The 243,559-nt window shown below is 40.8% G+C and overlaps 49 protein-coding genes and 2 long non-coding RNA genes across 66 annotated transcripts; 25 read left to right on the top strand and 26 right to left on the bottom strand.

Annotated features, from left to right (window-relative positions):
- Window positions 1-5,524: 5,524 nt before the first annotated feature.
- HmgZ (HMG protein Z) lies at window positions 5,525-13,475 on the top strand. 2 transcript variants are annotated; one of them, XM_017141073.3, is made up of 3 exons: window positions 5,525-5,745; window positions 12,334-12,548; window positions 12,621-13,475. In XM_017141073.3, the coding sequence occupies exons 2-3, from the start codon at window positions 12,396-12,398 to the stop codon at window positions 12,801-12,803; spliced, it is 336 nt and encodes a 111-aa protein (XP_016996562.1). In that variant the 5' UTR covers window positions 5,525-5,745; window positions 12,334-12,395; the 3' UTR covers window positions 12,804-13,475. The 2 variants fall into 2 exon arrangements, with proteins under 2 accessions (XP_016996562.1, XP_016996563.1); XM_017141074.3 differs by lacking the exon at window positions 5,525-5,745 and adding an exon at window positions 7,132-7,342.
- Window positions 13,476-14,331: 856 nt separating this feature from the next.
- Window positions 14,332-19,030, top strand: CngB (Cyclic nucleotide-gated ion channel subunit B). Its single transcript, XM_044393223.2, has 5 exons — window positions 14,332-14,439; window positions 15,590-17,206; window positions 17,368-17,517; window positions 17,577-18,006; window positions 18,058-19,030. Exons 1-5 carry the CDS (start codon window positions 14,413-14,415, stop codon window positions 18,948-18,950), a joined length of 3,117 nt encoding a protein of 1,038 aa, XP_044249158.2. The 5' UTR covers window positions 14,332-14,412; the 3' UTR covers window positions 18,951-19,030.
- On the bottom strand, window positions 18,948-20,166 carry Ppcdc (phosphopantothenoylcysteine decarboxylase). The gene is made up of 3 exons (XM_017141077.3): window positions 19,992-20,166; window positions 19,370-19,509; window positions 18,948-19,299 (listed from the first exon to the last, which is right to left on the bottom strand). Exons 1-3 carry the CDS (start codon window positions 20,164-20,166, stop codon window positions 19,039-19,041), a joined length of 576 nt encoding a protein of 191 aa, XP_016996566.2. The 3' UTR covers window positions 18,948-19,038.
- Window positions 20,167-20,181: 15 nt separating this feature from the next.
- Window positions 20,182-20,582, bottom strand: LOC108057011 (uncharacterized). Its single transcript, XM_017141078.3, has one exon. The coding sequence runs from the start codon at window positions 20,446-20,448 to the stop codon at window positions 20,182-20,184; it is 267 nt and encodes an 88-aa protein (XP_016996567.3). The 5' UTR covers window positions 20,449-20,582.
- Window positions 20,583-21,053: 471 nt separating this feature from the next.
- On the top strand, window positions 21,054-21,594 carry LOC108057015 (uncharacterized). The gene is made up of 2 exons (XM_044393012.2): window positions 21,054-21,195; window positions 21,270-21,594. Exons 1-2 carry the CDS (start codon window positions 21,158-21,160, stop codon window positions 21,427-21,429), a joined length of 198 nt encoding a protein of 65 aa, XP_044248947.1. The 5' UTR covers window positions 21,054-21,157; the 3' UTR covers window positions 21,430-21,594.
- Tim10 (translocase of inner membrane 10) lies at window positions 21,489-22,616 on the top strand. The gene is made up of 2 exons (XM_017141081.3): window positions 21,489-21,639; window positions 22,344-22,616. The coding sequence occupies exons 1-2, from the start codon at window positions 21,489-21,491 to the stop codon at window positions 22,469-22,471; spliced, it is 279 nt and encodes a 92-aa protein (XP_016996570.1). The 3' UTR covers window positions 22,472-22,616.
- A 20-nt stretch (window positions 22,617-22,636) lies between these two features.
- Window positions 22,637-23,869, bottom strand: LOC108057012 (protein Scribble homolog let-413). Its single transcript, XM_017141079.3, has 3 exons — window positions 23,597-23,869; window positions 22,955-23,539; window positions 22,637-22,897 (listed from the first exon to the last, which is right to left on the bottom strand). The coding sequence occupies exons 1-3, from the start codon at window positions 23,774-23,776 to the stop codon at window positions 22,637-22,639; spliced, it is 1,026 nt and encodes a 341-aa protein (XP_016996568.3). The 5' UTR covers window positions 23,777-23,869.
- A 132-nt stretch (window positions 23,870-24,001) lies between these two features.
- On the top strand, window positions 24,002-24,768 carry BaraC (Baramicin C). Its single transcript, XM_070213197.1, is given in 2 exon segments — window positions 24,002-24,361; window positions 24,421-24,768. Coding segments are annotated over 2 exon segments (339 nt in total). The 5' UTR covers window positions 24,002-24,318; the 3' UTR covers window positions 24,717-24,768.
- A 450-nt stretch (window positions 24,769-25,218) lies between these two features.
- Tbp (TATA binding protein) lies at window positions 25,219-26,602 on the top strand. Its single transcript, XM_017141085.3, has 2 exons — window positions 25,219-26,142; window positions 26,203-26,602. The coding sequence occupies exons 1-2, from the start codon at window positions 25,366-25,368 to the stop codon at window positions 26,479-26,481; spliced, it is 1,056 nt and encodes a 351-aa protein (XP_016996574.3). The 5' UTR covers window positions 25,219-25,365; the 3' UTR covers window positions 26,482-26,602.
- eIF3k (eukaryotic translation initiation factor 3 subunit k) lies at window positions 26,594-27,518 on the bottom strand. Its single transcript, XM_017141086.3, has 2 exons — window positions 27,352-27,518; window positions 26,594-27,279 (listed from the first exon to the last, which is right to left on the bottom strand). The coding sequence occupies exons 1-2, from the start codon at window positions 27,420-27,422 to the stop codon at window positions 26,682-26,684; spliced, it is 669 nt and encodes a 222-aa protein (XP_016996575.1). The 5' UTR covers window positions 27,423-27,518; the 3' UTR covers window positions 26,594-26,681.
- A 390-nt stretch (window positions 27,519-27,908) lies between these two features.
- On the bottom strand, window positions 27,909-40,642 carry stum (mechanosensory transduction mediator stumble). The gene is made up of 11 exons (XM_070212133.1): window positions 40,147-40,642; window positions 37,806-38,820; window positions 36,852-37,325; window positions 34,196-36,786; window positions 33,582-34,140; window positions 30,671-30,710; window positions 29,156-29,679; window positions 28,715-28,820; window positions 28,530-28,656; window positions 28,275-28,469; window positions 27,909-28,205 (listed from the first exon to the last, which is right to left on the bottom strand). The coding sequence occupies exons 2-11, from the start codon at window positions 38,621-38,623 to the stop codon at window positions 28,093-28,095; spliced, it is 5,547 nt and encodes a 1,848-aa protein (XP_070068234.1). The 5' UTR covers window positions 38,624-38,820; window positions 40,147-40,642; the 3' UTR covers window positions 27,909-28,092.
- A 3,025-nt stretch (window positions 40,643-43,667) lies between these two features.
- Window positions 43,668-44,437, bottom strand: LOC108056981 (prefoldin subunit 3). The gene has a single exon (XM_017141042.3). It carries the CDS (start codon window positions 44,390-44,392, stop codon window positions 43,796-43,798), a length of 597 nt encoding a protein of 198 aa, XP_016996531.3. The 5' UTR covers window positions 44,393-44,437; the 3' UTR covers window positions 43,668-43,795.
- Window positions 44,438-44,507: 70 nt separating this feature from the next.
- NC2alpha (negative cofactor 2 alpha) lies at window positions 44,508-45,995 on the bottom strand. The gene is made up of 2 exons (XM_017141054.3): window positions 45,834-45,995; window positions 44,508-45,621 (listed from the first exon to the last, which is right to left on the bottom strand). The coding sequence occupies exons 1-2, from the start codon at window positions 45,873-45,875 to the stop codon at window positions 44,629-44,631; spliced, it is 1,035 nt and encodes a 344-aa protein (XP_016996543.3). The 5' UTR covers window positions 45,876-45,995; the 3' UTR covers window positions 44,508-44,628.
- A 52-nt stretch (window positions 45,996-46,047) lies between these two features.
- Window positions 46,048-46,777, top strand: LOC108056999 (cx9C motif-containing protein 4). The gene is made up of 3 exons (XM_017141060.3): window positions 46,048-46,358; window positions 46,421-46,580; window positions 46,636-46,777. Exons 1-3 carry the CDS (start codon window positions 46,295-46,297, stop codon window positions 46,643-46,645), a joined length of 234 nt encoding a protein of 77 aa, XP_016996549.2. The 5' UTR covers window positions 46,048-46,294; the 3' UTR covers window positions 46,646-46,777.
- LOC108056997 (uncharacterized) lies at window positions 46,645-46,899 on the top strand. The gene has a single exon (XM_017141059.3). It carries the CDS (start codon window positions 46,645-46,647, stop codon window positions 46,897-46,899), a length of 255 nt encoding a protein of 84 aa, XP_016996548.1.
- A 19-nt stretch (window positions 46,900-46,918) lies between these two features.
- On the top strand, window positions 46,919-47,116 carry LOC108057000 (uncharacterized). The gene has a single exon (XM_017141061.3). The coding sequence runs from the start codon at window positions 46,919-46,921 to the stop codon at window positions 47,114-47,116; it is 198 nt and encodes a 65-aa protein (XP_016996550.2).
- A 26-nt stretch (window positions 47,117-47,142) lies between these two features.
- PIG-M (Phosphatidylinositol glycan anchor biosynthesis class M) lies at window positions 47,143-48,641 on the top strand. Its single transcript, XM_017141053.3, has one exon. It carries the CDS (start codon window positions 47,143-47,145, stop codon window positions 48,541-48,543), a length of 1,401 nt encoding a protein of 466 aa, XP_016996542.2. The 3' UTR covers window positions 48,544-48,641.
- On the bottom strand, window positions 48,583-49,449 carry LOC108056993 (uncharacterized). Its single transcript, XM_017141056.3, has one exon. The coding sequence runs from the start codon at window positions 49,301-49,303 to the stop codon at window positions 48,662-48,664; it is 642 nt and encodes a 213-aa protein (XP_016996545.3). The 5' UTR covers window positions 49,304-49,449; the 3' UTR covers window positions 48,583-48,661.
- Window positions 49,450-50,373: 924 nt separating this feature from the next.
- Window positions 50,374-51,254, bottom strand: LOC108056992 (uncharacterized). The gene has a single exon (XM_017141055.3). The coding sequence runs from the start codon at window positions 51,025-51,027 to the stop codon at window positions 50,374-50,376; it is 654 nt and encodes a 217-aa protein (XP_016996544.3). The 5' UTR covers window positions 51,028-51,254.
- An 869-nt stretch (window positions 51,255-52,123) lies between these two features.
- Window positions 52,124-52,946, bottom strand: LOC108056995 (uncharacterized). Its single transcript, XM_070213870.1, has 2 exons — window positions 52,676-52,946; window positions 52,124-52,623 (listed from the first exon to the last, which is right to left on the bottom strand). The coding sequence occupies exon 2, from the start codon at window positions 52,613-52,615 to the stop codon at window positions 52,157-52,159; it is 459 nt and encodes a 152-aa protein (XP_070069971.1). The 5' UTR covers window positions 52,616-52,623; window positions 52,676-52,946; the 3' UTR covers window positions 52,124-52,156.
- Window positions 52,947-54,138: 1,192 nt separating this feature from the next.
- LOC138912592 (uncharacterized) lies at window positions 54,139-54,769 on the bottom strand. The gene has a single exon (XM_070213680.1). The coding sequence runs from the start codon at window positions 54,749-54,751 to the stop codon at window positions 54,293-54,295; it is 459 nt and encodes a 152-aa protein (XP_070069781.1). The 5' UTR covers window positions 54,752-54,769; the 3' UTR covers window positions 54,139-54,292.
- A 191-nt stretch (window positions 54,770-54,960) lies between these two features.
- On the bottom strand, window positions 54,961-55,580 carry LOC108056996 (uncharacterized). Its single transcript, XM_017141058.3, has one exon. The coding sequence runs from the start codon at window positions 55,446-55,448 to the stop codon at window positions 54,978-54,980; it is 471 nt and encodes a 156-aa protein (XP_016996547.3). The 5' UTR covers window positions 55,449-55,580; the 3' UTR covers window positions 54,961-54,977.
- A 767-nt stretch (window positions 55,581-56,347) lies between these two features.
- Window positions 56,348-58,395, bottom strand: LOC138912715 (uncharacterized). The gene is made up of 2 exons (XR_011418264.1): window positions 57,622-58,395; window positions 56,348-57,567 (listed from the first exon to the last, which is right to left on the bottom strand). It is a non-coding gene; the product is annotated as an uncharacterized lncRNA (long non-coding RNA).
- A 2,081-nt stretch (window positions 58,396-60,476) lies between these two features.
- pirk (poor Imd response upon knock-in) lies at window positions 60,477-61,767 on the top strand. Its single transcript, XM_017141013.3, has one exon. It carries the CDS (start codon window positions 60,832-60,834, stop codon window positions 61,414-61,416), a length of 585 nt encoding a protein of 194 aa, XP_016996502.2. The 5' UTR covers window positions 60,477-60,831; the 3' UTR covers window positions 61,417-61,767.
- Window positions 61,768-62,802: 1,035 nt separating this feature from the next.
- Rae1 (ribonucleic acid export 1) lies at window positions 62,803-64,068 on the top strand. The gene is made up of 2 exons (XM_017141090.3): window positions 62,803-63,306; window positions 63,360-64,068. Exons 1-2 carry the CDS (start codon window positions 62,899-62,901, stop codon window positions 63,990-63,992), a joined length of 1,041 nt encoding a protein of 346 aa, XP_016996579.1. The 5' UTR covers window positions 62,803-62,898; the 3' UTR covers window positions 63,993-64,068.
- On the bottom strand, window positions 64,001-182,163 carry ND-B12 (NADH dehydrogenase [ubiquinone] 1 beta subcomplex subunit 3). Of its 2 annotated transcripts, none has more exons than XM_070214049.1 (3): window positions 182,160-182,163; window positions 64,350-64,484; window positions 64,001-64,298 (listed from the first exon to the last, which is right to left on the bottom strand). In XM_070214049.1, the coding sequence occupies exons 2-3, from the start codon at window positions 64,475-64,477 to the stop codon at window positions 64,094-64,096; spliced, it is 333 nt and encodes a 110-aa protein (XP_070070150.1). In that variant the 5' UTR covers window positions 64,478-64,484; window positions 182,160-182,163; the 3' UTR covers window positions 64,001-64,093. The 2 variants fall into 2 exon arrangements, with proteins under 2 accessions (XP_070070150.1, XP_070070149.1); XM_070214048.1 differs by lacking the exon at window positions 182,160-182,163 and adding an exon at window positions 64,661-64,721.
- On the bottom strand, window positions 64,863-78,942 carry Ip6k (Inositol hexakisphosphate kinase). Of its 2 annotated transcripts, XM_017141049.3 has the most exons (8): window positions 78,626-78,942; window positions 73,779-74,466; window positions 71,334-71,460; window positions 69,031-69,163; window positions 68,895-68,971; window positions 67,891-68,272; window positions 66,486-67,210; window positions 64,863-66,424 (listed from the first exon to the last, which is right to left on the bottom strand). In XM_017141049.3, the coding sequence occupies exons 2-8, from the start codon at window positions 74,346-74,348 to the stop codon at window positions 65,688-65,690; spliced, it is 2,751 nt and encodes a 916-aa protein (XP_016996538.2). In that variant the 5' UTR covers window positions 74,349-74,466; window positions 78,626-78,942; the 3' UTR covers window positions 64,863-65,687. The 2 variants fall into 2 exon arrangements, with proteins under 2 accessions (XP_016996538.2, XP_016996539.2); XM_017141050.3 differs by lacking the exons at window positions 71,334-71,460; window positions 73,779-74,466; window positions 78,626-78,942 and adding an exon at window positions 69,884-70,088.
- Window positions 71,883-73,095, top strand: LOC108056989 (protein Aster-B). Its single transcript, XM_017141051.3, has 2 exons — window positions 71,883-72,405; window positions 72,499-73,095. The coding sequence occupies exons 1-2, from the start codon at window positions 71,997-71,999 to the stop codon at window positions 73,059-73,061; spliced, it is 972 nt and encodes a 323-aa protein (XP_016996540.2). The 5' UTR covers window positions 71,883-71,996; the 3' UTR covers window positions 73,062-73,095.
- Window positions 88,274-92,064, bottom strand: LOC108056985 (uncharacterized). The gene is made up of 2 exons (XM_017141047.3): window positions 91,663-92,064; window positions 88,274-91,282 (listed from the first exon to the last, which is right to left on the bottom strand). Exon 2 carries the CDS (start codon window positions 91,255-91,257, stop codon window positions 88,759-88,761), a length of 2,499 nt encoding a protein of 832 aa, XP_016996536.3. The 5' UTR covers window positions 91,258-91,282; window positions 91,663-92,064; the 3' UTR covers window positions 88,274-88,758.
- LOC108056986 (uncharacterized) lies at window positions 92,307-94,726 on the bottom strand. Its single transcript, XM_017141048.3, has 3 exons — window positions 94,535-94,726; window positions 93,288-93,632; window positions 92,307-93,228 (listed from the first exon to the last, which is right to left on the bottom strand). The coding sequence occupies exons 1-3, from the start codon at window positions 94,724-94,726 to the stop codon at window positions 92,437-92,439; spliced, it is 1,329 nt and encodes a 442-aa protein (XP_016996537.2). The 3' UTR covers window positions 92,307-92,436.
- LOC138912278 (uncharacterized) lies at window positions 92,605-94,717 on the top strand. 2 transcript variants are annotated; one of them, XR_011417796.1, is made up of 4 exons: window positions 92,605-92,746; window positions 92,810-93,153; window positions 93,253-93,937; window positions 94,580-94,717. It is a non-coding gene; the product is annotated as an uncharacterized lncRNA (long non-coding RNA). The 2 variants fall into 2 exon arrangements; XR_011417797.1 differs by having other exon boundaries at window positions 93,253-93,919; window positions 94,580-94,706.
- Window positions 95,543-103,036, bottom strand: mahj (LisH and WD40 domain-containing protein mahjong). 5 transcript variants are annotated; one of them, XM_044392979.2, is made up of 11 exons: window positions 102,618-103,036; window positions 102,407-102,557; window positions 101,084-101,896; window positions 100,750-101,022; window positions 98,220-100,349; window positions 98,037-98,157; window positions 97,877-97,974; window positions 96,965-97,327; window positions 96,477-96,537; window positions 96,200-96,421; window positions 95,543-96,142 (listed from the first exon to the last, which is right to left on the bottom strand). In XM_044392979.2, exons 1-11 carry the CDS (start codon window positions 103,034-103,036, stop codon window positions 96,138-96,140), a joined length of 4,656 nt encoding a protein of 1,551 aa, XP_044248914.2. In that variant the 3' UTR covers window positions 95,543-96,137. The 5 variants fall into 5 exon arrangements, 2 of the variants coding, with proteins under 2 accessions (XP_044248914.2, XP_070068380.1); XM_070212279.1 differs by having other exon boundaries at window positions 96,200-96,409; XR_011417763.1 differs by lacking the exon at window positions 95,543-96,142 and having other exon boundaries at window positions 96,322-96,409; window positions 96,477-97,327.
- LOC108057003 (protein TEX261) lies at window positions 103,485-104,956 on the top strand. Its single transcript, XM_017141068.3, has 3 exons — window positions 103,485-103,670; window positions 103,730-104,031; window positions 104,640-104,956. The coding sequence occupies exons 1-3, from the start codon at window positions 103,601-103,603 to the stop codon at window positions 104,862-104,864; spliced, it is 597 nt and encodes a 198-aa protein (XP_016996557.1). The 5' UTR covers window positions 103,485-103,600; the 3' UTR covers window positions 104,865-104,956.
- Window positions 105,351-106,533, bottom strand: Rpi (Ribose-5-phosphate isomerase). The gene has a single exon (XM_017141067.3). It carries the CDS (start codon window positions 106,325-106,327, stop codon window positions 105,503-105,505), a length of 825 nt encoding a protein of 274 aa, XP_016996556.3. The 5' UTR covers window positions 106,328-106,533; the 3' UTR covers window positions 105,351-105,502.
- LOC108057001 (uncharacterized) lies at window positions 107,029-109,425 on the bottom strand. Of its 2 annotated transcripts, none has more exons than XM_044393128.2 (2): window positions 109,281-109,425; window positions 107,029-109,221 (listed from the first exon to the last, which is right to left on the bottom strand). In XM_044393128.2, the coding sequence occupies exon 2, from the start codon at window positions 109,210-109,212 to the stop codon at window positions 107,251-107,253; it is 1,962 nt and encodes a 653-aa protein (XP_044249063.2). In that variant the 5' UTR covers window positions 109,213-109,221; window positions 109,281-109,425; the 3' UTR covers window positions 107,029-107,250. The 2 variants fall into 2 exon arrangements, with proteins under 2 accessions (XP_044249063.2, XP_070069493.1); XM_070213392.1 differs by having other exon boundaries at window positions 109,285-109,388.
- Window positions 112,376-112,930, bottom strand: LOC108056982 (uncharacterized). Its single transcript, XM_017141043.3, has 2 exons — window positions 112,783-112,930; window positions 112,376-112,724 (listed from the first exon to the last, which is right to left on the bottom strand). The coding sequence occupies exons 1-2, from the start codon at window positions 112,800-112,802 to the stop codon at window positions 112,460-112,462; spliced, it is 285 nt and encodes a 94-aa protein (XP_016996532.1). The 5' UTR covers window positions 112,803-112,930; the 3' UTR covers window positions 112,376-112,459.
- On the bottom strand, window positions 120,700-121,612 carry LOC108057022 (uncharacterized). The gene has a single exon (XM_017141089.3). The coding sequence runs from the start codon at window positions 121,540-121,542 to the stop codon at window positions 120,700-120,702; it is 843 nt and encodes a 280-aa protein (XP_016996578.3). The 5' UTR covers window positions 121,543-121,612.
- LOC108057021 (aminopeptidase N) lies at window positions 120,746-125,040 on the top strand. The gene is made up of 6 exons (XM_070213233.1): window positions 120,746-120,886; window positions 121,860-122,312; window positions 122,363-122,518; window positions 122,614-124,009; window positions 124,064-124,566; window positions 124,622-125,040. The coding sequence occupies exons 2-6, from the start codon at window positions 121,861-121,863 to the stop codon at window positions 124,836-124,838; spliced, it is 2,724 nt and encodes a 907-aa protein (XP_070069334.1). The 5' UTR covers window positions 120,746-120,886; window position 121,860; the 3' UTR covers window positions 124,839-125,040.
- Window positions 142,433-142,986, top strand: LOC108056972 (uncharacterized). The gene has a single exon (XM_017141030.3). The coding sequence runs from the start codon at window positions 142,489-142,491 to the stop codon at window positions 142,852-142,854; it is 366 nt and encodes a 121-aa protein (XP_016996519.2). The 5' UTR covers window positions 142,433-142,488; the 3' UTR covers window positions 142,855-142,986.
- Window positions 147,346-149,430, bottom strand: LOC108055786 (uncharacterized). 3 transcript variants are annotated; one of them, XM_070213848.1, is made up of 7 exons: window positions 149,350-149,430; window positions 149,148-149,272; window positions 148,601-148,849; window positions 148,394-148,544; window positions 148,160-148,335; window positions 147,947-148,103; window positions 147,346-147,885 (listed from the first exon to the last, which is right to left on the bottom strand). In XM_070213848.1, exons 1-7 carry the CDS (start codon window positions 149,402-149,404, stop codon window positions 147,404-147,406), a joined length of 1,395 nt encoding a protein of 464 aa, XP_070069949.1. In that variant the 5' UTR covers window positions 149,405-149,430; the 3' UTR covers window positions 147,346-147,403. The 3 variants fall into 3 exon arrangements, with proteins under 3 accessions (XP_070069949.1, XP_070069950.1, XP_070069951.1); XM_070213849.1 differs by having other exon boundaries at window positions 148,601-148,843; XM_070213850.1 differs by lacking the exon at window positions 149,148-149,272 and having other exon boundaries at window positions 148,601-148,843; window positions 149,350-149,423.
- tbrd-3 (testis-specifically expressed bromodomain containing protein-3) lies at window positions 151,206-152,158 on the top strand. The gene is made up of 2 exons (XM_017141012.3): window positions 151,206-151,346; window positions 151,401-152,158. The coding sequence occupies exons 1-2, from the start codon at window positions 151,276-151,278 to the stop codon at window positions 152,152-152,154; spliced, it is 825 nt and encodes a 274-aa protein (XP_016996501.2). The 5' UTR covers window positions 151,206-151,275; the 3' UTR covers window positions 152,155-152,158.
- Window positions 152,148-157,184, bottom strand: LOC108056956 (uncharacterized). The gene is made up of 3 exons (XM_017141010.3): window positions 155,933-157,184; window positions 152,770-153,900; window positions 152,148-152,430 (listed from the first exon to the last, which is right to left on the bottom strand). The coding sequence occupies exons 1-3, from the start codon at window positions 157,070-157,072 to the stop codon at window positions 152,176-152,178; spliced, it is 2,526 nt and encodes an 841-aa protein (XP_016996499.2). The 5' UTR covers window positions 157,073-157,184; the 3' UTR covers window positions 152,148-152,175.
- On the top strand, window positions 157,431-159,688 carry LOC108056973 (muscle M-line assembly protein unc-89). Of its 2 annotated transcripts, none has more exons than XM_070212463.1 (2): window positions 157,431-158,844; window positions 159,054-159,688. In XM_070212463.1, exons 1-2 carry the CDS (start codon window positions 157,535-157,537, stop codon window positions 159,610-159,612), a joined length of 1,869 nt encoding a protein of 622 aa, XP_070068564.1. In that variant the 5' UTR covers window positions 157,431-157,534; the 3' UTR covers window positions 159,613-159,688. The 2 variants fall into 2 exon arrangements, with proteins under 2 accessions (XP_070068564.1, XP_016996521.3); XM_017141032.3 differs by having other exon boundaries at window positions 157,432-158,844; window positions 159,033-159,686.
- LOC108056971 (uncharacterized) lies at window positions 162,374-163,675 on the top strand. Its single transcript, XM_017141029.3, has one exon. It carries the CDS (start codon window positions 162,472-162,474, stop codon window positions 163,363-163,365), a length of 894 nt encoding a protein of 297 aa, XP_016996518.2. The 5' UTR covers window positions 162,374-162,471; the 3' UTR covers window positions 163,366-163,675.
- On the top strand, window positions 168,967-169,973 carry HP1Lcsd (Heterochromatin Protein 1L chromoshadow domain). The gene is made up of 2 exons (XM_070213708.1): window positions 168,967-169,092; window positions 169,690-169,973. Exon 2 carries the CDS (start codon window positions 169,693-169,695, stop codon window positions 169,933-169,935), a length of 243 nt encoding a protein of 80 aa, XP_070069809.1. The 5' UTR covers window positions 168,967-169,092; window positions 169,690-169,692; the 3' UTR covers window positions 169,936-169,973.
- Prosbeta5R1 (Proteasome beta5 subunit-related 1) lies at window positions 173,836-175,062 on the top strand. The gene is made up of 2 exons (XM_017141026.3): window positions 173,836-174,066; window positions 174,127-175,062. Exons 1-2 carry the CDS (start codon window positions 173,917-173,919, stop codon window positions 174,916-174,918), a joined length of 942 nt encoding a protein of 313 aa, XP_016996515.2. The 5' UTR covers window positions 173,836-173,916; the 3' UTR covers window positions 174,919-175,062.
- On the bottom strand, window positions 181,851-182,726 carry LOC123002702 (accessory gland protein Acp29AB-like). The gene has a single exon (XM_044393126.1). The coding sequence runs from the start codon at window positions 182,724-182,726 to the stop codon at window positions 181,851-181,853; it is 876 nt and encodes a 291-aa protein (XP_044249061.1).
- Window positions 182,727-207,024: 24,298 nt separating this feature from the next.
- atlas lies at window positions 207,025-207,739 on the bottom strand. Its single transcript, XM_070213207.1, has one exon. The coding sequence runs from the start codon at window positions 207,657-207,659 to the stop codon at window positions 207,060-207,062; it is 600 nt and encodes a 199-aa protein (XP_070069308.1). The 5' UTR covers window positions 207,660-207,739; the 3' UTR covers window positions 207,025-207,059.
- Window positions 207,740-207,859: 120 nt separating this feature from the next.
- LOC108056965 (uncharacterized) lies at window positions 207,860-209,374 on the top strand. 2 transcript variants are annotated; one of them, XR_001769876.3, is made up of 4 exons: window positions 207,860-208,053; window positions 208,116-208,798; window positions 208,846-208,931; window positions 209,131-209,374. XR_001769876.3 is itself a non-coding variant. In XM_017141024.3 (4 exons), exons 1-4 carry the CDS (start codon window positions 207,997-207,999, stop codon window positions 209,163-209,165), a joined length of 834 nt encoding a protein of 277 aa, XP_016996513.2. In that variant the 5' UTR covers window positions 207,861-207,996; the 3' UTR covers window positions 209,166-209,374. The 2 variants fall into 2 exon arrangements, 1 of the variants encoding a protein (XP_016996513.2); XM_017141024.3 differs by having other exon boundaries at window positions 207,861-208,053; window positions 208,873-208,931.
- A 10,284-nt stretch (window positions 209,375-219,658) lies between these two features.
- Window positions 219,659-224,928, top strand: ord (orientation disruptor). Of its 3 annotated transcripts, XM_070213643.1 has the most exons (7): window positions 219,662-220,069; window positions 220,126-220,766; window positions 220,988-221,237; window positions 221,291-221,470; window positions 221,529-221,588; window positions 221,649-221,917; window positions 221,976-222,755. In XM_070213643.1, the coding sequence occupies exons 1-6, from the start codon at window positions 220,019-220,021 to the stop codon at window positions 221,895-221,897; spliced, it is 1,431 nt and encodes a 476-aa protein (XP_070069744.1). In that variant the 5' UTR covers window positions 219,662-220,018; the 3' UTR covers window positions 221,898-221,917; window positions 221,976-222,755. The 3 variants fall into 3 exon arrangements, with proteins under 3 accessions (XP_070069743.1, XP_070069742.1, XP_070069744.1); XM_070213642.1 differs by lacking the exon at window positions 221,976-222,755 and adding an exon at window positions 224,673-224,928 and having other exon boundaries at window positions 219,659-220,069; window positions 221,529-221,917; XM_070213641.1 differs by having other exon boundaries at window positions 219,660-220,069; window positions 221,529-221,917; window positions 221,976-222,760.
- Window positions 224,929-229,232: 4,304 nt separating this feature from the next.
- LOC108056975 (protein Rae1) lies at window positions 229,233-230,777 on the top strand. Its single transcript, XM_017141034.3, has 2 exons — window positions 229,233-229,742; window positions 230,041-230,777. Exons 1-2 carry the CDS (start codon window positions 229,347-229,349, stop codon window positions 230,644-230,646), a joined length of 1,002 nt encoding a protein of 333 aa, XP_016996523.2. The 5' UTR covers window positions 229,233-229,346; the 3' UTR covers window positions 230,647-230,777.
- The last annotated feature ends 12,782 nt before the right edge of the window (window positions 230,778-243,559 follow it).

Raw genomic sequence — 243,559 nt, 5'->3', positions numbered from 1 at the left:
CCCACACATGGCCGCTTTAAATTGGGTCACAAAGGAGTCGGTCCTGTTGCTCGTGTTGGTTTTGCCTCTGCTTCTGGTCGGTGGTGCAACAATAGGCCCCATGGAATGTGCCGAAGATACAGATACTGAACTTGGCCGTGGAGGCCCTATACCACCTATACCCATACCATTTCCATCCAGTTGTCGTTGTTGCTAGCGGCCGGCGATTTCTACCCAAAACACACTGGCAAAACAACAACGCGTCGCCGGGCCATCGCCATCCGTATTATTTAGCGAACAGCCCCCATTGTTTTGCCCCGATTTCCCCCTTTTGGCGCACATGCATCATCATCGCAACGCCACCATCAGCTGTTCGGCACAAACGAACATCGTGGAAGGTGGAAACCGAGACAGAAATCGAAAGAGAATCGTATTCAGAACCAGAACGGAAGGCGTTCTAAGGAAAATGGTTTAGCTTTCGATTCTGAATTTGAAAATGGTATGCAGGTTCCTTCGACTTTTATCAAGAGGAGAAAGAGTAAGATGTTAATGATTTAAGTATTTTTAAACAAAAGGATCAAATAATAAGGATTATTTTCTTTCGCTTTATATGCTGTGACTAAGCCTTGATCCTTGAGAATCATATAACAAATGCCTAAATGATGAGAAAAGCTAATAATAATAAACAACTTATTGCAAAAAATCGTTTGTCAATGATATGGGGGGTATTCTGTCATCTTTAAACCAGAAAAAATGTTAAGGATATAATACTTTTCTATGAAATATCAAATTAAAGATACACATATCCGAAAAGATTCGTACCTTTTTTCTTACAAATCATAGATTCCTTGAATTTTAATAAATTATTGAAAACGGACTAACGAAGAGTTCTTCATCCAACGAAAATTAGTATTATATCCCTTACAAGTAAAAGAACTCCCTCTTCTTTCCAATAAGCTGTCATCCAATTAAAATTATCGAAATTTACTTGCGACTTTATTACATAATAATTGCCAAGAGGAAATCATAACTTTATTAGCCCCATCTTAATCACTAACTAAACGATTCCCTACAAGAAGTGGCGCCAAAAAGTTATTTTCGCTCGGAGCGCGTAAGACCCTCTATAAAACGTAACGGTAAAGAAAAGAACCAAGTACATTTAGTCCATATGCCAAGCATATTGGTTCGAGTGGGATGGGTGAAAAAAGATGCAACGTTGAGGAGCGGCAACAACAAGTGCCCCGTATTCCTTATCCCTGCGATGCGGAACCCCTGTTTCGGGATGTTTGCCTGCGTCCTGCTGTGAGTACTTCAGTCTCCTGATTGTCTGCACAAGGATATACGATGCGAGACTATGACTGTGTGCTGGCAACATTCACTTACTCAAGGCAACTCTCATGCAGTTCAGTTTCCATGAAAGGCACAAAATGCTCGACCCTCCAATCCGCACATACTCGTATACCGAACAAATGTGAGATGTTTTGCAGGCGAAAACCAAGCCATGTCGCATTCGCATGTCCAAGTAGTCCAGGCAACAGCAGCAGGAATCAACCTAAGCTGGCTAAGCAGGGTCAGGGGAAGGCAGAAAGAGAAAGAGGCAGGAGGCATCAAGGATCTCATAGAGGAATGCTTGGTACACACAAAAAGGACCGAGGTCCTCTATACTCTAAAGCCATTACCGAGATGAAGAGTTGCAGCAGAATGTGGCAGAGAAGAAGAATGTGTTTTTCAGGGTATCTTCTGTCGAAGGATCCCATATGCTTCTTTCGGTTTTGACAAACTCGATCCCGTTTTTAATTAAAAGGAAATCAATTATTTTGTAATAAAAATAACTATAATTTATTTATTTATTATTAAGTTAGTTTCTCTACTTTGAGTTTATGGAAAACTCACAATTCTTTCCTGAGAACGGATATTTTTATGGAGTTATCTATCCAATAGATCATTAATGGTAATTAATAGATTTAAATTTCCAAAAGTGATACATCAAAAAGCATTCCCTTTGCATCTTTTAAATAATTTTTCTTCGCATTTATTAATTATCATTTTTTTTTAAATCAATTTTATCTACCGGATTATATACAAAATCGTTGCCAGGAAAAGTAAATTAATATTGATTAAGTTCAGGAAATATTAAAATCTTATAAAAAACAGTAGCATCGAAACTTGTGAAAAAGTAGGTTTTAATCATCATAATATTATTGACAATTCCAACTTAGGGCATCTAATTTTCGATCGTATATCACTCGAGAGCATACATACGCATGCAGGCTCGTTATATCCACATCCTGTCAAATGTGCGCCTCATGCGTCCCCATTTCGATGAAGCGGCGTCGCCAGTTCGCTCGGCTCGTTAGCTGGTTCGTTTTTGCATACTCCTACCGAAAGAGTAGCGACCCCCCTTCGTACCCCCCTCGCCCACAATCCTGATGAGCGGCAGGAGACCCCTTTGGCCGACAATTGCCACCACCGAAAGTCGCCGCCAGTAGCGTCGGTCCGCCGACTGCAGCCCGCTTGGGTCTCTCACCTCACCTCTCCCCCCCCGGGTATCGAAACCGAAACCAGCGACGAGCCCACCCAACACCCATCGCCCACCCCACCATCCCCCGGCGATATCATCCGACGGGCCGTTGGCTTCATGGTATAAACTACACAGACACACGGCTGAAATGAGACGACAAACAACCATAATAATCGACCGACCCATTGGCACGGTGGGACCAATAATGAGCAGGGCAAAAAAAAAGTGCATTTCTGGATCTTGAAATGTTATAACATTTTCCGGATTTAGGTATACCAGAGCAACCCCTTCTTGGTTAGGCACCCCTATACTGTTTTTGGTTGAGGTCAACGATCTGTAAAATTCGTTACCTTGTTTGTCCCGCCAAAGGATACAGTTGCCTAAAACATCCAAAGTATATTTGCATTTTACCATAGATCCAGATTAATGATATTATCTTGTTTACTAAAAAATTCTTTGTATTTAAGGGTGTGAAAGAAATCTCTACTATCCTCAATCTTAAACCAAATACAAACCAAAAGAAGATAAAAATCCCAGGGTAGTTTATTGTAGTATTTTATAAACATAAATAGGTGACAAAATATTAGTTTAATTTTTTAAGAGGTATTTTATCATGAGATATTTTACCTATTTCCTACCAGTTCATAGGTTTTTATTGGGTTTTAATACGACCATCATAAGATACTATTTATAATACCATTCTCCAAATAGTCTTGTAAACACTTTGAATATCTACTGTATTAGCCATATTCCAATGAACTTTTAAATTTAAATATCGTTTAAGTTTTATAGTTCCATGAATTTGTGAGATCGGTAGTTCTCAAGTCTTTTACTGTGTGTGTATCTTTCAGCTGCCTGTGCTAACCGCATTTCTTATCTTCAAGATAGTAAAATGAATTTCGTATAAAGATGGGACATATCATATTTTCCCAATGCAAAATTGTCATTGGGACTTGCATCAGGAATCAGAGATCACAAATCTGGTTAATCCGTTAAGCGGTTCATCATTAGACCGGGTCCAGATTGTCCCACTGCCTTGCGCATACCCTACACGCAAGCGAATCGGGCTCTTCGGTTTCGTGTGTTGTTTGTGTTTGCTTTGCAGTCGCGTATGTGGAACGACCGCCTCTGCCTCTCTCCCTCGCACCCGCCGCCCCGTCTCGCTCGCACCGACTCCCCTTCAGACACTCGTTCGCTTCGTATTTTCGTACTTTGCTGCTGTAGCTACAACCGTGCTGTACTGCGGTCTATAGCTCGACGGCTCTATAGAGCGAGATACTGGTGAACGAAAAACAGGCGGCACTGGTCGACTTGATGAGTGCGCTATTTCGTGGGCCAAATTTCAATGGCCGGCTGTCACTCTGCTCGATTAGATAAGGCCCTTTTCAACACCACGTCTCTGATGTCATTTCGTTGATGAATTATATGATTATTGTAATTTTACAACCCAGTTTAAATCTTTTTTGAGCTTAAATTTTTTTTTAATTTTTTAGGTATTTCTTATTCTATTATTATTTTATTATCAAAGACAGGTTTGTAACACTAGACCTAATTTTAAAACAATAAGACACAATTTTCAAAACAAACCAAAAACGAATTTAAAATATTTCTGAACATTCCATATTACTTTTTTTCTTTCTTTTAACTAATTTGAAGTAAATATTATTATTGTTATAATAATTATATATTTTCTTATAAGAAAAATTTTAAAACGAAAGATTTCATGGTAAAAATCAATCCCACAGATATTTATTCAGGACGAGTGCGAACCAAAAAAGTATGCAACAGTTCTGTTTATTCGTGGGCATAGTGAAAATTACCTACGAATTTAACTTTTGCGAAGGCTAAGACCTAAGGTAGAGTTTTAATCGTAATACTTTTGTGGGCTTTGGTAATAAAAATATATTTTCAAGATATTCACAAAGTAGTAAATTAAAGAAATTGAATATAGGGAACCAATATTCCAATTTGTTGCTAACATTTTTTTCAGTTTTTATAAGATGGCATATAAAGTAGGATTACAATTCTCCCGAAATGTTCCGATAAACATTATACTCATGTTAGTACTAAAGACGTGCAAAATGAATTAACTAGCTCAATTATTTATAAGTAATACCCTAAAATCAGATTTGTGGTATGTAAAGTTATAAATTTGGTAATGCCATTACTGAGACTAAGTTTTTTGTTACATGATCCCATACCTAGAACATCCCAAGATAGTCATAAAATAATAAAAATTAGTACCAGGAACAGCAGATTCCTCAATTTTTGTAGTATACATTTTCAAAAAAGTTCATAAAAATCAGGTTTTTGGATAAATTGTAAATGGTTTTTAAATGTCATTTGTAGGAATTATATATTTCCAATATATCTGCATACTCAGTAAACCCCATGTTAGTAATAATTTTTAATTTACCTATGTAATTATTTATGGGCAATACCTAAAAAAAACATTTGTGGTCTCAAAATTAAAACTTCTACATAAAATTTAAGCGATTTTTCGATGTCATTTGAAGGACCTATGTTTTTTTAATATATCTGCATACTCAGTACACCCCATGTTAGTGTTAAAACTAACCAAAATCTAACAAAAAAGTGAAAGATATATGGGTACCGAAAGCGAACCAGAGACCAGGCAGGCCAGACCAAGACCAGGCGGCCATGTTCAATGCTCTGACTCTGCGCTCTTGCCGTTGATACTGCCTCTGCCTCCACCTCCTCCGCTCCTCCGCCCCTCCACTCCTCATCCGTTCCATCCATCCATCTGCTCTGCCGCCTGTGCTTGTTCATATAACGAACGAACGAACCCAGCAGAAGCAAAAACCCATACAGTCGAGTATTCGCCAGCCAGGCCAGATACACACGGACAGGGAAATGCTCTGTATCTGTGAGTACCAAATCGCTGAGCGGCACACAGACACACAGATACTCGGCACGCATACAGCGAAAGGCCCCCAGTTTGCCTGCGTTTGCGTCGTATGGCATGGCCGTATGGCTCTTGGCTCTGGGCATTCACTCTACGCTGTGTATTTCATATTCCAAAGGCAAAGGCAAAAGCTGTACTACGTACGTTGTTCGCTCAGCTCGGGCAGCTTGCTTCGGTTTGTCAGTGGAAAGAAAAATTTTATACAGTGAACTGAACAGTAGAGGCAGTATAGTGCTAGCCAGCAATCTGAACCAAAAACCGAGCAGATTTCCTCGATTTGCCGCAATTAAAACGCAAATTACGCGACTTTTTCATACGGGTGAGTGTCAAGTGCTTCACTACGATTGATTCGTTATTGTCTCGCCTCAATTATCTGTTAAAGAAATATCGCCACGGTGGCCATTTATTATATAAATTTTGCTAAATAAACCAAACGACCCAATTTTTAGTGGTGGCGACGGCGTGGGTTATACACTCTACCACTCGAGCCCCAACCACATAGAGCCATTGGCTGCTTTCGCCTTTTGGTTAGGTGGCTCTATGGCTTTCGTCCACATCGTGCTCGTATTGAATTGAAATTTTGAATGGAGGGCGCGCGCGAAATATTGACGGTTATTTTTTGAAATGCAGACACCTTTCGAGTGTGCGAGCCGATTCGTTGGGCTGATTATTCAATCGATTGATGTGTAAATGTCAAATCAATATTCTAGGTTAAATATGGTTTTTTTTTGGAAAAAAACAAAGAAAATTAAAACAAGAAGTTTTAATGAAGGGCATGGAAAAGATACAAATTATCGAAATAGGAGTGTTTTCAATTTTTTCGGAACGGGGTGGGCGGTACACAGGTGGGCGGGCGGCAGTGACGACGTTTTTGACGAGCTCTGGGGTATTAAGTAGATGGTTGGTCGGAGGGGCAGGGAGAGGGGGGAGGGGGAGGGGAAAGCGGCGCCGCCAAATACTACTGGCAATTCGTTCTCACAGCTCCATGCTTTTTATATGAACAAACAGGGTACAGTCGCGGCAAAAATAGTCGGAACATGCGCGTCTTGTTAGAATTTAGGGTGTTTGCCTTGGCCTAATCTTAAGTAGGGTTTGTTTTTAATAGGGATTTATAAAATAAATATTTTTTTTAATAATATAAAAATGTTAAAAATATATTTATTTTTTATTGATCTTAAAATGCCTTTTTCTAAGCCCTGAATTAATATCTTTAGTCATAATTAATTATATTTAAGAGCAGTTTCAATATTTTGTGCCTCTACTGTGCATGCGCTGTACCTCTAATTTGCCGGCCCGCCAGTGTGCGAGCACGCAAATGAGTCGCCTCGCCAGAGCCGTGCACACCCGAAGGCCCGCCACTGTGCGCATACAGTCGCATACAGATACAGTCGCCTACCCCCGATTCGCCCTGTGTGTTCGTTGTTCGACTCTCAGATACAGATACTTTTGCTTTGGCTCTGGCTATGGGCTGCCTGTACGTACGTACTCCGTGCTATTTGATGGTCTCGCTGTTCGTCGCTGCTTTTGCTTTTGCCTTTGCCGTGCTGTGTGCTGTGTATGCCCTCTCCGCACCACCTCACCTCTCTTTCTCGCCACTCCACTCTATGTGTGTTTCTGTTTCGGTTTCGGTTCGGTTTGGTTGGGTTTCTGTATAGCTGGCTATGGCCATTGCCTGGTACAGCTGCTTCAGTTGAATTTCAGTTCAGTTCGCTTGCCTATAGAGACTCACAGCTCGCAGTAGCAGCAGCACAGCACCACAGTACATTTTGTTCAGGTCTCGGCCTCAGTTCGTGCGAGGCGATTTTCACAGGCAGTAGTAGCAGTAGTACCAGCAGTATCCAGTACAAGTATCCAGTATCCAAGAAGAGTGAAGTAAACAGCAGAGGCAGCACAAGCAGACCGAAATACAAGTCAAAGTACGTACGGTGCCGAGATATGGGCAATATACGAGCATTTTTCATACGACTTTTTGCACTTTTGCACGCTGGCCAAGCGCATTTACACTCGTCGTCAAATTAGTCGGTCAGGCCTTATTAATCTTTGATTCAAGTGAAATCATGTGCGCGGTTATGTATTTAACTAATTAATCGCCGTTCGTAGGTGCTTCGTGGGCTTACAGGGCTTAAGTGAGAATTTACAGAATTCAAATCATGTGCTTTCAAGTTAGTTTGTAGTGCGTTTATGTATTTAAATAATTAACTTTTGTTAATGGGTGTTTCGTGATGAAATTGAAAGATAGGAGTATCGTTTTTAATCTCTTTTAGAAATTAAATCAACTTCGTTCAGTTTTGTTAAATATTTCAAAGTGATTTGGCGATTAAAATATATAATTTTCCGAACAATTTTTGTTTTTATTTTAGTTATCCCAATTTTTAATCTTAAAATTTTAATTGATAAAGACGTTGTTCTAGTTTAACTGAATATTGATTTGGTAGATTGTTTGATTAAATCATTAACAACAAATATATTGAGTTAGTCAGTGTTTTGAAGGGTAAATGTGCAAATTTAATCTAAAAATGTTGAATGGATGTTGTTATCAGTTTAGAAACGATTTATAAATAACATTCTGGCGAAATTGTTTTAATAATTATACACTGGGGAAAAAAATTCCTATTTATATTTAAAGTAAATTCCAAGAAAAAAATGTAATTTAAATTAATTTGTTTTAATTTAAAAAAATTATACATTTTAAGAATTTAGAGGACCTATTTTCTGTTGAAAATATTTAATTCTCCCCCACTTAAAAAAATTCTACAACTTTATTTTTGCGATCAAATTTCTGTTTGGCCAGTGTAGTTTGTTGTCTCATCCGTGGACTGCGGAACATTCCCCAGTGCAAGTCACTTTCAGTCGCACCTGCTTGTTGGGGCTCTTGATTTCTGATCGGCTTTGGGTCTCACCTTCGGAAAATGGCCACCCGCTGTCCACCCACCTGTCGCCGTCTGCGGCTTCTCTGGGCTTCAGCCTTTTTCCTTGGCATTTTCCACTTGGTTCTGGTTGGTCAAGGGGGGCTATTCCTGTTTTCTGGAGTGGTCAAGAGGGACTTTTGCTTTTCACGACGGTTGTCACATGATTAATTGCCTAGTTTCACGGTCATTTTGAAGGCACAAATTGTTTGTACTTCAAAGATATGATATTTTATTAGGGATCCTTGATGATCGTGACCCTTGTTTATTTGATTTTTAACCTTTTTTACTTCCTAAGCGGCATTTGATTGTTACTTTTGTTATTTTCTGTTTTCCTTGCCGCGTGCGTGTTTTGTTTTGTATTTTTTAGCGCTTTGCGTGCTGCACTCTCGAGTGCAAACTAAAAATGGCGCCAAAAGTTTTGTCATTCAGTCCCCCCACTGACTCACACAGCCAGAAAAAGAAAAACGCGCACACACCGATAAGTTGGGGAGAGCGCGATAGAGCGGCAAAGCTTCTGTGTTCTGGGGGCATTTACAGTTACCCAGCTCTTTTCCCGCCACTTTTGTGCTGGTTTTCCTAATCGAACACGACAACGAGCATTCGTATACGGCTAATCTATAGGGTTCCTCAAAGTCACTGGCGATCATATCTTTTCCCGCTCTTTTCTCTGACTCGCGATATCTGGCGAAGCTCTCTTCTGTTATAATCTTGGTAGGGGTAATACTACAATCTGGTAAAAAATAAAAAGTAAAAGTAGATATTATTCAAATATTATTCACTTTCGATGATATTAGATAGATTCGATTTACGAACCTTTACTCGGAAGGATACTTATCGCAGTCCTGAATACTTTTTTTAAATTTGTTCTTTTAAAGAAAGTTATACACAATTTAAAATTTGTTTTATTTTTATGTATATCGCAAAGATGGCATAAGCTACAGTTATAAATCTTTAATAGAATATATTAAGTTAGCTGGCGTGAAGATCCTTACACCATGAACCTTAAGTAAATGGGTTTGAGATTTAAAATTTAAAGTACTTGTCAATTAAAAGTTAAAGTGCAAGTCACAACCTATTGACAATGCAAATGTGTTAGAATTAAAAAATCATAAGTTTATTTTCCCTACAAAGATATTTGTAATATTTTAACAGATTTCCTTCGCCTAAATTAATCTTGCTCATGCATTTAATGAAGTGAATAATTTATGAAATCGACCATGGCGCCATCTATCGTCTCATTTGCTTGCGATTCGCTATAGCGTTGACCTACCTACCCTTTTATTTTTGCCCCGACTGTACTGTACAGCGTACACTGTGCGAAATCGGTGATAGAGAAAAAAGGGCCATTAAACGAGGGCACTTTGAGCATTATGTATCCCCTGTTCGAAAGTCACCACTGTGCGTTCCGCGCTCTCCAGGCGAAAAAACACATAGAGGCCATCCAGTGCGCAAATCCCTGGGAAAGTATCTACCCTAAAATGCTGGTTCTGCGCACAAGCTTCCTGCTGCAGGCAAGCCAATATTTCGTTGGGTATTTCTGGGTGTTTTTTGGGTGGTTCGCAGGGACTTCCTGCGGCTCGGTGGCTCTGTAGCTCGGTGGTTGCTATTTGTACTGGTGGTGCTGCATGGAAGGTCTCTCCTCTAGGACGGGCCATTAAAAACACACGCCATAAACACATACAGTCGGCCAGATAAGCGTTGTCAGTTGTCTCTCAGTTGACGTCAACGCCGCTGTCTCAGTCGCTGCCTCTGCCGCTGCCTCAGTCGCTGCCTCTGCCTCAGTCGACGTCTGCTTTTCAATTTTGGATCGACAAAATGGCAGTTGTGTTTTCCACTGAAAAGGCTTTGCGTTTTTTCTCTTCTCTTTTCTGCAGCTCCTTATTTTGTATTCCGTTTAATGTCCTTTGTGTGCCTTTTGTGTGGGTTCTGTTTGTCGTTAGTCTGGGATTTCATTATGCCATATGCACAAGGGGCGGTCGCAACACGTTGCGTATGCGTAATGTGCCGTGCCAGTGTTGCCAACGCTGCGTATGCGTAATGCTGTGGAATAAATTAGCAATATGGATGAGTAGGAATTATGATTTGAAATGAGGAAATAAATTAATTTGGAGACAGAAAATATATAATTTTTTCTTTGAATTGTCTTCAAAATTAAAAAAAAATTTCAAACACTAAAATTGTTTTATTATTAAAAAAAAAGCTTTTGTATATTTTTCTTATCTTTAATATTTTGTTAATGATGGAAATATATTTTCCGTATTGTTTTTTTTCTTTTATTTATTTTATATCTTCAATTTTTTTTATAATTTTTTAAATGTTTCCTTCACTTGTATTCAGTTATTCAGAGTTCTAAAGCCCTCTGGATTTTCCTTTTTTTTTCGTTATGCCAAGTTGCAAATGTTTTCACCTTGCTGGTCGCATTTGTACAGAAAAAACCAAGCTCACAGCGCAGAACAAGAGATACAGATATATTTACCCAACCGAATATGCACACACAGAGACGGGAAATGGTTTTCGCTTTCGATTTTCTAGGAGGACCCCCTCTTTGCGCAAAGATATATATATATTTGTATAGGAAGGGGATAAGGGAGGTGGCGGAATCCTGGCTGGATCACGTGTTGCCGCAATATGCGAAGCCAGCCAACCAACCAACCAACGAACCGTCTATCTTGTGGATGCGTGTGGCTGTTGCTGTGCCCGCGTTGAACTAGCAACAATTTTGCCGCCGTTTTCCTGTTGCTCCTGGACACAGGATACGCAGATACGACTATATATATATGTATGTATCTGGGTGGGGGGTGCAATGTGCAATGTGCGATGGCGGCTGCCTGATTGATGCGCCACTCCTTCTGCCTCCTCCCCCTACATTTCGCTCCTCAGGCGCCGCAGATTCCTTTGCTTTCGAGTCGTTTGTTAACCCAATTCACGTCGTTATGCTCCTCCATCCGTCTGCAACCAGCCGAACCCCCTTTTCAGTGCCTGTCGATGTCTCGTTCTCGTGTATTTGCCGCTGAATTCCTGGATTTGGGTCAAGTGCAATGGCTCCATGGCTCCGTGACTCCCCGGCTGTTGTTTTGGGGGGCAGACTGTCCTCGTTGTCGTTGTCGTCATCGTTGTCGCTTCATTTGCATGCCATCTCCCAGCTGATTTGCGTTTGCTAAGGCGAATAGCCGCTTTAAAGTCGGTAACGAAAACCTCTTGGGTCATTGACCCCTCTGCAGCAATTATATGTGCTGATTCGCAGTACATAAGGTGCACATACATATATGTACAAGCAATCGACACCCACAATTAATTGGAAATATTGCTGCCATAAATAGCCATTATGTAGGGGGTTATATAAAGCCGCAAGGATTATGTATTAAAAGTATTCCATTCCAGTGGTTTACGTGGGCGGTGACAGGGGGGGTTTGGGGTGGTTAGTGGGGTTAAGGCCGGGGGTCGAATCTGTGCGTGGGCGTACAGGCAGGCATATTTAATTAATGCCTGTTTGCGCACAGCCCAAAATGCAATTATTGAATATTCAATCGGCTGAGTCAGGAGAGCAAAAGGAAAAACATATGGAAATAGTCGGTGATTTAAATTGAATCAATTGTTTTGCTTTGGAATATAAAAGTGATGGTTTCAAATAGGCTTATTTTCATAAATGATGTCTATCATAATAATATCTAAAAATATTACTTTAAATAATTTTTTTTTATTAAAAAAAAATAGTTACAAAAATGTTAAATACTTATTAGATATAAATAGATCATATTTTCGATTTTGAAAACAAATGTTCATTAAAAGTTCACACCTAAAAAACTAGTAAACTATTTTTTTAGTGTTGAAGCTAATATTGAAATTTGTTTACCAGATATTTTGTATACAGAAGTGGTGAAAACTACAAATTTTCTCAATTTTATATGATTTTTTGACATTGTTTTGTATCTATTTAAAATGTTATTTCTTTTCTTTAATTTTCGTTACTAATTTATGTTAATTTTTTCTCCTTTCAGCTGCTGAATAGCTCAGCCCTTACATTTCCCTCGAAAGAAGTCAAACCAAACCAGTAACAAACATGAGTGGAGATCGCCCGAAGCGTCCCCTTTCGGCCTACATGCTGTGGCTGAACGAGACCCGCGAACAGATCAAGAAGGATAATCCCGGCAGCAAGGTGACAGATATCGCCAAACGGGGTGGCGAACTTTGGCGTGGGCTGAAGGATAAGACCGTAAGTTACAAAATACTAATATCCTTTTAATTCTGATTACCTACTTATTCTCGAATATTTATCTTATCACAGGAATGGGAACAGAAGGCCATCAAGATGAAGGAGGAGTACAACAAGGCGGTGAAGGAGTACGAAGCCAATGGCGGCACCGATTCGGGGGCGCCCAAGAAGCGAAAGAAGGCGGCCGCCAAGCCCGCCAAGAAGGCCAAGAAGAAAGAGTCCTCCGAGGAGGAGGAGGAGGACGAGAGCGAGTAGACGGTTGCAGCCTCCGCAATGGGCAACGTTTTTCTGCATAAGTTTTAAAATACATTTTATTAATGTAATTTTTTAAGTGACAAAAAGAGAACCCACAAAAAATGAAAACCAACAAAAAAACTTAATTAAAAAAATCTCAAAAAAATATGAAAAACCATATAAAAAAAATGAATTAAGACCTTAAATCTTTAAATATGCACTAAATCCATAAACATGAAAACACACACACATGCCAAGCCACACACAGCATAAACCATAAAAAAACTAAGTTAAAGAAGTGACTAAAATCACACACACATTATTTCCAGTCAACTGTTCTTTATATTCTAGGTTTGTACGTATAAATGTATCTATATGTATGAGACACTCTTCTTCTTAAACACATGCAGCCCACTGCCCCCAACGAGGGGATTCCCCGCGTTCCCCCTTTAGCCACTTTCGATCGCATCAAGTTATTTGAATTCTGAGTCCCTCGATTCGAAAGCAAAAAGTTATATATATACATACATTTTAAACTATATATACATAAATATATATTTAAATATATATTATGTAATTTAAAAAACAAATGAAAAACAAAAAACCAATATTACAAATATGTAATTGTGAATGTAGAGCTGAATGGAATATTTAAACAAAAAAAAATATATACAAAAAATTGTGAAAACTCAAGTCTTTGGTGTGGATTTTTTGAATACGTTTGGGTATTGGCTATGCCATTAATTTGGGGCTATAAAAGATGACAAGCTTTTTACATGAATGGAACTTGAATAAAACTTTGAATGCCTGAAGTTCATTGGAAGCTTTTGATATGATGGGAGAAATGTTATTATCAAGGATTTTAACATTAATCTTTAAGTTAATAAAATATTCGAATAATTATAGTCTTAATATTATTATTTTCTCGAATTTTTTTGTTTTTAATCCTTTTTATAACAAAAACTCTTTCAATTATGGTTTAATTTCCATTGCTTTTGCACCACTGTATTTAAATGCGCCTGCGTTAACTTTGTTTAGACTAACTATATTGATGTCCCGCCTTTCGCTGACCAGTTTATCTTCATCTGCATCGACGGTTGGTGACTTTCTGTCTAGGATCGAAGTCCTTTATTAAACACCAAATATTCCCCAGGAGTAAGAAAAGTATGTTTCTACTTACTGTTACCAACGAATTGCAATATAAGGATTAAAAACTAAGAAAACAAATCAGTGCTAACCGAATACCTGAACAAAAGTCCAGGTAAACTTTTCATAAATTTTCAACCACCTGTTGAGTTTTGTTATCAGCAGTAAAATAAAAACCCAGGAGAGGAAAAACAAAGAGGAGCGCACTCCAAGTTGCAACAGCTGGAAAAATCAATAGTGCGTAGAGCATATGGATATTGAAAGTAATAAGCTGAGTAGATAACACTCGATAAGGTCAAGTGCATTGCGTTTTGCGTGTCCACTCAGCACATTAATCATACGCCGTGTGCAACACGCACCAAACTAAACTCGTTCCTTTTCCCCTGCTTAATTACAGAGTAAGGGGCTATTAAAGGCTAACGACCCTGAACCCTGAAACCACCGGTGACACTGAACTTGTCCCGGTGGCAAGTCGGTCAACAGAATGTCCAGCATGGCACGTTTTCGCAAGGTAAGATATAAGTATATATTTTATTTTACTTAGGGGAAAGGCCCATATTGATATTATTGAGGATTAGAAATAGGATGCTAGATTGTCATATACTCGTAATAATTTCTTACTAAGAAATTATATAAGAAGCAAAGTTAAAAATGTATGGGCAGATTTGAATAAATGAAAGATTACACTATGCAGCATCAAAAATTTACCTCGATGGATGCTATTTTTTTGGATTCGTTACGAATTCCAAAGTTAAACTGCGTTTTCCAAAAAGTTCCTCGACGCAAGGATTCTTAGCAAAAGGACCTCAAAGTTCGAAAAATGCTGAAATTGGCCAACTTTCCGGAGCTCTCAGAGGCAAACGGATACATTGTTTAATTTGGTGTTAAAGTTTTTTAAAAGATATACTCTTTATCTTTCAAAACCCATACTTTGAATAATTATAGGGTTTTTATTAAGGGAGAAACAAGTTTTAGAAAACATAGTCAAAAAACATAAAAGCATACAGCTTCGGTCAAAATAGTAGTAGTGTTGCCGTCCTGTGTTTTTAAAAGTTTGTTGTTGTGACTTTTTTTATCCAATGAGTCTAATAGTACAATTATAATCAATACAATATTACCAGAAGAAGATGAATTACAAACTGCTTGGGTAACTTTGAATTCTATTCTTACACTTGGGCCACTTATGATAATACCATTTCATCTATGATGAGAGTTCGATTTTGTACTATGCCAAAATCCATAATACCTGTAAGTCAGGTTTCAATCGCATATATTCTCTTTTATTTATTATCAAGAATATACCCAAATCTATATTTATTTTAACCTTAACCTTAGTTAAAGTTCACAGTTCGTGTCCAAAACTCCAGTTTAATGAGTTTAGCTTGCAAAGTCAGTTAGTTGAACCCGCGACCCTTTGGGTTAATACTCCATGAGTACAAATATCAGATGGTTAGTTCGATAGATGAGCTTTTGGCGTTCGAATAGCGATTGTGCGGGTGTTTGGGGGCAATTAACCATGCGAATCACACTTACTGCCGCCCGTTTTTGTTGTTTTTATTGCATTTGCGTGCTGGTTCGCCTTGTTTTTATTTATTTCTAAAAAAAAACTACAAAACCGACCCTCAATCGCCGGAACGTGCGGCTCATCCATTCATTTGCAGCTGAGTCGCCAAAGTGAGGAGCTCGAAATTGAACCGGAGGCGAGTGCATCTTTGTTAAAATCCTCCCCGAATATATTGGAGAACTTTGCCTACGACGAGTTCCAGTCGCCGCATCATCCGCTCCTCAAGCGCATGGCCACCTCACCCAGCGCCGCCCACTCCGGCAGCTCATCCTCGTCCTCCGCATCCACCAAGTCGCGAAGGGAGCCCAAGTTCTGTGACACTTTGGAGCGGCATGCCTTCATGCGGAATGTGATCAACCGGCAGCCGGAAAGCGTTCGCCGCTACTCGAGTCCCGGCGAAAAGGAGGCCCAGGTGCGCCGAAGTCTGGAGGAGATCACCAAGGATCTGAAGGAGATCGAACAGTTTGTCAGCGCCACCGAGGAGCTGCTGCAGAAGGAGAAGGAGCAGGAGCAGGTGCTGTCCGCCAACAAAGAGAACAAGTGCCCGAGTCCGGTGAAGAGGGTCACCTACAAGATAAATGCCTACAAGGCTCCACCGCGACGCCATCGACCTGGTAGCCCGCGGTTCTATCACTCCAGGTTGTACTTTAGGAATGGTAAAATCGGTTGCGTGGACTCCACGGAGCATCAGAACAATGTGGGCGCCACCCATGCTCTGGTCAAGCACATACTGCATCACGAGAAGCCTCTGGTGAGTCCAGATAGTGTAAGGAGGGTGCTCGAACAGGAGAGCTTCGAAATGGTTCCACTACCAGGTGCCATTCCCGAAATTGTGCCCGATCCCATTGCCATTCAGCGGGCCGAGGAACTGGCAGCAGCCACGGGTCAGGTGGTTCTGCCAGCGGAGGAGGAGGAGGAGCCAACCGAATCTATTCCCATTATCGATGAGGACGAACAGGATGTGCAGATCTGTTACAACGAGTCGCCGGAACTGCAAAACGACGATCGCAATGAGCGAGCAAGGGGAACTCCTTCGATTAATGAGAGCGAAATAGTGGCAGTGGATGGCGGAGAACCGGAAACGGAAATGAATATGGAGTTGGACGTGGAGCATCGTAAGCCGAGCAGCACCGGCAGTCTGGATTCCCAGGGTCAGCAGTTCCTCCGCGATCAAGTGCGTCATTTGGTGCGCCGCTTCACTGCGAGAGCTAATAAGGTCAAGTCCCGGATTGAACTACCACCCACTCCCTCCTCCAGCAGCACGGCGAGCTCACCATCTCCTCCGCCAACCAAGAGTCTGCATCCTTCTCCTCAGCACAAAGTGCGTCTGGTGCCGGCGGGTCAATCCCCACATCGAGGAAGACTCTTCGAGGCCGACACCCCACGCTCGAATGTTTGGCTTTGTTCCAGCCTGTGCGGCGCCAACAACGATGAACGCACCCTAGATCCCCAGGGCAAGATCTACATCTCCTGGCTGTGCGTCGTATCGCTATCCTTCCTCTACAACGCCTGGGTCATCCCGCTGCGCTCCTCGTTTCCCTTCCAGACCAAGGAGAACACCAACATCTGGCTCGCCTGCGACTATTGTGCCGACATAATATATCTCCTGGATGTGGTATTCTTCAAACACCGGGTTATGTACCTCTTCGAGGGTTTTTGGGTGAAGAACAAGAACCTCACCAGGAAGAACTACATGAGAAAGTTGCAATTCAAGGTGGGTACGATGTTTCAGATCAATTGGATCAAAAAAAAATTGAAAATTCAAGAAGAAACGCTCTTAAAATCAAGGGAAAAATTCCCTCAAGGCAAACGTTGCCCTTAAATCTATGTTAAGATTTGAGATTATTTCTAGGAGAACAAAATATATTTTTTCAGTTGGATCTTCTGGCCCTTCTCCCTCTGGATTTATTATACCTTCAACTGGGCACAGGTGCCGTTTGGTTGCGTTTCCCTCGGTTCTTCAAGATTCAAAGCTTCTGGGAAGTGTTTCGCCTTTTGGATCGGGTGATATCTTCACCACACTTTGTAAGTTTTTATTCCTGATTAAAATATCTTGTATCAACTATTGACATCCAATTTAAAAGGTTCGTGTGGCCAAAACCTTGACCTACATGCTGTACATGATCCACATCACGGCTGCTCTCTACTATGCCTACAGTGACTACCAGGGATTGGGACAGAATCGCTGGGTCTTCAGCGGCAAGGGTCATCCGTATGTCAGGTGTTTTGCATTTGCCACCAAGACGGCCACTTCGATTGGGAAGAATCCGAAGCCGGAACGCCAGGGGGAGTACGTCTTCATGACGGTGGCCTGGCTAATGGGCGTGTTTGTCTTCGCTCTGCTCATCGGCCAGATCAGGGACATTATTTCGACGGCCACGCGGAATAAGCACGAGTATCGCCAATTGGAGGATGAGACGCTGGAGTACATGCGACGTCTTAATCTTTCCCAGGAGGTGCAGTCAAGGGTCAAGATGTGGTTCCAGTTTACCTGGGAACAGCAGCGTACTTTGGGTATGTATATCTATATTTTCTGAATGTTCCAACTAATCATAAAATTTCTAGATGAATCCAACATCCTAGATGCTTTGCCCATCAACCTGAAAACCGACATCGCCATCTCCGTGCACATTCAAACCCTCTCCAAGGTGCAACTCTTTGCCGATTGCGAAGAGGCTTTACTCAGAGATCTGGTCTTGAAACTAAGGGCAGTAACCTTTTTACCCGGAGATTTTGTTTGTCGCAAGGGCGAGGTTGGCAGGGAGATGTATATCGTGAAACTGGGCCAAGTCCAGGTGATGGGTGGTCCCGGTAGCGATGTGGTGCTCGCCACTCTGACCGAGGGCTCCGTTTTCGGTGAGATTAGTTTGCTGGGCATCAATGGAGCTGATCGCAGGACAGCGGATGTGCGATCCAAGGGCTATTCCAACCTGTTTGTGCTCTCCAAATCGGATTTAAACGAGGTCATTGCATACTATCCCACGGCACAGGCGATCCTCAAGAAGCGCGCCCGTCAACTGATGAGGAAAAATGCTGCCAGGGAGCGAGAAGAGGAGCGCGAGCGAGCACGCAGTGCCCTCCAAGCGGATGTGGTGATTGGTAACCCGAAGACACCCGAGTCGGCACCGAAACTCCTGCAGACCGTCATCCAGGCGCTGCCATTTGAGTCCCCAGCCGTGGTGCTCATCACCAGAGGTTCCAAGCGAATGCGTCGCAAACGGCAGTCGCTGCAGATGGAAACCATTGTGGAGCCCAAAATGGAGATCACAGGCGCCGCCGAGACGTCGCAGGATCAAAAGGGCTTGAAGCCTGGACGTTGCTCGCCAGATCTGCTTTCCTCCATTCAGCAAGAGCTGAAGTCCAAGCACAAGTTCATCAACCTAACGGATTCCGAGAAGGCGCTGATCAGCCAGTCGGCCAACAATTCGCTGGAGGACATGAAGGTGGTGGATCTCTAAGATTTCATAGCCAATTCCCTAGTATTTGTCTAATTATTGTAACAAAATATTCTGCGATATAAACTCTGTGTGCATAACAATGTCTTAGTTAATTTTGCGGCTGAAAGGCAGACAGCACAGCCTCCACAATTGTGGGTACCTCCGCCATGGCTCCGTTTCCGGTATCGCCGCACATTAGGGTCTTGGAGATGCAGGGTATCTCCTTGTAGCCCCAACTGGTTAGCTTGTCGATCTGCTCCCGGGTTATTGGATGGTCGTACATGCGAGTGTTCATCGCCGGGGCGAAGAGTAGAGGTTTCTGAAGATCCCAGGCCCGCACCACGCACATCACAATATTATCGCAAATCCCCTGTCGTAAAAGAAGAGATACAGAGTTATTTGTGTGTACGAAGAATTTCACAATATGGTTTTTCTCTTACGGTGGCCATTTTGGAGAGGGAATTGGCGCTGAGGGGCGCAATCACCAGGAGATCCGCCCACTTGCCTAGGTCAATATGCAGGACGGGATCTCCTCGCTTGTTCCAGGTGATCCACTCATCGCGGTTGTGGTAAATGGGTACTGGAAAATAAGACTTATTAATGGTATGGCTATGAAATTTTGCTTATGTAAGGTTGGAGTTTTTGGAATTTAAATAAGAGAAAAGTATTGGAGTTTTAGTAATTTTCTTTAAAAAGAAAAAGTATTTGTTTGAGTACTGAACATTTTTTTACTTTTATTAAAGTTCTAAAGTCTAAATCAATCGCTAAAAACTTCATCAGTTAATATTCTAATTAGTCTAATTCTTTAATGAAAGCTCACAAATATATGCCTATCAAATTACGTTGCCAAAATAAGAAACATTTTTAATAGTACCTTACAATTTTAAGCCAAACTTCAATGGAAATTATCAAAATACACCGAAAATACACCAAACTACTATACTAACTAATTATATTAACTTTTAATGATGATATATGAGTTAGTAAGGATTGGGATCTTTTATGCCGAGTATTTTTATGTAAATATCCTATAAATGGATATTATAAGAAGTAATAACCCACCATTCTCGGGTATTTGCTCCAGTTCAAAAAAGTGCTTGGCTGACTCGGTGATCAGGACTTTCAGGTGGAATTTAAAGGGCAGGCGCTCGTCGGAGAGCTCCCGGATTAACTGGGCCATCTTAATGGTGGCCACACTTCCGGTGGCCGCTATCATCACATTGCGTTCTGGTTTCATGGCTTATAGCCACGGCTATTGTTTCTGCTCCTCCGACTGTTTCTGATCGTGGAAGCCCAACTTGGACCACTCGGTTTTCTCCATAAGATTGTTGTCCATGCGACAGGCCAGATAGTTCTGGGCGTCCTGGCGGCACAGGCTCGTATCCTGGGCGTTCTTCCTTAGACAGCTGGCGTAGAGCAGGAACTGCTTCTTGCAGAGGCCTTCGTGGTCCAGGGGAAAGGAACCCTTCTCGGGCGGCGTGGGCACGAACTTCTTCTGGCTGTAGATCTGCGAAGTCATTTGGTTTTGGGGGCAGCTCTGCTCGCGCCTTATCTCAGTTCATTGATAAAATATGACTTAAAATTACGAAACACTAGTTGAGCAAATAAAAATTCATAAAACGCAGTGTGACCGCAGGTAATTGGATGCCGGGAACGTTCTAGGTGATACAAGTGTTGGGAAAAGTCACTTTGAAATAACAATAAATTTTGAGATAATTTGGAAAATATAAAAAAAAGGTACACAAAATAAGTTCCATTTATATTAAGGAAAATAAATTACTACAATATAAAATCTATATACTATACAATTTTAAAAACTAAAATTAATTAACAATAGTCATTCCCGTTAGACCATATTGTAATTTTGGCCCTACATTTCTGTATACTAGTTATGACATTTTTATAAAAATTTGTCAATAAACGGTATCCAAATAAATTAACAAATTTATAGCTTTATAAAAATCAACTGACTGAAATGTATTACTGAAACTGCATTAATCAAATATGCATCAATAAAAAAATATTACTATAATTTAAAGATTATTATAATTTAATTTGAATAATTTGAAAAAGCTCAATATTCCACCAAAAATAAAATCACAGTTTCCGAATTCAGTGACTCAAAGTAGAAAGAATACCCCCATTGCTTCAACTGTCACACGTGCCAGTGATAAAAAATCCCGCACACTACCAAAAGGCGTTAGTATCTATTTTTTTCGTAGCAGGCTATGTCGTTGGGCAACGCAGGGCGAATTGCTGTCTGTTGGTTCGTAGAAAAAACATAGTAAAAAGGTCACAGGTTCACTTTAGCTTGTCGAAATTCTCAATTCCCGAAACCAGGACTGTTCTGACCGTGGGTGGCGTGTACGCTTTTGTGCTGTCAAAACAATCCGTTGAGAACCGGCGTTACGAGAGCATGCGAGTGCGTGAGCGCATGAGGAAGGCAAACCAGGGCGATTACGACTCAACCGCAGCATCGGACAGGCGATTCGACTATTAACCCAGTGGTATCCACACTACACAGAACCCAGGAGAACCAGTCATCATCCGCACACTAAGATGGCTCTGCCCCAGATCAGTTCCGCCGACCAGGCCAAGTTGCAGCTGATGCAGGAGATGGAGATCGAAATGATGTCCGATTTATATAACCGCATGACGAACGCTTGCCACAAGAAGTGTATTCCGCCCCGCTACTCCGAATCGGAGTTGGGTGAGTACTATATGGGGGGATTATAGATGTAGGAATCCATAGGATGTATCGGGATCTATGGGAAGGTGTGACAATAGAAACATAGAGAGACCCTAAGTACAGAAATAATACCTCTAATACAAAAAATTCATAGAACAAGTCATTTATGTACCTATATTTAAATAAACCAATCCCTCTAACATTATGCACTAGCCTTTGTTGCATTTATTTTCTGCAAATATTAGTATATGTATTTCATTTAGAGATCAAGGTCCATATAAAAATGCTTAGTTTCGCTATAATTCACTCAGAATTGAATAAACGTTTTAAAAGCTTTTTGTTTACTTCAAATACCAATTGTCTTTAAAAGATTATTATTATTATCATCTAATGCTCACTTATAAAAGGTATATGAAATGTAATCTAGTTATTCTATAATTTTTTAAAAGTATTTCTTCATTATTTCATGTAGTTAATAAGCACTTACGTCAGTTACTTTTTAAATATGTCTTAAAAATCATAAATATATATTGCTTTATTTATTATTTGTACCACAAGCAAGTGACTAGCGCACTAATTTCTAAGAATTTTTTGTACTTGTAGCATTAAGAAGAAATAAAACCAAAATTAAAAATTAAAATTAAAACTAAATAATTGGTTTTAGATGTAGATACCTATACCCTTACTTGTTCCACCTGTTTAATATTAATTCCTTTATTTTCCAGGCAAGGGCGAGATGGTCTGCATCGATCGCTGCGTGGCCAAGTACCTGGACATTCACGAGAAGATCGGCAAGAAGCTCACGGCCATGTCCATGCAGGACGAAGAGCTGATGAAGAAGATGTCTAGTTAACCTGGCACTCCCCCTTAACCACCAACCTAATTTCCACTTAACTAATGTGCATTTTTAAGGCGCTACGATTGTTAGAGGTACATGTACAAAACACCCAGTTGTAGAGAATAAACCACAGATTTATGCGTGCTACATAACACCCGAACTCGATCACATTAATGTTTTTTAAAAGGTGGTGACAAAGCGCGACATTTCCGGCAGCATGACACTCAGATCCTCGATGTTGTTCTCCAGCGTACTTTCGTCCGTGGTGTCCAGTTCGCTGGTGCGAACGCTATTTGCCCAGTCGGAGGAGTCTACATCCTGGCCAGCGCCTCTCGCCTGATCCTCCTGCTGTTCCTGGGTGTTGATGCTCGCTCGACTGGTAAGGCCTTCACAGGCTGCCGCGGGATCCGCCGGCAATTCCACATAAAGGTTCGTCTGGCGCTGGAAATATAAATCAAACTCAACTAGAGAAGGCTTATCACAAAGCTAGAATCTCACCAAAGCCATTAGCTGCAGTTCGCGGTGAAGACTGATGGGATTCTTGGACAAGTTGAGCATGTGCAGCGTGCGCAGCTCCTCCAGCTGAGTTCTCGTGGGCAGCTCATCGATGCGGTTCTCGTTGAGGAAAACGAACCGCAGCTTCTGCATGGCCATCAGCATTCTGGGCAGTCGCCTCAGTCGATTCCCCTTGAGATTCAGATGCGCCAAATTACCCAGCAGTGCCAGGGTTAAAGGAACCTCCGTGAGTTCGCAGCCCTCGGCAGTCAACCAACGAAGTGCGGACAGAGCACCGATGGCATCTGGCAGCTTCTTCAAGGGATTACCTCGCACTCCAAGCGTTTCGAGGTGCTCGCAGTTGCGAATTTCGGTGGGTAGCTCCAAAAGTCCAGTGTTATTGCACCAGAAAGTCTCCAGGAGGGTCAAATAGCCGAATTCCGGGGGCAAAGAACTTATGCTATTGCAGCTGATGTTGAGAAACTTCAGGCGCACCAAACGGCAGATGCAGAGCGGGAATTCATCCAGTTTATTATAGTCCAAAGTGAGGACTTGCAGTCGCAGCAAGTTGCCAATGGAGGAGGGTATCTGTTAGTTATAGTTTATTATTTATTAAGTATTTATATAGAGGGTTTCTCCTCCCACCTTTGTCAACTTGTTCTGGTTGAGGAATAGCTTCATCAGCGTCTCGCACTTCTCTATAATGTCCGGAACCTCGGACATTTGGTAGTGCGACAGATTAAGGGAGAAAGCCTTCTTGTAGATCGCATCCTCGCAATTGGCCAGCACATAGTTGTTGCGGAAAAACTGGCAGATCTTCTCCATTTCTTTTATATTTTTTTTGTTTTTTCTCTGTAATACTTGAATTTAGCAGCGTTCGTTTCCAAATTGTTCAACACTCATCTGAAAACCTACTATGTTTTTGTGTTCAGTTGCCTAATTTTCAGGACTCGATACTTGTAGTTTCGAAATGTTGCTCTCTCTGGCGCATTTCTTCGTTTGTTTTGAGTGCACATTATATAACAATTCTCAAAGTCTATATATGCTTAAATGTCTCTCTATATATTTATGCACTCTTTGTTTGCCTTCTCTTCCCAAGCTAGTGAACTAATTTTAAAAATGTCATTAGCTGGGTAGAAAGCATGTGCCAAATAATATATATTTTGACCATAGGGTGATTCTATTTTGAATACATGGTAGAGATCAGACATGGAAGATCGAACATTTTCGCATTCTAAGCTGTGATGTCACCCATTTCTCGACTGCTAATTGGCAAAAGCTCGGCTTTCTGGGGGCTCGCATAAATAGATTTCGAATTACCGGACTGCTCTCAGTTGAATTCGAGCTCAGTGACTGGAAACTGCATCATGAGAACAGCATTTGTTTTGCTTACTTTTCTGTTGTTTGCCGGTAAGTTGAGTGTGGGAACCTGAGAAGCGTAAAACCCATTGAACTCTCTTCTCGTTTAGCAACAAATGCGCAGCAGAATTATGATGGTAGAAATGGCCCCCATCAATTCGGAACACCTGGAAATGAGATCTATATACGGGGCCAGAACTAAGGACACTACACAGTTCCTGGCGTGGAAGGTACCTTCCAAAATTCACCCTCCGGTGGCCACCAATATAATGTCACCGATGAGCAAGGCAATACCTACACTTTTACTCATCCTAAATCGACAAATGCCACGAACTTGGCTTCTTCACCTTTGGCTTTCAGCGCGGGCGGTGTCTTAATTTTGTTATTGAGTTTAATTACCATTTAATTGTGTGTTTACAATTCAAATGTCTCAATTTGTGATTGTGTCCGTCCACAGAAAATCCATTTTCACATCTGTTTACATAAAAATTAACTAACGATTTTCAATGTAGTCAGCATTTAATTAGTAATTACTAATTACACTTATCAAATAATTTTCTCACTATTTATTATAAACAATAAAGGCATTAAATTGCAAATACCATAAGATATTTATTTTTTCTTTAACACATTCAAAAAGTGCGCCATTTCAAATATCGATAGGTAAACAACGTAAGGAGGCAAATTGCAACACAAATAAAATAAAACTAATAAATATGTTTTAAATAATATTGAGGGATATTACAATTTATTATTTAAAAGGTTTTTTTTTTAATTACTTTTTTTTTAAATAGACAAATTAAAATTATTTACGCAACTTCCTAAAAAAATGCACTTTAAAATGGTAGAAAACGTAAGCAAACGTAATGCACAACGTAAGCGATGGGGCCGCCAAAATGCAGCCCTGCGTTTGCCATTCACACGGAAGGAGCCACAGGTACAACGACGAAGGCATATTATTATTATTTTATTTTCCCGCTCCGCAAATTAAAATAGAATCGCCTTGAGTTAACCCTAATCCCGCCGAGACGAGACGAGACTAAGCCATCTGCAAGATGGACCAAATGCTCAGCCCGAACTTCTCGATTCCGAGCATCGGAACGCCGCTCCACCAGATGGAAGCGGACCAGCAGATAGTGGCCAATCCAGTCTACCATCCGCCGGCGGTTCCACAACCTGATCCCGTGATGCCGGCCCCCGGTTCCGGCTCCGTGCAGCAGCAGCAGCAGCAACAACAGCAGCAGCAGCAGTCGGATGCCGGCGGATCCGGTCTCTTTGGCCACGAACCCTCCATTCCGCTGGCCCACAAGCAGATGCAGAGCTACCAGCCATCGGCATCCTATCAGCAGCAGCAGCCCGGCGGCGGAGGAACCACACCGCAGTCCATGATGCAGCCGCAGACGCCGCAGAGCATGATGGCCCACATGATGCCCATGAGCGAGCGCAGTGTGGGCGGATCGGGTGGCGGCGGCGGAGGCGGCAGCGGCGGCGATGCTCTCAGCAACATTCACCAGACAATGGGCCCCTCCACACCGATGACTCCGGCCACGCCGGGATCAGCAGACCCGGGAATAGTGCCGCAACTGCAGAACATTGTGTCCACGGTGAATCTGTGCTGCAAACTGGACCTCAAGAAGATTGCGCTGCACGCGAGGAATGCCGAGTACAACCCGAAACGCTTTGCGGCCGTCATTATGCGAATTCGAGAGCCGCGGACCACTGCCCTGATCTTCAGCTCCGGCAAGATGGTGTGCACGGGGGCCAAGAGCGAGGACGACTCCAGACTGGCGGCCAGGAAGTATGCGCGCATCATACAGAAGCTCGGGTTTCCAGTAAGTCTAAGTGATACGATTAAAAACTCTTCAGTAAAGCTAACCCTTTTACCTTTACAGGCCAAGTTCCTTGACTTCAAGATCCAAAACATGGTCGGTTCCTGCGATGTCAAGTTCCCCATCCGCTTGGAAGGCCTGGTGCTCACCCATTGCAACTTCAGCAGCTACGAACCGGAGCTGTTTCCCGGCCTCATCTACCGCATGGTGCGACCCCGCATCGTGCTGCTCATCTTCGTGTCCGGAAAGGTGGTGCTCACCGGCGCCAAGGTGCGGCAGGAGATCTACGATGCCTTCGACAAGATATTTCCCATATTGAAAAAGTTCAAGAAGCAGTCATAAATAGGATAGCGCTTTATTAGTTCTGTACGTGTACGTTTTAAGGTCGGCGGTAGTTCCGGAAGTCTGAAAGGGGAGCAGCAGCTCCGATCGAGAGAATAAACAACAAAATAAGTTAGCTGTACGGGCACAGGCTTTTATTATTTTGTTTCCGTTAATTACTATTCGTAGAAATTTGAATTTGGACATGGACTAAGAATCATCTACAGGCACTGGGCCATCAGGGCGCCAACGTTGTCGAATTCGATCTTCTCCGTAATGTTCTTCGTCTTGATCTTGTCGTCCTGCGTGGCCACGACGACGAGTCCCTGGCCCTGGTGCTTCCAGCCGTTGCGCTTGATCCAGCTCTCCAGCGTTGAGTCCTCGATGCCGCCGAGCAGCTCCTTGAGCAGATCCTTGCGGATCGTCTGGAAGGTGGTGCTCACCACATGCGAGACGAACTTGCGAATGGAATCGTGGAAGCCGGAGATGTGACGGAACATGCTGCGATTGACCTCGGCCCGCTGCCAGAAGAGGGTGAAGTCGGCGCGCTCCAGGGTGTCGGCCAGATTGATTATGGTCTGCACATTCTCATCCTTCATCTGCTGGGGCAGCAGGAGGCACTTGGCCATCACGAAATCCGTGTGCGGCAGGCTGGTCAGCGACTTCAGCAGGATGGTGTAGGTGATGTCGAAGTTCAGCATGTGCGGGTTGAACTGGTACAGCTTAAGCACGGCCAGATTGGCCTCCAGATCGTAGGTGTTGTTCTTCGCCTGATCCTGCACATAGGCCTCCAGAGTCTTCAGATGATCGGGATTGTATCTATGAGCACAGGAAAAAGCGAGGTTATGTTTGTATACCCTCCTTTATATTGGAAATCGTGCCCAGACTCACCGCTCGATGCAGCCCAGCATCTCCTGGATGGTCTGGCTCTGTCCGTTTTCCATTTTCACGAGGTGCGACATTTTCTACGGCCAAATTGTGGGAAAATCGCAAGTTGACGTCGCGTTTTTTTAATGAACACCGCCGTGTTTTTTTTATAAAGAACGAATTAAAGTGACCGCACGGCGAAAAGTACACATGCCGATGAAAACAAATGGGTTACGGTCACACCAAATGGGAATTAATGGGGGGATTCCTTAAAACTTTTTTAGAACTGATGTAAATTAAAAAAAAATCGTTAAACCAGAATATTATTAGAATTGTTAGTTTAGATTGTTGCCTGCTCTAAAACTCAATATTTTAGCAGTTGGTCTTAATTGGTTAAAATTACTCTTTAAAACCCGCAAGATCTGGGTGATTTGGTCAAAAATCTATTTCCCGCCCCAAAAAGTATTTGAACTAGTAATTAATTCGCAATCAATTAGCATTCAAATCTGAAACTTAGTTATTTTGGCCATTTTACGAGTATTTAGTGGGCAATATAAAAACACCTAAATATTTTAGTGGAAGTTTAATGATTTTAATACATTTACATTAATGTACTTCATGGTTAAAGGAAGTTCTGTTCCATTTTGCTTAATCTGGAAGTTCGTTCATGTGGAAGTGCATGTTTTTGTGGAATCTACATGTTTTGTACAAAAGTATGTACACAATGGTATAAAAAGCAACTTAGTTATATCCGGGAACGGAGGACTATGTCTTGGCCGCCTCGGTTTCTCCGTTCTTGACCGCCTCCGCCAGGTGCTCCTGGCGCTGCTCCTCCTCCATCTCCAAACGCTCCACCTTTTTGATCTTGCTCAGTTTCTCTGAAAGGGGTATTTCATGATTATGATTATGAGTGTCACTGTTTTTAATATGATGCTGTTTTCACTTACTTGCACATTTTAACATTATGGTTCCCCACCAGATGGACCAGCCCCATCCCACAAAGCAGAAGAGCACGGTGAGGAACTGCGAAACCGCCACAATGATGTTTATGATGAAGGATCCAATCCTGGCACGCGCACTGTCGAATTGTGAGAAGCGCGGAATGCCCACGCACAGGCAAAACAGTCCAGAGAGTAGGGTTCCTTAATAAAGGGAAATCTTTAACTTAGTATCGCTTAGAAAATTCCATTCTGACAACCCACCTAAACCTGGAAAAATCACATTGCAGAAGGCGCAGAACCAGGCCAAATAAAGGGGCAACACTGGAATAGCCCCCTTTATTTTCGATGCATACTCCACCAGGTCCACGTGCAGTTTTTTACGGGTGTCCTGATGGTAGAGAAATTGTTTTTAGATACTGTATAATCTTTTTTAGGGGAATACTTGCCTCACTGGGTGGCGGCGCCTTGATACTCATTCTTCGAGCATTGGACTCACGACGCTTCTTTTTGCGACAGCACAGCAACATCAGCCAGAAACGCTTGCAGCATCCCCTGAAATCATAGGGAATATTTTAAAAATTTTTAATAAAGTTAACAAGTAATAATTTATTTGATAATAATTTTTAAAATAGGGTGAAAATAAGCATTATTAATTTAGTTGGATATTCTGTTTAACAAACATGAAAAAATCGATATGAAACGTAGATCGATTTTAAATTATTTATGGCCAGGTAAATTTGACCTGGTCGAAAAGAGTATTTCATGTAAAAATGATATGGATTTTGCATGACCTAAAATCTACCTGACCATATCGATTTTACGGGAACATGCTTTTATTTGTGTAGGTTTGATTTTACTTATAAAATATTCTTTCCCAAAATACTCACTCTTTAACTTGGTTATTAGCAGCATCCGTGGTCGCTGACATTGCCGCCTCCGAGGCGCCTTCCACCACCGAGGACTCGGTGGGCTTTATTCCCAGCTCGGGGTCCTGATCCCGCCAGGACACGGTGCTGCCCTTCTTGTTGGGTCGATTGCCCCGACGACAGGGTATGCAGAAGCAGCACTTCTTCAGCTCCGTCTCATCGCCCGTGGTGGGATCCACCTTGTTGACCGACCGACAGCAGAACACCTTGCTCAGGCAGAGGCCACATTTACCGCGTGCCTTTGGTCCCGTGCTCATGTTGGCCTCCTGCTTGGTCCTCTTGGCCACTTCCTCCTGGACAGGGTCGTCCTCGCCCTCGGAGGAGGCGGGTTTCTTGCGACAGCTCCGGCAGCAGCTGGACTTCAGCCAATCGGTGGCCTTTTTGCGCTTCGGCTTGGTCTCATCGATCACTTGGACATTGGTGGCCGTGGTGGCACTACTGTTGCCGCTCCACAGGACGGGCTGATCCTCGGCGGACTGGTTCCTCTCACGCAGTGAAGGAGACGTTTCCGACCACATAAAGTATATATATTCTTGATCAGCACCAATATCCGAGTCTATCTAGCCATGTCCGTCTGTCCGTCTGTCCGTCTGTCCGTCTGTCCGTTTCTATGCGAACTAGTCTCTCAGTTTTAAAGCTATCGCGATGAAACTTACCCGAAAGCTTCTTTCTATTGCAGGTAGTACATATGTCGGAGCCAGCCGGATCGGACCACTATATCTTAAGGCTCCCAAACAAATATAAGAAAATTCATTGTAACTTTGTAGGAAGTAGGCGTTTGATTCTGACTACTTAAATCAAAATTGAAATAAATCCAAACGCTGAATCTGGAATCCCTGGAACTGCACCGAGTGAGTATTCTTTTATCTACAAGGGTATATAAGCTTCGGCTGGCCGAAGGTAGCTTCCTTTCTTGTTTTAATATAAAAATAATATAATAAAAAAATATACATTTATTTTCTTAGAACAACCCTCAATTAACAACGAAAGCTCGAAGTTTTAATCATGATAGATTGGCAGATTTTAAACTGTAAGGGATTACAGTTTTTTAAGAGGGGTTAAGAATATCACAAAAACCACCAAGGTTCTATAACACTTGCAAAAATAATAATATTTCACAATTTATTGAACTTTTTGATGTAAAATAAAGTGTTGCCTACTTTTAGACACCTTCATAAATAATTTTAATCTTTCAAACTGAATATTATTTAAGACTTTTTAACTTTTTTTATATGGGAAAAAGTAGCCACCAAACCGATTATGACATGGTGTAAAGTAACGTCTAGCCGTGGTCGGCTCACCCCAGTGTCCTTGACTATCAGCCGACCGGATATAGGCTTTTATGGCTTCAGGGATTGGCCAAGTGCCAGGCGGCGGAAGTGCTGTATGATTGGAAAGTTCAAGTTTGTGGGATAGTCCTGAATCACTTCCGCACTTTGCTGGCGTGAAATATAATCACATTCGGAAGTGAATTACCATTAGCGTGGGCCTATGGATCCAGTTCTTTATCGAGTATCTTAAAGTTATGAATAATGCAGTTGCAGTTAGTTGGTGGCGTGTAATGCTAAGTCTTTGGCTTTTGAACTTTAATCTTGGCATAATGAAGTTTCGTTTTTGGGTCGATTTTGAATGGGTCACTCACAATACCAGTAAAATATGTCACGAGAGTTTTGCTATTCGGACGCTTACACAATTTCTTTATGGGTCCATGCCCGTGGCTTTGCTAAGTGAAAGTGTATATACTATATATATATTTATTCCTGAACCACAGCACGCCTGTAATTTCGTTGTGCACCAGCCAACGACCAAACGCAATTTGGAGGTCGGAATTTATTTGACCCGCTCCTGTTCGAAATTCAAACAATACTGCGAGACAGTCGAAATGAATGGAGTAAGTTTTCCGCACTTTCTTGGGGCCTTAAATGCCTGCCGAAGGTCATCAGATGACTTCCAGCGATAGCCTATAATTGGATCTCGTGCCTAATTACCTAAAGAAGTACTTGTCGCCATCGATGAACGAATCCTGGGCCAGATCCACCGTGTAAATGACCGCGTTATTGGGCGTTCCGTTCAGCATTTCGAATTTTGCCGAATTATCTTGGATGGTTATTTCGTATTAATTGCTGGGAAATCATCGACTGGTGAGTTTTCCGAGTTCCGAGCTCCGAAAGAATTTCCCAGCGAGTTAGTGCTGCGGTTGGCGCGATTGTCCGGCCCGAACTGATTTGTTATTGCGGCAAGAAACTTAAGCCGTGTTGCGAAAATACTTTCCCCGTGTTTTCCGCGCACGCTATACTGTACAGTGGGCTCTGGCCGAAAGTGGACTTAAGTTCCAAGGGGAAATTAATTTTCCAAATGGGGGAATACCCACTGTAACGCTGGTCGGTCACACGGTTTCTTGCGGGTTTCTCGCATGGTTGGCTGGAAAACAATGCACTGAAGGACATCGTTACCTTCGCCGACTGCGACGGCGATTGGGACTTCGCGACCTGCCGACGAACGGATTTCCTCAAAGGCGGTTCTTTTGGGTGAGTGCTAGAGGGTCTAGGGTCTTGGCCAACCCATTCCCACCTTTTCCTCTTCGAAATTTATTGACGCACTTATGAGTGGCTTGACGGACCTGTGCCAGCAGCGTCTAGGGCACGGAACTCCTGCCCACACGGCACTGTAAAGTTTTATGTATCATAGTTGTTGGCCAACTAACTACCAACCCCATCCCCTCTGGGGGTTTCCTGTATGTAAATTGGCTGGCCAGGCGCTGTAAGCCTTGGCTGGTGCTTTATGTGGGGATCCTAGGGTCGAGGCAAAATGTTAGTAGTAGCAGTAGTCATTCTGGTCAGCCTTCCCGCCGAAACATTCAAATCATGGCTGAGTAGAAACGGACAGATTGTGTGGCGACTTGACTGATGAATATTCATAATGGTCATAGCGAACATTGGGAATTTAGTAATGCTTTGTCGGTGGGTTCTTTGGCGACAACAACAGGACAATAACCATTCTCAAGGTGTTTAGTAAAAGTATATTAAGTATGTGTAGTAACAAATAAAAGGGGTTTTGAAAGGTCATTAAAGGGGGATTGGGACGTAACCTTATAAGTTACCTTAGGAAAATCTGCAGTCCTTAAATATTATATTCTAAGAGATGTTTAAAATTAAATAAAAGATGTAGTATTGCTAGGAACAATTTTAATTACACTTTCTAGAAGTCTTATTATTATGTAACGATCGTAAAAGATGTAGACCCATAAATTGGTTTTGAGAATTTTCTCCGATCTTTTTTTTTATTAAACACTTTTTGAATACCCCATTTTTTAACCAAAAAAGATTGAAAGATTACTTCAATCAAAAACTTTGTTGCATACTTTTTAAATGTAACTTTTCCATTCATGTCATGTCTCACGTGTCCTGAAACAGTAATGCGTTTTGTATTGTTGTTTGTTTCTATTTATACTATACGTTTTATAGCCATTAATTTGGCTTATCAATGTAAAATTATATGAGTTACAAAAAAAAAAAAAAACTTTTCCATTCACTTTTCAGTGAAATAAATATATAACCTCATAAGAGCCCGGCCGAAGGACTTCAGTTTCCAGTGCCATTTTTCTACTAAATTTAGTATTGTATACTATTTTTAATTTGACAAAACAAAATAAAAAACAAGAGAGAACGCTATAGTCGGGTGCCCCGACTATCAGATACCCGTTACTCAGCTAAAGGGAATGCGAAGGAGATGGAGATAAAAGCTTTGATCCGCCGTAACTTTTTAACGAATGGTCCGATTTAAAAAATTTCTTCTACATTTCGATAGGTATTTTTAAACACAACAAAAATGCATTTTTACTTTTCCAAAATATTGAAATTTTTAAAATCGGATATAAGCGATTGTGGGCGTTAGAGGGGGCGTGGCACCCTTTTGAAACAAACTTGCGCTGCGTAGGTACTCCTAGAATCTGCATGCAAAATGTCAATCTTCTAGCTTTTGTAGTTTCCGAGATCTCAGCGTTCATACAGACAGACAGACAGACAGACAGACAGACAGACAGACAGACAGACGGACAGACAGACGGACAGACGGACATGGCTAGATCGACTCGGCTAGTGATCCTGATCAAGAATATATATAGTTTATAGGGTCGGAAACGCTTCCTTCTACCTGTTACATACTTTTGCACGAATCTAATATACCCTTTTACTCTACGAGTAACGGGTATAAAAACCTCATAAGAGGACTTAGAGGGCTTTAGGGTTTAGTTGGTTAGAATACTGTGACCCACTTGACAATTCGTAACTATCAGGGTGCCTAAGAAACCCCTTAACTCTTAGTAAATCTTCCCTTCTCTCTCTTCTTAAATCTATGCCTATCGTGTTCCCACCCTTTGTTTACTCACTTTGCAAGACCACCGCTTCCTGCCGTGGATCCTCCCTGTCCGTCTGGTGATCTCCGCTTTGCGTCCACCTTAAAATCCGCTCCACTCTCAGGAGTGGGCATTACATTGGCACCCAGATCAGATTCGGATGCATCTAGCACCGTTGGAAGATCGGAACTCTCGCACTCCACCTCCGGCACACTGGCTATTCGATCGGCGGAGCTTTCATTGGGATGCAAAACGGAGACGGAGGCTTCGATGGGTTGCGTGGGTGGAAACGGGGATTTGGGCAGCTCCCCTGAACTCTGAGGAGCAATGCTTCCATCGGCGGTGCCAGTTCGCGAGGCGGATTCACCGGGTCTGGCCAAAATGGTTCCAGAACCGGGAGTGGGCGAAGGATCGGCGGCAAGGTCATTCTCCAGACTCTTCAGATCGGTGAGATTTTCGGTAATGGTCTTGTGGATCTCGTCGGTGGCCTCGGTGACGGTTTTCTGAATATTCTCCAGGGTTTTCTGCGACTTTTCCAGAATGGCAGCGGCATCATTGGACATGGGTTGCTGTGAACTGGTAGCAACTTTTTCTAAAAGAAGTAATAGGTATTTAGATGTTTCTTGTAGGGAGTATGAAAGACCCACCTTCAGTTTCATTGGCCAGTTCCTGCACGGTGGCCACCTTTCGGTTTTGTGGTGAATCCGAACGGTTTTTGCTACTCTTGTTGCTCAGCAGGCTCATCCTGGAGCTCATGCGCACCAACTTGGACATGTTGGCTCCTCCAGATCCTTTGCCACCTGGGGTTGAAGGCACATTTACCTCGCTGGTGACCGCGGGAACTGCTTCAACCGCCTGGAGCACTGCGTTTCCCACCTGGGCAGCCAGTATCCCACCAGCGGATTCGGAACCATTAGCTCCTTTTTCCAGCGCTATTCCAAGGGCTTTTGTGGTGGCTTGTGGTTTCTTGTTCTCCTTTGTAGTTTCTCCAGTGGGTTTGCTCTTAGTAACCTGGTTTTTGGTTCGCACTGGAGGCACTGGCTCCTTGGTCCCATTGCTCTTTACCGCCTCCTTGACCTTCTCCTTTCCCTTCTCCTTCTTTGAATCCTTCGGTGGAATCGCCTTGCCAGTTGGCTTCTTTCCTTCAGTGGTTGGTTTAGGTCCTGTAGGAGTTTTCTTAGCACTCTTAGCTGGTGGTTTCATGGAGGACTCCGTCTTGGTCTTTGGTTTGGCACTTGCAGGGATCTTGGGTTTCGCTTTGGGGCTTCCCTTGGTGGTTGTCACCTTAGCAGCTTTACTTTTACTAGACGTCACTCCCATGGTTTTCACTTTCTCCGGCGATTTCGATCTCTTCTTGGAGGAAGACGGCGGGGATTTGGAGGCGACTTTGCTGGTCGATCTGGTGGGAATACGGGAACGGGAGTTTCTACGAGATAGAATCTCTGGAACTTCCTGCTTTCCCCGACTGGAAACTCTTCTGTTTTGAGTGAAAGCCTCGGGACTAATGGATTTCCGACGACCCATCATCATTGCATTCGCTGGACTCAAGGAGATGGATTTCCGGCGACTGGGCGTGGTGGCTCGCATGCTCCTGTTCCTTGCCATGGTGGCGGGTGAAATGCTAGAGGATCTCAGTGAGGAGTTGATGCTCAGTCGGGAGTTAGCTCGTGAGTTTCCACGGGAATTACCCCTGGAATTGCTCATATCCAAACGGGAATTGGACCTTTCCTGGCGGGAACTGGATCTTTCCAAGCGGGAACTGGATCTTTCCAAGCGGGAACTTGACCTTTCCAAGCGGGAACTGACCTGTTCCAATCGCGAGCCTGGCCTGGAAGGTGGTCCCCTGGAAGCTGATCGCGAATCTCCACCGGGTCTTCCACTCTCCCTCGAGGGCGCTCTGCTGGGATGCAGGGATCTCGAAGGCGACCGATTCATACCTCTCGAAGGAGACCTACTAATGCTATTCCTTGAACTTCTTCCAGAGGCAGTGATTCCGAAATCTTTCAGTGGCGAACTGGAGCGAGATTCGGGGCTTTTTCTTATCGGGATGCGGGATATTGAATCCCTCCTTGTAGAAACCTCCGATGGAGTCTCTGCGGGATCTCCCATCAGTGAGCTTCTATGGGTGGGACTGTGCGCAGAGCTACTATCCTTGTTGGGAGTTCCAATTATGGGTGACAATGTACTGGGCTTGGCAATCCTATCCCGATCCCTCTGATAGATGGACTGCCTTCGCTGACCGAAGCTGGGAATCCGGTTGGGTAACCTATTGGGACTCGGTGCCTGAACCGATTTGCGACGCATCCTGGAGAGCGTTTGAGACGCTGGCAGTGTGGAGAGCGTGGGACGGCGGAAACTGAAATCCGAGGTGGTGGCAGTGACGCTACTCATATTCGAGCTCCTCCGATCCGAGGCCGTTTGCGTGGAGCTCCGACGTTCCGGCGAAGTGGAGCTGGAGCGACGTCTAATGGCCTGGGGTGTTTGGGCTTTGGGAGTGCCCGCATCGAAGGAGGGTCTGCTGAGGTCATCCAAACTGCACCAGTTGGAACGCGGCGGGTTGAGGGACTCCTCTTTGTTGATGATCTTCAGCAGGCCGCGCTGCCTTCGCGTGGGATTCAGATTTGGCTTAAGGGGACGCGGCAGTGCTCCGGGTGGGAAGACAGCCGGCTCCGGGGTGCCCAGATCCATGGTGGAGCCGTAGTGCAGGCGGGGAATGGAGCTGCGATGCGGATCCGTGATCAACGGCAGCGTCTCCATGCTCCTGATCTTCTGGCCATAGGGGAGGAGCAGACTGTGGGTGGGACTCCTGCCCATGGATCCTCTCCTGACCTGAGCTCTCGGCGTAAAGGTGTCGATGGAGGAGGTCAGCGAGTCCCGTTGCTGGAGGATGCCCTTCTGCGGAATGGCCAGCTTGCTCCGGCTGTGCCGTCCACTCATATTGAACTGCACCGAGGGACGTGGCGAGTCATCCGTGGTCATCTGCTGGAGGAGGTGGTGATTACTGGTAATGGAGGAGTTCAACTCGGGCAGTCGGGGATCGGAGCCATAGATGGATCTCCGGCGTGGACTGATCTGCGGTCTGCCGGCCGGCGATGAGGTAGTCGTCGATGTCGACTGAATGGAGGCGTGTCTTCGGCTGGTTATGGAATTCTTGGGAATCCTTGGCGCAGTCGGAACCGCCTGGGCCGTGGAAAGAATGGTGAAAGCAGTCTTCTTGTGCGGACGCGGCTGGTCCACTCTAAAGGATGAGATATGAGATATAAGGATATTACTGTAGCCTAGATTGAATTATAAATGTCGAACCTGTAATCTCCTCCCATGGGAATGGAATCCCTGATGATGATGGGTGACATTTCCCGCTTTAAGCTTGGAGCAGGCTCCACGCTCTGGTTGTCTTCCTGATCCATTAGTTGTGTCCTTGATCTGTGGAAAGGGGGCGGGGCAGCCGGGGGCGATGGCATTCCATAGTCCTCAAGAGAATGCCTCTGGCTACCCATTTCCAGACCCATCTGCTCCTCCAAAAATTGCTGCGGTGAGAGTACAACGTCCCTGGTGACTGACAGCTTTTCACTGGGCGCCACCCGCTCCTCGCCTCCGCTGCTCGAGCTGTTCATCTCCTGGATCATGGTGGCCAGCGGGGAGAGCGGTCCCTCGTCCTGTTTCATGGACATGATATTCTTGGAACTGGGACGTAGTCGTGGGATGCGCGTGAACTCGGGAAAGTGCTGCGGAGCCGGTCGAAACCAGTCCCTGCCAGAATAGGAGTCACTCAGCAAACTGAAAGGATTTTTTGAGATTATAAATACAATAATTAGTATATAATATCAAGATACAATGTGATATCACGATTTAAAACAATAAATTACAATTATTATAAGGGTAACGCATATTAATTTGACCATCGAACAAAGTATTTATTAAAAGTATTAAAAAGTAATATGTTAAGGTGAAAAAGATTAGTTGTATAGTTCTGAAAATGTAAATAGGAAAAAGTATGGTGATATTAAAGGATTAGGTGAAACTTAAGAAATGAAAATATATTCTTAAATTAACAATACAATTATTTTAATTTGTGTAACTTTTAAATACTCTTTCGTTTAAAAATATCGAAAGAAAAATATTTTTTTAAAAGATCCTAAATTATAAGAATTAAAAGATATAAAATGTTAAATGGGAAGTTTAATGAGAAAAGAGTTTTAAATATATTAAATTTATTTGAAATATCTTTAGATATTCTTGGTTTAAAACCATACCCACCCTCTGTGATCCTCCGTCGTAATGCTGGACACACTCAACTTCGGAGGCGCTTGGCTGGGAGTCCTCGCCGGCTCCTCCCCCTCCTCCTGCCCGTCGAAGGACATCCTCTGACCCACCACGGTGTACTCTTCGACTTCGTTCTCCAGATCGTACATGTCCGGTTTGTTGAGGATGTCGTCGGGTGCGAGGAGTCGATAGTTGGGCGATCCCAGTTGCTCCGAACTGGAACCACCGCTCGAGTTGGGCAGGATTTGGATGTCGGGTGGCTGCAGGTACGGCAGGAGGGATCCCCTTGGAGTCCTCGCATAGGGAACACTCGGAAAGATGCGTTCCCTGGCGCCGGGTAGCAGTGTATTCAGCGCCACGGCGGCCACCAGTGCATCCTCCTCGGAGCTCGGCAGTTCCACAGATGCCGTTCGCAACGTTTCAAAGGCCGCCGATCCAAAGTAATCATCGGATTGAAGGGGCGGGGGAACTGGGTCCCCAAATAGGCTGCTATACGGCTGGACATCCGATTCCGAGGGCTGGCGGACGAAGCTCTGGTTGGAGGCGAACGTGGACGGAGCCATCGATTGGGCGGAGAGAATGGAGCGGGTGGTGTGGGTGCGATAGCTATAGTCCACCGGGATGACGGACGGCTGGAATCTGGAATCGCCGCCTGTGGACCTGGGACGCGGGCTGGGATTCGAACTGGGATTTAGGCTGGGATTCGGGATCGGTGGCGGTGGCGGTGACGCTTCTGCTGATGCGGATGGCTTGGGCATCGGGGAGGGGGATGGTGATAGCGATGATGATGAGTACGAGAGGGTCTGCTGCATGGCTTGACATGGGTGCTAACCGATCTCCGGCCCTCATGCGTTCACTATGAAGACTTTCTATCCATTGTTGGTTTTTAGCGCGAAATTCAGTGGATGGTGGAAGGGTATATGGATTCCCACGCAGGATAGTTATACCCCCTTCGCTTTCGTCCTTCGGCTGCTCAGTTTAAGTGCCACAAAACCAATGACGCCAGGAGCTGTTTATTCGAAGCAACAGAATGTATTTAAAAATCACTCACAACACCCAACCGTTTGCACACATCTTTTGATTTTACAGACAGACCAGCGAGACCTTCCGGCTTTTTGCAATGTCAGAGAGACGTACACGCGACGCCTTCGCCAAAGGATTACGGAGTACGACTACGACCCAAAAGAGACCCAAAACCGGAGACCCAAGACCAAAAACCGGAGAGCGAGAGTGAAGGACTGCCGGTTCTATTGGCGATTCGCAGTGATGGGAAAGGTACTACATAGATTTGTTTACCTAGTTACATTGATATAAGATGTTCTTGAGTATAATATTACATTTGACCATATTATTTATAGGTATTTAATTTAATTATTAAAATATTTCTCAAATCTCTTTGATACATTGTAGGTATTTTGAACTTATTAAGTTTTCTGGTTATCTGAAAGCTGTATCTTTTTTAACTGGCAAGTAAAATATCTAAAAAAAGTATAGTTCAATAAAAATGTTTAGCGAACTACAGATATATATTTATGTTATGTTAAGCTAGACTCAAACTATTAAATTATCAATTAACTTTCTTAGTTTAAAACCCATTTTTAGCATAAAGATAAGAAAATGGCAATAAAAGTTGTTTACCCAATATAATAATTTCCTAATTAAACCCACATTTTTTACAGTTTTTTTTAATAGATAAATATTAAAAACAAGTAATTAGGTACAACTGCCTAGATAGCTCCCCCTCCATCATCACTGGTTATTGCGAAAAACAGTAGAGTAATTATTATTGCACGGCTTTATTTTCTAATGCCATTTCACTCCTATAAATAGCTGCGTGTGAGGCGCTGATAAACCCGCCCCGCACCATTGGATTTGGAATCGGTATGGTATGGTATGGCAAGGAATGGAATGCACCTGCTATATGGCTCCCAATCTGTAGCTCCCAAACGCCTTTAGCTTGTCTTGGCTGGGCGCTAACGAGAGCATAACTTGATGAGGAGGTCTCAACAGCCCCCGGGGGAAAGGGAATTGCATTGCGATTGCTTCGGCTTCGGCTTTGGCTTGGCTGCACCGGGATTGCATGTTGCAAATTGCCGCATTAGTGACTGCACTTGAAGTCGAACGACCCGGGAGATGTGGAAGCCAAAGCCAGCGGGCTGAGACTATCACCTAAAAATAAGCGATGTTTTAATTGGAGCTGTGTGGCTCCCATCTGAGTACGCAGATATTTTTGCAGAATGACGTAGCCCGGGAAATAAGGTGTTGGGCCGAAAGGTAGGTGTGAATGAATGGCCTTTGTTCGCATTGATTTTCCTCTGCCTAATATTTAACCTACATTTTATGGCCCGACGCTCGAATTTCGGTGACACACTTTGGGCCACAGGAAGTGACTTGGCCGGCTTTTTTTGTTTTTTTTTTATATTTCTTGTTGTGGCCATGACGCGTGTGCGGAGTTGGCCGGCTCCTTGATTTTAGCTGCCCATTCGCGAATTGGGTTTTGTATTTTTAAACCGTTTGTCGCATTACACGCAGTTTTCCTGCATCTCATTAGGACTCGGTCACACTTGAATAACGTCTCTTAATTACTGCCACGTCCACACTGGCTTTCTTTTCTTTTGTTCTAAGCTCTCAGAGCTCTCAGAGCCCATTATATAATTTACATTTGGTTTTAAAGTTTACACAATATTTCCGAAATAGAATGTATTTGCTGAAAAGCCGCAACAAATAATGGAAACGCGACGAAACGTGGCCGCTGCCTAACTTAAACTGATGGCCGCCCAGCGGTAAGTGAGCAAAAAGGCAGGCCTTCAGGAGAAATATTGCCTACTATACACTTCAAATCCAAAACAGCACACAATGAATGGCCCCACACACAATTCCATTCCCCAGCAGTTTGCACACGCAGACCCGCTGAGATATTGAGACGGGGTTTAGGCGAACTGAAAAGCCGAAAAGAAAAGCAACCGGGGGAAGCCAATTCGCCGCGAGTTTTTTCACGCGAATTTTCCGCTTTTCGCCGCTCTGCGAGGCGGCTGCATTAGTTGTTTGCATGTTTTGTTCATCTGCTCGGCGTGTGCTTCTTTTTCAGCGTTTTCTGCCTCTTAGACAACTTTTGATTATTTCCCCTGGCAGGCTGTGACACCTGTTGGTATGTCTGTGGCACGCGATGTTCAAGCACTCGTATTCCTATACTATACTGCCCCATGGAGGAGCTCAGCTCAGCTCACTCATTTTTCATATTGCCCGGGATGCCCCGCAGTTCGATTTCGATGGCAGTGATCTACTAAATGCACGCTTGTGAAACAATCACGCACTTTCGCTCGTTTCACTTGAATGCACACTTAACAAAGTATTTTCAGATACTAATTTGATTTACTATTATAAAAATATGGTTGCTTTTTTTAATTATATTTATTAAGAGGAAATATAATTAAAATAGGCAACCATATTACTATACTAACTAATGAAAGGTAGTTATTATCTAGTAGATATATTGCAAAAAAGAGGCATTTTGAAAGACTGGATTTCTCAAGCGATTTAAACTGTATCAAAAAAGTCCGTCTGACAGTTTTCAAAAATGTATTAACTGAATGTTGGATTACTAGTATGATTTTGGCAGTTTACTCTTAGATTTTAAATTTCATTCAAAATTAAAGATAAACCTTTCAAAGGTTAATACTAAAAATTCTGATAAATTACATGGATTTTACTGTGATCGCTTTGCATTTTTACATTCGATATGAAATGTAATGAAAAATGTATTGATTTTGACAGATCCTAAAATTGGAGTCATATATTTTATACCGCAGTTACATATTTTATTCAACTAAATAGGTATTAATATCATTTACCAAAAAAAGTAACACTTCGCTATAGGATCTCTCCTTATAAATACTATGATATGCTCCACCTAAGAACATTTTTCCCGTACTCGGCCGAGTACGAAGCCCCTAGCCGAGTACACTGCACTTTTCCTTGGCTTTGGAATAGGGTCAAAACCGCAACAAATTGCGCGTTGCCTTGTGCAGCGGCTAGGAGTCAACAACACTTGGCCCGAAGCTACAACTCCTTGGCCTGGCCGGGCCACCCGGGCACTGTTGCAACATCAAGACAACAACGGCAATGGCAGCAATAACGCTTAAAGACAGGTATGTGTGCAAACACAGGCCACCGAAGCCAAACCCTCGAGAGCCCCCCTGAAATAGGGGGCACTTTGAAGTGGCAGTGCCGGGAAAATCCTTGGCTAATGTCGTGTTAGCCACCCAGAAACCGCCCCTTTTTGGCCAACTCCCACCAACTCGAACCCCAAGTCCAGCAAAAAGTGGAGTCACGGAGTCACAACTCGGGGAATTCCTAGAGACATCTATGAGTTAATTGTTTTAGGCTTTTTCTTTTCACGAAGGAGTTTTAAACTTTTAGAGATTTCGATTTAGCCGACGTATTATCAGGTTTTAAGCACTCTTTTAATTAGTTGTGTATAGTTTTTAGATCGCCCGTTATTTGTAGTTATTGTGAAAAATATTAAACAAAAAAATAACACTTTTTAAATAAAAAACTGAATACCCAAAAAATTCAACGCGCATTTGCATTGATCCGATGCACTGCACTCGCCGTTCGTAGAAAAACTAATCCGCCGTGGGCAAATACCTTCTTATACATCGTCCTGCGCTCTGGAACTCCGCGTACTGACCACTCGGGTCCCGTGAAGAAACCCCCGAATAAAGCCGAAGTCCGTTTGGGCAGCCCGCACGGGTATACGTGGGTCAGTAAACCTACTTCCGGTTGACATAAATACGCCTTGGACATGAAAACTTGGCACTGGCGGCGCGCCGCAAGTTGTTTTTATTGTTTCAAACTTTTTTCGCCATGACTCAAGACAGGTGGACATAGTGGAGTCCACGAATGCAGGTGTGCAGATCCAGGTTTTCCATTCAATTGCCATTCCACTAGAAGAAGTTCCCCAGAAGAAGCCATTTAAACTGCTGGCTACTGGGGAATTAGCCATCTAATCTGGGCTTGGCTAATCATATTGCTGACCCTAATCAATTATGCCGAACCCATGTGGCTGAAAATTCATATAATTCGAAACTGCACCTTTGGGAGCGGCGGGCAATTTCGGTTGCAATAAGATTTTCCCACGCGATATTTAACTTTGCTCCTCAGGCTCCTCAATTTTGTCAGTTTCTTGTCCTCTGCCATATTATTTGGTGTGCTTATGAGGTGGGAAGTTCCTTAGTTTGACCCACTTTGGCCACAAATTAATATCAATTGTGGCTGGCAGATTGCGTGTGCGAATATACGAAATGCTAGAGGAAATCCTACAGCTGGACGAAGGGGATTGAAAGGCATTCAATTGTAATTGGCTGTGACCGAGGATTACACAATGACTAAGCGGTACTCCCTGGCGAAATTAAGTAATAATTATTATGATGTGTATACGCTTATAAATACCTAAACGCGGTAAAATAAAGGTCACTATTTAGTAGGCCACGAAGTAGGATCCCGCGGTCCCGACTTTCTGACCTCTTTAAGACTAATGGTGTAATTGTAATGTATATATTAAAGGGAAACTCCAAGCAATTACGGCCTATAAGGAGGGATAATATATAAATAAAGCCATTTTGTGAGTTTGAATTGGATAACTCTTTAAATTAATCGTTTTTAAATATATTTTTTAGCAAAAGCTATTTATTTTTAAACTTTACTATATAAATTTTACTTATAAATCTTGTAAATATTTAACATAAACAAAAAAGAGAAATATTAAAAATATTGTTTTTTTAAAGCAACTATGTTTTTTTTTTTTTACATTAAATTAAAATTTAAATTTTTATGCTTAAAAAGTTGTCATTTAAACGCCTTTTCTTTAATTTTAAAAAAATATGCATGCAATAACAATAAATTTGACATATTCTGCAATAAAAGGCTTACAAAAGATGATCCTTGAAATATTTAAACACATCGAATTTTTAAACCTTTCCTTGCTAAGAACCGGAAGAAAGGTCAGTAAAACCTCCTTCCATAACTCGCTTTTCCTTATCGAGACCATGCTTGTATAAAACAGCTAGGTTCATCTCGATTGTGTTCACCTGATCCTGCAAAAAGTCAATATCGTGCTCATGTTGCAGTCGCTGCTTGACCAGGCTTGTGATGTCCTTTTTGATAAATTCCTCCGCCTCCAGCAGATCAAAATCCATTTGCAGAGCCGTGCCCACTTGAAGGGTAACCTTTTTCACTGGCAAAACGGTAACCCATCTGAATACTCCACGGGTTACTTGCACCAGGCTCTGGAACTCCTCACCCGGATTGTCCATGAACTTCTTCACCAGTTCCAAGTTATTCTTGGCAGCATCCAAACGCGTTAAAATCGCTGTAAGATCAACCTCCAACTTGGCGGCCAGTTCGCTGTACTGCAAATAGAAGATGCGTTGCAACTTTATTGTCACTTGAACATCCGAAAAAAACTCCGGCTGGGCAATGTATCGCTCGACTTCGCCTATTAACTTGGCTTCTGGAATGGGCATATACGACTTTCGGTCGCCAAGAGGCGGCTTCTCCACATTTTTCATAAATTGAAACATTTTACTTAATTTATAGTACAGTTTAGGTGGAAAATAGACATTAGGTATTTAAAAAATCTGATTCTTTGACGATTCCTACCTACTATGATGATACGCTTATTTAATAAATTGTCCATTTTGTCAGCTTAAAATCCAGCATGGTCTTTATTTTGCAAAAAAAGGTTAGTGTGTTTACTTAGACCTAGAGTACATATTAATGTATCAATAATTTAAAAGCGCATTCACATAGATCCTAATCAAATATTGTCATAGTCTTCGTCTAATTCGAAAACGGTTTCAGTGGGGGTCGCTGATGCCGCGGTGGCCTTTGGAATGATGGGAGCGCTGCTCTTTCCAGCCATTTGGTTCACGTTGTTGTTATCCGTGGCGGTGGTGGTGGGGTGCATTCGGCTGCCCGCCGCTCCTACTCCTCCTCCAGGGGCCACGATATTCGTCAGATCGATATTGATCACCGGCGCGGCGATGTCAAAGTTGAAGGCCCCGGAACCGGCGCCAGATCCCGATCCGGAATCAGAGGCATCCGGTGTGCAGAGGTTCGTCGTGGGCATCTGCATCTGCATGTGGCTGTAGTCGATCTTCACGATGGGCTTGTTGAGTTCGTAGCTGCAGATCGGGGCAGGTATGGCAGTGTCGAGCTGCATCGACTGCTTCTTGAGGTGATTGGGCGGCCGGCCGCGGGGCGTGTAGGCCGGCGTGGACTCGGAACGGGCCAGTTTGGCGGGCAGGGTGGTGGTGGTGGTGATGGGATTTGGATGGTTGATGTGCGCAGGCTGTGGCTGATACTGCCGCTTGGTGGCGGAGGTGCCTCCGCCCATCCCGGCTCCATTGTTCAGACTCATGGAGCGCATATAGGCGGCGGTGCCGTTCGCCTGCGAGCGCATGGACGTCGATGGCAGGCTAAGATCATATGGCGTGTCCGAATCGGGGTACTGATCCTCCGGGGAGCTGCGCAGCACATCGTCCTCGTTGTAGGCGGCCTCCTCGGCGACGCTGATGTCGGGTATGTTGCGCACCAGCTCCTTGAGGAAGTCGAAACGCTTCTCGGACACGATGCACTGCCTCATGTGCGATGGCGATAGCGTCTTGGCGTTGCGCGCATTCGTGATGCGCAGCGTCTTGGTCAGCAGCGACTCCACGAAGAGCTCCAGCGTGCGCGAGATGATAACGGGCACCGCCTGGGCCACCTTCCCGATTTCCTCGTCGCTCTGCATTATCTTCTTGATGCGGCCCTATAATGGATTGTATATAGGGAAACACATTATAATCTTGAGCACCCGGTTTCTGTTCTGTTTTTTTCGAGCCTCTGATTATGCGAGGCGTGTTTGTATGTATGCACAGATGTACATATGTACACATGCACGAAAACTGATAACCCATCTTCGGCGTTCATGGCCGCCAAATAGCGGCGGTTTTCCTGCCGCCCACCGGGATTTCCACTTACCGCCGGAAAGCGTGCGTTGTATTTTTTCTTTTTCGACGGCATTTTCCGATTTGTGAAGTAATCGTCGAGGGTCCTAGCGAAATAAAACAAATGTGTGTGTGTTTTTCACACAAGAACAGTTCCTTGGTGCCCGAATGTGGGCGTGGGTGGGTGAGTGGCAGCAGGCGGGGTATTCACTGGGAACTAGCTGGAAATAAAAATAATATTTTAAAAAAACAAAAAATTACTCTGAAATTAAAGCAATAATTCTTTTTGCTGTTATTTATTCAATGGTTTTTTATTTTGCTTTTATTTATTAAGTTTACAGCGAGCCCTCGTCCGATCTGGCAGCCTTGTCTCGTGGCACTGCGAATGGCTAGAACCGCCAAGAAAAGGAAGAAGAAGCAGCACATCTAACAGACTGTATTTTTCACACATTTGCAATTGGGATTTAAAATCTCAGGAACTAGGGGCAGGATTACATGTCTAACACGCGCAAGGATCCTTGCAAAGCCAACGCCTGCCGCATTCAAGCCTGCCTGAACGGTAAGCAGCCGGCAATGACTCCATTTTTGCATGATTATGTAAGCTGACGCAACTCATTGCAGAGAATCACTACCAGGAGGACAAGTGCTTGGATGTCCTGGAGGCGATGCGCCAGTGCTGTCTAAAGTGGCATAAGGAATCGCTTTGCTGCAGTGGAATCGATCTGGAAAAGTCCTACAAGCCAGAAGCATCCAAGGGGCAGCAGAACCCAACCGGCAAGTCGTAAGTTCTGGACAAGATCTTTATAATCATCGGTACTCCAATATATCCTTTACAGACACAAATAATGACCACACCGCAGTATAAACCTCCAAAGGAAATCCAAGACTTGCTAGACAAAAAGGAGCAGCAACAGGCCAATCAGCGCAGGCGTACCGCTGTGCTGCCCAAACGCTCGTGGATCCAGCGGAATCCACGCCTCTTCCAGATCTCCTTCCTCACCGGCTCGCTGCTGATCTTCTTCTCGAAGCCCCTGTACGACTGCTTCATCGCCGATCCCCTGCCGCCGCTGGAGATCAAGGTGCCGCCGCACAAGCGCTGAGTTCCCGACTTCCTGAGACATGGAATCGGTGCGCAAGGCCAACCAACGACTGCGCAACTATCCGCTCCTGCTGACCAAGTGTGCCGACAAGGCCACTGCCTATGCGGTGTGCGTGACGCGGGATCTGAACGTTCAGCACAAGATCTGTGACGCCGAGTTCAAGGAGTTCATCAGTTGCATTCGCAAGAGCGCCCAGGAAATGAAGACCAAGCTGTAGACAATCACGAAGCAATAATAAACACAATGCCTCAAACAAAGATAGCGACATCGGGATGGCAGCGACTGGGTCGTCGCATCCTTGAGACCAGCTTTCGCACCCATATCCTAATCTCCGCCCTGCTGCGGATCTCTTTAATTTGCTACGGACAAATACACGACAGTCAGTCTGCCGTGCCCTACACGGATATAGATTATAAAGTGGTGACGGATGGAGCTCGTCGAGTGCTGGATGGAGACACACCCTTCGCCAGGCACACTTACCGCTACAGCCCGATTATGGCCTACCTGCAGACGCTCAACGTACTGCTCCATCCGGCGTGGGGTAAGCTATTGTATGCCACCTTCGATCTACTCATCGCCACGCTGATCTACCGCCTGGTGCACATGGAGATCAAGAGTCAGTACCAGAAGACCGTGCAGCACTTGCTGAGCAAGTTCAACAGGCCACGGGAGTCGGATCAATCGTTGGACGCTCTGGACGCACGAAGCCATCCGGAGAACTTGGCCCGCGCCTCTGCTTGCTTCTGGCTATACAATCCACTGACGGCTGTTATCTCAACCCGTGGAAGCGGCGACTGCTTCTCAAGCTTCTTCGTGATACTCACCATCTATCTGTTGCTAAAATCAGAGCACAATGTCGCCAGGAGTCACTGGCTTATATTCTGCGCGGGCTTGGCTCACGGCCTGGTGATCCATCTGCGTCTGTATCCGTTGCTGTTTAGTTTGGCGTACTATCTGTCACTGTCCACACGCCTCACACAAACACCCCTCGATTTCGTGTGCCAAATCCTGCGTCCCAACAAGCAACAGTTGTGCCTGGTGATCGGAACACTCGTCAGTCTGGTGGGCTTCACCTACACATTCTACTCGATGTACGGCTGGGATTACATCTACGAGGCCTATCTGTATCACTTTGTACGCAAGGACTCGCGACACAACTTTTCGCTGCAATTCCTTCTGCAGTATCTGGGCAGTGCATCTAGTATGGCCGAACCCTCTGCCATCCTGAAACTCCTAGTGGTTGCCCCACAGTTCCTGCTCATCCTCTACTTGAGCCTGAGTTTTGGCCAGTTCCGTCAGACCCTGCCGTTCTGCATCTTTGCCCTGGCCTTCGTCATCGTCACGTACAACTCGGTGGTCACCTCGCAGTACTTCATCTGGTACCTGGCCATCCTACCGCTCTGCTTGAACAACTTTAAGCTGCTGTCGTGGAGAAGGTGCTTTACTCTCCTCTGCCTTTGGCTGCTCGCCCAGGCACTGTGGCTGCTGCCGGCCTATTTGCTGGAGTTCCGGACGTGGAACACTTTTTACTGGATCGGAGCGCAGGGCGCCGTGTTTTTCGCCACCAACGGGTACATTTTGGAGCAACTGTTGAGTCACTACGGGTTCACCCAATTTAAGATAAGCTACAGAAAGTTACTGTAATCAAACAATCCAAAATCTAGCATACTTGATGTATGTGCAAAGAAGCGATTTAATACAAACAATTAATACAAGATATCACAATTTAAAGTAGTGGAAAATTAAAATCGAAAATTAGTATTTAGCACTTCGTAGAGTGTATAAATTTTATGTAATTAAAGAGTCTTTCATGCTCCTCGGTCCGCATGGCATAAACTCGGTCAGAAATGCCCCAGATATCCATAATTCCGACCTTATCAATCTCAAACACATTGCCCAGCTTATTCCACTGCACATCGGTGAACTTATTCTGAACTCGGCGGTACAGAGCCCGTGCACAGACTGTTTGCACGGAAATGTTGTTGACATATTTGAACTCCTTCCGATTTTCGTAGAGCTGCCTCGTCTTTTCGTAGTCCTTTCCCAACTCCTTTTCCGTCGTTATGAACATGTGATAGACTCGCTTTCGAGTGGCTGGTTTCTCGAGGCACAGGAAACAAAGGTACTGTGTGTCGTCCTCTAGATTTATTTTCGGGGCAGTTACAGGTGGCACATCGGTCTTTAGTAGGATCCTGCTTAGAATCACTGGAAATGTGGATGGATTCACTTTGGGTTCTTCTGGAATCGGAGCTGGCTTCTTTTTTCCCCTTATGCGGGGGGTATTCCTATCAGGCTTTACCCTTCCGGATATATTTAACACTGGTATTTCTGATGACTCCGTTTTGGAGCCACTTGCAGATAAAGATAAAGGTGTGTTACTATTTTCTATCGCTTGAGCTTCCATTATTAGAATTTCTTGTATTCTTTGAATGCTTTCTTGTATAATGCCCACGGTTGTACTGAATTATTATATCCGAAAACCACCGATTAAGTACTAGGTTTGTTTTGTACCAAATTGAAATACATAAGTAGGGGAGAGTGGGGGAATTTCGTCACAGGGGCAATTTCGTCACCTGCAATATCTCGGAATCCATAAGTCGTAAAAATATATAATTTTTTTGTTTTAGTCCTTCAAGACGGCCAGACACAACCAATGCATTTGTTTTGCACAGAAGGCCAAGATAATTAAGCTATAATATTAAATGTGTTTTAACAGTTCAAAAGCTACATTTAGTTCTCGACGAAATTTTTTCTGTATGCCACAATTCAAAAGGAATAAGATACACGATTTTTTATATAATACACAGTGCTATAATGTGCATTTCTGCGTCAGTGATTTTTAACTTCGCGCCTAATTTCGCAAGAAAAATAATTATTTCTAAAAAAGTACGGTCTGGGGAAATTTCGCCACCCTACGCTAAGGGTAAATTCGCACCTATTTTAAATACATATTTTTATATTTGACGAGCTGGCTAACGAACAGACTACCAGCAGCAGCAACAAATATAGGACGTCAACAAAAATGGTACGCGTGATCAGTGTAGCATATTTTCAGGCGTTAAACTCCCTACATTTTTCAGGTGACGAAATTTCCCCAGTTGTGTGGTGATTTTACCCCCCTGTGTGGTGAGATTGCCCCAGTATATTGGTTTTACATTTTATTTTTTTATAAATCACCAAGCTAATTAAAAAAATAGGGGAATGTCACATTTTAAAGCTTGGTGCTAACCGCATTCAACAATAAAAATAGAAATATGATAACGTGTCTCAAGATGGACAAAAAATAGCTTTGAAAAAATGCTGACGAAATTCCCCCACTCTCCCCTATTTCACAACACGAAAGTTCACTGGCAAAGCACAGAATTAGTGGTGGTTTTGTTTGTAAATATCTCCAAGGGAATGGCAATCATATGTTTTTCGATTAGAGTGGACTTTATTTGTGTCTAATGTTTAATTTGTAATTAAAAAAAGAATTTATTTATTTATTTGTTTATTTACAAAAAATATAAAATAATAAAATAAAAAGTATAATTCAATAATATATAATTCGTTTTCTAGCTGATACAATTTTTGCGAAATGTTCCAAATATCGCGATCTCCAATTTTTGCAATTTCGAAAATATTGCGCTGCTTGTTCCACTCCACTCCGGTTAATTTCTTTTGAACTCGGTGATAGAACGATCTGGCACAGAGGGTGTTCAATGTGAGATGCTCCAAAATCTTGATGTCTTTCTTATTTTCGTAAGTTTTTCGAATTTTTAGGTAATCTTCTTCCAATTCCTTTTCGTTTGAGACGAACATATGATAAACTAGCTTTCTTGAAGACGGTTTCTCCATGACCAATAGGCAAAGATACTGCTTAAAGTCTGATAGATTTACTTTAGCAACAGGCGCAGGTAAATCATTAGATTTCAATAGTATTCTTCCAATTATATATGGAAACGAAGTCGGGTTGATTTTTGGCGGCTCAGGAACGATTGGAATTGTAGGAGGTTCGGGATCAGCTTTCTTTTTACCCCTAATGCGTTGAGTATTTTGAGTTGGTTCCACCTTTCCTGATATATTAAGCACAGTTACTTCGGATGGTTTTGGATTACTGCTGGAGTTATTATTTGCTTGAGGTTCCATGCTTATTAAATCTTATATATCGTGTGTATCTCTAGGTGTTTGTGGAGGTACTGAAATTTAAGTTGAAATATACTTTGCTTGTTGAATCCAAATATAAAAAATTTCACATAGAACCAAAATCAAAAGCTTTACCTACATTAGTCACTTTTATTTGTTGACATCTACCTCTGAATGGTAAAAAATAACATCTGTTTCAAGATTAGGGTGAACCTTGGCAGTTAAATGTAATACTTTATTTTAAAATATTTGTGTTGAAGTTTTTGAATATCGCACAATTGCAACTATTTAACTCTTATTAACGCTCAAAAACTTGATGTAATTAAAAAGTTTTTCGTCATCCTCGGTGCGGGTTGCATTCAACCGTCTTGAAATCGCCCAGATATCTGTCTCTGCAATCATCTCCGTCTCGAAAATATTGCCTTTCTTGTTCCACACAGCATCTGAGAAGATTTTCTGAACCCTTCGGTAAAGGGTCCTTGCACATAGTGTGTTTTCGGTTAACTGATTCACGATCTTCAAATCTTTTCGATTTTCGTATATTTTTTTCACTTTTTCGTAGTCGTCTTCCACATCCTTGTCCGTTGACAGAAACATATGATAAACCCTTTTTCGAGTTGCCGGTTTTTCAAGATACAGAAAGCAAACAAGTTGTGTGTAAACCCAAATATCATCTTTCGGTGGAGGAGGAAGAATATTGCTTTTCAGCATTGTTCTACACAAAATAGCGGGAAAATTGGTCTCGTTTATTGCATTCTTGATTCGGGGAGTTCCTCTACTTGGCTTGGGCCTCTCCATATTTATTGAAGGCAATTCGGATGAACCATTTGTAATGGCTTTGGAATCTTTTCTTTGGTCTGCCATTACTTCCTTCAGTTCTTATTAATATCTGATAAGTCACTAAACTATAGTGCCTTCTGCTTTCCCACGTAAATATATGTTAAAACTCACTCATCGATTTCACAACAAAAACTTTTTTTAAAAAAGCTCATGGTTAGTGATGGACGTAGCAAGATAATTAATAAATAAAAAAATACCCAACTTTTTTAATTTTTCGACTGGCAGCCATTAATTACAGTAAAATAGTTTATTTCAGATTTTAGGGAATTTTATTTTAAAATTAATTTCACTTTTAACTTTTCGTTTTGTTAAGATAACTTAAAAATTGGTAGATTTCAATTTCTTCCTCTCTCATAACATCGGAAACAATTTGCTGTATGTGCACCATGGAATTTTTTCGGTATTGAATTACGTTTTCGTTCACCCAGTGCTCTTTATGAATTCGATTCTTGACGCGTAAAAGCATATCTTTAGAACTAAATGCACATCCACTTATTATTGTTCCGTTCTTAAAATTATCAGGTCCAAACTCGTAATATTGTTTTCCGTTTCTCATTATCTCAGTAGCTGCAAATCTCCCAACGGATGTTTCATCGACATTTTGGGGTTTTTCGCCGTCGAGGAGTATTTTCTGCATATGTTTATCAAAGTCAATCTCAAAGTAAGCTTTAGGGTTATTTGTTTTCTGCAATTTATCTGATGATTCACGGTTGTCGTTTCCAATAGTTAATACGTTTGATTTTGACGACATATTTAGTTCTGAAAAAATATCTGAGTAAATTTTTTTGGAATTTCACTTTTTCAGCCTTACCTGTTCTAGTCTTGATAACGTCTGATTTTGTTAGGAGCAGTTCTTTTATTTATTTACTAATGAAATTATTTCAGCGGAAAGTTTACATTGAAAGCTCAAAATTAGTGATGGTATTTGTTTTGTTTATAAACCGTGGGTAATGGCAAATAACATATGTTTTAAAATATTATTTTTTTATTTTTATTTTACAATAAAAAATTACTTTTTTCTTTTGGTTCTGTTGAGATAACTCAGAAATTGGTAGACTTCAATTTCTTCCTCTCTCATAACATCGGAACAGTGCTGCCATCACTCAGCTTGAAAAACAGGACAGATAAGCCAAAAAAAACAGGAAAAAAAAGGACAAAAAATTTTAAAAAAGGACAAAAAAGGGACAAAAGTAAATGCGCCTCCATTTTTCTGTTTTACCAATGGGTTATATAATTACTTAATTTAAATGGATTTTATATTAAATTCAATTATGTAATGACCTACTGCGCCCGACTCACATCCTTCTTTGTTTGAACATTTTACCATGGTAAATTTTTGTGCGTATACGTAATAATCTAAAATTATTAAAATAATAAGAGCATTTCAAGTAACTATATTGGTAATACAAAAAAATTCAATATCTGCGTCAAACCCGAATAAGAGACGTTAAAATCTGAAATTTTTTTCTGACAAAAAAACAGAGAGTAAAAGTTGAGAAATTTTTAAAGTGTTTTCCTCTTTTTTTTGCTACAGAAAAAATCGTACTATAAAGAAAATCCATCGACTGCTTTACGTCTCTTTGAAAATTTTTAAAAATAATTATTTTTTAAGTGCCGAACTGTAAGATTGATGGTTAAAAAGGCGTTTTAGCATATAAAAACAGGTTTACACACTTTCGACTGGCAAAAATAACACTCAAAACCTTATTTTTGAAAAAAGGACAGATTTCCGGATAGGGGATGTTTGAAATTTTTTCCGGATAAACCCGTTAAAAAAAGGACAGATCTGTCCGGAAAAAGGACAAAATGGCAGCACTGCATCGGAAACAATTTGGCGTATGTTCAAGGAATCTTTTCGAATTTTAATTACATTTTCGTTGACCCAGTGTTCTTTATCAATATGATTCTTAACACGTGAAAGCATGTCCTTAGGAATAAATGAAGGACCACATATAATTGTTCTGTATTTTAAATTGTCACTGCCAAACTCGTTATATTGCTTTCCGTTTTTTATTATCTCAGTAGCTGCAAATTTTCCAACGGTTGTTTCATCGACATTTTGGGGTTTTAAGCCATCGAGGATTAATTTCTGCATACGTTTTTCAAAGTCAAACTTATTTGTTTTCTGCAATTCTTCTGATGACTCGTAGTTGTCACATCCAATAGTTAAAACTTTTGATGTTGACGTCATATTTAGTTCTGAAAAAATAACTGAGTAAGTGGACAGTTTTAGAATATCACTCCTTTAGCTTACCTGTAATTGTCTTAATAATGTTTGATTTTGTTAGAAGCAGGTCTTTTATTTATTTATTAATGAAATTATTTCAGCAAAAAGTTTACAATGAAAGCTCAAAATTAGTGATGGTACTTGTTTTGTTTATAAACCGTATAAACCGGTAATAGCAAATATCATATGTTTTAACGTTTACTACCTGTTTCTGTGTTCGTTTAAATAACACAAATAAAAGTATATATCCGAGCTTTCCTCATTCACAGCGCTGAAAACAGTATCGAATATAAAATTTCTCGAATCCTTTGGAAACTTAACAACGTTATCAGATATCCAGTGGTCTTTGCTGATTTTGTTCTTTATGCGCTTTAGAGCACCTTTTGCTTCAAACGTCGGACAACTGTGCATATATCCATTTATCTTATTAGTTGGACCAAGCTCATAAATGTATTGTCCATTTTTCCTATATTCCTTAGCTGAAATCGTTTCGACTGATCCATCGACATAAACGTTTGGCCTACCATTTAGTAAGATTTTCTGCAAATGTTGCTCTAAAACTGAATCTGTCATTTCTTTTCGGCTTTGTTGAATTGCAGGTTTATCTAAAACTTCATAGGCCTCCGTTCCAATAGTCAACACATTTGATTTCGCCGTCATATTTAATTTCAAAAAAATATTTTGTTTTGAAAACAGGTTTCCGATTTGACAAGCCTAGCTTCTCACATTAAGTTTTAATATTGTCTGATTTCTTTATAAGAAAAACTTTATTATTTACCAATGAAATTATATCAACAGAAAGTTTACATTGAAAGCTCAAAATTAGTGATGGTAGTTAATTTGTTTATAAACCGTGTGTAATGACAAAAAACATATGTTTTAACGTTTACTTTCTATTGTTATGATCGTTTAGATAGCGCAAATAATAATATATATCCAAGCTCTCCTCATTCACAGCGCGGCAAACAGTATCAATTATAAAATTTCTGGAATCCTTTGGATACTTAACAACGTTATCAGATATCCAGTGGTCTTTACTGATTTTGTTCTTCACACGATTTAAAACGCCCTTTGGTTCAAACGTAGGACAATTAATCATCCAACCATTTATCTTATCACCTGGACCTAGCTCGTAAATATACTGTCCATTTTTCCTATTTTCATTCGCTGAAAACGTTTCGACTGATCCATCTACATATACGGTTGTCAATGGCTTTCTATCGTTTAGTAAAATTTTCTGCAAATGTTGCTCTAAATCAAATTCGGTCAACACTTTTCCTATTTTTGATATCGCAGGTTTGTCGAAGTCTTCACTGGTTTCAGTTCCAATAGCCAGCACATTTGATTTCGTCGTCATATTTTGTATCAAAACCCGATCTCTTGTATTACGAGTTAAGCTTCGCACATTCAATTGTAATATTCTTTAATTTATTTACTAATGAAATAATTTCCCCGGAAAGCTTACATTAAAAGCACTAAGTTAGTGATGGTATGATTTTGTTTACAACCACCTGTGAATGGTAAAAAACAGATGTTTTAAAGTTAGGATGGCTCTTAAAATGTTATTTTAATTTTTTTTTAAGTATGTGTTTTATTTTGTACCAACATTTTCTCTTAAATAACATAGGTATTGATAAATTTCAATTCGTTCCTCGTACATGGCATTGTGAACGGTTTTTTGTATAAATTCTCTAGAATCCTTTTTATATTTAGCCACGTTATCAGCAATCCAATGGTCCTTGCTTATTCGATCCTTAACTCTTCTCAGAACTCCTTTGGGTTCAAATGTGGGCCCGTCTATAATCCAGCCACCCATTTTAATGCCCGTTGCAAACTCGTAATAGTGGTGTTCATTCTTTTTAAGTTGATTTGCTGCAAACCTTTCGATGGCTTTATCATTGGGTTCACTTTTCAGTGGATTAGCTCCATTTAATAGAATTTTTTGCAAGTGTTCCTTAAAATCGTCTTGGATAAAGGCTTTACTCTTCTTTGGAATCGTTTGTCTATCTTTGGTTTCATTGGTCTCTGTTCCTATATTTAAAACACTCGATTTCGACGACATGTCTGTTCTGAAAAATATTGTAGCTGGTTCAAAGTAATAATAATAATGATTCCTGATCAAGTGTTGACATCCACTGACCAGTTACTTTATTTATTTACTAATGAAATAATTTACCCGGAAAGCTTACATGAAAATCACAAAGTTAGTGATGGTAAGATTTTGTTTACAACCACCTGTGAATGGTAAAAAACATGTTTTTAAGTTTTATTTTTTTTTTTTTTTGTAAATATGTGTTTTATTTTGTACCAAAATGTTCTCTTAAATAACATAGGTATTGATAAATTTCAATTTGTTCCTCGTCTAAAGCATCGCTAACGGTTTTTTGTATAAATTCTCTAGAATCCTTTTTATATTTAGCCACGTTATCAGCAATCCAATGGTCCTTGCTTATTCGATCCTTAACTCTTCTCAGAACTCCTTTGGGTTCAAATGTGGGCCCGTCTATAATCCAGCCACCCATTTTCATCGCCGGTGCAAACTCGTAATAGTGGTGTCCATTCTTTTTAAGTTGATTTGCTGCAAACCTTTCAATGGATTTATCATTGGGTTCACTTTCCAGTGGAGGAGCTCCATTTAAAATAATTTTTTGCAAGTGTTCCTTAAAATCGTCTTGGAAGAAGGCTCTTCTCTTCTTTGGAATCGTTTGTCTATCTGTAGTTTCGTTGGTCTCTGTTGCTATATTTAAAACACTCGATTTCGACAACATGTTGGGTTCTGAAAAATATTGCAGCTGGTTCAAAGTTAAAAAAAATAATGATTCCAGCTTTCCTGATCGAATGTTGACATCAACTGATAAGTTACTTTATTTATTTACTAATGAAATAATTTCAACAAAAGCTCACATCAAAGCACAACATTAGTGATGGAAGTTTTTTGTTTATAATCTTTTGTGAATGGTAAATAACATATGTTTTCAAGTTAGGCTGGACCTTATTTTGATTATTACAAACTTCACTTTTTAGTAGAATTCTCATTCAGATAACACAGATATTGATAAATTTCAATTTGTTCCTCGTGTAAAACGTTCCTAACTGTATCTTGTATAAAGTCTCTGGAATCCCTTTTATACTTGGCCACGTTATCAGTAATCCAGTGGTCCTTACTTATTCGATTCTTGACTCGGTTTAGAACACCCTTGGGTTCAAATGGTCGCCCGCTGGATAACCAGCGATTTTCTTCCGGTTCCGGTCCAAACTCGTAGTAATAGTGGCCATTTCTCTTCATTTCATTCACTGAAAACCTTTCGATAGCAGTTTCATTAGGAAGTGAATTTAAAAGATTAAAAGAATTCTTTGCATGTGTTCTTTAAAATCGCCTTGAAAAGAGTCTATATTCTTCTTTGGGATTGTGTCTCTCTCTATTATGGCCCCTGTTCCTATAGTCAAAACATTCGATTTTGACGTCATGTTGGGCTCTGAAAGGTAATTTATTTGTTAGACAGTTAAAAAATATTAAGAATTCAGCTTACCTTATCGTGTTTTTAATCGAGTGGAGGTTCTTTTATATATTTAATAATGAAATAATATCAACTAAAGCTTGCATTAAAGCTTTAAGTTAGTGATGGTTTGTTCTTGTTTATAGATTTTTGTGAATGCTAAATAATGGGGTGGACTTAGTATTTCACCTTTTATTATTATTATATTTGCTTAAAATGTTAACTGAAAATTTTTACCGATTTTCTTGTAAATACCGCAAGTAATTATATATTCTTCTGTCCTCTTCCATTATGGCGTCCCAAACAAGCTCTTGTATTTCACCCCCAGAATTGTTATGGTATTTAATAACACTTTCATTTATCCAGTGCTCTTTGCTGATTCGTTCCTTGACTATTAAAATTAGGCCTTTGGGATCGAATGCCGGTCCAGATAAGACAATTCCCTTTGTAAAATCGTCTGGCCTGAACTCGTAATATTGAGTCCCATTTCTTCGTGTGCTTGTGGCGCAAAATCTTTCCACAGAATCCTCATCGGGGGTATCCTTCAGCGGACTAGATCCATCCAGTAGCAATTTATCTATACGTTTTGTAAACCTCTTGTAGAAATTTCGTTTATGAATTTTCAGTCTTGACGCCTTGTCCAAAGGTTCTTCGCCCTCCACTCCAATTGATATGATATTTGATTTTGACTCCATGATGTCTAGATTGCTTATGAATCAATTCGAAGTATTTCATTCTAGTTTTACTATTTTCACAATAAAAGCTTACAATAAACTTTTGTATTAGGGACGGAAATTTAAACACTTCCAGGTGATTGTCATTTAGGGCGGGCTTTTAAAAAGAAGAATATATATGAAGAGCTTCTATGAGTATTTCTTAAAACATAAATAATTTAAAAAGAAAACAGATTTTTTTCAGAGTTTAAATTTTTAATAGGTTTTAAAAGGTTTAAAAGACCAATGTTATCTGCGATCTGGAGGTCATTCATTAGTTTATCTTTACCAAAAGCCCCCAAAACTGTTCACACCATATCAAGTGTCTGTCAGAACAAGTAACATAAAGTTCATTTATTTTCGGTTCAGAACTTGAAAAACAACAAACAAACGGCTCCCTCTCTCTGATCTAAATAGCAGATAAAACGACTTGGCATCGGTGATTTTTTCGTCGGTGGGGGTATTAGTACCGGTATTAGACGCGTGCTAGATAGTAGCTGCAGGTGCCAACAGTTTTGATGGGTATACAAAGGGGGTTTTTTCTTCGCTCGCACAATTTCTCCATTTGCCTGTGCTGTAACTGCGTCGAGGCATATCTGGTACCATACACGATTTAGCTGATATAACAAACTGAACTAGCGATTTGTACTTAATATGGCTTCATTTTGTTATTATTTTTTTGGTTGCTGTCGAGTACGCTTCAGATAACTGCAGAAAAGTCCCCGTTTACTGCCCTAAAATTGCGATTTAGCAAATAAATCATTTTATAATGTTCCGAAAGAGATAATTGATTTGTCAACAGAAATGCACCTTGAAAATAAAATACAACAAAGAATCAGTTTACGCAACTGGCAGTAGTGCACCCCTTCTATTTATTGATAGGTATATAGTATATCTGGAAAGCCCCGGTGCTTTCCCCGCACGAACAAACATTGGCCCAACTGTTTACATTAAAGCGTGTTTATCCAAATGGCGATCTAGATACATATGTTTCGGATTTCCAGGTTCCGCTCGCCTCCAAGCTCCACAGCCGACTGAAATCGAAATTTAAACGGGGAGCTGAACTTGAAACGAACGCAGATAATGCCAAGATCGAGAAAAGACGACTCGAAACCGGAAGCTTTCGGATCGTATGTGCTGTAAATCAAATGCTAATAAAGTCAGATGTGCAAATTGCGGGTGCGAGTTTTTCTGTTTACAAACAAACAGGCTCGGGACTCTCGACTAGGAAACGGTTGTCTCAGCTGAAAAGATCACTTGACAACCGGGTAAATATTTATCAAGTGTGTAGATGGGAGTTTTCTAGTGCGGAAAAGTATATCGTCGTTATCGGGGTTGTTACCCCTTTGTTTTGAGGTGGTTTCAATTATATGGCGTTTTGGCATGACTTTTACGACCCAAACCGAAATCAGCCAGTCTATATCAAGGGACTTAATAATGATAAGGGGAGTTGGCAAAAATCCCCATTAAAATTTGGCTGCACATCGTAAACTGATAGAAATCTACACGGGGAAAAGTTACATTTTGGAAATTTACATAATTAAATATATTTAATTTGTATTTTTTTATTGTTGGTGACAAAAACTACACAGTAAAAATGTATACAAAAATGTATTTACACAGAGAAAAATAAAGACCAAAAATAGTTATCAATCGAGTATATTTTCATATGACCATTACCATTTTGTTATGAATAAATTGATATGAAACAATATCCATTTCACATTGTTCCGTTTCTTTCTCTGTGTAAAAGTAAATTTAAAAAAATTACGTAAAATGGTTACCTTATTTTAATCTTTAATAATCATTAGTAATAATTTTTTCTCACTGTCCGAAATAATCTTCTATTATTAATGATTTTTCTTTCACTGTACACTATAGGTCTTGTTTAGTTTGGGAAACCAAATGAGGCCAAAGGACCTATGAATAAGCCTTACTAATTGGAAGAGATAGCCGAGCCCATTGCGAGGGGCCCAACAGGTGTGTATTAATCATGCCGAATAAATTTCGGCGACCTTATCAAAGGTCTTCCCAGCTGGTCAAATTTGAAACCCTCATGCCTACGAGGTGATTTTCGTGCCGGCCCTCGGGCGAAATAAAAAAGCCCCGCCGCTAGACTCTCAGGCTGGTATAAAAGCGGCTCCCGAGCGGCATTATCGTTCAATAGCCAAAGCGCCAGTGTTTCGAGAGCACGGCGAAAGCGTTCCCCAAAAGCGCAAAACTGAAAACAAAACCAAAACAATAACAACAAACCAGAGGGAGTTCCCCTGGCGGAAGCAGACGATCCCCCAGTATTATATTATCATCGTGGGCACACACAATTGGATATTTTTGACCTTAGACAGCAGCTGTGGTGACATACGTTTGGATATTGCTCATCATTCCGAGAGTTCCCCCAGCGACAGAGAAAGAGAGATAGCAAAGCCCCCGAAAAAAGAGCTAGAGAATGAGATAACTGACCGACCGATCGGTGATTTTTACGAGTGATTAGCAGCGGAAAGAAACGAAATCTGAGGTAATTCACACTAAAATGGGCGTTCGTGTGATAGAGACCGATTCGGCGAGCGATTCGTACGATGATGACGAGTGCTCTACTTGCCAGAAAGAGCAGGGTAAATCCCCCAATAAAACTAAGAGGACCACCGCGCCGCCGGAGGAAACAACGATCTATGCGAGCAAGGATCTGGTGGGCAACTGCAAGGAGTATCGCATCGAGAATAACTCTCGGGATCTGAGGATCATCGGCAATGGCAACCGGATACGCATAGTGAGCAACTCTGGGAACCTGCAAATTATCGGAAATAACACCAGACTAAAGATCCAGAGCAATAGTGGATCTATAAAGTATACGGGTAACGATGGAAGGATCTACCTGGGCAGCAAATCTACACAGCAAGTTGTGGACTACACAGGTTGCAATGGACTGCTCAAGGTGGTCAAATCACTGGATCTCAGCGGCGATGCCAAGAAAAAGTCCAGCTCTCGATCGAAAAACCCCAAGCCAACGGATTCCCAACAAAACAAGTCCGGGGGCATTGAGATCGATAGCAATTTCACCATCCAGCACGGAGCTGGGAATATTGTGATCAAGAATGCCATCAATGTGAGCATTTAGAAAAGGAGCTCTCTCTAAGTCATCTTAGGCCAAAGATTAGTGTACTGCAACAACTCTTGCCGCCGAACTGAACGGTTCCTATTGACTGCATATAGTCATCAAGTCCAATTAGTGACTTCCGACTGCTACAAATATATACTTACATCATAACCCATTCAGCATCGTAAAGTATTAAACGCCACGTCGCTAGTCTAGAATATCCATTAATAATCACAAAGCCACCCACTGATTAGGGAAATATATATGTATGTATCTATAGTCGTAATATAGCGCTCAGTGAACAAAGCTTAAACTTCATTCCGAGAATGATTAATCTGATGCAAACCAAATAAAAATGTATGTTTAACAGAAGTCAGTCGAAGTGTTTTTCTTTCTAACTCTTGGCTTAAGGACAAAAAATCCCCGGAACTGAGCGTACTTCACATTTTCATTGGAGCTTGGTGAACTACCCAGATAATACAATGAGTAAATTCCAAAAAATGTTTTCTTCAGCATAAGCACTCCATTATCTGCGGTCGGGTCGCCGTGCCATTCACAACTTCTAAGAACTGGCCTCTTAATCATCGTGATGCTGCTGCACTGAAAACTTGAGCATTGACCTATTTTCATTGTCACCGGAAAAAGCACCCGACGCATATAAGGCACTATCGATATAGGTACTGATTAATTAAATACATTTCGCTTTCCTATAGGTGCCCTTGGCTACGGACTTTCGAGTGCCGAATATCAATTCTCGGGGGTTTTTTTTCGAGTTGACAGTGGCATACAAAGCAACAATTCATTACCGAAAAGCGAGTGCCACCTTTGCACTCGCATTTACTGGTTTTACTGGAGTGACGGGTAAGAATATCGCGAGATGCGACGAGTTGGGTGCAATCACCTTTTGTAATCTCTGGGAAACTGGAGAAAACAAAAGTTTTAATTAAGATTTAATATCCGGATAATCATTATAAATTATCATCAAAAATGGTCATCCAATAATTAAAGTGACAAAACTTTTAAAGTTTAAAATAATAAAGTACTACTTAAGTACCTTACATTAAGTTTTTTAATGAAAAAAATGTATTAACAATTTAGGGAAAGCTTGTTTTCATACATGAACGATTTAACTTTTGGCCAGGTTATAAAATCAATACAATTTTACAATTTGGTTGCATTTTTTAAAGAAAGTGTACATTTTATATTATAAAACAATCCTATGTTTCTAAGATTGGGCATATGTTTCTTTTTAGTTCTTATTTGTCCGTTCTTAATATTATTTATATTGCTTAAGCCTTTTATTACTTGAAATCAATTTGAATGCCCGCCAAAAAGCTCGATAAATATCGATTGTTTATTATCTCTGCTATCGCAACGCGGTCTCCTTGCCCTGCTTGGTCACACTGTTCTGCGCTCGTGTTTGAAACCGATAACCGATAGGTTCAACTTCTTCGGCGAAAAAATATAAACACAAACATTTTGCGACATCTCAAGCAAAAGATCATGTTTGGCGCCACACAATCGACCAACCGGATGAACGACTTCGAGGTGGCCTCGCCGCCGGACGACTCCGTCTCGGCGCTGGAGTTCAGCCCGAGCACGGTGCAGAAGAACTTCCTGATGGCCGGAAGCTGGGACAGCACCGTCCGCTGCTGGGAGGTGGAGCAAAACGGGGCGACGGTGCCCAAATCCATGAAGACCATGGGCGGACCAGTGCTGGACGTTTGCTGGTCGGACGACGGCAGCAAGGTGTTCGTCGCCTCCTGCGACAAGCAGGTGAAGCTCTGGGATCTGGCCTCCGACCAGGTGATGCAGGTGGCGGCCCACGATGGACCCGTCAAGACGTGTCACATGGTTAAGGGTCCCTCGTACACATGCCTGATGACCGGCTCCTGGGACAAGACCCTAAAGGTAACACAATCTACTAAAAGGAACCTCCGTTTCATTCAAAGTTTCCCCTTTAGTTCTGGGACACCCGCTCACCCAATCCCATGATGGCCATCAATCTGCCCGAGCGCTGCTACTGCGCCGATGTGGACTACCCCATGGCCGTGGTGGGCACCGCCAACCGGGGCCTCATCATATACTCGCTGCAGAACAGCCCCACGGAGTACAAGCGACAGGAGAGTCCGCTGAAGTACCAGCACCGTGCCATTTCCATCTTCAAGGACAAGAAGAAGGAGCCCACCGGCTATGCGCTGGGCAGCATCGAGGGTCGCGTGGCCATACAGTATGTGAATCCGGCGAATCCCAAAGACAATTTCACCTTCAAGTGCCACCGCTCCACGGGCACCACGGGCTTCCAGGACATTTATGCCGTCAACGATATTGCATTCCATCCGGTGCACGGCACCCTGGTGACCGTCGGCTCCGACGGAACCTTCAGCTTCTGGGACAAGGACGCCCGCACCAAGCTCAAGTCCAGCGAGGCCATGGATCAATCGATTACCAAGTGCGGATTCAATGCCAACGGGCAGATCTTTGCGTACGCCGTCGGCTACGATTGGTCCAAGGGCCACGAGTACTTCAACCCGGCCAAAAAGCCCCAGATCTTCCTGCGATCGTGCTACGACGAGCTAAAGCCGCGGATTAACTGATCGGAGGATTACTTTAGCTTTAGTGAAAACCCCTACACGTATATGTATTGCGAATAAACAGATTTTTGGAGCGATAGCACAACGGGGTTTATTTAGTATAGCTAATGGTGGCCCTTGTCGCCATGTTCTTCGTGTCCGTGACCATGTCCGTGGCCGCCCTGACCCTTGCCGATGCCCAGGGCGTACTCCACGGCGACGGTGGCCAGGAAGGCGGCGAATCCCACGCCGAGTCCGCGGAAGAGGAAGGTGTTCAGGCGGGTTCTGTGGGTGCCGAAGGCCTTGGGCTCGTAGCGCCAGGCTTCGTTCCTGGAAAGGGATAACTTGTGAGTAGGAGCAGGACCAGTTTCAAGAACTCACCTCAGCCAGGGATCCTTTAATCCCTGACGGGCCAGCGCCTCCTTCACCTCCACCAGCTGGGGCACATTCTCCACCTTGTAGGCCGATGCATGGGGCACCGTGTAGGGTTCTCCGTGATGTCCGCCCATTGCTGCACTGGAATTCGGAAAAAGTCAGTATCCTCCAGGCGAAATATCATATGTTTAACCTAGCCCTGAACAATTACATAAGAATGTTTACATTTGACAAGCTGTGGGGCCTGCTATACAAGAAAAACTGTATGTACAAAGTGTACACCCTATTAAAATGCAATTACAACTAATTTACCACACCTAAATATTCCTATTTAAACCAAATCAGCAGAAAAATATAATTCCCTAAAAAATTGTTAATACGCACAGTTGCCTCAGAGATGAACAGTAGACGATAGCCCGTAAACAGCTGATTTATCGATATATCGCAGGGAGTGACTAAAAAATACCACACCTGCCTGTCACTTTTTGCGCCAACTTCCCTTTTTCAAAAATCAATCAATTAATTTTCCATATTTATTTATTCATTAAAGGTATTGTTGCAATTCGTAGAACATTTGTAATTTTAAAACGTGCTTAAGTGAAAATATACATAAATTGTTTTTCCATTTAATTCTCTAGTTACAAAATAAGTAATAGTAATATTTGTAGGATCTATATATTAATAGCGTTTCTCTCTTTAATCGTTAACTTAAAAGATGTGTGTTTTGCGTGTATTTTATATAATATATATAGTAAACTCTCTCGCTCTTCGAAACTTTGTCACTACAATTGGAAAAGGAAACGGGCTAAGACTTTAAGCATAGATACATACAACGAAATACTGATCATTACGCTCTGTCGCTTTGTCATTTTGCATTGTAATGTAATGGCTAGGTATAAAAACGCACGATCCGTACAATACATATATAGGTGTGCTTCACGAGAACTCTCTCAAAAAAAAGAAGATAAGTTAAATCATATGCACTTTTGCCTTCGATCTGAATGCACAATCAATCCCATCATTCTAACAAACTATTTACTTTCATCTACTTTTGGAAGCGACTTGTTCACAAATTATCTCCTCGTTTTCCACACACAAATGCTGCGATTATTCGGGGGAACACGCTCCGCCCTTCACTTAATGTTACGAGTCGGTTAAAGTTTAAAAGTTAGGGGCTATATGTATCCGGTTGTTAAATAGGTTTGCTTGAATCACATTTCGAATTTCTAAAGATTAGTGTTGATTTTGTTTCATAATTTAACGCATGTTGCTACAACAATTTAGGTATTCTCAAATCAAATTGTACTCTTAACTTGTGTTCCCCCCAGTTTCTTTATCCCCCCTTTAGATGCGCTCCTCGGCGAGAATCTCGTTGAGCAGGCGATTGAGGCTGTCCAGGCCGGTGAGGAATCCCCCGTCGGGTCCGTGGTGCACCGGAGCTGCCGCCGGAGTGGGCAGCATGCAGCTGCCGTTGCGCGCCACAAAGGCCGTGTGGGCAAAGTCAATGAGGCGAACGTCCACGAAGCACTGGTTGTCATCGGTGGGCGGCGCCGACATGTCCAGCGACTTGGAGCTGTGCTGCAGCGCGGCATTGCGACGCTGCTCGTTGTTGTTGTCCAGCAGCAGGCCCGACAGCAGGGAGTTCGGATTGGAGATGCTGGTCGAGATGCTCTCGCAGCTGCGCAGTTGCGGCGCCGTCTTGGCTGGCGAGGATACCGCGGACGCGGGCGAGGACGTAATGGTCGACTTCTTGGCCTCCCTGGACTCGCAGCACTCGCCCAGCGCCCCAGCCGACTGTTGATCATCATCGTTGCAGCGCAGCCTCTTCACCGCACCCTTGACCGATTTGAGGGAAGAGGCGCTGGATGAGGCGGGCGATTGTAGCGAGCGGACTGTTGCGCCGCCGCCGTTGGTGGAGATGCTCGAGTTGCCGGCAGTGAGGGGCGGGGAGGAAGCGGATTCCGCAGCTGCGGCGGCCGCGTCAAAAGATTGCTGCGACTTATAGCGCTTGAACATGGCCTCTGTGGGTCCAATGATGCTGCTTTCGTAATCTGAGCTTGCGTCATCGCTGCTGTTATTGCCTGAAAACAAGGGGAAAACATTGTACAATCTTTAGATATTACAGAGTAATGACTGTCTTACATGTTTGCCTTCCGCTGGCCACCGCTTTGATCTGCTCCGACAATCCGGAGAAGTCATCGCTGCTGTTGCTGCTGTAGTTCATCCACGAGTCACCGGAATGTGGCGATGAGGTCGTCACGCTGGGCAGCGCTGGTTCCGGATCAAGGAATACTGTCTCTTCAGAGATTGGAATGAATGCGCCCTGGCCCTTGCCGGCCAGATTAGCTGCCGCCGCCGCCGCCTTGGCGGCCATAACACCACAACTGCGTGGCGGTGGCATGGCAGCCGGATGCTCTTCCTCCTCCTCCTCATCGGTGGTCGTATTGTTGGCCGCCGTCTGCTTGACTCCTCGTGCCGCTGCCTCTGCGAAGCCACGCTTGTGCAAATGACGCCGTGTGGCCAAATTAAGCAATGAGCTGGAGTCATTGGAGGCATCTGCATCGTAGTTGCAGGCATCGCCTCCTGTGCTGCTGTTGGTGGCCGATGCGTTGCCGCTGTCTGCCGCCACCAGATGCAGATCCTCGTCGGTGTCGTCGTGCGCCTCCAGCTCATCGCCAGCCTCGTTGCCCGCCTCGTCCTCATCCTCCAGATCGTCCTCCTCGTCTATGCTGTTCTCCGGATGATAGTCGAAGACGGTGCCGGGCACGGTAGCCGACCTGGGTGCCTCTGGCCACTCATCCACACCCATGGAGGGCGGGTAAGCCATGGGGTTCTCCTCGAAGCCCTCGTACACAATGAGCAAGGAGCTGTAAATGAGATTTTCCAATAAGTACCGCATCCAAATTAGAGCCCTGCGTAAATCATTCAATTTTTGTTTTATCATAGTATGCCCCGAAATTTGTGATTTGTTTAATTCAATTCTATCATAGAATTTCTATGTGAAATAAATTGAATGTTTTTCTAACTCATTTCGAATTGAATGAATTAATGAATAATTTTTATGAATTTTTTGAATTTGCCAGATTTTTTTGTGATTTCTTTTGAGATCAAAAAGTGGAAAATTTTTAACAAATCAATGTTAACTGCTTAGAAAATAAATTTCATGCAGATTTAATCACAAAATTATGTTCCTTTCTTTGAAATTTCTCATTCGTTTAATTCAATTCTATGTGAAATAAATTGAATGTTTTTCTAATTCATTTGGAATTGAATAATTGAATAATTTTTATGAATTTTTTAAATTTGCCACATTTTTTTTGTGATTTCTTTTGACAAATCAATGTTAACTGCTTAGAAAATAAAATTCATTCAGATTTAATGACAAAATTATGGCCCTTTCTTCTTCAAAAGTAATTATCCTTTGAATTATTTCGGAAATCATTCATTCATTCAATTCTATTAAACTCAAAATTTTAATTAATTCATTCATATAAAACAAATAATTAAAAATAATTCTAATTAGTAGGAATAAAGTATGAAAACTCACCAGGAGTAGAACCTATAGCTCGACTGCTTCTCAATCACTCTGCGCAGCTGCAGCAGGCGCTGCAGAATCTTGCGGATGACGCGAATTCGCAGACGATAGCCGTTGTAGAAGAAGTCGTGCAGAGCCGTCTTGAAGCCGCCCTCGTTGAGCTCACGACCCCAGTACTTGTCACGCTTGGCATACTGCTCCAGATCGGCCAGGTAAGTCTGCATTCCGCACAGGCGAACACCCAGAGATCCCGAAGTGCTGGCCGCGCACTTGGCCATCTGTTTGGAGCGCTTCTCGGCCGAGGCATCGTCTCCATGCTGACGAGTGCCCATCTTGAGGTCCAGAATGCAGGGATTCCGGAACTGCGAGGTGATATTCTCGAGCATAAGGAAGTCTGCAAGGAAGGGTAGTAACATAAGTTAACTTCGTTCAGGATTTCGAAAGACACAAAATGATATTCAGAGCTAAATATAATTAGATTGTAAGTTCTCAAGAATTCACTAATAAGATTTAAGATCTATTGTATTCCATTTTTAAAACTTTAATTGCGGATAACTAAAAGAAATTATTTATGTGAGTCTAACAGATAATAAGTTTTTTTTTTATACTTGTTACTCGTAGAATAAAAGGGTATATTGTATTCGTGCAAAAGTATGTAATAGGGAGAAGGAAGCGTTTCCGACTCTAAAATGTGTCTGGCGCCCACACATTTGAAGATTTCGGAAAAGTAATAAAGCAGTTTTATTGTGTTTATCAATACCTATCGAATTGTAGAAGAAATTTTTCAAATCGGACCATTCGTTAAAAAGTTATGCGCGATCAAAGTTTTATATCTCCATCCCCCTCGCTCTCCCTTTAGCTGAGTAACGGGTATCTGATAGGCGTTCTTTTTTGGTTTTTTAGATTTAAGTATTTACATGGAAAAAAAAAACTCTTTTAAAGGGGAGTGAACCATATTATTAATCTCTTTTCTGGAAATCTATCCCTTTTTTCGTTCTTGTAAATGATTAACTTACATTGCTTATTGGTGTTGTCCAGTTGTGAGATGCTTTTAATCACCTCAGCGGCCTGTCCATTCTTGTGCACCTTCATTCTGCAAGGAGATGTAAGGTTAATATATGTTTAGGACCCCTTTTCACTTGAAGTACCCACCTCAGCACCTCGTCCCGCTTCCTCTTGGAGGCGCTCATCTTGCGGACGGGAACGGCGGCGGCCTCATCCCGGAAACTGGGCGAGTAGCGCTTGTCCAGCTTCACTCCGCCCATGGTGGTGGCCTGCATGACGCCTGGAATGGACACAGAGACGAGCCGGGGAAAGGGATTACTAAACTGTGAAAGATCTGATCTCTTATCATCTGGTTGTAGTTGGTTTTTTTCTTGTAGTTTTAGCATCGAATCGACACGGGTTTGGATGGGTTAGGAGGATTATTAAGATGTGGCAAATGGAGGCTGAGGCAGCGGTTCCCGAGTTTCAGTTTTATTTTTGGTTAGCAGACACGAAATGTTTTTCAGAACAGACAAATACGAAACTCTCATGAAAGATGGAAATGAAACTCTGCTCAGGTGATCAAAGCAGGAGTATTAACAGATTTCTTTGATCAAATGAGCAGAGTTTGAACAATTTCTTTTTGGTGCAATGAGTTCGACACAAGTGCTTCATGCATTTCCAACATCAGACGGAATCAGATGGCTTCCAAATGTTTATGCGGTTAAATGGAAGTGGTAACTATATTCCTATTCCTAAGCTAAGTTGGTGCAAAACAGTTAGATAGAGAGATATAGAGAACCGACGCAGTAACAAGTGCAAAAGAAAGTGGAAATATAGGATACAAAAACTGTCAGATTCTTTTCTTCGCTTTTCCTCAACTTAAATTAACGTACTATAAACGGGGATAATCTTAACTATCATACGGTGTTGTAATCGTATCGTATCGTATTTGTATGGTATATATTGGTAAATTAACATAGGTAAATTAGATAGATAGATGTGTTTTAATCATACAAACCCATTCGATTTGGCTCGCCTGCATTCTAACCGACAGAGAGAGCAGGACGGACCCGACTCATTAGGATCGCTAGGGATCGGGATCGAGATCGAGACGAGGCGAGCGGATCAGAGCGGAGGAGACGGCGACGATGACTACACACACACAACACAACGTTCGAGGGAAGGAGGGCGGCACGATGTGCGATGTTCTGAACAAACACATAAAATAAAACTCGATTTTCTATGTTGCATGGCGGGGAAAAAAAAGATTCTTTACACTCAGATTTGGTTCGCTTTTTCCCATTTCCGGGATGATTCCGGTTCGGATCATTTCAGTTCGGTTCGGTGAGGTTTGCTTTGGTACGGGCGGCAGATCTCGATCGGGTCTGTCAGGCAGGCACCTCGAACCTTTGGATAATACGAGCATAGACGTACATGTAGTGGCGGGGACACGCCCCCCGATCCGGGCAACCATTACAATCGATATATGCGCCGAATCGAGGGAGTGCATCATGGGTTCAAAATTAAATTCCCCTTCCAGTCAGGCGATTGTACAGCTTTTGCTGGCAAAAACTGTACAATCCTTATGGAGGGGATACTATTTGTAGTTACGATAGATATTACAATTACTTTACTTTACTTTTGGGTTGGTATTTGGTTGGTTTTTGATTTCTTTTTTGGTTGTTTTTGGTTTGCGACTTACCCATTGCTGTCTGTTTTACTAATCTAAGGGGGTTTTATCGGAAAAGGTCTCTGAACCAGGGCGCTGGCGACCCGGACTAGTGACTAGTTCCAGGCGTCGTCGAGTCAGAGCAGAGAATGTTCTGTGGCATGTGGCGGCTATAACGTTTTCGGTTCTTTTATTTTCGATCTTCGCTTTCGTATTACAAATCGTTAAAGCTATAGGTTAGCTACATATTTATTGTATATGGTTCAGTCTTTCACGTCAGTTTTCTTTTTTTGTTTTTTCTTTCTTTCTTTTTTTTGCTTTCTTTTTTTTTTGAGATCGGTTTTATTTCCATTTTCAATATTCAACTTACAGACTAGGGATATCACATATATTTTTTAGATATTATAGTTGTAGAGCAAAAAAATACTATAAATAAAAATGATATTCGAATGCGATTTGGTTTGATCTAGGGACGATACAAGAGGAGCAAACGCAAATTGGTTGGTTGTTTGGCTTTATCATTTTTGTTTGTTGCGAGAGAGTTAGTACAAAAACAAAAGTTCGATTCAATAAAAAATTGGCGATTTCGGAACTCAAGACACATGACAAATGCTTGGCGCGATTCAGAATGTTTTAGATATATAGATATATTTTTTGTTTCTTTTTTTTTTATTGTTCGATTGTATGATTAGTTAATTCGAAACGAAAGAGCAAATGAAGCGCTTCGACAGAATCGATAATTGGTATTTAAAGGTGTGATCAGTTTTTGATGCGGGTGGTGAAACAGTCGGTATCTTACCTTTGTACTTGGGCACAAACTTCAGTATGTCCTGCGGAATGTTCTGGTAGAAGTCCAATTCGCGCAGGTTCAGCGGCTTAATCACCGTCGACTGGTTGAGCAGCAACAGGCGAGTGTGTCCTCCGACCTGAAAGTAATATAAATATATATTATTTAATAAGATAAGTTAAAGAATTATATTAAAAGCATGATGGTATGTTTTAATCTTTATGGTGCTAAATCTAATCCGATTTCCCCAAGCTCAAGTGTGTAATTTAGGGCGTTATTAAAGCATTATCTTGAACAGGGGGCTAAAATAAAATGTACTTTCGGTTTAAGCAATGAAAAATAAGCTATGACTATTTCCATTCTTGTTTAGCATATCCGCTGTGTTTTCAACAGTGTTTTATTATCAAAAACATCATCTAACTGGTTTATTAAAGAACCTGCTGACTGACGCGCGTGGCCATAACCCTGATTACTGATATCTTATCGTTCCCTACGTCACTTTAAAAGTGCGAAAACGCTTAGCTTATCGAGCAAACAAACCGTAGACACCCATGAAATTTTGGCCTGGGTTCAGTTTAGTTCCTTTACCCAACTGACTAAATTCGAGTGTTTCGTTTTTATAATGTCATTGACAATGTTTTAATTGAAGATGACAATGAACGCGTTGGCTAGAATATGAAGTCGATCAAGGCCCGGCTGAAGCACCCAATCGAAAGACTATTGGTGATGGACAAACCGTCCAGTGCGCGCAGCAGCAGCAGCAAGAATCACAATCACAATCGAATGAACCGCAGCTCCACTTCCCGTCGAAATCCAGACGAGGATCCTGCCGACGAGACTACAAAACATCGGTTCTTCTGGGGCAACCGGCGCAACTCGACCACTGGACAGAGCGGCGGCGACAAAGGTCGTTCCAAGATCGACTTGACCACCGCTGGCGGGAAAAAGAAATCACCGAGGCCATCAGCTTACACCCAGACGGATAGAAGCAAATCAAATCGCAATTTAAACAGCAGGAATACACGTTGCAATTCCCTGGCTGGCACGGCGATTACGAGCAGGGAAAACGTCCGGCAAATAACCGGTAAGCGAGGGAAACAGGCCAAGGGCGATCGCAAAACACTGCAGGCGAGCCAATCGAAATTACTCAAATTTAACACGGCCCCGATAATGTTAGGGTCCAGGAACCCGGACGAGCTGACCGCCCGGTGCAGTGCGACGCACGAGGGCCGCAAGGTGCTGCAGGAGCGACTGATGGTGCAGGTGGACGCACTGTTCAACATGCTCTTCTCCGCCTCGCCGTTCCTGCAGAGCTTTCACGAGCGGCGCAAGTCCACCGATCTGCGCATGGGCGGCTGGAAGCGGAACGCCAACGGCCAGAATGAGCGCATCGTCACGGTGACCGTGGCCCTGCAGGCGAATGTCGGGCCCAAAACGGCCAAGGTCACCGAGACGCAGATCATGCGCGAATGCAGCCAACCCGGGCAGCTGTACTCGATCGATGTGCAGAGCGTCAATGCCGAGATCCCCTACGCGGACGCCTTCGTCGTCCTGGTGCACTTCTGCCTAAGGGCCACCGTCGAGGAGTACACGGACGTCCTGGTCTTTGCCCAGGTCAAGTTCCTCAAGTCCGTGTGGGCGGTGGTCAAGGCGTTCATCGAGAAGAACACGTACGCGGGTCTCGAGGAGTTCTGCCAGTCGCTGTACAGCGCCCTACTCTTGGAGATCAAGAAGAGGTAGCCTAAAGGGCTAAAATAAATTTCTATATAGCTGATGGGGTTTTCTTCATTGGGATTTGATATGGGAAGGGATCCCACATAAGCCTTAGTCTTATATAAGAAACCGCGAATTCTTCAGAACATATTGAAAAGTCGGAATTGGGTTTTACAATTGTAAATTCGTCAATATAAAGATTGTAATCATATTTATTAGTGAAATAATTACTAACAATTAACGCGAATTCTTTAGGGTCAGTTTTTATCCTTAACTACCAATCTAAAATTCTTAAGGAGAAGTTTTTATAGGATCATATAAGAAATCGCGGGTTTAACAATTGTAAAGATTGTACTCATATTTATTACTGAAATAATAACTGAAAATAACGCGAATTCCTTAGGGGCGGTTTTTATCCCTGGCCACACTATCTAAAGTTCTTAAGAAGTTTTCATAGTCTCATATAAGAAACTGCGAATTCTTTAGAACATTTAAAAAAATCCGAATTGGTGTGTACAATTGTAAATTCGTCAAAAGTAGAGATTGTAATCATGTTTATTACTGAAATAATAACTGAACTGAAACGTGAATTCTTTAGGTAGCTTTTTATCCTTAAAAACGCAAGGCCAATTCTTTAATACACCATGAAAAATCGAATTTTATAGAGCACCAAAACCCAAAATGTTCAAAATCAAACGATGCGACGATACATGAGACAGCGAAACAGCAAATACCATTACTCACCTGGTTGGAGAGCGGGTGCAATGCCACTTCATCCTCATTGTCCAGGAGATCCTTGCTTAGCTGCTGCGGGTTCTTCAGCGACTTGGCAGCCGGAGCAGCTGCCTCAGGGAGCAGTAGTTGCTGCTGCTGCTGCGGTTTGGTGGGAGTGTTGCAGCCGCTGGTGCTGTTGTTGTTGCTAGTGTTGCTGCTGCTGGAGTTGCTGCTGCTCACCGACAGCTGCTGGAGATTGGCAGTTACGAGGCTGCTGCTGCTGACAGGACCAACATGTTGCTGCTGGGATGGCGAGGGAGTGGGGCCCTGTTGCAGGAAGCTGGAGCCACTGGCGAACTGCAACTGCAACTGCGGCTGCAGCTGGCTTAGGCTACTGGAGATTTGTGCCACAAGTTGTTGCTGCTGCTGCTGTTGTTGCTGCTGCTGCTGTTGTGGGAGCTGCTGCTGCTGCTGTTGCTGTTGCAAGAGGAGATCATGTCCATGGATGCGTTGTTGCGGCTGCTGTATATTTGGAACATGTTGCTGATATGACGACAAGTCAGAATCTCCCATGCCCCAATCCCCCAAGAAATATACCATTCCCCGCCGCGCGAAACAGTGTAACGATTGCTGTTGACCGCTTTTCTTTTCCCCGGAGCTTTTCCCGCTGGTCGCCCTGCTTGGGAAATCCGTATATCCTGCTGCCGCTTTGTTCAGTCTGCAATGGGAGAGAGATATATAGAGAAAATCAGTAAAAATTCCATTGCAAATTGGGTTAAATATGCGATCGCCGCACACAGTTGATCGCTTAATGGCCTGAATCATCCCCTGATCGTTCAATCAACCGCCTTCGCAACCGGTTCCCATTCTCGGATCGCATCATATCATATCGCAATGGAGCAAGTGCATTCGCTCAGGGGTTCAATGTCATTTCCGCCACGGAACACTCGACACGCGACTACGTTCCGGCTGCGGTTCTGATGACGAAATAACAAGTGGGGGAGGCTATCTCATAATATCTTCCCAAACAGGTTACCAGAGTTCCCGTAAAATCGATATGGCCATGTAAATTTCAATTCATGCAAACCCCATATCGTTTTTACTGACCAGGTCAAATTTATCTGGCCGCATATCAAATTTAAATTGATATTAAATAATGTAAAATCGATCTACGTTTCATATTTTTTTGGGTGTAGGTTTGTAACCTCATAGATCATCAACCAGTAGACAAGAGATCAATAACATTTGGTGTCCTATCAAATTTCGAGTGCGCTTTAGAAGATCAATCACTTTGTGGCTGACTGATCCATTTAACATTCAACCTACCGCCTTTCGCCCTCCCTCCCTGCTCTCCTAAAACAATCTACAATCATATATACCATATACCATATACCATATAGCAATCAAATCAGCTGCGCTATATTAGAAATCATTTAATGAAGCGTGCTCTGTTAATTGAAAACAATTGCAAGTCAGGGCGTGGAAATAGTAGAATTGTTCAAAGTGGGATGATGATCATGAGCAGGGGTTTCTAGTCAAGCGTGTGGCACGTGATCGGGAATCTCCGCAGCTGATAGGGCGGCTCTGGTATCAAAGGTTCTCTAATTAGTGGGCTGGCAAATTATAATTATAATCGAAGCTGTGAAGGAAAAAACTGGCGCGATTTGCGAATTGCGTTGTAGACACACCTACTCTTCAGCCTCACCATATATATCACTGTTCTCTAATCGGCAAAGCAAACAGGGAACTGCAGACGTCATAAAGATAGCAAAATGCATATTTGCCAGCTGCTGGGCTTTGTAATTATTACCTGATCGAGACCAGACGGCGGCAATTTGCTAATCTTTCGGTCGGATATACAGATAGTTTCTGCGATACACATGGCAACAAGTAAGATACATAACCATTCGGGGAAGCACATGAGGCTCTTAACGGAATCAAGTGTTCCGAGGTTCGTTAACTCGGGGTGAATCACTCCGTTGTCTTGTCTACGCCGCAAAAAAAAATAAAAACAATACGGAGAAGTTTATCGCCGCTTCCAAGAGCTAAGGCGGCTATTTCGACAGCGTTATTTATAGCGAAAGCCTTTAAATAAATTAGTGTTTACCCCGTCGCAATCCGTTAATGTCCCCGGGAAAATGTCAAGCGAAAGTCGCGAAAATTGATTGGAACACGGAACACAATCTACGATGGCTTCACTTCAAGTAAATATAGCTAATCGGGCAATTAATTGAAACCGATTGTCAGAGATTGAAGATCAGGCAAAGATCGCCAACCAAATGAGTAAGCGAAAAACAATGACCTTATCAGCGAGCGGAAAAAACTGAGCAAAATGCGTGTGTGTGGAAAGGAAAACTTTGGGGAAACTGGGCAAAAAAGGCGAGTACGACGCAAAACTTACTTCCTCACTCCCCAATTGCCCCACATTAGTGGGGTTTTCGTGTGGGGGTATCTGTTTGCCTGCATATACTCGTATGTAAATGTATATAAGGTGGACTGAAACTGGGTCAACGACAGCGAATAACGCAGACAGAGAAAGGAATCCGGGGAGCTGAGAACTGGGAACTCAGTGAAACTGAAACATTTGCAATTGCGCCGGAGGAATTCAAAGATACTTTGTCTGGGAAGATTCAGTGCGTTGCCCAAAGCAAATTTGATTAGCACTCGACTGCAAAATCAAAACAAATGAGGGGGAGACATTCAGATCAGCAGCTGTCAGCTGTTCTCCCAGACAAAGGCAATCAAACAAAAGCCAGCTATGATAATAGAACTTCAACTGAAAGAGATATGTACATCAGCCCCATTACACAGATCAATTGCAGCACTTTCAGCTTACAAATAAAGCGGAAAACGCGCCTCACTTTAGCACCGATCCGTTGAATTTGGCAACTCTACAGACAGTAGACAAAAACAGACAAAGACGCAAGTGTGAATTGCCAGCTAAACAAACTTTGATTAGGCCAATTTCGTTTACATACTAACAAATGTGTTTTGCTTTTTCAAATTTCAGCGATCGAAAGTTCATTGGGCCCTGTTCCCAATTCCGTTTCGATGGAATTCGGGGTGAATACATTTTGTATCTATTTTAAACCAATGAGATAAACTTGATTAGACTGGAAACTAAGATGCAGATATTTCTATTTATTTCAAAAATATTTTATAATTAAGTTGGAGACAATAGTAAGATATTTAATTACTATTCTTGGTTTTTAAATAGTTTAGTCAAAATGAAAAAAATTTCTAAGCACCGAGTTTGACTTTAAAATGGAAAAGATTACTGTGTCAAATCCGTATAATATTTAATTAGAACTGGTCTAAACTTGTTTGAAAGAAAACTAAAATGTTAAAATGCCATAATAATAAATAATTTTTTGTATTTGTTTTAATTATTTTTAAAACTTTTATAAACCGGATGTTTTATAGGTATTATTAGTCAGCTTAGGACCAACATAATACATATTCTGTTCTGATTGAAGTCTAAGAATCCCCAACTTTTGGTGTGCTACTTTAGCTTGAACTTTTGCGCTGCTTAAATTGAGATTAGGATTTGTGTTGCGTGTGAAACCAGAGTTGCAAGTCGTTTGGGAAATTTAACGCGGTAAGTAAACACAAATTGTTTGGCTGCCTGCCAAGCGAAGTGGATTCACTGAATTTGCAATTTGCAAATGAAGTAGGAAGCAATGTGAAACGAGGCGGAATTGGAGCTGCTTGTTATTTTTCCCTAGCATTTTGCATTTAAATGAGAGCAGCAGACAGCCATATACCATGTACTACCCATACTAAACAAAAAGGAGGCCTGCCTTTGTTTGGAGCCCCTCTAGAGCCCCCTATTTTCCCCTTTTCTCTGTTTTCTGTTTTCCAATCGTATGTGAACTCTGCCCACTGATAAGCTTTCCAGTAATCAAATGAAACTGAATTTGGCGAGTGCCTGGCAACAAAAACAAGGCGAATACAGCGCAATACGAATAAATAAATACAAGGGGGAGAAATCCCCATGCCCAGTAAATAAAATTGCAATATTTGTGTGGAATTAAATTGGAGACTGGAATCTGAGCACCTTTATGAGTATAAACAGTTATCACTGGACTCTGTGCAAAAACAATCTGAATCTTGCGACTATCAACTGCGATAAAAACAAAAGTTGAGCACTTGAAACTGAACAAATGAACAATTAAAACAGCAATTAGTCATGTTCTCAGGCTGACAATTCAAGTAAATTCAATGGGTAATGGAAAAGTTTGATACTTTTTCAGGCGGGGATTTTAAACATTTTACACTGAGATATTCGCATAACTTTATACTTATTTTTTCGTCAACAAAACGGGTTTTTCGGCTTGTTTTTTCTTTTTTACCTGCTCGAACGATAGCAGGTTGATTATGGATTTCACGTATCAAAACAAAAAGCAGCTGAGTTCGAGTTCGATATCTACGGGAATTACGTGTACAAAAAAACAAAAGCAAGAACAAAAAAGAGAGGAAAGAACGAGAGAGAAGATCATGATCATCTCAGTCACACACACAGGCGCACATGAACAGACGTAGATAAAGCGTATTCAAAACAAAAGATTAACCACAAAGTAGATAAAGATAAAGACCAGAAGAAGAAGCACAGCAGCAGCAGCAACATAAAAAAGAAAGAAACGCCACTTAAAAAAAAAACTAACTCTCTGCGTGAACGATGACGTCGCAGTTTACTCTCTCTCGGGAGAGCCAAAGAGTCTTGCCCTCTCTCTTCAGCTATTTTTACAGTGCACATACACGAAAAAAAATTAAATAAAAATCACGCACACACCGAAGCACACCGAAATTACACACTCACACAGAGCCAAAAAATCGCTAATCGCTTTCTGGCGTCGTTTCTGTGTAACGAATTTTACCTTTTTCGAGACACCTCTGCGTGTCCCCAATGCGAGTAACTCTTTTCCAATTCGACGCTGGCTGACTGCGTTCAGCTTTTCATTCAGTTTGCATATTTTCCGCTGCGTTTAAGGAAAACCACACTAACACTGGCACACGCACGGTATGCTCGGATATGTATACAATAATTTGGGATGCTCTGCTTCTCAATTAAATTTGATTTGATTTCTCACATGCGCGTTGTGGCTTATTTGCACTTTGTCACACAGTTTTTCACTTTTCTATTCCAGGCGCGCACACGTCCGATCCGAACGAATTTTCAAAAACAATTGAACGAAACCAGCGCCGTTGCTTGTTCAGATGACCACGGTGCGAGGGCTAGAGCGGGACAACCGCTCTCGCGCGTGGCACTTGTTCGCCCGCCCAGCGGCAGTCTGCGGGTGTGCGAGCGAGTCAGCTAGCTGAGCCGAGGCGCTCTCCAGATACTTTTCGAGCAGCTAGTACACTGGGAAAAATTAGCGGTGAAATATATAAATTTAAATGATGGGTAAGTGTAAACTTATCTCATAACACGGTTTAATCTTTTGAAACAATTTTCAGGGCGGAAGCTAACTTCGGCAAACCAAAGCCGAATGAAAATTTGACTAATATAGCAACATGAATTAATAAACAACCAAATACTTTACAGTTATCACCCTATTGTGGGAGCTATAGGATATATATATATAGATATATATCGGAATGAGCTTTTACCCTGATCAAGGTATGCATTAAAGAATAGGATTTGGAAAGATAGCTTTTACACTGCGCGAAATATCTTCATTTTTTTAAAGCTATCTTTTAAACTGAGCTCGCAAACGGACATACAGATAGACAGACGGACATGGCTACATCGACTCCCCTATTGATCCTGATCAAGAAATATATACGGTTCGGAAACATCTCCTTCACTGCGTGACAAACTTCTGACCAAAATTATAATATACATATTAGTAGAGGATGAAAGTTAATAATTCCACCCAGTACTTTTTTTGTGTGTATACGCTCTCTTTCTGCTGCGCACCCTCTTTTTCATGCTCTTCGGGAAGAGAGAGTAGCAACTCTTTTACTTTTTTCCTGCTGGTTCCTTTCCCAGCTCAAAACTAAATTTTCTTATTTCCCAACTGATTTTCCGCGGATTTGGATTTAGATGACAAATTGTCCCAAGACACGCGCTCAGCTCAGAATATCCCCCCCGGAAAAGTGTCCCCGATTTGTATCTTTTTGTGGGTCAACAAAGGTTCCTGGTGGATACATTCTATTTCTAGAGCTTCCTCCTCTAAGCTGGAAATCCAGTCTGCAATTCCCAGAAACCAATTTAATTGCCGATGGTGACAAAAACAATAAACAATGGAAAATCTCTTCGGTAAACTGTTTTTTCCTCTTAATCCCAGCGACTGCCCACTGTTTGTGCCATAAAAATTCCAGAGTAAATATTTGTTGACGGAAGCAACCATATATAGTATATAGAATCGGGCTCCCAGCGATTTCCGCATAATTGGAACTCATTGAGCGGCCTAATTAAATTACCAGGGTCCAAACAATATTGGAAAAAAAAATAAATTCGCACAGCTGCTGAATGTTGACAAATGTTCCGTTTGGCATTATCGTTCACATCTTATCTCAGAATATTCCATTCCATTATGGCTGGCCAATCTATAAGTTTGATCGGTGCAAGGGGAGTGGTGATAGTGGTACAGACTGTCTGGAGGCTCTTGACAAGGAATCAGCGAAAGATTAAGGTGCTTTACTACTTCCAAAGTGCAGCCACCAGCAGATATTATCAGCAGGTGTCAGGAATTCCACTTGAAACTTAAGTTTGTTTATGGCCCAGCTTTCACTGAAGAATTCATTTATTGGGGAGCTCTAGAACTTTCCCAACGCTCCAAAACAATATCACGTCAGAACTAGTAACAAAGCTAAAACACTGAGAAAACTAATGCATGATTGATTTAAGAAGGTTTGATTTTTGCATGAAAAATTAAACTAAATAAATCATCGATTACGATGCAATATATTTTTTAATGTATGCACTTTTGCATGAGATTTGAGATGTAATCCCTTGGTTCAATAGTAATTATTGGTAAAATAATAGATCAGTGTTACTAAAACAAGTATTTTTTCGCTGTGCAGATACATGTACACTTACTTCCAGGTACTGTAGTGCCATTATCGAAAGTGTTTGCTGGCGACGTCGTTTTGGAATAGATAATATAAATGGTAATAAGCTCGAGCACATAGAATAGAATCGCGTGAGCTTCGACTCGCTCTTCATTTCAGGCACATCCCGAAATAAAACTGAAAAGGTTTCCGTTCGGATGGGAAAATGGCAAAAGTGACGCAACCTTGGGGTATTTTTACATCAGCCAGAAGCCCAATGGGTGATAAACCCAGAGATAGGCCGCCCCATTCTTTGTCCACCCACAACCCACTCAGAAATCCCGAAAAAAAACAGAACCCCCAGCTGTGGGAAACCCATTCATAACCGATAAGAGTTATGCCTCCGAGTTGGCCTGAAATTTCAGCCCAATCCCAGTAACGATCCCATTGACCCTGGGGTGTCCGTGCTGCACCCATGAATAATTTATTCAAAGAGCTCTCAGAACAGTTTGGATGAAAGAGGGGCTTGGCAGGGGAAGGGGAAGGGAAAGGGGTGGGGAAATGAAGGCCATTGTCAAGGCTGCGGATAAGTGGGCAAGTGGGCGCCACATCGCTTGTCGCCTCCATTGTTCTATAAAGCTCACATCCTTGACTTTGACTCTGAATGCAGCCAAAAGGCGAGGCCTTCACTTCCCCATATGACATGCATACAATGGAGGTTCTATTATATTCGGAATTCTAAATCATGGAAAAATAAAGGGAAAGGATGTCACGATAGGAAACTGGATGAAGTTTACATTGTAATTTACAATAAACAAAAAAGAAGCAGTTTTAAATTTATAAATACGGTAGCCTTTCTAAAACTAAATATGTACCTGGACTCATATTAAAAAATAAATACTTTTAAACACTTATTCTATAAAAATGTGAAACGAATCCACTTTACTTAGACTTGATTGGCATGAATTCCATGATTCCCATGCAAAGCGTAAAACTGAGTTTCATTCTCAGACAGATCTTAGAAAATTAAATTTCGGGACACTTCAATAAAATTTAACAATCACCTGTTTAATATATTCCACGTGTGGCACTTAAACCCATCTAAAATGTCATTAATTAAATTCACTACAGATCCGCTTCACAGCGGATTCTTAATGCTGTTCTTAAAATCCAAATTGACTTCGCTCGCTCTCAAGTAAATATTTGATTGTGTTCTTTGGGCAGATTTTGCGAAATATGTTTTCGTGGGGGAAATTGTCAGTCGGCAAATATATGACTATTTTAATTTCGTGTGTTTCTATATATTTTTTGGGGCTTGTTCCGCTGTCAGTCGAGTCAAACAAGATTCATACGTAGTGCTTTATTACTCATCCGGGTTCTTCTGGTGGGCCAATTTGGATGACAGGTAAAAGGGAAGCTGTCAGTCAGAAAACTCGTGGATTTAGATGATGAAAATTCAAATTAAGGGGGTGTATCAGATCAGGCCAATCAGTGTCAGTCACTCGTTTAATGGTAAAAACTGAGTTGTTCATATTTATATGCATAAATGAATATTTGTTTATCTGATTGATGGCTGAGTAACGACCTTGCGAACAGCCTCAGTCTCTGGCAAGGACACTCGCCTGCAAATGCACCTGCTCCACCCACTAAATCGATTTTTTTTTTTAGCTGGGAGCAAGGACATGGAAATGGCATTGGGCCTGCATTAGTGGATTAAACGTGGATTGCAAGAAATGTCAATTAGCAAGGAGGTATTTTCCTCTGTAGAATGCGTGCCAGGAGGCGATTTGAGCTGCTATTTCAGAGTGACAGTTGGGAAGATTGTTTTGAAGGGGTTTTTTCAAATGGTTTTATGATCGTTCCACTCCGTGCCTGGCTGTCTGGTGCACTTCTATTGATACCCAGTATTATTGAAAACACGCGCCAGTCGCTCGTGTGTCTCAGACCCAAAGCTTAATTGAAATCAGCCGGCAAAACAGCAAACAACTGGAACAACAATTGAAATTGCCCGTCAACAATCAGGAGATTGTTCGTCATTCGTCGTTTACCTACTTGTTTGGCCAATAATGAATCACACGCAGCGAATAAATTGAGTTTATCAGCTGGTTTCCATTAGTCAGCGATCCATTTGATTCCAATTAATTAAAACGAATTCTAAACTATTCTAAACGATAGCTTCAGTGCGAAGACTTCTAAAGAATGCTTTTGATACCTTAATGAGTCATTGAGAAGCACAGACTTGATTTATAATCGTATCTAGTTGAGAATAGAACACTATTTAAGTAGCTTAACAAACAGAGAAGAGGTTTGAGTCATTAAAAATCATTTCAAATTTAAACTATTTTTGAGTTCTTATTTGTAAGTCCATAATTACCCTGATTTTCTTACAACTTTTAACTTCTTAAGACAGGATTTAAAACCATTTGATACTTATTTCTATAATTAACAAAAGTAAATTCAAATTGAAAATTACATTTAATAAAAAAGAATTAATAAATCTGAATGTAAATGTTGCACCCCCACCCTTTATACCTTTTTCTTTGACAAATTCTTACAAATTTTGTTTAATTTAACAACTAGTTTACACATTTCACAACAAAAATATATATATTTGATGAAATAAAATTGTTGGCATCATATGTGGCAACCAAAAAGTGAATTATATTAATTTTATTTTGAATGAAAAATGTTTATTTTTAGCAGCCAGACGTTGACATGGCATTTTAGCATTCAGTACTAGTATTAGGATAGAAGCACCCTCGCAAAGTCTGCAATTTTTTAACCGACCCTGACATTGAACGCCGCATATAGAAAGTAAGATAGCCAAAAAGTATTTCAATCAATGCATTGTCTTCTCCTCTTTTTTGTTTCAGTGAGGAGAATTCCCCCAATTCTACAAATTTCACTATTTCGTACTATGCCAAGTATTTCCCGATGTATCTAGATTTTGAATTGAGAATCAAAGAGGGAATTCACTCGATTGTATCTTAAAGAGACGTCACCGGTTACCGGAACAATGGCCACGAGCTTGTGCCGTGATCTCCGCCGGCGCTTCGATGACAAAATCGACGGGTACGTTTCCGCATTGGTGGGTGGCAAAAATAGGGGGGAGGGTCTTCTGTCTGGCAACCAAGAGGAAAATGCTTAAGAAATTAGAAGGCGTTGCCCGGGCACGCGGCGGTAAATGAAAAACGCCCGGGAATTCTCGCCCCTGACAAAGACGTGTTTTCAGGGCCAATCTAACAGCCATGTGGTTACCATGGTGCACATTTCCAACGTGGGGGCGACTCATTCTGGCACTGACCACACCAAATCTAGTCCCATTCGCAGCTGCTGCGGGTGGGCCACGAATTCGTGGCCAGCTGCCAAATCTCAAATGCCGGCATTCGATGATAAATATGATTCGCATGTGTTCAGAGGAAAGAGATTAATTCCCCCGATCAGTGGAAAACCCTTTGACTTGGAAAATGCCCCTAATTTGGAAAAGGAACTCCCCAAATAAATATAAATCTCATCGAATTTTAGGGGGAATATTATAATCGGACACGGATTAATCGGACAAGAAAATATATACCCAAATTAAAATTAAACAAGAATTTTTTTTTTAAATTTTAAAACAAGTAACATCACAAAATTTTTAAATATCTACCTAAAACAAACGAACTAAAATTCGTTCATACTTTTCCAATAAACCAAAAAGTTATAGGTAATACAATTTAAATAATTTTTAGAGCTATTTATATCTTAGTTGTATTCTGTACCAAAAACTCATTTTCTCAAATATACTTTAAAAATCTATGTTTGTTATTAAGAGGATCCTCCTTTGTTATCGAGCTAAAATAGGAACAAGGCTCGACACTTTCATCTTTATCCTTCACCCACTTTAAGGGGAATATCTAACCAAATGGAGCCTTGAAATTCTGAAATTCTTCGCTCGAACAGTGAGCCAAAAAGTTCGCCAGACGACGACGACGACCAACGAATTCATGACCAAATGGGTGCAATGTCAATAGCACACGCCCCAATCTCAGAAGAAGAAGAAGATAAGCTAGAAAAAAAAAGAAAAATTCGGCTCGTGTGCCTCCGATTAAATACATATCTATCTACACGATTTTCTTCTTTATATTGTACAAACGTACATATGCGAATTCGTTTTTTGAATAGCCGAAATCGGAAATGAAAATGAAATTGCGCCGCAAGCTGAAAAAAGCAGCAGCGATAATGCTAAAAATATTGTCTCGATCTGCAGACGGTCTATAATTGTACTAAATTATATAAATATTTGAAGAGTATTCTGACTGTTTGCCCATTTGTTTGTATTTGCCGTTGGCCAAATGTAGTTCAAGTTTAATTTAATACCGAGGATAAGAGAAAAGGTGGCAAAATATGGCCAAGTGGGAAACATCTTATTTGTAAAGTGATACTAAATAATTTATAATGGCCCTTTATTAATAATGTAGGGATTTGTAGCCAAGATATACAGCCAAAAATCGAATTCCGTGAGAAAACACGAATGTGTAGAGCATAGCTGCGTCGAAAAACCAAAACAAAATAAAATTCAACGTGTGAATTGGATATTCGTGACGGAATGAAGGCGCCAAGAGATTTAAGTTTAAGTATTCGAAGTGGTAATACCCTTAAAATATGGTAATATTATAATTATAAATTTAACAGAAATGTGGAAGTTCCTCACAATAGATTGATTACAAAATGTTTGATAAAACCAACTATTATTACTCTCACCTCGAACAAAATCAGTTACATTAATCAGTTAATAAACTTTTATAAAAATCAGGGGAATCCCAGGAAAATGAATGCAAGTACAATTTGATATTAAGTATATTACGATATTTTACTTTAAAATTAAGTAAATCATTTTAAATCTAATTAAATTCATTTCAAATAGATTTGTTGAAATGTTATAATGGAAAAGCTCCAAAACTACAAGACCATATAAGGGGCACAAAAAATATTTCAAATTAAATTCAGAAAAAGTCATAAACAAAACCTATTTGGTGTGGAAAAATTTGTTGTATGGAAAATATCCAGTAAATTGTAAAATAACACAAACAAAAATAAAATAACAGCAAAAAGGCCAGGCACAAAAATTGTTAATAATCGGGTTTAAGTAGGAGAATTATTTGCGAAGCGGCGAGCACAAAATAAACAATTTTGTTATTCTTTTCAATTGCGTCAATGGGGTCTTAGAATTCTGAGGAGGTGGGAAAGGTGGGTGTAGGTGTACATATAAGTATAGGGTGGCTAGCAAGTGGGCTAACAGGTGTTGGCCCTCTCAAATCGGTCTGGCGTAAGGTATTAGCACATATTTCGGCCCTGTCTGGGAAACTTTCAACGGAATACGCCGATCATCGATCCATCATTATCAGCGATCGGATCAGTAAACATTATTTAATTCTCTAAACAGTACTTTTTATTTCGCTTTCATTTTCTTCCGGCAGACGAACGCTGAATATTTTTGCGGCTGTTGCTGTTTTCGATTTTGTTTACTCAGTCGTCGGTTTAATGACACAAACTCGGCTAGAGAGCCATGGGAAAATGTTTTTGTTTTCAACAAATCTCAAGAGTGCGTAAAATCGGAACCTTTGAAATGCAATCTTTTTCAGCATTGAGTTCAATCACTTTGAGGAGTAAACAGACAATTTTTTATAGGCGCTCGGAATACACAAACAAATTTTGACCTTTTGTAACGTTAACTTTAAAGTCTTATTCACAGGTTAATAATAATAATAATTTTGAATTTTAGATGGAAATATATAAAATTCTGAATACAAAGAAAATTTATCTTTTTCCAGCAGTGAGTTTAATGTGAAAACCTAGAACAAGATAATCTTAATTATGAGATTTCAGTATTATTATTCTTCAGAAAGGCTTATTGTTAAATGTTTTCATAAGCACACAAGCGGCGCAATATTAATAATTCTAATTGCACTGCGCCTCGAATATCCCAATTGCGTTTTAATTTCACTCCCCCAAAAGAAGGATGGGGATTGGAATTGCCCAGCACAAACCCCTGAAAAGGTCGGCTGAAAAATCTATTTTCTTTGCTGCGAAATTTCTGCCTTTCGCGTGACTAATGTCCCATGTTCGGTGACGTCGTGGATTTTGATTCAAAATGCTAAATAAATGGCAAAACGCCCGAATATTAATACAATATAATGTGCATTAATAAGCTGAAAATGTGTGATTTGTGAATGCAATTTTGGTGAATCAAAGGAATTTATTTTGTGCAATTATTTCGATTGGGGCCCCACTCTTCATACCCCTTGCCTGTGTCAGATCAATTAAATTTGAAATGGATGGCCAACTGTTGGGAGCCAACAGTCGCCGTGTTTCTGTTCGATAGGGTGAGTTTCAAAAATAGATATGTTGGAAATATTTTCAAAACGTAAAACCCCATTAACATTTTTCCTATCGAACTAAAATGTTTCAGATTTTTGTGTTCTAAAAAGATTATGATTTGTATGACAAGTACAAAGAATCTTTAAAGAAATAGTATTTAGCTAATTATAAATTTTAAAAGATTAGGTATTTCTTCTGAGTGTAAGCATATGCATTTCTACGATATGTAGGTTCTATACCGCACGACATTTATTCAGCCATTTATTCATTCTTTTGGCTGCGTGGCCAAGTTTCATGTAGATGGTTCGAAGTTCAAGGACGTTTCCAGTCAAGCATGAAAGCAGATGCATTCTAAGGTTTAGGAAATATATTTTTCAGTGAATTCAAAGGAAATGTCGAGACGGAATTTTAGTTTGGGAAGGGTTGTAGAATTTTAATTCTATGCTCACAGCAAAGAAAATGTCAAGTTTTAATTATTTAAGGATTGACCTTATATCGTTTTTGATAGCTTGAAAAATCGATGTAAATATGAGAGTACTCCTAAACTCTATAATTAATTCTGTGGCAGTCGAAAAGTATTTTCTCAACAGCTGGCTGGAAAATTATGTCGCAAAAATGCGTCATATAAATGGAGGAAACTCTTATCTTATCTTTCGCCACTCGGCTGACCATCATATATAATCTGAACAAAGTAAATAAACCGCAGGCGATTTAAGCTGTCACAATGTTATTCCAATTGATGATATTGGGCAACTTATTTGCTAATTAATTAACAATTTCGTGTGACAGCGGGCGACTGAAGATTGCGATCAGGTAACTGATTACCGGAGACTTAAATGATATATATCCATAAGGCCAGATAATAAGTAAGGAAATTATTATATAAATATCAATTTAAGTACAAACTAAGCTTGCAATTATCCAGATACTCTGGAATCGCCGGAAGAACCGGACACGTGGCAATTGGGAATCAATAGACTGTAGACCTTGGACTGATTGTTGTTTTCGTTCGATCAATTTTGTTTTGGTTCTTGTTTTTTCCGGTCCTCTTACACCGCAATTGAATAACAAGCCAGCAAAACAAAAACCGGGACCAAAGAATTGGATTACATGCTTAAAAATAAATAAATATCAACCCCCAATGGCGACGTGAAAAGATAAGCATATAGTTGTTTTTTTTAGAAGGTTTGTTAATTTATTCTGTTGCAGTTAAAACAATTTTTTACTTATTTACGTTTCAAGCCCAACAATGAAAACCCAACGCCAAAATACGTTTAGCCTAAAATGCCAGTCTGATATTCCCCGGGAGAAAACAAAATAATAATGGTAAGGTAATGGTAATAAAATTAAAAACAAAAACTGGCACAGTCCCCGCAGGATTTATGTATTCTGTTCCGATCCCCGATGATGCCTACCTAATGTTTCGTATTTGCTTACAAAATTCGAGTGAATCGCTTAGGTTCTACTAAACAAGTTCTACGACAGAAATCTAGGATTGCAATATTTGTGTTTGCTAATTGCTAAGTGTTATCTAGACGGGGGTAGTACAAAAATATATGTATATATGTTACATCTAAGTGGTCATCTAGATGCCGAGCAGGCACTCGCCGTTCCCAGAAACGGCGGCTGCGGCTGCTGCGGCAAACTCCGCTGGCTACGCCTGCGTCACGAAGTACACCTCGCCGGAGGAGCCCACGACGACGGCGTGGGTGTCGCCCGCTGTGCCCGCCAAGGTGGCACTTTGGCCCGTGGCCATCATGCTGGACATGTCGGTGGTGGTGGTGGTGGTGCCGTCGCTAACGATGCTCACTGCCCCGCTGAAGCCATCGTCCTGGTTGCTCATCTGCACATCCGCCGAGTGATCGGTGCTCTCCACATGCAACTGCAGCGAGTCCACGCTGTCGTACAGGGATCCACACTCGCCGCACTTGAAGAGCGGCTCCACAACCTCCGGATGCTTGCGCTCCACATGCCACTTGAGGTTCACCGCCGACGAGAAGTTCTTTCGGCAGTTGTTCACCCCACAGCAGTAGGCTCTCTGCTGATGCGTCTGCCGGTGACGGTATAAAATCGCCTTGGATTTGAACGTCCTATTGCAGATGGTGCACACTGGTGTGCTGGACTCGGCGTCGTGGGTTTTCATGTGCATCCTCAGCATCCCTGGGCCCTTGAAGCTCTTCAAACAGATCTCGCACTGCGGCTGCTTCTTGCAATTGGCCCGTATCCAGTTGGTGTGCGAGTGCATGTGGTTCTGCAGGCCCTTGAACTGCCGGAACTCGGTGCTGCATAGGTGGCAGATATAGCGGCCCGATCCCAGCGGCGAGGTGTGCTGGCGTATGAACTCGGTGACCAGATTAGCGTCTATCTCGTAGTTGTCGTCTGCTCCCGCGGCCGCAATCACGCTGGCCGTCTGCACCAGCTGGCGGGAATTGGCCGCCGCCAGTTTGCTGCTGATCGCCGGTCCAGCGGCGATTGGCTGGTGATCGCAGGGCTCCAGGGTCACTCCAACTTGGTGGCCTCGCTTGGCCCGCTTGGCCGTGGGACTCGGAGAACTCACGTTTAGAGTGGGAGCCACCAAAGCATCGGAGTTGGCCTGACTGAACTCAACCACCGCGTTCTCCAGAGAAATGCTCGGCAACTCCTCCTGCTGCTGCTGCTGATGATGATCCGACTCGAGGAAGGCCTGATCTATGTCCACACTTGTTTCCCCATCCGGTGGCTCCATTATTGCGTACTGCAGGTCGTCGTCCACGTCGCCCGAGAGATGCGGATCCTGATCGTCCGTGATGTACTCACAGTCCTGGTCAATCTCCTCCGCCTCGGGATCCTCCAGCATCTCGTCGTCCTCCAGCTGAATCTCCTCGATGATGAACGTGTCCTGCTCCTCCTCGTGCTTCAGCTGCTCGTCCTCCTCGTCCTCCACCTCATCCATCGCCTGCTGCTGTTGGTCCAGATCGTCAAAGTACTCGTGCTCCTGACTTTCGCTCTGCGTCAGATCCTCGTTGATCATCACCTGGTGATGATGCTCGTGGTGGTCCTTCAGGAAGTCCTGCTGCTGATCGTCGTCGAGCACTATTGTCTCGAAACTGTGGTCTCCCTTGCCGTCCAGCTGTTCGTACACATCTTCCAGTTCCTCGTCCTCCACATCGCAGCCATCCTCGAGCAACTGAACGTCGGCATCGCCCAGAGATTGACCCACATGATGATGGCCCATATCCGTGGCATTTGTAGTGGTGGTCACAGTTGTCACTCCCGTGGGTGCCATGCTGCGCTGGGGAACCAATTGCACGAGCTGCAGGGTCTGCGTGCCATTCGGTTGCTGGACAATCTGAAGGGTCTGCCCGTTGGGCGTCTGCAGGAGTTGCGGCAGGAATTGCGATTGCTGAGCGGTGGCCTGGCCATTAACCGTTCCCTGCGCCGTTGTGCTGATGATCTGCGCCATCTGGGGCGCCACAATCTGTGCCGTTGTGATCAGCTGGCCGTTGGGCAACAGGATCTGCTGCGGTATCGATGTGGTGGCGCCGGCAGTGGACAGTAGCTGGGCGGGAGCAGGCTGCAGGGTGGGCAGCTGAATCTGCTGGATCTGCTGCTGCAACGGAGCAGGTTCCTGCAGCAATTGCATCTGTGGCTGGGGGGCGGGCTGTGCAGGAGCGGGAGCAGGAGCAGGAGCAGCCTCCAGATGCCGCTGCTTCTGCTGGCGGGAGGAGCCCTTCCGCAGCAGCGGCTTCAGCTTGGGTTTGCTCGGAGTCTGTTGCTGCTGGAAGGCCATCTGCACCTGCTCGTCGATGATCTTCTGCTGCTTCTGCAGCATCCGCTGCTGCTTGCGCTCCAGCTGCAGCTGCTGCTTGGCACTCGCCGCCGCCTGCTGCTGCTGCTCCTCCATGACCAAGGCGACGGTGAGGCCGCGAATGTATTCGCGCAGCTCCTTGTCGCTGCGCTCGACGAGCGTCTTGAAGGCGTGATTCCGGCTCACCGCGTGGACGCACTGCACACAGATCTTGTCCGGCCAGCCCTCCGTGGGCTCCACCCGCACGCTGGTGCAGTCCATCAGCATTTCTGGCACCTTTTCGCTGAACAGCGGGCGCATCTCCTTGCGCTCCGAGATGCACAGGCGGCAGATCTTGTCCAGCTCCAGGACCTTCTTGCGATCCATTACTGTGTGTCCTACTAGGGGGTGGCTGAAAAGGTTTACAAGGTGATTAGCCCATTGATTTGCAGGGAAATCCCCGAAAGGTGCACCACTGAGATTTGCCCGCCAAAAATTCACCAATTAAATCGCAGACAACATCTGTTATTAACGGCCCTGTTAAGGCGCTGCTGCTGCTAACAGGGGCCATTCCAGACATCTGGTAGCGCCCTGCGCCAGACAGAGACAGCTATAGTGTTATACACAATTTAGCATCTTGGTGTTGGTGTGAGCGAAAAATCATATTTTCAGGCCCAAAAAACGAAACAAATACATAATCCACGACTTGAATTGGGCAAATGTTTTCGATTCACTTGCACCTGCAATGCGTGCACCTTTCAACCGGGATTTTTGACCAGGATTCCAGCTCACCTGCGCTGTATTTATGTAATTCTCGCCGCTCGCCCCACATCCAACACACAAAACTCTTCAAATATGGCCGCGTCACACGAAAACCCTTTCGAAACTCACATATTTGTGGTTCTGGGGCCGAAACACCCGCGTTTCCGGGGGCTCTCAATTCAAAATCAAAACAAACGCACACCAGTGGGTCTTTCGGGACCCCGGATCGGTGGATCGAATGAAATCACTAGACGTTATCAATAGGGTTCTTTCGTTGAGATGGAGATGAATGAATTTCTCCGCTGAACTTCTGCCTCTGTCTTTCTCTGTGTGTGAGTGAGATGATAGGCGTGTTGCGGACGGCGCTGCCAACTCGGTGGCGGTGAAATTGCCTAATGCGCGCCGGTTGCAAAATCGGTTTGTTTATTTTTTAAAACTAAGAAAATTAATCCTAAAAAATGTATTTATAATTTATCATTCTTAACAAGCCCTACCTTTTTTTTGTGCTAATCCATTGGTCTTTATTATCTGCTCCTTGCCAGAACTTGTAGGTGAATTTTCATTGTTTTTCCATTTGATTTCACTTGATTTTAAGTTAAAACCACTTTACTAATTTTACTGCACTAAAACAAACATTTTACAACCGAATATTCCAGATAAATAGAAACATAAAGTAAATTCAAGGATTTGGCACTAGTGCTGCCAACTCGTTTAATTAAACTGACATTTCGGAGTAAGAACACCTGTTGATCCTAGTGCGTTTTTCGGATTTACAAAACTTAAATCTAAAGTTTAAATTTCTTTTTAGGCTGTTGGAGAAACATTCGTGTTGGCCACTTCGTACACATGGCGCTGCTTGGTCCTTCTGCTCTGGGTGCGAACCACTAGGTAAATGCCCAGGATAACGAGGAGGGCCAAGAAAAGGGAGGTCACAACAAACCAGCAATAGAAACCCGGCTCCTCATCCTCCTGGACGTTTTCCCACTCGGTGAAGTTGCCCGATGGATCCTCCTTTAGCTTGCCGGCCTTCTGCTCGTGGAAAAGCGAGGCCTTGGCCAGATTACTCGATTCCGGGGCCATGAAAACCGGCTCCGTATTGTCGATCCGCACAAAGGTGAGCCTTCCGCCGGTCATCGGTTGGGAATAGCGCCTCAAACCATGTCCATAATACTCGTAGATGTCGGCTCCAAACTCCCTATGCTGGTCCACCCACTGGCCAATCACCTGGACCTTCACCTCGCTCCTGGGATCCATGCTGCGTCCGAAATAGGCCTTCTCCGCCACCTCCATGCCGCCCACTCCATCCGAATTTAGTTCTAAAACAGAAGAACGATGCTCGAGGAGCAGCGGCAGCTTGGCCAGCTTTTTATCCTGGTAGACACTGGTCATGTTCACCAGGATCTTCTCCACAAACTCGTAATTCAAGCTGCCGTAAATGGGCTTCCGTTCGCCACTGGGATTCCGGAGCACGCTGTCGCCCAAATGCATCTTGTAGCTGTTGGAAACATTCCTCCAAGGCAGGTAGGTGATGTTCCTCAGCTGATACATCAGCGGTTGCAGCTCCACCAGCACATTGATGTTGTCCTCCAGTCCATACTGTAATGATTTATGCATTTTTAGGCTATCTAAGGGGTAAATCTCCTCAAGAAACTCACAAAGTTATCGCCAAAGATCATGACCACGCAGGTGAAGAGATTATCGGACACCGCATTGACCAGATCCGTGTGCCGAAAGTGGCACAGCTCCGTCTTCTCGCGCTCCACATTGGTGGCCTTGGCAATGTAGGTCAGCCGCTCCTTGGGATTCAATTCGGCCGCATAGTTCTTGAGCACCATGTGGTAGGGCACCCAGGCCAAGACAGAATCCGCTCCATTGGCACACACCTCCGACTGGACACCGCGTCCATTCAACTCCCCATTGTGCAGCCGCAGGAAGTGATGATTATCCCGCTTGATCGTCGTGGAGCCGTGATCCGCGCACAGGGTGTCCACGAGAGCCGCCTGTAAAGTTTGAGAGATAAACGTTTGGACGGGAAACCAGCACCAGTAGAGGCTTATCTCAGCTCCGCCCGCATTATCTTCCCCCAGCTGCGATGGACACTTTGTCTCTTTATCGTCAAGCTAATTCAATTTGGAATATCAGCCACTCGAAGGTGGCTGGCACACGAATAATTTATGGCTGGCATTGGATTCGTCACTTAAGGATGTCGATGAGGGAAACTTGTTTGCACGAAACACAATTCGCCATTTAAGGCTGCGAATTTTCATTCATGCTGGGAGGTCATTCGGTACGAATTCGGATAAATGTAATTCACTTTTGGTCAACTAATCTAAAACTAAGTTATTTGATTTTAGAGGATTTTTTAAATGTATTTTATAAATAGAATTTTTGAGAATAATATCAATAAGAATAGAAAGCTCGATTTTTTAGAAAGCTAACACTTTAAAACAAATCGAGGGACTTTTTCTCGTCCATTTGTTAAATTTAAAGTAAGGTTAAAACCTCGAAATCGTATGGGAAATTAGAGTTTAAATCTTCCTTTAAATTTAACAGGCGGACAGGAAAACGGCTACAATTATTAACACCTATTCCAATGACAGTTTAAAAACAGCACAGTAAAGAATTTAAAATAAATATGTAAAGTTACCTCTGAAAGGTAAACCTTTAATGCAAATAAACAGGCAAGTAAATTGTAAAATCAAGAAATTTACTTTTTATATACATCTAGTGCAATTACCACATTACCATATTTAAATTAGATTTTATTTTATATTTATTTTTGTGAAACTGGTACTTTTAGATCATTTTAACACTGAACAGAATATGATTTCTGTTATTTTTCTGATTTTAAGAAATATTTAAATAGCTTATCTGTTGTTATTCCCCATTTCTAATGATTCACCTTCTCCTTTTGGGTCAACGTGGTGGCCTTAATGTGGCACTGCAGATCCTTCTCGCTAGGCATAACCACATGGCGATCGATCTCGGACAGGAGGAGCGGCTCCGTTTCGATGCAGAAATGGGGGTGCTCCTCGAAAGCACCAACCAGCGACACCAGGAAGGTCAGACATCCGATGATAAGCAATTTAAACATTTCCGTAGTTCCAGTGGTCGCAGTTCTTGGCTTCAAATGCGCCGGAGTCGTCGATGAGCACACTTCGGTAGACAAGTCGTAACTAAATTTGCAATTTTAAAATGACAACTGAGCGACGGTCGGCATAATCGAACGCATTTAACTTGACCGCCAAGCAGTCGCTTAACGAACACCCGAATATCACCATATTTATCTACCGATGAAGGATTCGTCCGAGATTTACTTCGATTTTCGGCGAGAGCCGATCCGTATTAACGTCACCGCAATGCCAGTTAGTGAGTAAGAATTGGGGGACAGGGAGTGTGTTCGTTTCCCCAACTTGGAGTCCACACGCGGCGATAAGATAATCGGGCAACGACAACGGCTAGCATTCGACTCGAACTCCAAATAGACCGTATGTGTAACACCGGTTAGTTTATGCTTTGAGTGGCAGTAGGGTGGATCGATATTGTGCAGTCAACTTCAATAAAATATTATTTTAGTAATTAATGTGATTTTTTTAGATTTTTATGTCAATCCGTTCTGGGTGAAATTTGCTACTGACCGTTTTTGAGAGGTCCAATTTTATAGTAGTTTAGATATATATCATAGAAAAACATTTAAATTTCTTCTTGAATTCTGATCCATAGTATTTCAACCAATATTTGTAGATCTTTGTGGAAATAAGTATATCTAATAATGCTCTTTGTTTTCAGTTAGTTTATAGTTGTATATTTCAAGTTAAATTCCTAAAGAAAAATAACCAAAAATATTAAATTTTATCAAAGATTACATCTCTATACACAGTTTTTAGTTTATAGCAAAAACAAAGGTGAATATAATTTTCAAATTTCTGAAACGAAATATTTAATTCTTTTCTAATTACTTAGTATACGGTTCTGATCACTTAGATTGGCGCATGAAAAGTCTGCAAAATATAAGGGATTACAGAATTGGGGCTTAAAATTATACATGTTCAATTGTTTCTAGGATTACCTAGATGGTTACACAGCGTACGATAAACATTTGATTCTAACACAATCGTTTATTTTGTTTTTATAGCAAAAGTATACAATTCTTATTTAGGTTTGTACAATGGAAATTGTTGGACAATTTACAGATTTGATTCTCACAGTCGGTACTCATCATGCGATCCCAATAATTATCTCTTGCTGGCTACAATGCAATCCTGCGGCATTCGTATGTGTTGTTTGTTTGTACAAAATTCAAAAATAACAATATAAAGTGTAAATGGTAACAGCCTAAAAACTAAATGACTAAAACTATCGACGTTTGCTGATATCTCATCCCTCGATGATGCACGCTGAAGGACAACAGAGAGGATCGAACGAGACGAGACGTGAAACAGGGGGACAACAATGGAGCAGTGTGGATCGGTGGTGGTGGAGGTGGATCGGTGGTGGAGGAGGGCTCAATCTAGGGCAGGAGAAAATACAAGTCGTACACGAACAGAGTCTAATGATCGAGAGTTACCGTCTGAGCTGCTCCTCTCGAAGTATTCGAGCACGTCTTCAAAGTCGCCTTCGTCATCGCCATTGTCCGAACCGTCGTCGTCGTCCATGTCGTCATCGGAGTCCATCAGGTCTCCATCATCGCCGTCATCATCCAGGTCGCCGTCGTCGTCGTCGTTATCCGAGCCGAGTCCCAGGTTGCGCAGCAGCGGGAATCCCATGAAATTCGGACCTAGAGCAAAAGCTACGCGGGTGAGGATATTTAGGAAACGCAGGGTAACCGATCAAATCCAACTTACTGTTCTCGGAGCCCGTTTCCGAACCGTCCTCATCAGATTCGGGCACCTCCTCATCATCTTCCTGCAAGCATAGACATAATATTTAGTTCAATATCATCCATCCGCCGCATGAGGGTTCTCAGATCTATAGCAGCGCCGATTCCGACTCCGCCGCCGCCATTTAGATTCAGATTCCCATTCCCGCCGCCGCTACTGCCATTGCCACCCAGTGTACGTGCCCGCCGTCGCACCCCAACAATTGAGCTGTTGGGTGCATGTTGGCGAGAAAGATTCGGACTTGCGTGCAATGCGGGACTTAGCCGGCGGAGCTGCTCCTCGTCGAATTCATTGGCGCCCGCCGCGTTCTCCGCCGGCTGCGGGCGCACCGGTGGTGCCTCCTCAAAGACGCGCAGCAGCGAAGCACCGCCATTATCGTTGGCATTCGGCGGCGCCGGCGCAACTGCGTCCGACGACACCACCTCGCTGGCCAGCTCCTTAACCGCACGCACCTCTTCCGACCGCTCGCTCTTCTTCACGCCCACCGCGTAGATCTTCACGTAGGTCTCCTGCTTCGACTCGTAGCCGCTGTAGTCCTCGACCACTGCGATCAGGCTCCCGTTGGCGCTGACGCTTAGATCGTTGATGTTGCGCTTCACGTCGATGGTCGCAATGCTCGAGTAGTCGTACGCGTCCAGCACATTAAAGCTGGTGTCGTAGGTGGTCGTCTCCATGTCGTGGTCCCTGTCCGCCCCCAAACTGGCCCCGTAGATCACATGCATCGGCGAGAAGGTGCAGTTGCGCTGATCCAGCACGGGCACCGTCTGCAGCAAGTGGAAGGTGCGCAGATCCCACACCTCGGTGTTGGCGATGATCTTGTAAGGGAGTAGAGATTATTAGTATGGGGAACTTGTAGATAAAGCAGGGACCGTAATAGTTATAAGTTTTACTTTAAAAGTGATTAATTAATCGTTATTCACCACTATTTATTTTTAAGTCATGAAGTAACGGTATTTCAGACTTTTAAAATAAATACAAATTGCCACCATAAGAACATAAATACAAATTCCTACCGAGTTTCAACAGATGAGATTTTGTGACGTCATTGGCAATATATATTTTGGACTTTTTGTGTTTCAGACGCATAGTTTGTTATTTTTAGCCTTTTATTATAAAAGTCGCGGAATAAAATAACTGTTATTCTCTGACTTTTATTTTAAAAGTCTGAAGTCTAAGTAATTTAAAAAAGGTACAAATCTTTAGGTCATTGCGAATATGAATAAAGCGAATAAAGCCATTAAATTGGCTTTATGATTTTTTTTTTTTCAAATTTTTTGTTTTTCAAAGTCATAGAAAACACTTTTTCGATTAAAAATAATAAAATAACTGTTATTTTCGGTCCCTGAGATAAAGTTAGATCTTACCTCCAGGCAATTTGGATGAAAGACGCCTGATATGCATTGATTGAACTTCTCAAACTTGTGGATTTCCTTGCCGGAACGCACATCCCACAGCACGCCATCTAAAGATCATTTAATTACATTAGAAAATCGTTTACCAATTAATTAATAATATATTCCGTACCAGACAAAATCAATTCATCGGTTCGACAGAGAGTCGCTCGGTTTTTGGTGTACAGATTGGGTATGGTTGGCGTGAAAGAGGCCACCTTGGAGCCAGTATTGATGTCAAAGAGCGTGCAGCACTTGAAAACAAAAGCAAAGCGATTAATAAGAAGAATAACAAATTTAAAAACAAACCATTTACCTCATTTTGGGTGCCCAGGAGGCGATCCTGCGCCGTCTGGCTAAACTCACAGTAGGTGACATCAGGCAGACGCAGCTTCAACTTGAACTCATCGTCGGCGATGGACCACAGAATGCTGGTTGGCGTGCGCCAGAAGCTCGATGTGATGACCAGATCTCCAGCTCTGTTCGCCTTAATAGCATCCACGCTAAAGTTGTGGCAATTGGAGAAGAACTGCTCCACGCCGTCGTTCATGTTGAACACTCGTCCGTCGCCCTGCTGCGTGCCCACGATGATGTACTTGCCCACCAGATCGCAGCAGGTGAACTCCAAATCCTCGTAGTCGGCCGATCGAATGCTGCGCCATGGCGAAAAGTGCGTGTGCACATAGCGACGATCAAAGCGCCCTGTATTGAATCCTGCTTGAGTGCGAGCATGCCGGCTGGTCAGGTTATAATTGGAGCTCAACAGACGACTGGGCTTGGGATCCGGACACTTGTGCGGCTCATACAGATCGAACTGCGGGCAGGTGGTCACCGGATTGTTGCACAGCGAGTGCTGATTGGTGAGATATTCCGTGACGATGGTATTCAGGGTGATTCTCTTGGGATGCAGCTGCCCGTCATCCGGCAAACCCACCGACATGCCGCCAGGCTCCAGCGATTGCTTCTGAATCGAGCGGCTCACCGAGTTCCTATCTGTCCTCCTGATCTTAATGGGCGTCTGCGTGGTGTTGAGGCAGCCAAAGTTCGGTATGCTGACTCCTCCGTCGCCCGCATTGCTGCTTCCTGCTCCCGCAGCCATCGATGAATCCTCGCCAAAGCTCCGGTTCAAATCTGTGCTCCCCATGATCGCTGCATTCACATCTTGCATGCGGCTTCGCAGGCGATTCCTCGACAGCGAACCACTGCCACTGGGCAGCGATTTGTAGTCAAACGGCGACTGATGAAAGCTGCGCGTGGTCGGCGTCTGCAGTGGAAGACCCACCTCACGCTGCAGCATTTGTGCCGTCTGCGAAAGACCATTGCTCTCGAGGTGCTCGAATATAAGCTGATACAGCTGCTGCTTGTTGTACTGGATGCGCGTCTGGGCAATCACATTGGCCTTGTGCATATTGGAGAGCGACGGATCCAGCGGATTGTTGAGCGGCTTCGTCTTGCCCGAAACCCTTTCGAGCAGCTCCAGCGCGTATTTCTGGAAGATCACATGCTCGGCCCGCTTCTCCTGGAGTATGGGATCGCGCATCAGTGTCTGCAGCTGTCCGCCAGCGAACAAAGGAAGCTTGCTGACAATTTGCCTCACTCTATCAGAGCGAGCTAGACCCGCCAGTGCTCGGCAGGCCATTCCTCGGATGCAGTCCGCATCCGTAATCGGTCCCTTGGTCTGCATCAGCGATAGCAGCACTACGATGCCATTGTTGGAGCACACACACTCCCACACCCGCTCAATTAGCTCCTCGGCGTACTTGTGATTGGCCTTGTTCTTCCGCGAGGAGTTTCCAAACTTAATCAGACTGCTGCCGCTATCCTTGCGAATGATGGGCGAGCAGACACAGTGACAGAGCACCGCTAAAGCAGACTTGATAACCTCCGCATCCGAGGTGATCTCTCCTGCAGCAGCGCCCAGAACAGAGCAGAATCCCGAGGTTGTAGTTTTGTCCAGCATCAGCAGACGTTCGCAGAGAACCACGTAGACGCGTGGAATGATGCAGCAAACGCTCAAGACATCCAAGGCCGAACGCACCGTCTCCGAGCGTCCGCTGTTCACCCAATCGTAGCTAAAGGCGATGATCCTGAGCAGCATGGTGATGCCGCCGAGCTTCATCAGCTGATCCACCGGCTGCCAGTGAGCCCGAATTGAGGTGTGCTCTTGGAGCGTGCGAATCTGGTCGTGCAGCTGGTCGAAATTCAGCTTGGCCGCCACTGTGGGATTCTGGTTGAAGTAGTGGTTGGACGAAGGCGACGAGGAGGCCGCGTTGTGCTGGCACAGGAAGCTGTTGTACTTGTAGAAAAAGTGCGCCTCCATATAGCGCTTTAAAGCTACGCACACATGGCGCACCATTTGCCGGGAAGCACATTCCACATCTTCGTTGATATCAGAGTCGTTGTCGCTGTCATTGTGACTCGGATCAAGGATCTTCAGCACTGAGATCTATAAAGTTAAGGTGTTAGTTTACCATTTACTTTAGTAGATATATTCTAGAGCCCTGCATGAATGGATTCAATGAATTATTTGGAATTTTTTATATAAATGAATTAATTAGAAATTTTGAGTTTAATAGGATCGAATAAGTTTGAATTTTTACTTTAATAGAATTGAATAAATGCCTGAATTTTATTTACTGTTCAGTTAACGTTGATTTGTTAAAAATGTTCCACTTTTTGTTCTCAAAAGAAAGAACAAATATATTCATAGATACTTTAATTTGAAAAACATTCAATTTATTTCACATAGAATTGAATTAAACAAATCAGAAATTTCCTGGCATACTATGATAAAACAAAAATTGAATGTTTCATGCAGGGCTCTATTATATTCCCAGTTTACTCACCACATTGTAGAGCTTTCTCAGTCCATCCTGGGCATCGAACTCCTCTAGAATAACCTTAAACTGGAAGCTCAGACTGAAGAACATGGTGGCATGGCACTTGGAGGAGTCATGGCAGCGACCCAGGATCCAAAGGGCGTAGCGCACCAGCTCCGAAATGAGTGAACGTTGCATACTGCAGATGCGCTCCATGGCGTCCTCGCAGTAGGCGAGGTAGTAGATGGCGATGGAAACGCCTGTGGTGGCCAAACTGGGGCGTGGTACTTTTAAAAGTAACTACAAAAAATATAAAAATAATTTTAATATTATTCCTTTTAGTAAATCAAATTTAACTAACCTCCAGTCCGCCGTGGGAAATAAACTCCAAGGCAAACTTCTTGTGGCAGAGAAGCGAAGCCAGATACTTGAGAACCTCGTAGGCCAAGCAGGTGTCTCTGCGATCCAAGTTCTCCAGGTAGCCGAAGATCAGCTGCATCACATTGTTTTCAAAGGCCATGGCCAGGAACTCCTGATATTCGCCGAGGCTGGTTAGGAAGCGCATGATTAGCATTTGGCTGGTGTCCGCCGTGGGCGGATGCAATGGGATGTACATCCGTTTGTAATAGCGGGACACGGGAAAGGCATCCCGGCTGTTCTCGAAGAGTATGGACATATTGGAGGCGTCGCCATGCTGCGAGGAACTGGCTCCCATTCCGCTGCCATTGTGCTGCGGCGACTGCGGTGCAGAGGCATTGCTGGCGCAGGCCACCCAGCTGAGCATTCCCGCCGCACTGCTGTCCGCCGATTGGTTGTTTAGCGAGGTATTCGCATCCGGACTCTTGCTGATGGCCAGCAGCATGTGCAGGCGCTTGATCATCTTGGGCACCAGGCGGATGTTCTGATCCCGGAAGTTGATGGCAATGTCGCTGACTTCCATGGCTTCCGCCAAAAGTCCAGTGGCATAGCTCTGCAGCGGTTCAATGCTGTCCTCCGCCCAGGTGTAGATGCGGTTGATGGTGCCGTCACCTTCGGCGGTCTGGAAGACGGCAGAGGTCTCCATGCCCGGCATGATCTCCAGGATGAGGCGGCAGGCCAGGATGTTCAGTTCCAGAGAACTGCGACTAACGCTCTGGCGACTGAAGTAGTTCTCACGCAGATAGTCGTTGAGTAGCTATAAAATAATGGATTTAAGAAAGCGGTTAATAAAGAAAAACAGTATTCATTTAAGCTTTTATAAATATTTCAGGGTTCTGAAAATAACACACACTGTAAAATACTTGTGTTATTAACATGTTAAATGCCAAAGTGTTAAGTTCAATAACATTTATTGACTTGTGTGTAAAAAATTGTATCCTACATATGTTAAAAACGTAAATAACACACACATGTCATTTGTGTTATTTACACTAGTTAGTTTTTCATTTTCCTTTCGACTCGTTAATGTCAGTGAAATGTAATTTTCATTTGTGTTAAAAACACAGTGTGTAAAAAACATGTTAACACATTGTGTAAAAAAACAAGTGAGCTGTGTGTTAACAATTATTTTGCAGATTTTAACACTTTTGTATTTGACACACATGTCAAAACTTTTGCTCAAACTGTTTAACATGTGTGTCAATTTCCGAACTCTGAAATATTTTAAAGAAGGTGTAAATTATGATCCTTAGATCCCATTTCTTACTTTGCTCATAAAGGTATCCTTGCGAAAGAGCAGCTTCAGCAGCAATCCGTACTGGCAGCTGGGATCGGCTCTGTAGGGATGTCGCGAGTCCAAGGGATCTGGGTCCTTGCGCCGGTAAACGTCCTTCTCGCGCTCAAAGATCTCCGCCAGACTGTGAAAGTAAGGGAATTTATTAAATATGATATATGGAATTTTGAGAAATCTCCTTAACCTCCTCAAAGTGGGCACTGGATCGTAGCCATTTTGGGTCTGCTGCTGCTCCCACTTGTCGATGATCTGGGTGAGCTCCTTTTTGGTGGCCTGGCGGCGGTCGGCGGCAGCAGCCTCCTCCGGATTTCCACCGCTGTCGCTTTCGTTTTCCGCGTTTTCCACACTCATGGCGTCGGCATCCTCCTCGGCCTCTGCTTCCCCCTCGCCATCCTGCTGTTCGGCGGGCTCCTCGTCCTGGTTATCGGCCGCCTCCTGATCCTCCTCGACCTCGACCTCCGCCTCCTCCTCATCTTCGCTCTGGTAGGCCACCGCCACTGCCTCTGCCATCAGCGCGGCCTCGGTCGCCGCCTCTGCCTCGGCCGCTGCCTCTGCCGACGCCTCTGCTGCGGCCGCATTCTCGCTTCCACTGCCCTCAGACATCGAAATGGATCGCCGGGACTTGGGTGCACTTGCTCTGGTACTGGTCGTTCACTTGGTCTGCAACTAGACAATCCGAAACTTACTTCCAGTGGCGAAATAAAGTGCGGCATAAAATACCACGCGCTCGAAATTTTTGCAAATTCTGTAAGACCGCTTGCAGTTGGCGGGAGAATGCCTGTATTGTAGAAAATACCAGGGAAATGTGACAGTTTTGGCTGGCCATAAAGGTCACACTAAAAGGTTTGTTTTGGTTTCTCAACCGCTAAAATTAGTCTTTTTATACTTGAACTTTTGGCATAAATATTATCCTGAATTATAAACGTTATGGATAAGGATAAGAAATATCCTTTAAACCGGTTTTTTTAGATAGAAATAAAAACGCGCTAAAAGTTTAGGCACCTAATAGTGTGACCGCTTGGTAGCCCTAATATACCAAAACAAGGCTGCGGTATTTCTAGCCACCACCCATACAACACACTATTCCCATTGTTTTGTTTTTTGTCGGCCGATTTTTGCCGTCTATATCTGCGTATATATCTTTAAGTTTGGCTCTGAGTACGCATCATGGCCTTCCTCTACATACTGGGCTGGATTTCCCTGGGCATACAGATCGTATTCCTCACATTGTCCATAGGTAAGGCGTGGCTATCCCGACTTTCCGACTGTCTGCAACGTCTGCAATTGTTTTCCCAGTGGCTGGACTTTATTACCTGGCGGAATTGGCGGAGGAGTACACGACGGCGGCGAGGAAGTGCATCCTCTTCCTGATCAGCTTCACGATCTTCGTCTACATCCTGCTCATGCTCTTCGAGGACCTCCCGTGGAGCCTGATAATCTGTGGTTTTGTGGCCCAGGGCTTCCACCTGGGCATCATGGGAGGATTTCCCTTCGTGCGGCTCCTGTCGCTTCCGCTCCTGGGATCTTTGGCCCTGCTGGTCGTCAACCACTTCCTGGCCTTCCAGCATTTCACCACCGTCTATGTGCCTTTCACGCAGGTGAGTTAGGAACTGGGATATGATAATATTCAAAACTTATGTATTGCATAAATCATTAGTCATGGATAGCGCATTCGTTATGTATATTACATTAATTAGGTGGGTTTTTGATCTATTAATATTTTTGGTTCTTGTTCTTACTTGTTTTAAAGCAAATTTTTAAAAATTTTGTGAACTAATGGTTTTAATTTATTTATACATTTTGTTTGATTTATTCAAACACTAATAACTTATTAGTAATTTTTAATTTTTGAATTAATTTTTTTTTATTAAAATAATTTTATAATATTTTTGCAATATATTTTGCATTTTGCATATATAATTCGTAACGTATTTGCATTACAAAATTGAAACTAATCAACATAATATTTGATAAAAAAAAACGTTGTATCATTCGCTTACTTAAGACTTGAGACTAATTTAATTTTTTATTAATTCTTTTTATTAAATTACTTTTTAATATTTTTGCAATATATTTTTTCAAAATTGAAAAATAATCAACATAATAGTTGATAAAAATAACGATTTAATTTTCTTACTAATTTAATATCATAGTTGTATAATTTTTTTATTTTAGAGCTGAGACTTATTACATTTTTTATTTCCAGGTGTTGGCCTACTTCACCATCTGCCTGTGGATCGTGCCCTTCGCCCTGTTCGTCTCACTCAGTGCGAATGATAGTGTCCTGCCCACCACAGTCAGCGATCAGAGCAGGCGAAGTCCGGATGTGGTCAGCAATTACTTCTCGCGGAACAAAAAGCAGGGCCTGCTGTCCCTGTTCCAGTATCTGAAAGAGACTCTGCTGCCTGGTCGGACCAAGAAGGCCTTCTAGACGTAGTTTATTTAATGTTTATTTATTTTTGTAGCCGAAATCGAGACAAAAGTATACAAGAAGCGTATGAAAACTACGTTTATGCAATGACATTCGCTATTGACTTGTTGGAAATGGAGATTATTATTGATTATTTTGGGCTGAAAAGAAAAAGAGTATGAATAATGACTTGTTAATTCATAAAAAGAAGATCTTAATAATGATATGTCGGTGATATGATAGTGATTTAACTTTTATAGGTTCACCTTGTAGAGACTTTCGTGTGAATGTTTATGATTTTGAATAAATACCGACTTATTTATAATTATTTTATTTTTCGTAGATGCTGAATAAATCCCTATATGCAACCATTTTTATTTTGTGAGTTTTTTCCCTTTTTAGTTTTAAATTTTGAAGTATACACATTTGAGGAACAAAATGTAATCTTTATTTATGAAAAAACTTCCCTTTTTAGTTTTGAACTTTTAATTAAACACATTTAAGAAATATAATTCAATCTTTATTTATGAAAAAACTTCAGCATTAAGGAACATAGTAGTAATAGATAAATGCAAAACAGAACGTAACTATGGCTCATTCAACGTTTTTTTTAAAGAAAACCTGTTTGATTTTTGAACTTTATTCATAATCCCCGTATTCTACTTGTTTTGGACCTTGACCGTGCCATCCGCCATCCCAAAGTAGCACTTGTGGGTCATGTTGACGAACAGTCCCGTCTCCAGGACGCCCGGAATCATGGTGATGGCCCGATTGACCTCATCCCAGTCGTACTCCCGGTTGGCGATGAACTTCCAGTCCAGCAGGAAGTTGCCATTATCCGTGACAATGGGTCCGGCCTTGACCTTGGCCATCCGCAGCGAGGCCTCTCCGCCGAACAGAGCCTCGATGTGCAGCTTGATGGGCACATAGGCCATGGGGGCCACCTCGATGGGCACTCCGCGGCACCACTGTTCGCCCAAACGGATGGAGTTCTTTGTGTAATCGGCCACCACGATGAAGTGCTTGGCACAGGAGGCCACCACCTTCTCCTGCAGCAGGCAGCCGCCGCCTCCCTTGATGAGCACCATGTGCCTGTCCACCTCGTCGGCCCCGTCGATGGCTACGTCTATGTTGGGATTCCGGTCCAGGTCGCCCAGATTGAGGTTGTAGTCGAGGATCAGGTGGCGCGCCTGGTAGGACGAGGGCACGCAGATGAGGTCGGTCAGCTCCCCCTCCTTCCACACGCGCTCCGCGATCCGCTGGACGGCGTAGACGACGGTGGAGCCGCTCCCGATGCCCAGAATCTTCGTGTCCTCCGTGATCCACTGATCCACGGCCGTGCGGGCCGCCGTCTTCTTGGCCGCGTCCAGAGCAATGTCGTCCATGTTGCGGGACTGGGAGTAGTGCTTGGTGTGCTTGGGTGCCCCGAGGTATAGTGCTCTGCCGAGATTTTGGACGCCTTGTCGCAATAACCCAGATAACATGTGGTTAACAGCTTTTTGATTTTTTTTTAATCACAACTTCAATGTCACAGAGATCAAGCCGCCTGCGGTTTTTGGCGCGCGCTAGGGATTTCTCACAGTTGCGCCGGCTGAGTTAGCAGAACTTTTAAGTGGCGCGCGCGGTTATTTGAATTCCTTGTTACATTAGGGTGTAGTTTTAATGCGATAAAAGTAGTTTGGGTTACCTTATTAATTACATGTGTCTGTATTTGACACAATTCTCCAGTCATTCATAAGTAAATTAAGTATTATTGACAAGACGAGAGCATAATTTATAATATTTTTCTCTGTCATAGACTGAAGTTTTATTGAAGTTTGCTTAATTCATTTTTGTACTAATCTTTTATAAATATTTAGTTTGTTGTTTTTGGGAGATACACATATTGGTAATTTTAAGGGAGATGATTTTTCTTTAAAATTTTAATCGGTTTTAAAATAAATTTGCATTTATTTGCAAAGGTTTTTATAAAAATTATTTTATAAAATAATGAAATTGTTCGTCAAATTAGAATTGTTTTTAAAAAAAGATTGTATGTAAATAAAGATTATTTCTTGAAATCTTTTTCTTCAGATTTTAATATCTGATTTAAGCTTGTTTTGGCACAGTTGGTCAATAAAAACAGTGATTTTAGCGATGTACTATCTTTATTCAAATTTTTTAAATAATAGTATATTGGAGAAAATATTCAAATTAAAAGGACATTATAAGTGAATGAAATATGAAAGCGATTTTAAGGGGGTATTCTTAGCATTCTTGTTGGCACTTCTTTTGGCATACGCTTTTCTTTTTGATATATTTAGTACATAGTTTCCCAGGAATGCCTCCTTTAAATTAAAATATTTGTTTCGCCCTTTTTTCGGAACATATTGTTAAATATAAGAAATTCGTCAAATTTTCCACGTCCTTAGGTGCGTGGATCCAGCAGCCCTTTGCTTAAATCGTAGGTCAACACCTTGGGGGCAAGGAAGCCGCCGTAACCAGGTCGTCCCTTGTAGTAGATTCCCAAGCCGGCCAATGGAACCGCCGGATGTGGCACCACTTCCTGGACATCTACGAAAGGCAAAGTGCTCTGAGCGGCATCCTTCAACTGGCTGGAGCTAACAAACTCCAGGTATTGGTTGTCCTTAGAAAGCGGTAGCGATGGAAGCTCCGAGGCGGTGGATAAATCACTTTCCTTCAAAATAAATTTGTTTCGCTGATTTTTTTCATTGCCCAGCCAATAGCTCTTGGTCAGCGGTTCGATCAGACGACCGGTGGTGAAATTGAAGAAAGAGAAACGCACCTCCAGGTTCAGGTGATTCTTAAAGATCCGGAAACGGACGCCGGTGACCACTTGGTCGGTTGCATTAACCGAAATCTCGTCCAGATCGATGGCCCTGCTGTCCATGCTCAAGGTGTGGTAGTCGTAGCCATCGCGAATGTCCACATCGCTCACGTTGTAATCCTCCACGGGCAGCCATTCCAGAGAGCTATTGTTGATGGTTCCTCGGGGCAGAAGCTCACCCTGCTGCAGCTGCAAGTGGAAGACGCGCTGGCTCTTCACAAACCTAACGCCAGTCACAATTTTGTTCTCCTTGAAGTCGGTAATCGCATCACGAAGGTTAAAGTAGCGATCCGACTTGGGTCCCGGTTCATCGCACAGGCAAAAGCAGTAGTGGCAGCGCCAGAAGATCCAGCTCGACCAGGAGGAGGGCTCCCGCAGCTTGGATTTGCAATCCTGGTTGGACTTATCGTCTCCGAAGTTGATGTATTCATAGCGCCTTGTAGACCGATTGGAGGCTAGACAGATCGACATGTCCGTGTCGATGGAGTTGCAGTTGTAGAGCCTTCCCTTGCAGGCGGGCTGCTGGCCACAGAACTCCTCCTCCGGCTGATAGCAGCCACTGGAGCGGGTGTCCCGGTAACTGGGGCAATCGCTCGTGCAGCTCTGTTCTGGATTCAGGTTGACCTCGTTCTCCACGAAGCCTTGCAGCAGGCGTGTGACACGATCATAGGTTTTGCCCTCCACATGCTCATCTTTCCCGGGATCGCAGCGCCAGTACAGCCGGCTGCTGTGGGTCATGACCGCCAGGAGCACTTGCTGAGCCTGCTCGATGCGCTTCTGGTGGCTCCGGCGCATCAGCAGCAGCTCCTGGGTGTAGTTTCCGCGACCGGATTGGCGCATTAACATCCAGGAGAATTCAATCATGCTGTAGCCCTTCAGCTCGCTGAGAACTGACTTGGAGAAGAGCTGGTAGGCAAACTGTTGGGCAGACTGCCTGGCCAGGCACATTTGCTCCGGAGAGGCGTCGGCACTGGCCGTTAGTTCCCAGAGCAGCGAGTCCTTGTAGTCCTGCTCCTCGACCATGGAGTCGCCCAAATACAGACTATCATGGTGCAGTTGCAGCAAGTAGGCAAGCGAATTGGAGCCGGGATTAACGTTCCAGTTGGCAAAGGCGATGAGGGTGCTGGGCTCAAGCGATTTTCTGTCCTGCTCGTAGCCCTGCAGCTGCTCGTAGCGCAGATCTATGGACTTGGTGAGATCCTTCAGTTGGTTGAGTCGGTAGAGCACCTGAGATTGAGCCTGCGTCTCCCTCAGGAGCGTCTCAATGGTCAGAACAGTGCTCCGCTCCTGCTGCTCCTCCAGACTCCGGATATTCCCGTTCACCTCCTCGATTTTGTTCATCATCTGGCGCTGATTCTCGTAGATCAGAGCACCCGCCGTGACCTCAGCCACGGGCATCTTGTTGATCAGATCCCAGGTCTTGAGGATGGAGTGTGTGACGTCCTGGATCAATCGGATAATGTCCACTGTTTCCTTAACGGCTCCTCCATAACCCGGAGCAGTTAGCACGCCAAGTGCGCAGCAAAAGAGCAGCAGTTTCATGGCCTCCTTCTAAGAAAAAGGCACTTAAATAAAGCAAAGTCAGCAGATTTCTTTGAGGATCGGCTTACCCACTTTAATTCGTTTCAGATGTTGCTTGTGTATTTATGTAGGCTATTAAATAAACCTCGGTTGTCGCCGTTGCGAGCGGGAAACTGTATTTACGACCCGATCACTTTGAAAGATTCTTTAGAAATGAATTCTGTACCCACGCCAAAAAGTCTTATTCCGCCAATTTGAAAGAAAGGAGATCCTAACGCCTTCTTAGCTTCGTGCGGTATTTTGAATGCTAAATTTGGTATTACTATTTTTATTAAAATTTATTTGTATATTGTTATTTATTTAAATTGTTTATTAATTTATTAAATCTTCTTCTTTGAATTCTTAAATTTTTTACATCTATGTATGTATAAGGGTTTATAACATTTCATTTGTTTTTTTTTTTCTAATTATTCTTTTTAATTTAGATTTTCGTAAAAAGTTCTTCAAATTTATTCTTGAATTTTATTAATTTATATGAAATGAAAATTTCCATTCTTGACTGTAAAATAAAGGAAAAGTCTAATTAAATACTTATATATTAGGTCAGGTTATGCTACTAATACTAATGTTTTACTTGGAGTTAAATATATTTTAGTCATGAGATTACCAATAGAACAAGCTTGTGTTTCTAAAAAATAATTTGTGGACCACGATAATACCGTAAACGCACAGAAAAGCATTTAAAAGTGACTTACTGCCGGGCGATGAGAAAAGTCAAAAAGGGGAATCCCCACAAATGGTCGAGAGTTGCATGAACCATACATACATACATACAAACATATACCGAGAATATTTGAAGAAATTTAATACTTTTAGTGCACAAAGCGAGAACTGTTGAATGCCGAGCGATAGAGCTGAAAGGCAGAACACAATCACAAAGGTGATTGCAATTTTTCTCTGGCCAAGCAGCAGGCGGAAAAGCTGGAAAATCTGGGAAACCGGAACATAAGAGCCACGTGAATGGTCAGGGAAAGACATAAAGATATACATAGAAAAAAAGGGGGCGAGATGTGAAAAGATAGTGGGGCCAAAGAATTTGTGTTAATGGATTTCACTTTTTAAGAAATAAATTACTATCTCCGGCCGGAGGGGAAAATCCGGAGGTCGAGCCGCAAACAAAGTTCCAAGCAGTTTGCATGATTGGATGGGATTTCGAGTCATTAGCAAAAAAGATGCCACACAAAGGCCAGGGGAATGCAGGGAAATTCCATCAGTTGGGGATTATAAAGGGGATCATAGGGGGGAAAAGTCCTGCATCGATGATACAAACATACCTGCCATTCCCCAGTGGAATTACTGAAAACGGAGCTCTATTATTGCAAGTGAACATAAAATAACAGCCGAGCAAAGTAAACAGCAATTAAGAGCAACAAAGAGGGCTCAGGAAAAAATCGGGGAAACACAGCAAATGCAAATTGTTAATTAAAGAAATGGGCATTGTTTAATGCGACCCATGTGAAATGTTCCAGGCCAACACCTGAGCCCAGAACCACCCACTTCATCCTCCTCCTCGGCGCCCTTCTCAATTACACGTGAAAAAACTTTATATAAGAAAAAAAAAACAAGAAAAACATAAGGGCAATGCATTTTTCGAGTCCTGGAAACAAAGGATACCCTGCCATCTAAAAGTAATATCTTTGACATCTAACATATAAAATTAAAAAAACAATTTTCAATGTATTTTTTATTTATTTGTAGAGTAAATGGATTCCCATTTTATTTTATGTAATATTCATATTGTGATCTTCAGATAGATTATATATAAATAAATACAGTTATATAATTACGATGATATTTTAATTTTTAACATGTTAAAAAATCTTTGTTTTTAATTTATTTCAATTTTTTATTTTCTATTTATCCAAACCCTGTTTCATGTTTAAAAAATTATAAATATTTAAAAAAAAAACAGACACACAGAATTATCATAAGTCCCAAAGGCTATAGATTCTCTTTAGAGAGGGTATAAATATTTAAAAAAAAACAACGAGCTAAGGGCGAAAAGTGCAAATGGACGACCCAAATGCAGCTGCCCCGACATCCATTATGACCCCACCAGCACCTCAAATGGGATCTGGAAAAAATGCCGGAAAAGTGGCGGAAAAGAGGGCAAAGTGGGAGAAAGCTCAGCCTGCCTTTCCCTTTGTGCGAGTTATGATTGCCCATGCTGATGATGACAATGTCGACTCTCGAACGACCCCTGCATCGAACGACTTTCCAATGGGCACGATTTATAATTTGATTAGCGCATCGCTGAATGCACACGGAAAAGAAAATCACGCTCAAAAGTCAGGCGGGAAGTGCAGCCGAGTGCACTGAGCGAAACCGGGTTGCGGAAGAGGAGGTGGTCCGCCTCTTATCTCATCTATTGCAAAATGGAGCGGGCCATCACACTCCGTTAGGTGACAATGACAAATGATGATGGAGGAGCGGTCGCAGGATAATCCTCCAAAAGTAAAAAAAAGCGAAACCAAACCAAAACCAAACCGAAGTGAGCAAAAAGCCTGCCTTTCTCCCTTGGCTTTCAATTAATCCGAGCAAGTGGCGCTTTTATTGAGCTTAGGCCTGCCGCCATAATCAGTTGTGTTTTGTTCCCCGCAAGAGAAAAAAAAGAATAAATGGAGAGAAATCCTACCGAAAAAACACGATCCGCCCAAAAGGGTTTTATCTCGAAACAAAGGCGCCGAAATTTGCCTGCCATTCATTAAACAATGAACAACAAAACCAGCTGGGGGCGTGGCCCTCTCTGCCCGGGAAATAGATTAATGGCCGCAGACAAGGCCCACCGAATCAATTTATTACACAGCCGACAGTTGACCGCAGGAACCGGAAGTGTAGAGGAAAAAAAAAATAAATACAAAATATTTATTTTTAGAATTAGATAATATATTTGGTTTTGATGTATAGATGTATTTTCTTTTCTATTTTTGCGATCTTTTATTATTCGTCATTAAATACTTTAAATTTGATCTAAAAAATTTTAAATTTTATTATTATTAGGGTAAAAGCTAAAAATAAATAAATTTATTCGTTATTACATTATTAATAGTATAATAAAATCTTTAAATGAAACTAACAAATATTAATAGTATTTCTTAGGAAACTAATATACTGTTGTCATTAAATTTATTTCGTTTAAATATTTAAAGATTTTACTTAAAAGCAAGATACAATTTATAGCTCCATGAATTCGAAATATAAGCAAATCCTAAAACTTGGCTTTCGAGCATTCGAATGGAGTGCAGCAGGGGTAGCAATCCGGGGCCTTGATGCAACTCAATCCAAATCGGGACAACTCGGCGGCTTCCCAGGCGCGATCCTGTTCGAAGAGCTCCATCATCCGCTGGCGCCGGGCACCCGTGATAAGCTTATCCGCCGTAGTCATCTCCACACTCATTGGCTTCACCAGGAAATTGACAATGGGATTTCCGGAGGGGGTCTTCAGAAGATCGCGATTGTTCAGCAGTGAGAGGCTATCGAAAGAAGGGGTATTAAACGATTGAACTACGAATCCTTCTGACTAACTCTTACAAATCCCCAGCTTTCTTCATCTTGCGGCTGAATGAGTAGAACACAGAAAGCAGTGTGCCTAATGTACGGTGATTGAAACACTAAAGTAACCCAGCCGACAGAATTCTCCGAGCCAGGTTCGATGCCCCAATTAGGTTGCCCACTTATCGAAAGGCCAAGGATTGGCCGGATGGAGAAGGAAATTGGGCGGAGTGTTGCAGCTGACTGACATTCAACACCGTTTGCCACTCACAGAAGGTCAATCAAGTGACCTGAGAAGCCGAACCAAGGAAGAGAAGTTTGTAGTTAGGGGGTAAAGGACTATCCACATCCGTTAACACAAGGGTGCTATTAACTCCAGAGTCTGAGTGCAAATGTTAGTAAACTTTGCTGTCTACTCAGATTTCTCGTTGTTAAGTGGCTGCTTTAAATAGTTAATTAAATTCGTTTGTTCTTGCTACATTTTATTAGCTTAACTATGTTTCAAAATAAATCAAATAAATAATAAAAATATTTGTAAGACCATCAAAAGCGATTTTTAATTGTTTATCTATATTTATAAAATAAAGATTCAGATAAAAAGCTTTTCAAAATTCCTACTATTGAATTCTTGCTAAATATAAATTAAAATAAAATGGCTGAAATGTATATAACTATTAAATAACTTTAATTTATTGTATAACTTAAAAATATTCTAAGCCTTAAATTGCTAATATAAGAAAAAGGATTGAAATAAAAACCCATTTATATATTTTCCATTGTTTAAATTACACTACACCCGTAGTAATATCCTTCTTTTTTCAGCTGTTAATTTTTCCATAATCTTTTTAAATGAAAAAAAAAAAAAATGAAACGAAAGAACTAAGGGTGCCCGGTATAATTTGGTGATTAGGACATGCCCCTAAAGAAGATTCCAATTAACCCAGTGTCCCATCCACTTGTCTCCTAATTGTCTGTCTTCCACTTTCTCGATGGCACTCTCCGACTTACCCCACACAAATAATCCCCACAAATTGCACAGCGCGCAGAAGAAACAATAAACAGACTAAGTAGTGGTGTGCTGGTGCGGAGGCGATGCCAACAAAGAAAGTAGATTGAAAAACAAGCCAAAACCAACACAAAAATCGTTGTTCTGAAATTGCCAGCCAGCCCACCACCAACACACACCTGAGTATCAAAGATATCTAGCGAACTATAGACAGCCAGCCACCCACTTTCCACCTTTCCAGACCTAAAGTCAGGTTCACCCAAAAAGGCGGGGGGCGGGAAAACAGTCAGGTGTGTAATTGCAATCCGAATTGGTCAAGTGTAACAATGCAAAGACGCAGCTCACATCTCACACCTGCTGCTGCCAAACGGGGGAATCAATTTGATCCTTGAACTTAGGCTACAAACTGAATCTGCAACTTGCAACCTGCAACCTGCAGACTGCCGACTGCCCCATTCTCCGAAAACCCCGGGGAACAAAATCAAATTGCAAATTGCATCCGAAAATGTCACGTGCATCGACACATTTTTCGCAGCCAACCGTCTGAGGGGTCCTTTTTCGGCTCCGGCCCCGAAAACCATACCCATACCCATTCCCATGGAGCGGAGATGTCGTGACATGGTCGACATGGGCAAAGGTTATTGCAATCGCCCGCCAGAGCAATCAGTGAACACCAGACACGAATGGATACCACGGATTGGAAGCTCCGGCCAGAGGTGGCCAAAAATTTAAGAAATAGCTGCTGTAAGTAGCTTGCAACAAATTATGATTTATGTCTATATTTGAAAACAATATTTTCAGACATTTTAGAATTTTCTAAATTTAAAAAATTCGTAAAACTTGATTTTTTAACTTTATTTCAGTAAAGAGATTTAATATGTTCAAATTGCTTTAGGAAGTTAATAAAATTTGTATTTCGAAATTTTAAAAATTGTAATATGGGTTGAAAAGTTATTCTCATCAAAATTTAAGAATAGCTGGAATGGATTTTGTAAGTATATTTATTAATTTAATAGTTAAGTTACCTTTCTTTGTAAAATTAAAACATAATTCCAAAGATGAATCAATACAAAGGATGGATACTTCACAAAGAGTCAAAATCTGCCAAATGGGCCACCCCTGTTCCGAAGGTCCGATTTTCATCGAACTTTTTTACTTTTCCGGTTCACAACGAAAATATAAGAACTTCATTTGAACGGTTTTGCGAAATTTTGAGTTTTACCGGAGTTATAGGGGTCAAAACATGGCATTTTTGACACTTTTTCGAAAAAGTTGCACTCAGTCAAAAATTCATAACTTCGGAACGGTAAGAGATATCTTTATGATGTTTTCACTAATCGCTCAAGAATTATTATGGCTTTCCATAAAAAAATTTAAAAAAAAATTAAAAATTTTTTTTCTTAAAAATAAATCAACATTTTTTTTTAGTTTTTATTTTTTTCAGTGTTCTTCACCAGCTATAGAGTTTAAAACCATTTGAAAATGAAGTTTGATTCATTACGAAAAAGATCAAAAAAAAAAAAAGAGGGGCCCGGACAAAGGTTTTTCGCAATATCGATTTGAAGAAGGGCGCACAGCGGATTCCCATACAAAACGACAAAAAGTGCGCCATTGACAGCTGCAGTCGGCTGACGCTACGCGCGCAACGGCATGTGTTGACCAGCCAATTTTCACGAGCAAGCCGTTTTTGTATGGAAAACCGCTGTGCGCCCTTCTTCAAATCGATATTGCGAAAAACCTTTGTCCGGGCCCCTCTTTTTTTTTTTTTGATCTTTTTCGTAATGAATCAAACTTCATTTTCAAATGGTTTTAAACTCTATAGCTGGTGAAGAACACTGAAAAAAATAAAAACTAAAAAAAAATGTTGATTTATTTTTAAGAAAAAAAATTTTTAATTTTTTTTTAAATTTTTTTATGGAAAGCCATAATAATTCTTGAGCGATTAGTGAAAACATCATAAAGATATCTCTTACCGTTCCGAAGTTATGATTTTTTGACTGAGTGCAACTTTTTCGAAAAAGTGTCAAAAATGCCATGTTTTGACCCCTATAACTCCGGTAAAACTCAAAATTTCGCAAAACCGTTCAAATGAAGTTCTTATATTTTCGTTGTGAACCGGAAAAGTAAAAAAGTTCGATGAAAATCGGACCTTCGGAACAGGGGTGGCCCACTTGGCAGATTTTGACTCCAAAGCGATTTAATATTTTACATAAATCACGTAAAATAGATATGGAAAATACGCAGACTTATCTAAAAAACAGTCAAATTGGCAACACTTTTTCTGGTCTAAGGACTCGCAGTCTGCACCTGCATCATGCTGCACTCTTTTGGTCCCAAAGGAGCAGAAGGCGTGGTTCGAGGGGCGGAGCGGGTGGCCGCCCCATTCATTATGTTGACCACGCTGTCGCATTTGCTACGTGACATTCTGCTAACTGCCCCGAAAATGGAGCCAGTGCCTCGTCGCACTTGGGCCATTGTCGGCTCAGCTTATAACCCAATGGCTTTATAAGCCAGTAAATCGGGTGTCGATCAACCTTTGTAGTACCCTAAATGTTATTTTCTTATTTTTGGATCCTCACTTCGGATTCCCTGAATTTTATTTGCTTGTCTTTGGGTGAGAAAAAAAGTTTAAAAGTTTATTTATTGATATTTAATGATCTAGAATGTATAAAAGTTATTTAAAAAAGGTCTAAAAAAAAACGCAATTACAGTCAAATCATTTTAAAATTTTTGATTCTCACATATATTATTTAGAATTATATTTACGTACATTTTGTACTTATTTCCTTTCTATAAATCTAACCAAGGTGACTACCCCTTTGAATGACTGATACCCTGTTAAGAAACCATACAGATAAATGTCCTCCCACCTACACAGAATTAGATTGCAGTTAGTTACCGCCCCCCTCGTCCAGCACATCCTAATCCATCCTCGTCAGCTAGTAATACTAATATGCCCATTGGGGACGTGATTGCAGCGATTCGATTCAGTTAGTCCTGCATCACTCCGATATTTTGACCGCCTGTGAGACTTGGCCAAATTGACTTGGGCTCCAGAGCTTTTTGTCTTGCAATTTGATCCCCGATCTCCGATCCCCGGTGATGGGTGCAGTTCATCGTGCTGCCAAATTTATCCAATTGCATTGCCATTACACTATACAAAGTTATGGCAATCTCTCTCCGGAGAATCATATAGCTAGCGGAACGGAAACTGAAGGAAACAATGCGGGGTGTAAACCGAGTTCGAAAGTATCGAGATTGCCAGCCGGAGCCTCGGCTTCGAATTGCAAGTAAATAAAGCGTCTGAGGAGGCAACACCTCCGGCAGAGCCACCTCCACATCCACATCCGCATCCTTGTTCTCATCCTCGCACAATCGGAGCATCCTTGGAGCAGGGAGTTGAGTTATGAACGTGCTGGGAGCAACAAAGCGAACGAAACGAACACAACACCCGCAATCCAGAGGAACAGAAACTGAAAGACGAGGGGAAGCCTTGTAAAGTAAATGTGCAAACATTTATTTATGTGGCCTGCCAAGGAGCACTTTAAAGCCCTGCAATTGCCCTGATTTCGGGCGGAGAGTACGGCTAGTTTATATAGACTCTGGGAACTGCAACTGCAACTGTAACTGTAACTGGACTTGGCCAACAAGTGATTTGTGAATTTTTCCTACTGTTTCTAGAGTGCCAGATTTTTAACAGCAGGTATTTTTGTTTTACGACATTAATTGTTTTTGTTATTTATTTATTTATTGAAATAATTTTTGTTAATGAACACGGTAAAGCAACTGCCTCTATGTAGAGTTTTAAAATTTTTGCGATATTTCTATATGAACAGAACAGTTAGTTTCTCTTTGTTTTTCTTTTTCGGTTATTCTTTTTTTTCGATCATTCAAAACCAGAACACAGTTAAATCCGAAAAATCGGTTGTTCTTCTCTTAAAAGAGAAAAGCTTTTGAGTAAAAAAACGGTGCATAGTGGGGCCAGTTTGCGTTTTTTCTATGCAAAAATTATAGATTGAACCAATTAAAAAATTTATAAGCTTACATAGGACATCTAAACCTATAAATTATCATAGTAAAAATTATTAAACGAATATATTTTAATAAGGTCTACCCTTTCTTTTATAATGTTTTACCACTATTAAAATGAATAATCCGAATTGTATAGCAATTATTAAGTCGATTGTATATTAATGTTTCGTCTCAAAATTTGTTATGAAATGTTGTTTCCCCCATTTTTTATAGTTTTATAACCCATTTCTTTATTTTACAATTTAAGCTAAACAAAGCTTTTCTTCTAAGTCAGTGAATCACACAAAAATTTGACAAAACCATTCCGAATTTTCCACCTGGAAAATGTAACTAAAAAACTGAACTTTACAATCCCATTTGGCTCCGGCTGGAACATCATTATTTGGCACACATTTGGTCTTGGTTTTGTTCCTGCAGTCGCATTTCAATTTTAATGAGCACTTGAGAGTTTCACGTTTTTAGCCGGAACTTTAATTAACAACAAAAGTCATGGTCTTGGCCTGCAAAAACGAAATGAAAAACAAAAAGAAAAGCAATGGGAAAGCTTAATTTGTAAGTGAAGGAAAGGCGCATAACACGGGGCCACGGGAAAAGGAGACGAAATAAAAAGACACATGAGGCCCGGAAAATTTCAAATGGAACTTGGTTTTCGTTGCTTCCAAGGAACATGGGGCACATAAAAAGTCGCCAGCAAGTAGTTTTTGCTCTTGTAGAGCTGCTCTTCCCTTGTTTTTGGTCCCTGGCCCTGGAAAATGTGTTCCGTTTTTCTTTTTCCTTATTTTTTTTGGCGGTAAGGGTACGGGTATGGATATAAATACGGGTACGACGGGCCACGACTGCCGAAGTTGCTGCTGTTGGCGTTAAAAAAGCGGAAAATCGCAGCACATTTTTGCTTTTTAATTAAGCCCTCAATTTTTTATGTTCCATTCGAAAGCGACACGCCGTGATTTTCCTTCTGCTCGCTATGGCACCCCCTCAGCCCCCTCCATTCCACATCCTTGGGTTCCGGACACAAATAGTTTACTCTTTCAGCCAGCAGCATCTGGAGTGTAAATGTGCGTACATGGGTTAAGAGCTCGCAGCTTGACAAATTATTCTTACTCTCCGGCTTAAATTAAAAGGCGTCTGTTTTGTTCTCGACTCCGGTTTTAATTATCCCAAGCAAACATTGATAAAGTGCAATTAGTAGCCAGTACTGGCGACAGTACTAAAAGTTGGCTGAATTAATATTAGTGTTTTTAAATTTAATTTTTCTTACCAACAATTAATCATAAAAAAATCGTAAAAGGCTCATTCCACGTGAAACGTGACAGGCCAATTTGGGTCAAATCTCAGAATCAATCGAAACTTTTTTTTTCGATAGAGGATTGAAATATAAGGATCGGTTTTTATTTTTTTTTTTTAACTCTTACCGTTTATTTAAAAAAATTAATTTTCTAATTAAGCTCCGATTTTTCAGTTATGCATCACTTGAGACTCGTTTGAGTTATTTCAATATTTGGTATGCAACTTTGTGGGATATGTTCATGTCTTTCAGAAAAATAATTTAAAAAATTTTTAATTTTAAAATTATGTATTTTTTAAGAGAATTTAAATTTAAAAAAATTCTGTACGCCGGAATACACGCGGTTTCCGAATAAAAAAATTATCCTCATATTGCTTCATCAATTCTTCACGAAGTGGTAAAATAAAATTTTTGTATTTGCAAGACCTACTAGTAAAGACAACGATTTTAGTTTAGCAACTTTGCATCATGCAACAACAGCGCAACGTGTAAGAAAGGGAAAGCACTATTGCTGCTCTCCCGTGTTCGTATTGCTGTTCTCTTCTTACACGTTGCGCTGTTGTTGCTTGATGCAAAGTTGCTAAACTAAAATCGTTGTCTTTACTAGTAGGTCTTGCAAATACAAAAATTTTATTTTACCACTTCGTGAAGAATTGATGAAGCAATATGAGGATAATTTTTTTATTCGGAAACCGCGTGTATTCCGGCGTACAGAATTTTTTTAAATTTAAATTCTCTTAAAAAATACTTAATTTTATAATTAAAAATTTTTTTAATTATTTTTCTGAAAGACATGAACATATCCCACAAAGTTGCATACCAAATATTGAAATAACTCAAACGAGTCTCAAGTGATGCATAACTGAAAAATCGGAGCTTAATTAGAAAATTATTTTTTTAAAATAAACGGTAAGAGTTAAAAAAAAAAAAATAAAAACCGATCCTTATATTTCAATCCTCTATCGAAAAAAAAAGTTTCGATTGATTCTGAGATTTGACCCAAATTGGCCTGTCACGTTTCACGTGGAATGAGCCAAAACTTAAATAATAGTTGGAAAAATAGCACCTTTGTACACAATCATAAATCATTAGAACTCACAAAAAAAACAGTAGCAAGCTCTTGAAAATAAAAATTTTAAGTAAGCAAAATTTTTGGACTGATTTAAAAAAAAATACCAACATGAATCTATGCATAGGAACTGCCAAATATATAAATTAGATTTGTTACCTTTTAATGTGTTTTTTTTTGAAGACAAAATAATATGTTTATCATTGTTTTAAATTTGTATAATTAAAAATGAAAAATAAAACCTAAACCATAATTCTCTAACCCAAATTAAAAAAGTACACATTTAATGAGATACTGAAGAAATCGCTACTAAAATCACAGTGATAGCTGACTACAAAACACACCTCTCGAAGTAAAGCCATAAATAAATCGGGTTGCCCTCGAAACCGATCAGTTCACTTCAGACCCGAGTCGCGCGATGATCGCCGGAGAGTGATCGCTGGCAAAGTCGGTTGAAAATAATGCAAATTCCGTTTTAGAGATCGTTGAACCATCGACCGGCACGTGACTGCAATTGCTTCTTCGAGTGCCTTAATAAAAACACCTTAAAAAGCGTAGACATTACTAAACCGGTTTCAGAAATTCTATAACCCGAAAGCTTAGAGTTTTTGGACTAAAGCTTATCAGTTTGAAGCGGTGCATTTTGTACGAATCCACTAGCCAGCCATCATCGGGCTCCTCGTTTTTAATATCTGAATCGGAATCCAGAGGATCCTCCAATTCGGAGGATTCACGCAGTTCTTTGCAGAAGGTGAGCACCAATTCGGCGATGGCCAGTCGACAGTTGTTCGGATCGAACTGATCGTCTATCTGCGAATCAGTTAGGGCACCCTGAATCCGCTGGATCATTTCCTCCTTCTCCTGCGTCGTTCCAAGATCCAGGAGATTGCGCAGGCCGACAAATAGCATATCCACTAGGACATAGCAACGTCCATCGATCCACCGACGAACCACTCTCACGGGAAGGGCATGACGCAGGTGCTCCCTCTGGAATCGCACCAAACTGGCGTAGGAACTGCGCACCTGCGACAATCCGTATATATCCGCCGATCCGCGCTCCGTGCAGCAACTCCGGATGCAGGGCCAGTCCGCCTGACGCACTGCCTCAATCATGGTGGCCGCCGCCTGGCGAGTGCCCTCCTGAAATCCGCCCTCGTCGAAGGACACTCCCAGGAGGCTGCGAAGACGCCACAGGCAGTAACGATGCCGCAGGCCACTGAGCAACTGCATCATGCTGAGCTTCCAACGGAGTCGCCTCCGCGACATGTGGCACACTCCGCGTTGCAGTGGTTGTTGCAGTGCGGCGGGGTGGAGCGATTGGGAGGTGGTTGGATAACAGACGCCACCACCCCGCGCTAAACACACAATTTTGGAGGCGCCCGAACCGCGAAAAACCCTCAAAAACATATTCCAATCGAAAGAGATTAACCAAATAACTAAGAAAACTAATGGAGAAGTCAAGGCCTACCTAAAGCTAAAAACCGATATAATAAGGAATACTAATTTGGGATTTCATTTCAGTTTATAATATCTAATTTCACAAAACTTTAAACTCCCTAAAGTGGAATATCGTTAAAGGAATACTAATTTGAGATTATAATGCATTTACATTTCTTAATTCAGGTTTTTTTTTTAAATCCATTAATATTTAATTTACATCCATTAATATTTAATTTACTTAAAACCGATTCTTTCTGGTCAGTAATTTCCCATTTTTTTTACAGCATGTCGCAGTTCTACAAATGTTTCGGAATCTTCTTGATCCTTGGAATTCCTTCTACATGGGCTGTCTACGATCATTATCGGTTGCCCAATTCGGTGGAACCCCTGCACTATAACCTGCGAATTCTTACCTATTTGAATAGTACAGATCAAATGTTTGAAGGCTCTGTAAAAATCGATATTTTAGCAAGGGAATCGACCAAAAATATTACTTTGCACGCCGCTTACTTGAAGATACATGAAGATCGGACATCAGTTAGCTCAGAGGCTGAAAAAAACAGTGTTACTGGCATTGAAATAAACGAGTTGTATAATTTCTATACACTGCACTTATCTCGCGAATTAAAAAAGGGTGAGATCTACCAGTTGGAAATGCATTTCGAAGCCAGCTTAAATGATTCCTTGAGTGGCTATTACAAAAGTAACTACACAGATGCTGTTACCAAAGAAGTTCAGTAAGTTTAATTTTTAAAATTTCATAACGATTATAATATATTTTTTTTAGTCACCTAGCAGTCACACAATTCTCGCCTACGTTTGCCAGGCAGGCATTTCCCTGTTTCGATGAACCCTCTTGGAAATCTACCTTTAATGTGTCACTGGGATATGACAAGAAGTACACGGGTCTTAGTGGTACACCTATTATAGGCTGTCAAAAGCAGTAAGTTCTATATGAGTTCTGGGCATTATTGAATCCGATTTATCTTAGAAAATAATTCCTACTGTCCCTATCTACTTGTTATTTATTTCTTTTAGTAAAACTCTGGAAAACTATATATGGTGCGATCACCAATTGCTTTTGAGGACCTCCACCTATTTAGTGGCCTATGCTGTACATGATCTTAGAAACTCAGAGAGCAAGACCAGCAATCAAGTGACCTTCCGCAATTGGATGCAGCCAAAGTTGTTGGATCAGGAAATGATTTCCATGGAAATAGCTCCCAAGCTGCTTGCATTTTATGAGAATCTCTTTCAAATGGACTTTCCCCTGGTGAAAATCGATCAGCTTACGGTGCCCACTCACCGATTTACGGCAATGGAAAACTGGGGTCTGGTCACCTACAACGAAGAGAAGTTGCCACAAAACAAGGGCGTTTATCTGCAGCAGCAAAAGGATGATACATCCTTTACTGTGGCCCATGAATATGCCCATCAGTGGTTCGGAAATCTGGTCACCATGAAATGGTGGAATGATCTCTGGCTAAAGGAGGGTCCATCTACCTATTTCGGCTACTTGGCTTTGGATGCCTTACAACCAGAATTGACTAGAGGTGAACGGTTTATAAGTAGGGACTTGGCGAACTTTTTTGCCAAGGATTCGAATGGTACTGTGCCTGCCATTTCAAAGGATGTTAAGGATCCAGCAGAGATTCTCGGACAATTTACTGACTATGTTTACCAGAAGGGATCCTTGACCATCCGCATGCTGCACAAAGTGCTCGGTGAGGAAGCCTTTTTCCAGGGAATTCGATCTTTTTTGGGAAAATACCAACTGGGAAATGTGGCTCAAAGGGATCTTTGGAATTCCCTTCAAGAGGCTGCCCTCCAAAAGGAGGTTATTCCCTTTGACTTCAATCTTAACAGAGCCATGGATTCTTGGACTTTGCAAGGTGGTTATCCCTTGGTTACCCTCATTCGGGATTACGAAACGGGCAGGGTAAACCTGAAACAAACTAGGTTTTTTAAAGGACAGGATATTATAACCGATTCATCCTGCTGGTGGGTCCCCTTGAGTTTTGTTAGACAAAACCTGCCCGACTTTGATCAAACTATCCCCAAGTTTTGGTTGGAGTGCCCTTTGGCCACAAAAGATCTGCTTTTACCAGGTGTTCCATCCCCTAATGAATGGATCATTCTGAATCCCCAAGTTAGCACCATTTTTAGGGTTAACTATGACAAAAAGAACTGGCGCTTGATAACGAAAAGCCTATTGAATGATTCCAACTTTGGTGGTATTCATAAACTTAATCGAGCTCAACTGCTGGATGATCTTTTGGCATTGGCTGCAGTGCAAATTCACAAATATGATATGGCCTTTGATCTGTTGAGATATCTGGAAAAAGAGGCGGACTTTTTGCCTTGGCAGAGAGCTGTTAATATCTTGAATAGCTTGAGACCTTTATTGAATGAAGAAAATTCAAAGCAATTTAAGGTAAGCTAACTTTAATTTACAGTTTCAATTATTAATTTGAAATTATCTTTCTAGATCTATATGCAACAACTTATTTTGCCCTTGTACAATCGCTTTCCCAAGTTGGCAGAAAGAACAGGATCAAATACGCCTGTCAAGGATATTCCCTTTGCTCATTTTGCGTATTCCCAGGCTTGTCGTTATCACGTAGCTGATTGCACCGATCAGGCCAAGATACTGACTATATCCCATCGGAATGGGGAAAATGATGAGCTGCCCTCCAATTTCCAACAGCTTGCCTATTGCTCTTTTCTGGAAGAAGGTGGCGATGCGGAATTCCAGGAGATATTTGCCCAGTTCCAGAACTCTACGAATGGAGCTCAGCAAAGGATATTGGCATCGGCTCTGGGTTGTTGCCGTAACTTCAAAAATTTCGAGCAGTTTTTAAACTTTACCATAAATTCCGATGAAAAAATCCTAAGCGATTGCAGTATGTTGGCAGTCAAAACAGCCCTGAGTAGAGATCATTTGGTTGCTCCGACAGGAAAGTATATCCTGAATAATGCAAAAACTTTAGGGTAAGCTTTACATATATGTAATATTTCATTATTTACTATACTAATCTTTTTTTAGTGAAAAGTTCAAAAAGAAAGAGCTTACAGGACTCTTGGTCAGTTTGGCTGGAAATCTTCAAAGTCCTGAGGAACTGGAACAACTTAAGGAGCAGTTAAAGGACCTCAACGAGTTCGAGGAAGGCCTGCAAAAAGCTCATGACCTGGTTAAAATTAATCAGAAATGGCAGAAGGATTGCTCAAGTGATTTTATAGAGGCGCTGGGTAAATTGATTTAATAAGTTTAATTTAATTAATGTGAACTAAGAAATAAGAAACCTTAAAATTATACCTTTAAATTGAAATACTGTATTTTATTGTAAATCTAAGATGGACACTTTTTGGGCTTAAGATCTAAAATGTATTTTTATTTAATTAAGTAAAATTACTTAAATTATATTTATGTTTAAACTTAAAAAATAACATCCGATTTGCTCGCGTTACAAAGTACATGAAAATAGCTGAAAGTGGCAAACAAAGCGCGTAAAAACCAGTCAAATTAAAAAGCATAATAAAAGTATCAAATAAAATAAATATACAAATATTTATATTTCTTTTTTAAATACTAATACACTTTCAGGCTATTTTGTTGATTTAGTGCATAGTTTATTTTAGTTTATTTTTTGTTCCCATTCTTTTGTATGCCTTTCAGGGCAGGCACCTGTGTCAACTAATGCTGGCCAAGATTCGGCGAGCTGTCAGGTTCCATGTTCTCGGTATTAATTAAGGCAATAGCGATGAAATCTTGGAGCCGGCATTGAAAGGAATGCGACTTAGGGTGGGCGGATAGGGGAATAGAGGACTCAAGGAGGCCGGCTGTCAGGAACGGGTCCTGTCAGGGGTTTGACTTTGACTGGTGGATGTGGATTGTGGATTGCCTGACACGGGACACAGGACACGGGACACACACCGACACTATCCATCCAGCAGCTCCTTTGTTTTGGCGGAGCTGCTTGGTCCATTCTGGCATTTGACGTTTACACGGGTACGTCAAAATATGTATTCCTCACTGCCATTCACCATATACCATACCATATCCAGCGATGTTGATGACGATGACATGTGGAAAGAACATGGAAATGGCGGCCCGGCATTTAGTTATCCCCTTTGTTTGTCATCTGAATAGGATTCCCGAGGATCCGAGATCCACACAACTGGCTGCCAATTAGACAAATTAATCGGTTGTAATTGATGTGCCAGAAGGGTTAATGGATTGCATGGCAAAAGTGAGACTTAAGGCGTCAATCAGGCAAAAGTAACTGTCAATTGCAACCAATTTGATGGCTTGTATCGCAGCCACTTCAACTTGCAGTTACCAACAATCACAGCTTTGATTTGTTTGTTGACTGCTTAAGCAGACAATGAGGAATATTTTGCAGGATTACGGCTGACAATCGCCTGGAGTTGATGAAATCTAATTCGATTGAAAGCTTATCAGGCTAAATTGAAATTAATACAATTAATATATACTATTTTGAGGTAAAAGGATGAGGATGTTAAGGTAGACATGGCGTGTAGTTGTTAGACTAATTAATTTCGGATAATTGCCAAATCAATTATATTGACTAAGAAAATGTAAACCTTAAGAAACAAATAAATGCAATCCTTTGCTAAATAAAACTCAATATAGACAGTAATAATATTCAGAAGGACAAAAAGGCTTTTAACAAAATTCCCTTGACAATAATTCGGCAGTAGAGTTCATTCAAGTAAATATTGTGCTGAATCAATCAATTGATGACCCATAATTGAGACCACAAAGGGAATGCATATGAACATACATCTTATATAGTATGCATCGCGCTATGTGGCACGTTAAAATTTCGTTGGGAAATTCATACATAAATGCAAAATGCAAATGAAAAGTGGCCCTGTCAGAAAAATTAACGATATTAATGCTTGTTAAAAGCGGTTATTAAATTAATTAAATGTGATGCCAGCTTGACGTGCGTGTAGAACAGAACAGAAACAGCACAGAACAATTTGGTCCAGTTGATGTGCAAATGTTTTTCGACACATACGGACTCTCGGATTCCGGATTATTTCATGTTAAATATTTACGCTGAACATCGGCATTTTAGCGCTACTTTTTGCTTATTTATTTATCACAAATTAATTGAATCCGAATGCAACGCGAACGAGCGAAAATGCGGCTGAAATGTCAAATTAATTGCTTAACTGAAGTATTCTTTAAAAAAGATATATGGTATGTAGTACGGGAAAATAAAAAGTATATAAAATAATAACTAAATTTCAATAAGTAACGTACAGGCCATATAATTCGGTAATCTGTTAACTGCTCAAAAATATTATTTCCAAATTTATAGGGTATGACTTTTATTACTAGACACTTAATCCTTTGCTGTCATCTTTTAACTATTTAAAATGTTTAATCTTATGAAATTAGCCATTAAAGACTAAATCTTTTCCTTTCTTCGTTTGATTGTTCTAAGAATTATATTTTAAAGACTTAAATCACTCAAGCTTTGGCTTTTCTCTCATGACTGATTTAAAAATGTTATTCTTCAATATAAAATTGATGAATTTTTATTGCTTTTCCTCGAGGCGAATGTGTGAGTAATTTGAGGCGAAAGTTTTATGCTTGGTTGGCTCTTTTGAAAGCCCAATGCCTAAGGATAGTTCTGGATTTTGTATGGCATATGCCTTGCCTGCCATTCGGGGATCCTTCAGCTGCTGCTGCAGTTTGGCACACAATCAGATTTTGAACGTTAATTAATATGCATTCAGTGTCTGGCAGGGCAGGGATCAAATTATGTAATAGCCGCATTAAAATTGAATTTCTCTATGCGTGCCTCGCAGATTGCTGCTGCTGCTGCTGTCGTGTGGGTGTATCTATCTAGTGAATGTGCGAATCTATAGATATACCATTCCATACATATATGGACTCGGATTTCTGTTCACGTGGCACACAAACTGACGCAGGCGGAGACCTCCTCCATTTGCTGTCCATTGGAAAATGGAAAATGGTCTAATTACCCCTAATTGAATACGACAAGCTTATACCCCATCTACCCCATTTAAGTGAGACAAATTATTTGTGTGTAGCTGCAATTGCAATTCAATTGGAGTGTTTAGATTATCAATTCCTGGCAACGATTGTCGATTATGCCGCATGCCCCGGCAATCGGGTCAATTGCTGAACGCAAGGAGTTGAAAACGTGATTACCATTGTGTTGCAAGGTGCATATGGTTTTATGGAGCTTGAGGTTGTTCTTTTTGCTTTTCAAATTGCTTTATAAACGGCTGTCAATTGTGGATTACTTGTTATGTGATGAGTACTTCTTACAAAGAGAAACAACTAGATAAAATGTGTTGTTTACTTAATAACATTTCATAAATTAAATTGCATACTTTCTGGTAAGCATACATTTTATTAATTAATTGTTTATTAATTGATAAATGTAATCTTCCAATTATGGTAATAATGTATACCTCTAGTATTTCAAATCTCCATCTGGAGTACCCATTTTTATTATGATTTTTATTATGTTTTTGCCATTGAGTAGCTTACAATTAAAAAAACAAGAGAGAACGCTATAGTCGGGTTGGTGTCCCGACTATCTAATACCCGTCACTCAGCTAAAGGGAGGGCGAACGCTGTGTCGGGTTGGTGTGCCGACTAATAATCGTAACTCAGCTAAAGGGAGTGGGAGGGAGATAGATATAGAAATTTTGATTGCGTATAACTTTTTAATGAATGGTCCGATTTGAAAAATGTCTTCTACATTTCGATAGGTATAAATATACACAACAAAATTGCATTTATACTTCTCGGAAATCTTTAAAGATGTGGGCGCAGGACCCATTTTAAAAACGTTAGTGGGCGATTGTGGGCGTTAGAGGGGGCGTGGCGCTTGGCTAAAATAAACTTGCGCTGCGTAGGAAGCCAAAGAATATGTGTGGGAAATCTCAACCTTCTAGCTTTTGTAGTTTCTGAGATCTCAGCGTTCATACAGACGGACAGACGGACAGACAGACAGACGGACAGACGGACAGACGGACAGACGGACATGGCTAGATCGACTCGGCTAGTGACCCTGATCAAGAATATATATACTTTATGGGGTCGGAAACGCTTCCTTCTAGCTGTTACATACTTTTGCACGAATCTAGTATACCCTTTTACTCTACGAGTAACGGGTATAAATATCCTTTCATTGCTAATTTTCCCAGCGAAAAGCTCTTTTCATAACTTCTTGAATAGATCATTTTAGAATGCATTTTAAAGCCCCCAATGAACTTGGAAACCTTTTCATTGCACTGACCTTTTCACCTTACAAGTTTTCTTTGAAATTAAGTCCCTGACGGGGGAAATATATTTCAATTAGTGCATTTTTTCCCCCTTGTTGGAAGCTTTGCAGCTTCATTGTTCCTGGGCTTTCCGATTTTCCATTTTCCATTTTTCCTGCTGTGCACCTTGTTTGTTTGCCTTTCGATGGGAGATGTCGATGCTTTTTATTGTCTAACTTGTGTATTACATTTTGTTGATGTCGTAAATTACGGCTGTTCGGAGGTGGGAGGTGTTCATTGTTCGTTGTTTTAATGCCGCCAAGGGAAAATAAATTCATTAAAAACTTTTGGCCAATGTGAAAATCCTTTTTATTGACTTTGCCCGGTCGGTTCGGTGGTTGCGTGTGCAAATATTTATGCAAATATTTCTGCACTGGCTAGCATGTTTTGATTGTGCGTGGCTCTGTTGCATATTCACATTCACATTCCGAATCGAATCGATTTGCTGACCAAATGCGAAGTGCTGCTGCCACGCCCCGCCGCCCTCATCATAATCAGAGTAAAAACTTTTCTTACTTTACTTTACATTTATTGCTTCCTTCCCCGGACCCTCGGTACTTTTGTTTGAATTCTGGGCAAAAGAAATAGAACGTGAAAACTATTTCTTGCTGGCGCCTCCAGGCTGTGAGACATTCAAGAAACTTGCCACAAAAGTGGAAACAGGACCAGAAGCCCGAAAAACTTCCCCTTGTCCGGCCAAGAGAGAGACGGACGGACGGACAGAGAAATGGGGGAAGGGCAGGCAAAGAGATGGCAACTTACAAATTTAGATTACGAGGCAAGCACAATTGCCACACATGTTTGCACAAATGCTGGCTGGATTGTTTAATTTCGTTTAATTAAATTGCAAATATTTTATTGCTGCACTTGCAACAGAAATTTCCCTTGTAGAGTTTAAATTTGTGTGGCGCCATCTGGCGCAAGCATTCTAGTGGCATTATTACTAACTGTGTGTTTTGCAATCTGTGAGTGCGTAAAATCATTAGTAAGCACTTTAAGGACTCGCATCCTTAAGGTAGTGCTAGTATCTAGAAGATCTAAAGATATCAATATTATCAGTTTTAGATATAGTTCTGGTAATACATTTTCTCCCATTTTATACACTTGAATGGTTATTTGTTGTGATGGCTAATTTCCATTAAATCGATAAGCAATCATCGAAATGGAATCGCTCGACACCTCTATAAATATTGAGAGTGTCAGCCACTTGATGCTAATGCAAATTCGACTAGTCCAAGTCATGTAACCCATGCCTCAATAATTCACTTGACCACCTCAACGAGCACTTGATTGGCCCCACTTTGAGTGGCCTCTGACCTTGGCAGTGCAAAACAAATCGCCCAACCGCCCACTCGGGAAAACATTCGCAACAAAAACAGAAGCATCGAGTTGCTTTTTCTTCCAGCCACTTTCTCCTCCTCTTTCGAGTCACTTTCTCCAGCTCTCCAATGTGTTTCTTTTAAGTGCTCCTTATAGTTGATTTCTGTTGTTGTTGTCGAGTTTCTGTTTACCCTGGCACACAGCAAAAAGAAGGAGTCAAAAGAAAAACACTTTTAGCACGCATCGAAGGAAAAAACCAATAGGAAAAGGCTTCAAAGTCCAAGCCGATGGAAAAGCAAAGCTCATCCACTTCCCTTTCCTACAATTGACTTTAAGACAGCAGAGAATGGAGAACTATTGCAGATTTAAAATATGTACCCTCTGAAATATTGGATATTTGCTTATGGAATGTTTTATTATTTTGTATCCCAAAAATATCCCATCATATAAGTGATTCGAATTTACATATGGTATTTTTCGTGTATTTTCTACTTACAATCAGAATTAGGTATCACCACTTGATTCTGCTGCACAATCAGGCTAATCTGGCTTCAAATTTCGTTCGTGGAAACTCTGCTGAACAATAGAAACCCCCACCCCAGCCCAATATCCTTTTTGGCTCCCATTAATCCCCCATGACAACTCGTAAAATTTTAAAGCATATTTACGGGCGGCTGCTCATTATTTTGATGCGCTTTGGCAAATACATACATATAGCGGAAAAGGATGAGTGGGGTATAAAGTTTGGGTGGGGCTATAATGGAGAGGGTGGGAAGTGGGGGAAATAACATGAAAACTGGAACCGAAACTGGGACTGTGATGCATATATGCATATTAAACAGACCGCTTTTATTCGCCGGCACATTCTGACATCAAATTTGATTGTCTGCACAGTGCTTCTCCCTATTCTATATCCCAAAACCCCCGATACCCCCGAAGCCCCACCCCCAACCCTCGGATAACCCGTCGTGAATGCATATGCATGAAACGGCATTATTTCGATGCTGCAAACAATAGACCAAAAGATCCAAATCTCTGTTGCTCCTGCTCTTGGTCCTGTTTCTGCTGTTGCTTTTGCTTCTGCTCCTGCAAATGGGACAAAACAACGCGTCATCCTGCCATTGTGTGTGCACTGCCAGAAAATCGAGCTTAATTTATGAGGATAATTAGAAGGGGAGATAAGAACACAATAAAAAAAGAGTTATATAACTTATATTTTGTGAAACAATCTTTATTTTTGACACACTAGATTGACCTTCTTATCAAAAATCATCGGAAGTATACCATAAATCTCTAGAGGTTTGAAAACTTTATAAAAGGGTTCTAAAAGTATGCTGCGATGTATTATGCATTTGGAAGACCTACGGATAATTCTCCAAATACCTTTAATCACCTCAGAATAATAATAACGTTGAGGAAATGGGAAGTGAATAAATTATAAAATTAATTTTTATAAACTTGTAATTTATGTAGCCTATTTTGAATTAGAAAAAAAATTAGTTTAGTTTTGATAATATTAAAAAGGTTGTTCGTTTTCAAATAAATAAATAATAAATAATCTTAATATTTTTAGAGAATATCCTCTTCCCCAGTGTAGGATACCCCCAACTGGCACCCGCCCCACCCAAAAACAGGATGCTGCGAGTGGGGAGCAAAGAGTGGGGTGGATTTAGCCACAATTCATGCGGCTGCATTTGCCTAAGCGCCAAATATTAATGACGCTGCGACGACGATGACGAGGTCTGAAATATCATCAGCAGAGCTGGGTGTTGATTTTAATGAGAGACCGAAACTGAGGAGTGGGGGGATGTCATTTTGATGGGTGGTTGGGAAATGGGGACAGCTCGACGGGGGACACAGTGCTTATCAACGCCATCATTCTTCCTGGTAGTCCTCAAAATTAGGGGTGTTTATTATTTTTGATTGCCGGCACGCGGCCAAGGAACAGCGGACGAAAAAACAATAAAAGAAAGCGGAAAACAGGAGACAAATAGCCCGTAGAAGGGCTAAAAAGACCCATTGTTTGAGCCTCAAATTGATAGCGCGTGTGCAAATTTCTGGCTGTTGTTACCCTAACTGCTTTATTTTGTGCTTATTGCCTAATGACTCATTTCTTGTCTCGCCGGTGTCCCTTTCTTGTTTATCTTGCCGTCGAGCCTTTTGTTTCGCTCAGGGAATACCCCTTTTTTTGAGAAAGCCAAAAAGTTGTCCGGGTGTGAAAAGCCAAACAGACACGCCGCAAAAATTTATTTGGCACCCTGAAATTTCCCGTTGAATGGAATAACTTCTTCAAGAGGAGTACAGAGAAAGAAAAATTGTATTCAAGGCTAAACTTAAAAAATTTATTTTTACAAAGACTTTTATGTGAACTACAATTTAAAAATTAATGCATGAATAGAAAATGTTTTTTTAAAGGTGGCTAAAAGTATGCAGTAAAAAATGCGACAATGTTTTTCTTAAGAACTTGTGGACTCGAAATTATCATACTTTTAGACACCTTTATAAACTATTTATGCTACTTTTTTTTATAAAACCATTGCAAGTAATATTTTTCTACCGTGCTCTGGTGATCAGGCCAAATGGCACGTTCCGCTTCCCGTTTTAAGTGGGCTAAAAGGCGAGGGTGGAGTTGCTGTCGAAGGTGGAAGTGCAAGTGGTCTGCAGTTGTATCCCGAGTCCTCAGTCCTCCCACTCGAGGACGTATTCACGGGCGTTTGCACTCGCAATTAGCGCAAATCAGGCGACGTCGGATGGTCCTCGGGGCTCTCAATTTGCCGCTTAACTTGCAATTGAATGACACATGCTCACAAGCTAAGCCAATGGAGTCACGAGTGGAGCAACTGAGATGAAAATGGAAAAGTCATAACAACAAAGCAATGAGGGGAGTGATATGAAGGGCTTATATTTTACGCTTCATAGGACAAATTGGTTATGGATAAATTAAAGAACAAGGATGTGATTCTAAAAATCTAAGGAACTGTTTAAGTGGTTTTTAATAATTTTCTAAAATATATAACGACTGTCCCAGGAACAGAAAAATTGTATAATTATGAAATCAGGAATATTTAAAAAGTGTTTAAAAGATCTAAAGCTAACGCGCTTGAAATATTTTAAAGCATACTTTTAGACACCTTTTCATTAAATTTTTTAAACAAATTGAAAGTTTAAATGTAATGATAGTGCAATTGTATTGTTTCTAAATAACATTTTTAAATAAAATCACGTGATGTTGGATCATACTAACATCGTTTGTTTTAAAACCCTTTTTCATTAATGCAATATTTGACTTGTAATTCATTTCTTTTCTGTTACCCCCTTTAGGACCCCATCCACTTTCCAGTCGTAATGTTTTGTACTACTCTTGAAGCATTACTCTTTTCTTCATTGTTGGTTTACTTCTTCTACGGTTTCTGCTTCTGCTTCTTCTGTTCTGTTAAGTTCTTGTTGTTGTAGTTGCTGCTGTTAAGCATTCTTATCGCCGTTGGTAGCATTTCCGTTCCTTCTTACTCGTGCATTTTTCATTTCCGCCTCTGCGTCGCGGCATTTCCCTTCATTTTTCACACATTCTTTATTCCCCTCCCCTTGTCCGCTCTGCTTGCCATATATATTTCGCATTTATATTATTTTGTAATGTTTATTTCACTTTGAGAACCCTCTCAGGAAAGTCTCTCCCCACCACCTCTTCCATTCTCCTGGCTTTGACACTTTCGGTTAAGCCTTTAAGGAATTGAATCCCTAGATAAGGAATTTTTTGGAATGGAACTTGCAGATTAAAGTGCTTGGCTGTGCACCCACTTGGCAGAGTGTCCATCTGGATTGTCTTGAGAAAAATGTGGTTGTAAATAGATGTTAATTTAAACTTGTTCAGGATCTAAAGAAATTGCCGGTATATTGAAATCTTTTATTAAGGTTCTTAGAAGTATGCAACAAAAAATTTTAAAATTTAAAACTCATGTGATCCTTTCTTAATTTCTTAATATATCACCTTACAAAAATAGGATTCTTAAAGTTTAAAGTGCTTGATCTTTTCCTATGTTTTAAAAATATTTCATGTTATCCTGGAAACATTTTACCTTGTTTTGGAATGAGCTTTAAGGCGGAAGTGCTTAGCTATATATATGTAAACCCATTCCATTACATCTCCCCACAGTCTGTCCATTATGATTGTTGTCGTGTGGAAAATATTGTCTGGTCGACAATTTTAGGGAACATTGTTGCTGGGCGCCATTTCGCCGACCGCAGACAACGACGGAATAAATTTGGAATGGGAATGAAAATGATGCCCATTGTCATTAGAGGAGGCCTTCGCCGCCAGAAATCTCTGGCTATGGGTGCTATGGCTACTACGGCAATAGCTATTTCCAGAAGTTGACTATGGCAGCCAAAAAGGCAATTCCAGAAATTACTATTTGCATTATTTTCACGACAATGCCATGGCCAATTCATGGCAAATAGAACGGAAGCGAATCCAAGCGGAGAAAAAGGCGAGCGAAATCAGGGGAAAGCAGCTGGAAGCAGCTGCTACAATTGACGGCGTCTGGGGAAAGATGAAAATTGATTTTAATGCCAGAAATTATATTATTTGCGCATGTTATGGACATGCAGGAAATGCGAGGGAAAAGTCCGCGCACAGTAATATCAGAAAAAAAACAGAAAATAAGGGCAAATAAAGGGAAACGGAAACGGCAAAAACTCTGAACAGTACTTTGCCATAAGCTGAATTTCCCTTACCTCCCCCACTTCACACACACCCATAATTATTATGATTATGAACTCGACTAAATTACAAACGACTTACGTGTGAATGCGTTGATCCCACATCTCATCATCATCTTATTGGGGGCTGGATTCGGAATCGGGAACTTTGGAGTTGGAGTGCGACAATCACTGGCTGGCAGATAACGGAAATTGGCGACTCGAATTTATCGATTGTTAATGGGCATTTGATAAATCGAATTGATTAGCCAGTCAGTGGGATAGGGAAGTGTGTCTGGTGATTTCGGCTCATAATATAAGGGCTTTATTTGTATTTAAAATTACCCATTTATGTATTAGATAAAGATAGCTTATAGAGGGTGCTTTAGAAATTAAATTAAAATATTCAGGGATTATATTTTCAACTTGAAAATCCGATTTATTTATTTCATTTTTTATTGCATACTTTTTATCACATTTATGAGTGATTTCGAAAAAATATTTTTTAAAAAGTATTTTGTTAAAAATTTGTAATAATTGTATTTAATGATTGATTAATATACATTTGTTATAGGTTTTTGAACATATTCACCAGTATTGACAGTACATTAAAAAAAGTAATCTTGAATAATAAATATAATAAACTTTAATAGCTTATTGCCTGAATTGGAATCCTTAAATCCAATGTGTAAAAGCTAATAAAGCCCCTCATCCCCCGCCGCATATCGCTTACCCGCTTTGTCAACAATTTATTTGGCCAATTCCCTGGTCAAACAATTCCCAAGTTGATGCAATTAAGGGGAATGCATAAAAAAAAGGAAAAAGTGAGGGGGAAGGAATCGCAGGATAAAGGCGACGCGCAAATAAGCTGGGCTAAGAACCAACTTTTGCTGGCCGCATCATAAAAGCGGCGGGCGCAATCTGCTGCGTCTTCACTTCTGCGGCATCACCTCCAAATCCACCCAAAAACCACCCAAAAACCACCCAAAAAACCCCCACCCTCCAATTCGTGCGGAAGAACTTTGCAACTTGCGACGTCAAATTGCATTGGACTCTGTGTTTAATTTGTGTGATTTATTTGTTCAGCCTGCTGGCCAAGTTTTTGGCTTTTGGTTTCGGTTTGCGTTTTTTTTATATTTTTTTGGCTTTTACTTATCTGGCCGACTGACGATGACTTTTGATTTCTTGGCGGGAATTGCGGGTTGGCTGGGGAAGGAAGATCTCGTAGCAATTCTATGCGCTTTCCTGATTCCGGGCCATAAATCAAAATAAAACTTTGTCACTTGAGCTTTTGACTTGTGGAAACTTGTGGTTCCTTGCCCCCTCACTCTCTTCCCTTCCCTTTTTCTCTAATCGATTTCAAGTTTATGTTGCCGAAACAATAACAATAAAAATTGACAATGCCGAGGCGACGGCGGCTCATAAAATTTTATTACAAAAGGAAACGAACGCCATTGACATACGTAAACTGATTCGCACCGCTCCCCGGGGGAATCCCCAAACTCTGGTCTCCAAACGGCGGCTGCGAATGCCAAATGCGAAATCAATGTCGTGGTTCCTTTAATTCCCCGTCGCCCCCGTCCCCCAATTTCACCCTCCATTCACGGCATTCAGTATTCCCCATTCCACAGATACTGCTCCATTTATTCTATTTGCATGTTGCATTGCGATTCTCTGACTTCGGGAAGGTATGTGGCCTGCCTGCTGGGTCTTCGACTAAATCCCTCCCATATTTAGAAATATATTACATTACATTTTGGAATTTAAGATATATATTTCACAAGAAGATATAAATAGGAGGGATGGAATTTTTTGGAGACATATAACAGTTAGATTTAAATAAATAATATACATTATTTAATCAAATTTCGTTCTAAAACCTTGAACATCAAAAAAAAAAACCTATGAATTCTCTAGAACTTGTGAAAAAGATTATTAATTATTATATCAAAATATTTGAATTATTTATTAAATCAATAAATCAATAAACTCTTTACGAGATGCATTTTTATTTATTATTTTTATTAACCAACTAATTTTTTAGAGTATCCAAACTTTGTTTTCTTTTGATTTTAACAGAATTTGCGTTGTTTTGTTTCATTTGATGTTGTTGTTGCCGCACATGATTTGCCTTTCACCCGAGCAGAGAGCGTGCCCTCGGCCTCAGCTGCCGCCCACAGCCCACTGCACATCCCTTGGTATCCTTAGCCACCCCCTCTTTTCTCCCCCCTTTTCAGCAATCCCCATCCCGCTCAAGCCGCAGGGCACATTGCTCCAAAAATGTCAAAGTGCCGCCGCTGACACCGCTGGGCCTTTGTGGCGGGAGACGCGGGCGATGGGAGGTAATGGGGGGTGGGTCCAAAAGTGGGTGGTGGGCGGAGGCCATGACAAGGGCGCGAGGATGTTTAACATGTGCGCGAAGAAGCAGGAGAGATGTGTGTATGTGTGTGACACCCGCGAGAAATGCCTCGCATTTTTCCTCTTTTTGACCCACTTTGCTTTGTCGTCAGCAATGTGGCTCCTGTCGCAACTCCGTCTCCTGTCCTCCGTTTTCCCAGCTCCCGTGTCCTGTGTGTCCTGTCTCCAGTCTCTCATCCCTGCTCCCAGTCTCCCCGGCATGTGTCACTCGGCAAGCGTTTAAATTGGGCTCTCCTCCCCTGGCCACAAAACTACTACTACCACTATCCACTTTATATGGAATATATGTGCCAGTATGTCGGGTTCGCCTTGTTTTGTCGGTCGCCTTTGTGCCATATTTTCACAAATTGAATTGGCCATGTCAGAAATGAAAGGATGCAGCTATGAAAATTTCTGCATTCAAATTTTTCAACCAAAATTATTTTAGGAAAAAGTTTGCCGCATATGCCACGGGAGCTACGAGCAAGAGCACCAGGTCACAATCTACAGTTGAACATCTATATCATCTATTTCACGACTATTATTAAAATAAAGATTTAATTAGATATATCAATATCATATATTTTAATTAATTGTTTTATACAATGCTGTAAATGTAAAAAGACATCCGAAAAGTTGATGGCTATCATCATCATTGTACAAAATACAAAATTGTTTTTAGCAGACAACAGTTCGTGGTTTAAAAGGTCGGCAGCTTTTATTCTGTAAATCGAATATTCTCGAATATTACAAAGTAAAAATACTGATTTAATTATATGTTTCAATAAATTGTATTTTTTTATCCATATCTATTTTTTGAAATGCTAAAAATATAAAAACCATCCGAAAGATTAATAGCCAAAAAATCCAATATTTTGCCCATTCCAAAGCTCTAAATTCAATTCCCAAAGACCCAACTTATTTTTAGCAGACGATAGTTCAAGTTATAAAAGGTCGAGTGTATTTTTTCTGGGAGTCCAGTCCAGTTCTTGCACCCCTCATCTTGGACCCCATGCCATCTCCACCGTAACAAAGTTATTATGCATTCGGGGCAAGGCGACCCGAACCCGACTACCGACTAGACTGAACCACTTTTCCATCTCGAATGTGTGTGCTTGTGAGTGGAACAGACCACTTCTGTTCTGGAGTGGGCTAAAAATCTGACGTCGCCCCGACAACCCGACACATGGCACTTGAGCAAATTTGCATAATAGAAATTAAAATGGATTTTAACATTTCTGTTTTAGATTATGTTCAGTGGCTGCATGGCGATGGTCAGAGGGTAAGGAATACCAGCTGCGAGAGCCTTGGAAACAGATTGTTATTTTTGCCTCTGCTATATGGTCCAATGGGTAACGCTTATGTGGAATTTACCAGATAGCCACAACGCCAAAATAAAGCAAATAGGGAGAATGTGCAAGGAACAAAGAAAACCCAAAACTTGAACATTAAAAACCGGAAATGAGAGCTTGACTAAATATTGGTAATGAACAATTTACTCTGGGACTTTATACTAATTTACTAACAAATATCGTTTGGTTATGAATTTATTTTAATAAGAAACCTTAATTTTATCAATAATTCTTAATTAAAAATTTACATTTTTTCAAAAAATAAAAAATACATTTTTTTTTATTCTTCCTATTCTTTTGTTTATAAAACACTTAAATATATGGCCAACTTTGTATACCATACCATTTGGTTTTCTAATGCATTAGGTGGCTTAAGCTAGACTCATTATTTAGAAAACATAATTCTTAAGCTCTCTTTAAACGTTTTTCTGCACAACCCCGGCATAAATGTGGCTCCTCTGGTGCTGACCTACTGCTCGAACCTGCTCCTTGGCTCCTCTCCTTACGGAATTGGGTCTCATTTGCGTAGGCCAAAAAACTTTCCCCGCCGCCGCCGTGAATCCCAGATGGTTTGCTCCACTTTCGCTGGCGTGCCGAAGCATAAAATGGCATTAAAGCAACTTTTAAATAATGCAAAAGGACACACACACATACCGAAATTCCCGTTTAAATGCTTTGATTTGGATTCGCAACCGGGCAAGGAAGCCAAAAATGTTTGCTTGCCCGTAAAATGCTGCATCGAGGGGGTACATTTTGGGGGCCAAAGGCCACGAGGGGGTGGATTTTGCTTCCTGGCAAACATATTTGCTTAAACTTTAACATGTTGTCCTTTAGCATTTTTAGCCATATTTGCTGCTGCAGTTCTTGGCCTTGTAACATTTTGTGGCCAAAAATGCTCAGCGCTTGGACACAAGCCAGCAAAAATGAGCTAAGTGGAAAATGTGAGTGGATGGGGACGAAAAATTTGTGGAATAAATAAGCTCTTAAATTGTTTTGTCATATGTGTGGTCATGAAGGGTTTTGTGGGGGTCAAAACCACTTTTAAAAATATTTAATACACAATTTACATATAAAGCGAGTGTTGATTATGATTATGACCTTGTTTATATTTTCGCATAATTGGAGAAGAATTTGGTGTGTGTTTATAAATAAAAACCTACAAGAGAATATATTTCTACCATAATCTTCTTAAAATATTTTTTTAAAGGGTCTATAATAAAAGTAAATTGTGAAATGTAAAATATGCATTATTGAGTCAATAATATTGACATGAAAAACCAGAATTATAAATAAAGTAAAGCTGTTATTTATACAACAAAAAGTTGTACCATATATTCTAAAATTTGTTTTCCTTAACTAAGCATAAGTAGTAAATTATTCAAACCATTTTTTTCAATGTGAAAGATTTCTGCTGGTAATCTAATAATATTTCTATAATTATGACAACATTAAAAATAGAAATAAAATCATTCAGAGAACCCCAAAAAAGTATTTTCGGTGCTTAATGTTCTGGGACTATGGCAAATTTGAGGAAATCATTCTGCTACATTGCCAGTTTCTTTGCTCATTTTTTTGCGACCCGTTTGAGCCGCTTATTGAGCATTGCTGCTGTTGTTGCTCGGAATATTGCTGCTGTTGTCGTTGATGTTGCTGCCTTTGCCCTGGATGTTGCTGCTGTGCTATTGCCGGACATGTGGCACTGCCGCTTGTTGGGGACTCAGCCACTCAAGGAGCTTATGCATGCGATGGCTTATCCTTTATTGAATCGATCTCTTGCTCTCTGCTCCCTTTCACAAGTCCATTATTACGGCCGGATGGAGAGCAGTGGAAAGCTGTGGAAAGTGTGCTTAACCTTGAACTTCAAAGGACTGCGACCTCCCTTGCCGCCTCCGTTGGCAAACATTTTTCTGTGTTTTCACTCGCTTTTCACAGCCAATTTCAGGCCGTAAATTAGTTTTATGTTGCTCGATTTTGCTTTTATTAAATTACCTTTTTCATGATTACTTGCAAACTTCATTTGGAAAAATGCCTGCCGACGGAAATAGCCAACGAGGTCGAGTCTGTGCCGCAATAATTTGCGCCATTTTGTAATTTCAGTTCGCTCCTTTGCTGCTTGGTCCTTGGTGATGATGCTCCTCCTCGTCGTTTTCGCTTCCGCCGTTTTGGGTCGAAGACCTAATAAAGTGCCCGCAAAAACCCATCGAGACTCCAACTTTCCCGCTCTCTGCAAAATCCGCAGCCCCTACAGGTTAATTATCTTTGGTGTAATTTAGTGGCCTGGCTGCCGAAAAAGGCTTTCCATTTTAATTTATTTGACCAGTAAAAGGATTAGATTAGATTCCCTGATAAATGGCCGTCAACTTGCTAGTTAAATAGCAAAACTGTTCGTTCAATTCGGGGCGCTAATTGGGTTTGTTCGAGCTCTAGAAAATCCCCATACCCTTTGCACAAAGAAAACAATGTTGCTAAGGACCTAATTATCATATTTCAGCTGGTGAACTTTAAGGCTTAAAACAGTGGAAGCACAATTTCTGGACAGAAAATAATGAAGAACTTAAAGAAAATAAATTTCGATATAATTTAAAATGAAATCGTTGTCTCCTTATGACAATGTTACCCAATTGAATAGATTTCAATTCCCAAATGAAAATATTTGAAATTTTAGTTTGTCGTTGTTGGACATTTGCTGGAATTGTTGTAACATCGAGAAATAAAAGACCTTGTCTTTCTACTTATAGGAAAAACTACTTTTCGTGACCTTAACATAGTTTTTCCCATGATAATGATAATGACAATGTCATCTCATGACAATGTTTTTCAATGTCATGATCATTATGAGCGCCAATTGAAGGTATATTTACTTACGATCAGCTAAAACAATCGAGATTATCTGGCCCCATATTCATCCTTCTATTTGTATAAGCTTTGAGATCTTAAAATGTTCTTGCATTCAACACATTGAATCGCTATCGGTTGGGTAACCGATACTATACCACTCTCTCTAGTTCTTTAATTAAGTTCTATAATTAAGTTCTTGTAGATATGAAATCTTCACTACGATTTGGCCATAAAACCAACACATGTAAGTATAAATGAATCGTTTTGAAACACTTTGCTGTTGAAATGCAGTTATCAAAAGACTATCGAACAACTATCATTCCAGTATTTTTCGTGTTTGACACTCACTTTTACTTTTTTCCAACTGCAGTAAAAAATTGTAAAAGCAAAGTATTTTATTTTTGATTACACAATAAAATTAGTAATAAAAGAAGTTATAAAAAATAATGTGATGCAGAAGTCAAAGAAAATTTCACTTTCTCTATGAATAATGAGATTGATGCAACAAAACCTGATTCGATTTTATAGCCTTTCCTCGTAGATTTAAAAGGGTATATTGTATTGGCGCACTATTTTGTAACTTATGTGTTCTAATTAATCTCAAGAGGCGATATAATAGAAGACGTTTATTCTTTGCTTCAAAATATAAATCAAATAAATGTACGAAAGTTTTCATTAAACTCTGTGGCACCCAAACTTTGAAAATGTTGAAAAGGTCGGGTATCTGATAGTCGATAAACTTGTTTTTCTCAATAATGATTTCGTTTTCATTGAGCGGCAAGATAGAATGTGTCGCGTTTAAGATATGTTTGCGCAACTGTTACATATACTTCTCTATCTTCCCCATTATCGATGTAGGTCATCTGGTAGGTTACAGAAATTTACTATCGGAGCAGCCCTATAAAAGCGAATCGCTGCATTGTCTTAACCAACAGTAAGCTTTCATCTCTTCAGCAAAACACAACAACCTTTTGAAATGTACTTCTTTGGAGTGTTTTTGCTTTTGGTTGGCACCCACATCTGCTTGATTGATGCGAACTTTGGAAATAGCGAAGGAAACGACTATACTTATGGAACCCAGGCTTCGACCGATACCCTAATCGCTAGTGAGACCGTAACGAAAAGCAAGACACTTTTTGGTACCTCTACGAAAACCTATACCCTAACGCAAGCGGGAACGGCAAAGACAATCACGTACATCAAAATCACGGATCTGAAGAGAATGCGAGGTGCTACGGCCGAAATTACTTCTGGCGGTGTGGGTTCCACCACTGTCACCATCAAATTCACTTCAGCCCGAAATGCTGATATCAAGTCCCAAGTGGTGATATATGGATCATAATTCTGTACGAATTATAGCCCGTATTTATATAGCTGTCTTAAAATAATTCTAAACAAAAGTGTTCATATCAATAATATAATATGTTCATCCACTTCACATTCAGAAAATAAATTATTTTAAATCTTAAAAAAATTGGAACTTGTTAAATATTTACTACAAATGTGGGTTTCCTTTTCGAAAGTGAAAGGACACAAAAAAATTTAGTAAATCTTAGCACCACTTGTTCAAACTAACTTATTATTAAATAATTGATACAAAAAATATCGAATATAAAATTATGATTTTCTTCAAGAATACTCTACAGGTAGCTTGAAAACATAAACACAAAAGAATGATTATCTTCCAGGTCTCTTGAAGCATTAGCAAAATTGAATTCAGACGATTCATAAGAAAATGCTATTAAGATACGAGCGGATACAACGGATGTGTATGAATATAGGTATACGTAAATACATATATGGCCGTATAAATCAACTGCGGCACATCCATTCCACCGAAATGCGAAATCCGACTGCTGACAAGTGTCACCGAGAGATGCTATGACAAAGTGTCAAAAGAATGTTTGACATCTGACTGCCTGTCTCCGTCTCTTTCGCTCCGTTCGCCCCGTCTTGCTTGCACTCGTTCGGAGGGCAGCGTGTGTAGCCTGTCCAAATGTACATTTCTCATATCTCCTCAGAGTTCTCCGATGCTGGTACTTCTTTTCCCTTTTTCTGCAGGGCTTTCATATTGCCGCTTTTTTTTTGCTGCCGCTGCCGCTTTTTCTTATATTTATCCACATATATCGCCTGGTTCCGATGGGATGATGATGCGGGATGGCCAGGTAGGGATACACCTGAAGGCGGGATAAGGGGCAAGCGGGGGAGGTTCTGTCTCTGACAGCCTCACACGTTTTTTCCATCCCTGTCCTCCTGTCCCTCCGGCGATCCTTTTAGCACCTGCCCCCCAATCCCTAGGTGTATAATTTCATCTGCCAACTGATTGAGTGTCGCAGTTTTACTTGTGTGTTAAAAAATGAAAAAGATTTTTATCTAGAAATCGGCTATACACTCATAGAAATTTTTACCCTAAATCGCCCTAAAAAACTGACTTTTCGCCCGTGGATTTAGAAAATCGCCCGTAAATCGTATCCGCTGGCGATTCGCCCGTGGATTTAGAAAAATTTTTCTAAAAAATTCCTATGGAAATTTGGTTTAATTTAGGGTGTTTTTTCTTGAATTGAGAAATATTTTCCTGTTTTTAAGGTGATATGCCCTAATTGTACCAATGGGCTTTCTAATTTCTATCCCATATGCCCTTAAATTTAGAACAATTTTCGTGAATTTAGGATAAAAAGCCCTAAATATCAGAATTATTATTCTAGATTTGGTTCAGAACTGTCATAATTTAGGGCAAATTTTCTTTCATTTAGACAGATTTTCCTCTTTTATTGGTGACTTGCCCTTAATGTGAGATGCGGTTTCCTTAAATTTAGGGACAATTTTCTGAATTCACGGGTAAATCGCCGCCAAAAATAGAATTTATTTCTAAATTTTTTTAAAAATTGGGATTACTTTTATGGTATATTTTTCTGAATATTAGAAATTATTTTCTTAAAAACAGGTGGATAGCCCTAAAAAATTGGTTTTATTTTTGGATTTTCATAAATTATTTATTATTTTACATTGGTATTGCTTAAATTTATGTATACATTTTTTTAACATAATAAATATTTTTAAATACTATTAGGTACTTATAATATTGCTTAAACTAATAAATATTTAAAGATTAGTTAAAAATAGAATTTAGGTTTAATATACATGTTTTCATTTATTAATTGTGTTTCCGTGGGCGGAAATTTGATGTCATTCAACTTTATCAGGGTATATTCCTTTTTTTTCAAGATTTTATGACATGTAAAATGCTCACTATATTTCGTTTTTAGCTTAGCACATAACATTGAAACTTCGCTTTCAAAGGAACATATTTCATTTATTTCGAATGATATAAAATCTGGTTCGAAGCTGTATATTATAAAATTCTTTTTAAAAATAATATTTTGAAGTTTTACGTAGGTATAACAAGTAACATTTTCTATTTGATCATAAAAGTTACAAAGCTCTTCGAATAATAGGGAATTTGTTCCTAAGCACTTGGATTTGCTGAGTTCTAGTTCCTGGACTTTAAAATTTTGAATATAATTTGCAAAATTAATACACATCTTGTTTGCCAAGGACACAATAATGTTTTTTCGAGAAGTCGTGTTTTTTGCGTATGTTTTTAGGCTTTTGTGTTTGGCTTCAAAAGGAAAAGTCCACAAATACTTAAGGGGTCCAGACTGTTGTATTATATCATAATAATGTAATAAAAAATGATGCTTTGGCTTTAAAGAATCATTAAATAAAATAGGGTATTCCTTATTATGGTATGTTATGATTTCTTTTAAAGATTTTAAATCATTGATGGTATACTCAGAGTATGTAATTATATCAATTAACTTTAGTAAATTTTTCACAAATTTCCAAACCGTATCTTCAATTGGAACTAAGTCCCCTATCATTAATGGAAAATAAGTTACAAATGTGAGAAGCTCACGGGCTGTTGCTTTAATATTACATTTTTTTAAATGATTCAACTGCAACGGGGGAAAAATATTTCCGATTTCAGCAGTACCGTATTGAAAATTAGTTTTTCGTAAATTTAATGTTTCTAGATCAAATATTTTAGTACCAATGTAATGCATAATAATATGCGGAATATCGTAGCGTAAAATGCCTTCGAATACATCGTGAAGTATGTCGACAGAAAAGTTTTTTACTGCTGAAAAATGTTGAAGTTTATTAAAAGCACAATCGGACTTTATTCCTGTTAATTTTGGGTCACTCTGTTCAATATCTTCTCTATAATTCACTTCATTTCGCAAATATTTAAATTTAACATTGTATGCTAATGCAGTTTTTGATTTTGAAAGCTTACAAAACCTGCAAAAAAAACTGCTTGAAAATGAGGTTGTGAATCCCAAAACGCTATTCAGTCCCAAATTGTCGCCTAAAATTAGTCCTAAGACAAAAACTATTTTATGGTGCCTCCCATTTATTTTGACATCCACTCCGTCATTTTCAAGTTCTTGTAGAAGCTTTATAAATTTAAAAAGGCACTTAGAATAACCTAATAACTTAATATCAAATGTCTTAAATAATGCAGCACAAAAGATATTATTTAATTCATTGGGAGCAGTTGGGAAGGACAAATAAAGCCCTTGAATAGGGGCACAATGTGGGCCCAATGGATTGTTAACCTCGAAGTCATCGAAGTATAAAAAGTATGGCAAGACAATTTTATCGGAATTAGAGAAGCTTAACTTAATTTGTTTCCATAAATAACCGTTTACGAAATTACAAAAATTCTTTTGACCTTCCCAATAAGCAAGTCTTTTCAAAAAACTGTCAAGTACAGACGGCATTTCAAAAAATTTTTTAAAGTGAAACTTTAAAGGAAAGATTGCCGCTTGTATTTTTTTTGCTTTTAAAGACATTCTGCTTCTAAATCTAATTGGGGATATTCTATTATCAATGGTTATAATAAGCGGATCCTCATATAAATCTTTATCCCTGAGAGTTTTTAATAGATTGTATTCACTGTTACAGTTCCTAAATGGGTTTTGGCAAAAATCTATAATATTATTTAAATCGTGTGGCGTCTTTAGTGAATTTCTAACTTTCCGTAATTCCTTTTCTAACGGGGTTGTGATATATCTTTTAATTTCTTTTTGCAATTTGAAAACTTCTTCGCGTGGAGTTTTTAATATTGAGCATAATTTTAAGGTAAAGTTTTCTGTATTATTTTGGAAATTTACGGTGTTCGGTTTGGAATCATGTGTGTTGACAATCTGTGGGCTTTTTAAATCTGATTCTATCTCTTGTTGTGAAGGTTTGTTTACTATCGGAAACTCTAATAATTCTAATTCTTCTTGTTGTAAATTTACTATTGTACTATTGTCGTCTGTATTATTTTTTTGTAAATGTAAACTTTCGTTTTGAGTGTGTTTGGCGAGGGACCGTATATTAGAATATGTTTGGGAACAAAACATAAAACCGCAAGGAAGATTGCAAAAAAGTGTAAGCGTATGATATTCATACATATGAGCCATGAATTTAGTTTTGTCAGCAAAATTAAGAAAGCAAATTTTACATTTCAGTTCCATTTTGATACGGATTTGGAATAAAAATATGAAAAACTAAATAGTAAGAAGTAATAGTAAGAAAAAAAGTTTCAAAATTAAATGATAATAAAAAAAAAACGATGTAAAAAACTAAACGTAATGGTAAGAAAAAATAAAAAGTAAGGAAAAAAAAAGAAGTTTCAAAATTAAATGATTAACCTAAGGAAAACTATATAAAAACTAAATGTAATGGTAGAAAAAAAAAAAAAATAAAAAAAAAATAAAAAAGTTTCAAAGTTAACGAAAATTAGTAAAAAATTTAAACCTAATATCTTATAATATAAAAAGAAAATGTAATATATTGAAAATTGAAATATTATAAGAGAAAAGTTCAAATTTAAAAATAAATTACTTTTTTAAATTTTTATAATCATTTATCAGCTCCGAAACAGATTTGTTTTTTATATCTGAGCTAAGCTCAATTTCAAAAATTAGCTTTTGAATAAATGTCCACACTAATTGGCACTCACTAGGATATTTGAGATTTAAAACAAAAAATATCTTGAAGCAAACATCAATACTTGTGAGCAAGTCTGGCATACGGTAGAATATACCGGATAGATAAACAAAAAAATCAGTCAAATTAATTGGGTTAGTTCCGATACAACATACAAAGGGCTGAAGTTTTAGCTTGTCACTGAAACAAGTATCCGTTTGATCCTTTAGAAATGTCTGCAGCTCGCCCAAACTCGCCTTCCACACCATGAATCGGTTTCTCGAGTCGGCGATCGTGAATTTGGCTGCTGGATTATTGGATCCAGGTTTTTTGCATCTGTTTGTTGGAACCAAAACTGCATGTAGGCACATCCATATTAAAGTTGACTTAGTTCCTAAATGAGAAAATAGTTTGCTTTAAAAATGATTTTATAATATCTAAACATAAATAAATACCTTCTGATTGCTGGTCAAAAATTTTCAACAAATTTAAACTTTGTTGCTCTCTGACTTTGGACTTGAGAAGGGGAACAAATTGTATTTTAAAATTATCCCATTTTTCAACCAATTTTCTGCTTTGATGGGGATACAGCAAATCAAAATCGGCCTCAATCTAAAATAAAATTACTTTAAAGATATGGGAAAGTTTGGATTTTAAGGGTAACGAACCAGAGAGTGTCCAAATGATTGCTTTAAAATTGGAAATTCATCCAACACATCGGAGAAATTTGCTTCTGATTTAAGAAAATTAGTCCTCCACATAAAGCTAGAGTTCCAGTGATTCAGAACAGTCTCGAACGGCTCGACATTTAGCTTTAACCAAGTTCTTGCTAACTCGACCTCCTCTGTAAACGCAAAATACTTCTTAAATACATGTATTCGAAAAAGTTAAGTTTCACTTGCCTTCAAGAACATGTGCATTTGGGGAAAGATTTTCTTCGTCCTCAGACCTGACTTTAGGAGCCTTATTGGAAAATTTAGCTTTAAGGTTGTAATAGTTTGAGTAGAGCAGTCCACCTGGCTTTTTGCCTTTGTTTTTAAGAAAATAGGTTTCCTAGAGGAAAAAAACTTCCAATTTAATACTGTTTTTGGAAAAAAATAGTTACTTACAGCAGTTTCAGAACTGAATAGATGAGTAATTTGCAAGGCGACGTCTTCTAAGAGTTCCTGCTTGGGTTGAACAGCATTTGCCAGCAAGTACTCTACGATGGAACGGCTCAGCTCCCTTCGCGTCCTGGTATTGAGGGATTTTGTTTCTTCATAGCTATTTATTATAAGCTTTCCCTTCTTGCTGTTTGCCAGAATATTGCTCAATGAAACACCAAATACGGACTCAATACTGTTATCCTGATCCTGATCCTGAAAATTTATGAAATATGTCTAATTTTTAGCTATCTAGATTAATTGTTGCACAGAAATTAAACCAAAATAGATCTTCACTTTACCACAAATCACACACAACTGAAAGTAACTCAAAATTTCAACCCTTATTCTGAAAAACAAATGCGCAGTTTCTTTCTTTGCGGCGCCCACGCGTCGCGACTGCGCAGTTTATTGCCCCTTTGCGCAACAAAAGGAAAACAAATGCATACACACACATATTTCGACAACCAAAACGTATTTATGTTTGAACTTGCACTGAATCTTTAATACTTACGTTTTTTTGCCATAGCTCTAGTCTTTGAAAAAACTCGACTGCTGGCCCTACCAATTCTACTGGAATTTCACCACGCAGCTGATCCCATTTTAAGTGTTTTAAGGTTTCAAGGTTGAAATGCCGTTCTAATAAACACAATTAAATTATATCACATTAATTATCTATTTATAAAATACGTACATGTACTACACAATTTACTTACCATTAAAAATATTAATAAAGGCTTCTCCTCCCAAGTCTTTTAGTAGCAGCTCCATGACTTACGTCTAACACTTGTCAAAACTCACAACGCACTAAAATCAATACATATGTACGTAGGTCACACGAAGTGCACACAAATTTCCCGAAAGTTCGTCGAAAAAAGTGCTCCGTCTCACTCTTTTGAGGAGACGGAAACATAACCAAAAACCGATGCATATCTGGTATCTCTATTTTTATATTTTTCTCTCTTTCTATGCTGACCTGCAGTCCTCAGATTTAAGGCAAATCGCCGTTGTGTTTAGAAAAATTGTAGGGAAAAATTTAGGGCGATTCGCCGTTGGATTTAGAAAAGGTCAAAACGAAGCAAATCGAAAAAAATCGCCCTAAATATTAGAAAAATAGAAAAATTAACCCTAAAAAGATTTTTTTATGGCCACCTGCCTTGAATTTATGGCAAATTTGTCGTGAAAATAGAACATTTTTCTCAGTTCACGGGCGAAAATTTTTTTAGGGCGATTTTCTAAAATGTAGAAAATTATTTTTATGAGTGTAGAAAGGGAAATTTTTACCATGGAATACCAAATGAAATGAAGACAGCACTTGACGTATCGACAAGATCAAAGGGAATCTTATGTTGAGAGGTACTGAGAAAAGTGTAGTATTTACTTATATGTAAAAATAGCAGTGATTTTAAATGATGCAAAATATAATGAGTATTTATATAACGAGCCAACAATAACTGATACAAAAATTCTGTTAAATTGAAAATAAAATTCCATCTTGAAAAGTTATACATTAGAAAACTTTTTTATAGAAGTCCTTTTATAAGATGTAATATTAATTAACAAGTTTTAATTTTGAAACCCTTTTTTATAGAAGTCCTTTTATAATATGTAATATTAATTGTCAGAAAATGTGTTTGTTCTTGAGATGATTTTAATGAAAAATGTCAATTTGTGACTTGGCTTTGGATAAAATTCTCTTTTTTTTTGAGAAAAATTAAGAAAAGTTAGATCTTGGAAAAAGAACAGCAATCTTTAAAGCGGTTTCAGTTTTTGCATCAATTGCTTTATTTATGTCAAATTTTAAAAAAAGTTCATGTGCCAAAGGTTATCTACCAAGTATTTAACCCAGACGCAAGTGGGTCAGTGGAGTGTAATCCATTCGATAGGGAATTTCGACCCACTGGCAGGACCATTCCCTTTAAGTCCCAGCAGCAGACTAAAGAGTTGCCCCAAGATGTGGCCAAGACTTGTGCCGATTGCCACCCAATTTTCACTTTTTGTGGCAGGTAAGTTAACAGCGAGAGCACAGAAGCCTCTGAGCCTGATTTACTCTCATTTGTGGACTGCAAGCTAACAGTGAAAGAGAGCCACAGGATTTCCCCTCCAAACGCATGTGGAAGCCAATTTAACAGCCTAGCTTTAAAAAGGATTTCTTTTCAACTTTTGGAAACCCAACTTGTTGACTATCCAAACGAAAACCCTGCAAATATTTGGCCAAAGATGATGTATGATTTTGTATCTCTTGACAAAACTTTTATGCAAAATAATTATTTGCCCCTCCCCCAAAAAGCTGACGTCAGCGGTTGACCACAAATATTTTTGGGGGCCCAATATCTCGAAGGGACTTTAATGTTTGTCCAAATACATTCACCGAAAAAAAGGGACTGTTTGTATGGGTCCTGAAAAATTAGATTAACTGCCCCAGGCTACGGATAAACCCCAAAGGACCGCACTCCCACACAAAAATATGAAAATACATTTCTGTAGAGAACAGAACCACTTGCATAATTAACTGAATTTGTTTGCTGGCCTAACCGCAATTGTGGATTGACTTTTCTGCTCGGGTTGAGGTGGCAATCCCACATGTTTTCATAAACTAAATATACCAGAAAAAAAACATCTAGCAGGCCAATGTGTGAAAGATGACAGCTTTGCTAAAAAATATTCCTGCCCTTTGGGTGTTCCATCAAGCTGTTTTGCATGTGTCAAAAGGGTAAGAAATATTAATTTGCATAGGGAATTTTCAGCAATCCCACGCTTTTTCCAGAATGTCTGGAAAACAAGAGACCGAAAGGGCTTCGCCGGAAATAAATGCCTGCAAGGCGATTATCAAGCGGCTGTTTTCCAGTTCCTACAAGAATATAGCCTGGGTTTTCTACGAGCCACTGGACGCTCAGCTTTTGGGCCTGCACGATTACCATGAGATCGTAAAGGAACCCATGGATCTGTCGACCGTAAGGCATCGTGTGAATACGGGCTGCTATCAGACGGCCGCTGATTTTGTCAAGGATGTGAGGCTGATTTTCTACAACACCTATTTGTACACGAATCCCGGTCACTTGTGCTACGAAATGGCCAAAAAGCTGCAGCTCATCTTCGAGGAAATGTACGCACAGGTACAGTTGTACGCAAGTAATGGGAAAAGAATGAATGGAGACGAAGAGGAGAGTTCCTCGAGCTCATCGGATGAATCGGAATCATCTTCATCATCCTCTTCGATTAGGGAAGATCCTCCGGAATGGACTCCCCCGCCAGTTTCGGGATCTCTAAGTCAGCAGAAACCCTTCACCACCGAAGAGGATCTCGATTTTCATGCCAAAATTCAGCAGCTGGATGGCGAGGTCCTGCTGCACGTCATCCACTTGATACAAAGGATGGAGGGGGCCGAATATTGCAACAAGGAGCTGCAGTTTGATGTCCGCCAACTGAAGGTGCACACAAAGCGCTCCATTCTCGATTATTTGGCAAGCAAAGGCTTCACCGGCAAACGAGTGGCTCGCACTAAACCCAAATATAACTGATGTTCAAATCTTTATTTTTTTTTAACCATCCATCTTGCCCAAAAGCCTCTCCTGTTCCTTCCTCTTCTCACGGAAGGCGCGGTGATTGCGATACTCCCCGTTCCACACCTTTGCACGCATTATCTCCTGCGGATTCGAGGCTATGTAGGCGAAGAAGGTCCTGCGAGGAGGTCCTCCGGGCACCAGATAGTTTCCCATCGCATACCAGGCAGAGCCCACGGTCTCCAGGTAGCGCGCATTCAACTGATCATGGAAGGTTTGCTTCACAATGGCAGCCTGGGAAAAGAGAAAGATTGATATTAGTTACTACACACAAAAAAAAATTAAACGTAGATCGATTTTACATTATGTAATATCAATATTAACTTGATACGGCCCCGTAAATTCGATATGCTCGAAAAGACTATTTTATGTTAAAACGATATACGTATGGCATAACCAGAAATTTACATGACCATATCGATTTTACATGACCATATCCATTTTACGGTTTACTAATGACTTATTTGTTCACATTTATCTTAAAAATATTAAATTAAATATTGTATCATTATGGTTACTAAATTCCAAGACAGCTACCAAACATATTTTTTCCTAACCAACTACAAGACTCACCGTATTTTTGATCCGCTTGTAGTTGTTAAAGTTCTCCTGGGATCTGCGCAACCGATCTATACCCATGAGATCGGGATCGGGTGGACTGCTCTGGCACACGGTAACTAGCTCGAAAATCCTGTTCGCCTCGATAATGCTTTCGCCGAGCTCCTTTTGGCTGTAGGTCTTTCCGTAACGCCTCTTGATCCATTCCCTGAGGATGGGCAACTTGTGGGCCTCCGGTAGACTGGCCAAAACAAAGCGGGGTTCCTTCCGGAGAGCTCTCAGTCCATCCCTTAGCAACTGGTTCATTTGCTCGGCGTTGTCGGGATCATAATGATCCGTCTCCTTGTGGGTTAGAGCCTTTCGGGGCGTCATCCTGCCCAAACGCTCCATTTCGGCCCGCTTTATAAGGGCCTGCTTCTGCCAAATAGCCTTGGCACATCGCACCACCGCATCCACAATCTCCGCCTTGTAATCCACACGACTGCGACAGCTGTGGTTGCTCGAACGGTCTATGGTTTCCCGACTATCATCGGAGGTTTTGTCCTCATCGTCGAATAAATCGAACGGTACTTGGGGCTCTGGAGCCGCTTTCTTATCATTCCCATCATTATCCGGCGGCAGCTCGTCTTCAATGGCCATCTCCCTCATTAGGCAGTCCAAATTACAGGACTCATGACCTCGTTCGTCCTCCGATTTTCCCAGCGCCTTTACAATCGACCTGGTCATGATCTTCTTCAAGTCGAAGGGTCTGGGTTGACCGGACTGGAAGACCCGATGGTACTTGAACTTGTAGGGTTTATTTGATCGCGGTCCTCGAAAGAACTTCTTTTTAACCTGCTTGCTGACTGCTCGCATTTTGCACGTTTCATTGTTCGTTTGGATTTTTCCCTTGGCCAGGAGAAATGATACGCCCGACTTTCTTGGCGCCGGAGGTTTATCGCATTCCGAGGGATCCAGTGTGGGGTTACATTTGTCCGAGGACTTATCATTAAAATCCATGCTAAGCATTCGAAAGGGAGTGTTGACCAGTTTGCGCGGCGGTGGCTTCCAGGGCGATACCTTCTTGGGCTCTTCCTTCGGAGGTTCCGGCGGTGGCTCCTCTTGTTTTTTTGGCTTTTTACCCTTCTTATCCTTTTTGTTCTTTTTCTGTAAAAAAAATTTATGAATATTGTAAAAATTAGAGGTTAGAGTTAGAGTTAAATACAAATTAGAAGTAAAACGTTAAAAAAAAAATAAATATGATAAAATTCTAAAGATAAATTTAGAAGTATAATTCATTTAAAATCGATTTTTTAACTAGGTATTTTCGATTTCTCGCTCTTATAAAAAGAGTAATATCGATAAGATTAAAAGAAATACATACAGCTTTTAAAACTATTGTAAAATGCTTTAGTTCGAACTCTATACCGTCAAAATAAAGATTTATACTTATTTGTGTGTATTAAGAAATCAAATAAAAACACCTCTTAACGAGGTAAAAAACTAGTGACGACCGCACCTTCAACATACAAAAGTTCTGATATCAACATTTGTGACGAAAAATTATTACACTCGTCATTAAATAGACTTTCTAATCTTTTCTCATTCGGCCCGCCCTAGCAAACTATTCCAGCCTTTTTCCCTTTACAGGCATTTTCTATTGCAGCGTGACGAATTAGAAAAGATTAGAAAGTCTATTTAATGACGAGTGTAATAATTTTTCGTCACAAATGTTGATATCAGAACTTTTGTATGTTGAAGGTGCGGTCGTCACTAGTTTTTTACCTCGTTAAGAGGTGTTTTTATTTGATATCAGAAGTTTTTGTTTGTATACATTTGCTCTCATAGGAGCTAATATATACATTTAAATTTAAATTGGTCAATCATAATTTTTAAACTATTGTATTTTAACAAATTAAGTTAAAAAGGCGTTGAAGTATTTCAAAATACCTTTTAAACGAGGTATAGTACATGTCTGTACCTTTAGTAGTGTAGAACTTACAAACTAACGAAATTTAGCTATTTTTAGCTTTTTCCCGCTAAAGTAGCGGCTTTTTCCAAAAGTCGTAGAACAAAAGATTCCTATATGGAACTCTTAAGTGCAAATTTACTGATTCCATGACCCTAAAATACAGTTCGGATACCCTCCCACAAAATTCAATACTCAGGGAGCGTTAATTGTTCGAGCTGGCAAAAGTGGCTATTTTCGAATAAAAATAACTTTTAAACGTGACTTTTTACAGTAATGTGTTATATACCAAAATTTAAGGAATCTCAAGGGCTATACAGTTTAAGGTTTTAAAGAAAATCGTTAGAGCCGTTTTTGAGAAAAATAAAAAAAAGCTAAAAAAAAAGTTTTTAAAAATTGTCTTTTGTTCATATTTTTTTAAGTATTACATTTACACAAATTGCATATAGAAGGCGTTTATAGCATTTAAAAATACCTTTCAAACGAGATGCAGCACAAGCCTGTAGCTTTAGTAGTATAGAAGTTACGGCTTTCCGAATTTTAGCTACTTATAGCTGTTTTCCCGCTAAACTAGCGGGTTTTTCCAAAAGTGGTAGAACAAAAGTTTTTTATATCGATGTGATGAACGTCATATCAAATTTTCAGAACTTAAAAAACATATTTTGGACAAGTGGACAAGTGGACAAGTGGACAAGTGGACAAACTGACAAACAGAATTAAATTTTCATTTTGGGAAGAAGAAGAAAATCTTATTTTGGCTATAACTTTTGAACGGAGAGTCGGATTTTGACAAATGACCCCTCATTCGACGGGTATTTTCAAAAGGAATACAACTAAAACATTGCGAGGGGGCATTTATCCCCACCGGCCCCAACAGCTCCAAATTTCGAAATTTTCACTTTTTCACTTTCACCGCTCTCTCTCCCAAGCCAATTGATTTTCTTAAAGTCTTGGTATGCAATCCTGTTAGTTTTCGCAATACCTTTCGATAGGTATATTATTCATTATGATCGGACCATCACAGTAGATTTTCATTTCTTCGTGTATATATAGTAGTCGCCTTCGCACACTCTCCTGGTGCGCTTCGTCACTACATGGACTGCCGTCCATAGTGATACGGAATTTCATCAAAATTAGTTTAAATTCTTATAAATTTTCCATTCAACTTCTTGTTAATATAATAATAAAAACCGAAAATAAAATATGCTATAAACGTAGATCCTAACTTACCGGCTTGCCACCTCCCCCCTCAAGTCTCTTGCCGTGGTAAGTGTCGATGGCGGCCGTGTGGGCCACTTGAATATCCTCACCCACCAGAGCTCGGCCAGCCTGTTCCTTGGGCTCCGGCCAGGGTTGCGATACCAACATCTTCTGGCACAGCACACAATCCGCATTCTCGATGGTCAGCACTTTGGTCTGGTCGCAGTGCATCGCATTGCGATGGCGTGCCATGATTACATCGATGTCGTGCTCCAACTGGGCCACAATCCTGGCCTTCCTCAGCTTGCCATACGGCTCGGTCACGTCCAGGAGCTCCAGGCAGCGATCCCTCGCCTTGACCGTCAGTTCATCCCTCAAAAGCTGCGCCTGCACCACCTGTCCCTTGTGCAGCAGACACATATTGGCCTCGGGCTCCCGACCTTTGGGTTTATCTTCCTCCTCCATCAAGCCACCCAGTTTGAAATAACGCTCCAGGGTTTCGGATAGGGTTTTCTTGATCAAACGCTGGCCGGGATTCAGGCGGTACAAGGCATACCATGGCTCCTCTTCGTCCTCCCCATAATTAGGTGGTCCATTGTTGGGCCAAAAGTTAAAGGATACCACAAATTCAGGCAGTTTGGCGGTCAAACGGGAGGTTCTTTGCACCGGTTTCGGTTGCTTTTGAAAGTAGGGTGATTTCTTGGATGGTTTCTTCAAAGGACGCTCTGCTACACTCAGGGAATTCAGCGACTGAGCCTCAATTTCCGGCATTTTCTGCGGTGGCCTTGGAAGAACAGTATCCAAAGCTCTTATAGTGGCCAACATATCAATCTTGGCAATGGCATTCATCAGCAACTGCTCATTTATGCTATAGACACCATCCTTCTGGCACGTCTTGTAGTAACCCTCCATCACAAAGTACAGAAAGGCCAGTATATTGTTCCTGCTCAACTGCACCATCCGACTGATCTTCTTCTTGGATATCACCGGTTGGATTCCCAGGGCTGTTAGGGCCTTGTACATCTTTTCGCCCGTTCCCTGCTCATAGTCATCCCGCAGACTCTCGGACATCCGAAACATCGCCGTCTCCTGTTGCGTGGAAACGCCCATATACCATTTGGCCAGGTCCAACTTCCGGCTAAAGTCATCCAACTTTTTGTGGGAACTCATGATGGTTCTCTGTCCAAATTTCGTACTCTAAAATTTTTGGTTTCTAAAAAATTATGTCGTAAAAATCAGAAGTTCTCGTTCGAACGCGTGTTTAATAAAAACTGGTTATAGTGTCAAGTGCAAAAAATAAATGATAAAGTCAAAGGTTCTCATGATTAAGAATTTTAAAAAATATTTGGTTTAGATTCGGAATTTTAAGAAATATTTTGTATCTATTTAAACGATTTCTGAAACCTTTTTGAAACAATAAAATAACCAAATTTATCTTATATTATCACTTAATAAATCTTCATCATTGGGTTCGACCGATTTTATATTTGAAATATAAGATTTGTAATAAATTTTAAGCATGCTTGTAAATTCTATTTAAAAACCAACCACTTCGATGTTTTTCCAAAATTAAAGTCCATGTTGATCGTTGTTAAATGAGTGAGAAGGTTTGTTAGAATCCTGGTTATCAGGATGCAGGACTGCAGATTGATGACTGAACCCTGCCAATGTCCACGTTGCCGGTGTGAAATGCGATTGCCTTGCCAAGAAAAATGCTTGTCCTCCGTAAAATGCTGCAACATGGGTGGTTTGCCGCTGGAGACTCAAGCATCATATGATTCGAGGGGACGACAGGCTGAGTGCTGTCAACGATCTTGCTGGCAGAATAGATCAGATCCTCTGGAAGTTTTTCAGAATTTCACCCCAGGAAATCCTCAAAAACTTCCCCAGGAATCTGCTCGAAATTGGAACTGCCAACCTCCTCTAAACTGCTTCTATGGGCAGCAATCTTCTAGGCAAGTCACTCAGGAACCTCGTCAGCAATTTCCACAGGATTCTTGTCAGCAATTCTCGCAGGATTCTTATCAGCAATTTCCACAGAAACCTTCTCAGCAATTTGCACAGCGATCTCAACGGAAATGTTGCTTTCAGTTGCCCCCACAAAACTGTTGCCAACAACCTAGAAACATGTTTCAGGAAAATTTTGAAGGACAAAATATTACCAGGAGAAGATCCTGCTACTGTGTAACCCACGAAATGGGCGTTCAAACGGACGAGTGCAAGTGTAAGAGGGATCAGAGGGAGGATTACAAGTGCAAAAAGGATCAAACCGAAACAGCATGTCCAACGGACGAGGAGGAAGGGTGCAGATGCAAAAGGGATGAAACCGAAACACCATGTCCATGTCGCGAGGAATCTCAAGATTCAATGGAGCTCGATTATATTGCTGTCACCGAACTGACAACAAAGGAAATGGAAGTGAAACACCGCACCGGCACAAAGGATATTTTCATCGAGAAGGTTCAATCGGTCACCCATTTTCCAACCGATCCCAATCAAGCAATCACAAAGATTCATACTGTAGAAAAAACCCAGAAGAAGAAACCTGAAGAAATCACAGAGAATGATATCGTACCCCTACGACCTCTGCGCAAATCGGAACTGGAACCAATAGTTGAGTCTATGAAAGCGGAGGTCTCCAAATCCGGTTCCAATTCGGAAACGGGTGAGCTGATCTACCATAAATATGAGACTTATGAGCGGGACTTTGGGGATTCTAAGAAGACGGTGGAGAAATCCATAAACAAGGTCAAAACTCCGGTGGGATCTCCGCCATCCCGTATATCTCGATCACCCAATAACCGATCACCCACCCGAGGATCTCCAACCAAACCCCTTTCCCGCTCACCCACGGACAACATAAGCCGCTCGGAATCCGGAAAGGATACCGGTGCATCGAACTCGGACCAAAACACATCAATTGTCAATGATGAAGATATAAGGTAGGATTTCCTAAACCTTCACAGAAGAAAAGTGGGTAAAAAACACACTAAGTAGTGAACACTTTATAATACAAAAGCAAATCCCTTGCAAAAAGAACCCAAAATTTAATATATGTTAAATATGATTTAATATATTTTTTATATATTTATTTTAAATCATTTTTAATTGATATACACTTTCCTCTTAGCGAACCTTTTGTCATTATCAGTAGTGACAATTCAAACGATAAAGAGGAGGAAATGCCAATGGAAAAGGAAAGAACTCCCTCCGACTCCGACAATGAAAAGGTGCCCAATGAAAGAAAAAGAATACCCTCGGATTACGATAATGTGAGTACGGTGCACATGAGGGTTACTAACAGAAAGGAGGCTTCTGTAAAAAGACCCAATGCCAAGGAATCGAATGGAAATATGACAGCCGTTTATGAGAGCCGAGTTTCCCAAGTGATGGTAAGGGAGCGAGCTAAAAAGAAGCCAGATGAGAAGAAACCGAGTGAAAAGAAGCCGAGACAGAAGAGACCAAAGATTCTACCCCCGCCTAAAATGGAAATGAAGCAAGGATATCCATCGAATGATTTGATCTGCCGATTTGCAAATCCTCCAAAGTGCCGACCCACTTGCAGGACCTTCAGATTTCCCTGTCCGCCGTCCAACTCTTTCAACTCCTGCAAGTCCTACAACCAATGTCCTTCCCGTATTCCCAGCACAAGACAATACGATCCCATCTACGGTTTTGGCAGCAAATGTATCGCCTACTATTGTCGATAGGGCAGGAGAAATATTTAGCACTATATCTTCAGCTCATTCATGCCAACAGCACCAATAAATAAAATATTTTCAGCTTTTAAAATTGACTTATTTGGATTTTATCTTTCTTATTTCTTATGTATATTTTCAATACATATTACATCTAATACACTTTAAATCCTTAGAAAAATAAAATCTATCTTCTACAATCTGCTGAGGATTAAAAACAAACAAATTCTCAAGCTCAACTTGCACATAAGTGTTTTTGGGCCTTTTAGAGACTTACCCTGCCGAAAGCTTTGGCCAGGAAATTAGTTGCATGGCCCTTTAGAAATGGGCAAAAGTGCAAAGCCTGGTGAAATAATTTGCGGTCAACGAAGCCACAGATCGTTAATGAAGCACTCTCCGAAATGGATTTGGGCCCTGAATTGCAGTTAATGGTCGAGTACGGATGGCCATCTCTTGTCTGCTGAAGGCAATAACGATAATTTTGATTTCAACGACCGAATGATTATAATATTCAGTTTGCCGACTCAATTGGCCTGCTTAATATTGACCAAGTCAAAACTGCAGATATGCTTGCAAATTAACAGATGTATGCAGAAATATCATAGAATTTCCAGCCGGTGAAATCTCCGATGTCTCTCGTTCAGTTGGTTATTTCCGAAGTTTGTCATTCGATGGGGAAATTGAATATTTTATCTACGGATATTAAGTGCCAGGAGATGCAGAGCTGCAGACTCCTTGCAGTGCTCGATAAAATGTTTGCCATTTAATTTTTATTTGCCCCTTCGATTGGCCGGTTCAGGAATAATTTAGCCATTTGCGCCCAAGTAAACAAAATAAAACTCAACAATGCCAACAGCAGGGAGCAGCGGCAAAATTTCTGGCCTCTCCAAACGGATGTTCACTTTTGGCCACTAAAATTTCTCTTTTCTACCTCTGCCTCTGGGCCGTCATTTTATTTCGTTTCATGTTTTATTCACCACTTCCGCCGGAAATAGACATACGGTAGTGTGCGTGCGTGTGAGCTGGCCTAAACATTTGTCTCGTTTGGCAAGCCGATGGATGGATAGCATAGATTTCTTTTTTCGGAGGACCCAGGAACAACCCAACAAAGTAGAAACTGTTTTCGCAAACAAATCCCACATAAATGCTCAATTTATAACAGACCGGAAGTTAAACTTAATCAAGCGTACTTTTTGGCTTATTGTTTAGTTTTCCCCAGCACGCCCCCCCCCCTTTTTCGTATTTACTTAACATATTTTATTGCGATACTTCTCTCTGTTTTCCTCGTATTTTCCCGGGGATTACAGGGGGATTTTGTGTGCCCAAATGCTCCGTATGCCGTGTGTGTGTGGGCCGAAAATCCCCATGCCATCTGCAACATTCATACTCCAAAACTCCATTGTCGCAGGTTTATTCCGTTCCGCTCATTTCATATTTCGTTTGATAAATCTACGGCATCAAACATGGATGGATGGATGGGCATTTTTGTCTTCTGAATTAGTTAAAGCGTTGGTAGGCATAGGCATCAAACTGAATCGGTTTTACCAGGGATTTGCATACTCATCGGAGGCAACTGTACTTTTTAAAACTTTTTAAAGGATTGTGCAAATATCAGCAGTAATTTTTGAGTCCTTTTGTTAAATGATTGAAAAAATACACAAAAGTTGTAAACAGAAGATTGAAATTTGAACATAAAATCGGTTGATTTTTTTTGCATTCAATGAATTTACAGAAACTTAAATCATTACACAGGTAAATATTTAATCAAATGCTTATTAATATTAAATTACATTTTACTGCTTTGCCGAGAAATTTTAAAAAGTTCAATAATATTTCACTAATGAGTGTATCATCCATGATGTATGTGTTACAACATTTAGGAAATAAATTTAATACATTTGTTTATTTCGATTAACTCTACTGATTGCAAAGAATCAACTGTCTTGTTTCGACTTGCATTTCATGAGTTGCCCTTACAATCGACTTTCATTTAATTATCCCGAAAACATTTGCATATTTTGCAGGCGGTACCCTCCTTAAATCGAAATCAATTGTCAAACAATTAAACCGATGTAGAAGTCGGTGGGCGGTTGCATCCAATTGAGATGCCTTGTGGGCGTGTCTCCCTATTTGCCATTGTTTGTTTTCCTTCGCCCGGACGGGGATAAATGAACGCCTGGGCAAACAAATGCGGGTGGGTGCCAAGTGGGCCAAGGTGAGCCAAGGTGAGCCAGGGTGGCGAAAGGTGAGCAGAGGCTTTCGGAGGCACTCTGCATTTGCTAATGCATTCGATAATTGCATGCTGCTGAGTCTATGGAGGCGCACGAGCCTCTCCTGCGGGAGTCGAGCAAATGATGAAGACCCTATCTTCCTGCCGGTCTCGGGCGTATTGAATTCCCTTCCATGACGGCTCAATTAGGACCTTATTGTTGTTTTGCCAATATGGGAAATTACACTGGGAAAATAAACGAACACATAAAAAATTCACAGAGAAAGGCAACTTAAAAAAAAATCTGAAAATACCCTTAAATAATTTATTAACTTACTTTTGAATGAAATAGAGGATAAACATGTCCTACTAAGGAAAATATGAACTTTGTGTAGTTCTGAAAAAGTAGTTGAGAATTATAGCATGTTCGGAAAAAAATCTTTACAATACGTTTTATAAATTTTTTTTATTTGTCTTTCAATTTTATTTTTAGTGCACCCTTTCAAATGCGGGATTAATTGAAGTGGCAAGCGCCAAGCGTCTATCATTCAATCCCCACTCCGAGCATTCAGTGCCAATTGCTTGCGTACACATGTATTCCGTTCAGTTTGAATATTCCGGCTTCCTCTTTTGACAAAATTATAACCAAATTAAACTATGTAATGATGAGGATACACCGGCTGCTGATGAACAAGTGCTCCTGCTACGGTCCTGTGCTGCAGCGAGTTCCAAGGCATCGTCATGGATGTAGTTCCCTTCAGGTGCGCCATTACGTCCAGGATCCTCGAAAGGAGGCTAATCCCGGTAAGCTACTGGATATCGAGCTGGACTTCTCGGTGGCCAAGGATGAGCCGCAGGATGTGTCCCTGCCCATGATGGTATACGTCTACAGTCCCCTCACCCGTCTGGCCACCAAATTATCCCTGCTCCGGCTGAAATTCATGTGGGACTGGGACTTCTCCGAGCGCCATTTCATAGAGAATTCGCGCCAGGCGGCCGCCGTTTTCACGGACTTTGTGAGGCGTCGCCGGAACCGGAATGTCGAGCGGTGCAGCACGCCCATGGGCTTCAAGCAGATCAAGCACGACCTGCTGGACGATCCGCCCGACTGGAGGCTGCAGATGATGCGCTTCGAGAAGGTCCACTTCCGGCGAGCCATTCCCCTAAAGGTTCAGTTGTTGCGGCACTACGATCATCGTTTCGCCTTTCTGGATGTCGTTTTTGTGGCTCTCCGACGATCCAATGACTTTCGTTCGCAGGCGGAACTTGAAGAAATGGCGGAGCTATTAAAGAACTATGTGGATCCCGCGCAGTTGAGGGTGCCGCATCCCCTGATCTTTGCCGAGGTCTTCATGCGCTTCCGCCGCGACTATTCCGTGGAGCCCACGAGGATGGGCAATGTGCGGGACAACAACCGCTGCATGGGCCAGTGGCTCATCTCCACGTACAAGGTGGTCCGCTTCGACATCCTCAACCAGCATCCGCTGTTCGACATTCCCCAGTTCGAGGAGTGGATGCCTCCGGTTTTGCCCAGGATGGGCCGCAGTCTGGAATGAAATGGGTTTAGCATTTAAGTCATTTTACTAAGTCATTTACTTGGAGAAATATCCTCGTGTTGTAATATTCCGGTATGATATCGTAAATTATAGGGTCAAATCCTTAAAGAAAAACTAAAACTACATATTAACATTAAATTGATATTAAATAAATAAGTAATATAATAAAGCCGTCGGGAAAAAATTAAGAGCCATTACCTATTTACATTTATTTAAATTTATGAAGGCTGGCCTAAATTCATAAAAGTGTATTAAAAAATATTAAATAAATGGAAATAAATTGTGTAGTAAAACCTAACAAAAACTAAAATATTTTTGCCTGATATTTCACAAAGACAAATGTTCTACAATCCTAGAAGAAACCCGATATTTTCCCACACAAAAATTGTCATAAATTTGTAATTAACATTTGTACCCCTGTCGTTGGCAAGATTCATGGCCGAAGTAATGCCGATATGGCCATTATTCAGTGGGAAAATCTTTTCCAGCCAGCTTCCAGGAAAACAGGGAGTGGGGTTACAGGTGCAACTCACTCACCTGGTCGCTTATCGGAACACGTTTCAGTGCAAGCCTGTCAATAAGTTGAATTTAGTATGCGCGTGAGTCCAAAAACCACAGATTGCAGGTTGCAGTTTGCACCTGGGGATGGGTGGAAAAAACGGGGGGGAGTGGGTCTTGGGGAAAAGGGCCTGGAAAACCCCCGTTCTTCTTTGGGGTAATCTTGGAGTCCGACTTACTCCGCGAAATACTCCGACACTTTGCGGGTGCGGCTTCTGTTGCTGTTGGCTGCCACTTTGCCACTTTTCACTTTGCCACTGCACTCAAATTTAAAGCGTGCAATTTTATGCTTTTAATTTTCCGCTCAATAAAATCCTGTGGCTTTGGCTCTGGCACAAATTACACTGTTGGGAGCCATTGCCATCTGCTCCACGACTCCCTTTCTTTTGGCCCTTTCATCATTACGATGCAATAATGAATTTCTGCAACATTTGCTGCAAGGTTATTGTCCCTTAATCAAAAGTGTGTGCGTATTTCTTCAGAAAATCCCCTTGGCGAGCATTCAGCTAAAGTAAATCCCCATTTAATGATTTACTAATTTCTATGGGAACTTGAGCTGGATTAACTTTTGAAAAAAATTCACATTGCATATTTTGGTGAAGTCATATGGTAAAATTAAAAGTATAAATGTTCCAATTTTTATATTACTTATAAGCTTAACTAAATATTAAGTGCTAGGTTAAGAATTGAAATTAAATTGAAAATATAAAAAATATATAATTTAAAAAAAAAATAAAAAATTAAAAATCTTAAATTTAATTAATATTTTAAAATAGTCTTCACCATAACAAATATTTCGAAATAAATTCCAAATTATTAAAGCACATTAAAAACATTTTCAAAAAATGTTCTTATATTTTTAAGCAAATTTTCATCTCATATGAGAACATCAGAATTCTTTTTGTGTAAAAAAATATTGCAGTTAAAATAAGCTTTTAGGAAGCAGACTACTATTAACAGAATTTAAAGATGAAGGAATTGATTTAAGAGCACTAATCTCTTTAAAAAATTTTAAAAATGTATATGCATTTCCTTTTACACTTATGAAACTCTTGTGTTATTTCCTGATAAATAGTCACAACGACAACTACAGAGGGCCTTTTGGCTTGAAGACTTGAAATTATTTTCGAAATTGCACTGTCACGTAAGCGGCGAAAACAAAGGCACTGGAACCTCGTAGTTAAAAAGTTTCGCAGCGCAAACAAAACTTGGCCAGGATGCGAAGGCCACGACCTAAGGACACCCTATCATCGCCGATAAGGGAAGCAAGGACCCGAGCTCCTTGACCAAGCGGAAGTACTCGAAATGGGGCACTGACTACTGAACTACTGGACTTGGCTGGTGGAACGGATGGCTTGGCACATACTTCAGGTCCAATTGGAGTAAAGCTTCTCACCCGAGGACCACTTGCCTGGGGGCAATGACAATTTTGTTTTCAACTCGGGACACTGACCGTAATGGGCAACAAAACAAATGACGGTGCCATTGACAGGACAGTTAAAAAAAGGAGCTCCAAGGAGATGGGAACTATATCCTGCGATGACAATGACTTTTTAAATTGTTTCATGAATGTGTCAGTTTTGGTCAGAAAGTTTACTAGCGTAGCGCAGATGCAGGAAAATAAATGGGAAAGATTCCACCGAAGAGACAGAGAAAGAGATGGAGAAAGTGGTGTGGGAGGGAGAGGGGTATGTGGTATACAGCGATCCACTTGGTTAACATCATCATTATCGTGAGCATGACGATTACACGATATCGCTACGTGATAATGAGCATGAACAGGCGAAATCAGACTTTATGACTTCATTTACCACCCACACACAGCCACCTTTCGCCCACACTCTCTCTGGTATCTGTATGTACTAGCGACTTAAATTGCAGGTGTGGCAACCACACCGCAGACTCTCAGTTGCAACACCTGCGACTTCAAGCGAAAACCCACCATCGGTGTCATCCATTTGGCACTTTTCAAGCTGAACTTGGCCTTTGGAAAAGAAATGTTTAATTTATTTGTTAAATAATTATTACTTATCATTATACTTACTTATTACTGAAAAAATCTTAGATTTTGTAAATTATTTAGTCATTATCTTTAACTAAAAATCACAAACATTTATTTAAAAGAGTTGGCACTATTGTCAAAAAGATAAAAATAATAATAACTAAAATTTTTAATTAATTTTAAATAATTTTGGAAGTGGGAAACTGTTGGTTTGCTTACAAGATGTGAGCAGTGGATAAAGACAATAAAAGTGCTGCAGCCCTTTCAAATATCGATATAATTCAAAATACATGCATAAATATCGATATATCTTCTAATTTTTAGATATTTTAGAAGCGGCGTAATATTTGACTTTAAAAATGTATAATTTAAAATAAAGTATTAGTAAATAAACAAAATTGATTTTTAATGTTACTGCTAACTTAAAAGTTGCGTAACAAACCGTTTATGGAAAAGTCACGGAGAACAGATCTGGAGCATCGAAAGAAACAAGTAATTCTGCGAATTCGTTCAATTCTGAGAAATTATCTACTGATTCACGAGGTAAACATATTTTAAGGTTTCCTTTATTCATTCATGTTAATTTTTAGATATTTCGGATTTTTTAAATTATTTATTATGTTTATAATGTGCACTTTAAAAAACCATTCCAGTACTTTAACCGGATTCTTTTCTAGCGTTTTTAGCTACATCAACATGTATTAATCTATAGATTGCAGCAGCTCTGTCCATCAGTATGCCGTGTCAGTTAACGGGACCCTGGGCTAAAGTGCATTTGATGCTGCCGCCCGGCAAACACCCATTACCACCCACCACCCGCCGCCCATCAGGAAAAAGTGGGTGGCGTCCGAACATCGACATGCCGACACCGTAGCAGACACAATTAAATAGACATTCGCCGGCTTTGATAGCCCCATTTGGAGGAAGGGCGCTTCCAGGTGTTGCGGATGGGTGGATAGCAAAGGTGTTCGAGAGTTGGTGGGTGGTTGGGTGGCTTTCTTTTTGGGGTTTGGGAAAAAGCCATTTGTGTGCGCCCATGAAGAGAGCTACAAAACTTTATGCATGACATTCCAGTAGTGCAGTCAACTCGCTAAATCAAATTGTTGCTTATCCCGCGAAATCTGCAGCAATTTTTCATGGTTTCTTGCGGAAATTTCATTTGGAAAACTAATTCACATGCCGTCTTTCTTCTAAGAGAACCCAAACATGCAACTCAAATTCAAATTGATAAAGCACATTGAAATGAGAGAAGTAAACAATTTGGCATGCAAATTGGGGAAACATGCACTTCATGGCTGACTGCACTGCGAGGGCAGGTTCTGTACTCTAGGATAACAATTTGAAATATTAATGGGGGTATGGAAATTAAATTCAAGAGTTTTAAATCAGAATGATTTTATTTTTATTTGTTTTAATTTGTTTTTAACACTTTTTGTACAGTTTTACAATTGAAAAACCTTATTTTGTCTTGTTTACGCCTTGATATTTATTTGTATTACTGATTTAAAACCATTAGCCCCCAATAAGAAAAATAATAAAAAGTAAGAAAGCCTAAAACCAAAGTTATCAACCAAAAACTTGTTAATTACCCTCCGTCGTCGATGGCATTTTCCACATTAGTAGCAGTGAATAAGGGTACTTGCATTTTCCGAGGACCATCCAAAGGGAATATGTATCTCCCAGTTTTTCCAACTCCTCCCCACTTTTCACATTAATGCGTATGCATAAAACTTTTGCAGCGCATGACGAGGGATAAGTATGGAAAATATTTAAAAGAAAAGTTTCGACTTGGAAAACACTTGAACAGCTGACGACGATGATGACGACACTGGAGTGGAAAGTGTGGGGAAAAGCTGGCGCCAGACTCCCCAGCAAATAATTTCAAATTTTCTCACTAAAAACATTTTAGTTTCCACTTTTTTTTTAGAGCTATATTTAAGACTGCAACTGGTTTGAAACATTTTTAATGAGCACTTCAATGACTGCCGAGGGGGCGGCAAGAAAATTATTTTACTTTACCCCAGTTGCTGATGAAAAATTACTTTCATTTTAATTAGGAGCTGCCTCAAAGAGCAAAGTAGAAGAGAGTGTGTGCGAAAAGACGAAAAATTAAATTAAAAACACTTTTGTGCATTTAAGCAAATAAAGAGAGCGCGTCACACACATGCTGGGAGAATCCCCACCTCGGTTTTCCCTCCCCACAAGTGGGTGGTGTTATGTGTGGGGATTTTCCCCCTCGTCGCAGTGTTATTTTTCCTTGTACGTGCCGAGCGGAGTTTTATTTTTTAATTAAGCTGTTTACATTTAGTCGTAATGTCCTTGCAGCGTCCCTTTATGGCAAGCGCGGTTTTTGTCGCCTTACCTGGCCACCCACCCACCTTCGTCCACCACCCACTCTCCGCCCACCTTCACCCACAATTGCAGTGGCCGCACCTTTGTGGGTCAAGTGAGCAGCCAAGTTCTTGCAGCTGTCGCCAGCACAATTAAAAATGTGCAAACTTGCATTATTAAAATAAAGAATTTCATTTCGCCTGACACTTTCCTAAGCGGTTTTTCCGCCAAAACAGCAAAGAGACAAGAAAATTCGCGAAAACCTCGGAAAAGAGTGCTGGAAAAGAGCTTACAACACTTGTTTACCCGCCTTTTTTTAAATCTCAAACCCCTTTTGGCCATCTCCACACAATTTGATTAATGCCTAGAGGGCAAAATCCTGACCTAATTGCAGCTAAATGTTGCACATCCTTTGGCAAATAGGCAACAACAAATATTAATTAAATTGAGCGGGCAAAGTCAATTAATTGCCACGTTTTTGGTTAATTAAAGTCATTGAAATATTTACATGTGTGCGGAAACATCGACCTATCGGCATGACATACACAATTCAATTAATTAAAATGTTTTACCTCTGCAGGCACTTCGTATAATTTTTTTTCTGGCTCTACACGATAATTGGCCTCAGGTGCGACAGTTGGTAATTAAAGGAAAAGCAAAAAGTTTTCGCTACGGGTATAAAAAAAACACGCAATTATGTAATAGCAAATATCGATAACACATTGCCATGGCAATTTAGGCGACTAACAACACTGGTGGGGAAACGAACGGTCACTTTTGCCGGAAACATCTGAAATCTCGTTTTTCTTTTGAAGTGGATTTTTATAATTTAAGAGGTGAGTTGCTATTAAACCGCGATAAAATCTCCTCGCAATGCGATTTCTGGCCTGATTGGCAATAAAAGCAGGCGAAGCAGGTGATTTCCCCCCTATTAGCTTCATTTAATAGTAGAGCAGATGGAGCAAGCATGGTTAGCCGTTTCCTCAATTGAGGAAAATGTCAATGCTTTGATTGAATCAAATGGAATTCCTGGAGGAGGAGCTGGACCTGTCTTTCAGTTCTCCACCAGAATTGGACAAAGCCGGCCTGCGTAAAATGTAGCAAAAAGCCTTGGCCCAAAACGCGAAAACGTGCTAACAAAGTGGCAGCCACATTAGCAGCTATTCACTGGTCACTACCACTTTTCGTGCTTTTCCACGGAGATGAGATGGACGCGTGCCTGTTTGTTGGTCAACAACAATCAAAGTGCATTTCGCATTGTTTGACGTGAAAGCAAAGGAGGGGGAATTGAAGGAGAAACGAGTGAGATTCACACACCAGTGTTACCACAGTTAGAGATACAGCAGCTTTCTAGGGTGTCGCCTTTACCCAACTTACCTGGTCACTTAAAAATTTAAATATTTTCTAATTCCGAAATCCTCATTTTCTTTCAGATCATGACTTGCAATGGCTTTAGACGCGGACTGATGGTGGAACGAATAGATTCCGTTTTTATAAATCCCAATGGTTCTGTAATGTACAACATCAAATTCAAGGATCAACCCGAGCTGGAACGAGTCCCAGCGGATGTGGTCAAACTACGCATTCCCGACATGGTAATGGAGTTCTACTGGAGTCGCCTGTCTTACTTTCCCATCATTAAAAGGTCGCCGAGAAAGAGAAAAGCTGGAGAGGAATGATTGTTAATTAAATTGAATTATACACCAACCGAAACGATGTGTGAGGATCCTTATCGCCGGGGCGGAGTTTTCTTTTCGCGCTCTGCCGCCTCGAATCGATCATGAAAATTTACGAGACTGTCGGCCATAAAAGCGAAGCAGGGAAAACTAATTAGGCAGATATCAAATTCGGATTAATGGCTCTCAAAGTGCCATAAAATCCTGGGGCGCAACAATTAGGATGGGGAAGTGGATGGGTATCTCCGGATATGTGAGAGTTGCCAATTGCCTCGGAATGCCGGCAAATATGTTGTGTCAACCATAAAAGCCAGCTCTCGACTGCTTTCGGCATTTTGGCCATGAAAACCAATGCAAAGTCGTTAAAACCAACAAGAACTTCTTCCGCCGCCCTCAAGATGTCGATTCCAAACGAGATGATGAAAAAGTTTGAGAGGCTGGCGAGTTTTGTTTTATGGCCGCACTTGGGGAATTACTTTCCATTTAAAAAATTTTAATCTCGCCCATAAATAAGCTGCTGCTGCCGCCGCGTGGCATTGCATTTTCGCCCCTCATGTGTTTCTCCACCAGCTAATGGACTCTACTCTGGGCCAAAGTTTTTAATTTAATGCATCATCGTAAAAATCGTATACTTTGTTACAGCGACGGCGGGAGACTGTAAAAATAGTTTGGCCCTCGGGTTTTGTTTCTGACTTTGATTCCGGCGGATTGCCGAGCTGTCAGACCAACTTGACCTAATAAGCAACTTGCGCGCAAAACTTCTACAGCCGCAATTTTCAACTTGGCTTTCTTCTACACAGAAATAATATTATTTATTTGATGATAGGTCAAGGCAATAGAAGATGAGATAGGGTTTGTCTAGTATTTATTTATTATTTTTATGTTAAGTTTTCATAAAACTATAGAAGATAATCCAAAAATGTTGATATATTTTTGAGAACTTCATTTTGAAAAGCATTTTCTCTATTCCCTTTAACTGAAATACTTTTATGGTTGTCTTTTATTTAAGTTGGTTTTTCAATTTTTATTTTTTGGAATTTCAAAACTTATACTTGGAATACTTTTCAAAAACACTGCTGATTTATTTCTTTTTGTGTAATTTTTTGAAAAATTCGACAAGCTAATCCGTTTTGCGGGCCTTTTTCAATTAAAATAAATTAAATGCAAATGTCAAAACTGTTTTCGGGGAATCCCCCGCCGCTCTTTTCGCTCCCTCAATTAGGCGCTCTGTCATATTTCGCGCACGGCTTTGACAGGTCCGCGGGACAGATGATGAACTACAAATTGGACGACGGTGGTTGGGTGGCTCAGTGGTTCGGCGGTTCAGTGGGTGGTGGGTTAGCTAGCTGGCTGGATGGTATATGATGCCCCATTCATCGCGCTGCATGGGAAAGTTTTCCGTAATTCCGGGACGGGACCAAGTCTTGTTGGGCGCCTTAAGCAAGCTTAAAAGTTGCTGGCAACAAAGTTGGTGGGCTGAGTTGGGCGGACAATAAGCAGTGAAACAACGGATTTGAAGGATTTTAAAACAATAATGCTAAGCGGCAAAAGTAAATAAAACGAAAGTGAAATAAAATATTTGCTGCCAAGAGTTCCTAAAACGGTTTTTGCTTACGTGCCTTAGTTGAATTTTATTCTAGAGATTCCCAAAAGAGTTTTGTTTTTGTAATTCGAGAGCTTAAAAAGAACTCTTTGAAAAGATTCGTGAAATATTCTTAGGCTTGTCAACAAGGTGGTTTATTTTTTATGTCACAAGAAAGTTGAGTAAGTGGATTGAGAGCAAAGTTATTCATTGTTTAGTGATTATGAAGTTACCTTTGTAAGGAGGAAAAAAGATGAATTTAACATTTCTGCCTCGAAAGTTATGTATTGGTTTTAAATATTTATTTAATAGGTTTCATGATTTTTTTAATCTACAAAATACAATTATTTTACTATAAAATTTATTCAATGTCACAATAGTATATGTAATCTTTTATCACTCCACCTCTACAATAATTTACAGACGGAAAACTCAAGTTTGGCCAAATCTCTTAGTCGCTCTTGACTTGGCGTCATTTTAGTCATTAAAACAGGTTCAGACTAAGTAATTTGCCAGCCACTTCAGGCTGCAAAAAAGGGAGAGAATGGGGCGATACTTCCACGCTGCTGCCTTAGTTAGTTGCCCTCTAATAAACTGGCAGCGGAAATTTTTAACAAGTTGTTGCCAGTGCACAAAACTGGGCTGTAATTAACGCAGGACAGATGCCGCGAAAGGGGGAAGTGGGTGGAGCGATGGCCAGGAGCAGCAGCAAGAGCAGGAGGTGGAGTTCGTGGAGCAGCATCGTCTGGGATAGACGAGATTTTGCATATCAGATTGCTGCTCCGGCTTCAGTTTGTCCCAGCCTTGTGATTTAATAATCAGCGCTGGCAGTCAAAACTATCCAGTAACTACGAGGGCAAAGTTTAGCTTTAGAAGTCGAATTTTGATATACTATAATAATAAAATTGAGTAATATTTAGGTAAGTAGTTGTAGATCTATTTTTTTAATGATATATTAAGAACAGCTAAAAAAGATCTAATAGGATTCTTATTAATTTAGCATAATAGGGTGGGGCTAAAAGGGTTTAAGTATTTTTGTTTCAATTTTTATAAACTTACTTTATTACCTTCTTTGTAAAGAGCTTTAAAAAATAGTGAAAACATTTCAGAAACCGGATTTCTAACATTTTTGTTTCCCTTTCCATCATAACCATAAGATACCAAATCAAGTAATGTAATTTAATTAAAAGTATTATATCTTTTAAAAGGGTATGACAGCGTTTGTATTTTTAAGGCAAATGAATGGCTTAGCCAGCTAGGATACTTTTTCGCCCATTTTTCTTCTCCAGCCCTCCATTCTCTTCCTCCATTTTCACCCGCCCCCTCCAGTTTCCCATTAAAAAGGGCAGACTGCAATCCAAAGCGCGTGCAAAAATGAAATGTGCCAATGTGGCGGATGGGTGATGCGGGGAATTCAACAGGCTGAGAACGGGAATGCGGGGTCCAAGTCCTCGGCAATTTGCATAAATTTAGATCAGTGACACATGGCGTCCGCTAATGGAGGCAGTGGGAGCAGCTAGCTAGAGAGTCCGGGAGTCGCCGAGTGGGAGTCGTCATATATCAGGCAACCGAATCCCACTCGACTCGACCCGTGGACTCAAACAGTTTAGCAAACATTTCCAATTGGCGTTTAATTAGCGGCTAATCCGTTTGCCACTGCCTGCTGGGGGGCGTGGTCGCTGCGAAAACACCTCCAATTCCTCATTCGTTTTTAGGCTGATTTTCGCATCTCTCTGCAGGTGGCGATGATGTCCCGGGCAGTCCAATTAAAATGTCGTGTATCTCTGCGGTGGCGCCACCACTGCCCACTGAAGGTCCATTGGATTCTACTTGGGTGGCAGCGGAATGTGTCCAACGGCAACTCTCACCCACTAACCATGAAATGCCATTGGATTTGGAATTGGAGACTGGCCTTGCCACTGCACACATTACTCATTGGAGCGAAACCTTCAACCGGAACGGGAAAGTTGGATGAGAACTGAGTTGGTGATCTCATGCCAGTCTTCAGAGCAAGTATATCCCACTTGACCTACATTTCTATTAGATCTTACACCTTATGCCATAATTTCGATTGAATAATAAGAATTTACGTTTACTCAATTAATCTACTATTTTTTAAGTTCCTAGAAAATGCGAATACAAATCCCACCTATAAATTACTCAATTTCTATTTATTGTTGGTTCATAAAATAATAATAAATAATCCTAAAATCAAATCAAAATCAAATCCTAAATCAAAAAGTTATTTATGGTATTCCTAAAAAAAATATCCTCAAATAGGAAACAAAATTTTCAAGATTCCATATTCCTTCTTATTTATTTCAGTTCCCTTTGAGATTTTACTCCTCCAACATTTAATTTGGTTTTAAATTCCCCATAACCCACTACATTTTTTATATATCATGGCTTTGGAAGCCATTTGTGGTATGAATCGAATGCCTTTCATGCGGCGCTTCGACGATTTGCAATCCGAATGGCAACAGGAGCAACTTCGCGAGGCCACCAGTAATTTTGAGAATCCCTATGCACTGATGGCGCCACCATTCGAAAGAGTAAGTATTTAAATATAATAAGCCTAAAAAACCTTCTAAAAACTAATATCCACCTTGCAGCCCGCTGAGAATCTGCCAAAGATCCTAGCCCATTGTAAAATTCGCATGGATTTTGACCATGGCACCACCACCTTGGGCTTCAAGTACCGCGGAGGAGTGATATTGTGTGCAGATTCGAGGGCCACTTCGGGGCAATATATTGGTTCGCAGACAATGAAGAAAATCGTGGAACTGAATGACTATATGCTGGGCACTTTGGCCGGTGGAGCTGCCGATTGTGTCTACTGGGATCGTGTTTTGGCCAAGGAGTGCCGATTGCACCAACTTCGGTATCGAAAACGCATGACTGTGGATACGGCTGCCCGGATTATTTGCAACATCTCCACGGAGTACAAGGGCATGGGTCTGGTAATGGGAATGATGTTGGCTGGCTTTGATGACGAGGGCCCCAAGTTAATCTACGTGGATTCGGAGGGCATGAGGTCACATGGTCAGGTCTTCTCCGTGGGCAGTGGATCCCCCTATGCCCTGGGTGTTCTGGACACCGGATATCGTCACGATCTCAGCGATCAGGAGGCCTATGATTTGGCCAGACGAGCAATATACCATGCCACCAGCAAGGATGCCTATTCCGGGGGCATTGTTCGCCTCTATCACATAAGTTCGGATGGCTGGCGAAACATCTGCAACACGGATTGTTCCGAGCTCCATGATTCGTACTGTGGAACGGGGCATCTGGAGAAAAGGAAAGATCAAAAGGGTAACCCTGATGAAGGTTTGCCCTGCTCCAGTGGATGGACGAAAAGAAAACTTGCTGAAGATAATGTTCAAACTAAGTTGGAAACGGTATAAAATATGAGAAATCACTAGTAAACAAAAATTTACCATAGTAGTGACTCTTTTTGTTTAGAAAATATACAAAATTTTGTATTTGTGAGATAAGAATAGTTTCTGAAATCATGTTAAATATACTTCCCAACCATATGCTGAACCATTTATTCTAATCCTTTTCCCTTTTTAAAAGCAAAAAGTTCTTACCACTTATAATAAAAACAACTGGCTTATTTTTTCTCCATTTTCAACGCTGTGCTGCTATCTACTAATTTCTTCGCTCCCCAAACACCTCCTCATTCCCCTTCCTACAAAATATACGAGCAACTTTCGCTCGCCAAACGAACTTTTTCTATAAATCAAAATAATAACTTCTAAGCTCCGAATGACTTCCCCTAAATGGGCGTGCCGCACACAAAATACGGCCAACGAAATGTTCCACGAAATGTTGCATTCTGTGTCTTTGGGTTGTCATCAACAAATGTTGCAGATGCCACTGCCTGGAGACTCGGTCCGTGGGCCCAGTTCCCTACGATTCTATACCATCCCATAGCATCCCATCCGGAAAAGCGCAACCGCAGACATTAGCAGGCGTAGGTCATCCACTCCCATCGCCCATTGGGTGCTTTTGGCCCCCTACCCCCCTTTCCATTTCCCCGACTGCTAAGGCGCTCTGAGCATGCGATAAATTTAATAAATTACAAACCAAATCCGCAAATTTGTTGAATTCCAAAAATAAAAAGCGAAAAGCACCAAATGACTACACAGGGGAAAATTGATAAAAGAAAGTTCGAATTTAAAAGAAATAAATTTATGTAGTGTTACAGAATTTTTAATAAAAGTAGGTACTTGGAATTAAAATACAGATTTTTAATTATTCTTAAAATTTTTATGAGACAATCCAATTAAGAGAGACAATAACAATTAAGTTAGGAAAATTACCAATTTTATTTTTTATAAAAAAGAACGTTGCTCTAAAACTTTAACTAAAATTCAATGTTAGATATTTCGATTACTAGTTCTACTATTTTTTCTCAGTGTTTGACGAACTGGTGGCAACATTTGCACGGCGTTTTGGGGCACATGTGACTTGCAGCACGTGTGTGAAGCAGCAGCTCAACGGGGGATTGGGGTGGGGAAGCTAGGGGCGGAGGAACATCAGGGCAGAAGGCGTTTTGTGGCAAAAAGTTTTACTGTAAATTGCTTTTAATCTAATGAACGTCGCCAGCAGGAGCAGCCTGGAAAATGAGCAGGAGCAGGACAGGAAAATAAGGGGGGAAAGGAGACAACTCGGGTAGCCCCCAAGTCCCCGAGAGTCATTTTTCCTCTGTGGTGTCATTAGAAAATTACTTAAAGCCAGAGTCGTGTGGCTCAAGTTCGGAGAATCCTCATTGCGGGTAAGTGGAGTAAAAGTGGCGGAAAAAATGTTGCGCCATGGGTTAATGGGTCAAAACTATTTTCACGCAGTAAACGAGTATAAATTGGATTTTTCTAGTGGCTTAAATAGTTCAAATTGCGCAGAAGGGGCTGCTCTGGAATTTTCAAAACAACATTTTAACGCAGATAATATTTCTGTTTAAATGAGAAACTGGGTTTAAACTACAACTCACTTTAACACAATAACATTAAAATATTAGAGATTCAAAAATTTTTTAAATCTTTTCTTTAAATACGGTAGATAACAGTTAAGCTACATTTTAGTGAATTACCTTGTTACAGATTCGATTTAAATTGGTTGTCCAGAAAATTAGCATACTATAATAAAGTGGATGTTTTCACAACAACGGCAGACTAATTGCGGCTATCAATTTCCAACAAATTAGCTGGTTCCCTTCTCCAATTGAAAATTTCCACCAGCCTTCAGCTAATGTGGCATAAAAAGCTTGTCCAAAAAAAAACAACCATAATTTAAATTAATTTGCAAAACAACGAGAGCAGCAGCAACAACAAGTTGCAACACCTGCAATGTTGCTGCTGCAGCTAGTCGTTGTTGTTGTTGCCATTCCACTTTTGTCAACGAGCTCAAATTCAATGAAATTTCACACTTTGTCGTTAAAAGCGCGCCGCTTGGAAAAGGTGGAAAATCGGGGAGTGCGAGGGGGGATGGGGATGGGGGGTGTTAACTGTCAGGCATAAGGATGCAAATATGCAAATGGATTTTGCCATGTTGGAGGGGGAGTGGAAGGAGGAGGAGGAGATGCAACCGAAGCCGGCGGAGATCGTAAGAGTCTGCCAGAGTGTTTGACAAGCAAGCGTGACTGTTCGTTGGTTCGGTGGGTGGGGATCCTAAGGGGGAGGGACTATTGCCTGCTGGTGATGATGATGTTGCCGCTGTCACAGGCCGAAGCAACAGCAGCAGCAGCACTTGGCCAAGGCATTGCTCCGGGGGGCAGACAGAGAGCCAGATAGTCGCTCCGTGAGACAGCGGATGTGGCAGCGATGCCTCGTTTGGCAGTTTCATTAACCGACTGAGGCGGTGGGACGCAGGCGAAGGCTGGATATACAACACCGAAGACCCAGAGCAACTGGAACTGCAACAAGAACAGCAGCAGCAGCAACAGCGAATGCAAATGCAACAGCAACATCATCACCCATATTAGGAACAGCAGCAACAATAAAAGCAATGCACAGAGGAAAATAAGCATGTGTTTATATTACTGAAAACTTTAAAAATATCTGGAAACATTTTTGTAATATATTAAACTTAATTTTAACTTTATGATTCCTTTTAAATGGTTTAGACCTTTGGCCTTACGACAATTTCAAGTTTTAAAGATGGTGACGATATTAAAGATGTGATCGTCAAAACCTTTATTTGTTTTGTCTTAATTATTACCATTATTTTGTTACCAAGTGTTATGCAATTCAGTTGTCAGCACTTTTCTTGACCTCAACCTAAGATTACATTTGCTTTCGTAGTAATGTGTAGTATTGCACTTAAGTGCACGAACTAAAGAGCGAATGTTTCACAGAGAGATGAACAAACAAGCACCTATTCGTCAACCGCTCCCCCAAAAGCCTTGAATCCACTAACCCTACGATCGACAAACTAATCAACCGATCAACTAGACAACTGATAGCGCTACTCAGCTATTGAAAACATATTGAAAAGGAATAATTAAAATCACACATCTTAAATACAAAATCTTAATAATGAACCTATGAAAAGTACCTAATTATTTTGATTTCAAATAAATATGAATTTTTCAAGAGAATTAAATCCCCCAGCGATTGGTTCAGTGGAACAGCGGCAACATCTTCTCCGCCAGCAGCGTCAAATGCACTTCCAATTTATCAGCTCTGGGCTGCCAGTTTTCCTTGCCTTCTGCAGTCCCCTGAAACCCCCGAAACCCCCGAAACCCCTTTTCCTCCAGCCTTGGTCCTTGTGCAACATGAGGCAACATCAAAGTGCAGATGTTGTTGATGCTGCCGCTGCTGTTGCTGTTGTCGCTGTCGCCATTGCTGTTGCTGTTGGTGTTGCTGCTGCTAGGCGATGTTGCTGCTAGATGTTGCCGTTGTGTGTTCTCCATTTATTGCTACTTTGGCGGCAACTGCACATTAGTCGCATATCTGTTGAAATTCACGGCAATTAGTTGCCGGCCCAGTGGAAAAAGCATTTATGGAAATCAGCTATCAAGGCCAGTTAATTATAGACCATTGAAATCGGTTCAATTATTGTACATCATTGGCGAGAATACAACAAGAAAGCGGATATGTTGTCTGCCGGATTAATGTGCATATTGCACATTTTTAACCGGTTAAATCGATTAAAGGAGGATTTCTTATTAATCGGAATTTTTAATTTGCCGATAGCTTTCACAAGCTTAATCGTTTGTAAGAGGATTTTTGCCATTAATTTTTTGGAACTGCGATTCTTAATTTCTTTCCCATTTTAAAAACAGCTTGTGAGCTTTTATGTACAAGAACGAATTCACTTTTTGTATTTCATTCATTGATTTGTCATCGTTAATCTTCTGAAATTCAAATCCCCTTTCGAGTGCCACAAGTGCCGGCAGTTAAACTGTGTCACAGTTATATCATTATTCGCTTATTCCGCTGGAGACAAAAGGAATCATCGCAGTTTTTCCTTGCCCGCCATCACTTTTGGTCCTTTTTTCGCCCGGCAATTGCATTTTATGTAGCGACAACGGCTCATTGCAGGCATTTTTGCGCAAATCCTTGTGATTGCAATGAATAATATTTTTAATGCAAATAACCAGCGGACAACTAGAGGGGTTTGGAAGGGGGTTTTCGAGGGGGGTACGATATGACAGTCGCGCTGACAGGCAGCAAGAATGGCAATGAGGAGGACCCGACAACTGAGAAAGGACTTCACAGGCAGCTCAGCCAAGTAAGCTGTTCTCTGGGTCCTGATTCCCCGTCCTTTCAACCTCCCCCCCACCCCCTCCTCGCGGCACATTTCATTCATTTTCTTTTCAATTTCAATTCCCGTCAAGATTGCAGCACCTCCTCCTCCTTCTGCCCATCCTCTATTACCCCTTTTTTTGCGCCATCCCATCAGCGTTCTCATCTTTGTAGTGGAAATCGTCCCATCGTCCGGTAATGAAATTTTACTCATTGTTTCCCAGTTTGGCACTGGCAATTTGCCATGAAGCTGTTCTCAAAAATAGCAGAAATCTTTGAAATGACTGATAAGAGAATGTGTTTCATAAATTTTAGGAACTATATATTTTAATCCGAAATATATTTAATATGAAACGATGATCTATTTCATGTTATGTGAGCGATGCCAGAAGTTTAACATGCGCATATCGATTTGACGGAGACGTGTTACTTTGTACTTTCTGAATTTTTTTTATATTTGTAAATATAAACATAAGAAAATAAATATGTTTTTTCTGAAATTCTATACGAGAACACCGCTTTGAATTCTCCTACTTTCGCCCCATGGAAATTCTCGCTCATATCTTTTATGTTCATCGGCTTGTCAGCATTGTCATCGTCAATGTCGCTTGGTTGCATTTCTATCATTATCGTCATCATCTGATATTCATTACAGTTGCAACATAAGGAGATTGGGTGACATAAAGAGGGAGCGAGGGCACTGCTCCTTATTATTATTCATGGCAAGTAATTTGTTATCTGTGCTCAGTTCTTTGCATTGTTATGTCTTTTTTGGGTATTTAATGAAATTGCACACATTTGCATGTGTTGCATCCTGCGGGAATTTGGGTCAAATCGAGCCATCTCTTTACGACTTTTCCTTATAATCACTCGAACACGCACACACGTAGACTAAGTGTATTTATTTTATTTTCCACAACATTGACAACGTAACCTAATTTGCACAGTTTTGCAACTCCTCCAAACACACAAAACCCCTTTTGTAAGCGACGCATGTCTAATTTATGCAAAAATCGACCCTGGCAAGCCAACTGGCCATATTTTAGCTATTCAGCCCAGACACAAACAACCGAATTCCAGCCAACAGAACTATATATGTACGTGTATTAGGCCATATCCATGTGTAATAACTGGCATATTGTATGCAAATACAATGAATAGATTTTTGCCATGGGCAAGGCCATATCCCCATTTCCCCCACTCCACGGTTCATTCAATTAGAAAGACAATAAGTTATAATGGAAATTATGGCTGCTGATGAAGCGGCTGGGGAAATATCAACAAAGGGAAGCTGGGAATATAATCAGGTTTAAAGGCCGCACAACTAACATTAATTGGGAATGAAATTGTGGGCAGACAGCTAAATTATTTGGTAAGCTACGCAATATATTTCCCAGATATTTCGGGGAGTGAAAATGTAATTTAAAATCGAGGTACTCACAGTATTTATTTGATTTCTCAAAGTTAAGCTAGCATATGAAATATTCTACGGTAATTGAACCGAATGATTGCTGTCAAGTTTTTAATTTGCAATTAAATAAGCGAAGAAAGACATTCGATGAAGCGTTTACCAATAAAATTCCTCAAATGCAATTAATTTCCGGACGCCAAGTAAGTGATTCTAGGCCTTTGCCAAAATATGAATGTAATTAAACAAGAATGCAATACTTTTGTGTTCAAGGATAAGTGAAAATCGTTCGAGTGTTGGCTGGAATATGTATATTATGTAGTATGCACATGCGAGTATCTCTGGGAAAACTCACTCAAGTGCCAGATGAAAGATGCCATTTACAGTGGCTCAAGGTTACCGAGTACGAGATGGCTGAAAGGCTCTTGGGACCTGGCCCAGGTTTAGTTTAATTGAATGTCAACCTGATAGGCACGCGGCAGCTGCTTTTCCTGCTTTTCCTCCACCTATACTATACGTATATATCCTTGAATTTGCCTGCGCGCGTGTGTGTTTTTGCCCGATCTCCCCAGTGAAATATTTATAGAGCCTGTATGCACACATATCGAACGGGAAATGAATGGAAGCACTTCAATGAAATTTATGTAATACAAAGGCAAAATATATTGTTACATTCTTTTGGGGGCAGGCAAGGGCAGACATGCAAAGCATATGGGAAATATAATAAAGAACTATTTATACCCAGGTTTTTTCACTATTCGAATGGTATACTGTGCTTCGCCATATTTAAGAAAATACATTTTAGAAAAATAAGTCTCTCTTATTTCCATTTTCTAATTCACTTTTGAATGCATTGAAATTAATATTTCAATAAAACTTTAAAATCCATTATTTAAATGTACAAACAAACGAGACTCTCAGTGAGATCAGAAAAGCATAAAGATCGCACCTGCTGATATTAAATACAAATTTGCAGTATTACATTGTTTTTACTCGGCCCTAAATAATTATATTTCTCTGTTAACCATATATATTTGCAGCTTACCTTTATAACATCGCACTTCACCCCCTGTTTTAACCGGTTGTATATGGAAAAGCACTTTAATGTATGTTCTTTATCAACGTTATATATTTTGTAACAATATTTTAAAATTGTTACAATAATTTTACAAATTTTTATTTATACTTGATTGTCTTGCTGACAAATGAATAAACGCTCCAAATTGCAATTACCATTAGTCAAAAGTGTGCTTGTTAGAAACACGCAACTTTCAGGTTGGAAGTGTTTTCGAAGCCCTTCTAGGAATGAAGGTGTCTTTCCGGTGGCCAAAGACACGAACTGGTCCGTATTGTTCTTGCTGTGGATGCCAAGCCAGTAGGAGGCGTAAGACATACGTTCGAGTACTTTTCTGATCGGATTAAACTCACTTTCGTTGATGGTGGCTAAGTAACCACCCATCCGTAGACAGTGGGATTCAGCACTAGTCCAAGTTGCCTTAATATTTCGTTCAATGTAGAAATATCGATCGCCGATCAGCTGGAACTTTGAATGGATGTTTTCTGAGGAGGTTGTGGAGAGGGGCTTAAGAGTTGTCGTCTGAAAATACTGCCCTTCGATTTTGGTCAAAAGCTTTTCGATACTGGTCTGAACTGCAAGTATTTCGACCTCCACTTTGGTCTGAAGTTTCTTCAAACTGGTCTCGAAGTCTTCCTTGGTAATGCAAAGAGACCTGGTCGATTCGTCTTGCTGCGCGATGATCTGATTCAAAAGTTCTCCAGTCAGATTAAGGTGGTCGTGCATCATTGTGTGAATTTTGGTCACCTGCAGTTCCTGTCCGTTTCGTACCGCCTGAAGATTGTTCTGCATGGCCTTCTGCTCACCTTCGATCCTGTTTAGCTGGGCTGCAGTTTTCCTGATATAACCATCCATTGGCTCAAGAGCAGTTTGGATGGATTGCCTATACCGATTTTCAGGATTGAGAAATAATCCTGCCAATGATCCATCCAAATCTCCGACAATGAAGACACACAAAAAAAGGATACTCAGCTTAGACATTGTAAGTTATTATAACCACTCAAAACAAACGATTCAGAAAGAATGAAAGCGAACTACCTGTGAAAGGTCTAAAGAAACGTTTAATATTGCTGATGATTGTCATTTAAAGTATTGCGTATTATATATGAGTTGTGTGCATGGCATAAAAGGTGTGCTATCAGTTGTTTATTTATTTAAAGTTGTCGTTGAAATAGTAAGTTCAAGGTTTTTAAGGGCGCATTTGTCGAATAGGTCGATGAACGTAAAAAGTACACTTCATTACTACATAGGAAAATAAAATATTCCAGAACATTGCTGATAAGATGAGAGTAGGATTTAAAGAAAATATCTTGCAAAGCAACAATTTATTAATATTTATTTACAATTTATTAAGACAAATAATAATATTGTTTATATTATATTAAGAGGTAATCCCAAGTCGAACCTCCCCGGTTTTTTGATGCTCATCTGGCTGCTCATTTGCCAGGGCTAAAGCGACATGCGATACGAGCACGCTCCACATTTTCCCCAGGGATGCAGTAGCTACATATGTGGTTCGAGTGAGTGTGTGGAGAGCAGGTAAACTGCAACAAATTTCATACTATTGAGTGGTTTTTGAGTGCATTTGAAATAAATGTTATCAATGAAGTTGCATACTTTATGGGCGCCATCCCCGACCCCAAAGCCCGACACCAACCCCGATAAACCCCGAAACCCAACCTCAACCTCAAAGTCCCCAGGGACTTCGAGGCGAGGAGATGTGGGGACCGGGAGCAGAAGGACCAGGAGGACCAGGCCGGGGCCACATAAAATGAAACGTTTTTAAGTTAAGTGCAGTCAAGAGAATCGACCAACCGACTGACTGACTAACTGACTAACTGAGTGACTGAGCGAGTGTTTCAATTTGTTTGATGGAAAACCAATTGTGGACAAGAGCTCGTCGAACTCAAACTCCATACTCCTCGTTGCTCATCTTGAAATCCATTAAAATGCCGAACCATTAAAGCGACCCCTCCTTCCACTCATAGTTGCATTTTCCCAATTTCCGATACGGACCTTGGCGATTGATTAAAGTTGGTATTTTAATTAAAACAAAAAGGCCAAAACATCAAGTGAGCTCCAAGCTCCGCCCCCGCTGCACTTTTTATGCAACATGCCGAAAAGCATCGAATAAATCACAAAAGCGAGCTAAATGCCCAGAAAAAATCTTCTCCGGGCCAAGTTGGTGTGAAAACATTTTGCTGGCAACAAACAAAAAGTGGGGTAAATCAGAACCAAAAGGCTGAAATCGAAAAAAAAGAAATACACTACAAAATCGACAGAAACTCGACCAAAACCAGAATCCGGGCTTGCTGCAAGCCATTCCGTACCCCCAATACCAAACGAAATCCCAATACCATTCCCATTCCCTTCTCCAATCCATTTCGATGGTACACTTTTGTGTGTTGATTGAAATGCCGTTTCATTTTTGATGTTTCGTCCTTTGTTGCCGATTTATCCTATTTTTATTTATCGATTTCAGACTGGCCTGTCCTCTGTTTATAAATAAATGTTTCAATTTTACCATAAAAAATGCGAGGAAAATGCAAATTCCTTTGCTCTCTTTTTTTTTGGTTTTTTGTTTTGTTAGTTTGCAAAATGAAAATTTCAGAGTCGAAAATGAAAGAGAAAAGCAAAATGCATGGTATTTTCCAGTTAAATGGGGTGGACAAGGGGTTGGGAAAATTGGTTCGACATGTCACGATTTAATTTTAAACGAAACTTCGATTGAGATAATTGATGCCCTGTGATTTATTCCCGCTAGCAGGCACTAGAAAATTCTCTGACACCTGAACTGTGTTTATTTAAAAAGGATTCTTTGCCATTGTCAGTTTGAAAATGGGTTTGATTCAGATTAATCAAATAACCCAATAAAAGCTCTGTTGAAATGTGAATATTTGTGCATATTTTAAAGCCCTGAAATAAATACCTTTTATTTTTCTGTAAATCGTAGTTGAAATTCTCCGCTTACTTACAGCCAAAGAGAACTCAATTAACTTGGAGTTGAAGGTGTCCCACAAGTTTTTTGCTGCCAGCTATCCAGCTTAATTGAAGGCAATTATGCGCTTATCAAAACCCCGCCTCTTGGCCCCAGGAATGCCCATACGATTGTTCCTATCACTCGGCCATAATTAAAATGTTTTCTGCCAGGCGGTTTGGGATCGGTGGAAAAAAGTGGCCCAACCAGAGGCATGAATAAGCGCTGCCACCAAAGTGAGCCCAATTAAGGGGAGCCAGTCGAATCTGTGAGATGCGGACGACAGGCCGCAGACCGAACTGGAGAGGTGGACAACTGGACTCCACCTGTGGCTGATGGAAAAAGGCATTAAATCAATTCCGTTGTCAGCTCGCGCAATCCTCAAACGGGGGGTATAGAAAAAAAGATACAAAAAGAGAAACAAGTCCAGGCAGCCAGATGAATGGCATGCATCGCTGGCCACAGCTAGATGCCTTGTCCATGGGTCTCGGAACCCACAATCCCATTCCCATTCCCGATCCCAGCGATTCCAGCTATTTAACACACAGCGAAACGCCAAGAAATTTCTGCGATTCGCCCGGCAATGAGAAACGCGTCGAGGTTACGCTCAATCAATCTCGCCCAGCGACAAATGTCCGTCTGTTTTGGGGTCCTCCTCTTGGACACTATATAGTGGGCAATATGCCTAAAAAGACGGGGGATACTAAAGAGGCGGAGGTGTCTTCGCTTCACGTGCCAGCCTCATCGCTTATGGGCTCATTCATTTCATTTAGCTGCCCATGATTTATTCATGATAATTACTTCATTGGCTTAATTAAGTGTTGACTTCTGGCGGGCCATATTAAAGTTGAACGGAAACGGAAGCGTCAGTTAAAAAATTCCAGAGAGCAATTATAAACTTTTGTTTACAAAATAATTTACTGAGTTACTTTAGGAAATTAAAAAAAAGTCTATAATATTAAAGAGTCAATATGGAAGAAAATGAATGTTAAAAAAAAGATTAGGTTTCGGTTAAATAAAACTTTACATTTTTTGAAAATTATTTATTAGATTAATTATATTAATTAAGTACAATTCCTTTGAAAGATTTTCTATAAATACAAGAAACTCTTTGAAAATCATGCTCCCTTTTTATCCATCTACTCCCAATTCAACAACTTAATTTCTCGTTGCTCACTTGTTATGGAGTCCATCCCCTGGCACTCCACTCAGCAGTCTCCATCAGCAGTGATTAGCTATTTTATTGCCAGTTCTGTGGGTTCCGTCTCTAGAGAATCATCCATCCGTTCCTCTTTCTCTCAATCTCTTCTCCACTTTGCCACTCATCTCCGCGTTCATTTCCGTCTTTGCTAATTCGCCAAAGAAAGTAATTAAGTGAGCAGTTTTTTTGTGCTGCAGTTCCGATTTGATTTTCCCTCACGGGGACTCGGCGAATGCGACACACGCAGACATTATTCACAATTTTAGCACATCATTCGCATTGACTGGACCGACTATCATCTAATTAGGATACCATTAGTTGCCCCCCTTTGCGGAATTACCTGACTTTCATCCCCGCCGCCAACTCATTGTTTTAGCCGCTTTTAGTCGAAGCTGCAGCAGCCAAGCTTCGCCTGTCTAATTAAAACTCGTTTAGCAACAATTTCAATTGCGTTTCAAGAACCTGTTGCCAAGACTCCCCGCTGAAATAATCCACATAGCCCACCCCATCATCATTTCGCTTTCTATACCCTCACAGGCGGTTTAACTATTTCGATCAGAGGCTGGCAATACTGATAAGAATCCGATTGCAGTACTATAATATAAAGTATACACTTAAACAAATGTTCACAAATTTTCTGAAATGTATACAAATGGTTCAAAAACCTTTAAAATTTAATATATTTATGATTATACAATTTTTAAGTACTCAAAAAATAATCTATTAGTTTACAAAAATAATAATACAAATTCGCCATATATATTTTTTTAAAGAAATTTTTAAACCATTTATTTTTATAAAATCAAAAAAGAGTATACAATCTTCAACATTCCAAATTTTATATTATTTCTCTTTTTTTTCCAGTGCACTGTAACAAGGTTTCCATTTCCATTTTCTTCCTTTCGTCGCTGCTTTTTGCTGATTGTGTAATTTTAATGTAATTCGCTTTTATTGTTTTTTATTCGTCTCCTCTGTGTTTCTGTCTCTTTCTTTGCCGCTGTCCCCGTCTCTTTCTCGGCTCGTTGTCGTCTGTGTGTCTGACATTAATTGCAAGTGCAAGAAAAAAACTGTTGTGGGGGTTAAAACACAATAAATTATAATCGCAAAAGTTTTCCCTTTTTTGCGAGCAACATTTATTGATTCAATTTGGCGAAAGACGAAACTGCAATGGGGGAGCCTGTCTGGCAGCACTAAGCACCTACAGCCCATAAATCAAATAAATCGGTTTAAGGCCTGCCACCCACTATACTTATGCCCTATATGTACCCATCCCCATCCATCCCCCAGTCAAGCAATTAAAGTTTTTCAAGGGCCATCCGCAACTGCAATTATGATTCAACGAGTACTGGTACTTTCCCGTGGCCAAAGACAAAAGGTAATTGAGGCCGGTCCGGGTCCTGATTCTCATTCTGATTCTGATTCCGGCATAACAGCCGGATACGGACCCTTCTGGCGTCTCGCACAAATCTACATTACCATGATAATTTATGGCGTCTGGGCTGGGGGATCAGGTTGGCGGGGAAAAGCGGGGGAAAAACAGTTTCCCTGGCCCCAGACACAAAGTCCTACTCCACTCCCTAAGAGTCCACGTCACTTGACTCTCTTCAGTTTTTTTTGTTTTACGGCAAGTAAAATAATTCTCCTTGAACTTGAATACTTGTGTTTCTTGTAAACTAATAAGGGAAGAACAGAAAACACCGTCATACAAACATATATTCCAATGAAACACTGAACCAAATTTGAATTATCCTGCTATAAATAAAAAATGTTTGTTTGAATATCCTTATAATTCATTTAAAATTATAAAAAAATGATCAACAACTCTTTATTTTAGAATATAATCTTTGATATAAAATAGAAAAACATAATTTGGGAAAAGATTTCAAACCAATTCTGAAAGAGCAATTCGCCCCGAATATTTAATAAATAAATAAATAATATTATTTTTATTATTTGCTAACTCAAAAATATTTTAAAGTTAATATTTAAAGGGAATATTTAAGAGGAATTATAAAATGTCTTATTAAAACAAAGTAACTTAGCTATCACACATTTTTACGAAATATATTTGCAGTAGCTACTTGTTTTTGGTATATTTAAACATTTTAGGGAATCGCATTACCCCAGCAAAAGCATCAAAATAGAAAGTAAGTAGGGAGGACTAGGGGCCAGGGGCGGCGACAGATAAAATTCCAGGGGGAGCACGTTTGTGTGGTAGGGAAAAGAGAAAAAAAAAAACAGATCGGCAGGCAAACACGGGCAGGAGCAAAACGTAGAGTTCATCAAAAAGGGATTTTGAAATACAAATGAATTTTCGGCATTCCGTTGGAGGCCGTCAGAGACAGAGAGCTTCAACCAGGCCAAATAGGCGCCCACAAAGGCAATGAGCCGGAGGGGGGTAATGGGGCTGGGGAGCCCCTTCCTCCCACATAGAAGGAGATAGAGAGATGTACCGAGCCAAGCCCTCGCAATCAGCCAAAAAATGAAACACTTGCCTATGTGCCGGGTGCTACACTTAGGAAAAACTGTTAATAAAATATTCCAAAAATTTAATAAATATTTGGGATACTATTTTATAAACGAAGAATAAATATTATATAAAATTAAGTATGTAATAAAATATTACCTAGAGTTAAAATCCTTTTCTGAACATTAAAGTGTGGAATTATTCAAGAAATAAAGGATTTTCATGGGTAATATTTTCTTGGAAAGGTATAACATTTTCCTGGTAAATTCCTAGCCAATTCTTACCATTTTCCGTTGCCTTGTGAATTTGTGCCAGGTTTTCCCGAGTGATTGACGTTCGTTTGAGTGTGTGGGTGGCTGACAGGGAGGTGTTGGCGCCCCACTGAAACAAAGAAACGTCGGGTACAAAAAAATATATAGAGAGGAGAAGAAAAACTTTTGCTTACTCTGCGAGAAATGCCAATCAACCCTTTCCTCTGGCATGTGGAAAATGCACGAGCAACGCGCGATGGGGGTGGGAAAAAAGGGGTAAAGGGGGGTTTTTTTGGGGAAAATAAAGGGTGAGAGCGACTGTCAACAGCAGCATTCTTCAGGGGCGGCCGTAAAAACGACGACTCATTTGTATTTCCTTGTCAGCTCCTCTGATCTGCTCTACTCGGCTCCGCTGTGGTCCTTGGTTGTTGTAATTTTCCAAATCATTTCAGCGGCTCAGTTGGAAAACTTTTCAAACGTTTAACTAGCCTCCTCCCTTAACCAACCCCCCCTCCCCTCGAGGGGCGTAGCATTCCAGCATGAAATGCCGATGGAAAGGCGAGAGGGGTTCAAATGCTAAAGTAAAAGGCAGCGACGCGGATTTAAAAGTTTAAATAACTTTTATGTATCTCATTACTCAGAAGTGACAAGGCAACCAGGCTGGGCTCCTCTTTCGCCCGCTCCTCTAAAAGAAAAGGGAGCTTTGAAAATAATCACAATGAAATCGCATAATTCAATTACAAGCCTCGTTAAGCCGGCTCAAGCGATTTTGTCACACTATGCCCAGGCAACTACAAAAGGGAATCACAAACAAAGAGCAGAGATAGCGAGCAAAAGAAAGAGTTACAGTCGTACTTCCAAGGAATATCCGACAAACAAAGAACAAATAAAGAGCTAAATGCATGCATTATTAAGTCATTTAAATGATTAGAAAAAATTTTGATGAGTTATATTCAAAAAATTCTATTTTCCATAATTCCAAAGAACTTGTAAAAAAATCTTGGAAAATGTATCCTTTCATATAAAAAAAGCTTTCGATTTTAGTATGTATTTCAGTATTGTAAAAATATACACGCCGGTTCATAAAATCAAAAGTAACTTATGTATGGTGCTCATAAATAGTTATTTAGTTTGTTTTATATTATAAAATTTATAGGATCTATTTCTTATGACCTGTATTGCCTACTTAATCAAGTCGAACTGTATATCAGTAGACCTTTAGTATCCGCTTCATCGGATAGACAACACCGCTTTTGGAGGGGAACCAAAGAAATCGCAGTGATTTGTGCCAGGCTTAGAAGCGGCGATTATCGGGTGGGAGAATGAACTGGACTTTTGATAAGAGGCTTTTCGGAAAAGGGTAGCCCAAGCGGGAAATAAAGGGCACAACACAATGCTTACCTATTTCAGAAAAAATCAAAGTTAATTCTGGATTTTCTTCTTATCAACTTGCCAGTTGGTAACATTTAAATCATTTAACTTTTGCTCTCTTTCATTGTCTGAGCATTCCGTATTTTCCCCTTTGAGCTTTCGACTTAATTGAGGTGCTACGGAAAATTCAGATGGGTCTACCACCTGCAGTTACCCCCTGCCGAAAAAACTTTCATTGTGCACCCCGCAATTAACAAAGATTGCAAAGCTTTTAGCTCTGCAGTTCTCAGTACCATTTTTCTCGAACAGGGAATTGTATACCCCCCTTGGACTCTGTGGTCATGCTACACCACCCACCCCCAGAACCAAAAACAATTTTCCACCTTGATTTTCTTACACCTTTACTATTTCATTTCCTTCCATCATCGCTTTGTGGGGGCTGCCTGGCATTCGTTTTGCATTTTTAGTTTCTTTTAAGTGAAATCTAAATGCTTTTACTACCAACAGTTGGCTTTTCCTTTTCCCTGGCTTTCGCTCTGTAGTTTTTCAGTATTTCCCCCCATTATCACTGGCAGCGTTTAACTTGCCAGAATCATGAATTCGTTTTGTTGTCGCCTTTCCTCGTTTTTCCAGCATTTCCATCTTGCTTTTCTTTTTTTGTTTTTGGTTTTTTGTGATGTGTAAATAGCATTTGCTGGTCGGTTACTCAATGGTGGAAAAGGGGGATGGGTTCTCCTTTAAGTCAAAGCGAGATAAAAACATTTGGCATTGCAATGCGTTTCATTTGCGTCTCGTTTCGTTTCGTTTCGTTTCGTTTGCTTCCATTACCTTTTATCGCTGACCCCTGAAACCCACCCGTGGGCCGACCCCTGACCCCTGACCACCGGTGGCCAAGCTAACGAAGTCAGCCATCCCCAGCGACTCTTGTAATTTTAACCAAGACAGGAAGGCGTCGCCTTGGAACAGTGTTCATTCATTATGAAGTACTCGCCCCCTGAGGACTTTCCATTTCGTTGCCCGAAATGCGCATAAAATTGTATCATTCTATTTTTAAATATACGAATTCGAAATGTTTTCGTTCTCGCTTTCCGTTTAGTTTGATTCCTTTGACAATTTCCGGTTTGTTGACTCCTTTTTGCTCCCTTTCCTTGCCGACTGTCCTTTTGTTTTGTTGTCTTTTATGGTTTCTTATTTAAAAGCCATAAAATTCAGCACATGTCTTCAATTTGGGCGTCTCGGCTGTCAAATTGGACATTTCCTCCGGGAGACCAAAGGGACCAAATAAAAAAAAGAAGAAAACAAAACGGAAGCTTGCGTAAAGTTTTGCGGCCCATAAAAAGTAGGCTCCATGACCAAAAGGGGCGGGGATTGAGACAGGGATAAGGGAAAAGGAAGATATCTATCCTAGCCATTGGCCAAACCAACTGGGAGGAACTAGCCAAGGATCGTAGCTTTGATTGCTCTGTCAATTCTGATTTGAGTGTCTTACTTAAGTCGCTCTAATGGGGTTGCTAGAAAAGATACAAAGTTTTCGTTTGGAATGACAATATCTATTGACCATCGATAATCATTTAGCATAGTTTGTCATTTATGTAAGCCTTTTAAATGGTATTTTCTTATTCGGATTGATTTTGCTAGTTATAGTGATTTAAATTTTCTATTTTATATATTTTTAAAAACGAATAGTAAAAATTCCTAACTTTGAAAAAATCTATACAGCTTAAAAAACAAATAAAAAATTATTTAATATATATTAAAAGTAACCCTTTAGTAAAAATTCTTAACTTTAAAAAAATCTATACAGCTTAAAGAACAAATAAAAAATTGTTTAATATATATTAAAAGTAACCCTTTAGTAAATGTCCTTCAACAAAACTACCATGCTTTTAAAAGGCTAAAATACAATGCCCTTTTTCCCCAGGTCCAATAATTTATCAGACCCCTTTAAAACTCTCTTTAATTTTAATTTCAAATAAAAGCAATTAAAATTTGCACCACAAAGTGAAAGGCAACAAACAAAAACAAGAGAGAACGCTATAGTCGGGTGCCCCGACTATCAGATACCCGTTACTCAGCTAAAGGGAGTGCGAAAGAGATGGAGAAAAACTTTGATCCGCCGTAACTTTTTAACGAATGGTCCGATTTAAAAAATTTCTTCTACATTTCGATAGGTATTGATAAACACAATAAAACTGCATTTTTACTTTTCCAAAATATTGAAATTTTTAAAATCGTATATATGCGATTGTGGGCGTTAGAGGGGGCGTGGCACCCTTTTGAAACAAACTTGCGCTGCGTAGGAACTCCTAGAATCTGCATGCAAAATGTCAATCTTCTAGCTTTTATAGTTTCCGAGATCTCAGCGTTCATACGGACAGACGGACAGACAGACAGACAGACAGACAGACGGACAGACGGACATGGCTAGATCGACTCGGCTAGTGATCCTGATCAAGAATATATATACTTTATGGGGTCGGAAACGCTTCCTTCTACCTGTTACATACTTTTGCACGAATACAATATACCCTTTTACTCTACGAGTAACGGGTATAACTAACAGGAGGGCGGCACAAATGTGCTGTTTTAAAAATTCGCCCAGTTGAATGCACTTTACGATGCCACGCCCCCCAAACAAAACAAACTTTCAACTTTCATGGGGGACTGAGTACAGGGGTCTTATGTGGGATATGCAAATTTTTCATTAGTTGAAGGAGCCAAAGCCAACGTCATCGTCATTTCGATGGGAGACCCTTGGGGCGCCTTTGTGGTCAGGTCCTCGTTGCGATGATTGTGCGATTTTTTAATCAAATCGTCGGCCGATTATGTGGGGCCCCGCGACTGAGTTGCCGGAATGTTGAAACTATAATTTCACGCGGGGCACGCGGGGTGGCAGCAATTTGTTCGCTAAAACAAACTTGTGCTAAAAAAGAGCTCAATTTAACACATTTCATATGTAAATACCTCAAAGTACAACACGGCCAGGGATCCCAATGGATCGTCTCTTTATTTTTTTTTAACCCCCCTTTTGTGGGGTCGCCTTTCCCCCCACCGCCGCGGGCAGTAAATTACCACAACACGCAGGTCCCATTCCCAGTCCCACTCCCTTTTCCATTCTCAGTTCCCAGTTCCCAGACGAGTGCAAACTCGTTCGAACCAGGCCATAATAATCGCCTTTAATAAATTATCGGCTTGCGCGGCGCGAAAAACGCGAGGAGCCCCAAACAAGCTCAAAAAGGGGGTTGGTCAGGAAGGGCAAGGGATAAAAGGGATGGGAAAAGCAACCTGCATCACTCAGCGGTCAACAATGCAAAAACGGGAGCATGTCCAATGGCCAAGCACTGAAAAATATATAACTACATGTATACAAAATAAAAAATTCATAAGTCGAAAAACTAATATATATGTAAAAACATTTTATTGACAACTGGCGAAAATATTCACAATTTTTTTTTAGATCGAAATGTATTTTTCTCTTTTGACTAAATCAACGTGCCGTTTTATTGAAGTACTATTTCATTCCATAAGAATTGGGGGGTAGAGTTGAAAACATACTATTCTTTTGGTAAAAAATCTAAAAATATGTTTCCGAAATTAACAACTATTTAAAAAAAGACATTGCATACTTCAAGGGGTTTGAAATATCCCAATATCGTCACGAATTTAAAGCAAATGAACTTTATTTATTGTACAGCTAAAGTCATTATGGTTTCTTAACAGTACATGCCAAAGAAACCCTTTTAAATGCTAATTTTTACAATATTTTTTTCGCTGTGCAAAATCGAGCGAGTACTCAGGCGATGGCCGACATTTAAATTGCTTTGCATGTGTTGCACTCCCTTTTTCTGCCACTCCACCTTTCCCTGCCCCTCTTAACCCCTCCGCGGGACTCTGGCTCTCCCTTTTCCCTTTTAACCCCCCACTTATGGCCAACTCCTTGTTGTGTGCTCAACTTGCGTGAAATTTCAATTCCTCGCACTGGGAGCTGGGCTTCAATGGGGCAATTGCTGTAATGAAGTGCTTGAATGCCAATCAGCGGCAACGGCCAGGACGCAGTGGGTTAACCTTAACCCATGCAACATACAGGCAACATCCAGCAGGCAACCTTACAAAACCCTTTAGGGCGCTGCAATTTTGACATAATTTTTGATAAGTTGTTAACAAAAAGGTTGCCAAATTGTTGAGTAAATAAAAGTGGATGTTGATTCTTCGACCTGGTCACGTAAGCTCCTCCTTTTCAGAACCCCCTCCCGAATCCCCTATCCCCACTACACTACCCATCATAATTGCTGCCGTTCACGTAGCTGCAAATTTATAAGGTGATTTTTCATAAAACGTTTTCTCTGCACACCGCGCGCTCAGCGAATATTTCTGGTGTTTTTCGCTCATATTTCCCTCATGTCCAAATTAATTTATGAATTATTTTCTTTAAAATACCAAGAATAAACAACATGGAAGCGAGCAATTAACTCGGCGAACTCCGCCGACTGGCGCCTCCGGGCGACCCCACTCTCCTTAAATAAATTCGCCAAAGTTTTTAATAGTCAAGTGTTGAAAATTGAGCGACTGGGTGTTGACTGATTTATACACGATAATGGGCCGGGGAGGAGTGAACATCGCCGCCGGTCAAATGGCCGGCAATTAAGCGGCTTTCTGTTGGTTAAAGCCAAACGTGCCGAAGCCGTCGAAGCAAACTGTCTGCTGGCAGGATCTTTTGGCCTCGGACTGCAGGTGTTAAGCAGTTCGCATAGTTCACTAAGTTGGGTCAATATTGGCAGAGGTCAGAGGGAAAAAGCAAGGATAGTTTTAGGGTAAGAAAAAAAATTGATGGACAATTACTGCGGTTTTTTATTATGCAAATACAAATTTTTTGACAAATTTATTAAAAACTGGAATATATATTTTTTGCATTCTTTTTCATTTACACTTGTTGTTCAAATTGACAAATGAAAAAAAATCTCAAACTACAAATACCAGTACTGAATACCTCACTAGCAATCCAAGCGCATCTTTCAGGTTCGGTTCGCTTTTGGAATCTATTAAAAAGTGTGGATGGCTTTCCTGAAACTGAAGAGACGAACGTGTCCGTACCATTCCTAGCCTTGAAGCCAACCCAGTATTTCCTATTGGCAGCATACTTTCTAAGTTCACCTCGGAGAGGTCGAATTTCTTCTAAGTCTTCGGTGGTGGATAAATAACCACCCATTCCTTGACAGTTGGCTTCAGCATCAGTCCAAGTAGTCCTAATATTACGTTCAATGTAGTAATATTTATCACCGATCAGCTGTACCTTAGCTGGAATGTTTTCCACAGTAGTTGTGGGAATGGGATTTAAAGTTACCGCCTGAATTGACTGGTCTTCGTTTTTGTTTAGTAGCTTATCTATACTGCTTTGAACTGCAAGGATTTTTTGCTTCACTTTAGTCTGAAGTTCCTGATGTTCAAAATCCTTATTTCGCAACCTGGTCGATTTTTCTTGCTGCGCTACGATCTGATCTAAAGAGTTCTGGAGGGTTGCTTTCTGATTTTCCATTCGGGTCTTGGCCTCCGGAAGACTTTCAGTCAGGTTAAGAAATTTCATCATTGTGTGAATTATGATCATCTGAAGTTCCAGTCCGTTTCGTATCGCCTGTAGATTTTCCTGCATGGCCTCCTGCTCACCTTCGATCCTGTTTAGTTGGGCTTCTGCTTTCTTAATATAAGCATCCGTCGGCTTGAGAGCAGTTTGGATGGACTGACTACACTTATCCGCCAATGATCCATGAAAATATCCGAGAATAAGGACACACAATGAAAGAAGAGTCAGCTTAGACATTGTAAATTATTATAACCACTTAAATCAATCGATTCAGGTAGACTGAAAACGAGCTATTTTTTAGAGATCCCAAGAAACAATTAATATTGCTGATGATTGCATTGAAAGTATATAAGTTGTGTGCTTGTAAAGTGTGCTTATCAGTTGTCATTTATTTAAATTTGTCGATCGTAGAATTAGTGAGTTCAAGGTATTTTGCGCTCATACGCTCTTATGTTTGTCGTGTGTTGCAAAAAGTACAGTGCAAAAAGTGAATCACTGAAAAGTCATCAACTACGAATCACCTACGAAAGCAAATATATAAAATCATAAGTTAAGCTCCAGAACATTGTAGGTATATAAAATGGAGTGCAAGACACAAGCGATTAGGATTATGGGAAAATGTCGTAGAAAAAGATTATCTCTGATTTGCAGTTTTCATGCACCAGTTGCTTTCCTCTAGAGAAATCTCTTATCATCTTCAAAGTCAGACATAGTCTACGGACTTGCCTTTAACTTGTTCCAATCCATGACTCATTCGAGTATCCAATCCTAGTTATCTAACAACCCAATTCCCTACCCACCCACAATTGTAATCTGCGACGCAGCTGGGGACAAAACTATCAACAAATTGCCGATCGGTTTCACTTCATTTGCAGCACTAAATTGCAGCGTAACTCATTTTCTCTTCATGTAATCAATGTGCAAATTACATTTTGGCTAAAAGATTGACTCGGCTGGGCTGAGAAGATGGGCAAATCGAAGGAAGGCAGTGGAAATCGTTCGATGTGCTGCGTCAATCAAGAGAACTCTACTTGACCTCCATTTAAATCATTGACGAGGCAGTCCGCATCCGATGATGGCGTTTGTCGGTTCCATTGGTGCACTGAGAGAAAAAGAGTGACAAATAAAATTTAATAAACAAATATTTTTAAAATATTCGGTACACCTTTTTAAGTAATTACACTGGTCGACAAAAAAAAAGCCCAAGAATAAAAGCTACCAATCCTGAAAGGATTTTAGCTGTAGATTACTACCTCATACTTGAAAACTTTCCATCACGTCGAAGTTTTGAGAAATCCGTGGTCAAAGTTCCAAATTTTCGATTTTTAGGCACTTTTTGCGACTTAATAGTAAGAAAACCTTTCGTAGCCCAGAGCCACAATTTAGCGGAAAAGGTACTTTGAATCTTTAACTTCAAGATTGTCCAATCACAAAGTTGGGCGACCTCTACTTCTTTAGCTACAATGGATTTTACTGAAGTACTTTTTGTCAATTTTTTTCATCTATAGTAGCCTGATATTTATACCCGTTACTCGTAGAGTAAAAGGGTATACTAGATTCGTGCAAAAGTATGTAACAGCTAGAAGGAAGCGTTTCCGACCCCATAAAGTATATATATTCTTGATCAGGGTCACTAGCCGAGTCGATCTAGCCATGTCCGTCTGTCCGTCTGTCCGTCTGTCCGTCTGTCCGTCTGTCCGTCTGTCTGTCCGTCTGTCTGTCTGTATGAACGCTGAGATCTCGGAAACTACAAATACTAGAAGGTTGAGATTTCCCACACATATTCTTTGGCTTCCTACGCAGCGCAAGTTTATTTTAGCCGAGCGCCACGCCCCCTCTAACGCCCACAATCGCCCATTAACGATTTTAAAATGGGTCCTGCGCCCACATCCTTAAAGATTTCCGATAAGTATAAATGCAATTTTGTTGTGTATATTTATACCTATCGAAATGTAGAAGACATTTTTCAAATCGGACCATTCATTAAGAAGTTATACGCAATCAAAATTTATATATCTATCTCCCTCGCACTCCCTTTAGCTGAGTTACGATTATTAGTCGGGACACAAACCCGACACAGCGTTCGCACTCCCTTTAGCTGAGTGACGGGTATTAGATAGTCGGGACACCAACCCGACTATAGCGTTCTCTCTTGTTTTAATGTATTGAATGTGTACGGGTCTCAGTTCAACAAGGAAAATATCAGGCTACTATAGATGAAAAAAAGTGACAAAAAGTAGTTCTGTAAAATCCATTGTAGCTAAAGAAATAGAGGTCGCCCAACTTTGTGATTGGACACTCTTGAAGTTAAAGGTTCAAGGTACCACTTCCGCTAAATTGTGGCTCTGGGCTACGAAAGGTTTTCTTACTATTAAGCCGCAAAAAGTGCCTAAAAATCGAAAATTTGGAACTTTGACCACGGATTTCTAAAAACTTCGACGTGATGGAAAGTTTCCAAGTATGAGGTAGTAATCTACAGCTAAAATTCTTTTAGGTTTTGTAGCGTTTATTCTTGGGCCAAGAAAAAGTCTTGATTTTGTCGACCTGTGTTATCTTTTTACAAACATGACCTAATGTTTAAAAAAACCAAGATAAAATTAAAACGGTTAGAAATTCAGCAGTTATTTTTGAATAATAATTATACGAAACAAATTTTAAGATTAGATATTTTAGTCTTTAATTTTTTGTGTGTATCAAATGGAAGGGGCTTGGAGAAGGAAAGTCAAAGACCCGACCAGAAGGCAAGGGAAAAATCCAGCAAGTGTCCAATGTCCAGTGCCGCAGACGGAGAGGAAACGCATTGCGAACGTAATCAAGTAATCAAAAGTCCAAATCACGGCTGTGACAGACCCAAATAATTTGCAATGTGGCCGAAGGGGGCCAGGGGCGCCTGTCCAAGCGGACGAAAGGGGGGCGTTCTGCATTGCGTGCTATCCCCATGTGACGGACATGTTAAAGGGGCAAAGGGATCCCCGGACACATGCAAAGATGGCACTTAACGAAAGCAGTCAACCGACAACTGATTGAAGTGAAACAAACCGACGAACACTCAGCAGCACATGGGCGGCGAAGGGTCGAAAGGGGGGTGGCGTAGAAGTGGGATCCCTACAACAAATCAAAGGTGGAGGAGCAGCTCGGACATCCCAACACTCATGTGGATACACACGATGGTCACGTGGACTTAAATGTGCAACGACATTAGCAGAGGGGAAGAAACGAAGAGGGGGCTTTAGGGGGTTAAGACCTGGGAATGAACGAAACTCATTCATGACAAATGCCGAACTCTGACTTATTGAATGGGCCGATTTCTCTGTACGTCCGACAATCGATACGAGAACCAAAGAAAAGTTCAGACGGAAACGCAATGAACTCCTGACATTTTAAGTGCCGAAAGGTAAAACTTCATTCACACAAGGCAAAAGGCAATTAAATCGAAAGGTTACCAGGCAATCAGATAGACGAGATATGATTTATCAATTCGATTGGTCGTTATGTCTTCATAATAGCAAGTGTTGGGTTTGGAAATTAGATAATAATAATACCTAATTATATAATTATGAAAAACATCAAAGAAATACTAGGTTACCAAGACTAGATTATTTAGAAGAAAATTAAAAAGATAGTTCTTTGCTGGAAATATAAATATGCTATATAAACTTCAAATAGATTGCTTCAAAAAATCTAAAAAATCATTCAATTGATCAATTATTTACATCGATTATATAGAATTACATAGACGATTGTCGCTGCAACAGATTCCCCATCCAATTCATATCAATTTGTCAACTGCGACAAATAAACTGGATATACAGTAGTAGCCCAACCAACCTCATTCACTGACCCCCGATGACCTTGCCCACAGGAAATGCCATGGAACTCTGAACTTGTAAGCAGATCAAGGCACGTAGACGAACCTGAGCACACATGTCCACCCAGAGAACCGGGGAAAAGGGAGTGGAAAGGGGTAACTTTAGATGGCTACTTCTGCAGCAGTCAGCAAAACTATTGCTCAACTCGTGCGGACAGAGAAATGGAGAATGGCAGGATGCCAGGATGCAGGATGAGGAACGGCAGGATGGAAGCCCAGACGCGGAGACATTTTTTATGGACGCCTTGGATTGGCGGACGTGACGTTGATTTGCTGGCGACGCCTTAAAGGTGACACCGACTCAGGAAAGAACGACAAGGACCGGGAGTCCTCGATTCCCAAGGACCTGAGACGTCATAAAATGTCGCAAGATTTGGCTAACAGAAAAATAAATTGCTTGCTGGCCCAGTTCGATTGCAGCTGTCACGGCCATTTAGCTGTTTAGCGCCGCAAAATCTCGGCAAATCCTTGAGAGACCCACTCCACCATCTAATTGCAAATGCAGCCAGCCAGTTGGGGACTGCAATGGCAGCTGGCTGGAACGTGAATGGGTTTGGTTGCAGATTCAGCTGGCCAGCACCACCACCATCGATTTGCGGCCAAAACGGCGGAGCACGTCCCACACGGATCGCATCATTTGTGTGCAGCTCCCCGGGCAAATCAGTTTCAGTCGAGGAGATTCAGTTTCAGTACTCGAACACTCTGTTGGTTTAGTATAAAAATAAAATTCGTGATATGCAAATATATGAAAAGAGTCCAAAGGATCAGACTTTAAAGTGACCAAAAGTTGAGCCTTAATTTTTAACCTCAGAACTTTTTGTTTTCGAGAGACCTTTTTAATATTTCCTTTATTTTCAGCCCTTTAAATTCCCCCTTTTTTCTGCGCTCTCTGTTCTTTTGCGTAGCCCTCAGGTGCTAATGAATTCATAATGGAAGCGGGCATTGGGACAGGCCATAAATTATGGACCGCTGCGATGGGGATATATATTCAAGGTACTATCGAAAATGGTGGAAAAAAAGGGGGCCAACCGGAATATTTTGCCCGTCGGCTGTTGTCAGTTAACCGGGTGAAATAAAAATTGTACTTGAAGCTAATTTTGAGTTAGGACGAGGGGATTTAAAAAGGAATTTAACTTCTTCAGTTTGCTGAATTTATTTCTTCCATAAAATAAAATATTGTTTTTCAATAATCTCCTTTAAAGCCCTACAAATTTTCTATACATTTCTCTCTCTAACGTTTCCTGAAAATCTACTATTTGCATCTGTGCTAATCCATTGAGTAATTGGCATTTCATTATTAATTTCAATTTGAGTTGCCATGAATTGCATGCGAAATGTAATGGCTTTTGGCTCTGCAAGTTCTATTTGTGGCCGTCCATCAGGGCCAATGTAAATGTCACTCGGTTATGGATGTTTGCCTTCGGAATCTTTTATTAATTGAATGAGGAAAAATGCATTTTCCAACGGAGGAGGCCCAAATCGAATAACTGTTTGTTTGAGCGCGCACCGCAAAAACCAATTTGATTGGAATTAAAATTCGAAATAGAATAAACAAAAGTCGGCGGAGATCGGAGAACGGAGGACGGAGGCCAAGAAATGATGGCCATCAGCCTTTAGCCAACCCTTTTCCGGACTCACTTTTAGTGCAGCAGAGGGCCGTATACCATGGTATCTGCAGGCCCAGAAATACATAGATACAATCCCAATCCCGTCTGGGCAGATGCTGATGCCAAAGCTGATCCTTAGCTTGTGTTGTAACAAGTTAATTGAATTTGCACTCAGCCAAGCGTCATGCATTGGGGCATCATGAGCTTACGAGTGCACTGAGCGAAATATCTAATATCTATTTTGATTTTCAAAAAACCATTATGCGTAAAATTTTAAAATTCACACAAAGAAAAGTTAGTACTCAATTTTTGAAATTTTTAAAGGAAAGGGAATTTTATAATTTTATTAGGAGTAAACCATTTTTTAAAAAATAACCTTTTTTAAAGCGAATTTTTTTTTACACGAGCATTTTAAAATTCGGAGATTTTAATTTATTATCCTAAAATGGTTTTATCAATTTCCTTGGAAAAAAAATGGTTTTATAAATTGCCTATTGATTTTATTCTTCATTTTATTATTCCCCACTCCGTTTCTTTTTCCCACTTCGAGGAAAACTCTTTTCTCCATGTGCAAAATGAGCTGGGAAAGCGGAGGCTATTGGCGGAGCTGCAGCTACCGATACAAGTTGCTTATTTTATGGCCAACTCTAATGGAGGACCCGATTCTGATTCCGGCTTCTACTTCGCTTGGCATTTAGCTCGGCTCCGTCGCTCCGCCCCTCTGCCTCTTCAGCTTTTCACCCTCGTTTCGCCTCGATTTTTCCAATTTTGTGATTTGCACAGATTTCAACCTGACGTCCTTGGTCCTGGGATCCTTCGCTTCCGCAGGGTCCTTGTAGCTGGGTTAGTTTGTTGCCAGTGTTTTGCCGTCTGTGCTTATCCAGCAACATTGTCGAAGGTGAAGCCCGGGCTTCCAAGTGCATTAAGCGCATGTGAACCGGTGCCAAACAATGACGCCTCCAAAGCCACTCCTCCTATTCCGCCATCCGTTGATCCTGGCAGACAAATGACTCACCTAAAGGATTCTGAAGGTATGCCGAAAGGGGGGTGCTAAAAAGTAGCGAGAGTGTGCTTTTAGCAGATTAGTTTTCATCATCTTAACATTCCTAATTAATGAGGCCTTTGTCTCTCCAGCTCGGCTCCTCTGTTAGGTGTTAAATCAAAGACCTTAGACCGGCGTGCATGTCTAATGAGTAATGAGGAGAGGGAGCACCGGCAAAGTTTTTCCCGCCACCTGCGAAAAGGAAGAGCCCCTAGTTTCTCATTTCCTATAGTAGCTTTCCTGTAATGAGCAAAAAGATTGTATGCTTCCCTCTTTGAACAATGCAAATTTCCCGGTAGCTCGTTAAATGTTTAACAAAGGTATTAGTTATCGGTGTAGTGTTCATTAAATGTTGCAAAAAGTTACTAACAGCTAATTCAAAAGTCTGACTACATTTTCATTTCCTGCTCTCATCTTTGACACCAGCGAAAATCAAATCACATTTCACAAATGACATTTCGCTGAAAATGCTGACTTTACAATTATTTTTGTTTGCAATTTTAATGCCATTTTTTGAAACCAACACCACTTACACCCAGAAAAAAAAATGACCTAAAATGTCAAAAAATGGCCTAGAATTTAGGTAAAATTGGCCTAAAACTGGAGCTAAGTCCTTGAATGGCCTAAAATTTAGGATACCATGACCTAAAATGTTAGGCCATTAAAGGCCTAAAATGGGCCTAGATTTTAGGTAATTGGCTGCCTAAAAATATGAGAAAACCCCTATCCAAAATTTTAGGCCTTCTTTGGCCTAAAAATATGTACTGAAAAATTTATAATATTATAAAGTAAATACAGAAAAGTTTATAGCTAACTCGAGTTCAATGTCGGGCTTAGTCTTCAAGAAGTCGTCATTATGCCAACACACAAAAAGGAGCGAGGAGGCTTCACTGTTCAGCAGAGAAATCGCTGTCTTATTCAACGATCGAAGTGGGTTACCATGCAAGCCGCGCTATAACTGGTTGGGAATTATAGCGTTGCCAAAACGGTATCAGAGTTCCGTGCAAATTTATTTAGGTAAAAGGCATTAATTTTAAGGCCCACGCTGACCTAAAATATTAGGCTATACGGGACCTAAATAGTAGGGCAAATATACCAAAAATTTAAATTTATAGGCAGTACATGACCTAAAAAGGAACTTTTAGTCCATTTAAAATGTTTTAGGCTATGCATGACCTAAAATGTTGTCCATCATTTTTCTGGGTGTACTAACACGCATTCACAACCATATCCATGGTATTTAATTAGGCCTGGGAAATGGACATCAACACTCCACTTGATGAATGGCATTTTCTCATTTATGTTTGATATTCGAGTGCTAATAGTCATAATAATGCCGCATAATGAGTGTCGAAGCCCGACAATGGGAGACCAACTTTTAGTCAAAAGTCAACTGAATCCAAAACAGTGCGAAATTCGAAATGCAAAACGCAAAAGTTTGTAAAACTAATTTCCTCCAACTGATGGCTGAAATTCGGGTGGCGGGCATCTGAAGGGAAACGTCAAAATGTTTTTGACAAGTCCAATTTTGAAATTTTCAAATTTCGCCGTAATTAACTTTCTGGCAAAGGCAATTAGCGACCGCTCACACAAACTCATTTATATTGTGCTGCCTGATTACAAATATATGCAAAATGTACATAGAAATATGGAATTAGCAATGTATATATTTATATATGTATTGAAAGTTTTGTTGTCGCCATCCAATGTGGTTCACCCCATTTAGCACTCTGCCCACGAAGTTTAACAATATCGTAAATAATGGAGTCAATTGCATTTTGCATAATAATTACAGTGTAAATATTGCTAAGCAGGAGCGGTTCAAGGGGTTTTCCGGTTTCTAGTTTTAGATATGAACAAAAGTTAATCCAAGATTATTAAATACAGTATAACAAATCTGTATAAGGTATCTCTACGCTTAAACCAAAAACATGAATCCTAATTTTTACTGAGAACTTTTTCTTAAGCAAATATAGGTACCTATAGGTATGAGTGTACATATTCAATTATAAGTTTTTTGTCAATAAATACCTACTTATTATAAATAAATATTTAGCTTGTCTTCGGGCTCTTCGATAATTATTTGAATACTTAGTTATGAAAGTAGCAAACCATAATTATGCAACGTTGAAAGGAATATGTTTCTCTCAATATTATATGGACATGGATTGCGAGAGGGGTTCTTAATTCTGTTATAGAAGGAATGCAAACTTTACAGATTGTGTATAAATAGGCTGAGCTTATATAGATTTCTATGAAGCATAATGGTTTAAACTATTACTTTAATATCTTCTTTATATTATAAGGCCCTAGTTTAGTTTTACCTGCTGCGCTCCTGCCTCTGAAAACAAAGTGCAGGGATCGAAATGAGCCGGGCGCCAGTCGTAGTCCTCCCGTCGAGCTGAGTGGCTGAGTGGAGTGGGCCGGCTAAGTGGGTAACTGGGGAGCGTGTTAGCAGCCAGCGAGTGAGTGATGAAGCGCGTCACGTCGACAGCAGAAGCAGCGGGATGGTTGGCAAATGGAGCTTCGTGGAGATGCCAATGAGAATGGCAGCCGCGGTTGGCTGACATTACACTTGTCAACGGGTATAATTGCGTTCACTGCTCCTTCTACTCGTTCTACACCTTCTTCCACTCCCACTCACCATCAGAGTTGGCAGCTATAAATTCTGGGTAATAGCTAAAAGTATATCTAAAAGAACTGCCTTTAACAATCTTTACTTTTCAACGATGTACTAAAAAATGTATCGAATCAACTTGGAGGTTAAACTATTACCGAAGTACGGATTATACCAAAAATGATAATGATAGGCTAAAAATCGAATACCTTAATAGATTAGGTTTTCTAAAGCTTATAATTTTTTTATACCTGAAGAATCTATCATAATATTGATCAATAGTTTGCTAAGTGGAACAGTTTTCACCATTAACTTTTTGAAATAGTCAATATAGCGTTCTCTTCAGAATATGCCACCTCTGGCTGTTCAATGATGACTGTGATGAGTGTGACTGTTCCATGACTATGTCTATGACTATGGCAAATGCCGTTGACTTGAAGCACAATACACAATAATTGCCAAGTGACGGCAACTTGGGGGCGCATCAATAACGAGTGCTTGTCACCAACCCACCTCCCATCTCACCCACCACCCATCAATCCACATCCAGGCAGTGCACCTCGGAACCCAGATCCACTGGAAACACCGCTGGGAGCGAAATCACACCCATTTGTCAGAGGGAAGAAGAACTCGGGCTGGCGAGCGGCGTCCACGGCGGCGGCTAATTGCAGTTCATGCGAAAAACATCGTTAATCACTCATTGACAGTTTGTTATTTGTTAAACAAAGCTAATGACTTAATGGCATAAATGGTGTGGCAACTGCACCACGGCCGAAAGGATATCGAAAGTCGAACGTGGCTGAGCGGAGCGGAGGAGCAAAATAAATGACACGACAGCTCAGGGCAGCCGTTCTTCGTGTTCCGTATTCCGTATTTATGTAGATAAACAATAAGCTGACAAGCCGGGGCAAAATTAATTGTCCTGGACAGCCTGGGTGGGTTGTTGTAGGGGGAGGGGAGCGTGGAGGCGTGGCCTTATGGATGATCACGATATGCCCATGGGGGCGAAGCAACTAGTTAAAGGTACTTAAATAATCCGTATTCTATCCACAGGGGAAATTTGGTTCGCGGAATGAGGAACTAACAAGAAAGGAAGCTACCTTCGGCCAGCCGAAGCTTATATACCCTTGTAGATAAAAGAATACTCACTCGGTGCAGATTTAGGGATTCCAGATTCAGCGTTTCGATTTATTTCAATTTTGTTTTTAAGTAGTCAAGAATCAAAACGCCTACTTCCTACAAAGTTACAATGAATTTTCTTATATTTGTTTGGGAGCCTTAAGATATAGTGGTCCGATCCGGCTGGCTCCGACATATGTACTACCTGCAATAGAAAGAAGACCTTCGGGAAAGTTTCATCGCGATAGCTTTAAAACTGAGAGACTAGTTCGCATAGAAACGGACAGACGGACAGACGGACAGACGGACATGGCTAGATAGACTCGGCTATTGGTGCTGATCAAGAATATATATACTTTATGTGGTCGGAAACGTCTCCTTCAATGCGTTGCAAACATCTGACTGAAATTATAATACCCTCTACAAGGGTATAAAAATAAAGTGTGGAGCAAGAAAAGGAACTGAAATGGTTTTTTGATAAAGGTTGAAAGAGCTGTGAGTTGTAAAACTATTTCTATAAAGATTATTTTCAGATTATTATAAGTTCAGAACAAATATCCATCTATTTTATAAAACTTTTAAGATTCATTTTAAGAATACTTGTTCATTAGGGCGGTCCAAAAAATGAAATTCTTTTCTCACCCCTTAACATGGTATATTAAAGTATTCAAAAAATGTATGTGAAAACAAAACATTTTTTTTTTTCCGAATTTAGACCTTGCGAAACGTCTTTAAAGTTTGCTTTAAAATTACTCATACGACATGTATAACAGTTCGAATTTGTTCGAAAAAAATCGCTCTTCCATTTCTTGTCTTGTCAAATTATGAATTTCGTTGGAATAATTGGTAAAAAAAGGAGAGCAAAACATCAACTGAATTGTTGATATCTATGCCACCTTGATTAGAAAAACTTTTTGATCGAAGGCAACAGTGCGTATGGGTGATAAACTTTGAAACCAATTCGCAAACCCTAAAACACGATTTTTTTAAAAATTGTCTTTTGATATACCTTGAATACCACAATGCGCACCGTATAAGCGGGTGAGAGTAGGACCTTAAAATTTTCCATACAAATGTGGACCGCCCTATTGTTCATACTTGAATAATCAATAAATATAGATTTTTAAGATAATATACATATTAATAAACACAAGCGATAAATGAAAAACTTTTCTATGTGAAGCGCAGAAATATTTATTAGGTGGAATATATTTCCTCACTGAAAGTAGTTCTCGCACAAATCCATGTCACTGGGAAAGGTCCTCTCCCGACCCCTTCTATAGGCAACTCGTGGCCGCAGATCTATTCGGTGAAGAGCCTCCGGACTCCCCTCCTCTTCGATGTCCGGAACTGGGACATGGGCTTGGATGAGGGTATTTCTATAACTGGCTGCCACTCGACGGGCGTCCTCCATGTTTCGCATGTCCATGACCACGGTTTCCGGCAGGCGAACCACATTCCGCCGGACAGGATGTCCCAGGAGCGGCACAGAGGCGGCGAGGGGGATGGTGCGAGAGGGGCACTGGGTGGCCAGATTGCACTGATTGAGTCTCATTGGTCGCGAGCGGATCTTGTACTTGCAGCAGTTGTTGTGGAAGACCTTCGACTTTAGAATCCTTGGGCGGGGATGGATGCGAGTGTGACCATGACAGTGGGAATGCGTGTGAGTGTGACCATGACAGTGGGTGTTGACACTATGCTTCTTGTGGTGATTTTCGCGGGGCTTCTTGACAGGCCTAATTTTTGTTTTCCCAGGATGATGGCCTTTCAAGTGCACTTTGACTTTCTTCTTGCTCTTGTGGCCTTTTCGTCCCATTTAATCGAATTGGTAACAACAAATTTTGGATTACCTAAAAACGAGAAGACTCTAAAATTTCCAAATATTTAATTTTCCAAAGCCAATGCGATGTTTAGCTTCAATCGCTTTAGATTTTTGATTTTTTTACCTCTCGATCGAAGTAGACCTTTCTCATTAGTGTCAGAAGTCTGGGAAGTTTGTCGTTCCTTAGGTCATTCGTATTTCGTTCATCGTAGTATTCAGATCTATAAAAAAAAGTAAAACCAAATTCTCAAAAATTTGTCTACAAAATTTTTAGTTAAAATTTTTGTATAATTCTTTTCGGAATATAACACGAATTTTCCACAAATTGAAAATGAATTTTTGTTCAGTGCCCTACGAAGCTGATTACGGCATGTACGCCGATTCCAAGGTAGAATTAAGGCGGATCTTTGTTCAGTGTATATAAAATTTATTTTTTTTCTCGGTATTTAGATGAAGAGCGTGCCTCAGTATCCTTTGAGCATGGGTTCTGGGCAGCAGGGACATGGACAGTCGATGGCCATGCAGCCCCTGAATCCTCCCCAGATGAATCTGCAGATGCAGATGCCCATGTCGAGTGCCACCCAGATGTCCTCGTTTCCCATGCAGGGAATCCCGCTGGGCATGATGCCCGCTGGCAATCAGATGACGCCCATGTCCACGATGACCACCCAGCTGCCAATTGGAGCCGTTACTCCGCTGAGCAGCATGACCATGATGCCGATGATGGGCAATCCCATGGGCGCCATCGATGCTCCGGGTATAAATGCAGTGCTGCCCGATCTGCAGCCCATGACATCGATGGGTCAGATGCAGCCGATGCAGCAGTACGGCCAGTCTGGTTCCACCACCCAAATGCATCAGGGTCGCCTGACTGGCGGTGGTAATGGTGGCCTGGCTGCTTCCTGTCCCTCGTCACCCTCGCATCCTGGTAGCTGGAACTCTAGTCCCGGCTCCATGGCCAATGGCAATATGTGGCAGTATAGCCAACCCATTCAGAGCCACCAGCCGCAGTACCACCAGCAGCAGCAGCACCACTTCCAACAGCAATCGAACCACCAGCAGCAGCAACAGGTCAATCGCATGAAGCCCTCTTACGACATGGCGCCATACCGAGAACTTCGAAATGGACTGAAGTAAGTAGATATCACCCAGATGTTCAGCATCCTAATTCGATCTTTAGCAATCCTTTTTAATTTCTGCCCCACAGCACACCATCTATGCACGAATCAACGAAGTACGGCAAGGGCAATCAATCATTCAATTGTGGTGAGTAATAAGTCTCGGAAAATAGGTTGTCCGCTTAAGAGAGCGTCCGTAAAAGATCTAGTGTGGTTCTTTAGTATTGATTATATTTTATGAACCGATTCATAGACTTAAAGATTCACGAAAAAAGCTTGTCCGCTCACGAGAGCGTCCGTATAACAATATGATATAAAATGATTATTTATACAACTTTTCTTTTCAGGAAAATCTGTTAGCAAGGTCCCCCATTGGCGTTGACGAACCCTTGAGCCCATCATTAGTTGGTTTTTCGTACTTTTGCATGATTGGTGTCTCTCTAGTTACACTCGCCTACACGTCCTTTGTTCCAAGACTTCCCCTACGCAAGCATTCAACCCAACACACAACACACGCAAACACAAAACATGGTCACAAGCATATATTGGTGTGGAATAAATGGTCTATATGTTTTGGCCAAAAAGGAATTATTCATTACTAGTTTTTCTTTTTCATCTGGCGACTTTAAACGCCCTGATTTATGGGCGTCAGACATCAAAATTGGCAACATGTTCGTGGGAATTGGGGGAACACACGGCGCACGGCGAAGGAAAATTGAACGAAGGAAAAGCGGCAGCAGCGAAGGCGATGAAAAATTTATGCTGACCGCATGATGAACGCATAAAAAATGTTGCCAACTTATGGCCAAAATGCAATCCACAACCCAGTCGCTGTGCGGAGTATAAACAATGGCTTTATCGGGCCAAAGGCATCAGTTGGTTGGCTTTCTCCGGTTGGCTGTTCGGTCGGTTGGTCGGTTGGCCCACGAAAATCCCTTTCCCTCCGGAGTCGTTAGATTCTGGCAGCCGGGCCAAGGTGTGAATATTTTATGTGGCACTATTTTGATACCATAAATCTTTTAGTAGTTGATTCAGCAAAGTTTTGCGTGTTACCGCATTTCGTTCTGTGGTTTCAGCTCAGTTCGTTTCGCTGCGTTTCTTTCAATTTCTGCATTTTGAATTTTGCAGTGCTGGAATTTCCGTCTGATGGGCGTAACGATTGTGGCTAAATCGGTTTTTGTTTTTGATTGATTAAACTGCATTTTTAAATTGAGATTCGGTCTTAAAAATGTATTAAATCGCCTGTTTTGAAGGGAAACAAAGTGAGAAAATGTTCTAATAATTATTTTACTAAATTAATAAAAAATCCAATTAAATTTTAGGTAGTCAAACAGTAGCACCATTTCAAGCTTAAACTTTATTCCTTTTCCAAATGAAACTATAACCACAAGAAAAGACGTGAGGGGCAATCAACTCCACCCATTGGGAACAGAAGAATCCCGATGCGCCCATAAAATGCACATACCCCAAATTGTTTTTAGCTCTGCGGCAACGCAAGCGTTTTACATTTTTCAGAGGGCATCATTAAAATTAAAAGAAGAGTAAAAAATAAAAATGGAAAAACGAGAAACGAAGCCACAAAAACAGACAGCTGAATGGACGTTGAATGGACAATTTGAAAAGTTTTGGGCAAGGAAACTGCAGCCCTGGACAATGCGAATAGTCCAACTCTGGATGAGAAGTTTTCGAGAGTGGAGGTGTGGAGCTAGGGGAGGATTGTCAAAAGTTTTCCGGGGGAGCCCTACAACGTTCCCCATGCGCTGCAGCTGCCCTCTGGATGCAGAAATTTTATTCATGACGGAAGCAATACTCAAATTTCGTCTATTAATATTTGGGAAAGGGTTTTCTGGGCGGTGGAGGACGAGTTCTGGGTACAGCTGTCAGACCTTAGCCGGGTCCAAGTCCAACTTCCAGGCTCTCTACGTATCCCAACATCTGTCCAAGTGTCAGTCCAACTGTCTGTTTGTCTAACTGACACACACACATACCGTCTCTCATCTAAACAAATGCGCATACAGATGTGGTCAGCATGAGTTGGTGGTGCGATGCACTTTAAAAGATTTCTGTAAAGTTCTATACATTCCATTGACATTTTTATAAAAGAAAATATTCATTTTGAGGACAACCCTTATTCTATAAATTTACTTTTTTTACACCAAAGTCCTTAAACATTTTTAAAAACATATATTTTTAAAGGAATATATTTATTTAAATTTAATTAATTTTTATTTAATGAAAATTTTATTTTACAGTCATAACTATTTAAAATTGGGTATCGAATTAGGTATCAAATTTATTAAAATAATATTTCTTAAATGAGAATTAAAGTGAGTATTTTGTAGCCCTTTTTTTTCAGTGCACAACCATGTTAGTGGTGGTACAGTTAGCCCGGTTGCACATTGCCAACATAACCTCAAATTGCATTCCTAATTCCTTTTATACTCCATCTCATCCCGATTCCCCCGGGGGAGCACTTCTGCAAAATGTGCAATTTCCGCTTGAAAGGCTGGCTGGCATACAATCCATCCCCGAATTCCTGGAAATATTTTTCAAAACAGAAATTTATTATAGCCATTTTATTATTTTGCGGGCTAACTTCATGTTGGCCCCAACATACGTCATATTATTGTCTAAAGTGGAACGAAGAACGGAAGTCAGTCAGTCAGGTGAGGTGGCAGAAACACTTTCCATCTGCAGATATCAGGCGGTAAAATATTCTGGCCACTTATAGTGCGCAAATGTTTTGTTTGGGATTGGTGAGTGAAATGAAAACTGCCAACAATCAGGCTTTTTTTACTTTTTGGAAATTTGAATAATTGAAATACTTGGCATTAGATGGGGTGACGTTTTATTTGGCAAATAGAGCAGGAAAACTGAAATATTTAGCACTGAATTTGAAGGTTACTTTTTTGGATAAGCTGTTAATAAAGTATATTAATTCCATTACTTTTTAGCTAAATTTGTTGTTTTTAATATCCGATATAGTTTTAAACAGAATCTATAATAGAATAGAGAAGTAATTCTAAAATATTTTATAAAGAATCTTAAAGTTGTAGGCATCGTTAACTATAATCGAGCTTATAAATTTAAATATATATTCTTTTGGATATCTAATGGATATAAGAAATACTGTTTAAGTTACAGAATTTCACTTAATTTTAAATGTCGATCAATGTTTCTTAATTTATCCATGGCTTACAGAGACCACTACACTTAAAATCATTTTAAAATACTTAAGCTGCTGTTTGTCAATTACCATTTACATTCCCAGCTTGTTGGTTTGATGTCGAGAAATGTTGTGTTTTAACCTCAGCAAAGGCAAACTTGTGGCAACTACAATGAACATGAATTTTAACTTGTCGTTTGTTGCATTTGTCAACTGCTATCGTTGTTGTTGCATTTGATGTTGTTGTTATTACTGGTGTCGCTGTTGTTTTTGCCGGCAGTTCCTGTGGCTCCTGTCCATGTGCCACTCCTCGCTATTGACAGAGATCCGAGAGCTAAACTCATTCGCACTTGGACGGAAATGCTTGATGTCCTCGGTGCCCGTTTAGCCCCGTCTCTTTCGCCGCACCGTAGCCCCGTCTCCCTCTTCCCCCCACTCAAGCCGTCTCTTTCTGCAAAGTTCGTGTGCCTTGTTTCAGAATTTGCAGTCTGCTTTTCTGATTGTTAGCCCCTCTTGTGTCCTCTGTTCTATGTGGGCCAAACTTTTTGAAACTGTGCCAACTTTTGGCTTGTTTTTGCCTGATAACTTCATCATCGTCGACGTCCTCTCGTCATTCTCATTCAAGTGGAACCAAAAAAAAAAAAGAAAAAAAGATGACGCAAAAAAACGCAATACACCACACAACACAAAGAAAAGGAAAACTCGTTGGCCAAATGTTTTGTCATGATTTTTCCTCCTCTCTATTTGGCTGTCTCCTCCCCTGTTTGAGGTCTTTCTCTTATGGACTCGTCTCCTGTCAATGAAAAACCTGCATCTTGACTGGGTATGCACATCACTTGGCCCAGATTATCGAACATCCAAGTGGGAGCGAAAGAGAAAGAGCATACAGGTGAAATTCTCAAACTCGAAAAACGCATTTATGAATGTAGGTTTAAAAAGTTAAATAACTTTTAAATAATCTTCTTACACATTAAATAGAACTAATAATCATTTTTTCGTATTTTATAAAACGGTTTCACAATAAACATAAATAATACATCAATTATTTATTTTCCAAATGTATTATTTTAAATGGGTAATTAATTGATTTAAAAGGTAAGATGATATTGTTGTGTAAAATAAATCATTTTCTCATTCAAAAATTATTTGTAGTTTAATATCATATTAAATTGCCTGACAGTTGAATATTGTGCATAATGACAGGGTAGCCTTGTAAACTTAGTTTAAATCATTGAAATTCGAGCTATGGAAGTTCGACTGTGCTGCATTTTCCACCTGAGCTAATGGCTTTTTGTTTTGCCCATTTTGTAGCTTTGAGTAATTAAATTTATGGATGCATAAAATGGCAACCTGTTCGATGCTCCGGTGTTCTACGCCCCCGTCTGTTCAAATGTTTGACTTTTTCGGCCATGTCCATAAATGTCCGTCCGAAGGTCCCGCTGTCCATTTAGGCCACATCCACATTCACATCCACATCAACATCGAATGAGCGGCTTATGTGCGCCCGATGCTGCTTTGCTGGCTATTAATTTCGAGTGGTTCGGTTCACTTTCGGGCCCATGTGTACACATGTTTGGGCTTGTAAAAATGTCATGTTAATTTGTGGATTGTGCGACCGAAATGGAGCACCGAAAGAGAGGCAAAGTCGGGCGAGGCATGCAAATAAATGTCTCGCACAATCCACCCACCCACACTAGGGTACACTTGGAGAAATCATGGTAATGGGTAATGGGTATGCTGAAGTCGAACTAGTTTTATTGGCGATAGATATAATGATATGTTTTATATAACTCCATGTTTTTATACAATATTGAGCTATTAAAATTTTGACTGTGCTTACAATTTTAGTTTTACTATGCTGACTAGATTTAAATTTGTTTATCTTTTAAATTTAAAAAATAAAACTATTTCTACAAATATTTTAAAAATATATCTTTTTCCACAATATTTTTAGCTGCAGTAATAATTTTAAATATTTGAATTTCTTTTCCATGCCCTTTTTTTCTATCTGTACTCTGCTTCACACACAGATACTCTCACCCACACACAGATACCGCCACCCACGCATCGCCAAGGAGCGAAAGAGACGGCGAGCACGGCTTTGGAGACGGGCTTTTTGCAGATTTATGAGTGAATCTGATAAGTGCTGCCAATAAATTTTCGGACAACAATTTACAATGTTCAGTCCATGTTCGTTTCCTTACGTTTTCCAAGAGGGAATCGACTGAAATTGGGATTGGCTTGGGTAACGTATTTTGGGTTATTTTATTGCAATCTACTGGACAAAAGTAGGCTGAAGGAAGATGCCAAAGAGCGAGGCTCGCAAAAATAAGGGAAAACAATTTGGTTTAAAAGCGGAGAGCACCCGATGTCTAACTGATTTAGATTTTATTGGTTTGGAAAGTGATTATAGATATATACTTCAACAGGGAAGAAACTCGTAGCATAGAAGCAGATGGACAGACTTATACATCTCGAAAGTTTCCTATTTACTTTGCTACATATCTTCGACCAAAAAATATCGACTTCGAGGAAAACGAATAATTATATAAACATTGATAATATTAATAAAATTAATATTAAACTTTTGGTCTAAATAAAAATTAAAATATTAACAACTAATTTCAGGAAAAAGTATTATCCTAAAAATAAATAAATGTTCTTCGCTGTTTAAAGTTAACAGTTTGCAATTCAATTTCAAATACAAATATGTATTAGTTTATGATTATTTGTATGCTTTTGTAATATTTTTATGGCTTTATCTATTGTCCACCATTCATTTGTAATCCCTCCAATTATTCTATTTCTTAAGGACTTACCGCAAAGTTCCGGCAGCTCGGCAAATGAACATTACGTATACGTAACGTACGTATACGTAATGTAATCACAAACATGGCCACACAAAGAAACAAGCACACACACTGGCACACCCAGGAGCATCAACAAAAATCCAACAATGGCTACAGAACCACAGAGAAATCAGTGAATTATACAACATTTAAGCAAACAGAGAATGCCAACGCTCGTTCGTTCGAGGATGCATAGAAATCCAGCAGAATTAAGTTAAGGCGCTTCCGACATCCACCCATCTACCCACTTTCCACTTCCAGCTGAATCAGAATCCGCTCTTCCGGCCCCCTGGAAAACACAATGGAGCTAGTGCGGCACCGAGGAGCGGAGCCCAAGTTGGCCAAAAACTTTACACACTGCCAACTCGACTCGGCCAACTGAACGGGTTGAGGGATAGTGGCTGAAAGAAAGCATCGCAGCAGAAGTGAAATAAAGTTGAATGTAAGCAAACAAGTTGAACCAACAAACCAAGTCTCTAATTGTATTTGTGTGCGTACGTGTGTGTGTGTGGGTATGGGATGGAAAAGGGGGCGTTTTCGCCGGAGGCGTGGCAGTGTGTTTTATGCGGCAAACCGGAACGCACCACTTTGGTGGGCAACATGGCTACAAAATATGAAGAAGCCAAATCAGCGGGCGAACTGCAGCAAGAAAGGAGCAAGTCCGAGTCCAACAAGACGTGAAATGCAACTTTTTCGGCACAACGCTCGAGCACAAAAGCCTGGACAAAAAACCAAAACACACACACAAACAACCCACCTTTCAGCTAACAAAAAGCCGAGCAAATGTACAAAAGCCAAACTAGAATGGGAGAACAGAGGAGTTCTACGCAAGGAACCATCGAAATCCTACGAATTCCGCATATCCTCGCCTTCAAGGACCCTCCATTCATGGCGGAGTTTTGTGGCACGTTGAGGTGAAGCACTTCGGGATCTCAGCCTAAGCCTTCTGCAGCTGCTACTGAATCCGGATGCCGTCCTTCAAGGAACAGAACAGAACAGAGGGAACGAAATAAGCCGCACGCTTAAAGAAACGGAACTCCAGGATCGTAGGATACCTCCTGAAAAGCTTAGGCTGGTAAGAATCCTTAAGAACCAGCTGATCTTAGATAAAGAAATATTATGTTTATTGTATCTTTCTCTATCCCTATATTTTCCCTTATATTTGTTTACTAAAATGTATTCAATATATTTATTTACTTTTTATGATTTATTACATTCCAGAAATATATAAGGTTTTATAAAAATCTGTATTTTATGGGAGGTTTCAGAGATCTCTGATATCTCTAGGATCGTAGGATACCTCCTGAAGAGCTTAAGTTGGTAAGAAAGCTTAAAAACCAGCTGATCTTAGATAAAAAAAGTACATATATGTGTTTTATTTCTATTCTCTTACTTAAATATTCCGTTATATTTGTTTATTAAAATGTATGTTATTGGCAGTTTGACAATATAAGTATACTTTTGCAATATATCGCAAAATATTTATTTATTAATTTTTTATGATAAATTACTTCCCAGAAAAATATAAGGTTTTATAAAAATATACGTAAATTTCTATAATTAAAATCTTTAATCAATAGATCTCAAAAGATATCACCTTCTTATATTTCTTATTAATTTCTGAAACAAAGAGTTAATTAGAAGTAGATAATCACTGGGTTTTGCAACGTCTGTTACATAAGCAAAACCATATACCCCTTCAATTTTGGCCAGGACGAAGTACCACAATCCGGAAATATGGCAACGAAAATGGGACAATCGAAGTGAAAGGGATGTATGTGCGGAGAGCGAGATGGGACCAGAAAATAGAGAAAGGAACAGCGACATGAGTACATTTGTTTATGCGGAGCCCGAAAAGATGGAGATGGAAGATGGAACCTCTCTGCTGCTCCTCCCCGAGGACTCCTTCAGCTGGCAAGCGTTGAAATGGAACAAATGAACTAAGTCGAGAATTGCCAACTGCTCACTAGAGTCGCACAGAGAAATAAACCCCACAAAGGGAGAAAGAGCAGCCACAACAACAAAAGCACTGACGAGAGTTCCACAGAAGAAAAGTTAAACTTGTAAATTCAAATTTCACATTTGTCTGGAATTCGCAATTACACTTTGGCAACAACAATGAAATATGTCCGTTTGCTACACAGCTACACCTGGCCAAAAATGGTAGGGGACTTGGATTCAGGGTTTTTGGGTTCAGGTTCGGGAGTTGGAGCTGGAAATGGAGGTATTTGCCCCTTTAATCCACCGCACCACCCAATCTTCATGGCTCATTGTTCGGCCTGGCAAATGGAGCATGGAGGTGGAGCTTCGAGGTTGGAGGTGGAGAGGACAGGCGAACAGAAGGAACGGAGTTGCCTCCTAAAGCATATTGTAATAATCCAAATGAAATTAAATGTACCGTAAACATTTCGAATTACAGGAGCTACAGCAACTTCAAGGTTCTGGGATGCCAGGAAAACAACAACAAACAACTCTATCTTTGAGTTTACCAACTACAAGATACCCCTTAAAAAAGATGAAGCATAATCAAAAGGTAAAGTGCAATCCAAAACATGCAATTTAATCCATATATAATTCCCAAACTCCTTTAAAAAATTATAAAACAAATAAATAAGTGTTTTTTTTTTATAGATCTCTCAAAAACGTATATAAAGATAATATCAATTTGAGCTTAGAGATAAGAGATTATTTCTTATAACTGATATAAGCTTAAACATCGAGTTGTATACCCCGTAAAAATAGAAACAATAGCAGGTGCAAAGCGTTGCTCCCAGAGGCGAGCCAATAAAAATGTCCGTAATTGCAGAAGCGAAGCATGGCCAGAATTTTGGATTGGGAATGGAATGTAGGAGCATGCATGCTGGTTGGATGTTGAATGCAAATGGCTAAATTTTAAGTTTTAATTTTGTAAGAGCTGTTTAAGTCAGAAAAATCTCTCTTACAAGAGCGCAAAAAGAACACCGATTTGTTACTTAAATTTAGTTTCAATTTGTCTACATTTATGAAACCAAATAAAATCTCACTAAATACAAAAATTTAAAGAGCTTATGCCTGATTATTCTTATTAAATTCCTTAACACATTCCTATGAAATTGGCCTGCTCAATAGCCAATCATCATTTCACTCGTAAACATTGCAAATTACCACCCACAGCCGGGTAAATCACCATAACTATATTTCAATCGCTCCACATCGATCTGAAGCCCCCGGCGATTCGGCCAACTATTCAATTGGCTCCTCGACCGATGGCAAAGCACCATTAAATTAGCGAAATCAGTCAAGTAAAGGAAAAATAAGATCGACTTAAGTAAAAGCCGGCCGACAAAATTGCACATTTTACAAGTTTACGAACCACTAAATGAGGATCGTCGGCGAAAAGCCAAGAGCCTTTTTGGCGAATTTATTTCTAAAACAACTCTATCGCGATCACCTGGCGACGCAGAGCGGCCCATAAAGCCAACGATTTATTGCCCAAGTCGGCAACAATTTGACAAGCAAATTGCTATAATTTCTGGACATTGCATTGGGGGGGATTCCCCGCCGTCAAAGAATGCTGTGTCGACATGGGCAGCGCTCTTTTTTCGCGCTTTTATCTGCGGAAATTTATGTTGGCGATAAAGCCCCAACGACTACTGGACTGGAACTTCTTCTGTGCTTCTCCGGTCCTCCAGTTCTCTGGAGAAACCAAAGCCAGGAATTACTTGGCCCAAGGCTGGCATCTAATTGCGGGCCATTCGGATGGATCGGCGTTGTCCGTTAAATTGCCATAATTTCGCCTGGCTTTACGAGCTGCCAGGGAATATTCTCTCTACCATTTTTCGAGCGACCACACATATCACAGAATAGTTGAGGGCAATGCCAAGTTCGCACAAAAGTTTTTGGCGATCATTTGGGCTATTAAATCGCAATTAAATGCGTGACGTGTGGTCCGCAGAGCTCATAAATCGCAGGGAAAATAATACCGAAATGGCAATCATCATTAAAAATGCAAAGAAGCATAAAATTGGCCAAAAACGGGGAAAGAGAAACCCAGAAATATAAATGATTTCCTTGGGCATCATCAAAAGCAGCGATAAGGAAATGTTCTTCTATTCCACACACTAAGGAAAAATTAGGGTTGAAGTGAAGAATTCTAAACTTTTATTTGAATGTGAAATTCTGTCTTTATTGACAGTGTGTGAGATTATAAAATGCTTCAATTGAGGGTCTAATATTTTCTATCACGATTGAAATATTAACAAATCAAATTTTGCAATTTAAATGTATCTAAAATTTTGGGAATTTTAAATAGATTTCGAAAGTACTTACTATTTATTTTTTATCAGTGCACTTATATTTTCTTATTTTCAAGTCGTAAAATCGCTGGCGAAAACTCTGCCGACAGTGTCATAAAAATTAAAAGAAAATCACAATTTCGGTTTTGTTTTGTCGCTTTTGTTTTCGTTGCCTTAAATTTAATATCTCTTTGTCAAACAAGGAAATAAGCTTTTTAAAAAAGTTACCAAGGCCAGCTCGCATTTTATGCAGACTTTCGGACTAATTGTTGCTCAGTGCGTGCATTTGGGAATTACGGCAGTTGGGGGTTTTGATGGCACTTAGAAAGCCGTTAATCCTAATTTTATGCACCAGGTCTGCTGGCCTGGACAAGCCAATTTAATGGCTCACTTCCCATGGCTCATAATAATGTTGATTCCTTGCTGATTCATAAATTTACGTTAGGCTGGGGAAAAAATAGACTAAAAATGTGTGGAGGTGGAGCCGCTTTAGAGGTCCCCAAGCCATTTGAAATCCCAACAAATTAGTGGCCAGTGATCACCTGGATGGTCATGAATTTTAAATGGAAGAAAAGGTTTCAACTCTAGTAACAGTTGGAAATAAAGTCAGAGTTGAAATCAACCAAATCAAAATAAATTGCCCCATACAAGAACATTTTAATTAATGGTCTATATTACCATTGATCATTTTAGTTGGTTAATTAAATATACAAGATTGTGTAAAGTTCTTTCGCATTTGTTTTTAAAATTAACGTTTTGAATTCTCGGGAGCATTTTCGAATACTTATTTACAGAGTCGATAAGACCAAGTATCGATAGTTGCTGGTGTAAGTATCGATAGTTCGCCAAGTGCGATCGCAGCATATTTAGGCACTGGCCAACACTGGAGGACGCTGGAAAAAGTTTTCAAGAGAAAGTTAGGATCGAATAGCAAAATAATTTCAAAATGCCAAGAGAAACAGCATTGTGTATAAACCACAAACTACATATTGTTTCGGTGAGTTCTGGCGATACTAAAATAGTTCGGAAAATCAAGGATTTACCTCCTTTTAGCTGAGCATCAACGATTGTTTGGGCTGCGATCAAGTGCATCTAAATTTCTCCACCACCGACAATGTGCACATAATCATCTATGATTTGATCAAGAATCTCCCGGAGGATCTGCCGGCTGTAACTCCCGTGGCGCAGGCCATTCTACTGATCTGCTCCCTAACCTATCCGAATGCCGAAAGTCTAACCAAGATTCCCCAACTCAAAATTGGCAAGGGAAAGGGAAGCGTGTCGATGAACTTTGAAATGCATCCCCTGCAAAATGGAGATAATACCACGGAGATCGTTGAGGAGCCGGAAAGCGATCTGGATGAGACGCCCTGCACCTCAAGACAGGCAATGGAGCGACAAAGAAAGCGAAAGGAGCGCAAGGATAAGGAGGCGTCCTTGAGGATCATCCAGTCCAATGTGATCAAGGTGACCGTAAAGCGCAAGTTCGATACCTTCTCCACCTTGGACTCGGTTTCGTATCGGATTAATGGTGGCAGGAGCGAAACCGCCACCATTTCGGAGTTCCACGACATGTTCTTCGTGCCCCCTGAGCACTCGAGCAATTATTTGAGTCGTCTGTACAAGGAATGCTCCGGAAATTGGCTTAAGGTCATTCAAAGCGAGGGCGATGGGGATGCCTATTGCAACATCAAGTAGGTCTTATGTTATGTTAACATGTACTTGTTCTTTAAAATTTTATATTGTATTTTAAAAATGGGTAAACACCCGATTTTTTTACAAATTAAATGATGATTTAATTGTATTTATACTATTAGTTAAGATTCAAAAATTGTTTATCTATTTTGAGCGGAAAATAGCTACAAGAACTTAAGTTAAGTGCAATTTTAAAAGTTTGTTTTTTTTATTTTTTCAGAGAACACGACGGTCCCTTCGAGACCTTTGTTAGACTCTTCGATCGCCAGGCGATGGAACCACAGGATGTCGTTTGCCAATTGTTCAAAACATGCCTCCATGTCAATGAAGCAGTGCGTCTGGCGGAGGGGAAGTTTATATTGGAGATTTTGAACCAAGTGCGTCAGATATTCGAGTACATCACCAGTAACGAGTACACCGTTTGGTTTTTGGTTCCCTGTCTAAATAATAAGGATCAGCTGCGTCCTATGGTAAGAATATATTATTGAGCCCTTAATTCTTCAAATTAAGTTATCTCTTTCAGAACTTCGACGACTTGGATTTGACCAAAGTGAGAACCTCAATTCGAGCTGCCGGCGATACTAGGAATATTTACTGGGCCTATACAGATCACAATATCAAGGACTTGCTAATGGTGGCTTTTCAATTGGCCCTGGCCACCATTACCCAACAGTCGGTTATAGTTATTAGCCATTTGGAAATGGTTTGTATAATAAAACTAGAGTTTTATATCTTAGTAATTTCTTTATCTATTTAAACAGCTTTCGGATTTTGTATCCATGCAATATGTGACGGCCAATTATATGGTCGACTCAAATCTTGTAAGTTCTCTCACTTATTTGAGGCAACTGTGTATTTTAATTAATATTCATTACTTTCAGGATGGGGTCTGCCATCCCTATCTACAGCGCATCGTTGAGACGGCCATATTTTTGGGCACAATTGTCATTATTGAATATCCCAGTGTCTTTACACTCTTGAATGAAGGTCGCCAGTTGATCAAGTGTTATCAGACGAAACAGAGCAATTCGGGTGCGTTTCGGTGGGAAGTAGAAGATGATATAGTCCACTACAATGAATCACTCAAAATTCTCAAGGAGTCGGTCGTCGAGTATGAGAAGGCCATGTAGTTTGCCAAAGAATCTATTAGGTAAGTCACTCTATTCCACGAACATGGCATATATCAACTGACTTGCGTGCAATTTCAGCTTCGCCTCGACCAAAATTCATTTATCTGCCGTCTGCGGCTTTCACACGCAAATATTTCCATGCTCATTTTCTAATTACGCCACAGCTCACGGGCCAACTGAACACTCCGGCTGAAAACTCATTCTTCAGCTCCATTTCAATTAGGGTTTTGCCGGCTGTCAGTTTGAGTGCCAGTGGTGGATCAGCCGAGGGTCCTTGCACCACCAACAGCTCCAATGCGCCGCACAAAAACAGCAACTACAATGGCTGTCAGACAAGAGGCACGCGTCATTTGCCGGCGAAATGCATTTTGCGCTAACCAAGACCATTTTTAGCTAAAATTCACCCGGTGACCCAGTTGCTCGGCTGAGAGCCCGGAGATGCATCCTAATGGAATGCTGACTGACTGACTGGCTGACGGACTTGAATGATTGGCGGTTGTTGGGGCAATTCTTTTCGGCGCTGATGGGAGAAAATCATCCTTTCGCAGACACGAAAATTTGTTCAAAGTTTTTCATTAGCATTGCTAAAAATTTAAATTAGTGGAAGAGGCGAAGCTTTCTAGTTAAGTAGAGTGATCATTTTAAATATTAATTATATTTGTATTTTTGAGCCTATTAATCGTATTGTATATTTTCTACAAATTTATTGACTAAAGAATTAATCAATGTTGACAAAAATATCGTTTAATGAGACTTATTATCGAGTATTTATTGCTCTCAACTTTTAAAGCCTTTCAATGAATATGTATTTAATTTTAAATTTTAATCGATTTTAATGTTAATGTTTATTGACGGTAAAATTATTGTGAATTTAAAATCATGTTTATTTTATATAAAGCAATAAAATCTCCTCACCATTTTGATACTTTATCTTACCTGTTGATAGAGAAATTACTTATGATCTAGCCGTGGGCTGTTTTTGTTATATGCAAATGCCATTTTAAATTTATTAGCGAAATGGTGGCCCGAGGGTCATGTTGCCGAGGCCGCCGTTCGTCTACGCAGGTCATAAATAATGAAACGAAAAATGCATTAGACAGGTTTTTGGCTGTGATGCGTGCCACATTTCGCACCTCGTCCACGGGCGCGAGGAGATCGCATGCCGGCACTCAGCCAAATGACAGGCAACACAAGTAGTATACCCCCTCTATAAGTAAGCTCTCCTCGATCCACAAAAGCACATACAGACTGTTCATTAATTGCGCAAGACAACAAATGCTGCATTTTCCAGTGTGCATTTTCTTGCGTTTTCCAATTTTGTGGCTGCCTTGGGTTCGTTTTAGTTTTGGGTTTTTCTGCTTCGGCAATCGGAAAGTGCACACAAAACTCCACCGACTGGGTCTTCTTGTTCATGAACAGCAAATTAGTTTCTACTGAATATTATTTGATGGTTTTTATGGGCAGGCATCCGAGAATACGGATATTAGGAGAACTGAAATGCAAATTTAATGGCAATGAAAGCCATTAACAGACGGTTTGCTCACTTTGAATTTAATTCAGTCTGCGCCAAGTGTATTAAAATTAATGGGAATTATGAACGAAGAGGTTTTAGACGAAGGAGATAGTTTTAAAAAATATTACATTTATTTTATTTCGATATATGTGTAATTTTTTTAGATATGCAATTTAAAAGAATTTCATTTTCTATACTACTGTTGTAAAAGGTTTTTCTGTAAAACCAGAAAAAGGGCACCAACCATTTTTGTTCTAATTATAAATTAATGAGCATACTTCTGCGCCTTCTTGGGTTTCTTATGGGATTTTTTTTCGTTGCTGGGCAATCTGTAATTATACGGGTCTTGGGTTTTAAAAGCAGCCACATGGCGGAAGCTGCCCGTTTTTTGCTTGCTGATTCTACCTATTCCTTCTCAGCTTTTCGGGCGACTTTTGACCCAACCCTTACCCACTGACCGCTGGCAGCTGCTAAAAGCGCCAACGAGTATTAAAAACTCGTTTCGACTAAATATTTAAACAGTTTATTATGCTGGGGCCCCGATGCCGTAACATGCCACACATGTGGGCGTGGCAGTGCCACCCACAAGCTCCAGCGAACCCCCTTTTTTGCACGCCCCCGCTGTCTATGTAAAATGGCGCGTGCATTGCGCCAAAAGGAAATTCAAATTTGAATTAATTATGATGCCACGCCTGGATGCAGGTCCCCATGTCCTCGTTCCCGTGTCCTGGCAGATATTGCAATTTGTTGCTGTTTTTCCTGCTGCTTCTGCCATCGCGGTTCTGCGGGTCTGTTGGTCCCCGGTCCATGCCACATGGGTGGGGCATTTGTTGCACATTTACCAAATAACAAATAATAGCACTTACCGTCCCTCCGGGGGCGCCAAAGAGTGTGCGCGGCGGTGTTTGCGGGAGCTGTTATTTAATTTTTTGTTTAACAAAATGCAAACAACATAAGCAGCTTGGCGATGGGTTAAGGTCTCCGCCAGCGAATGAAATGTTTTGGAAAATTTGGCCAGCAAACAAGAGCTTAAACAATTCGTGTGTACAAAGTGGGCTTTAAATTGAAAATCGATGGTCAGCGAAATTATAACAAAGACAAATTGCAAGAGAAAATTAGCCTGGAAAAGTTTATTAAAAATAAAAATTATTTATATTTATTTTTGGTAGGCAGAAAATTTATTTGAATTTTATCCAAAGAATGTAAATATTTGTATATTTGTTCTAAGTTCTTTTTTACCTAGAAATTTATTTCGCCTACAGTTTTCAACGCAATTTAAGCCTCTAACGAAAATTCTCACTTTTGGTAGAGATACTACCCACAAGTTCATTAACATTTAACTGATCAAAGCAGCGAGGTGAGCGGAAAAGGTCAATCAACCATTTAATTCCTCTACCAGCGAGTAGAGCCACAAAAATAGACAGCCACAAGAGCAACAATCGATGATGGTGGAAAAAAGGAATATCAAAATGCAGTGCAGAAAAAGAGGCTTTAATGGAACGTTTGATGATATACGCAAAAAAAAATGAGTGGTATAAACTAGACCTATAACATACCCTTTGATTTGTTTTATGAAAATAAACAAATATTAAGATATTGGATAAACACTTTATTAGAGTCAACAAAAGGAGGATGCTATCCTCAAAATTCTTCGGATCAAATCCAATTGTTACCAATATTATGCCGTTGCTGATCAGAAACTTATAATCTCAGTTCAGTATACCCTACAACTCAGGTAGAACCATAATAAAGTGTGCGAAAAACAGCGAAAAAGCGAGTTTGGTTTCTGCATTTGCGTTTAATTACGAAATAATCCAAAGCGAGTGAGGCACAGGAAAATCGATGGGGGGTGTTATGTGGGTGTAGGGCGTTGGGTGGTGAAAGCAGAATGGGTGGGAGGATGTGGTAGGGCATGTCAGCGCCAATGATCCAGCAGCGGACAGGCCGTTGACGTTGCTAACCCAATTAAACTGTCGCGCGACTGAGCAGATAGCATCCTTGCAACCATCCTCCCCCATGGAAGGTTGCTCCTCATTCATTCCCGCCCCCTCAATTGCAATTTGGTCCTTTGGCCGACCGAATGAGTAGCAACTGTTTGGTCTGCTCTGAACTGGCACTTTGCCCAAATAAACCGCAGAAGCAAAAGCCACGCAAACGCTCGGTTTCACGGCCTTCATGCCGCTTGATTTTCCCTACTACCAACGCTGCTCGGTCGCTTCGCGGGGCTTCAATAGCAATTTGGCTAAACTCCTTTTTAATTTCGACCGCACTTCCGTTTCACCGCAGTTGACGCCTTGGAATTAAGCCAGACTCAGGGGTGGCAGCGTGAGCCAAGGATGCTAAGTTATTATTTTATGAAAATTATCCTGCCTAAAATCATATAAATATTTCTTGTACTATACTTAAGTTCAACAATTCACAAAATAATTAAAATGTATTTTATTTAGGTATTAATTATACCCGTTACTCGTAGAGTAAAAGGGTATACTAGATTCGTGCAAAAGTATGTAACAGCTAGAAGGAAGCGTTTCCGACCCCATAAAGTATATATATTCTTGATCAGGGTCACTAGCCGAGTCGATCTAGCCATGTTCGTCTGTCCGTCTGCCCGTCTGTCTGTCTGTCCGTCTGTATGAACGCTGAGATCTCAGAAACTACAAAAGCTAGACGGTTGAGATTTCCCACACATATTCTTTGGCTTCCTACGCAGCGCAAGTTTATTTTAGCCGAGCGCCACGCCCCCTCTAACGCCCACAATCGCCCACTAACGATTTTAAAATGGGTCCTGCGCCCACATCTTTAAAGATTTCCGAGAAGTATAAATGCAATTTTGTTGTGTATATTTATACCTATCGAAATGTAGAAGACATTTTTCAAATCGGACCATTCATTAAAAAGTTATACGCTTTATAAATTGTCAACATATATCTATCTCCCTCGCACTCCCTTTAGCTGAGTTATGATTATTAGTCGGGACACCAACCCGACACAGCGTTCGCACTCCCTTTAGCTGAGTGACGGGTATTAGATAGTCGGGACACCAACCCGACTATAGCGTTCTCTCTTGTTTTATTATTAATTAATTATTAATTATTTAGGTATTAATAATGAGCGAAAATGTACCTCTTAGTAATTGTTAAATTTTGAGATAATATTTAAGGTAATATTTAAATTGTTGTCTACAAAGATTTGACGATACTTTTACTTACAATCTGAAGATTTTTAAGATCCATTTTATTTACTGATGTCCATTATATACAATTTCAGAAAAGAGAAAGGCTCTATTTTCTTATAAATAGGTATGATATATGAAATACTCATTTAAATTATAAAACTTTTAGTATTAATTTCTAAAGTTTTATTAAATTTCCCTTAAATTTTAAAGCGCATACCCTTACCCATGTTAAATTTTTTTGACTTTCCTTATATTTTATGCTTCTTTTCACAGCTGCGACCTGAAATTGAATCGAATGTTTTGTTTTAGCTATCGCTCGTTTTGCCTTCAGAAAAGTCAGCCCTGCCAGGATTATATTTTAAATTCCTGTGGCAGGACAATTTTCAGCGGCATAAACGGCGCAAATTTCATTAGCATCAGGCTAGACATCATCTGCCGAACAAAGGGCGCTGAAAAAGAAATCTCTGGGATAAAGCCATTTCATTCAGTCTGTCTGGCCGAAATCAAATTTGGCTAAATGTGCGCAGCGTGTCTTGAAAATCTCGAAAGAACGAAGGAACTTCGGCCTGGAAAATCCCTCTCAATTTGAAGCTCTTTTAATTGTCTTGTCGTGAGGCGTTTCTCTTATATATTTGTAATGTGCAAATATGCGAATATTGTTTTTCCCAGTCTTCTGAAACACACCATATATATACGCATGTTGGATGTATTCAACTTTCTCTGTTGACTCTCAACATTTTGTGTTGACTTTTATCAGCGGCCTTGAGCGGGTTCAAGACACTTCCTCCTCAGTTGCCGGCCGACTTTTGTTGAACTTCATCAAAGTTGGGCAAACAAATGCATTTCTCTGCTGCTTATGCAATTATCCCAGCCGAAACGAGAAAATTCCTCGTTTTCAGCCTTGTTTTTCTTGCCAAATTGTTTACACAATCGAACAAATTCCCTTTGCCAGGGTTTTGGCCAAAGCATTTTTAATTAGTCTGAGTTGCCGCTTTAATCGATGGTTGATAGTTGATTTTGGGATGCATAAAGGTAAATAACCCAAAAGTTAATAAATATTTTGAATTAATTAATATATGTGCACGCAGATTAATTTGTTAATATCCAATACCATTTCTTGTAATGTATTTTTTAGATTTAAAAAATGTACCACTTAATAACAACGACTTTTTGTAAAAGCTTTAGCTTTTTCAATTACCATTAATATTCCCCCTAGATTTTGTAATTTTTTCCCTTGCGACCTGGATAATATAATATTTATTAAGTGTAAATAAGATTGCTCCGAATTACGTTGCACATTTGGGAATTTAATTATCAGCTTTTTGTTTTTGAACCTGGTCGGCTTTAAATTTTTTCATTTGAACTTAATTTGTTGAAAAAGTTGGGAAAAAACAACAATTGCCAATTATCAAAATAACAATTATAGCCAAATGAGTTAAATAAGTTAAGCGTGAAATTGCAAAAAATTCAATTTAAATAGTTTGTTTATGTACCTTTTTGCCCTCTCAAATATATTTTTCTTCTATTTTAAAATGGCCTTCTATTTGCCGCAATTTATTTCAAGCGAGACAAACATCAGAAATTAGAGCCCGCTGGCGAAACATTCGTTTCATCACGGTGCAAAAGTCCATGGGTGGGGAGGTGGAGGGTGGAGGGGGTTAGGTATCTCGGATGAGACATAGCACAGCATGCTGTTTCCTCCAGGCCCAAAGGAGCATCCTTTGTTTGTAATTAATTTCAATATAGCGAGGCATTACAAGAGAAACTCAGTAAATTTCAAAGTATGCTGCGAAGCCAATAAACTCGGGCGAAGAGCTTCCAGGGGCGTAGGGCTGTAGAGGTGGGTGGTGGGCGAAGGGGGCTTCAAACACTCGCAAACACATGGTGTGTAAAATACATTGTGAATATTGCACACGGGACGCGTGAGATGAAAGAAAATGCTAAAATTTAAACCTGAAACACGTGGGGAAGGAGGCGAAAGTTCAGTGGGTCGGTGGGTGGACTTTTCCGCTTCTGCCGCCCCCCACCACCCCTGAACAGCGGCGTATTACTTGGCCCATAAAAGTAGTTAAATTATGTTGACTGAAAAACAGCGTGTGTGTGAGTGTGTGTGCGGGGGTAGGGGGCATGGCATTTTAGTGGGCGGTGGTTAGGGTACCAAGGTTGCTGCCACCACCCACTCACAAATACCGATTCGTATTTTTGCGCCAAAGCAGATAAAAGTAACTCGCACTCGCCATTTTAGTTAAAATATTTGCACGTTCGCAGGGATTGCACGTCCATGGGCGAAAAAGGGGGTTTAGTGGGTTAAGGGGCGGGAAACTGTTTGGTTTGCTGTTCATTTTATTGGAATTCCCGTTCGCATATTGGCTGGGGAATTGTTTCGGTTGCCATCGCCTTCGTTTTTCGATCAGAAGCTTTAGTCGCTGCCACAAAATCCACACAACAGGGAAACCATCACTACGTTTGATTTAACTTGTATACAAATCTGATAATACCGAGCATTTAAGGTTTTACATTTGCATACGTTTTAAATTTTGTAAAACTCACTTGTTTACTTAATTAAATTATTGAAAATCTCTCTGAAGAAAAATCTTTAATATTTTTAAGTATTTTAAAACTTTGTTTTGGCTTTGAAATATATTTCATCCTCCACATTTAAAGTTATCCACGACTTTGACGCCATAGAAAATTAGATTATATTAGTTGTAAAAGTCCGAAAATCATAGTTATAGAACGCTTGAATATTACCACCCCAATTATGTATGAAGCAAACCAAAAAAGCCCACAACAGCAGAAGGATTACGAGCTGCCCGATCCGCCCATCGATTCCATTTCTGCCCTGGAGTTTGTACCGCGATCGAGTTCCTGGAACGCTCTGTGCGCTGGCAGTTGGGATAAGTCGGTGAGCGTCTGGGAAGTGCAGACGGACAAGGTCGTGCCCAAGGCCAAAAAGTCTCTGGATGGCATTCCCTTGGATGCCGCTTGGAACGATTCGGGCAGTAAGATATATGTGGCCGATACCAACGGCGCCGTGATCCAGTGGGATTTGGAATCCAATCAGCTGGCCAAGGTGGGTGCTCATGAGCAAGGAGCACGAACTTGCCATTGGCTGGGCTCTTACCTGATCACTACCTCGTGGGATAAGACCATGAGGGTAAGTATCTTGGATGTCATACATTAAACGTTTAAATTTTAGAGTTATTATATAACAAATAATTTTCAAATGTCCTAAAGACTTGGTCTTTAAGACCCTTAACATAAATCATTTGAATCTAATTCAGTGGAAAAATCATTTTCTCTGCCGCTGCTCTGCCAGCTTATTCCCCTAGCTTCTGCTGTTAACTAATTCTCAATCTAATTCTTAACATAATTCCTATTTAAAATTAAATAGTACATTTATTTATTACATTTATTTTTATTAATATTTTTTTTATATTTTAAAAAATTATTAGTTCTGGGATCCGCGCACTCCCATCGAATTGGCCAAGAGGGATCTTCCGGATCGCAGCTTCGCCGCCGATGTCCTCCATCCCATGGCTGTGGTGGCCTGTGCCGATCAATCCGTCATGGTTTTAAACCTGAACACCGGACCCTTGGACCAAACACAGATGATATGCCCTGGTCAGAGGAGCTCCCAAGTGCGATCTGTGGCCATTTGTCAGGGCAAAGAGTTGGGAGCCAGTAGTTGGTTTCTAGCCAAATCGGATGGCATTGTGTACGAGCAAAGCTTAATGAAGAGTTCAAGAGTCATCAGGTGTCATCGCAAAGAGGCACTAGATGGCTTCTTGGACACCCATGCGGTGCATGAGGTGAAGGTCAATAGGGTGACCAACCAGATGGCCACCGTGGGATCGGATGGAGTGTTTTGTTTTTGGGACTCCCAGATGTCCAACATGTTAATGCAGAGCCAGGCTCATGATCAGCCGATCACCAAGTGCTCGATCAGTGGCGATGGTCAGCTATTTGCCTATGCCTTGGGTTATGATTGGAGTAAGGGGTACGAGCACTGCGATCCTAACAAGAAACCCCAGATATTCCTAAGACCCTTTGGGATTTAGATAACCATCTAAAAACTTAGCAGTTATCATTAACAATTTTTCAAAAATATTTTTTAAGTTCAGTTAACAAAAATTGGTGTGAAATCTCCAGCTCTTTTGAGCCTTTGCCATTTCTGATTGCAATTAGTTAAGCTCTGTGTCGGCTCAAGTTTGATTGAAATATGGCTGGCAATTTCGCATGCAGCTCAAGTTGGTTTCCTGCCTTCCAAAGACCCGAAACTGCTCCTTCTGCCGGTTATCCTGCCTTCCGCTTTGGCGACAATTAACAAACAGTCAACTAATGCTCATAATGAGCTTGCATGCGATTAATTTTCCACTTGAGCTGTTGAATTTCACGCAGCCTCTCGGCCTGATTCCTTGCCCCATCTCGAGTGCACTCCATAAATCATATTCCATTGTCGGTGGCAGTTTCACTGTAGCAAGGAGCATGGTCGGGTCTTATCTGGCTGGAGAATTAGGAGGTGGCAATCGCCTCCAATCCCCGAATCCCCCCACTTAATGCCGCTTGGAGGAGCCAGCTTGGCTCTGCATATCAGAGACTCACGTCAGATGTCACTAATCTAAATTTATGCAAATTGCCAACTGTCTGACTTGGCTCACATGCGATTTCCACTGCCGCCACCGGCAGATTCCGATTCCGAATGCAGAGAGCTGAAAGCGGAAAACTGAATACTGCAAAACTGAAAAACTGAAAAAGAGACTTTGCAACAGTTGTAAAAATGCAGCTAAATTCAAATTTGACATGCAGCAAAGTCCGACTTGGAGTTGAAGTCGGATTGGAGGAGTGCAGAATATTCGCGGAGTCTTTCATTTGGGATGCAGAGCAGCTAGCTGCTACCAGTCACCAGTTACCAGTTGAATCAGCATCCGCTCGCCTGGCAAGCTCTTATTAAATTAAAACGAAGGCGTTTAAGTGCCGCCCCGGGGCTACCATGCCAAGATTCAGAGACTCAATCTGATATGCAAAACATTTTTGAAATAACTCAGCCGTAAACAGTTTCAGCCGGAGTTCGGTGGGCAGAGGAGTGCAGTGAATCGGGGCTCCATGTCTCAGCCAAGCTCAACTCAGAACTTCTCTCAAGCTTAGCCAAATTAATTGAAAAAGTTACACGCATCGCTAGCTGCTCCTATCCAGATTCTCCTTGTTCTCCACCTTTTCACCTCCCCGGGAAGGCAGCTCGCCAAAGGAGAAGGAGTCGGAAACATTCCAGCTGGCCGAAGGATTCGCACTTGATTAGTCGCCCGGTTGAGAGGGCCGATTGCAACAGAACGGCGATTTCTGCACTGAGGTGGCCTGGATTTCAATTTCAATAAATAAATGTTTTGTAAAAATCTAGCCGAGTTTAAAGTTTAGGGGTTATTTTATTGATCTAATAATGTCCAATTAATAAATTATTAAATTTTAAGTACATAAGCAACAAATAATCAAAAACGGGTAAGAAAATATAACCCTATGACATTATTTTGTTTTACATTTTGATCATTTTTTTAGGATCATAATTACACGATCTTGACAAAAACAAGAACCCAATGAAACACGACTTTCGTTCTTGGCTTTTGGGCTATTATTTTATTTAGGGCTCAGGACTCATCACAATCTTCATAAGTTTAGCTGAACTCTAAGTCTTCATAAATTTAATATCTTGATGATTTTTAATTGTATTTTTTGTTGGCTTAAACCCTTAATTTAAATGAGAATAAAAATGCCTGAGTTTTCGATTTTCGGAACTGCCCGTTTTGGTCTCTGCCAGTTGGCAATGTTTTGGGAGCTCTAAGCTTCAAGTTGGCTTGGTGCGCATAGCCTTTCGGTTTCATTATCGCGAAAACGGCACGCGATGCCAGAAAACAGGGCCAAAAAAGCCGAAGCAGAACCAAAAGCGAAATCCAGAGCCAAAGTCGCAGCAGCAACAGCAGCTCCGCACATTGGCCGCCATTTACAAGTCGGCGCGTTTGTAATCGCTTGCAGCTAGCTCCATTTGCCCTTCTGGCCCCCTCTTGCCCCTCTAACCCTCTCTTACCACGCAGCCAACTTGCAACAGCCAACTGCCACTTACGTGCCCATATGCAAAGCGACAAAGTGTGAAATTTCACTGAGCGTTGCCCCCACATGGAAATCGGAGGATGGGAAGATCGGGCATCACACGTGTGCGCGTCTGGAGGGGAAGATTCCAGTTGACCAGCTGGCCATGTTTGCATAAGCCCCCCAAAATACCTGATACGCAGCAAGTTCTCTCGTCTGGCTAATTAATGCAGCTGGCTTAAAGGGTCTGAACTTCAGACTCTGAAGGAAGAAAGAAAATTAATTGCAAGGGTACAAAAAATATTACACAAAATAATCAATAAGAAAATGTAGATATTTGTAAGGGATATAATTTAAAATTTTAATATAATACCTACTATATTTTTACCAGTGTAGTAAATAGATCTTTGGGGCATTTGAAGAGCATCCATAGAGCAGCGATAAATTCCATTTTTTCTTAGCGTATCGCTGGCTGCACAAAGACCCTCCACTTTTGGCCAACATTTGTCAGCGGCTTGCGCCCTTATTTTATTTGCACTTGTCTTCAACTACTGTATATACCCCCTATACCCCACCACCCTTTTGGCCCCTCTAAGATGTAACAATTTCAACCTATAATTTATTCAGCTAAATCCTTTTGCCGCCACGAGCCAAGCAAAGCGAGCGGAGCAGTGAAAATAAATTAAATGGAAATCATTTGTCTTGCTCAACAAAATATCACGCAAATGGGCGAAAGAGGAGACCGAAATGGTTTTCCAGGGGCACCCAACAAGTGGCGGCTCCCGAGGAAATTTGCATAAAGAAATAATATTCATTGTGCGAGGGAGAGGACTGGGCAAAAAGGATTTGAACATGTCAAAATTGTCCTTGACGGACGCTAAAGTGGATAAGATGGTTTCCTTTTATTCCCAGAGCGTACGACTTAAGGTTCTTTATTTTGCGCCCAGTTCTTAAACTCCGTTTAAAGACGCCCGCAAGTATGCAACAATTTTGGTTGCTAAACCTTTGGGGCTTATCACAACTTAACTATATATCCGCTCGGTGCCAAGGCAATTTACTCGTGCCACGCCCACATAAACAAGGCATCCGGCGGTCGAAACTATCTGGAAAATCTCAGTCGGGCCAGAAAGGGGCGATTAACAAGATTAAAAGCGCCATTAAATGCTTTGATTCGGTTCTGGCTAAGACCACGCAACCGCAGATACGCAAATGTGGACGAGGATGGAGACGAGGATGTGTGGATGTGCAGATACAAAGATACACTTTGGGCGATACACAGGAGGTGGAGTCCAAAAGGCGCACCCAATAATTTATCCCCAAACCAAAGCGAAAGCCCGCCTCCCAGAAATCTGTTTCTTGCTTAAAGGAACACATGTTTGCGGCTGCAGCCACAGCTGCCAGTCGAATGTATCCCTCGGATACAGATACAGAACCTCCCCAGGAATGCCATCTGTTCCCTGGCCAGGACGTAAATTACGCAAAATTTGCTGTTAAGTAGTTTAGCGCCAGCGGCAGATACATTCGTATCCCGGAATCCCCAAAGTCCCCCCAAAACCCCGCAATCCCTCAGATTGATTTAGGTTGCGGGTTAAGCTCAACACTTGATCCCCAATCCCGATTCCCGAATCCCGATTCCCAAACTAAATTATATATTTGGGGCAGCAGAACCTGTTCGTGTTCTGAGGGAATTAACGAAAAGTTGGACACCGCACAAAAGTTCGAGTTTAGTTTGTGCCGCAAATCCGAGAGTTGTTCCCTCTTGATGTCTCGCTTCTAGCTTTTTAATCCTAAATTAAATTGGAACAATGGAAACATTTTAATTGTTAATACATAAATGCTGGCAAACACAAAAAAACTTTTGCTCTTTGCAATTTTAATATGCTTATGTTTAGTAATTTGCAAATGCGATGTGCGATAAAGTTCAGAGGTGAGCAATATTTGCAAATGAAATGAAATCCAATTTTAAATGCAAATAAAACTAGCTTTTGCTTTTACGCTTGAACATGCGATCCAAAAATGTAGGGTTTTCTGTTAAATAAAATTTAAGATTTAATTTCGATTTTTTTTTGAAAGTGTTAAAAAAAGTTCATTTGTTTTGTAGACTTTTTTAAATATTATATTAGCCTTATTCAACAAAAATCTCTGTTTATTTGATAACAAAATACCATTTACAATTTTGTCCTTCAGCGTTTCTAAAAACACGCAACATTTTAAAGTGAAATTTATTACATTTTCAGTTTCGCAACCGTTTGCCGGAATTTAGTAATAAATGAAATTAAACAATAGGGCGAAGGCAACCAGCGCTAAATTGCATTACAGTCGCCGGCAAAGGGCAGTGGCATAAATGAGCAAAAATAATTTAATGGCGAATTGCAGTGGCATTAAGCCGAAAAGGGCGGGCCAACAGCACGGCGGCAACTAATTTAAATTGAAATTAAAATTGATTGTTTTTTAAACGCGTCACGTAGGCAATCCCAAGGGGGCTGAAGGGTGGGTGGTTTTCAGTTTAAGTGCGTGTCGGAGCGAAACAGAGAGGTCTGCTGCTGCTGCCACGTCACTTGCAACAATGCAACAATGCAGCAGGCAAACAAACAATGGCCGATGCGAAAAGTGCGGAACGCTCAGAATGTTCAACAAGCAAACAAATTCGTTAACAAATGTTCGAAATTGCAGCGGCAACAACAACGCCGTCAACAATGTTTAAAACAAAGGCAAAACAAAAATTGAAATTGGCCAGCTATGGAAAGACTGTTGGGCGGGTGGAATAATGAAACAATAAGTGAACATAAGCGACTATCGGTATGCTCTTCTGCTGCCATTGTCAGTGAAACATATTATTTAATTTAAAAAAAGAACAAGTGTTTAATATGTAAATATAACAAACAAGAATTAGGCCCTATGTTTAACTAATGTTTTTCTGGTTTTTATTCTTTTAAAATCATGTTCACCTTTAAAGCTGAGCGATGAGCAATTAAAATTCCTTATTTTATTAAAACCATTAGTTTTTGAAATTCTTTTATATATCTGTAGTTTAAAAATGTGTATATTGCTTTAACTATTTTTAAACCATAAGCTGCAAATTTAATTATTTTAGTCTAAATAAACGTTTTATTAAAAAATATTAACAGTCCTCTGACTTGTAAGGGAATTAATATATTATGTTTAATGAAGATCTAATAAAAATATATTCCAAATTTGTGAAGCATTCTTTGTTGACACTGTTTTGAAAATCCCCATAAAGTAACAAATTTTTTAAATAACTATAAAAATATGTTTTTTCCAATGACATTTATTTTTGTCTGGCCTTCAATTTAATTTCGTTAGTCATCGAGAGTGCATTTTCTGGCATAGGAAAATACAGGCGACTGAACTAAGCCCATTTTCGCATTTCCCAAAGCGCGTGCCGCTATGCACCCTTTTGCTGTCTCTTTCTTCGCTTAATATCCCCCTCTCTGTCTCACCAACACCACCACACACTCATCGAGTCACCCACACTTTGGCATCCACTCAATTATATTGCGTGCTTTTGTTTGTTGTTGCTCAGGCTGTGAGGTGGGGAAAACGTGGGGGTTTTCCGAGGCACGAGAGGTGGGCGGGTGGTGGTGGGACAGGCCTCTCTCATTGTATTTTTAGGAAATTGTTGCTAATTTTTTGCGCATAGCCAAATTGAATTTTGCAGCTGCCCCAACGTTGTATGGCTTTTGCGATAGCAGCAACACCCACAAACAGCCGCCGCCACCCAAAAGGAAAATCCCCCGCCCGGTGGAAACCCCCACCCACCGATTTGGCCACCATAGAGCCCATGTATAATTGCCACCATCATCATCATCATCGCGGGCACTAATATGGCTTGGCTCTCTGTTGGCCGCTGTTTCTTCTATTTTATTTTGGCCACATGGATGCTGCCCAATTAACCGACTTGATGTTGGCTTTTTTATTTCTGTGTTTAGCGGCTAATTTGGCTAAATGTTGTCAGTGCAGTAAGCACTCATTTTATTTTAACCCCGGCTAATTGCCGGCCCAGACCAACGGAACGTGCCCGCCGTGGAACACAACAAAGCCATCAGAGACTTATCGATGCGATGGAGCAGTCGGGCCTCTATAAGTCCAACCCAGATGGAAAATATTTGGCAAAAGAATTTGAATTTTTCCGAACCGAAAAAAAGATGGGATCTTATTATTAAAAACCTTTATTAACAAATGACTTTCAATCGCTATAAGTACTAGTAGTTAGGATCCTCATGAAATATGAGTAGTGAATTATAAGTAGTAAATTAATCAATTACATGTGAAACATTATAAGGCACAATTTTAAATTAAATTAAAATATGTATAAATATTTCAATGGTTTCCATTTGTTTTTCCCTAAAAATATACAAAAATCTAGATAGATAAATAAATGTTATTGCAACATAATTATATCAGATGGTAATTATACCTTTTAAAAGTTTGACTGTATCACTCCATTGCTCTTTTGTCGATGCATCAGCTGATGGTTAACTTTGAAAAAAGCTTTTTAAAGTCCCAACTTTGGAGGGAGGGTGGTGCCAAGTGGAAAAGTTCGTCCGCTATTGAGTTCTTTGCTGTAGCTCTACTTTATTTTTTGTAAAAGCAACTTCCGTGCCATCAATAGTTTTTTAATAATTAAAACTGCGCCAAAGCAATTAATTTTAAATTTTAAAAAGGTTACCCACACACATCCCCTTCACAAAGTGGCTCTCCGTTCTTGGCCGGCAGGGGGCGCTGCTGCCGACTGCGGTTAGAAAATATGAGACATGGAGGAAAATGTCTGGCAAATGTCACTTGAAAAATTTAAAAGCTCCGCAGCCCCTGCAGCGAAGGGGGTGGGAATTGGGCTGCTAGGTGGGCTCGATTGTGGGCGGTCGCGCAATGGGGCGTATGCTCGATGTTGGCAAAGGCGAAACTTAATTAATTTGAGTAACTTGGCAGTCGTCCGATCTGGATGCCCATACCATCCCCAACCTAACCATTTTCCTCCCACCCGTGGGCGTCTTTGTGGAACTTTGGGTGTGGCATGAATTCTTAATAACTGCCGGCAAGGGGGGCGGTTGCCACAGGGGGACCGCGGGGGGCGTGGCTGTCGCAGAAATACGAAAAAATACAGGCGAGCTCATACTGCAACCGCCCCTCATTTTAATAAAAGGGTTGCAAAGAAAGAAATTACGGAAACTGACTATGTCAACATAATTAACTTTGAAGTGAGAAACGGGGAAGAGGTGGTTTTTTCTGCGGAATAGGATGGTGGGAAAAGCCGGGCACAAAAAAAAAGAGTTCACCCCGCACATATGGATTCATTTCGTTTTAGTTGCCAAAAAAGCGAGATTCACAAAAATAAAAGGGAGCAAAAAATATGATGGTCATAGCATCCACTCCCCAGTAAATCTGGCAAATGGCGTCGAGTGTTTCCCATAATTAATTTTAATGTGTTTTTTAGCGCCTTTCCAGTCAAGCTGAGCTCAACTGAGCTACAGAGGCCATTTGGCGCATTCATCTAATTGCCCAACTTTGGCAAAAACAGAATCTGAAATCAGCACGAAATTACTTACAGCCCTTTTGGGTGATTCTTTTTCACACTTTTGGCTCTATTTCATTTGGCACAGGTGACTGCGTCCATAAGATATTCATATTCCTGAGTTAAAACGGAAAACACAGTTATATATTTAAAGGAGAACCTTATTTAAACAATTTTAATGATCAAATTAAATTTTTAAGCGATTATAATCCTTTATTTGAGCAGATTTCGGGCATTCTGTATCCAAAACTTGTCTTCTTATATCAATTTACCTGTTTGTTAAACTTTTTGATTGCCCAATTTGCTGCAAAAAAAACACAGACGCCAAAAAAAAAAAGAATTGGCATTTCAAAGATATAAAGCAGAGCTGAGAAGAGCTCTTAATTCGGACTTTGTGACCGCCGATGGGGCCACATATGTCTGGCTTCTTGGCAAAGTCTTCTACTGGTCTGGACTTCTCTATCTGCAGCTAATGTGCAACAAAATAAATGGAGATACTGACAGCTCAGTTGGTCTGGAGAAATCCAGGAGCTGGGGCCAAGAATTGTTTCAGGGGTTTCTGCCAAACGCTGACGACGATGACTTTTAAATTGTTTTATTGAGGTGCCCGTGTTGGTCAGAAAGTTAAGCAAGTGCAAAATAAATGAGCTCAGCAGTCCATTTCACAGCTTACCAGCATTTTGTTGTCTGTCTGGTTGGGGTTTAAAATTAACTGTGTTCTAAGATGCTTAAAAATTTATTGAGTCTGGATTTTTAATTTTACTTTTCTTGGTAAAATTGTTATCAAAATTTTATTTTTATTGTACCATTTAGAAAATATCTGTCTTTCCTTTATGAATTTTTAGGTATTAGGTATTTAGGAACTTTCTTTAACTCCTTAATTTCATTTTATAGGTTTAAACTTTAAAGAACTGCCTATACAGTTTAATATTATATTTTGGAAGTTCTTAAGTTAATGTTACTATATTAGATTTTACTGCAGTTCTGGAGGTCTATCTAAAAATGGCTCCATTAATTCCTACATATTCTAGACTGCCTGCCACATTTGAGCGGCATATCCAGCTATCCTCTTTTGCAGATGGCTTTAAATGCCATTTTTATGCCCCAATCAGGCTGCCCAGGACTTTGTGCCCTGTCACCAAAATGGCGTTAAACTTCCACCCAATGTCCTAAGTAGCTCACAGGCCAGCCTCAATATGGCTCGCTGACATGTCCAGCATGTTAGCCAGCTTCTCCCCGTTCGGTTCGGAAAATGCTCATAAAATGTCGCCCGGAAAACGGACCCTAAGCCCCTGTCAGCTGGGCAAAGGGGGAAAAGTGGAGGAGGGGGGTTGGGATACGGAAGGCGGAAAAGTGTCCCGGTTGCAACATCATCGTCCTGACCTCGGGCCATCTGAAGCTCGAAGTGAAGCAATTTACGTGCTGTGCCCGTGTGCGTTGGAAAGTTAATGCTCTGTCGCAGATTAAAACCAAAACATGCGAGCGGAACCACGGGCTTTCCAGGTGGAAAGGAAACCGGTGAGAGAGTAGATTTTCCGGGTTGGGGGAAAACTGCCGTGCTGTGTCATATTAGCACAACAGATTTCCCAGAATGTGAATGCCCCTATCCTTCGGTTCAGCTGGCGGAACTGGAAAGCCGGGATTTCGTGATAGTTTCGCTCAATTGAAAACTTTATCCTTGGCCATCCGTTCGGTTTCTCTAGTTTTCTATCTATATACATATATATTTATAGATGGAAAAACACAATTAATTATTTAGACCTGCGGCGTTTTCAATTACCCAGGCTGTTTACAAATAGAACTCGAGCGGAGAGCCAATATTCAAACAGAAACAAAACAAAATCGATTTCATCACCAGGCGTTTTTTCAATTAAACTCAGTATTTCATTCGGCGCTCATCAGACAGCTCCAGTAGCATCTTCTATTAGCTTTTCCTCCAGCACTTTTTGGCCCCCCCGAAAACCCGGTAACGGTTATTGAAATTGTTTCGAACATTTTACGCCTTCAGTTTGGGAAATCGCTGGGGGGTGGGAGGTCTGCCAAAGGGATGGGGAGGTCATTCGATTCTATTGCCGAGGGCGGGAGTTTTTCTTTTTTTGTGTCTTATTGGCATCTCAACTTTGTCACGTGTCAATATGCAGAGATGGGTACAACAGCAGGGAGGAAATGGAAAGGAATGGAATGGAAAGCGGCACCGCCGGCAGCTCATTTAAATTTTAATTTGGACGGCAGTCGAGAGTCTAGGTCTGTGGATCCCTCTCCTCCACAGCCACTATACTATACCATCCATATCTGTTTTTCGGCAGGACTAAGTTTTCGGCATTGACAGTTGCGTTGCGCAAAAGTTTCTGCGGAATTCCCATTATATTTCAAAAGCTTTTCCGGTTGACTTTTTGTCCGGGGTCATGAATTCATTTCGGGTGAGCTTTGATTGAATAACTGAATGATATTCGTCATGGCAGAGGAAAGGAAACTTATCATAATAAATTTTTAGGAATTTTGAAGAGGCTAAGGAAGTTTGGTATTGGAGTTAATCATATATGAATTTAGTTTACGTTAAATATTTTTTTTTTTACGATTTATAAACAAAATTCCTTTTATTACACGAATTTCCGAATTTTTGTTGTTCCACAAACCGAAAACCAAAACCGATTGAAACGATTTTATTGGGATAACCGACCGAAACCTTTCATATTTATTGGCTGGCCCACATTTCTCGCTGTTATTGTGCAATGCGCAAAAAACAGAAAAATAAAGCAACTTTAATCGATTTATGAATTGTTGAACATGTCCAGGCCGCCAATATATTGATGCATTGACTGCACTGAGTGATGCCCAACACGGGCAAACAATGGACCAATTTCATTTAAATCGCATAAATTCAAATAAATAACAGCCAAACAGAAAAGGAGAATGGGAAGGGGAGAGGGGAAGGTGACGAATGGAGGTTCCGAGATTGTGGAGACAAAGATTTAATAAAATGACACAAAAACACGCCGGGCAAACATAAAAATCAATAAACAATAAAGTTGATTTATGCGTCAAAGTGTCAATTGGCAGTAGCGTTCGCCACTGTTTTCCCCTCTTTGATCCCCGATTTTCGCCCCGCTTTTCCACCCCTTTTCCTCCACTTTTCATTCTCATTGGCGGCGGGCATCCATGGCGTATGCGTAATTGCATTTGACAGTGCAACCGGTCAGCAGTGAAGCCTGTGAGTCGGCTGAAACGCATTTAAGTGCTTCATTCGATATTCCAATGATGCAGTCACTCCCACTGCCCCTCTGTCCCGCCCCCTTTTTTGTATTTGCCATTTTATTTCGAAATATTTTCCACCATTCAAATGAATGATTGAGAAATATGCTTTTGATTTTATTCCCATTGACCGGCAACAGTTGCAGATCGTGCTGCACTTATTGTTGCAGTTGCAGATTTGACATCTAGGGGGATGGGAGGAAAATCGAGGAAAACGCGGACTCCACAATTCATCTGTCAACCAAATCAATTTTGTGGCTTCAGCCATTTATCTTTGTTAGCGCTCAATTGACGCAGCCGCTGCCACAGATACAGATACAGATACAGTGGCAGCTATAGATACTGACTCTCATTCCGATTCTGGATCCAAATCGGTTAGCTACTGCCATTTGGGTCGGAGCGACTAATTGAGGCGGACGAGCGGCTGGCTGATTGGAATTTAATTGGGTTTTGCCGCTTTTGTTTGGCCGCACAGTTGCATTTCGGCCCCAGGAAAATGGCATAAATTCTTGATGCGAAATTATGGAAATGAGTTGGACAAATATCGGGTTCAATTTAGTGTAAATTGATGAAGGGCTATACACTCATAGAAATTTTTACCCTAAATCGCCCTAAAAAACTGACTTTTCGCCCGTGGATTTAGAAAATCGCCCATAAATCGTATCCGCTGGCGATTCGCCCGTGTATTTAGAAAAATTTTCTTAAAAATCCCTATGGAAATTTGGTTTAATTTAGGGTGATTTTTCTTGAATTGAGAAATATTTTCCTATTTTTAGGGTGATTTGCCCTAAGTTTAAGTCGTGTTTTTCTAAAAGTAAGGGCGAACTTTCTGTTTTTAAAGACAAATGCCCTAAAAAATTATGCAAATTAAAAAAAATCGTGTTTGAGCATGCTTAACTGAATTTGGGAAGCATGAATTTTAGTCGTGTATATTCTGGGAACTGGGACTGCTTTAATTAAACAACACCGGCGGAGGACACCGTTGCATATTATTGTATTGGTGTGTAGCTTATATGGGAGCTGCGTTAAGAGGGGGGCCCGATCTATACAACACAGCCGTTAGAACTGAAAAATCATGTTTGTAAACGAATTAGGGAAATAAATATGAGGAGAAAAAACAACTTACTTTTTTGGTCACTCCGAGAATCGAACCCACGACCTCTCGGTTCAGAGTCTAACGTCCTACCGCTGCACCAGAGACCCATCGCGCAAGACAACGAACAAACTCTGCAGACATCTTATTTTCTTGAGGTCTACGTTATAATTTGACTAAAGGCAACTAAACCGTATATTTTTTTCCTGACGACTGTGACAATTAGTCCCGTTTTCTTGCCAGAAAACACAAAGTATGCTTTTAACTCAGAACTCCCATACGTTTTTAAGGTTTAAAGACTACTTTAATTTAAAATTCGGACGAAAAAATGTCCTTAGTATTATAATGTTTACAAAAAAAAAAAAACATAAAAATAAAGTTGAATCACACAGGGTTCGAACCCACAACCCCACGACCTTAGTCCTCATATAGCAAAGTTGAAAGCGCAAGTGATTAGACCGCTGGGCTACCGAATTTCACACTTTTGGAGTGATTTTTAAGGCGAATCGCCCTTGTATTTAGACAAATTTTAGAAAAAAAATTAGGGCAATTCGCCGTTGGATTTAGAAAAGGTCAAAACGAAGCAAATCGAAAAAATCGCCCTAATTATTAGAAAAATAGAAAAATTAACCCTAAAAATATTTTTTTATGGTCACCTGCCTTGAATTTATGGCAAATTTGTCGTGAAAATAGAAAATTTTTCTCAGTTCAAGGGCGAAAATTTTTTTAGGGCGATTTTCTAAAATGTAGAAAAGTATTTTTATGAGTGTATATATAATCGAGTTGATGACTGGCGTTTGTCATATCGTACATGGGATATTCTGGGATTTGACACTTTACAATGGAGAAATTCCATTGACACACTTTTATTGAAAATTTGCAACATGTATTATGGCATATACGGTTACAACGAAAAATTGGGGAAATAATAGGTTTTCCTTACATAAAGTCTTCTAAAATTCTTTTTCTTTTATAAGGATACTCATATTTATCTTTTATTAAAATTATTAAGAAG

Source organism: Drosophila takahashii, chromosome 2R (assembly GCF_030179915.1).
Source record: "Drosophila takahashii strain IR98-3 E-12201 chromosome 2R, DtakHiC1v2, whole genome shotgun sequence".
Lineage (NCBI taxonomy): Eukaryota > Metazoa > Arthropoda > Insecta > Diptera > Drosophilidae > Drosophila > Drosophila takahashii.
This window is presented reverse-complemented; position numbering and strand designations above follow the sequence as displayed.

What these genes read in the sequence shown, in the direction of transcription:
- HmgZ (XM_017141073.3), top strand. Translation starts at nt 12,396, where the DNA reads ATGAGTGGAGATCGCCCGAAGCGTCCCCTTTCGGCCTACATGCTGTGG. An exon ending in GTGGGCTGAAGGATAAGACC is followed by an intron (nt 12,549 to 12,620) that starts GTAAGTTACAAA and finishes ATCTTATCACAG; the next exon opens with GAATGGGAACAGAAGGCCAT.
- CngB (XM_044393223.2), top strand. Translation starts at nt 14,413, where the DNA reads ATGTCCAGCATGGCACGTTTTCGCAAG. An exon ending in TGAGAAAGTTGCAATTCAAG is followed by an intron (nt 17,207 to 17,367) that starts GTGGGTACGATG and finishes ATATTTTTTCAG; the next exon opens with TTGGATCTTCTGGCCCTTCT. An exon ending in TGATATCTTCACCACACTTT is followed by an intron (nt 17,518 to 17,576) that starts GTAAGTTTTTAT and finishes CCAATTTAAAAG; the next exon opens with GTTCGTGTGGCCAAAACCTT.
- Ppcdc (XM_017141077.3), bottom strand. Translation starts at nt 20,166, where the DNA reads ATGAAACCAGAACGCAATGTGATGATAGCGGCCACCGGAAGTGTGGCC. An exon ending in GGAGCAAATACCCGAGAATG is followed by an intron (nt 19,510 to 19,991) that starts GTGGGTTATTAC and finishes CTTATTTTCCAG; the next exon opens with TACCCATTTACCACAACCGC. An exon ending in CCCTCTCCAAAATGGCCACC is followed by an intron (nt 19,300 to 19,369) that starts GTAAGAGAAAAA and finishes CTTTTACGACAG; the next exon opens with GGGATTTGCGATAATATTGT.
- LOC108057011 (XM_017141078.3), bottom strand. Translation starts at nt 20,448, where the DNA reads ATGACTTCGCAGATCTACAGCCAGAAGAAGTTCGTGCCCACGCCGCCC.
- LOC108057015 (XM_044393012.2), top strand. Translation starts at nt 21,158, where the DNA reads ATGTCGTTGGGCAACGCAGGGCGAATTGCTGTCTGTTG. An exon ending in GGGCGAATTGCTGTCTGTTG is followed by an intron (nt 21,196 to 21,269) that starts GTTCGTAGAAAA and finishes TCCCGAAACCAG; the next exon opens with GACTGTTCTGACCGTGGGTG.
- Tim10 (XM_017141081.3), top strand. Translation starts at nt 21,489, where the DNA reads ATGGCTCTGCCCCAGATCAGTTCCGCCGACCAGGCCAAGTTGCAGCTG. An exon ending in CTACTCCGAATCGGAGTTGG is followed by an intron (nt 21,640 to 22,343) that starts GTGAGTACTATA and finishes TTTATTTTCCAG; the next exon opens with GCAAGGGCGAGATGGTCTGC.
- LOC108057012 (XM_017141079.3), bottom strand. Translation starts at nt 23,776, where the DNA reads ATGGAGAAGATCTGCCAGTTTTTCCGCAACAACTATGTGCTGGCCAAT. An exon ending in ACCAGAACAAGTTGACAAAG is followed by an intron (nt 23,540 to 23,596) that starts GTGGGAGGAGAA and finishes TATAACTAACAG; the next exon opens with ATACCCTCCTCCATTGGCAA. An exon ending in AACTGCAGCTAATGGCTTTG is followed by an intron (nt 22,898 to 22,954) that starts GTGAGATTCTAG and finishes TTATATTTCCAG; the next exon opens with CGCCAGACGAACCTTTATGT.
- Tbp (XM_017141085.3), top strand. Translation starts at nt 25,366, where the DNA reads ATGGACCAAATGCTCAGCCCGAACTTCTCGATTCCGAGCATCGGAACG. An exon ending in TACAGAAGCTCGGGTTTCCA is followed by an intron (nt 26,143 to 26,202) that starts GTAAGTCTAAGT and finishes TTACCTTTACAG; the next exon opens with GCCAAGTTCCTTGACTTCAA.
- eIF3k (XM_017141086.3), bottom strand. Translation starts at nt 27,422, where the DNA reads ATGTCGCACCTCGTGAAAATGGAAAACGGACAGAGCCAGACCATCCAG. An exon ending in ATGCTGGGCTGCATCGAGCG is followed by an intron (nt 27,280 to 27,351) that starts GTGAGTCTGGGC and finishes CTGTGCTCATAG; the next exon opens with ATACAATCCCGATCATCTGA.
- stum (XM_070212133.1), bottom strand. Translation starts at nt 38,623, where the DNA reads ATGCAGCAGACCCTCTCGTACTCATCATCATCGCTATCACCATCCCCC. An exon ending in GCTAATAACCAAGTTAAAGA is followed by an intron (nt 28,821 to 29,155) that starts GTGAGTATTTTG and finishes CTATGATTTCAG; the next exon opens with GGGATGCTGCAAGCGTTTCT. An exon ending in TGTGATTTTTCCAGGTTTAG is followed by an intron (nt 28,470 to 28,529) that starts GTGGGTTGTCAG and finishes CCCTTTATTAAG; the next exon opens with GAACCCTACTCTCTGGACTG.
- LOC108056981 (XM_017141042.3), bottom strand. Translation starts at nt 44,392, where the DNA reads ATGTTTCAATTTATGAAAAATGTGGAGAAGCCGCCTCTTGGCGACCGA.
- NC2alpha (XM_017141054.3), bottom strand. Translation starts at nt 45,875, where the DNA reads ATGCCGTCGAAAAAGAAAAAATACAACGCACGCTTTCCGGCG. An exon ending in ACAACGCACGCTTTCCGGCG is followed by an intron (nt 45,622 to 45,833) that starts GTAAGTGGAAAT and finishes AATCCATTATAG; the next exon opens with GGCCGCATCAAGAAGATAAT.
- LOC108056999 (XM_017141060.3), top strand. Translation starts at nt 46,295, where the DNA reads ATGTCTAACACGCGCAAGGATCCTTGCAAAGCCAACGCCTGCCGCATT. An exon ending in CATTCAAGCCTGCCTGAACG is followed by an intron (nt 46,359 to 46,420) that starts GTAAGCAGCCGG and finishes AACTCATTGCAG; the next exon opens with AGAATCACTACCAGGAGGAC.
- LOC108056997 (XM_017141059.3), top strand. Translation starts at nt 46,645, where the DNA reads ATGACCACACCGCAGTATAAACCTCCAAAGGAAATCCAAGACTTGCTA.
- LOC108057000 (XM_017141061.3), top strand. Translation starts at nt 46,919, where the DNA reads ATGGAATCGGTGCGCAAGGCCAACCAACGACTGCGCAACTATCCGCTC.
- PIG-M (XM_017141053.3), top strand. Translation starts at nt 47,143, where the DNA reads ATGCCTCAAACAAAGATAGCGACATCGGGATGGCAGCGACTGGGTCGT.
- LOC108056993 (XM_017141056.3), bottom strand. Translation starts at nt 49,303, where the DNA reads ATGGAAGCTCAAGCGATAGAAAATAGTAACACACCTTTATCTTTATCT.
- LOC108056992 (XM_017141055.3), bottom strand. Translation starts at nt 51,027, where the DNA reads ATGGAACCTCAAGCAAATAATAACTCCAGCAGTAATCCAAAACCATCC.
- LOC108056995 (XM_070213870.1), bottom strand. Translation starts at nt 52,615, where the DNA reads ATGTCGTCAAAATCAAACGTATTAACTATTGGAAACGACAACCGTGAA.
- LOC138912592 (XM_070213680.1), bottom strand. Translation starts at nt 54,751, where the DNA reads ATGACGGCGAAATCAAATGTGTTGACTATTGGAACGGAGGCCTATGAA.
- LOC108056996 (XM_017141058.3), bottom strand. Translation starts at nt 55,448, where the DNA reads ATGACGACGAAATCAAATGTGCTGGCTATTGGAACTGAAACCAGTGAA.
- pirk (XM_017141013.3), top strand. Translation starts at nt 60,832, where the DNA reads ATGGGCGTTCGTGTGATAGAGACCGATTCGGCGAGCGATTCGTACGAT.
- Rae1 (XM_017141090.3), top strand. Translation starts at nt 62,899, where the DNA reads ATGTTTGGCGCCACACAATCGACCAACCGGATGAACGACTTCGAGGTG. An exon ending in CCTGGGACAAGACCCTAAAG is followed by an intron (nt 63,307 to 63,359) that starts GTAACACAATCT and finishes TTTCCCCTTTAG; the next exon opens with TTCTGGGACACCCGCTCACC.
- ND-B12 (XM_070214049.1), bottom strand. Translation starts at nt 64,477, where the DNA reads ATGGGCGGACATCACGGAGAACCCTACACGGTGCCCCATGCATCGGCC. An exon ending in TTAAAGGATCCCTGGCTGAG is followed by an intron (nt 64,299 to 64,349) that starts GTGAGTTCTTGA and finishes ATCCCTTTCCAG; the next exon opens with GAACGAAGCCTGGCGCTACG.
- LOC108056989 (XM_017141051.3), top strand. Translation starts at nt 71,997, where the DNA reads ATGAAGTCGATCAAGGCCCGGCTGAAGCACCCAATCGAAAGACTATTG. An exon ending in AAACGTCCGGCAAATAACCG is followed by an intron (nt 72,406 to 72,498) that starts GTAAGCGAGGGA and finishes CGATAATGTTAG; the next exon opens with GGTCCAGGAACCCGGACGAG.
- Ip6k (XM_017141049.3), bottom strand. Translation starts at nt 74,348, where the DNA reads ATGGTATATTTCTTGGGGGATTGGGGCATGGGAGATTCTGACTTGTCG. An exon ending in TGCACCCGCTCTCCAACCAG is followed by an intron (nt 71,461 to 73,778) that starts GTGAGTAATGGT and finishes TATTACTTTCAG; the next exon opens with GTCGGAGGACACACTCGCCT. An exon ending in GGCCAGCGGAAGGCAAACAT is followed by an intron (nt 66,425 to 66,485) that starts GTAAGACAGTCA and finishes CCTTGTTTTCAG; the next exon opens with GCAATAACAGCAGCGATGAC.
- LOC108056985 (XM_017141047.3), bottom strand. Translation starts at nt 91,257, where the DNA reads ATGGATCGCAAGAAGGTCCTGGAGCTGGACAAGATCTGCCGCCTGTGC.
- LOC108056986 (XM_017141048.3), bottom strand. Translation starts at nt 94,726, where the DNA reads ATGTTTAAATTGCTTATCATCGGATGTCTGACCTTCCTGGTGTCGCTG. An exon ending in CGTTGACCCAAAAGGAGAAG is followed by an intron (nt 93,633 to 94,534) that starts GTGAATCATTAG and finishes CAAACTTTACAG; the next exon opens with GCGGCTCTCGTGGACACCCT. An exon ending in TGATCTTTGGCGATAACTTT is followed by an intron (nt 93,229 to 93,287) that starts GTGAGTTTCTTG and finishes AAATCATTACAG; the next exon opens with TATGGACTGGAGGACAACAT.
- mahj (XM_044392979.2), bottom strand. Translation starts at nt 103,036, where the DNA reads ATGTCTGAGGGCAGTGGAAGCGAGAATGCGGCCGCAGCAGAGGCGTCG. An exon ending in TTCATCCAAATTGCCTGGAG is followed by an intron (nt 97,328 to 97,876) that starts GTAAGATCTAAC and finishes CTCCCTTACAAG; the next exon opens with ATCATCGCCAACACCGAGGT. An exon ending in GGAAACGGGCTCCGAGAACA is followed by an intron (nt 96,422 to 96,476) that starts GTAAGTTGGATT and finishes TCACCCGCGTAG; the next exon opens with CTTTTGCTCTAGGTCCGAAT.
- LOC108057003 (XM_017141068.3), top strand. Translation starts at nt 103,601, where the DNA reads ATGGCCTTCCTCTACATACTGGGCTGGATTTCCCTGGGCATACAGATC. An exon ending in ATTCCTCACATTGTCCATAG is followed by an intron (nt 103,671 to 103,729) that starts GTAAGGCGTGGC and finishes TTGTTTTCCCAG; the next exon opens with TGGCTGGACTTTATTACCTG. An exon ending in TCTATGTGCCTTTCACGCAG is followed by an intron (nt 104,032 to 104,639) that starts GTGAGTTAGGAA and finishes TTTTATTTCCAG; the next exon opens with GTGTTGGCCTACTTCACCAT.
- Rpi (XM_017141067.3), bottom strand. Translation starts at nt 106,327, where the DNA reads ATGTTATCTGGGTTATTGCGACAAGGCGTCCAAAATCTCGGCAGAGCA.
- LOC108057001 (XM_044393128.2), bottom strand. Translation starts at nt 109,212, where the DNA reads ATGAAACTGCTGCTCTTTTGCTGCGCACTTGGCGTGCTAACTGCTCCG.
- LOC108056982 (XM_017141043.3), bottom strand. Translation starts at nt 112,802, where the DNA reads ATGAAGAAAGCTGGGGATTT. An exon ending in ATGAAGAAAGCTGGGGATTT is followed by an intron (nt 112,725 to 112,782) that starts GTAAGAGTTAGT and finishes TTCTTTCGATAG; the next exon opens with CCTCTCACTGCTGAACAATC.
- LOC108057022 (XM_017141089.3), bottom strand. Translation starts at nt 121,542, where the DNA reads ATGTTTTTGAGGGTTTTTCGCGGTTCGGGCGCCTCCAAAATTGTGTGT.
- LOC108057021 (XM_070213233.1), top strand. Translation starts at nt 121,861, where the DNA reads ATGTCGCAGTTCTACAAATGTTTCGGAATCTTCTTGATCCTTGGAATT. An exon ending in ATTATAGGCTGTCAAAAGCA is followed by an intron (nt 122,519 to 122,613) that starts GTAAGTTCTATA and finishes TATTTCTTTTAG; the next exon opens with TAAAACTCTGGAAAACTATA. An exon ending in AAAATTCAAAGCAATTTAAG is followed by an intron (nt 124,010 to 124,063) that starts GTAAGCTAACTT and finishes TTATCTTTCTAG; the next exon opens with ATCTATATGCAACAACTTAT.
- LOC108056972 (XM_017141030.3), top strand. Translation starts at nt 142,489, where the DNA reads ATGTACTTCTTTGGAGTGTTTTTGCTTTTGGTTGGCACCCACATCTGC.
- LOC108055786 (XM_070213848.1), bottom strand. Translation starts at nt 149,404, where the DNA reads ATGGAGCTGCTACTAAAAGACTTGGGAGGAGAAGCCTTTATTAATATT. An exon ending in TATTCAGTTCTGAAACTGCT is followed by an intron (nt 148,545 to 148,600) that starts GTAAGTAACTAT and finishes TTTTTCCTCTAG; the next exon opens with GAAACCTATTTTCTTAAAAA. An exon ending in TTTTGACCAGCAATCAGAAG is followed by an intron (nt 147,886 to 147,946) that starts GTATTTATTTAT and finishes TTTCTCATTTAG; the next exon opens with GAACTAAGTCAACTTTAATA.
- tbrd-3 (XM_017141012.3), top strand. Translation starts at nt 151,276, where the DNA reads ATGACAGCTTTGCTAAAAAATATTCCTGCCCTTTGGGTGTTCCATCAA. An exon ending in GTTTTGCATGTGTCAAAAGG is followed by an intron (nt 151,347 to 151,400) that starts GTAAGAAATATT and finishes CGCTTTTTCCAG; the next exon opens with AATGTCTGGAAAACAAGAGA.
- LOC108056956 (XM_017141010.3), bottom strand. Translation starts at nt 157,072, where the DNA reads ATGAGTTCCCACAAAAAGTTGGATGACTTTAGCCGGAAGTTGGACCTG. An exon ending in AGGGGGGAGGTGGCAAGCCG is followed by an intron (nt 153,901 to 155,932) that starts GTAAGTTAGGAT and finishes TTTTTTTTACAG; the next exon opens with AAAAAGAACAAAAAGGATAA. An exon ending in ACAAGCGGATCAAAAATACG is followed by an intron (nt 152,431 to 152,769) that starts GTGAGTCTTGTA and finishes CTCTTTTCCCAG; the next exon opens with GCTGCCATTGTGAAGCAAAC.
- LOC108056973 (XM_017141032.3), top strand. Translation starts at nt 157,535, where the DNA reads ATGCAGGACTGCAGATTGATGACTGAACCCTGCCAATGTCCACGTTGC. An exon ending in GTCAATGATGAAGATATAAG is followed by an intron (nt 158,845 to 159,032) that starts GTAGGATTTCCT and finishes CTTTCCTCTTAG; the next exon opens with CGAACCTTTTGTCATTATCA.
- LOC108056971 (XM_017141029.3), top strand. Translation starts at nt 162,472, where the DNA reads ATGATGAGGATACACCGGCTGCTGATGAACAAGTGCTCCTGCTACGGT.
- HP1Lcsd (XM_070213708.1), top strand. Translation starts at nt 169,693, where the DNA reads ATGACTTGCAATGGCTTTAGACGCGGACTGATGGTGGAACGAATAGAT.
- Prosbeta5R1 (XM_017141026.3), top strand. Translation starts at nt 173,917, where the DNA reads ATGGCTTTGGAAGCCATTTGTGGTATGAATCGAATGCCTTTCATGCGG. An exon ending in TGGCGCCACCATTCGAAAGA is followed by an intron (nt 174,067 to 174,126) that starts GTAAGTATTTAA and finishes TCCACCTTGCAG; the next exon opens with CCCGCTGAGAATCTGCCAAA.
- LOC123002702 (XM_044393126.1), bottom strand. Translation starts at nt 182,726, where the DNA reads ATGTCTAAGCTGAGTATCCTTTTTTTGTGTGTCTTCATTGTCGGAGAT.
- atlas (XM_070213207.1), bottom strand. Translation starts at nt 207,659, where the DNA reads ATGGGACGAAAAGGCCACAAGAGCAAGAAGAAAGTCAAAGTGCACTTG.
- LOC108056965 (XM_017141024.3), top strand. Translation starts at nt 207,997, where the DNA reads ATGAATTTTTGTTCAGTGCCCTACGAAGCTGATTACGGCATGTACGCC. An exon ending in GAACTTCGAAATGGACTGAA is followed by an intron (nt 208,799 to 208,872) that starts GTAAGTAGATAT and finishes TCTGCCCCACAG; the next exon opens with CACACCATCTATGCACGAAT. An exon ending in CAATCAATCATTCAATTGTG is followed by an intron (nt 208,932 to 209,130) that starts GTGAGTAATAAG and finishes TTTTCTTTTCAG; the next exon opens with GAAAATCTGTTAGCAAGGTC.
- ord (XM_070213642.1), top strand. Translation starts at nt 220,019, where the DNA reads ATGCCAAGAGAAACAGCATTGTGTATAAACCACAAACTACATATTGTT. An exon ending in GATGCCTATTGCAACATCAA is followed by an intron (nt 220,767 to 220,987) that starts GTAGGTCTTATG and finishes TTATTTTTTCAG; the next exon opens with AGAACACGACGGTCCCTTCG. An exon ending in AGGATCAGCTGCGTCCTATG is followed by an intron (nt 221,238 to 221,290) that starts GTAAGAATATAT and finishes TATCTCTTTCAG; the next exon opens with AACTTCGACGACTTGGATTT.
- LOC108056975 (XM_017141034.3), top strand. Translation starts at nt 229,347, where the DNA reads ATGTATGAAGCAAACCAAAAAAGCCCACAACAGCAGAAGGATTACGAG. An exon ending in CGTGGGATAAGACCATGAGG is followed by an intron (nt 229,743 to 230,040) that starts GTAAGTATCTTG and finishes AAAAATTATTAG; the next exon opens with TTCTGGGATCCGCGCACTCC.